Below are 214250 nucleotides of genomic sequence, written 5' to 3'. Positions count from 1 at the left end.
CACCTCCTGCTTGGTGTTGTCTCTTGTGTCGAACTCTGTGTTTTGAATCCTGTTTGATAGACCAGCACTGTCTCACAGAGCATTCTGTGATAACAGGTGTTTATTTCACTCTGTCTAACATGGCAGCTGCTGGCCACCATGCTACTTCCTGTGTATGTGAAATGTGGCTATTGCATCTGAGGAAAATAAATTTCTCATGTTATTTAACTTAATTTAAAATTAAGTAACCCAATGTCTACTGTGACTCCCGAGTAGGACAGGGTAGCTCCAGCGACCACCCGGACTTGGAGTGAAGATGCTGAAACCACTCTGATTCAGGGACTCTTAAGTGCACTATCAGATGTTAGTGGAAACATATTTAAATAAATAGTATGACATTGTTGAAGCAAGTAAAAAGCCTGTGTTTTGTTTGGGAAAGCAAGTCATGTGATCAACTTAAGGTCAATAGGTTAACACTTAAGAATATAATTTTTTTTTTTAATCTGTCCTCCAGTTCCTCCACTTCCTCCTCCCTCAAATGAATTTACTTTTAATTTTAAGTCTATTTCTCTCATGGCAAAAATTAAATTTCAGGTAATTCAGGGCTCATTTATTCCACATCTTGACCATTGCTTCCTTCTTATCATCTTTGATCCTAACAGCTTTCACATCCAGCTCTTCCAGGTACTTCTGGGCACCCTCATGGCACACACTTACATGCAGGGAGGTCTGGGCCATCACAGGACTGTGCATAAGCACTGCAGGCACTCTGCAGGCATCTTTACTACTGCCATGTCATAGAAGGCTGAGGATTTCTGGGAACTTTTCCACTCCTAGCTTTCACTGAAGAACTGACATGTAGATCCTCCACTGTGCCCAGATCCCCCAAAATGTATATTTTCCCCAACCTGCCTGCCCCTGACCCAAGTTTTGACCATGGCGAGATGCGAGGTACAGACCAGTAGTCAGCTTAGACTCAATTATGCTGCAGTAACAAAAAATCCCCAAACCTCTCTGACTTACAAGAACAAAGGTATGTTTTTCGCTCCAGCTGGATGGCCACAACTCTACTCCTCAGTATCTCCTACTGGCTCATTATGGTTGAGTGAAGAAAGGGCAAAGGATCACAAAATGACTTGTAAAACTTCTATGTGGAAGTGGCATAAATCGCTTCTGTGCACATTCTGATGACCAAGGAAAATCACAGGATCGATCCAGAAGATGAAGTATAACTCCTTCCCATAATAACAGGCGGTAAAATTTATGAGCAGTCCTAAAATCTGCACATTTATCAGTTATTTCTCTCCCCCTCTCCTGTCCCACTTCCCTCTTCATCTTCAACACCCCTCAGCCTGTGGGTTCTTTATCTGGAATAAGCAGCATAGTACATTCTTCAAACTTTATTTGTGAGATAGACTATTAAAGTTTCAAAGCCCATATTCTTGAGACTCGAAACCCTTTTCCCTCACATGTACTTCCGAAGCCAGCTTTGAAAGATGACGAGTAGACTTGACACCTTCCCCTTTTTCTGCACTGTCATCCCTTCGCTGGGCTGGAAAGCAGAGAAAGCATCACTGCCCCCTAACTGAAGGAGAAGCTCAGAGGAGAAGAGCAGCTGTGTGAAGAAGCCATCATTTAACAAAGTATTATTGGACCACACTCTATTTAGCAGGATTAGCTGTCCTAGGGGGAGGAAGAGATTCCCTTTTTTGAATGGAAATATCTTGGGATTGAAGGCAGAGGCTGGCACGATACTGGAGTTATCTGCAGAGTCCTCTAGGGCTAGTGTCCTTCAATACAGCAGCCTTGAACCACATGTGACTACTAAGCACTTAAAATGTGGCAACGGTGAATGAGGAACTAAATTTTAAGTTTTATTTGATTTTAATTAATTTAATTTCCAATAGCCACATGTGGTTAGTGACTACTATTTTGGACAGTGCAAATCTAGATGTTACCAGAGATATTGCTGCTGAAAGTCACACAGGGTTCATCATGCCATACTATTATTTATACATATTAAAACCATGCTATGCCTTACTTAAAAAAAAAAAACAAAAAACAAAAAACAAAAACAGAAAACCTCAAATGGAAATGATTTCAGTTTGTATAAAATTTAAATTGCTGTTATCATTGGTTAAAAGAAAATAACGCTTTACTATTAATTGGCTAGAACTGCCTGACCCAATAAGCAGAGGCTAAATTCACAATTAATTAAAGATTCCATGTTCATTCATCCAAGACATGCCTCAAACCATCTTTTGTCCAGCTGGCCAGCAGGAGATTTACAACCATATTTAGGACATCTTGTGACTATAATCAACATATGTAGAATATTCCATTTAAAAAAAAAACTCATTCATTTATCAGATTATACCTCTGTTGCAGGAATAGTACTCTCTCTATTATGCCAACTATAATCATATTTTTAGTAAATAAGTATGACATAATGTATTATATAGAAATTTATGTTACCATTTTACTGGTAATTTAACATAGTTTTTGAACTTTCCCATCTATTAGGAAGTATTATTTCTCTATTAGAGATGAGAAAATGGAGGCATAGAGAGCTTATACAGTTTTTTTTTAATGGTTATACAATTAGTATTTGGAATTCTAATATGTGAAGTACAATGCGTTGATCCAAAGCCCCTATCACTCAACAATACAGCTCTTATCTGATAGATAATGATAAAACCAAGCTGCAGCCACCTGCATTGCCCTATGGACAGAGCCTGCAGAAAGTTAGAGCCCCTTTTCAAAGAGCCCACTGACACCAATGGGCTGCTAAGCAGGTCCCTCCAGGCCTGCCACAGCTGGTGCCCCTGGGTCTCCTGGGTTGGAAGGGAGATGTGATTAGCTATGAGACTGGAACCTAAGTTATTCACGGAAGTTGTCCCAGTCTAATTTGGTACATTGATGCAATGCCACAATCATTTATATCCTCTATATTGGCTTCTGGTCACCTTCTGGGTTTGGTGAAAATTAAGAATCAAGCTTCTAGGATGCACGCCATGCCTAGTTCAAAATCTGCCTGTCAACCCCAATGCCCCAAGCTTAAACCTGCGCCTAAACATTCATCAGACGACCTGACGCAGTTTTATGAGCGATGTGCCTTCTAGCATGAATCTTCTTCATGTGAATCCAAAATATCAATTTCTCACATTCATTTAAAATACAACGAAAGACGGATGCTCACTTTCTTACTTCGCTGCTGTATTCCTGGTTCTACTCTGTTATTTTTAAAGCAGGAAAACGCTTCCTTCTTCGAATGATGCCAAAGTGCAAAGCCCATGTGGAGAACACAGCCCCCTCCCACCTCCGAAAACCTGCTCTATTTGGTAACTTTGGTCAGAGGCAAGGTGGGCTCTGGGATGAGAAACTACAAGTCCCAGAATGCTCAGCGCCCTCCGCACAGGCGCAGCGGAGACCACCCAGCCAGCGGGCCAGCTAGCCTGCAGAGACTCCCGGGTCCCCAGCGCGGGGCTGGGGCTGGGGCTGGGGCTGGGGGCGGGCAGGGGGCAGCCCCGCGGACCTGGACGGCGCTCCCGCAGACCTCGGGCGGTAGGATGGAGGCGCGGTGGAGCGCGTGAGGAGGATGCGGCTGCAGGCGCCGCGGCGGGAGGAAGAGTAAGCGGCGGTGCCCTCGGGAGGCAGCCGTGCTCGGGCCAGAGGCGCCCGGAGGCTCCGCAGTGCCGCTGCCGCCGCCGCCGTCGCCCGGGAGGCTCCGCGCGGGAGCCATGTAACCTGCGGCGGGCGGGCTCCGTCCTTCCCCAGCTCCCGGGCTAGCGCGGCAGCGGGGCCACGATGAAGAAGCAGTTCAACCGCATGCGCCAGCTGGCCAACCAGACGGTGGGCAGGTAGGTCACCCGCCGGCCGCCGCAGCCGGTGCGCGCCCGCCGCCGGGCTGCCTTCGCCGGCAGCGCCCAGGTGATGGAACCCGCGGGGCCTCCGGACCGCTCTCCCTGCTGCCTGGTCCCCCGCGAGGTGTTGCTCGCCGGGGCGACCCCTCCTCTCCGAACTTCCCGGACCCCGGAGCCCCTCTCGCGCTCCGCCTGCTGCTCCAGGCGCCGGTTGCCAAGTGCAGAGTGTGACGCATCCTTCACCTGCGTCCCCAGCTGCCCTTTCACCTCGTCCTCCCCGCCTGTCCCTGGACTCCCCTCTCGCTCCCTTTGCTCATGTCGCTTCCTGGAAACAGGTGTTTGCTCTGATGGTGCTGGAGCCACCTAGAGCAGTCGCTCTCCAAATATGCCTCCCCTGCGCCCAATTCATCGCTGCCTCTGAGGGGTCCAGGGCGAGGGTTGGGCCTGGTCGGCTTAGCAGAGCTGAGCCTCCCTCCCGCGGTGGTGTTTGCTTTCTGGGACTATGACTGTACAGGATTCTGGATCTCACCCCCCACCTCCCCCCACCCCGGGCGTTGGGTGGAGAGGTGGGGGTTGGGGGTGGTGGTAGGGGAGGTGCTGGTGGCATGGTGCTGCTGTCAGCTTGGTTCCAGAACTGGTTTCAGTGGAGGGGGAGAGGCTGCAGGAAGGGAGGCCCAGCTTCTGGGGAAGCGAAGCTATGCAGAGAGAGAGGATCACAGCCAGGTATCTGAGGGAGGAGAGAAAGAGCCAGGCCCTAGGAAGCTGCAAGACCCAGCCTGCTGTCATCACAGCGACATGGGCCACGGCTGGGCTAGTGTCCCCAGGAGCCGCTCTGCGGGGTGCCGACACACGTTAACATTACGTAAGGATTCTGGTGGGTCTCTTTCCAAACTAGGCATGCTCTGAACACAGCGCTTTGTGCTGGAGGGGGTTTTTCATCCGTCTTCTGCCCCCTGGGGAGGAGTTTCGTAGCTGCCATGGTGGTGAAGGAATTCAGGTGTGCTGGTTTGAAGCCGGTGGAAAACAGAGAAGCCGGCCTCGGGTGCAATTAAAGTGCAAGCTCAACACCTTGAGGGCTCTCCACTAGGTTGACTGAGAAACCAAATACCTTCCTTGGGTGGGAAGTGGAGCCTGAGCTGGCATCTGGTCAGGTGTGGGCAGGGACATCCCTGGGGAATAGGGGACCCTGCATTCCCATGTAAGCAAGCACACTGCCCTAATTACAGTGGGCATCTGAGGGCAGGGCATGCGGAGACTTCTTATGCTTCCAGGGACTCCAGATGGCTTCCAAGTAACAATGTCTAAAATTGACTTGGATTCGTTTTCCTCTCCCAAACACATGTGCTCCAACAGGAGGGAGAATTTATGAATAGCAGAGTCAGATGAGCGGGGTTTCTGGCGCGATCTTGCCACAGATATAGACTCCTGTGGGCCGCCTTTCGGTGTGTTTGATGCTGAAATTGTGTTTTCCTGTAGAGGTTGTTTAGCAGACGACTGTCAAGCTGGCCTGTGTCACGTCTTGGCTTCTGCATCAGTCATCACATTTGACCAGCCCAGTGACTAGCCGGCCCTTGATTGTAGCCTTGGATTGCTGGTCTCTCGTGGTGGTGGCGTTTCAGGCATTGCTTGGATTGAATTGTATTTATACCTTCTCCCTGGCCCTCCCTCCCCCCACACAATTCTTCTGTCTCTTTTCAGGACTTGTTTAGAAGTGGTCAGATGTGTGAGCCTCGGGCATAAAGCCTTTATTGTCACCTCATCTGTGGAGGGAATGACAAGGGAGAGGGGAGCTGAGTTTTAGAGGAAGTGGTCTTTCCTGGCGGAAGGTGGAAGTCTAAGCGGCTGATGGATGCTGGCGTGCGGATGAATTATCTTTATGAGGTGGCATCTCTGAGTCCTGTGCCAGGTACAGTGAGGGCCAGTTCAGTACCGTGTGTCCCTCACGTGTGTCCATTTTCGTGACATTCAGAGGGAGCCTTTTAAAGCAAGACCCAGTTCATGTTACGTTGCCGGTGAAAGCCTCCAGCGGCAGCGCACTGCCCCAGATCTTTCCGGCGGCCTCCTAGGCTGTAGCGGACTTGACCCGTGCTTGTCTTTTCGTACTCACCCTGTCCTATCCGCTCCTCATTCCCTGTGCTCCAGCCACAGGCCTCTCCTGCAACGCGCCAAGCTCATCGCCCTCCAGAGGCTTTCTTCTCGCTGTTTCCCACTTTCCCTGTCTCGCCATGAGCCCTCTAGCCCACCGTCCTGTTCATGTGTGTCACCGCGCTCATCACTCTTTAAAATGCTCTTATTTTTCATTCTTTTCTTTTCTTGTCTATCCCCAGTAGAATGCGTTGATCACCATTGAATGCTCAGTGTGTGTAGAACAATGCCTTATAGACAGTTGGCACTCAATTCATGCTTATTGGCAAGATTAAGGCAGTTTACCGTAGGGTCCACGTGGGTTAAGAAAGGGACAGCATTCACTTTATCTTCTTGAAAATGTCGAGAGGCATGGTCATAGCATTGCTGCTTCATTTCTTGAATCAGTAGAAGCAGCAGGACTGGGAGTTGGGGATTTAGATGTGGAATTGGCATGTCACTCCATGGAGTTGCTCTAGCACACCCCTAGGCTCTGTCCTTGCCTGTCCTTGGCTTTCTTCTCTTTGAGGGAAGACAGAGAGGAGGGCTTCAGGGTTGCCCCTGCTCACAGCTTCTGCCCCCCTCCCCCTCCACAAGCTGCAGGTTTTGGAGCTCTGAATAAACAGCTGGGGATTGGACCCACTCACTATGGAGTCCCAGCATTTTCACTTGAGGTGCTCACATCTGAGTCCAGAGGGCGTCACATCTGTGAAAAGAGTTTTTAGAACCCACTGCACTTAATGGCAAACTGTTCCATCTCCTTCACGGACTGCTTCTGCAGCCATTGACACCCTCCTCCTTCCACTCTTCCCTCTCTGCCCTTCGCCTTATTCTGTCCTTCGGGGCAGCACAGGCTTCTGAGGGGTGTGCAGGCCTGCTTTGTTGCTTTCTGACTACAGGACCTTGAGTATAACTCTCTGCACATCTGCAGAATCTCTTTCCTCATCTGCAGAATGGGGATCATAGGGTTTCACTGAGTAATGTGGCCATTGTGGCAACGATGATGTGAGAGTACCCCCCGAAAAGTGCTTGATACGGTGCTCAGCCCTGGGAAATGCTTAGTGAATAGTTTATGTTATCATTGTTATCATTGTCATTGGGTGAAATGCACTGTGGCATGCACTGCTCATTCATTTATTTGCTCATTCATTCATTCGCTCATTCAGTGAGTGTTTTCTGGATGTTTGCTGTGTGCTGGGCACTGCTCTGCTGAAGAGAATATTGCGGTGCAGAGGAAGAGATTCCATGAGTTCTCTTGGAATCTGTATTATAAAGGCATGCTATGGGTATACTGTATTGCAATTTTTATTTATGTTTTACTATTTCTTTTTCCCACCAGACTTTAAGCTCCTTTTGTGCAGGGGCAACTGCCCTACTGCCTGAAATTTATATATTCTAAAATTCTTGGGCCACTGAGTGAGTGAATGAGCAAAAGATCAACGTGAGAATATTTTTTTTAATCTCCACCATGAAGGTCACAGCAGCCCCCACCATACTGGGGGGTAAAGGGAACTTGGCTTACGCCAAGCGCTCAAACAACGGTTGATGAAGTTCATTGTTGTTTTCCTCTTCTGCTCGCCCATCCATCCTCCAAAAACACTGGCCCCTACGTTACGAGGGCCTCTCAGAAACTGGTTCCAACAGCCACTGCGCAGTGATGGCTGTAAGTGAGCGCTGTGCTCTTGTACAGACGCTGGTGATGTTCGGTGTGTCTGAGAGTAAGCAGGGAGCTGTGGGTGTGGGCGGGGGCGCAGGGCTGGTTGGGTTGGATGCTTGGCGTTAGAGGCTATGAGTCGGGGAGTGGAACACGAGGCTTGTCTGCAGAGCCTGGCTTCCATTCCTAGACTGCTCAGCAGCATGCGGCACCCAGCGGGCTCGGGCTCTGTATGCAGGCTGGCCGAGCACCATCGCTGCTCTGCAGCTCTCAGGATCAACTGCAGGGGCCACACACTGGCCAGTGGGATCGAGATGGTGCTGAGGATGCAGCAGCCTCTAGGAGTGCTGGTGCTGCAGGCATTTCACTCAGGCCAAAGCAGCCGAGCCAGTGAGGATCTTTTCCTTGAAGGTTTCTGGGAGACACCTCCCTGCCCATCAGCTGGCCTCCTGGAAGCCATGGCCCAGTCTGTAGACATCAGGGGAAAGTCAGAACCAGTGCTACATTACTCATCAGACTGGCTTGCTCCCACCTACTATATTCCCGGCAGAGCAATGGACCTGTCAGACCAGCACAGGCCCTGCAGTGCGTTCCTGTTAGCCCACAGGGCCAGGCAGACCCCACCCTGTCCCCCAAGGACCCCTGTGGATGCTTATTAGGTCTCAGAGTGAAATTTTTCATTACGGTTTTATGGAAGCCAGGGCCTGCCACCTGCTGTGGCATATACAATATATGTGAGAGAGAACGGAATGTACTCACCAGCTGATGCACAGGCTAGCAAATCTGGGGGAATATTCCTTGCTCCTGTGTGCTGAGCGCCTTCCTGTGCAGGTCTGCCTGCTCTCGGCCCCAGGCTGGGTGCTCAGCAGTCGGCGTGAGGCTGCTGGCTCCCGGGAGTTGGTACCCCAGCCTGCAAGTCACTGCGAGGGAGCCTTTCTCTTCAACAGCAATGATGACTCCCTCCCCTTCTGCCTGCACCAGAGAATTTCATCCATATTGATTAGTACTTTTTTATGATGGGTGACAAAGCCACTTTTTTGTCCCCTGTAGAAAAAGTGAATCAGTAGCCCTGTGAGTAAAACAGCCATTTCATTGATGGTTCTACCTTTTATTGTGGATTAGTAAATACCCCTTTTATTAATAATAAGAAAAACGCAAACTAAAATGCTGTTTTGATCACAACAGCAAGGACTACAGTGATGCTGTGCACTGAGTTAGTTGTAGTCAGATAGGAGGTTGGGGGAGAGGATGTTGGGGCTGCCTGCTGGGCGCGGGGTATCCCTGGGCTGGTACCTGGAGCCCCTGCCTTTGGGAAGCGGGTTGTCTATGTAGCGATTTAAAACTATCCTCGCTGTCCAGGAAGCAGATGTTTTTGCTTTCGTTTTTCAACTGTAGAGTTTATTTTTAGGATAAATGTTTATTTTCCCACAGAATTCAATTTACTTTTTTTTAAACTTTCTTTTTGATTACATAAGTGGTACTTGTTTATCGTAGAAACATTATTAATGTATGGATGGACAAAAAGGAAAAATAACTCACCATGGATCTCATTACCTGGAGACCACAGTTTATATTTTGGATATAGTTTTCTAAGGTTCTTCAAAAAGAGATAGACACTGTACTATGTTCTTCAAAAAGAGATAGAGACTGTACTGTGTATTCTATTTTACATCCTGCTTTTCCCTTCCTATTATATCTTGAATATCATTCCATGTCAATAAACTATACCTCTACAGCATAATTTTTCAGGCTATGTAATATTCCATTGTAGCCAACTGATTTCCTTTTGCTAATCATGTAGCAAATATTTCTCATTGGTTTCCTTTGCTAGTATGAATTTTTAGAAATGAAATGGCTGAGTCAAACAGTATGTGAGTTTTAAGACTGTATGAGTGTATGTTTTATATATGTGAACACATATATTTCCATTCTCAGTGTAAGTGTTAATATCTTCTCCCCACTGGTATCAGCAACGAATGTTACCACTTCGTTAATTGCATGAATGAAAAACAAAACCTCTCCTTTCTCTTCTTTTAATGTCTAGTGTGCTTGAGCATTTTAAATGTTTGCTGGACACATTGTTGCCTTTTCTGAATTACCTGCATGTCTGAGACCCACTTTTTAAAAAGTTATGTTTATAACTGTTTTGTTACCAATTTTAGAGACATTTCAATAAGCATACATGTATGTGCTTTCTCATATGCCACCTACATCTCCCTGTAGTTTTTGGGTTTTTTTTTTGCCTTTTATATTTTGTTTTACAATTTATAATATTGTGTGATCTTTAGTCTATCGATTTATGATTTGTGCTTAACTGTTCTGCTTAGGGAACACAGTTCCCAACCCAAGTTACATAAATATTCATACATTTTCATTACCATTTATATAATTTCATTTTACATCAAATCTTTAATTCATCAGTTATTAATTTTGATGAATGACATGAGTTAGTTGTCACATTTATGATTTTTTAAAAATCAGTTACCCTACTATCACATTGAATAATATAATTCAAGCATGTCAAACTCGCAGCCCACGGGCCACATGCCTTGTTTATTTGGCCTGTGTTGGCCTTTGAGTTTGACACGCTTGATGTAATTCATACCCACTGTATTAAGATGTCATTATCATGTTCTAAACAATTTCACCCTGTTGTGTCCGTTTCTCAGATTCCTAGTTTGCTCTCGTGTGTCAGTCAGTTCTGGCAGGACGTTGGGGGAGGTGGAGGGGTGGTTTGTCCCAGGCTTCGGTGAGAGGAGCAGTAGAGTCAGTCTGGACCCCTCATCCCAGCTTTACTGGGGCAACTCCTTCCCTTGGCAATTACAACTCATCAAATTTGCCCAAGGGTCTTGCCATGTCTTACCCACAGCTAACTTACAAATTGTTCTTTTATCAAAGAGATTTGATTGTGTTTTCTTGGCTATTCTCATTTGTTTATTTTTCCTTAGTATTTAAAAAAATGTATATATTAACATGGAGAAAATGGATACTTTTACAATATTGTCTTCAAAAGTCTTCCCCTTCAGCAATAGGATATGTTTACCCAAGTCTGTTTCTGATCCTGTAAAACAGTATTTGTCCATTTAGGTCCTGCATCATTTTGATTTTGTTTTTAGGTCATTTGTCATTGTCATTACTATGGCCTTAATGATTGGAATCTTTTGTTAAGTTATATTTTTTTTTTTACTGTTTATTGCTGGGATATAAGGAAGTTACTGATTTTTATATATGATTATCTTAGCTAGCTTCGTGACTATCTCATTACTTTTTTTTTTAATAAGCCTTTATTCATATTATTACAAATGTTCCTCATTTTTTTCCCCTCAATTGCTCCCCTCCACCAGGTTCCCACCCTATCCTCTGTCCTTTCCCCAGCCCCCATTGTCCTCATTCATAGGTGCACAGTTTTTGTTCAGGCTCTTCCCTCACCCCCCACTCCCCTTTTCCCCAAGAATAGTCAGTCCACTCCCCTTTCATACCTCTGATTCTATTATATTCACCAGTTAATATTGTTCATCAGGTTTTTTAATTCCCTTGGCTTTTAGTTTCACTTGTTGATAGTTACGTATTTGTTGATCATAATTTTTATCTATATCTTCTTCCTCTTCCTAAAGAACCCCTTTCAGCAATCCATATACTGGTTTGGCAGTGATGAACTCCTTTAGCTTTTTTTTTATTTGAGAAGCTCTTTATCTGGCCTTCGATTCTGAGTGATAGCTTTGCTGGGTAGAGTATTTTTGGCTGTAGGTTCTTGCTATTCATCACCTTGAATATTTCTTGCCATTCCCATCTGGCCTGCATGGTTTCTGTTGAGAAATCAGCTGACTGGCTTATGGGTGCTCCTTTATAGGTAACTACCTGCTTTGCTCTTACTGCTTTTAATCTCTCTTTGTCTTTTGCTCTTGGAATTTTAATTATGATGTGTCTTGGTGTGGTCCTCTTTGGATTGACACAATTACAGGTGTCTCCCATATTTCCCTCTTTTGCCCCCCTTCCACCTGGCCCCTGACTCCCCTCTTCTAGCCTTCACCACAGTTGTCGGGGCCCATGGTTATGCATGTATGTTCCTTGACTAATCTCTTCACCATCTTCTATCCATTCCTCCACTCCCCTCCCCTCTGACATCCGTCAGTCTGTTTCACATATCTGTGCCTTTGGTTCTATTTTGTTCCGTCACTTATTTTGTTCATTAGATTCCACATATAAGTGAGAGCATATGGTACTTATCTTTCTCTGACTGGCTTATTTTGCTTAGCATAATGCTCTCCAGGTCCATCCATGCTGTTGCAGAGGGTAAGAGACCCTTCTTTGCAGCCTTGTGGTATTCCATTGTGTAAATGAACTCTCATTATTTTTAAGTATTAATACTTTCAGGTACTATTGCATTTTTCAGGTAGCAATCACATTTTCTGCAAATGATAATTTTGCTTCTTTCTCCAGTGTTTTGTGTTGATTTTCTTTTCTTCACTAATTGCATTGTTTAGGACTTGTGGAACATGTTAAATATGTGGCACTATGTGGGCATTCATGTCTTCTTATTATCCTCCAGGGAAATGCATGATAATTTGAGATATTTTCTTTAGTAATCATGTTACATATTGCATAATTTTATTATTATACTTTTTTTCTTTGGTGCCAGAGTTAAATTTGATTAACTATATTATCATAGTCTTTAAAGATAACCACATGTTATTTTCTCCTTTTATCTGTTAATATATTCACTCTCTAATTTATGTCATAAATATTTATTGAACACTTACTGTGTTCTAGACAGTGTTTTCTGTGCTGAGGATACATCAGTGAAAGAGTTTCTACCCATGAGGATCTTGTGTGTTATTTTTTTGAACCTTAATAGATTTTCTAATATGGAGCTCTTCTTGTTTTTCTGCAATCAATTTTACTTGAGTATAGTTTGTTAATTTTTAAATATTATGCCAGATTTAATTTACTGCGAGTTTTATTTGGAATTTTTATTCATAAATGAGAGCATATAAAATCTTTGTTATACCTGTCAAGCTTTGATAATGGAGTAAAATGATGATCATTTTATACTTTTTCTATGCAATGCTGAGGTAAAGAATTGCTAGTTCTTGAAGGTTGGTAATAACTTTTCCAAGACTGTTTTTGGAGGTGGTTTTTCAAATTTCTTACAGTTTAATAAAATACCCGTTTTCTATCATTTCCTGAGTCATTTAAATAACATATTTTTATTAAAAAAAAACATTGATTTTATTGTGATTTTAAAATTTAATAGAACCTTTTTTGAATAAATAGTTGTATCTCTTTTATCATTTTAATTTGCATCCCTCCCTCCCTCCCTCTCTCCCTCCCTCCCTCTTTACAATCACCAACTTTGCCAGAGTATTTTCTTCCCCACATTCTGTGGTAGCTTTTGGGTTTGTGCTTTTCTTTTTTTAGTCATTATTTTTTTAAAATCCTCACCTGAGGATATTTTTTCATTGATTTTTAGAGAGGGGACAAGAGAGAAAGACAGAGAGATATATCAATTGGTTGCCTCTTGCACATTCCCTGACAGGGCCCAGAGGAGCGTGCCATTGAGATTCATGCCCTTGACCGGAACCCAGGACACTTTAGTATGCAGGCTGACATTCTATCCACTGAGCAACCCAACTAAGGCTAGGTTTATACTCTTAAAAGATATTTTTATTGGCCACTGGGACTATGCTGTCTATTTATTTCCAATTGTAGTCTACCTTCAACTAATACAAAATACCATTGCTTTTTAAAGTTTTAATTAAACATACATTCCTTCTGATTTCCTGGGGTTTATTTTACTTTCCTGATTTTTACTCTTCCTTCTTGAAGTAGTCAGAATAGGTGACTTTCTGCTGTGGTAACACATGAGCTCCAATCTTAGTGGCGTAATAAGGAAGTTTATTTAAGCTCACGTGAAGTGTGATGTGGGTCAGTGACTCTCCTGTGTGATGCCGGGATTCCACCTGCACCTACCCTCTACCCTCCACCCTCGTTCCCGGGTGTGGCTCCCAGTCACTGTGAGAGGTGAAGGGAGCTGGCATGCTAGCTCTTAAATGCCTGGGGCTGGAACTTACAGATGCCACCTCTGTTCCTATTTCATTGGCTGGAACTAGTCTCAAGTCTCCCCTGGATATGCCTGGAGACAGGGATGGGGAGCCTGTACCATAGTGGACTAGCCAGGAATGTTCTCTCTCTCCTGTCCCACTGGCAACCTTGGGAATCTTTCTTGTACTCCTGCTCATCACAGTGCCACCTGCCTGCTGGCTCCTCACTGGGCAGCTGTGAGGTCATTCCTTGTTGCCATCCTGGGAGGGTGGCTGTAGATCCTTATAGATCCCTCAGAGGGGAGCATCTTTAGGATAACACTGTTTCTCTTGCTGATATCCACTTCACAATTAGTTTTTGATATCTCTATATCTATTTCTGTATCTACTAGTAGCCCATTGCATGATATCGTGTGCAGTAGGCCGCCCGCCATTTCCTCGGGAGCCAGTGGGAACCACAGTGCACTGTCAGGAGCCACGCTGCTTCCACAGGAGCCATGTGGCTTCCTCGGGAGCATGGGCGCCGGGAGCGAGCTGTGCTGCTGCTACCGTGGGAGGTAGGCCCGCCATCTCCTCTCCGGGCCTGTGCTTGGCTGCAGAGGCTGCGGGCTGGCCCTCCTTTCCCCCAAAGGCCCTTTGCCGCCGGGGCGTCGCCATGATGATGAAGCAAGTGTCCTGCCCCGGCTGCTCTGTGCCCGCTGCCCAGAGGCCCTCAGGGGCTGCTGCAATGAAGCAGGCATTCCACCAGGCCACTCAGGCTGCCCGCTTTCAGTGGCAGCACCCCCAGGATGGGGGGACTCCAGTGAGGCTCAGGGGACTGGGTGCTTGCCATCTTGGGGCTATGGGTGCCGCCATCTTTGTGATGGAGTGATGGTTAATTTGCATACCACCGTTTTAGAATGGATATCTATATGCATTTTTAAATAAACCATCCTACAGTGGGTAGAGGAGTAATGAGGAGAACAGAATTCTCATCCTACCACACTGGAATGACATGGGACTATTGCCAGGATTAAATAATATAATATCTCTAGCATAACTCCTAGGAAATGATAAGCACTCAATAAATTATGGTAATTATCACTTTCCCTGGCTGTGCTTAAAGTCTCTTTGACATGAGGCATTCGTTTCAAACTTACTTATATTCCTAAGTACCTGGTACTTATAGTTTGAAATTGATACCCATTTGTCTTGTTATCTCTGATCAAACCTGGTTTTTCTACGTTTAGTCACAAACATGAAACATCTAGAGATAGCAGTAATGCCGAGAGCCTTGCTCATTTAAAACCCATTGTGATGAATAGTTATGATATTACTTAGGACGGTCTAGGCTATTACACAGTGACAAGAACCCTTCACATCCCAATGGCTCACGGTGCTCCCTGAGGGGGCTGGTCATAGCCCTTTAAGGACCCACAGGCACCTGTGTCACACGCACCTCTGCGACGGCACGGGCAGAAAATGAGGAAGCAGGGAAACACGCACTGGCTCCTAGAGGTTCTGTGAAGGGGCATCCATCAGTTCCGGTCACATTTCACTGGCCGCAGCAAGTCACCTGACATACCCACCACATTTCCCAGGGAGCCAGGGAAAGACACTGCCTTCATGGACTCGGAGGGAGGAGAACCACAATAGCCACGGCCGGCCGAAACTGGTTTGGCTCAGTGGATAGAGTGTCAGTCTGCGGACTGAAAGGTCCCAGGTTTGATTCCGGTCAAGGGCATGTACATTGGTTCAGGCACATCCCCAGTGGGGGTGTGCGGGAGGCAGCTGGTCGATGTTTCTCTCTCATCGATGTTTCTAGCTCTCTATCCCTCTTTCCCTTCCTTTCTGTAAAAAATCAATAAAATATATATTTTTTTAAAAAAAATAGCCACGTCTGTGTCGCCTGTAGCCAACCACTAGGCTGTGTGCTTTCCGGGTGTTATTTTTATGGTCTCCTTGCAACACCTGTGTGTACAGAGGGGAATGGAGGGACGGAAGCAGCCGACCAGGAGAGGGGCAGAGCCAGGTTTGAGCTGGGCCCTAAGTAGGTCAAGGCCGGCTGCACTCTCCTTCCCCTCCTGGTGGCTCCCAGCAGCCTCCGGGTGCCCCCGGTTACTGCTGTGGAGCTGGCTTTAAAATGCTCACTGATTCGACTTGGATAAAAATAAAAATGTCACTTGAGGCAATCCAGTACCTTGTATGTAGCCTTAACCACAAAGAGCATCATGGGATGAAATGTCTGCCAATAGGAAGTTCTCCACTTGGTTTCCTTGTTACCGTTTCACCAGAAAGCGTGAGAGAGAGTCCTTGGGAAGTGTTTTTCAGCTCCGTGCGCGGTGTGCAAAGACAGTGGTTGCTATGTCTGCTGGAGCCCCTCAGCCGCCTGTCTGACCTGGTAATCAAGCAGTGACCCGAGCAAAGCACAGGGCATGGAAAGGGCAGGGCTCAGCGCGCTGTCTCCTCAGTGCACCTTTGCCATGGCAGATACACGTGGCACCACAGCTGCTCATTGCAGGGTGTGTCTGGTGTCAGACCCCTGTGCCAGCCTCACCACACTGAGAGCCGGTCCCCATCCTTCCCCCATCGCCTGCCCGAGCCGCGGCAGGTGAGTGCGTTTGGCTGCTGGTGGCAGCGTTGGTAAGGGAAGGAGCTGAGGTTTGCTCCCAGGTTTGCTGGCGCTGGTGCTGAGGTGCTGCAGGCTGGGCTTCGATCTCACCGCAGGGGAAAGGGGACGGTGTCGTGTCTAACCTTAGGGAATGTTCGAGTACGTTTCGGTACATCTGAACTGCTGTAATGTACAGTATTTTTTTTTATAACATTCCAAAAATGTAAGAGCTGGTGGGAGATGTTTAAGATAAGGAAACAGGATACAGACGTGCACACAGAGCTGAGATTGCATCGTGTTTGTAAAATGCAGAGAAGACTGGGAGGACGTCAGGAGAGACTGCGCGGCTCCGCATGCCTTGTTGTGTCTGGGGAGGGTTACGAGTGGTCGGCATTCTTGCTGCTTCTACCTTTTAACAAGTTTCAAATTCTTTAGGATAAACACGTATTTGCCCTGGCCAAGTGGCTCAGTTTGTCGGAGCATGGTCCTGTACACCAAAAGGGTTGTGGGTTTGATTCCCAGTCGGGGCACCTACAGAAGGCATTTATGTTCCTCTCTCTCCCTCTCTCTCTCTCTCTCTCTCTCAAAACCAATAAACATATCCTTGGGTGAGGATGAAAAATAAAAAATAAACATGAATTTTATTTAAAGAACAAACCAAAGGGAAGTAGGGGAGGGTGGGAATAAAGGGGAAAAATCAACCAAGGGACTTGTGTGCATCCTTATGAGCCTAACCAGTGGTCCTGGACAACAGGGGGGAAGGGCATGTGTGGGGAGGGTTTGAGATGGGAATGGGGGGATGAGGACAAATATGTGATACCTTAATCAATAAAGAAATTTAAAAAAAAAACATTAAAATAAACCAACAAATAAGAAACCCACCCAGGACTCAAAACAAAGAGGTGACTATAGAATGTGGCAGGCATTTCTTAGAATGAGGTTTCAGGTTGGGCCCTGAAATGTCTGAGTAGAAATGTGCTTGGAGTTCTCTTGGCCTCAGCTCCTACCATGACCCTGTCTTAGCTGTGCACGCTGAGAAGGACACGATGTCGGATCTCATTTTATACAGTCAAGCAGCCTGCTGCTAGGAGGTGGCATGCGGATAACCGGCCAGGGCCGCTGGTTCTGAAGACACTTCCATTTTGAGGTTTGGTCGGCATGAGCTGGGACCGAGGCCTCGGGGTTCCTGGGACCAGTCAGGGTTCCCTGAACGCAGCGGCACACACGGACTCTGGCCTGTCTGAGGAAAGAGAGGGATTTGAGGATGGGGTGGCTCACAGAATCAGAGGGCTGATGCCAGGCAGCTTATTTCACGTGTTTACCGTTGACCTTCACCCATGTTGAAAGGAAGGGATGTGGTGGGCTGTTGAAGCTCAAGTCTGCATCTCTGACCTGGTCGGGGGCAGAGGAGGTAGGTTTGGGGTGACTGGCTTAGAGCCATCCAGACCCTTTCTGGAGTAGAGGTGGGGAAAGCCCCTTCTAAGTCGGGAGGCCTTCAGGGAGGAGGAGTGGACACTGGGTCAAAATCAGAGTTCTGTTCACATGGAAGGAGGAGCAGAGAGCATTCTGGGTGGACATTCAACACTGTCCACTGTGGCTTGACTGAACCCACCATTTTGAGTGTGAATACCATTTTTTTGGGGGGTCACCCATCCTCACACTAGAGTTTGGAGAATATGTCATTGGGAATGGAGTTCACATGTTACTTTGGAAAAGTTCTCTCCTTGGATCAAACTGCTGCCTCTCCTTTCTGTTTATCAGCATGTGCACATGAATGTGTAAAGCTTGGCATGTTGTATTCCAGTTCTGCATACATCCGCCTCTCCTAGTCTGGCTGTCTGGAGGTCCCGAGCTCAGTGTCTGGAATGTCGAAGGGACTCAAGAGCTGTTTGTCAAATGCATTCTCAGAGTTCAAGTCAGATGCCATTGCTTTCCGTCTGCCCTCTGTGGCTTCTCCCCTCTGTGGCTTCTCCCTGTGCATTTTCAGAGCTCTGCTTGTTCTCTGATGTCGCCGATGTCATCCTGCTGTGATTACTGAGGGCTGCTGGCTCTGTTTTCTCAGCAGGCGGGAAGCTGGGTGTGTCTGCAGGGATCTGCTGCCTCCACTGCCTCCTGTCACGTTGCCCACAGTGCTCTGCAAAGAGCAGGAGCAGGTCCTTGTCAGGGTGTGGAGGCGAGGCTGTGTGCTGCCCGCACAGGTCTCGGAGTAGATTCTCTCTTTGTCACCACTAAATCGAGGTTTCCCACACTAAATACTTAGCTGCAGACTTGTAATCATGCCTCCATGAGCTCCAAGATCTTACTGTACCAGCAAAAAACAAAACAACAACAACAAAAAAAACACATGACACTGCTTTACAATCAGTCCATAGCAAGTTGTCTTTAGTTCAAAACTGTGATTCTCCATTCGCAAGCCATACCTATGCCGCTGAATAGTCGTGCGCGCTAAGGGAAAGTGGGAGTGATGACAACTTCCTGAGTAAAGAAGCCATTCATTAAACACATATCCGTCGATCACCTGCTGTCGCAGGTTGGGCCCTGGGAAGCGGATCATGAGAACAGCACGCACCATGCTCCCTGTGGAGTGCTGTCAGCATCAGCACCCGAGGAGGGAGTGAAGGGAAGCAGGGCAAGGCCAGGTGAAGGGAGAAGCTGAGCTGTGACAGCCCAGGGAAGGCCTCAGTGGATGCTCTGTTGGGCTCTGGAGCTTGGGAGGTCTCTTCAGCATTGCCCTGAGCTCGGGAGGAGGGACAGCCTCTATACCACTGCAGGGGTCCATCATGGGAATCATGGGGCTGACACCAGCCGAAGCAGTGCCAGAGGGGAGACACGGATGGTGGCCATCTGCTGGATCCTGAGTAGCTGAGAAGAAAGTGCTTAGTTCCTGGAGGTCTTGTTCCCCTCTACACCTACTGTGTGCCAAGTCCTCTGCTAGAAATGTGAGTGTGACTAGGAGAGCAATGGGATGAGTCCTTATAACAGTGGGTGCTGTCTTGGATAATGGGTTTTTCATGGGACCCTGAGAATATCACTGAGTTTGGTTGGAGTGGGTTTGGGAGGAAGTCCTATCAGCTGAGACCTGAAGGGCGAGGCATTGTGAACAGGCTAAAGAGAGTGGGAATGAGGTGTGTGAATACCAAGGAGTGCAGAATGTGGCTCCTTCCAGGAAGTAGAATAAGTTCTGGGTGTTTGGACTGTCACTGGGAGTAGGCGTGAGGGGTTTAGGATGGGCATCTCATTTAGTGTCCAAACAGGGCACTTCTGAGAGGGAGCACGTAATTACTAGTGCCAGGGACAGCAGGCGGAGACCTGGGCAAATTGTGTGGTCACTTTTGTTATAAGACACGAGTCAGCAGTTTGGATTTTGTCTGAGGACCTATGGGAAAGCATTGATCTCTCCCCACAGTTTTGGGGTTCCGAGCACGGGTGCTGGTGTCAGATCCCTATAGGTTCAGATCTTGCCTCTATCCCTTATGAATTGCAAAACCCCTTGGGTTTTATAAGCCTCACTTGTCTTATTGCAAAATGGAGATATTTTCTATTCTATGGCATTTTAAATAAATATTGCACATAAAGTACTTAACATAGTTCCGGGAACAGAACAAACGCTTAGCAAGTGTAAGATGCTGCTGTTCTGGTTTAAATGGGAGTGAGCAAGATCAGGTTTGGGTTTTAGAACGGTGACTCCGAATGCATGGTAGAGAACCAATGAGGGGAACAGGCCTGGTGCAGAGACTGCCTAGGAGACCCTACTGTTGACTAGGAGAGTAGATGGGTAATCCGAATGAGATCAGTCATGTAGCCATGAGTGAGACATGGCGAGGTTAGAGATATCTGAGATGCTGAATCAGGGACCTTGGTGGAACTTTAGGGAGCAGTGGGAGATGAAGCTACTGCTGAAGTTTGGCTTTGAGCAAAGCATGGACGGATACCTGCCAAGTGGGCTTCCCGTGCCTGAGAAGGAGCCTGTGAGAAGTGCAGAGGGAGAAGTCAGTAGGCAGCTGGGCTGAGGATCTGGAGCTTCAGAGCGCGGTCCTAACATGGAGCTAGGAGTCAGCAGCAGGTGGGTGAGACTGGAGCATTGACATGGGTAGAGTGCTGAGAAGATGGGGGGCTGAAGAATGGCCCGAGCGGGGGTATCAGGAAATGCTAGATGGTATGGAATCCAAGGGAATACATTTTAATCATAGTGTTACCCTAAGACAGTGGTCGGCAAACCGTGGCTACATGTGGCCCCTTGAGTATGGCTCTTCCACAAAATACCACAGCCTGGGCGAAGAAGTGGCGTTAGAAGAAGTTTAAGTTTAGAAAATTTGGCTCTCAAAGGACATTTCAATCATTGTACTTTTAATATTTGGCTCGGTTGACCAATGACTTTGCCAACCACTGGCCTCGCTGTACCTTTTGCATTTTGAAATACCTTATTTCTTTGAACAAGAACTGCAGACTTGGAGAAGTGGTGGACATACTGTGTTCTAGAACAGTCCCTGCTTGCCCGGAGTACTACTTTTCTCCACGCACTCACCACACAATGGCAGGTTCCATGCTAGGGCTCCGGGCCTTGGCTTCACTGGGCCTCAGGCTCCTGGCCTCTCCCTGTTGGCCAAGGCCAGCCAGGCCCGTCTGCTCAGCCAGCGCTGCTCCTCTCTCTTCCTGGATGTGTGGATTCACCTTGCGTGCTGTAAGGGCCTACAGAACTCATCTTCCACACCCATCACGCCCAAAGGCATGGCCACAGGTCCACCCAAACCCGGCCGTGGGCGAGTCCCAGAATGCCGCGGGAGCCTGATGTGTCTCCAGGCCTGGGTGAGTGTCAGTGTCCTGTGGAACTCACGCCCTCCCACCCGGGGCTTACTCGCATCTCCGGCCCAGCTCTTTGGTGTCAGGTTTGGGGATTTCTGCTCAGGGTTCAGAGGAGCAGTGAGTCCTTCTCCATCAGCTATTGAGTATGTTTTCTCTTGTTATTGCTGGCTAACAATTTAATTACCCACAGCAGTGTCTGCCAGACTCTCCTAATGCCTCTTGCTGATCTGTGCTGTCAGATCTGGGATTTCTTTTTGAGATTCATAAGAGCAGCCGCTTTCTCCTCGGTTAGGGATACTGACTCATGTTTTGTCTTTTTATTGCTGGCCCAGCGTAAGTACCCATCGCGGTGCCTGCTTTCCTACGCCCCTCTGTGATAAGCCTCAGGTTTAAACACTGTCCTCATCGGGGTCTTCCGGATGCTGGACCACCTCCTGTGTGTGGTAGGGGCATGCCATTGTACGGAACTTGTCATTGTATGGAACCTACCTGCTTGTTTTTGTCATTTTGTTGTACCTTGAGCAGACACAGATCAATTCCTTACTTGAAGTGAGTCTGGAGTGAAAGATAAGGATGCTCATACACACACACACAACCACACGTGTGTGCATACATATGGGCATATGTGTGCATACATGGGCATGTATGTGCATACTAATTCTTCACTCACTGGATTCACTGCTTTGCCTAGATACCTTTCTTATTTTCCCTATTTTACCTCCTGCTCTTTTTTTTTTTTTAATATATTTTATTGATTTTACACAGAGAGGAATTGAGAGGGACAGAGAGTTAGAAACATCAATGAGAGAGAAACATCGACCAGCTGCCTCTTGCACACCCCCTACTGGGGATGTGCCCGCAACCAAGGTACATGGCCTTGACCGGAATTGAACCCAGGACCTTTCAGTCCGCAGGCTGATGCTCTATCCACTGAGCCACCGGTCTCGGCATACCTCTTGCTCTTATTTTTATATGGATTTGTTGGTTCTCTTTTCATTTTTTTTTTTAAACGACAATAAAAACCACTTTACTTTCCACAGATCTTAAGTGGTGAGTGTTGTAAACCATGGCTTACTGTTAGGACCAGATTCTTATGCGGAAATCATTCCCCTTCCCTCTGCACTGCACCCTGCACACTGCAATGCACTCACACTGTAGTGCCACCCTGCACTCCACCCCCTCACAGCAGTGTAACCCTGCACTCCACATCCACACTGCAGTGTAACCCTGCACTCCACACCCACACTGCAGTGCCACCCTGCACTCCACCCCCACACTGCAGTGCAGCCCTGCACTCCACCCCCACATTGCAGTGCAACCCTGCACTCCACCCCCACATTGCAGTGCAACCCTGTACTCTACCCCCCACACTGCAGTGCCACCCTGCACTCCACACCCACACTGCAGTGCAACCCTGCACTCCACCCCCACACTGCAGTGCAACCCTGCACTCCACCCCCACACTGCAGTGCCACCCTGCACTCCACCCCCACACTGCAGTGCAGCCCTGCACTCCTCATCCACAGTGCAGTGCAACCCCGTACTCCACGCCCACACTGCAGTGCAATACCGCACTCCTCCCCCCACTGCAATGCCACCCTGCACTCTACCCCCACACTGCAGTGTAACCCTGCACTCTGCCCCCTCACTGCAGTGCAACCCTGCACTCCACACCCACACTGCAGTGCAACCCCATACTCCACACCCACACTGCAGTGCAATACCCCACTCCTCCCCCACACTGCAGTGCAACCCTGCACTCCCCCCCCACTGCAGTACCACCTTGCACTCCGCCCCCTCACAGCAGTGCCACCCTGCACTCCATCCCCCCCACTGCAGAAAACCCTGCACTCCACCCCCACACTGCAGTGAAACACTCGCTCCACTTCCAGTGACACTCTCCCTGCCCCACCTCCCATCTCCTGTTTACAGAGAAGTGAGAAGAGTCTCTGCTGCAGGTGCCTCTTTGTTTTTTAAAAGGATCATGTCCTGACCCGTCTTTCTTTCTTTCTTTTTAAATATACTTTTATTTCAGAGAGAAGGGAAAAGGAGAAAGATAGAAACATCCATGTTGAGAATCATTGATTGGCTGCCTCCTGCACGCCCCCTATTGGTGATTGAGCCCGCAACCTGGGCAGGTGCCTTTGACCAGAATTGAACCTGGGACCCTTTAGTCCACAGGCCAAATTGGCTAGGGCAGTGTCCTGTCTTTGAGCCAAACCGGCTAGGGCAGTGTCCTGTCTTTCTTGATTCTCCCTCATCTCCTAGGACTCATGGAATATGACAAAGGAGGGAGGAGAAGCCCTCCCCTAATGGTTATTATCCTTTCCGTGCGAATGCTTAAGCATGCATACCTTTCATATTCGTTGCAAACATACTCAATATGTTCCGTGAGAGAAGTAAGCAGTTTCCCTCATATTAAGTAGATATTTACTGTGTTTAGTAGTGGGGAAATACAGAAGGGGTCCCGTTGGGCTAGAGAAGGCTGGAATAGTGAACAAGAGTGCAGCCTATAACAAAGAGGCAATGCCTAGAAGATCAGAAGGACACGGGGTGGGAGAGTATCACCAAGGACTGGACATTCATGTTAACTCCTAATGCATGTAGAGTCCCCATGGCTGTCTGATAGGAGAGGGAACTGGAAAAGGGAAGGCAGATTTGCCTAAACTTGGCAAACCAGACCCCAGCTGAAGGCAGGCACTGTCCAGGTTCCAAACGGGCCACTGGGTGGTACATACATGGGCCAGATACAAATACCACCGCCAGGGCACTGAAACGCTCTTCCTTTGTTACTTAAGAAACTTCGTGGAGGAGGTGGAACCTGGAAGTGAGCCTTTAAGAGTCTTTCAGAGATAAGCAAAGAGAAGTGCGGGCAGTCCAGAGGAAGAAACAGGTGGAGAGATAAAGGAATAGATGTTGCGTTCACCATCAGTGGAGTAGGAGGAACAGTGGAGGAGGAAGTGGGTGTTGGGGAGGTTGATGGGAGGTCAATGTTGGGAAGACTGGAGTTGGGAGACAGGGGAACTGAGCACAGGTGTTGAGAGGGTCTGTGAGGCAATGAGGAGAGTGAGGTTGCAGGTGGTTGTTTGGACCTGTACTTTAGCTGCTGTCCATGGCGTGGATTGAAAAGGGTGGGGCAGCCTCAAATGGAGGCAGGAGGCTAACAGAATGCCAAAGAAAGGGCAGATCTGGAGTGGATATTTGGGTGGCTAGGGAATGGTTTTCTTTTCTTTTTCTTACTGTACCTCTTTTATTTATCTTGAAGTTGTGAGTTTGAGCAAGGAGACAGTCTTCCCCGATTAAAAAGGCATATCAGTGACCATGCAACCCGTTGCTAAAATGGCTGCATAAGCTTTTAGGCTAAAGGAGGAGGAAGTTTTAAATGAATGTGAGTACGTAGAATGTGATGTGGTACTATACAAGGGTAGTAATGACATCCATCCATCCCTATGTTTCTAATTAGAATAAACAAGTCACGAAAAGTTCCTGAATATGATAAAAAGCTATGGAAATTGGAAAGAAGCTTAAAACTGTCATTGTTTTCAGTTATGATTGCCTACATAGAAAAATCCTAAACCCTGCAAATAATAATTAGAATTAGTAAGAGTTTATCAAGGTTGCTCCATTCAAAAGAAAGGAGGAGTGACTACCGTATGTAATATTAGATAAAAGGGACTTTAGATCAAGGAATACAGAGACATTACATAATAATTAAAGGTTCAATTAGCCAGAAAGACAGAATGAACCTAAAGAAGTAGGTACCCGGAAACAGAGGCTGAAAACACAGGCAGTAAAAAGTCAGTATTAGAAGGAGAAGGAGGTAAATCCACAGCTAGAGGTGGCACATCAGCACTCCTCTCTCAGTTTTTGATAGTGTTAGTGGCCAGCAGGCCAACTAGGATGTCAATGAACTGAAGAACACTGTAAGCTGGCTGACTCTGGTTACCATTCAGGGAACACTTCACCCAACAAGAGAATGCAGACTCTACAAGTGCCCCTGAAACAGTCACCAAAGGTGGCCATAAAGCAAATCTTAAATTTAAAAAAAAAAAAAAAAAAGTCATACAAAATATATCCTCTGACCATAGTAAAATTCAACTAGAAATTAATAACAAAAAGATAACTAAAACATCCAATGCTAAATATTTCATGGACCAAAGAGGGAATTCCTTGGGAAATTTAAAAATATTTTGAATGAAAATGAAAATAAAACACATCAAAGTTTGTGGGATGCAGCTAAAGCTTTGAGGGACATTAATGGCATCAAATGCTTACATTAGAAGAGAGCTGTAGTCTCTAATCAATAATTTAAGCTCTCACCTGAAGGAAATAGAAAAGGGGCTTGCCGGTATGGCTCAGTTGATTGAGTGTTGTTTCATGAATCAGGAGGTCTCCGGTTTGATTCACAGTCAGGGCACATGTTGAGAGGGTGCAGGAAGCAACTGATCAATGTTTCTCTTTCTCATGGATGTTTCTATCTCTCGTCCTCTCCCTTCCCTCTCTAAAAAAAAAACACCCAAAACAAACAAAAATAACCCCCCCAAAACAAACAAACAAACAAAAAAACATATTAAAAAAAAAAAAGAAAGTAGAAAAAGAACAACATAAACCCAAGTCAATCAGAAAGAAAGAAGTAATAAAGAGGTGATTGGGAATTACTGAAACAGAACATTGCAGACAGTTGACAGGATAAATGAAACCCAAAGCTGATATTCTGAAAAGATCAATGAAGTTGACAGTTAACAGGATAAATGAAACCCAAAATTGATGTTCTGAAAAGATGAATGAAGTTGATGGAGCCAAACTGACTATGGAAAAACACAAGAAGACACAGATGGCTAATATCAGGAATAAAAAAGGATACTATCACAGACCTGACAAGTCATTAAAAGGATTAAAAAATACTACAAACAACTCTGCAAATAAATTGGACAGCTTAGATAAAAATGTACTAATTTCTTAAAAGCTACAAATTACCAAAACTCACCAAAGAAGAGACAGATAATTGAAATAGTCTCATGTCTATAAAGAAATGAAGTACTTTCCAAAAACAAAAGTCCAGAATATTTCACTGCTAAATTCTGCAAAACATTTAAAGAGATAACAAATTCTACACAGTTTCTTTCAGAAGATAGAAGAGAACCTTTGCAGCTAGTTTGTGGGGCCAACATTACCCTGAATGGCGAGACATAGACATTAAAAGAAAAAAAAAACTATTTACCAACAGCCCTGAGGAATATAGGTGCAGAAATCTTGAAAATATCAGCAAGTCAAATAAGCACCATGTAGAAATAGTAATATACTGTGAATACATGGGATTTATCCAGGAATGTATGGTTGGTCAAGATTAAAAAACCAGTCAATGCAACCTCCTAAATGAAATGACTGAAGAAGAGAGAACAAATGCTCACAAAAGCATATAACAAAATTTAAAATTCCTTTATGTTAAAAGCATGAAACTAGAAATATTGGGAATTTAAATCTGATAAAGGGTATTTAGGAAAACTCTACAGGTAACGTCATTTTTATTGGTGAAAGACTGAATGCTTTCCCCTTAAGATTGGAACCAAGGCCAGAATGCTCTCTTTCATTTCTATTTAACTTGGTATTTGAGAGTCTGGTTAGTGTAAGATGTAAAGAAAAATATAAGTTATATAGATTATAGAGAAACAAATCTTCCCTATTTGTAGAAGACATGACTACTAAGGAATCTATGGCAAAAAACTCCTCGAACTCATAAGTAAATTTAACAAAATCTCAAGATGCAAAGTGAGCACATAGAAGTCCATTGTACTTGTATATACTTTCAGTGAAAATGAAGTTTAGGAAAACTTAGAGATAAATCTAAAAACAAAACATACTCTTACCTTGTGACCCAGAAATCGGGCTACTTCCCAAATAAATTGAAAACTTATGTCCACACAAAAACCTGCACATAGATGTTGATAGCATTTTTATTTATAATTGCCAAAGTTCAGAAGCCACCAAGATGACCTTCAGCAGGTGAATGGAGAAACTGTGGTAGATCCAGACAGTGGAATACTATTTAGTACTGAAAGGAAATGAGCTACCATGCCATGTAAAGACATGGAGGAACTTGAGTGCATTTTACTAAGTGAAATAAGCCAATCTGCAAAGGCTGCATACTATCTGATTCCAACTATATGATGTTCTGGAAAAAGCAAAACTATGGAGACAGTAGAACAAAATCAGTGGTTGCCAGGGGTTTGCTGGAGGAAGAATAGGCAGAGCACAGAGGGCAGTGAAAGTACTCTGTATTTACAATAATATATACATGTCATTAGACATTGTCCAAACTCATAGAATATACAATACCAAGAATGAACCCTAGTGTAAACCATAGACTTTGGATAACAATGGTGTATTAGTGTAGGTCTACCATTTGTAACAGATGTACCTTTCTGATGGGGGATGGTGAAAATGGGGGAGGCTATGCATTTGTGGGGGTGGGGCTATGTGGCAAATCTCTATACCTTCCTCTCAATTTTGTTGTGAACTTAAATCTGTTCTAATACACACACACACACACACACACACACACATAGTGGGGCAAAAGTAAGTCTGTAGTTGTGAGTATGCGAAACATAATTTATTCTTGTATTATTCGGTAATTATTGTATTTTCTATATGAACAACTGTAAACCTACTTTTGCCTCACCCTGTATATGTTATTTTAAAAAGATATATATTAAGTCCTTGTTCTCTCATCACCACAGAGGTACATTCACCAAGGTGCTGTGTAATGGGATGAGTGAGGGTTGAGTGGCGGTTTAATTTTATAATGGTGTAATAGTTATGAAGACACGAGGGTGTGTCAGTCTGGGACAGGACAGTTGGAGACAGAAGATCAGCTCTAAGGCTCCCAAGGAGGGATACATGTCACTTGGCTGTGAGGACAAGGAAGGCATCATAAGAGTTTTTTAATTTTTATTTTATTTTTTTTACTGATTTCATAGAGGAAGGGAGAGGGAGAGAGAAATAGAAACATTAATGATGAGAGAGAATCATTGATTGGCTGCCTCCTGCATGTCCCCTACTGGGGATCCAGCCTACAACCTGAGCATGTGCTCTAACTGGGAACGAACTGGTTCATAGGTCACTGCTCAACCACTGAGCAACACCAGCCAGGCACCATTGAGTTTTAACTGTGGTTAACTGCCTTAATCTTTATGCTCTTTCCAATGTGCCCATTAGATTTTAGTGTGGAAGTTGAGAAGCTATTTGGTGTGGATGACAGTCTCACCAATCTGGAAGATTTAGAGATTATTGGAATAGCTTGCCAAGTTAGAAACAGCAACATTGTAGGCTAACAGAAGGTTCTGGTCAACTCTGACCCAAATGAAAAGAGGGAAGCTGTGCAACTCCACAAGGATTGAAAGCAAAAAGTCAAAGTGTAGGCATAGGGATGAGCAGGGATGTGACACCCTCAGGTGTTTGCATTTACCTGGATATCAGTGGTAGAGGACAGCATTCCTATCACGGCTGAAGTTAAGACTGGGTTCTTGTTCACAGTCAGGTCCAAAGGTTGTTCACAAAAAGCTCCAACCCTACCTTGAGGCTAGTCAGTTTCATGGCTCCATATATGCAGTCATCTCAGCCCTGATGTCTTCAAGGCAGCATTTCATTGCATTGTATATCATGTAGTTAGGAAGCCGGCCGCATTACTGTATAATGAGATACAGATGGAGTTGGACAGACACCTCTGAAGAGGCAAGTAGCGTTCCCTGGCCAGCCGTGAACCAGAGATACATCGCAGTGTCTGACAATTGATCTCACACTCTGATGCCCAAACACCAACTAGAGAAGATTAAACACACACACACACACACACACACACACACACACACACACACACACAAAATATAGGAAGCAAAATATTTATTTCTTATAGGATTTTCTGAGCAATACAACCTGTTTTATTTCACTTTCAGTGTTGTCTATTAAAAAAAATAAACCCACTGAACTTTGTGTTATAGATCAATGACTTGTAGCAAAGGTAAGGGTAGCCTGGGGTTTGCTTTGGTTTTGCATATCAGCTTCCAGGTTCACTCTAACAGTATGAGTAGAAGATTTGTCAATCTCATGACCAACTTATAGGTAAGAGCCCCCGGTGTTGGTGCTGAGATGCCTCTGGGATTTAATTCACTTTAGGTGCCAATTCCAAGTGTTGTGTCACTATCCTTAAAAGAATTAAGAGTCTGAACCTGGAGTTGGTCAAGGAAAGTGATGATAGATAAGGGGTCAGCAAACCTTTTTGTACAGGGCCAGATAGTAAATAATTTAGGCTTTGTGTAAAATTACTCAGCACTGCTGCTCTGTGAAGGTGTAACAAACAATCCTACCTTATAAAAGAGTAATATGCAAATTTACCACCACTCTGCTTAAACCACGCCCACCAGCCAATCAGAGCAAGTATATAAATTAACCTCCAGCCAGGATGGCTGCAGCCACAGAGAGCAGTTGAGAGAGGTTTGGGTTTCCCCAGCAATAGAGGAAGCCAAGCTTTCCATACACCCTATGGCCTAGGCCTCCACTCAAGGCTACAAAGTTCAATTATAAAAGATACATAAAACCAAACAGAAATGGGGCAGCCACAGAGTAAGCAGGGGGCTTGGCTCCTCTCCAGGCTACAAAGTTTCAATTGTAGAAGGTAAATAAATCCCGATACCAGGGCCTCTGCTTGGGTCACTGGGGGGCGTGGCTGGCCTGCAAACTACCACAGGCCCCTCACCCAGGCCACCCCACATCCCATGAGAACCCCACCTTGAACCGGGACACCCTTCAGGGCAAACCAACTGGCCCCCACCTGTGCACCAGGCCTCTATCCTATCTAATAAAAGAGTAATATGCAGATTGACCATCACTCCAACACACAAGATGGCTTCCCCCATGTGGTCAAAGATCCTCCCCCAATGTGGATACAAGATGACCACCACAAGATGGCCAGCAGCGGAAGGCAGTTGGGAGGCACTAGGCCTGTAAGGGAGGGCAGTTGAGGGGAACCAGGTCTGCAAGGGAGGGCATTTGGAAGTGATCAACCCTGCAGGGAAGGGCATTTAGGGGTGGCCATGCCGGCAGAGGAGGAAAGTTGGGGGCAAACAGGCTGGCAGGGGAGCAGTTAGACATCAATCAGGCTGGCATGGGAATGGTTAGGGGGTGATCAGGCTGGCAGGCAGAAGTGGTTAGGGGCAATCAAGAAGGCAGGCAGGCGAGCAGTTGGGAGCCAGCAGTCCTGAAATGTGAGAGAGATTTCCGACTGCCCATTTTGACTTGATCCCTCGAGGTGTTCCAGATTGGAGAGGGTGCAGGCTGGGCTGAGGGACATCCTCCTACCCTGTGCACGAATTTCGTACACCGGGCCTCTAGTATGTAAATAATTAAGTGAGCATGACTGTGTCCCAATAAAACTGATATTTGGGGTTCATGTAAGTTTCACATTTTATAAAATATTTTTTTCCAACTATTTAAAATGTAAAAATCATTCTTAGATTGTGGCTATACAAAAACTGTTTGCTGACCCCTGCAATAGATTGTCATTGACTTCCCTGGCTGGGGGGGTGGGGTTGGGGAGAGGAGGAGGAATGGGGGGGGTGGTAGATTGGTAGCATTCCATTAGGCACCTGGGTTAAAACTCCTGTGCTTCAGGGAGTTCGGTGCCAAGTGGTCTATGGAGCACAGTAAGGCCATCCTCTAATTAATAAACCATTACTGTTAATTATTCATGGGAAGAAACCAAAGTCTAGCATGCAAGCCTTTTGTAAACCAGAATTGTCTCATCACCTTAGGCCTGAAGTGGAAGTGATGAGAGCTAAACAAAATAGCTATGTACAATAGAGCCGTGAAGAAGATACATTGAATAATGAAATGCTGGTTCCATTTGAAATTTGAAAAAGTCATTTGAAATTCCGTATGCTAAGTCCATGAGACATCTTTGATCATTTGGTACTGTTGATCACTTGACGGAAAGACTTTTTTCTCTCCTTTGCCTTCAATGATACCACATTCTGCTAGTGTTCTTCCTGTTTTTCTGACCATCCCTTTTCTGTCTCCATTGTAGGAGATAATGGCTTTCCTCATGGGTCACTCTGTAATCTCTCCCTGGGCAACATGCCCTTGGTCAGTGACCATTCTGTGCAGGTGACTCACACTTACTTCTCACAAGCCCTCTTTGAGCTGCAGATGGCAGATCCTCAAGACCTTATACACCATGGGAAGCAGTTTTGAAGAAAGGAGTAATATGACTTTACTGACATTTTTAAAAGGCAATTTACCCTACTGTGCCCAGGATAAACCTTAGAGAGGCAAGAGTGGAAGGAGGGAAACCTTCCAGGAGGCTAATATCTAGAAACAGAGTCATGGGAGCTAGGTCTAGGTAGGCATCACCAGGTAAATGTTTAAATGTTCCTCAAACTCAACATTTTTAAGGCCTAAATTTATGGTCTTTTGGCCAAGCTTCTCTATCACAGTGTCTGCCATCCACTTGAACAAGTTAGAAACATTGACCCCTGCCTGTCTTCGTTCATTCAGGTTACTATAATAAACATTTCATTGACTGGATAGCTCACAAACAACAGCAGTTTACCTGTTAGAATTCTGGAGGCTGGAAGTCCAAGATCAAAGGTATCAGCATGGCTCTGGTGAGAGCCTTTAGCCTGGTTCATGGTCAGCAACTTCTTGCTATGTCCTCACATGGTGGAAGGGGCAAGGTTTCTCTTTGGAGTCTCTTTTATAAGAACACTAGTTTAAAGGAAATTAATTAGAAGGTGGATGGTGGGGCTGGACGGATGAGATGGGCCAGACACACCCTTGAGCCAACCTCCCATGGTCCCACCCTGGTTGGCTGCATCTGGGGCAGCACTGGGGCTCAAAGGGCATCTAAAGAGTGAGTGGTGTCCCTCCGGCAGGTGGGGTCCCTTGGCCTGGCCTGAGGAGATCTGGCTGAAACTGGCTCTCTGACATCCCCTGAGGGGTCCCAGATTGCACGAGGGCGGTTCTCGGGTGACACACCCTGGAATGGGGTCCCTCCTCTCTGGTTCCTGGTGCATCACCCGAGAACCGCAGCTGCCAAGTCACCAAAGCTTGGCTGCTCCTGTGTTAAACGTCTGACCCTTGTGGTTAGTGCTCGTCATAGCTACCGTTTGGAGCATCTATCACCCTCTCCCCTGGTGGTCATTGTGTGTCATAGCTACCAGTTGGATGGCCCAAAGGTCGGACAGTCACTTAGGCTTTTATATAGATTAATCTCATTCATGAAGGCTCACCCTCATGACCAAAGCACTTCCGACCTCCTAACACCATCACCATTGTGAGTTAGGATTCTAATGTATGAATTTGGGGTGGGGTGGGGTGGGGGAGACATAGATATTCAGACCGTAGCATCACCTTTTCTTTCCAATTCACCATTCTGCACTCTGGCCCTCTTCCTCTCTGTTTCTGACAGGGTACTCCGACTAGTCTTTAGAATGCAATTCTGATATCAGCTCATTCCTCTCAGTGTCTTCACATCCTTCAGAGAGCAAAGACTGAAAATCTTAATATGTCCATACAAGATCTTCACAGTCTGGTCTTTACTCTGCAGTTCCTTTCCTTCCTACCTCCTCTTGCCTCTGTGCTGTCCTGCCATCTGCTTATATTGCTCTCTGCCACCCAAACACTACTACCTGCCTCTCTCCTCTTTCAGAATCTTGGCTGATGTTTCACTTTTGGTAAAGATTTCCCATGGCCCTTAACCCATTTAGTTCAGATTCTCTTATTCTGTGTTCTTGTAGAACCAGACTTTTTTTTTTTTTTTTTTCTTTTTTGTAGGCTTATCTTAGTTTCCAAATATATACTTACTTGTTGACTGATTTGATTACTGTTTTATGACATGAAGGACTGTGTTGGTCAGAGTGCTCCAGAGAAACAGGAGCAATAAGATGTATCTATGTAGATGAGTGAGATTTATTGTAAGGAATTGACTCGTGATTGTGGGATCTGCCAGTCTGAAATCTATAGGACAGGCCGTGAGGCTGGAGGCCGAGGGAAGAATTAATGTCGCAGTCTTGAGTCTGAACATAGCCTGGAGGCAGAGTGTGTGCTTCCTCAGAGGACCCCAGGCATTCCGCTAGCACACTTCACTGATTGGAAAAGGCCCACTCCCATTTCGGAGAGAGCCCTGGACTGAATGTGTTCTCTCCAGACTCGTGTGTTAAACTCTGTTCCCCAATGTGATAGCATTGGGAGGTGGGACCTCATAAAGGCAAAGCCATTAGGAATGGGATTAGTGGCTTTATGGAGATCCCAGAGAGATCCCGCCCTCTTTCCACCATTTGAGGAGACAGCACAAAGACTGTGTATGAGCCAGTGGGAAGGGCCTCACCTGACACCTTGATCATGGACTTCCAGCTTCCAGAACGGTGAGAAATAAATTTCTGTTATTTATAAGCCATCCAGTCAATGGCATTTTCTTATAGCAACACAAATGGACTAAGGAAGAGGGTAATCTTCTTTACGTGAAGTCTACTGATTTACATGTTATTCACATCTAAAAATACCTTTACAATAACTTCTAGACTGTTTGATCCAAGATTGGATTCCATAGCCTAGTTAAGTTGACTCATAAAATCAACCATCAAACCCTAGCTGGTTTGACTTTGTGGTCAGAGCATTGGCCTACAGACAGATGGGTTGCAAGTTGAATTCCAGTCAAGGGCATGTACCTCAGTTGCAGGCTCCATTTGTGGCTCCAGTCTGGATGCGTGTAGGAGGCAACCAGTAGATATGTCTCTCTCACATCAATGTTTCTCTCTCTCTGTTGCTCCCCCTCCCTTCCATTGTCTCTAAAAATTAATGCCAAAAAAAAAAAAGGACCCATGATGAGGATTTACAACAACAAAAATTTTTACCATCACAGGGACCGTGTCTGTTTTAGCCCATTATTGTGTCCTCATCGCCTCCCATGACATGTAGAAGGCACTCAGTAATGTTGAATAATGTTGATTGTATAGATTTCTAGATTTTCTACCTGCAGCCAGTGTTAAGGGAATAATGCATTTAATGGCTGCACGCACTGCTCTTTAGAGTCATTCTCTGTGTTAGTTCTAAAATGTTTTGTTGGTAAATATCTTTTTGATTCAAGAAATAGCTCTAATTTTTGACAAATTTGCTTCTTTATAATTCATTTAGTCACTCTTAGCTTGTCTTTTAAGGAGTCTTATAAAGAAGCCTCTATGCCATTTGACTTAATCATTGGATTTGCTCTTCTCTGGTCTTCCTCTTTGTGTCTTTTTCCTATTTTCCTGGGTATAGTAACCAGAGCCAACTTCCCAGTGTAATTGGACCATGACTTTATTTAAGGAGATGATTGCATTTTTATTTCCCAATGCTCTTAAATTTTATTGGCCATTTCTGCTGAATTTTCTATTTCTAAAACCAAGCTTTTCATCCTGGCCCTGCCTCCAGGGTTTTCTATTTCTGTCATTGGTGCCAGACACGAAAACAAGAATGCTTGGAGTCATCCTTGATTTCTCCACCCCCACCATTCCCATTCAATCCACCCCCATCATTCCCATTCGATTGCAAGATTCTCTTGATTCTTTCTTAATATGTTTCCTCAAAATTGATCCTTTTATTTTTCTGTTTCTTAAAAAACAAATAAAACCATCATAGGCTCATGCATAATAGATTTGTTATTGGCATTTCTATCACTAACCTCTCCCAACTTCAATCCGTTACAGCCTGCAATGCCAGATGAATCTGAATATTAGCTTGAGAATACTTTCTTCTTCCTAATTCCCAACACCCATTTACCACTTTGAAACCTGTTTGGTGGCCCTCCTTACATACCAGATAATCCAAACTTTATTTCCTGTCTTCATTAGACCTTCAGCAAGAGGGTTAGTTACTCTAACTTCTAAGACCATGGTACATATGATCTTCAGTCTATGTAAGCCTGTTGTTATTTATTTAATCCTCTCTCTTTCCCGTAGAAACAGTTTGAATGTGTATTTTGTCTGATTATGCTTTTATAAAATGTGTATTGTTTTTGAGTATTTTAATTTACATGAATTGTAGTCTAGATCTCATTTTTTTGCCATATATATATATATATATATATATATATATATATATAATTGCTTCTCAGACCTATCTGTGATGCAATGTGAAAACATAGCCCAATGTTTCTAATTGCTCTTTCTCTTTAATTTACAGCATTATCTGTATTTATTAGAGTTTAATTCTTTTCTCTATAGAAGTCTAATGTATTGTCATTGCTATGTTATTATGCTTTATTTTATAGTTGAGTTTTATTGATATAGAGTAATGAGATTGATGTTTTATAGGTTATCACATGTGAGCAACCATGATGAAGCTTCTTATTCTCATTAGAGGCCCGGTGCACGAAATTCATGCATGGGTAGGGTTCCTAGGCTTGGCCAGCGATCAGGGCCAATTGGGGTCTTCCTGCTGCCAGCTGGGGCCTTCCTTCTGGCTGCCAGCTGGGGCTTTCCTTCCCCAGCTGATGGCTGGGGCCTTCCTTTATTCTGTGCCACCCCCTGGTCGTCAGCACACATCATAGTGAGCAATCGAATTCCCAGTCTCCCAGTCAATCTCCTGAGCGGACATGTATATTAGCCTTTTATATATAGAGATAGTTATTGTCTACTAATTTTACTTAATGTTACATTGAACTATATGACATTGCTGATGTTTGACCATTTTTGCCAGTACAAACAATCATTTCAAATTATTTAACCTAATGATCATATTATCAATATATTTTTTCAATCCCTAGATGTTTCAGAACTACTAAACCTGTTAATTAGTACTGATAATGAATATCTTATAATTTCCCTTTTAACTATAATATTCTAGGTTTTTTATTCTTGCATAGCTACTTTATCAAGTTCTAAAAGTTTCTTCTTATCTTACTTGCAATGAGATATTTTCAGTTTTCATTTTTGAAAAATCACCGATAGATGTTGAATTGTGCATGAATCCATGCACACTGAAAGGAAATTAATTAGAAGAAATATTTTAATATTGCTATTCGCCTTTTCTCTATAATAGAAGTGTCAACCAAATTCATGATTAACAATGACAGATTTGAAACACATGGGTGGGATTGGTGCCAGCAAAAGCTTTATATGTATCATGCATATGCGAGTAACCTAACAGCCTCATATATATATATATATATAGAATAAACTTGCTTAATTAGACCTACTTTCTGATTTAACTAAACTTTTTCCAGCCCAGTGAAGTACCCCAACTTCTCTTTTAGGAATACAGTAGTAAATATCAACACGAAGCAGATTACTATTGTAGATCACACAGGGAGAACAAAGGATAAAATATTTAGCTTCAGCAGTGTTTGACTATATTCTGCGCAGTAAGAAAACCTGAAGTCATTTTCAAGGTCCACCATTTCTTCTTTTCAGTTGGGCCAAGTTTCTAAGCTTTCTAAATCTCTGTTTTCCTGCTAATGAAAGGAAAATAGAATTCCACCGAGTCGCCTATCTACCTACTCAGGACTTCTGTGAGGATCAAATGAGATGAGCCATGGGAAAACACTTCACAGACATTTGGTTAACGTGTAAAATGTCTCCACCTGACTATTAAGCAAGTTGTGTTCCTGGGCTGAAGAAACTGCAAGGAGGCTAGTCACTAGGGAGAGGAAGCTGGGTGTTGCTCTATGATGTCATTACCTGGCACCCACACCCACCATTTTCAGGCTGAGCTGGGCTGTGGGCCACATTTGCATCATAGGGTCTTGGCAGTGTCGGCTGTGATTTGGTGGGGTGTTGCTATGGGGTAGTGGTGGGGCCTGTGTCCCACTTGGGGAAAGCCAAGTGTTGCTTTGTGGGCACCAGATCCGCAGTGCCATTTCTCTGTAAAGGGCTAGTGCGTGTCACGGCAGCTCCTGTGTTGAGCATTTGCCCCCTGGTCGTCATCATAGCAACTGGTTGGAGGGACACTTAGCATATTGGCCTTTTATGTATGTATGTGTGTGTGTGTGTGTGTGTATATATATATATATATATATATATATATATATATATATATATGATAAATGTAGTACATGAAATTAATAGATTATATTTATGTTGAATCATCATGGCATTACTGTAATAACACTACTAAACTATTATATATTTTTAAAAATATACAGTTGGATTTATTGTATTTAGCTAACATTTTATTTTGGATTTTTGTATTGCATTCATAAAGAAATTGGCCTATAGCTCTATTTTCCTATAATTGTTTTGTGGCTTAGAAAACAAGTTAGCAAAGTTTAGTCTTATTAAATTAAGCATGTTTCATTTTAGTTTTTTTGTAACAGGGTATATTAACTGTTCTTAGAAAGGCAGAACTTATATGAAAACTATTGGGTCTTGAGGTACAAACTTACCTGTCCTAACTTTGTGTTTCATATCACCCTTGTCATCTCATTAAGCTGGCCCATCCTTCCTGTTTCTATCTCCACGTGTTTCCTCTTGCCATACTTGATCTAATGACTTCCTTTTCTTGTACCTCACTCATTTTCTCATCCTTACTTACCCTTTATATCCTCGGTTATACCTTCCAAGGCCCAGGGTATACCCCAAATCATTCTTTAGTATCTTCCTTTCTGAATCTCTGAGCCTTCCAATAGTCCTTTTATTTAAAAACAAACAAACAAACAAACAAACAAAACAAACAAACAAACAAAAAAAAACCCAAAAAACATATTTTATTAATTTTTCACAGAGAGGAAGGGAGAAGGATAGAGAGCTAGAAACATGGATGACAAAGAATGGATTGACCAGTTGTCTCCTGCACGCCCATTACCAGGGATGTGCCCACAACCAATGTATATGCCCTTGACCGGAATCGAACCTGGGACCTTCCAGTCTGCAGGCCTACACTCTATCTACTGAGCCAAATCAGTTTCAGCAGTACTCCTATTTTTGTTTTCTATATATTTATTTAATATCTTTTTCATTATTTTGACCTGTGCACAGCTCTAGCTGTATTGATGTTTCTATCTCTATCTCCCTCCCTTTCTCTTCCTCTCTGAAATAAATTAAAAAATAGGGGGGGAAAAGAAATGTTAAAGGGACTTCTTTAAGAAGACAGAAAAAAAAAAGGAAACAACTATGCATAATAATGGTAATAAATACATACCTATCAATTACTACTTAAAATTTAAATGGCTTTAATGCTACAATCAAAATGGCATAGAGTAGTTGAATGGATAAGTAAATAAAATCCATATATACACTATCTATGAGACTCACTTCATATCAAAAGACATACAGACTGAAAGGAAAGGGATGGAAAAAGATATTACATGCAAGTGGGAAAAAAGCTGCGGTAGCAATACTTATATAAGACAAAATAGACTTTAAAACAAAGGCTATATTAAGAGACAAAGAAAGATATTACATAATTATAAAGGGATCAATCCAACAGGAGGATATAATCCTTGTAAACATTTATGCACCCAACACAGGAGGACCTGCATATATGAAGCAAATAAAGATGAGCATAAAAATGAGAGATTGAAGAAATATAGTATAATAGGGACTTTAATACATCAATGGATGAATCTTCCAGAGAGACAGTCAACAAGTGCTGGAAGCCAATTCTATAATAACATGTCGTAATTTCAAGAGTTTCATCAAAAGGTTGATGGAACTTGGGGACTCAACAAGGGCTGAGTCACATATGTTATTGCCTGTTGGAATGGCTAATGGCATTTCCCCAACCCTAAAAGATTTGAATAGATGATTGCAGGCAGACAGCTCAGGGCATCTTAATCTACATGTTATTGCCTCCTACTATCCAAACACCTGAATAGACATAGGCTATTCCCCAATCTGACAATGCTTCTATAAGGAAACCCTGGCCTTTGAAGTGTATATCTCCTCTACCTTGCCTTAGGACAAATTGAGTTAATAAAAAGCAAGGGGTCCTGAGACATGGAGAACTTAGCTCCTTTAGCTAAAGCTTCTCTGACCTCAATGCCTTTCAAAATTATCTTTTGTCTCTGGATTCTTACTTCAGTTACACTTGGCCTTTCTCCAGATTGGTGAGCCCTTCTTAATGCCAGAACAAGAACCCCGGCAAACAAGGAACAGCGACCTTAAATTACACATTGGACCACGTGGATTTAATTGATAGTTTTAGAACATTTCACCCCAAAACAGCAGAATACTCATTCTTTTTAAGTGCACATGAAACATTTTCCACAATGGACAACATGTTAGGGCACCAAACAAGTCTCAATAAATTTAAGTAGATTGGGATCATGTCAAGCATCTTCTCTGACCACAATGATATGAAACTAGAAATAAATCAAAAGAAAAAACAGCTGAGAAACACACAAGCACATGGAGTGTTATAATGTCAATAAACAATGAATGGGTTAATAATAAGATCAAGGAAGAAATCATATAAGAGAAGTGAAAATGAAAACACAACTACTCTAAATCAGTGGGACACAGTAAAAGCAGTCCTATAAGGGAGATCCATAGCAATAGAGGCCTACCTCCAGAAAAAATAAAAATCTCAACTTATCTAACCTTACACCTAAAAGAACTAGAAAAAGAATGACAAATAAAAAGTAAGACCACATAAGGAAGGAAATAATAATGATCAGAGCAGAAATAAACAAAATAGAGTCTAAATGAATAAAAAGGATCAGTGAAAACAACAGCTGGTTCTTTGAAAAGATAAATAAGATTGATAAACCTTTAACTAGACTCATCAAAAAAAGAGAGAGGGAGGGCCTAAATAAGTAATATTCAGAATGAATGAGGAGAAGTGACAACTGACATCACAAATATACGAAGGATTATTTTTAAAATACTACAAATAATTATAGGCCAACGAATTGGACAATCTGGAAGAAATGGGGTAAACTTCTAGAGACATACCATTTTCCAAGACTGAATCAAGAAGAAATAGAAAATCTAAACAGACCAATCACAACAGTGAAATTGAAGCAGTAATAAAAAACTTGAAACAAACAAAAAATCTGGACTGAATGGTTTCACAAGTGAATTTTACCAAATATTCAAAGAAGAATAAAGCCCTCTTCTTCTCAAACTATTTCTGAAAATTTAATAGGAGGGAAGGTTCCTCATTTCGTAAGGTCAGCATAACTCTGATTTCAAAACCAGATGAAGACATTACTAAGAAACAAAATTATAGGCCAACATCCCCAATGAACATATTGAATAGATGCAAAAATTGTTAATAAAATATTAGCAAACAGAATTCAATAATTTTAAAAGATCACACACTGTGATATCATAGGATTATTCCTGGGATGCAAGATTGGTTCAATATCTGCAAATTAATTAATGTGATTCACCACATAAACAAAACGAAGGATAAAAATCATATGGTCATATCAATGGATAAAGGAAAAGTATTTGACAAAATCTAGTACTCATTCATGATAAAAACTCTCTGTAAAATGGGAATAGAGGAACCATACCTTAACATAATAAAGGCCATGTATGACAAACCTAGGTTAACACAACTGGGAAAAACTAAAAGTGTTTTTATTTAGATCAGGAACAAAACAGGAATGTCCACTTTTACCACTCTTATTCATCAAAGTACTGGAAGTCTTATTCACAGCAGGCAGACAAGAAGAAGAAATAAAAGACATGCAGATTGGGGAGGAAGAAGTAAAAATGTTATATGTAAATGACATGATACTATATGTAGGGATTCCATAAAAAAACTAGAAGTGACCAATGAATTCAGTAAAATAGCAGGATATTATTTTAAATATATTGAATATTCAGAAATCAACTGCATTTTTATACACCAGTTAGTGGCCCGATGCATGAAATTCATGCACTGAAGGAGGGGTCTCCCAGCCTGGCCTGTGCCCTGTCACAGTGTGAGAGCCCTGCCATCGACCACCCCAAAGGTAGGCCCTGCCCACCCATCCAGGGCTCCTCAATGGATTGCCCCAGAGAGGCCGGAGCCACGGACCCTTCCCCTCCAGGCCTTTGTGCTGTGCAGGAACCAGCTGGTCTTGAGGCAGGGCCCCAAGGCCTCCATGCTGCATGGGGACCAGCCAGCCTCGTCTCTTCTGCACCGCGGAGTCACGGATCTCCCAGGCCTGGCTGCGCATGGACCTGGGAAAAGGCAGGATCCCCAGATAGGCTCCATGCAGCACACGCAGCATCAAGCCCAGCCCTGCCCACCTGCGTATGCCCACTGAGTACACAGCCTTCTTGTGACAGCATGAGGGCATCACCGTGTGAGGACCACCTAGGCTTTTATTAGTAAGATAATATAAACTGCCAGAAAGAGAAACTGAGAAAACAATACCATTTATAATTACATAAAAAAAAAATACTGGGAGTAAATGTAACCAAGGAAGTAAAAGATGTGTACTTGGAAATTTATAAGACATTGAAGAAATAAATTCAAGAAGATACAAATAAATCTAAGCATAAACCATGCTCATGGATAGGAAGAATTAACATCATTAAAATGTACTATCCAAAGCATTCTGTGGATTCTGTTCAATTCATATCAAAATACCAATGCTGTTTTTCACAGAAATGAGCAAATAATTCAAAATTTCATATGGAACAACAGAAGGCCCTGAGTAGCTAGAGAAATCTTGAGAAAGAACAAAGTTATAGATATCATGCTACCTGATATCAAACTATACTACAAGGTTATATTAATCACGACAGTATGATACTGGCATAACCCCACATAGGTTAATGGAACAGAATAGAGAACCCAGAAATAAACACACAACTATAGGATCAACTAATATACAATAATGGAGGGAAGAATATACAATAAGATAAAGTCAGCCTATTCAATACATGGTGTTGGGAAAATTGCAAAAAAAAAAAAAGAAAAAGAAAAAACCATACACAAGAATAAACTCAAAATGGATTAAAGACTTAATTGTAAGACTCAAAACTAGATATAAAACTAGATGAAAACATAGGCAGTAAAATATATGACATTTCTCTTAGTATATCTTTTTGAAATGTCTCATGGGGCAAGTAAATAAAAGAAAAACTAAACAAATGAGACCACATCAAACTAAATATTTTTGGACAGCAAAGGAAACAATAAAGCAAAAAGACAACTTACTGAATGGGAGAAGATATTCACAAATGATACATCCAAGAAGTGGTTAATATCTAAAATTTGTAAAGGACTTATAAAACTCAACACCCCCCAAAAAACACAAATAATCCATTAAAAAATGGGCAGAGGACCTGAATGGACCCTCAGGAAAACATACAGATGGCCAATAGACATATGTAAAGATGTTCAAAGTTATTAATAATCAGAGAAATGCAAGTTAAAACTAACGAAATAACACCACACACCTGTCAGATTTGGGTATCATCAATAAATTAATGAACAAGTGACAAAGATGTGGATAAAAGGGAACCGTTATGCATTGCTGGTGGGAATGCAGATTGGTGCAGCCTCTGTGGAAAACAGTATGGGGATTCCTCGAAAAATTAAAAATGGAACTGCCTTACAACTTAGTGACTCTACTTCTGGGCATACATTTGAAGAAACCCAAAACACTAATTCGAAAGGATGAATGCACGCCTGTGTGAATTGCATCAATCTATACAGTAGCCATAAAATGGAAGCAACCCAAGTGTCCACCAGTAGATGAGTGGATAAAGAAGTGGTACATGTGTACAGTGGATTATTACTCAGCCATAAGATAATAATGAAATCTTATTTGTGATAGCATTGATGGACCTAGGCAGTGGTTGGCAAATTGTGGCTCAAGAGCCACATGCAGCTCTTTGGCCCCTTGAGTGTGGCTCTTCCACAAAATACCACGTGTGGAAGCACACATACAGTGCGATTGAAACTACATGGCCCATGCGCATAAGTCAGTTTTCGGCTTTCAAAAGAAATTTCAATCATTGTATTGTTGATATTTGGCTCTGTTGACTAATGAGTTTGCCAACCTCTGACCTAGAGGATATTATGCTGAGTGAAGTAAGTCCGAGAAGGAGAAATACCACATGATTTCACTTATATGTGGAATCTAAAGAGCAAGATAAACAAATAAAATAGAAACAGACTTATAGATATAGAGAGAAAATTAATGGTTTCCAGAGGGGTAGGAGGCTGGGAGATTGAATGAAAAAGGTGAAGGGATTAAGAAGTACAAATTGTTGTTACTAAATAGTCATGGGTATGTAAAGTTCAGCGTAGGGAATATAGTCGATAATGTTGTAATAACTACATACCAGGTGCCAGGTGGGTACTTGAATTATAGGGGATCACTTTGTAAAATATATGATTATCTAACCACTACACTGTACACCTGAAACTAATACAATATGATACTGAATGTGAACTGCAATTGAGAAGTAAAATGAAAATAAAATTTTTAAAAAAGAATTTTTCTTGCAATTTAGGCTTCCTACCACTATGTGGCAGCAAAGAAGAACTGCTTATATAGTCCCTGGAGATTTGGGATTGCAAGGGGATTGAAGTCTTTTCAGAAATATTTACTGAATGCCTTCTTTCTTTGCCTAAAGGAGCTGTGAGTGTTTCTCTCTGATTGCTGGTTTCTCTCAGGTGAAGGAGTTTAGATTCTGCCTTTAGATGCTGTGCTGGGAAGATCATTTTACATGCCCTCTGGTGCTCTAACAAGGGAGATGCTTCAGTTTTCTCCTGGTTCTCTGATCGCCCTGGGTTCAGCCACAGTATTTGGGGGTGGAGGAGGATTGATTTCTCAGATGCTTAAAACCCTTTTCAGATTGTTTCACTAGGAAATTTGATGTCTTGTAATCTATATTTCATGTCTTCTTTGGGGATATTTTCTAGGTTGATATTATGTTTTCCTTCAGCTTCTTACCATGATGAACCCAACCCGCAAGGAGTGGTGATTCTAGATTCTAGGTCCAGTGTACTTACTACCGTGTTTCCCCAAAAATAAGACATCCTCCGAAAATAAGACCTAGCGCCTGAAAAGATAAGACATCCCCTGAAAATAAGACCTAGCGCAACTTTGGGAGAAAAAATTAATATAAGACACTGTCTTATTTTCGGGGAAACAGGGTAATTGCCTTGGGACCTTGGGCACATCGTTTAACCTCCGGAGGCTTAAGACTTTCCTCCTGCAAAATACAGAGGTCAGATAAGATGCCCTGCAAATTCTTTTTTTTTCAGCAGCTAAATAAAAGAAATCTGCGGAGTATGTTATTACTCTGTTTTTTTTCTTTTGATAGGGAGCTATTGCAGACAGTGCTCATCTGGTGTTTTGCTTAATTTGCACACAATGATTAATTTACCCACAAGCTTAGCCTGTATCCCTTGGCAACACTTAGCAACTGCCTGCTTTCAGAACGTGGTTTCATTAGCTTGTTTAAAGGGATATTATCCCATATATCAGAGCAGAGAAATTATTGTAGGATCAAGTTGCTTTCACTTGGGAGCCTATCTCCTGACTTCGCAGTTCTTTTTCTTTAAATGCTTTACATTGCTCCATCCTAGGTTTTTGCCCACTTGCGTAGCTCTCATGAGGTTTATTCCTGTTAGCTTTCTTAGGAATTACTTACTGAGCCCTTATTCTGTTCCCGATATGATTCTCAACCCATGCCATATCTCTCATTTCACTCTTCAACAGCTCTTGTAAGCCAGGGGTGGAGTCTCCTTCCCAGCCTTGGGCAAACACTTGAGGTCACAGGCCAGTCAGTGACCAGGGGTCAGTCTCGCTGCCTCACTCCCTGCACTCTTCTTCATTATCTCGCCAAAGGAAAGCACTGAGGACAGGCTTTAATTAGTTGAAACTATTGCAGTAGCGAAGAGGGTCCAGCATGAACTGAACTGAACTTGGATTTGCACTGAGGTGACTGCGTTTTAAAGGCAGGACTGGGGAGGAGTGGAGTCAGGGAAGAGCACAGTCATGGATATTGATCCGTGTAAATGCTGGGGAGGCCTCCGTGTCTGCGCTGGCCGTGGTGGGAATCAGGGTCCTGTCTCCCACGGAGCCTGGGAGGCAGAGCCCTACCTGTCTTCCCACTGCTTAGTTACGAAGTGGCTTGCAGGTCCTTCGGGAAGACCCTGCTGGTTATAGGAGATGTATCTGCATCTTTTTAAAAAATATATATTTTATTGATTTTGTACAGAGAGGAAGGGAGAGGGATAGCGAGTTAGAAACATCAATGAGAGAGAGTCATCGATCAGCTGCCTCTTGCACACCCCCTGCTGGGGATGTGCCCGCAACCAAGGTACATGCCCTTGACCAGAATCGAACCCGGGACCCTTCAGTCCCCAAGCCGATGCTCTATCCACTGAGCCAAACTGGTTTTGGCTGTATCTGCATCTTAAGGGGACAGAGGGAAGACCCACAGTGGCAGGCGCTTTCTAGCAAATCCTCCAAGAACTGGTAGTCAGGGGCCACCGGTGGGTGTTGGCCAGAACAAGCAACGGATACTTCTGGAGCCTTGAGTTTTATGAGGGAGGCCCTTAGGGGGCGGAGGTCCTTCCAGGAGTAGGCCTTGAGCTGTTAGGAGCTGTGAGTGTTTAAGAGTCTTTTAGTGTGGGGCTGCCGTGGGCGGACAGCGTCATTGATGTTGAGAGTCTGGCTTTTGTGGACAAGGCGGAGGCCTGGTTGAGGAAAGGACTCAGGAGCCGAGAGGGAGTCTGGTCAGTGGAGGATCTTTGTCACCTCCGTCTGTGGCGTTGAAGCACTGCTAGTGTGTAAAGATCATTTCTGTTTGTCCACTGCCCGGTTCTTGAATGAATCTGGTGCCGAGCCAGGAAAGTAGGGGGCTCCTTGTGCAGATGGAAATCAGGCCTCACATGGCTGAGCTCCTCCTTCCCTCATAAGTGACTGTTTCACTCTTTTTTCTCACAGCTTCTGTGCTCGGAGCCTAGTACCTGGGGGTTCCGGTCTCCCCACTCTGTGGCAGAGCTGGGGAGAGTGGTGTTCCTGCAAGGAGCTCTGATGGTCTTCTCTTTGTCTTTGTTGTGAGGGGCGGGGCGGCTGGGTGGGAGCACTGACTGAGGAGGGAGGAGGAATTGCCAGGGAGGACACTGAGCTGGGGAAGGGTTTGGTGTCTGTGTAGGCTCAGGCTCTAGCTCTGCAAGGGGGCTGTGTTGGTGGGCTTCCCTCACAGTGTGCCTGCACAGGGTCAGCGTGCTGGGATGTGCTGGTGTGGAGGCTTGCTTACCCCACGTTACCGTGGGGACGCAGATGCCCACCCCTCGTAAACTCACCTCCTCCTTGATTCTCTTAACGCGTCTGGGTTCTGTTTTGTTTTTTCTTTTCTGCCTTTCAGACTTCCTTTCCCCATGATGGGGTTGCACACCTGGTTAGCTGGAAGAGGGTTATTTCTGTGGTGGGCCCTGCCACTGGGCCCTGGACCACCGCCTGGTTCCATTCATCTTTCTCTTTGAATGCCATCCATCTCACTCCCCTTTTTAGAGTGCTAAGCACTCAGGAGCTATTTTCCCTCCTTGCCCCAGTGCCCACCATTTTTGCTCCTGCCATGCAGTCATTGCTTCATGTGGATGCCTTCCTCGTCCATCCTTCTGCACTAATACACTTCTCCCAGTCCCAGCCCACCTTTCCATGGCTGGTTCCACTGGCAGCCAGCACCATCCTTAGGTGGGATCCAAAATACATCTAACGAACATGACAAAAGGCACCTTCATCACTTTCAACATTTAGAATATTATACGGTATTTAGGATGAAGATTTTATATATATTATAAGTCACACTACCACAGGTTCTCACCAGTTTTCTGACCTATGGTATCGATATCTTCAGAAGTTTCTGTTGAGATTTGCCATGTGTTTGTTTATTACAAGCATCTTTCCTTTTATATCTTTAACACATGGCTATAATAACTGCTTAAAATCCTTATTTGCTGATTCCAGCATCTAATTCATCTATTTTTTTTTAATTTATCTTCATTGTTGGAAGTATTACAGATGTCCCCTTTTTCCCCCATCGACCACTTCTAGCCCATACTCGCCCTCCTCCCACCCTCCTGCCCTGCCCCAGGCCTTCACCACACTACTATCTGTGTCCATGGGTTATACACATATGCACATGAATTTTTGGTTAATCTCTTCCCATTCACCTTCCCAATGAGATTCCACAGTCTGTTCCATGCTCCTATATCCCTGGATCTGTTTTGTTCATCAGTTTATTTTGTTCTTTAGATTTCACATATGAGTGAGAACATGTGATACTTGTCTTTCTCTGATTGACCTATTTCGCTTAGCACAATGTTCTCCAGGTCCCTCCACACGGTCTCAAAGGTCAGAGATCCTCCTTTTTACGGCTGCATAGTATTCCACTAGAGGCCTGATGCATGAAGATTCCAGGAAAAATGGGCCTTCTTTCCTCTGGCTGCTGGCACCGCCTTTTCTCTAGCCCTGAGCCACCTTTCTGCCTTCACTCGGCCTGGAGCTGCCTTTCCACCTACACTGCCCAGAGGCCCAGAGCGACTGGGGTGGTGCGGAATGCCTGTATCGTCATCATGGCGACGATTCACTTATCTCACCCCAGGCTGCTAGGCACCTGTGTATGCAAATTAACCTGCCATCTTTGTTTGGGTTAATTTACATACTCCTGATTGGCTGGTGAGTGTTGCAAAGGCACAATTATTTTGCATCATCTCTTTTATTCATGTAGATCAGTGGTTGGCAAACCACGGCTCGTGAGCTACATGCGACTCTTTGGCCCCTTGAATGTGGCTCTTCCACAAAATACCATGGCCTGGGTGAGTCTATTTTGAAAAAGTGGCATTAGAAGAAGTTTAAGTTTAAAAAAATTGGCTCTCAAAAGAAATCTCAATCATTGTACTGTTGATATTTGGCTCTGTTGACTAAAGAGTTTGCCGACCACTGGTGTAGATGATATAAATATACCACAGCTTTTTATCCACTTATCTACTGATGGGCACTTGGGCTAATTTCAGATCTTAGCTATTGTAAATTGCACTGCTATGAACATAGGGGTGCTTATATTTTTTCTGACGGATGGATTTCTTAGGCGTTTCATATTTAATTTTTTGAGGAAACTCCATACTGTGTTCCATAATGACTGTACCAGTCTGCATTCCCACCAGCAGTGTACTAGGGTTCCTTTTCTTCACATATTTGTCAGCACCTGTCATTTGTTGATTTTGTTGATGGTAGCCATTCTGACAGATGGGAGGTGATATCTCATTGTCATTTTAATTTGCATCTCTCTGATGATTAGTGAGTTGAAGCATTTTTTTTTTTTTTTCATGTCTCTTGGCCATCTGTATGTCCATTTTGGAGAAGTGTCTATTTAGATTCCTTGCCAATTTTTTAAATTTGATTGTCTGTCTTTTGTCAAGTTGTATGAGTTCCTTATATATTTTGGATATTAACCCCTTATCAAATGTATCATTGGCAGATCTGTTCTTTCATGCAGTGAGCTCCCTTTTCATTTTGTTGATGGCTTCTGTATTTTGATGTAGTCCCATCATTCATCTCTTGATTGACCTCAGTTGTTTAACTTTTCTCTTGAGTCAAATCATGTTTTCCTGTTTCTATGCCCAGTAATTTTGATTTATATTCTTGATGGCACATTAAGGAAATGGTGTGCTGTTTCATTCTCTATAAAGTAGGTTACTTTTTGTTTTTTGTAGACCGTCTTGACTAAATTCAAACTCAAAATTGTCTTTTATCAGCTGGAACTTCTGTTCAGTTTGTTTTGTCTTAGCTGGGCTCTTTGGAGTCTGCTTGTGCATGTATAGCTCAGGAGTTGAACAGAAGTTTGCACAGAGTTTATTTACAGATTCGGGGCCACCCTTCTGTGACTCTCACTGCTCCCTCACCTCTTCAGCTCCTTGGATAGCCTTGACCTCTGATCGCTTGTTTCTCAAGACAGTGACACTGACAATTTTCATCAACTTTAGCTGCCCCTTTATGCTGTGGATTTCAACCCCCCCCCCGCCCACACACACACCCTTAGGCAAAATTTTGTGAAATGAGAAACTCACCCTTTCATTCCCTTCTTTTAAGTGTTGAATTTCCCACATTCCGCCTTTTCCTCCTTCTCCAGCGTCTGCAGGCAGCCATCTGTGTTTTGCCTTGTTCAGAGTGTATAGCTATCTGTGGGAAGGCTAGTCCAGATACTGCATTGTTTGTAGAAGTAGACCAACATGTACTTTTACGTGAGATTTACCAAGAATGAAAAGCACACACAAGTTGCTGGGCACCTTTGCTGGCAGCGGGTTCACAGCTAGTTCTCCATCCAGTCTTAGTTACTCCATCCTCAGAATAGAGCAGTGTTTCCCAACCTTCTCTCATGATGAGAATCACCTGGTGGAGTTGTTAAAACACAGATTCCCGGATCCCAACTAAGAAGTGCTAAACTAGAATTTTTGGGAACATATAGGTAAAATTGTATACTTAACTAGTGCTCTAAGACAGATTTTATATACAGAGCACTAAGTTAGGTATGCAATTTTACCTATATGTTCTCAAAAATTCTAGTTTAGCACTTCTTAGTTGGGATCCGGGAATCTGTGTTTTAACAACTCCACCAGGTGATTCTCATCATGAGAGAAGGTTGGGAAACACTGGAATAGAGAGCTTCTGCCAGTGATGAATCCTATAGGGTCCACAGCAGATTGCTAGCTAGAAACACCCTCCCTGCCACCCCTTCCCTGCCTTTTACCCTGTGACCCAGCATCCTCTTCTTCACAGCATTGTCACGTGCTGACATTCCTGTGTATTTGTCTGCGTTTTTATCATCTGTCTCCCCTTGCTGGGACATTACATCTATGGGAGGAACCAGGACTTTGTTTGTCTTGTTCATCATTTTATCTCTAAGTCTGTGCACACAGTAGGCCCTCGATATTTATCCAGCCCTGAGGGGGTTGGAATTGGTTAAGTAGCTCTCATTGGCGACATTTTTCTCTCTCCTGTGTCTGTATGAACAGCTGCCGTTGCCACATAGAGCCCTCCTCCCTGGCTCCCACACGCAGTGTAGCTAGTGATTCTGTGGGAGCTCCCTCAATGCTGTGAATGTTAGGGGCCTGCTAACTCTGTGTGAGGGTGGCATTGTCACCCCACACTGTCCAAGAGCTAAGATTCAGGGGGTGGGAGGAAATCATAGAAGACAGGATTCCTGGATTAAGAAATACATTTTAAAAAGCATACTTCAAAACATATTAGTGAACACTTTTGGGCTTGTATCTAAATTCAGTTTTTCATCCTGTTTTCTGAGTCAGGGTAGAGAGAGAAGGGCTACTTCTAGGGACAATGTTGAGCCAGCAGGTGAGTGGATGACTTGAAGGACACGCAGAAGCTGAACTAGGAATGTGGCCTTAGCCCCATGTGTCGGGAATTACAATCTTCACTACTTCTTAAGCTATTTCCCAATTGAGAATCAAACTCATACACGTGGTGACTTGTTTTAACAGTGCAAGCCAAAAATGTAAACTTTTCCCAACTCTGTAGATCTCAGTCCCCCTTCCCAAGGCAACCACCCTCACCAGGACCACACTCAGTTTGCTGTGCATGTGTGTGTGTGTGTGTGTGTGTGTGTGTGTGTTTGACAAACATGGGCACGAACTGTTCACATTTATGCCCTATACATCTTACATATACCAGCCCAGACAGATGTACAGTGCTCTTTTATGACTGTAGTATTTCATTACACAGGCATGTTACAGTGTTTAACCCGTCCCCCATAGAACACTTTTTGTTGAAAATAAGGCAATTTGGGAATGGAAAAACATCTGTCAAAGAAATAGTGACAAAAATTAATTTTGCAGTGATTTTGGTTACCTTGACAACCTGAGACATCATCAAATGCCATGACACCTTTTGAAGGTAAATGTGTGAGTAAAAGAGACAGATAGAATCAGTGCAAAGGAGAGATCATAGACTACTTAAAGCGGCTTCAGCTGGAGGGCTTTCTGATCGCCTGTGTCCTGGTCCCTGCAGCCAGGCAGTGGAAAGCCATTTTGCATGCACTCTGATCCTAACGTTGACTCATGCTACTAAGTAGCTCAGAGAGCTTCTCCTTCAGGGAAAACCTGTTATGGTGCCAGAGTGGCACTGAGAACTGTCATGGCACTTTAGGTGGCTTAAGGCTAGCCCACTAAGTGACCCGGTGCAGTGCTGGCAGAACCACTGGCGTGAGGGTGAGGCAGCTGTGCTTCTCCCACCCTCACCCCCACCCCCGTCCCAAAGGGCATCTCTGGACCTATCTTTAGCTCCCATAAAACATAGCCCACTTGGATTTAACTAACTTGGAACATCAAGTTCTTTAAAGTAATAATTAGGAGCAGACTGATTCATATGCCTTTCAGCATAACGATTATTGCTTGTCTCATTTTTGATTCTTATATTTCCAGTAGGACATGATCTCACTCATCTAGGGGAAATGGTGAACAACATAGACTGATGCACAAGAACAGACCCAGAGATAAGGAGCCATGGGTCAGACTGTTGGACCTCAAAGGGAGGGTGGGGATAAAAGGGAGAGATCAAACAAAGGACTTGTGTGCACACATATGAGCATATCCAGTGGTCAAGGACAATGGGGGGGTAGGGGCATGAGGGAGGAGGAGTAGGGGATTGGAATGGGGGGTTGAGGACAAATATGTGATACCTTAATCAATAAAAAAATTTAAATAAATAAATAAGAAGTAGGTACTAGGTAAAAACAAACAAACAAACAAACAAAAAACAACAACAAAAAAATAATAATTAGGGATAACAGTTCAGACTGATTTGCCACAAAGTATGTTTGAACACACTGTAAATGCTAGTTAGGTTACATGTGATTGACACAAGGAAGGATGATGTCAGTAGAAAGTGGAAGTTGCTCAGTTTCAAAGGCATTGTCTCCAGCGTGTTCCCGTTCCTTACACCAGGTAGCTGGAGCTGAGCATGGAAGGAACAGCACGGTGAACACGCGTGGATATGGAGGAACAGGCCGCAGCTCATGGCGTCCATTCTTGCTTCTGAGCCTGGCCACGCGCTGTTTCCTGGCAGGGTTTGGCTGGCAGAAGCCGGCAGGGGGCGTTCTCTGAGCCTTTGTGCTTGTTGCTCTCAGCTCCATTCCTTAGCAGCCCGAGTCCTCCCCGATCCCTTCCTTCAGCTCCTGTCATCTTTTTAATTTTTTTTTAATGTAAAGACCTAATTTAACTATCGTTTAAAGACATTAATTTGGATTTACTGTGGCTTTGCAGCAGGACTAAGGTCACATTTATTTTTCAGGGCTTCTAATGTGAGCACTTTGGTAGGGGTTCTATCAGGGTCAGTTATAACACTGTGTAGTCTTGCCCCTCTGCGACCACATTTTCACGCTCTTCCCTGTCCGCGTGCTGTGCTGTGTTTTCAGGAAGATCCGGAGCAGAAAGGTGTGTGGGACTAGCTGTCACTACCTTTGGGGTGATCAGACAACCAGACAGGTGTCACTTAGAATGGGATCAGCCTGCTTCTTGTCATCTGCGACTTTTCATAAGAATGGAAACCGTGAAAACGGTATACATGTTCGTTTTCATGAAGCACAGAGCCTAACTGTCTTCCTGTTCAATACGACATGAATAGTAACTTTTACATAAAAGGTCAAAGTGCCATTTTTCAAGTGGCCACAACCTCCGGGACTTCCTCCACCGCCTTGTTAGGAGGAGGTTTCCGGGCTTTGAAACGTGTAATTCCTGCATGGAAACACTGTGTGCGGCTTCGGGCACGCACGCGTGGTCAGCATCACCGCGCATTTCTCTTTCATTCAATTTGTTCACTGGGGATGAAACAAGAATATCTGTCAAGTGTTCCTGCTAAGACACGTTTTCCTGTCATCATGCCAGAGCCTGCTGTTTGTTTGTTTTTGTTTGTTTTTTTTAAAAATATATTTTATTGATTTTTCACAGAGAGGAAGAGAGAGGGATAGAGAGCTAGAAACATCGATGAGAGAGAATCATCCATCAGCTGCCTCTTGCACACCCCCTACTGGGGATGTGCCCGCAACCAAGGTACGTGCCCTTGTCCGGAATCGAAGCCAGGACCTTTCAGTCCACAGGTCGACGCTCTATCCACTGAGCCAATCTGGTTTCGGCAAGCCTGCTGGGTTTTTGTTGTTGTTGTTGTTGTTGTTGTTGTTTTTAAGGCAGAAGATGCTCCTGGAAATTGACCACCAAGATCTCTGTGACATTGTTAAACCTCCGATGTGGTGACCCTGATCTGCTTCACCGTCCCTACCCGCCTTTAAGATCCTTAAAGGGCTGAGGCTGATTATTATTGGGCAGCATCACTTGCTCTTAGAAGGAACAAGAATGCGTGTTTATAGAAATAAACGTTGAAGAGGTTCTGGCATCTGGATTCTCGCTCATAACAGAACGTCCGGGATGCAGGTGCAGAGAGCAGGCCCTGGCTGTGGTTATGAAAAGGAGCCTTCACAGTCCGTGGGTCAGAGATCTTCTCCCGGGGCTGTGTGTCCTCGGAATCTCCCTGCTCTGTGGAACGCCCTTCTCAGTCTTTTCTGAGGGTTTTGGGTCCACAGAGCTCTGCAGGCAGCCTTTGGGCTGCCTGGTGCCTTCCTCTCTGCTCTGTTCACCCGCTTCCCAGCCTGACCCTGTGCCTCCCGCAAGCCCGAGGGACACCTCTTCACCTGCATCTGTGATGGGGCGCAGCCTGTGAACCTGAACCTGGTTCTCTGAGCCTGGCTTGAATCGTGGCTGGGCCTGGAACCTGAGCTCTCTGCTCTCTGACGTTAGTCCAGTAACCCAGCCTTTCCTTCTCGTTTTTGTCTCTTTTATTGTGTGCCTCTCGTAATTTCACCTGGGATGAGGCTGACCCCAATGAATCCTGCTTCTGCTAATCAGTAAGGGCTGCCCAGACCCGGGCCCTTACAAGTTCTGATGATAAAGTTTAACACTCGCCGCAAGTTGTTGGCTTTCTGAAATGTTAATGCCTACCAGGTCCCCAAATCTGATGGTGCTTACCACAGAGGTGGGGCATTTTCTTGTCATAGGGGCACTCCCTCTCCTGGTGCTGTGATGGCCACTCGCCTGTCCGGAGGTGATTGTGTGAGGACTCAGTTTCTCTGTCACTGAAATGTGCATTTTACTTCAGACCCCAAAAAAGGCCATGAAAGAGCATTCGGACTCTCCTTACACTTCCTTTTGGGCCACCAGGCTCACAGCTGGGGTAGAAGTTGGTAGGCATTGGGAAGCTGAGCACCACAGGCATGAAAGGACTTGTCAAGGGACAAATCAAATCCTATATAATAAAAGCCTAATATGCTAAGTGTCTGGTCGTCCAGTTGTCCGTTCAACCAATCAAAGCATAATATGTTAATGATATGCTAAGGCTGTTCAGCCACTCACTATGATGTGCATTGACCACTAGAGGGCAGATACTTCGAACAGTTGATTAGCTTGCTGCTGGGGTTCGGCCCATTGGGACTGAGCAAGAAGGGCCGGATACGCCCTGGAGCCCTCCCACGTCCCTCCCCGGCTCCAGTTGTGCACCAGTGGGGTCCCTTGGCCTGACCTGCGCCCTTTCACAATCTGGGACCCCTCGAGGGATGTCGAAGAGCCAATTTCAGCACAATCCCACAGGCCAGGCTGAGGGACCCCCACTAGTGCACAAATTCATGCATCGGGCCTCTAGTTTAAGTATAAAGGATCAGATTTTAGAGTGGAAGAAACCTCGAGTGAGCATGTTCCAGCTCCACTTCATAGGTGAGGACATGGGGAGAGGGAGAGGGAGTGAGTTGCCCAGGGTGCAGCCCAAAGCTGGTGGGTAAGGAGCTGGGATCTGTCGGGTTGTCAGGGGCAAATGGCCTGCCTGATCGCTCTGCTCTACATGACCTTCACGGCAGAGTTACATGCTGTTGGGATCTGACTGAAAGCAAGGTGCATGGAGTATGCCATTGTTTAGAAATTGTGGTCGCCTTCCCCAGCCACACTGACCCGGGTGGGGACCTTTGCTTTCTTGTACATAGGGGGTAAGACACGGTAGTCTCCACTTGTCCACGGCATTGCTGTCACAGCTTCAGTTCTCTGCTGTCAACTGCAGGCTAACCCGTGGCCCTTCAAGCTGGTCCCTGCTGGATGCACAGCTTTGACGCCTGACTTTGCTCTCAAACTGTGCCTCCTGATCCCCCATGATGGAGTGGCGGGGCCTGCATCCTGCTTTGACTTCCTGAGAGACACCCTCAGCTCCTCAGTTCTCACCTTCTATGTCACGTGTACATGTACACAGAACCCTGCTCCCACCCAGAGGCCATTTGCTCTGTAACCTCACTCTCTGAACACTGCTGAGAACCTGGCAGTGCAGTGGGAAAAGGTGTCTGAATGATAGAAATCATGCTTATAAACCGAGAGTGAGTGCCCTAACTGGTTTGGCTCAGTGGATAGAGTGTCGGCCTGCAGACTGAAAGGTCCCGGGTTCGATTCTGGTCAAGGCGTGTACCTTGGTTGAGGGCACATCCCCAGTAGGTAGTGTGCAGGAGGCAGCTGATTAATGTTTCTCTCTCATCGGTGTTTCTAACTCTCTATCCTTCTCCCTTCCTCTCTGTAAGAAATCAATAAAATATATAAAAAAATAAAAATAAAAATAAACCAAGAGTGAGGCCTTTTACTACCACTCAAAATTCATTACTCATGCCAAAACGTATGTTGCCCTAGCTGGTTTGGCTCAGAGGATAAAGGCTTAGCCTGTGGATCGAAGGGTCCCAGGTTCAATTATGGTCAAGGGCACATATCTGGGTTATGGACTCAGTGTGGGGCATGTAGGAGACAGCCGATCAATGGTTCTCTCTCATCATTGATGTTTCTCTCTCTCTCTCTCCATCTCCCTTCCTCCCTGAAATAAATAAAAATGTATTTAAAAAACAAAAATAACTTTTATGTTTTTGATGATTAAAGTCCAGTGTTCCTGGAGAAAAATTATAAACCCCAGAAAAGTCTAAAGGAAATGTGTTACTCTCAGTCCAATTAACAAGTTGTATCCACTAGTAATAATTTTGATATGTTTGTTCTAATTTGTTTTCTCTGTACATATGTGTGTAGCTGGATTTTTGTTTGTTTGTTTTGTTTTTATTCTTTACTAGAGGCTCAGTGCATGAAATTCATGCATGGGTAGGGTCCCTAGGCCTGGCTGGCGATCAGGGCCGATCGGGGCTTCTGGCTTCTGGCTGCCGGCCGGGGCCTTCCTTTGTTTCGCCCCACTCCCTGGTGGTCAGTGCATGTCATAGTGAGCAATAAAACTTCCGGTCTCCTGGTCAAATTCTTGTGGGGACACTTTGCATATTAGCCTTTTATATATGTAGAATAATTTTTATTGATTTTAGAGAGAGGGAAAAGGAAGGGAGAGGGAGAAGAGGAGTGAGAGAGAGAGAGAGAGAGAGAGAGAGAAAGAGAAACATGATCAGCTGCCTCCCACACACTCCCTATCAGCGATCCAGATATGCTAAGGCTGCTCATGCTCAATGGGGCATGAGCCCTGACTCTGAATCCACCAACAACCTTTTGGTGCCTGAGACCACGCCCAGCCCACTGAGCCACATAGGCCAGGGCTTGTGTGTAGCTGTTTTTAATACCAAGGTAGGATACTATGAAATGTGAATCTGTAGCCTTTCTTCCATTCGACAGTATTATGACAGGTATGCACAAAGATAAGTGGACAAGATGTTGCTGGGTGCACATTTATAATCGTGAAACACTGGCAACAACTTAAATGTCTCTCCAATGGAGAAGGGTTGGTTAAATGATGATGGAATCCATGGTCTCTAACGGCCGATGAAGAACCGAGATGGACCTGCGTGTAGACGTGTAGAAAGGGCTCTGGGACAGGAGAAGTGTGTCTCTCAGTGTAACATATGTGTGCATATATAGACATATAGACGTCAGGAACAAGGGGTTCCAGGGTTCCTTGGGGCAGAGGTTGGAGATGAGGGCAGCTGGGAGAAAGGTCTTTTGCATTTCACCCTGCACTGGCTGATCCAATACCCTGGGAACTTTTGCAAAGTGAAATCAGTTCTCTGTTACGTATATTGCAAATATTATCTTCACGTCCGCCATTTGCATTTGTGATCATGTCTTTTTCAGTAGCCATTTAAGAAATTTGTGGCACGGAATCTTTTTACGTGATCATTTCTGAATTGAGAGTCCTGCCTGGGAGGGCCTTGCTCACTTTGGGATTATACAGTGTCTTCACCCCCACCCCCCCTCGATTATTTCTTCATTTTGCTTTTTACAACTAGTTATTCAGTCCATGGATCTTTCCTGTGTGGTCCATGTGGTGGAATGCTTCCCAATGGGTACCCAGTTGTCCCGCCACCATTCATTGAACAATGAGCTTTATAGGCTCTAAATCCTGCGCATGTTTGGACTGCTTGCTAAAATCTGGGGGTCTCTTTGCACAGCCCAGCTAAGTGGTCCATTGGGGTTGAACACGTGAGAGACACTCATGCTGAAGTGCCCAGCGCAGCCCTGGCACTACATGAAAGCTGCTGTTACGACACGGAAGCTCACACAGGGGGAAGAATGTGGCTGCACCGCCAGCCATGCCAGGGTGGGGCGTGAGGGGAGAAAGCCCTACTCAGGTCAGAGCGCCTGACCAAGCCCCGGACTGCAAAGTGCAAAACAAAACAGAACCAAAGCTCTCAAGCTGCACCAGAATTCCTTATAAGTCCATGGCAGTGGCCACTCAGTGACCCCTGCATGGCCAGACCTCAGGGCAGTGAGAGGTGATCTTAGGGAATTAACCTCACCCCCATCCCCCCCCCCCCCCCACCGACAGGCCCTCCCCTTCCCACTTCCTTTCCTGCAAAGTTCTCTACAGATGGTCCCTCGAAGTCCTGACAGCCCAGCCCTATTTTAAAACCCCAAGAGAATCTAATGAAGCATGTGTCCTCACTCCCACCCCCAATCAGTTCTGGCTGCCCTGAAGGGGGTGTCATATTGTCTGTGGGGTGGCTGCTTCCAGAGACTGTCGGGCAGAGAAAACAGAAGTCCGCTGGGCGTGAAGATAACATGTCCTTCCTTCTGCTTCCCTGACGGTAGCCAGAGAGCCATGGTTTTCTGCTCTCTGTTTTAAAGGCAGTGAGACTATATATAGAGCATGTGAAAGCCAGCCCGGAGCCGCGGTGAGGGAGTGCGAGTATGGCTTCGCACCCCCACCCTCACTGCCTTCCACAGGGGGAGGTTCTCTGCGGAAGGCCCTTGGGGGTGGCCAGCATTCCTGAGCCTTTTAGAAAGCTGTGATGACACAGAGGTTACGGAAGTGGCTCTGAGCTCAGACTGGATTCATAATCTGCTTCTGGAGCTTGGTGACCTTGGGTGAGTTATATAAATTCCATAAGCCTCAATTTCCCCATCAATAAAAGGATGTTTATTAATAATCCTGACCTCAGGGATTGCTCTGGAAGCTAGATGAATGTCAAGTTTTAACCCTGAACTCGATGATGTCTTCTAAGTGTTTGTTTGGTGGTTTTTAATGAATAAGGGTGCTGCCCCCGACTGCGTTCTGTGTGCGTTTTCTGCCTTGCCCAGGTTTTGAGACGTACGCTTAGTAATGTATATTCTGAAAATGATGTGTCATTACACGTAAAATGGAACCACTGTTGAAGAGCAAAATCAGCCTGGCTGGGGTGGCTCAGTGGTTAAGCATTGACCTATGAACCAGTAGGTCACAGCTCGATTGCGGGCTCTATCCCCAGTGTGGGATGTACAGGATCCATGATTCTCTCTCATCGTTGATATTTCTGTCTCTCTCCCCCTCTCCTTTCATCTCTGAAATCAATAACAAATATTTTAAAATAAAAGCAGAATCACCTTCCAGATTGTATTTTTAAAAGTTGCCTCAACCCCCGTCTGGTGTGGCTCAGTGGTTGAGTGCTAACCCATGAGCCAAGAGGTCCTGGTCCGACTCCCCGATCAGGGCACACCCTGCTGTCCTGGCGATGCTCTGGTGGACGGGCATGGTGCCGGCTGCCTTTTCCCACCCGTGACCGTGGCTGCGTCTTCTGTTCCAGGATTCCCATTTGCTAGCAGTTCACTTGCGTCCGTTGTTCATGTCCTTTATTTCTTTACATCCTGCCCCGTGCCAGGAGGGGCTTGTGAAGTACTCAGTAAATATCATACTTGTTTGCTGAAGATGATGCTGGATTTGGGGTGGATCTGCTTCTGATGCCTCTGCCGATGTGTGCACCTGGACCCCTGGGTTCTGGCTTCTGTGTGTTTGGGATGCCAGCATCGCTCACGCTTGGAAAAAGAACCAGGAATGAGTCTTATTTCAGATTTCTGGCCATGTGTGGAGTAAGCCCCTGGCTATGTATTAGCCCACAGCGTGTGGGCTCAGGAATCGTATGAATGGAAAGTTTCAACCACGTCTGCTCTTCTGAAAATGCCCCGTCAGCCAACAGAGGAACCCTGTGCACAGTGGCCACCGCTCCTGTCTTCCTTCTTTCCCCCGTGCTGCCCTCGGTTAGTTCAGACGGGACTCCGAAAGCCCCCAGGCGCAGCCCCCACTCTCCGCCACTTCCCGGGCTCAGGAGGGAAGACCAGGGGGTGAGTGTGGCAGAGGCCGGCCCACGTTAGGCTGGCACCCGCAGCCCTGACCTCGGGCCGGACAGACCGCCCCCCAGGCTGCCTTCCCGCCTGGAGGCCCTCAGCCTGCCCTGGCCTTTGGGGGTGGCACCTCGGAAGTAGCAAAAGGACCCGGCTGGGATGAGCTACAGAAGAACACCGATGCGACGGCCACCCACAAGCAGCGTTTCGTGGTAGCGGATGCGTCCAGTGGGGGCATCTCCGATCTTGACTCCTGGCAGCATCCTAAGGCTCTCATCAGCTTTTCATCCATGGAATAATGGGGCTGGGCAGGCAGGATGCTCTTGGTATCTCGTATTTAATGCTCATAAACTCCCACAGTGTGGCCGAGCTGGTAGCCTCCTTTCAGAGATCACTGAACCCCATGTCCTCACTCAGCTGTGGGAACAGGGACCGGGGGGAGCTTCGCGGAGAAGGCCTGGCCATGCCCTCAGCCCTTGCTGCCCTTCTCTCCCGTTCCTCCGCCTGGTGACGTGCACATACTCACGGCGTTCCTGCCGAAAACCTGTAGATCCAGTGACGTTCACCGGGAGATCACAGATATCTGAGTCTCAGCCTGAGAACTGGCGTCATAGTTCCGTGTCTTCTTTTGCTAAATGTGTTTTTGTAAAATGGAATTATTCCATCATGCCAGTGTCCTCTGTTCCACATCTCACCGTCATTTTAGTACCAGAGAAGGAGATGGTTCTGGAATCTTCTCAGCCATTTCAGAGGACCAGGGGACAACACTAACTTCCGCATCGCAGGGTCAATCCTGGCAGATCGTGGGCGCGGCTGGGCCCAGTCCCTGCCCCTGCCTCTTCCAGGAAAGGAACGCGCCAGCCACCCCAGACCAGTGGCTTAAATGACCACGGCATTCCTTTTCCTCAGGAACCTGCTGCTCGGGTGGGGCTTGGGTCAGTGGTTTCTGGGGGCTGAACATCAGCTATGACAGCTCCCACATGAAGGCTGGTGCCCTCCGAAGCTCTCCTGCCCGTCTGTCCCGTGGTCTGTGCTGCCGTCCACCTGGGCTCGTCGCTGGGCTGCCGGCCGGACCCCGCAGCCACTCTGTGTGGCTTGCTCTTCCTCACGCCGCGGGCTGGGCTTCGGGAGTATCCCTGTCACATTTATCTGACGAGGCAGCACAGAGGCCGTCCCAGGGTCGGGGGGGGGGGGGAGGGGTGAGATAAACAGCCCCTCGTGTGCAGCCGAAGAAGGGCACATGGGACTGGGAGGCTGCCCTGTGCAGGCTGGCACCACGGCGGGGGCAGAATCCCGGTGGTGTCGGCAGGAGTTCCCTATGCAAACTCCGCCCACAGAGCCAAATATCAACAGTACAAGATTGAAATTTCTTTTGAGAGCCAAATTTTTTAAACTTAAACTTCTTCTAACGCCATTTCTTCAAAATAGACTTGTCCAGGCCGTGGTATTTTGTGGAAGAGCCACACTCAAGGGGCCAAAGAGCCGCATGTGGCTCACGAGCCGCAGTTTGCCGACCACAGATCTAGACTATTGGGACAAGGCGGTTATGATCAGAGCTCCCACATCAAGCCCAGTCACCGTTTATTTGCAAGGCTTTGGTGTTTTACGCTCAGGTAACTTACCTGTTTATTATTCATGCGACTTACTACTTACCAGAGGCGTGGAGGCCTCAGGGTTTATTATCCTATGGTGTAGCTGGGGAAGTCATTGGCCAGGGGGCAGATGCGATAGAGATGTCCAAACACTGGAAGATGGAGGACAGAACACAGGAGCGAGCCGCACATCTGGGGAGGAGCCCGTAGTTTAGCTACAGAGATGAGGTGCTTTTATACCAGGAGTCTCTGGAGTATGACTAAGGGGTGATTATTAGTAAGTAATGACCATCACAACGCAATAGACAAACTGTAAGGGAAAAGCCTACTAATCGCCATCAAACTTGGGAGTGGGGGACGGAAGAGGGCCCCTGGAAAAGGGAACCTCAGGGAAGAGGAGGGAGGAAGGACATCTTTTGCTCCACTGCATTGTTAATAGGCGGGACTAGGTCTGGCTATGATTTTAGGGGCGAGAGTGTCTTTGTGAACGCTTTAGGGCTCTCCTGGGAACTTGCGGGTGGACATGTCATGGCCGATCCGGATAGTGTCCACCCAGACAAGCTGGGGTTCGGGTTACTCTGCCTGTGGAAGTTTCCCCATAAACCTTGACCTCAGCAGTAGCAGCATCGACACCATTGCCCCCGCACCCGAAGACCAGCCGAGACCATGCCTGCAGCTCCGTTCGAGGCTGTGTATCCACCTGGGAGCCGTCCCAGCGGGGCTTGGCTATGGAGTCCCACGTGAGGAAGAGTGTGGGTTACAGGCAGTGGGAGAGCCATCTGGTGTGGGCGCTGTTAGCCCTGGAAACATGGTGGGGGACAGCTACAGGAGGAGCTAGCGGGCCGAGCAGGTGCCGAAGGGACTCGGGGGTGGGGAGGGCACCAGAGGTGTCAGCGCTGACTCAGGGTTTCATCCCTTCTCAGGGAGGGAGTCCAGGCGTTTTTGGCAAAATAATATGTATTGGTCCCTCTGAGCCCTGCCCTGCCAGGAATGCCAGGGCGGGGGCAGGGGGAGAGGGCAGAATAAACCCCTGTTTGTGGCCCTGGCCCTCTCGCCATAGGGGATGAGCTTTCTGTCCTGCCCGCTGGGTGCGGGGGGGCTCCCCAAGGTGAAGCCCACAGCCCAGCGGGACTGTGCGCCCGCATTTGTCATTCTCATCACAGACACGCCTTGCCGAGACCAGTACTTAACCAGCCGCTTCCTGCTGGACAAGATCACAGGGTTATTTTTAAAACTGTGCCCAGAACCATGGGCCAAAAAAAGACCTTGGCAAGTCCTTGAGTCCATCCTTACAGTTCGGGGAGAATCACGCCCCCACGTCACCCCAGGGAACCTTCCTCCCGTGACAAAGATCAGGAACAACACGCGCAGGCCTGCCTGGGACCCGAGCCTCGGGAAACCTCGTGGTGCCTGCATGTCAGGGATGCAGAGCGGCCAGCCGGTCTCAGCCAGGAGGCTCCAAACCGCCAGCAGGGGTCACTGTGACAGGGCGGGCGCTTTTTATTCTGTCCTGTGGCTCCAAGATCATCCTGCTCCACCCTTCAATCACAATCCCTGAAGCCCCAGGAACTCACTAGGGCCACTGCAACCAAGTACCCAGACTGGGGGCTTAACGACAGGGCTTTGTCTCCTCCCGCTTCAGAGGCGAGAGTCTGAGATGAGGGTGTCGCCAGGCTGAGTCCTCCGAGGCCTGATTTGGGCTGTGGAAGGGCCCTCTCCCTGCGTCTGCCCGTGGCTTCCCCTGGGACGCCCGTGCCCCCCTCTCCTCAGGGCACCGCTCCCCTGGCCCGGGCCTGCATCGGCCTTGTTTTAGCTTTGTCACCTCTGTAAAGACCCTGTCTGTAAAAAGGTACGTTCTGGGGTCCTGGGCTTAGCATTTGAACAGAGGAATTTGGGGGGAACACAGTTTAGAGCACACCCCCACCAGAGGTCAGATCAACACCAAGACCACGCTATCTGCACACCAGAACCACTTCTAAAATCATGTGGACAGCCGAAACCTGTTTGGCTCAGTAGTAGAGCGTCCGTCTGCGGACTGAAAGGTCCCGGGTTCGATTCCAGTCAAGGGCATGTATATTGGTTGCGGGCACATCCCCGGTGTGCAAGAGGCAGCTAGTTGATGTTTCTCTCTCATTGACATTTCTAGTTCTCTATCTCTCTCCCTTCCTCTCTGTAAAAAATCAATAAAATATATATTTAAAAATAAATAAATAAATAAATAAAATCATGTGGACAGCCGCATTCTTCTCAGCCCTGGTCCATATATGAGAACTTTTGAGAGATTAAAAAAAAAAAGACTTTAAAAAATAATACATTTATATGCACAAGAATATATGATGTAATGATTTATATTACATATAAATTAATAACTTGAGTATACCATCCTATATAATAAAACCCTAATATGCAAACCAGCCAAATGGCAGCATGACCAGCTGAAGAATCAGTCACTATGATGTGCACTGACCACCAGGGGGCCGGTGCTCAATGCAGGAGCTGCCCCCTAGTGGTCAGTGCATTCCCACGTGGGGAGTGCTGCTCAGCCAGAAGCCATGCTCACAGCTGGCAAGTGCAGTGGCGGTGGTGGAAGCCTCTCCTGCCTCCACCGCAGGACTAAGAAGCAGCGAGCTGAGAGGCAAGGGGCAGCGAGCAGGCAGGCAGTAAGGAGCGGGCGGTCCCAGACTGCTAGAGGGCACAGGCTGGGCTGAGGGGACCTCCCCCTCCAAGGTATGAATTTTGTGCACTGGGCCTCTAGTTAATATTACTATGCATATATATGTAGTATTACAGTGAAGCATTGGTAGGCTTTGCATTAGAGATCTCAAAGTCATGCCTGGATAGATTGGAACCAGCAGGAAAATGCCCTGTTCTGGGACTTGAAACATCTGCAGAGAATATGAAATACATGCAGTACTCCTTAAAATTCCTCTTATAAATGTGTTTACTTGGTTAAAAGTTAGTGACATTAAGATATGTTATTTATAACTTGGTGTGTTCATAAATGTATCACATGTGGTATAAAAATGTTCTAGTGTACGTTATTTTGTAAGGCATTTTATTTTATTTTTTAGACAGATTTTTGTTGAGAGGCAGGTAGGGACATTTCCCATAATGCCCTCTGTCTCCTCACATGACAGCATCCCGTTGCCAGCTTCACTCCCCACGGTGGCAATGTGTCCTTGCCGAAGAGGAACCCACACCCACACAGCGTGATCGCCCCGAGCCCATCATTTACCTTAGCGTCCGCTCCTGGTCGTGGGCATGGACAAATGTACATATACACATACTACATATCCATCATTATAGTATCATACAGCGTATTTTCACTGCCTTAAATTTTTCTTTATTATTTTATTTTATTTTTTAATATATTTTATTGATTTTTTTACAGAGAGGAAGAGAGAGGGATAGAGAGTTAGAAACATCAATGAGAGAGAATCATCAATCAGCTGCCTCTTGCACAATCCCTATTGGGGATGTGCCCGCAACCAAGGTACATGCCCTTGACCGGAATCGAACCTGGGACGGAACCTGGCTCTATCCACTGAGCCAAACCTGTTTCGGCAAAATTTTCTTTATTTTTATAATGTAGTAAGATCCACGACACATAAATGTGCAATCGTAGCCGTTTGTAACTGTGCAGTTCAGGGGCACTAAGTACATTCACACTCCTGTGCTACCCCCACCACCCTCTGTACGTAGTAGACCCATCCATTCATCGTACAAAACTGAAACTCTGTATCCACGAAACAATATCTCCCATTTCCCCCTTCCTCCCAGTCCCTGATAACCCATATTCACAATACACGGACCGTCTGTTGTAGAAGAATGAGAAAATTCAGTACAGCAAGGGAAGGACAGGGCACTTGGATGTGTACCAGACACATGTTTGCCCCTGTCCATTCATGGGTGTAACTTTTTTACCGGGCACGCCGGTTTGTAGCTTGCCCCTTTTTGCTTGATAGATCTTCAGTACTTTTGCCTATGAAATGTGCTGTTATTTTTAATACTCACATGAAAGTCCTTTCATTTAAACAGTCCCTTTGGGTTCTGGGAGAAATCTTTGGGTTTCCCCCCATAGATTCATACAGTGAAGGGCAGGACACAAAAAGTCAAGTACAGATGCCGACCTTGGTGAAGCAGTGCTCTGAGGGACCTTTCTCAGAGTTTAATCTCTGTCAAAAGCCTCAGTTATTTCTGCAGGAAGGGTTCTTCCACTTAAAGGTACTTTGAGAAAGGTATTCTGTATTTCTATGCTTTTAACACATATTGCCAAATTGCCTCTAAGAAAGATTGTACCGTTTAATGCTTCCAACAGCTGTGGAGGATCACACTTACTTTCTGTCTCCAGCAACCGTGGGTATTAAATAATAGGTGGGTAGCCTGGCCAGGGTGGCTCAGTGGTTGAACACCGCCCATGAACCAGGTTACAGTTCAATTCCCAGGCAGGGCACATGCCCAGGTGGTGGGCTTGATCCCCAGTGGGGGGTGTGCAGGAGGCAGCCATTCAATGATTCTCTTTCATCATTGGTATTTGGTATTTGTCTCTCTCTCTTTCTCTCTTTCTCCCCCTTTCCCTTCCTCTCTAAATAATATATATATATATATATATATATATATTTTATTTTTTTTTAAAGGAATAGGTGGGCCCTGGCTGGCTTACTCAGTGGATAGAGCATCTGCTTGCAGACTGAAGGGTCCTGGGTTTGATTCTGGTAAGGGCACATGCCCAGGTGGTGGGCTCAGTCCCCAGTGGGGGATGTGCAGGAGGCAGCTAATCAATGACTCTCTCATCATTGATGTTTCTCTCTCTCTCTCTCCCTCTCCCTTCCTCTCTGAAATCAAAAAATATATATATTTTTTAAAAGGAATAGGTGGGTGTGGTTTTACAAAATCAAGTTATAGTGAAGGGCTTATAATGGATAGCTATCAGCCTTCTTACCCTAATCCAACTTCTCCCTCTCCTCTTTTGTCTCTCTGTAAATAATTTTCTGTTCTGTTTCTTTCCCTGCCCCCTTCTATTAGAATTTATTTCCAGAAGTCTGTCCTAGGTTCTAATTGTTCTTTGTTCGTAACATCTAATTTGTGTTTTGAGGCATCTTTTTCTTCTTGACGTCTCAGAGGAAACCAGTTAATAATGTGTTTTGCTTCTTAATGTGAGCTTTGTCTTTGCCTGAAAGCACTCAGTTCTGCTAGTGCTGCTTTGAAATACAGATTTGTCCAAACATTAGAATAACTTCACTGCTGTTTCTTCCCATTTCTCTCATGTCCCTCAATTCCCAAGAGATCATTTTCTCCTTGTTAACCGAATTCCCTTATTTTAACAGCCTTTCGTTGCCAGGTTTCTCTGCCATCGGGGACCTTCTCTCGTGCTCCTGCCTGGCACATCCTGCCCAGCCTCAGGAGTGGCTGAGCCACCTCCTAGGAGCCTTTCTCTGCCTCTCCTTTGCCTGCGGGGTGTACCCCTGCACAGCTGGGTGTCCTAGGAAGACTTTAGGGAAGACTTAAAGTTGCGGTAGTGAGTTTCAGGTGGAAGAACTATAGGGAAATTCAGGAATATCGGGATGAAATTAGTAGTAGGGTGAGCTGCTGTGCTCCCCGTATATTGAACTAGCTATCATAATATAATAGAACGTCCTTGTAGAACAGCTTTGGAAAGAGTTTATTTCTCTCAAAAGTAAGTCCAGTCATACGTTGTTGCTGGAGTTGGATCCATGACTCACTGATGTCAGGTCTGGCGTCTCTACTGGAGAACGTGGCCAGTCCTTCCTGGTGCAGCACGGCTGCTGCCACACCTGCCATCGTGTCTGCATTCTGCATGCAACACTGGGAGATGAGAGAGCTTGACAGCTGTGCCCTGTTCCTTTTTTTTTTTTCTTTTATATTTTTTTTATTAAATTATTATCTGTGTACATATTTTAACATTGCCCTCCCCTTCCCATATATACCCTCCCTCCCCAGAGTTTTGTGTCCATTGGTTGTACTTATATGCATGTATACAAGTCCTTCGGTTGATCTATTATCTCCCCCAGATTTCCCTACCCTCCCCGCTGTAATTTGAGAGAAATCAAGGAAGAAATTAAAAACATCCTAGAAACAAATGACAATGAAAACACAACAATCCAAAATCTATGGGACACAGCAAAAGCAGTTTTGAGAGGGAAGTTCATATCTCTATAAGCCTATTGCAAAAAAACAAGAAAAAAATGGTAACAAATTATCTAATGCCCTGTTCCTTTTTATCAGAAAAGCAAAGCATCTCTAGATGCCCCTGGAGAGCACTCGGCTCTTGTCTTGGGGCCTAGACCACTGGGAGGAGAAGGATGGGGACTGTTTGCAGGGCCTTGGAGAGATAAGCTTGTTGACTCAGAGGGTGTTTCTGGAGCAGGGGTATCAGATTGAATTCTGTCCACAGTGTTTCTTAGCATGCATCAGAATCGCCCGAGGACTACATGAAGCACACATTGCTGATCCTCACTCCCACAGCCTTCTGCTCAGATGAGCTCTGAGCTGCTGCTGGTGCTCTAGGCCCAGGGACTACCCTTTGGCACATTATACAATACGAAGGTGATGACAGCAGCGGTCACCAACCGTTTGGACCTCATGGACCACCAGTGGTCCAAGGACCACTGATAACGACCACTGATTTACAGTAACCTGATTTCCTCATTAAAAAAAAAAAAAAGGGAGGGGGTGCTGACTGGTTAGCCTCAGTGGATAGAGCATTGGCCTGAGGACTGAAGGGTTCCCAGGTTCAATTCTGGTCAAGGGCACGTGCCCACGTTTCGGACTTGGTCCCCAGTGTGGGGCATGCAGGAGGCAGCTGATCAGTAATTCTCTCTCATCATTGATGTTTGTATCTCTCTATTCCTCTCCCTCTCTAAAATCAATAATATTATATATATGTGGATGATAACACTCCCAGGCACTTCTTAAGTCATGGGTGATTTGATCAACTGTATTTTCTGTATTCCTGGTGCTGTGGCTGTTCCTACAACACAGAGCCTTGCTGACCTGGGAGGGACGCCCCTCTGAGGGCCAGCTGATTCCTATAGCAAACTCCTTGCTTGCAAGTCCACCTTCGTTGTACAAACCAGTCAATCCCGAGGCTGTACCTGCACCCACCTCCTGTCAGGCCCCTGCAGTCTGGCTACTATCCCCTGCCCTAAATCACCCAGGACCGGGTACTGGAAAACTGGGGACTATCCTTAGAGCCCAGAGCACACCATGATTATTCAAACTGTCCAATCTTAACCTTCCCAGTTCGCTCACCTTGCTCACCCATCCTTCCTGTGCAAGCCACCACCAAGGCTGTTGCCACTTCTCCCTCTTCCTCTGCCTTCTGATGGCCTGGCCATGCTTCCCGCTGTGGCCCTGCTGGGCATGGCGCCTCCTGAAAGGAGTCTGTGACTCTGGGAGTGTCCATGTGTTCATGGCAGTCGCTGGCATGTCTGCGTGTCCCCCTGTTATGGGACGGGGAAAAGGGAGCTCCCTGTCCCCACTGGTTGCTGGTGGGAGAGAGCTTCTTGTGATATCCTGAAAAAGGAATTTTCTGAGACTCGCCCAGGAGGATGAGATACTGTAGAAAGCTTTGCTTCTGTGGAATTAAACTCCCGAGTTTCCAAGGTCCCATGTCCCCTTGTCCCGCCGAGGAAGCCATGTAGCTGTGGCCTCGGCAGAACTGGACTCAGAGCCAGTGTCCAGAGTTTCGCTCCGCCTTGGAGCAGTGTCCAGTCCAGCATCAGGCTAGCTTAGCTGTGTTCCCATCCACAGGCTATCAGTCCACTGCGTGTGCGGTCCACAGGGCCACAAGGCCCTATGGGGGACACGGGCAAAAGCAAAGCAAAAGGAACATGAGATCCGAGAGACACAAGAGTCCAGAGAAGAGCAGACTCATTGTCTGTGGGATTATGGATTCCCACAAGAAAGCCATGTGCCTACAACACAAATGCAGAGCCAAACGTTACCAGTTACGTGGACGCTGCCTGTGTGTCCCTCCCAAAGTCACCCCCCAACTTCCTGTCCCGGAGATAATCACTGCTTAAAACTGTGTTTATAATGCGCTCTTTTTATTTATCCGCATGTGTATTCTTCCCTGTCCTCCGGTGGTGTTTGGTTTTGAGCTTTCTGAAAAGGGTATAATTTACTAATCACAGACTTTTTTGTTTGTCCCCCCCATTCAACATTGTACTTCTGAGATTTACCCAGGTTGTTTGGGGTGCATTTTCTATCATTATTTTTATTACTGAGTGATATGTCATTGTGTGAAGTATTCCAGTGTTGTTGTTGTTTGTCTTGTTTTGTTTTGTTTACAAAAATTTTTTTCTTAAAAGCTGCTATGACTGTTCTGTAAGTGTCTCTGGCAAATGTGGTGCTGCAGTTTCTTAGGCTTTTTGAATGCAGGTCCAATCCATTAGTGCTAGTGAAATTAATTTAGTGAGTATAGTATAAAGTATTGGTGTGCCTCACACAGAGTAAGCATAGTTCAGTTAAAATCTATTTCATTCGGGTCCTGAGTTTCAATATCAAACGAATGAGGTGACAACACATTGTTCTCTGTGGAGGTCCCCATTGCTCCATAGCTTCACCATTTGGAAAGGTCAGGTCGGTAGTGTTGCAAAACTGGTAGGTATAGAATGGTATGTCTTTGTCGTTTTAATTTGTATTTTTCTGCTTATTAAAGAGGTTGACCAAGTTTTTATTTATTTGTTCATCATTAGAATTTCCTCATTTAAGAAGTGCTAGTCTTTAGCCCATTTTTCTGTACAGTGGATGCTTTGTTGTTGTGTTTGACTTACAGGCATTCTTGCACAGTCTGAATGTTAATCGTATGGCAATTGCATTTTCTTACATGTTTTTTCCCACTTTCTGATTTTCTTTTTACCTTTTTCTTTTTTTTGCAACCAGTGTAACAGAAATTGCTAACTTTCATGTAAATATATTTATTATTCTTTTCTTTTCTGGTTAATATTAATGTTTTATTTTCAAAAGTTTTGATTCCTTGATTAGAAATATAAGTTTGGGTTTTTAAAAATATATATTTTATTGATTTTTACAGAGAGGAAGGAAGAGGGATAGAGAGTTGGAAACATTGATGAGAGGGAAACATCGTCAGCTGCCTCCTGCACACCCCCTTCGGGGATGTGCCCGCAACCAAGGTACATGCCCTTGACCAGAATTGAGACCCTTCAGTCCACTGAGCCAAACGGGTTAGGGCAGAAGTATGTTTTAATGTTTTGCCTTTTATATTTAAGTGTTCAATTCATTGGGACTTGGAGTTTATGCATACCGGTACTTTTGGGTAGAAACTTTTTTTTTTTTTTCCTCCTGGGTAAACAGTGACCCAACAACACTCCTTACTGAATAACTCATTTTCTCTTTCCTGCTCTTTCCCAATGTGGGGTAATGCTCGATTCTCTATCATTAAATAGGGGTTCCTTGACCCAATTCCAATGTGTGGGAAAGGGGTTTTACACAATAACAAACAATTCCTAGGTACCAGCAGTGTGTTCAAGAGTTTAACTCAGTTCTGATGTAGTCTACCCAGAGATAGCATCAGATCCCACATGTTAAAGGTGCCGTCCTCCAAGGCTCCCTCTGCCTGGTCAAAGCCAGTCCTGAGCTCAGAGTGCTCCGGGCTCCCCATGAGGATGGCAGGTTCCACCACCCTCTGACTCGTCACAACCAGGTGTCACCTGTGCTTCTGACAAACTGCCTATAAATCTGAGCGTCTCACGACTTCCTCCTGGGGCTCAATTAATTTTCTAGAACAGCGCACAGAATTCAGAAAAGCATTTTACTTACAATTATGTCTCTGGTTTATCAAGGCCGTAACCCGGGAGCAGCTGGATGGAAGAGATGCGGGGGACATGGTGCGGGAGGGCGCGGTGCTTCCACGCACTTCCACATGCTCACCAGCCGGAAGTCCTTTGAGCCCAGGCCTTCTGGGTTTGTACGAAGGCTTCAGGACGTAGGCATGATTGATTAAGTCATTGGCCATTGACTGTCCATTCAACCTCCAGCCCCTTTCCCTTCCTGAGAGGTCAGGACTAAGTCTGAAAGTTCCAGCCCTCTAATCACGTGGTGGTTCTCCTGGCAACCAGACCCCCTCCTTGGATGCTTCCAGTAGCCGTCTAACAAATGACACCTTTATAGCCCTTAACACTTAGACTATTCCAATGATTTTAGGAGCTGTGAGCCATGAATTGGGAAGGAAAACCAAACATATATGAGAAATTTATTTTGGTCATCTAATGGCCAAATATATATTTCTAATAAATCACTGTGAGGGAGGAACATTTTTTTCCTCTGCCTTTTTAGGTTCTTCCAGCCTGTCTTACTATTAAATGAACGATAGGCACACTAACAAGAGAAAATAATCACACTCCGTTATATATGCACATATGGAAGTCCCACATATATGAGAATCAGAGAGGACATCTACATGAGAGGTTCAGAGATAGAAAGTTAAATGAGGAATTTGTAACATCCTGAGCTAAAGATGAGGTAAGGTGTCTGAGACTCCAGAGAGGAGGAGGGTCATTCTTAGATCAATAAGAAGAGATGTGTAGTAAGTAGTTGTTTGCCTATAAGTAGGTCATAAAAAGTTATTTCTGGTTGATATCTCTTATTATGGGCAAGGTCCCAAATTTCAATTCTTTAAGGGAGAAGTAAAAGTTTATCTAGAGCTCATAGAGTTTCAATTACCTTCAGCTCAAAATAATCACATGTCAGCATACCAATATTGGGGAGCCCTGTTCTGAATGCCTTCATCATAGTATCCCAACCATGTTGTTGCCAGTGGAAGGTGGGTCTTTGTGGTGTTACCAGAAACAGCATTTTCTAGGACCCACAATGGGGAATGAGGTCTGAAAAATAAGGGCAGAAATAGGGCCACTGTCCAGCGATCCTGTGCCATATTAAAGCTTCGTCCAGTCCAGCATGCAGCTAACTTAGCTTGTGTGTCTGGCTGCAATCCATTGCTGTGCTGCGGTATCCAGGCCCCACCTGGAGCCTGTGTTTGATTCCATGGGTCCTTGGCCAGGCAGCTGCTAAGGCAACATGGCCATGTAGAGAGAGCTCGTAAGTGAACAGGACAAGAGTGAGGGAGAGAGGGAGAAAGGGAGAGAGGGAAAAAGGGAGAGAAGGAAAGGGAGAGGGAGAGGGAGAGGGAGAGGGAGAGGGAGGGAGGGAGGGAAGAGAGAGAGAGAGAGAGAGAGAGAGAGAGAGAGAGAGAGAGAGAGAGAGAGAGAGAGAGACCACTCTTTATTCTTCTTCCTCAAGGTAGGGAAGAATGAGGAGCTTTTTCTGAGCTTATTTATTTGGATCCACTCCCGTTGTTTCTTGATGAGTCTGACTAATGGTTCATCAATTTTGTTTATCCTTTCAAAGAATCAGATTTTTTTTTTTTTTTTTTTTGCCTCTATGTCATTTATTTCTGTTCTTATTTTTATTATTCCTTCCTGCTACTTACTCTGGGCTTTTCTTGTTGTTCTCTTTCTAGTTCTTTAAGTTGTAGGGTTAAATAGTTTATTGTTGATTTTTCTTGTTTTTTTGAAGTAGGCCTGTAGTGCTATGAACTTCCCTCTCAGGACTGCTTTTGCTGTGTCTCAGAGATTTTGGATTGTTGTGTGTTCATTTTTATTTGTTTATAGGAAGTTTTTATTTCTTTCTTGACCTTGTTAGTAACCCTTTCATTGTTTAATAACATGCTATTTAGTCTCCATGAATTTGAATATTTTTGGTGTTTTTATTATAGTTGATTTTTAATTTCATTTTACTGTGATCTGAAAAGATGCTTGTTATGATTTCAATCTTGAACTTATAGAGACTTGTTTTGTGTCCTGACAAGTGGTCTTTGTGACTGATCCATGTGCACTTGAGAAGAATGTATATTCTGTAACTTGGGGTGAAATGTTCTATAAATGTCAATTAAATCCATCTGATCTAGTGTGACTTTTAGAGTTACTGTTTCCTTGTTAAGTTTTTGTCTGGAAGATCTCTCCAGTGACGATCTCTTCTTTAAAGTCCTCTAGAAGTTTTGTTTTTTTTTTTAAAAAAAATATAGTTAGATATTCCTGTGTTGGGTGCATATATGTTTACCAGGGTTATATTCTTTTTGGTATTATGTAATGACCTTTGTTGTCTCTTGTGATAGCCTTCATTTTGAAGTCTGTTTTGTCAGATATGAGTATTTCTACTTCATTTTTTTCTTTTCTGTTTGCATGGAAAATTTTTTTCCCATATTTTCACTCTCATCTTGTGTGTGTCTTTTGTTCTGCTGTGGGTCTCTTATAGACAGCATATAGTTGATACATGTTTTTATATCCATTCAGCTACCCTATGCCTTTTGATGAGTATTTAATTCATTTACACTTAAGGTTATTATTGATAGGTATTTATTGCCATTTTAATTCTGTATGGCTAGGTTTCTCTCCTCTTCTCATTATAGCAGTCCCTTTAGCATTTCTTATAACTCACACTTGGTGGTGATGTACTTTTTTAGCCTTTTTTGTTGTTGTTGTTCAGGAAGCTCTTTGTTTCACTCTCTATTTTGAATGGTAGTCTTGCTGGATATAGTAATCTTGGTTTCAGATGCTTGCTTTCCATTACTTTTAGTACTTCATGCCATTCTCTTCTGGCCTGTAGAGTTTCTGATGAGGAATCAGGTGTGAGCCTTATGGGAACTCCTTTGTAGGTAATCGTTTGCTTTTTTCTTGCTGCCTTTAAGATTATCTATTTGTCTTTAATTTTTGGCATTTTAATTATGTTGTGTCTGGGCATGGGCCTGTTTGGGTTCTTCTTGCTTGGAGTTCTCTGTGCCTCTTGGACTTGTGTGACTTTCCTTTACCAGGTTAGGGATATTTTCTGCCATTTTTTTCTTCAGACACATTCTCTATCCCTTTCTCTCTTTTTGCCTCTTGTGGCACACCTGGTATTCTAATATTGTTATGTTTCATGTTGTTGCACAGCTTCCTTAAGAAATGTCATAGTTCCTATGGCTTTTCTCATTTTGTTGAGCATTTTTACCATCTTATCTCCATTTCATTTATTTCTTCTGGAGAATTCTCTCATTCTTTTATTAGCAGGTTGTTTCTTTGTCTTCTCATTTTGGCTGTGAGTTTCTCTGTGGTCTGCATTTTTGGTCTTCATTTATCAGGCTTCTCTCCAGCAAGACTTCTGTTGATTATTTAGGAAGTTTTTCTATTTTCCTTATAATTCCAATTTGGTCCTGGGAGCATGTCCATGCAGCATCCACTTCACTGCCATTTTTAATCTCTCTCCCCAGGAGCTTTTTCAAAATAACCAATCAACTTCCCAAGTTTCCAAGTTTTCACAGGATCCTGAGAGGTCCATCCTGACCAATGAATCTTTCCCCAGGTTAGGTGTACAGGCCTCGATGGCCAAGCACCTCCTCGGGGCCATTTGACTCTGTTGGGCATGTGCTTACCTCTGCCAGCTCCCCTCACAATCAGGTACCAGAAGCAGGCAAAGGAGGGGTTTAATCCCCTGGAGGGACAATGCTATGATCCTCTGGAGTGTGTGAAGCTGGAGCTTCCAGGTGAAGCAAACAGGCTCGTGCTCCCCAGCCTTTTAAGTTCAACAATGTCCGATTCCCTTTGCTTCCTTATTAATAACTATTATTAGTAACCATTTAACTACAGTTACAATTTGTCTTCATTGGTATGGGTCCATTTCTGGGTACTGTTTTCCATTTCAATTTTCAATGTGAGCATTGATATAATATTGTCTTAATTGCTCTAAATAAGTTTTAGTATCTGGTAGTAAAGCTCTCTAGTCTTGTATTTTTTTCCCTAAGTCTTTACATATTTGTATAAATTTTTGGTGCAGACTGTTAACTTCATTTTTTAAAAAAAAATTCTTATTGGTATTTTTTATTGAAGTTGACTTTGAAGAAGAGAACTTATATCTTTATAATATTAATTCTTCTAATCCAAAAATACAATATATCTCTCAATTTATTTTGGTTAATGTCTTGAACTGATTAAAAAATATTTCTCCATAAAGATATTACATATTTTATTAAATTTATGCCACGTTCTTTTTCTGTGTTAAATGGTCTTTTAAAATTAACTTTTCTGAGTATGTGCTGGCTATATTGATTTTGTTATATTGATTATATATCCAGCTACTTTTCTAAACTTTCATTGTTTTGTTTTAAATATACTTTTATTTATTTCAGAGAGGAAGGGAGAGAGAGAGATATTAATGATGAGAGAGAATTATCAATGGGTTGCCTTCTGCATGCCTCACAGTGGGAATTGAGCAAGCATCCCAGGCATGTGCCCTGACCAAGAATCGAACCCTGGACCTTTCAGTCCGCAGGCCGACACTCTATCCACAGAGCCAAGCCAGTTAGGGCTAAGTTCTTCCTTTTCGGTTTTTACATATTTTATTACAGATGCTTACCTGGCGGATAGACAGTGAGAGTAGGCATTGTTGTCTTATTCTTAATTATAAAGGGGATATTTTAAATATGTTTCTGTTATGAATAACTTTTATAGGTATTTTTAAAAAAATCAGTATAAGGATTCTACTTATTTTTCTTTTTCTCATGAGCAGACATTGCATTTTATTAAATATTTTGTCTGGAAGTTTTTGAGATAGTTATGATTTTCCCTGTAAGCTGCCCATGTGATGAACTACACTTGCAGATTTCTGATGTGAAATCACTCCTGCATTCCAACAGTTAATGTAACTTGTTCATAGTGTGCTAATTTATTTTGTTTGGGATGTTTGTTTCATTGTTATTATGTAAGACTGATTTATAATTTTCCTTGTCTAGTTTCAGTATCAAGAAATAGTTGTTTCTTAGAATGAGTTGTAGTTTGTTGCTTCTTTTTGCATTCTTTTTGGGAGTTTGTATAATGTTTGGAAATGTTTGGAAAGAAACATTTCTTGGAAATTTGTAAAACATCTTGTTCTTCTGTTTTCTTTGTGGAAAGATGTTTAATTACAAGTTTAATTTCTATAATGTTTATAGGACTATTTAGACTTCCTATTTATTCTTAAGTCAGTTTTTGCTTGCTTTATTTTTCTAGCTACTTGAACATTTTGTCTGAGTTTTCAAATAAAGTTTATAACTTTTATTTATCTTTTTAATTTCTGTGCAATTGTTTATCTACTTTTTTTTCTGATTTTTTCCCTTGGTAAATCTTATAGAGGTTTGCCACTCTGTTAGTCTTTTCAAAGAATTAACTTTGACTTTGTTGATTCTATTATATGACATTTTTGGGTATTTTACTAATCTCTTCCCTTTTTAAATTATCTTTTCATTTAAGTTTATTCTGCTTATACTTATTCTAAATATTTGCAGTCTCCTTTTTCAATATAAGCATTTTAGGCTTTTGTATTTTTAAGTGTCACTTTGCTATCTAACAAGTTTGATATACAAGTATTTTCATTGTTTTTCAATTCTAAGTATTTTAAATTTCTGAACAGTTATTTTTGACCTATGTGCAATTTAAAATGTTTTAAAGTTCATCATTTTTTAAGTCCTCACCCAAGGGTATGTTTTTTGTTTTTTGTTTTTAAATTGATTTATATAGAGAGACAGTTATACTAGAGACCTGGTGCATGAAATTCATGCATGGGGGAGTGGGGGGGGGGTGTCCCTCAGCCCAGCCTGCACCCTCTCCAACCTGGGACCCCTCGAGGGATGTCTGAGTGCCCTCTCACAATCCAGGACTGCTGGCTCTCAACTGCTTGCCTGCCTGCCTTCCTGATTGCCCCTAACCACTTTTGCCTGCCAGCCTGATCACCCCCTCACCACTCCCATGCCAGCCTGATTGATGCCTAACTGCTCCCCTGCCAGCCTGTTTGCCACCAACTTCCCTCCTCTGCCAGCCTGATAACCCCGAACTGCCTGCCCCTGCAGGATTGATCACCTTCAACTGCCCTCCCTTACAGACCTGGTCCCTCTCAACTGCTTTCCCTTGCAGGTCATCTTGTGGTGACCATCTTGTGTCCACATGGGGTCAGACATCTTTGACCATATGGGGCAGCCATATTGTGTGTCAGAGTAATGGTCAATCTTCATATTACTCTTTTATTAGATAGGATAGAGGCCTGGTGCTTGGATGGGGGCCAGCTGGTTTGCCCTGAAGGGTGTCCAGGATCAGGGTGGGGTTCCCTTGGGGCATGGGGCAGCCTGAATGAGGGTCCTGTGGTGATTTGCAGGCCAGCCACACCCCATGGCGACCCAAGCGGAGGCCCTGGTATCTGGAATTTATTTACCTTCTACAAATAAAACTTTTAGCCTAGAGCAGAGCCAAGCCTCCTGCTTGCTCCATGCTGCAGCCATTTCTTTTGAGGTTTGTGTATCTTCTATAATTGAAACTTTGTAGCTTTAAGCAGAGGCCTGGACTGGCCAGGGTGTGTGGAAAGCTTTGCTTCTACCATTGCCAGTGGCAACCCTAGACCCTGCTCTTTCCAGCTCTGTGGCTGCTGCCATTTCTGGTTGGATTGTTTACCTTCTATAATTGAAACTTTGGCTTAGGCCACAATGGCAGGAGGAAAGCTTGGCTTCCTCCATTGCCTGGGAAACCCAAGCCTCCCTCCTGCTCTCTGTGGCTGTAGCCATCTTGGTTGGGTTTATTTGCATACTCGCTCTGATTGGCTGGTGGGCCTGGCTGGTGGGTATAGTGGAGTAATGGTTAATTTGCATATTATTCTTTTATTAGGTAAGATTCCAACCTAAATTGTAGTTAGAGAACATCATCTGATGTTTCTTAAGTTGTGCTTTATCCTGTATAATCCTATATAATAAAAGCATAACATGCTAATTACACCGGAGGTCCTTCCAGATGACCTTCCAGACCACGCCGGAGCTGCGAGGGCTGAGGCAGAGGTGGCCGCTGTTGAGGGCAGGGTCCAAGGCCATGATGGTTGGGGGCCGAGGACAGTGGGGGCCAGGGCAGAGGCAGCTACCGTGGTTCTGGGGTTCAAGCCCCTTGCACTAATTTTGTGCATCATGCCTCTAGTGTGATAATAAATGTTTATTTTTTAAGATTATAATGTTTGGGGTAATTTGTTACACAGCATTAGATAGCTAATAGAAGGTGTGACAGACTTGTCTCACCAAATCTGTATGTATAAAAGGCTAATATGCAGAATATCTCCTTGTGAGTTTGACCAGAGATTGGGAGTTTGATTGCTTGCTATTATGTGTGCTGACCACGAGGGGGCAGCGCAGAACAAAGGAAGGGTCCGGCTGGCAGCTGGCAGGTGGGGAAGGAAGGCCCTGGCCAGCAGCCAGAAGGCCCCAATCAGCTCTGATCTCTGGCCAGGCCTAGGGACCCTACACATGCACACATTTCATGCATCAGGCCTCTAGTAGGCTAATAAGTGATTAATTTTGGAAAATGGATTCTTGCATGCATAAGAAGAATTTATATTCTCTTATGATAAGATTCAGGTTCTCATGTATTTCTATAAAAAAAAAATCCAGTTAACTGTTGCTTTCAAATCTTCTATATCTTTACTAACTTTTTTTTTTTTAAGAATTTTTAAAAATTCTCTCCTGAGGACATGCTCATTTATTTTACACAGGGGAAGGGAGGGAGGGAAGAAAAGAGAGACAAGCATTGATAGGGTACCTTCCCATTCATGCCCTGGCTTGGGAATTGAACCTGAAACCTCAGTATGTGCCCTGACCTGGAATCGAACCTGCAAACTTTCAGTATTTAGGATGGCACTCCAACCATTGAGCCACACCATCCAAGACTTCACTAATATTTTTTGCTTTACTTTTCATTAATCGAAAGAGAAATGATGACATCTGTCAGATTTTATATGTCCAGTTTTGTGATTCTTATCACATATACCCAAGTTCAAAATTCTCAGAGCTTTTCAACAAGTTAAACTTTTCTATCATTATACTGTAATCCTCTCTCTCGTGTCTTTATTAGTTTGTGGTTTGTTTTCTGCCTCATAGTCTATTTTGGGCAATAATAATATAATAATAATTAGAAATAGCCTGTTATGTGTTTTATCTATTTTTATCTCTAATGTTTCTGATTGTTTATGCTTTAGGTACAGTTCTTTTTTAAAAATCTTTATTGTTGAAAGTATTACATTTATCCCCTTCCCCCCCTTTGACCACTTGTAGGCCACCCCCACACCCCGCCCCAGGCCTTCACCATCCTGTTGTCAGTGTCCATGGGTTATGCATAATGCATACAAGTTCTTTGGTTAGGTACAGTTCTTATAACTAGTGCAGAGCTAGCCTTTTTTAATTTTTAAGCTTTTTAAAAAATATCACATGAGGCTATGTTTTTATTGATTAGAGAGAGAAATATTGATGTGAGAGAGAAACAGCAATTGGTTGCCTCCTGTACAACCCCAACTAGGATTAAACCTGAAACCTAGGTATGTGCTCTTACCAGGAACCAAGCCTTTAGGTGTATGGGATGAAGCTCCAGACAGCTGAGCCATCTGGCCAGGGCTATTCTTAGCTTTTAACTGGCACATTTAGTCCATTTTTATTAGTGATACTAAAGGATTCGCGCACTCATGGGGTCCCTCAGCCTGACCTGAGCCCTCTCCCAATCTGAGACCCCTAAGGGGATGTTGGACTGCTGGTTCTGGCCTGATAGTCGTTTTGTCTTTTAGTTGTAGTTTTGGTGTGGTTGTGAGAGGCAGCACATACAGGTGTATACCTTATGTCACCATCTTGGTTTCCTCCCATGTTCTTTCTTTCATAGATTTTCTCTATTATTATTTTTGTTTTAAATTTATTAATCTCTGCCATTTATGATTTTCTTCTTTCTGCTTGCTTTGGAATTAATATTTTTTTCAGTTGTTATAGTAAGAGATTACTTTTTTTAATAACTTTTTTTTCTAATGTATGAGGTTAGTCTATAAATTTTCCTCTTAGCACTGCTTTGACTATGTCTAATATTTTTTAAATATTGTATTTTATTTTTATTTACGCTAGTAATTTTATTTCTCTTGTGATTTTCTGTTTGTTCCATGGATTATTTATACTTTTGTTTCTACTTATCTATTATTTATAGGAGAATATACTGCATATGATTTCAGTTCTTTCAAATTAGTTGTGATTTGCTTTATGAACACAGATATTTTCTATCTTGGTATGTGAACTGGGAGATAATGCATATTCTGCTAATGTTGGATGGATTATTCTATAAATATCAATTAAATTCTGTTGTGTTCTCACATATTTTTGCTGACATTTAAAAAAAATAGCTAGTCTATCAATAGTTGACAAAGGGGATGTTGAAGTCTCTCTGATTGTGGATTTCTCTATTTTTCCTTTCAATTCTATCAGTTTTGCAGCTTTGTTGTTTAATGCATACACATTTAAGGCATATATTCTTGGTGAAATGTTTCTTTTATCATTATATTATGGTTTTCTCTGGTCATTTTTTTTTGTGTCTATTTTATCTGATAATTAGTTTTGCCACTTTTGTTTCCTTTTGATTAATGTTTGCAGGATGCTTTTCCTATCCTTTTACTTTCAACCTACCTATATCACATTTGAGGTAAGATTCTCATAGATAGCATATTTATAATCCACTCTGAAAATCTCTATATTTAATTGCCATATGTAGACCATTTGCATCTAATGTTATTATGGATATATTAAGGCTTGTGTCTGCCATTTTACCTTTTGTTTTATATTTGTTCTTTTTGTTTTTTTATTGCTTTGTGGTGTTTTGTTTTTTTTTTTTTTCTTCTTTATTTCCTTTCTATGGTTAGTTTCCTTTTTGATTTATCTATAATGTTTTTTAGTGTATCTCTGTGTAACATTTTTAATAGAAGCTCTAGGTATTACATTACATATACATAACTTATCACAGTTTATTGGTATCATTATTTCACCAATTTGAGTGAAATCTATCAAAATCCTTCCCCAATTATGGTAGAATTATTAAATTTTCCTCTACGTACATTTAGAACCACATCACCCAGTGTTACAAGAGCTGCTTCAACATTCAAATGTAATTTAGAAAACTCAGGAGGAGAAAGACTTGTATTTACAACTTTTGTTCATCATGTTCTTTTTTCTTTCTGATATTTCAAGGTTCTTTTCTTAACTAATTTTTTTTTAGATACCTTTCTTTAGACAACTGATAACAATTTTATTTTGTTTTTCTTTAACTTGGAATAACTTGATTTCTTCTTCATCTCTGAAGAATATTTTCACTGGGGATAGGATTCTAGATTGAGATTTTTTCTTTCAGCACTTGAAAAATAGTGTGCCACTTTCTTCTCTTCTACATGATTTCTCAAAAGAAATATAATTCTAAGTGTTCCTTCCATTTGTGAGGTGTAATTAATTTCTCTCTCACTAGTGTCAAAATTGCCTTTGTCTTAGTTTATAGAAGTTTAACTATGAGTTTTGGTGAGAATTTTTTTTTGTGTTTATCCTGTTTAAGGGTTGCTCAGCATCTTCAGTAGGTAGATTTATGTGTTTTACCAAATTTGCAAAAATTTCAGCCATTATTTCTTTGAATACTTTTTCAGCAATGTCTTTTTTATTCTCTTTTTCTGATGACATAAATATTTAGTCTTCTTTTATAGGTCTAGAGGTCCCTGAAACTTTATTTTTATTTGGTTCTTGGTTTGGTCTGTTTTTGCTCTGTTGTTCAGATCAGGACATTTTTTATTGTGCTTCCTTTCAGTTCATTGATTCTTTCCTTTGCCCCCTCTGGTCTGCAGTTGAACTCATCTACTGGGTTTTTTAATTTTACATCATTGCAATTTTCAGATGTAAAATTTTCATTTCTTCTTCTTTTATGAGACTTGCTATTTTTATTTGTGTAGCATTTATATACTGAATACTTTAGTCTTTGTCAGATAATTTTAACATTTCTGCCATCCCTGATGTTGACATTTATTGTTTATCGTTTTTCATTCAATTTGAGATTTTCCAGTTGTTGGTATAATGAGTAATTTTTTACTGAAACCTGGACATTGTATTATATTATGAGACACTGGGCCTTACTTAAACTTTCTCTTTAGCTGGCTTTACTCAAAGCCAGCAGAGGGAGGTAGAATTTTTCTCTGTTACTGCCAAGTGGGAATAAAAATCTAGGTCCTCTACTCGGCCTTCTTGTCCCCATTTCCCCAAGAGTGGGGTGCTCCCCGTTATTGCTGGGTGGAAGTAGGAATTCTGGCTCCCCTGTAGGCCTTCACTGATACCTCCCTGGCTGGGAGGGGGAGCGTGCCTCAGTATTGCTCCCCTTGGCTCTCATTGACACCAGGGAAGAGGGTGGCCGGTTTCCTGCTGGGCAGTGGTGGAAGCCCTGACTTTCCACTGGGCCTCCCGGGGAAGAGAGGATGCTTCGCTACCACCAATGAAGGTGGATGTCCAGGTTACCCATGTGGTTCCCATTGTCACTGCCCAGCAGGGACCCGTGTCCCAGTTCCATATTTATTTCCTGGCACTGATACCTGGCTGTGGGGAGGGAGGTGGAATGGGTGCCTGGGGAGGGTGGCTCCTTCCTGCACCCTGCTCAGCCTTTGCCTGTGTGGGTGGGCCAGGAAAACGGACTTTTCTGTAGTGTTTGGCTGAGCAAGCAGTTATCGCCTATAAATAACGCACTAGGGAAGTTACAGAGACCAGGCTTTGGGTGGGTCGTTGTGTCCGCACCCTTTGGTGTTTCAGGTCGCAGCCTCCTGAGCTCCAAGTTTGGAACATAAGAAGCAAAAAAATTCCCACCATCCATTCCTTGGGTCCAGAGATTCCTAGCCAGTCCGCCTGTCCTCCACCTGCAGTTTTCTTATGTTTGTTTTGTATGTAGTGCCCTGGGTTTTGTTTGTATAATACTTAGTGAGAGGAGTAGGTGAGATGTGATTACTCCGTATTCTCAGAGGCAGAAGTCCTGTCACTCACGGATTTTTTAATACATCATTCTTCAATATTTTATACGTGTGTTACACTCTTTGATGAGATCAGTCTCTCTCTGCATACTGCTCAAGTGCTGATTTGTGTTCCTGTGAATTGGCATTGGATGTGAGTGTGAGAGAGCTGAGTAGAGGGGAGGAGAGGAAGAGCACACCTGTGTGGACATCTCTCGCCTGAGCCTTCCCTCCGAGCATCTCCGGGCGCTGAATCAGAAGTGCTGTTCTCCAAAGACTTACGTCTCCCTCTGTCCTGAGGCCGGGACTGCCCACAGAGCTGGTCCACGTTCTGTCCCTGAAAATCTCAAGGTTGAGCCCCGCACTGGGAAGGGAGGGGGGGGGGAAAGAGGGCGCAGCACTGGTCTCCGTGTCAGCATTGTGTGTGTCACCGGGACACTGTGCTGAGCCTGTGTTGGCAGTTGTTTATATTGGAGGGATCAGCGGGAGAACCCGCTTAATTCTGTTCCCTCAAAAACAGGACTGGGAAGACAAAAAGTGTGTTTGTTTCATTCACCCAGGTGGCAGTCTGTAGCAGGAAACTCTGCAGAGTATGTTTGCAATTACTAGAGTATGTTAAGTTGGTGGTCAACTTCTGTATTATCGATGTTTTCTCTTATAAATTATTGCTCCTATTGTCTCTACTTTCCTCATCTCTCCATGAGAGGACATAGTGGGGAGGAAGTATGAGAACATGGTCCGCGTTTGTTTATTTGGCTGATGGCTTTCTCATTTTTCTCTTTAGGGCAGAAAAGACTGAAGTTCTGAGTGAAGACCTCCTTCAGGTAAGGCTGCCCGGCTCAGCTGGTGGACAGCGAGGCTGTCCTACCCGTCAGAGCAGGCCCTCCCCAGTGTGTGTCACCGTGAGCTGCCCCCACCAGGTCCGTGGGGAGACAGGCTCTGTCCTGTGCAGCAGTCCCCGGCATTCTGGTTGCCAGCTTGGGTGAGATTTTTAGGAGCCATTGGAAGTCATTTCCTTGTACGCTTAGCAGTGGCCCCATCCCTGAGACCAGGCCCCTTCCAGTCCTGCAGAAGGAGGTGTCTCCCGACAGTACCCTCTCTGCAGAAGCACACCCGGATCCAGACCCAGGACTCCCCCTGACCTAGCCCGCACCCCGTGACACCACCCCCTGTCTGTGTGCAGGTGGAGAAGCGCCTGGAGCTGGTGAAGCAGGTTTCGCACAGCACGCACAAGAAGCTGACCGCGTGTCTCCAGGGCCAGCAAGGCGCCGAGGCCGACAAGCGCTCTGTAAGTGCCCTCCAGCCACGGGCAGGTTCAGGTTTGGCTGCTCATGACAGGGTCCCTCTGATGACAGGGCTCCCTTCGATGACAGGGTCCTATTCTTAGGGCTGTGTTTCCTATCACTGTTCATACAGTCACTTCTGTGTCTGAGAATCAACCTCCGGGATAGCTCCTGTGTGCCCCTCCCTGCCCTGGAACCCCGCCTGGAGCATCCTCTGCCCTCAGCAGGCAAGGTTGCAAATTTCTCCCCGTGTCCTCCCTGTCGGGGCAGCCGAGAGGCTTGAGATCCCACATTTGGGGGCTTTACTCTTGCTCTTAGCCCTGTTGCAGCTCCTTTATAGGTTCCACAGCCTCAATAGTGTCCTAAGATCTCCTGGGAAAAGTTATACTGTTTTGGGAAGGTACACGTGACCTAGAAAGGTCCTGGAAAACAGTTTTTGCTGTAAGGAAACAATGAAGAGAGCGTGCTAAAGGAAAGTGCTCTCCTGTCTGTGGCTAGCCCTCATTAGTAATAAGGCGCTGCATCATGTGATCTCACTGGGTAGTCCTAATCCAGTGGTCGGCAAACTCACTAGTCAACAGAGCCAAATATCAACAGTATAAGATTGAAATTTCTTTTGAGAGCCAAATTTTTTAAACTTAAAATTCTTCTAACGCCACTTCTTCAAAATAGACTCGCCCAAGCTGTGGTTCTTGTGGAAGAGCCACACTCAAGGGGCCAAAGAGCCACATGTGGCTTGCGAGCCAAGGTTTGCCGACCACTGTCGGTGCAGGCTCACTTCACTTCCGAGACCCCTGCCTTCTTTTCTCCACCAGATTAAAATATATTCTTAGATGGGATATGCAATCTAGGAGGTTTATTTTTCTTTCCTTAAATTTACAATCAACATGTTTGGTGGCTATTTTTTATTTTTATTTTTTTAATCCTCACTGGGTTATTTTTTAATTGATTTTAGGGGAGGGGTTAACAGAGAGAAACATTGACATGAAAGGGAAACATTGATTGGCTGCCTCCCTTACACACCCTGACAAGGGATCCAACTGGAAACCTGGGCATGTTCCCTGACCGGGAATCAAATCCACAAGCTTTAGGTGAATAGGACAACCCTCCAGCCAACGGGGCCTCACCGGCCAGGGCTGTTGGAGTTTTTTCTGTCCTGGAGTTACTGTTGACTTTCGTTTCCTGGTGGTCCCCCAGAGCACCCTGCACACACCCCTGTGTCGGCCTCGTTTCCATTGATTGCCATGGAGTGCGCCTGCCTCGCCCTTCATCCCCTCTCTTGTTGCAGATGGGACCCGTTCCACGTGCTGCCCATCATTCCTTTTCTTCCCAGCCCGGTTCTATCTTTCCTCATGTCCCCAGCAAGAATCACTCACGTGTGGTTTAAGTAAAATGTCCGTCAGGGATTTCAGCGAGGGGAAGCTGGACAGTCAAAGGGAGAGTTTGCAAAATTGCTTCGGGCATGAAACCCTTTAGCCACAGAAACCTCCGAGTGAGTCTCAGGTGCAGTTTTGGTGGGAGCCGGCAGCCAGCCTGCCCGTCGCCCACCTCCTTTGTTTTGTTCCAAGAAGCACTGTTTGTGAAATCATGCATCCACAGCGCAGTGTCTGGGTATCATGAGTTGCCTCCTGAGGCTTGAAACTGGCGTTGCTGTGATTGCTACCAGCATTATTGGTCCGGGATGAAATAACATTACCTAGCTTTGTAGAGTTTTAATTGGATTGAGAGTCTTGCAGATTATCTCAGTTAGGATAATTGACCCTCCCTGAGCGTTCTAAAATACAGTGTGTTAATAGAAAAGCTGAGATATGCCAAGGCCAACGGGTTGGGGGATGGCTGGCACTGAGAAGATAGTTTGTGACTTACAGTTCCCCAGAGGAAGGGCACCGTGCCACTCAGGGCCTCACAGAGAAGCACCAGGGTCAGGGGATGAAGCAGATGAGGCAGCTGAGCAGGCTCTGGTTGGCTAGTTTGAATGCTTTCAGCGGTGGGAGGGCCACAGCGGCTGCTTGGAAGCTGGGGGATTGGGGCAGATGGGTGGTGGCCTAGAGTGTGAGGGCCCTATAAGGGAAGTGGTGGGTGCTCCCCATTGGTTGGTTTGCATTTGAAAGGCACATTCTTAGGAGAGTTAGTTACTGTCCCTAGGAATTGGCTAACCCTCCGAGGGGCAGTCCTTCCAAGGTTAGCCAGGCCCCAGATGCCAAAGCCTCAGAATGGAAAAAATAAAAAGCATAGTTAATTAATTCGGGGATTAAGCGTGAGTGACTGACTTAACTTGTTGGAAGTGGCTGGTCCCAGGTTTGTTCATCAGCTCTAGGCATTAGGTCTACACAGAGCCACATTGAAGGCAGGAAGTGGGAGGGTGGTGGGAGGGTTCTTATCCGGGAGAAAAATATCCTGCCCAGAACATTTTCTTTCATGTCTCCCTACCTAGCTGCAAGGGAGGCTGAGAGGTGAATATGTGTCCGAGAGAAATGGGTTTGCCGTGACTGTCCATGACTCACCTGCTAGCACACCCACCAGGGCCTGGTTAGCAGGAAGACAGGCCTGCAGTGTGGCTGGGCCCTGTGGGCAGGCAGTGACTAACCTATCAATGAAGCTGACCTGAAGACGTCTGGTGGAAGTAGGTGCTCAGGCATGTACACACCCGTGACTTCACTACACATATTTCACGTGCTTAATTCCGTCAGGGATTCCTTTTTCTCTCCTAGAATGCAAGTGATCTGGCTGAAAAGAAAGTCAAAGACCTGCAGGAAAATATTTCCGAGGCTAAATTTTTCAGTTTTTTTCTGGAGTAGCACTTCAAGAGATTTAATGGGAAGCAGGACTTATTAATTGCCTCAAATACTGAAATATGTGCCTAGTTCTTTGTAATTAATAGGAAAGGAGATGGGTGAAGAGAGAGAGGGAGAAAGGAGGGGAACTAATAGATACAGACAATTGTACCATATTACTAGAGGGTGGGGGTGGGGTAGAAAAAGGTAAAGGGGCCAGAAACTTGGTAGAGGGAAGATGATGTGACTGGGTGATGGGCACACAGATCATGTGTCACAGAAATGCACACTTGAAACCTTATTAAGCAGTGTCATCCCAATAAATTTAATAAAAACAAAAAATAAAGTGTGGAAAAGCAAAAAAGAAGGAAACACTAAGAAAGCAGAGGGAGAGAAAAGCGGTGATGGGGACAGATGAACAGACACCATTAGGACTTTGTTAAGGACCAGCTGTGTGGGGTACGGAAAGGGAGGAGAGATAAGGGATGATGTCTGGATCTGTATTTAAGCAGGTAAGTGGATTTACTATAGACTATTCTCGACTTCTTTGTTTTTCTTTGCCAGGTACTGCTCCTGATAGAGCTGAAAACTCTATAGTTCATGGGGAGTTCTTGATTAAGGACCATATTTTCTCCCTAGGTGATCTTATCAAGTGTCATCTACTCAGCAGTCACTCAAACTAGGGCCCTGAAACCCACTCCATCCCTCATTCCCCTCATCTACTCACCAAGTCCTGCTGGCTCCTCCTCCAGAGCACTTCCATTGGCTCCAGCTTTGGCCACACCAGGCCAGGCACTTATCATCTCTGGCCTGACATAGTGGTTCTTAGCAGCCTTTCCACTCCCCACTCTGACCCCAACCCCCTCACAATCCATTCTCTATAACCTGAGTGTCTAAAATGGGAACCAGTTGATGCCACTCTCCTGCTTAAATCCCACAAAGGATTCCGGTTGTAGAATAAAATCCAGCTCCTTATCTTGGCCCTGGGACCCTGCATCTTGGAGTTCAGCTCTTGCTCCCCTGCCCTCAATTGTTATTCTCTGGCTGCACTGACCTGTCACTGAACATGCTCAGTCATATCCTCAGGGCCTTTGCACTTGCTCTACCCTCCGCAGGGAATATTCTTACCCAGTATTTTAGGCCAGCAAGGCATTGTTCCATTCTTTCTGCTACCACCTAATGCATTTGCGTCCTCCAACCCAGTCACAGCACCCCATTTTATTGTCTGCATATCACTTTATTCTCTGGAATCACTGTGAGCATTGATTTGCTCATGTGTCTGTTCCCCATCACTGATACGTGAGCTCCGTGGGAGCAGGGATCTCATCTCTTCGTCACGACTATATTCTTTTTTTTTAATATAATATATTTTTATTGATTCCAGAGAGGAAGGAAGAAGGAAGGAAGATAGATAGAAATATCAATGATGAGAGAGAATCATTGATCGGCTGCCTCTTGCATGCCCCAGACTGGGGATCGAGCTCGCAACTCAGACATGTGCCCTTGACTGGAATTGAACCTGAGACCCTTCAGTCCTTGAGGCCAATGATCTAACCACTGAGCCAAACCAGCTAGGGCACGACTATATTCTTAATGCCTGGAACAAAGCCTGCCACAGGCCAGGCAATGCTAAAAATAGATTGTGTCATGGATGGATGGATGGATGGCCCATGAGTATTTTGGGCGTGGAACATGCCTCACACACCAGCAAGCCAGCTTGGATCCTTCAGCATGATGGCTCTGAACTTCAGCCCTGGACCTGACTAGCCCAGGGTGAAACTCAGCTCTCCTGCTTCCTAATGCTGCCTGGCCTTGGGGATCAGTTGCCTCTTTATGCCTTGCTTCCTTCATTTAGAAAGCAGGGATGGCAATAATGAATCCCTACCCAGGAGGGTGTTTGAGAATTCAGTGAAGTGATGCATGTAAATGCCTATCACAATGCATAACGTGAATAATATAAAGGAATACAGCCCGCCGCTGTCATTCTGGCTCCACTGTTAGGCTAGAATGACCTGTGAGGACCATCAGAGCTGAAGTTCAGAGCCATTATGCTAAGCTGCTCCTTGTCAGATTCTGAAGGATCGGAAGAGCTGTGGCCCTGCCCTAAAGGAGGGTCATGGGACTCTGGGATCCTGCAAAAAGCAGAACAGCCTTCCTGTGTGAGCGCACAGTGCCACATGTGCTGTCTGACCCAGGGAGAAGGTCCTCACGGGTGGTTGCTAGAATATTTTAGGAACTTGCAGATTGAAGACCTTGCCTTAGGCCAGTTTTCTCAGCCTCCGCACCCATTGTGTTGGGGCTGGGTAATCCATTATTCTGGGAGACTCCGGAGTGTTGTAAGCTGCTCAGCAGCAGCCCTGGCCTCTACCCTCTGGATGCCAGTAATGTTCCTTACATTGTGACAACCAGAACCATCTGCAGGCATTGCCAGATGCCCCAGGGGCACGGATCACACCATGAAGAACCTGTACCTTGAGCGCCATGTTCTCTGTGAGCATAACAAGTACAGCTGCTCAATTCTTTTCTTTAAACTGCTTCAGAGATTTTCTAAGATTTGCTTTAAATAAGCCTTTTTAATAGGTGAGGCTCTCCTAAGATATTCTCTCCTGTGCCTTTAATTAAGTCGCTTAGAAACTTGTACCTAACAGCTTTGTAGGACAGTCCGAAAGCCATGCTTTAATTTGAATGTATTATTACTGAGTTGCCTGGTCTGGTTTTTTGCTCGAAGGATGTTCCATTTTCTCTGAAATGATGGGGCAGTACGTTTAACCTTTGAGTGAAGGGCATCTGGCTTCAGTGGAGTGGCCTAAGGCAGGGAGGGGTATGTTTTAGACCGGACGAAGGCCTGATCCACACAGGTGCCAAGGCTCTCTCCACCCGAGTCACCTCAGGAGCCACATGAACTTCCAGGTCACGCATGGGAGTTGAACTCCCTCCCTAGGTCTCTCCTGGAGGTGCCTCAGAAGGTGGAGATCTCCTGGAGCTGTTCAAACCAGATTCCTCACTCTAGTGGATGGAGCCCCAAACCTATCTCCAAGCTGATCCCACTCTCAAGCCATTGAGTTGTTTGTCTCAGGATTAGGGTTATTTTAATCCACCCATGGAGTCCCAAACCTATCTCCAAGCTGATCCCACTCTCAAGTCATTGAGTTGTTTGTCTCAGGATTAGGGTTATTTTAATTCTTCTTTTTTTAATTTTAATTTTTATTATTTTTTTAAATACATTTTTATTGATTTCAGAGAGGAAGGGAGAGGGAGAGAGAGAGAAACATCCATGATGAGAGAGAATCATGGATTGGCTGCCTCCTGCACACCCCCTACTGGGGATGGAGCCTGCAATCTGGACATGTGCCCTTGACTGGAATTGAACCTGGGATCCTTCAGTCCACAGCCCAACGCTCTAACCACTGAGCCAAACCCACTAGGGCATCATCTTCTTTTTCTTTTCTTTTCTTTTCTTTTCTTTTCTTTTCTTTTCTTTTCTTTTCTTTTCTTTCCTTTCCTTTCCTTTCCTTTCCTTTCCTTTCCTTTTCTTTTCTTTTTTTTTTTTAATGTTTGTTGTTTTAAAGAGAGAGGAAGGGAGAGGGAAAGAGAAACATCAATGATGAAAGAACATCATTGATCAGCTGCCTCCTGCACGCCCCCAACTGGGGATGGAGCCCACCATCCAAACATGTGCCCTGACTGGGAATCCAACCGTGACCTGGTTCATAGGTCTGCCTGCACTAGGATGTACTCAGCCACTCTGCCACACCAGCCAGGCTGGACCCTATTCTTCGTAAGCCCTCCGGTTGTCCCCTCATGCCCTTCGAGTGAAACCCAGTGCCTGCCTCTGGCTGACAGGCCCCACATAATCTCCCCTCTGCCCACCACCCAGTGCTCTCCCTGGCACCCCTGTGCTCCAGCCTGTTGGCCTCCTTGGGGACCTGGGGCAGGCCATGCCCTTTCCCTCCTCACAGCCTCTGCACGTTTGCTCCCTTTACCTGGAATGTTCTCTCTCAGATCTTCTTGAGGCTTAGCTGACTCTCTTACTCTGGACCATATTAAATGTCACCCCCTTCATCCTGCTCCTTACTCCACAGCCGCCCACTGACCCATCCTCTCACTTCCTCTTGTCCATAGGGCTCCCAGGTATTTGAAAGGATTCCCTCCAGAGTTTCTGAGTTTATTACTTGTCTGCCTGCACTAGGATGTACGCCCGGTCTCTTGTCACTCAGCACCGTGCGGTGCCTGGGCAGCACTCCCATACTGACTGGACATGGGGTAGAGCGGAGGCTCCCCCAGGAATACCCCAGGAGGCGTGGGGCGGGGTGCAGTTCAGTCTCTTTCCGCCTGAAGGCTGTCGGTGTGGCAGTGGGGGCCGGAGGACCTGCTCTCAGCTCTTACCTCACTGTCAGTGTGTGCTGGGCGGGCGGGCCCAGGAGGTGAGGGCCCCAGTAGGAAGCAGGGCATGGGCCATGCTGCACTCCTGTAGCAATATTCTTCTCCCTGCCCACCTCTCTCCTCTTCCCTTCCCTCTTCCCTCCTTTCCACACAATATAAAAATTACCATTTTAGCTATTTTAAAGTGTACAATTCAGTGATATTTAGTACATTCACAACTTTGTGCAACTACCCTCACCATCTAATTCCAGAACATTCTCCTCATCCCAAAGGAAACCCCATATTTATAAGCAATCATTCCCCATTTCTCCTCCCCGCAGCCCCCAGCAACCACTAATCTATTTTCTGTGTCTATGGATTGTGGAGAGTGGCTACAGTGTTTGGACAGGTTCAAGCCTCTCAAGCCTCGAACTAATGAGAGGGCTCAGTCCTCTCCTGGCCACGGGCAAGTCCCAGCCTGGAGGGCAGAGCCCTCCCCGCACAGTGATAGCCAACAGCTGTAGTTGTAAACTTGAACCTGTAGTCCAAACACGTGGCCCCATGAGCCTGAGTGATATGAGCTTGATAGAGTTCAGGTGCATGTAACTGAGTAGGATCAAAACTCATGAGAATGTTGTAAACATCTTGGCCAGGTCCTTACTTTGCCTCATGGCATCTGCTACAAAATAAAGACACTGCTTGTACTTCGTGACGCTGTCGTTCCATCAGAGAGGACAGCGTCCCACCCAGACCCAGCTTTCATTCTCTTGTCTGTCTTTTCTCAATCCTTCACTGTCCCGTCAGGGCTGAGCTGGTGTGGCACATCAGGTGCCCTGGGGCTGAGTATGCCATGGCTGTGCCAGCTCACCACAGTGGATTTGTTTACTCTGCACGCTTCATATAATAGAAGCATACAGTATGTGCTCCATGGTCTCTGGCTCCTTTCCCTTCTCATGATGCTTTCCAGTTAATCCAGGTGGTAGCCTGTGTTAAGACGTCACTCCTTTTTATGGCTGAGTAACATTCCTTTGTTTTTCCACTCGCTCTTTGAGCTGTTCCCGCCTTCTGCCTGTTGTGATCAGGGCTGCTGTTCACATTCATGTGCGTGTTTTTGTCGGACCATTTGTTTTCAGTTATTGCAGTGTCTGCCCGGGAGTGGGATGGCTGGGCCATGTGACAGTTATCTACCTGATTGAAACACTGCTGGACTTTCCCCCAGTGCTGCCCCCTGTGCATTTCCACCAGCAAGGCATTGGGCTCAAGTGTCTCCATAGGCTCCCCAATACTCACTTTCTGATTTTCACAAATATGTATTATTTATACTAGTATAGCCATCCTAGTGTGAGGTGGTATCTCGAGGTGGTGGTATCTTTGATTTGAATTTCCCTAATTACTAATGACATTAAGAATCTTTTCATGTGCTTGTGGACTATTTTATCTTATTTGGAGTGTGCCTTTTTGTTGAAGCTTACATTCTTTGTATTGTAATGGCATGTGAAAACTGTTTTCTTTTTTTAATAATTTTTTTTTTTTTAATTTCAGAGAGGAAGGGAGAGGGAGATAGAAACACTATGAGAGAGAATCATGGATAGACCGCCTCCTGCCCACCCCCTACTGGGGATGGAGCCCACAACCCAGGCATGTGCCCTGACCAGGAATCAGACAGTGACCTCAGTGGTCAATGCTCAACCACTGAACAACACTGGCCGGGCTTTTCTCTTTCTTGACTTTAATCTGCCTCATATATAAAATGTGGCTAATACAGTTTTCAGGTGAGGAGTTGATTTTTGGAAATTAAAGCATTACTCCAATCTTCGTTAATATAATTTTTAAATGTTCTCTTTTTTTCTTGCTGCTGTCCCACTTTCTGTTAGAATTTTAGCAGCTTATAAGTTTTAGGCTTCTTTTCCAGATTGACAAGTTTAATGCAGTTTTACTTTTCTGAATTTTGCTATCTCCGAATCTGCCCCATCATTATTACATCCTGTAAATATGTTTAGGTTTTAAACATATTTTAAAGTTACTTTGTTTCTTGGCTAATGTAATATCTAGGTGAGTATTTGACTTTTTGCTGTTTTAAGGAAAGCAGGCAAGTGTGGAAAGTAGTCTTCATTGCAACCATTTTTTCCTTTCAGAAAAAATTGCCTCTGACGACACTGGCCCAGTGTTTGATGGAAGGGTCAGCTATCCTGGGAGATGACACACTTCTTGGGTAAGGTGACACCAGGCGTGGGTTTGCCAAATCTAGGTGAGTCCCCATCCGAAGAAAGGGGACCAGCACTGCTTGGACCAGCACTGAGGACGCCTTTAGTCTGGCCATGGACTCCCTGCAGAGGAAGAGCAGTAAATATAACAGGGCAGTAAATATAACTGGGCCTGGGTTTTGCTTCTCATGGTGAGAAGCAAAACCCAGGCCCAGTTATATTTACTGCCGGGCACCTCCCAGGCGGAGAATTAACATAAAACTGCTGACAGACAATTGAAATCCCTAGGGTCCCAGTAAATGCAGATATGAGTCCTCTCAATGTCAGATGTCAAAACGTATGGGATTCCCAGAAGAGCAGCCCTGGCTGGCCTTGAGCTTATAATAAAAATAGGCTAAAAATAGAATGGACATGAGAGAGACTCCTCAGGCACAATGAGGCAGAGAAGCAGTGCCCTTAGGAACAAAAGCAATAGGACAGTCTGAAAGAAAATATAAAATAATTATGTTTAAAATGAAATTTAAAAATTAAGTAAGGCCACTGTTTGCTTTGGCAGCACATGTACTAACATTGGAATAATGCATAGAAGATTAGCACGGCCGCCTGTGCCAGGGTACATTTTTGAAGTAATCATATTTTAAGAAAAATGTTGTCACCATGTATGGTGGAAAGTGTTAACCCGACCATTGTGGTGGTCATTTTGCAGTATGCACAGACATCGAGTCATGGTGTTGTACACCTGAAACAAATACAACGTTATATGTCAACTAGAGGCCCGGCATACAAAATTCATGTGTGGGTACGGTCCCTAGGCCTGGTCTCTGATCAGGGCCATCTTCCCTAGCTATCTGCAGCTGACCCCGCCCCTTACCACCATCCCGCTCCTGGTTCCCCATTCACCATCTGGTTATCAGTGCCTGATGGCTGCTGGAAGGGACCAAGAGGTTAACTGTTTCCACCCACTTGCCAGCCCTGCCCCCGCAGCAGGTGCCCTCAGGCGATTGGAGCCTGCTGGCCAGGGAAAGGGACCAAGAGGTGGTCAGTGGGCCTCATAGTGTCTGGTCCAGCAGTCGTTCTGCTGTTAGGGTCACTTTGCATATTACCCTTTTATTTATAGAATTATGCCTCAATTTAAAAATTAAGTAAGGACAAAATAATCCTTGACCAAAGAAGCAAGCAATATGAAAAATATAGGCAGAATCAAAGACAAAAAACACACACAATAGAACTTCTTAAAATTCAAATACTTACTATAATATAAAACCTTATTGATTAACAGAAAATTGCACTCAAAAAATTGGTGAACTTTAAAACAGATCTGAAGTCACCACTTAGAATGAAGTACAAGAGAAAAGGATGTAGACATTATTAAATGGAGTGGCTTGGATGGTGGAATACAAAACTGTGTCTAGCAGTGGTTCCTAAGAAGAACATATGGAGAGGGAAAGTTTATGGTTAAATATTTCTTTTCTAGATTTTAGATTTGATGAAAGACATAATCTTTAGATTTAAGAAGCACAAAAAGTCCTGATTAAGATCAACACAAAGAAATCTATCCTTGAGCATATTGTCATAAAACTGGAAATTATTAATTTAAGCAGAGAAAAAGAAATTATTAATTTAAGCAGAGAAAAAGAAATTATTAATTTAAGCAGAGAAAAAGATAGTTACATATTGAGGAGTAATTAGACTGATAACAGACTATTTGTTCATCAGCCAAAATAAATGCCGGGAAATAACGAAGGAAAATCTTCAAGTATTGAGCGAAAATACAGGAATGCAAGATTCTATGACAAACTAAATTATTATTCGAGAATAAAGGGATTATAACAACATTTTCAGCCAAAAATTTAGAGAATTTACTGCTTGTATATTCTCACTGAAAGAACTAGTTAAGTTCATGTGAAATAGATTATGTCCAGAGGACAGGAATGAAATGCAAGTAGCAAGATAGAACTTGTAAAGAAGAAAAAAATAGTGACTATGGGGTGGGAATGAAAACAAGTCTTTTTTCCTCTATGTATTTCCTCTCCTGTGGCTCTGCAAATTAAATGGGAAAGGACAGATTAATGCAAGTTTTGTTACTGTGTGCAGTGTGTATGCATAGGAGGATTCGGCCATTAGTGACTCAAAGGAGGGGCTAAAACCAGCTTATATAGGATCTCAACAAAAGAACAATAATTTTTAGAGAAGTGGCAAAACAAAGGGAAATGAATTTGAGTTTCTAGGGCGACAGATTATGGGAAGGCAATGATATGGAGAAACTAGTGGAAAATAAGAGTCGTTAGTAAAGTTCGTTACTTCTTTGGGGCCTTCTCTAGGTGGTAAGAGCCCAGAGTTCCCTTTGTCCTTCCCTTTCTCCTTGTGTGGAAAGGAGAGACACCCCTACAAATTTATGTTGTACTTTTAGGCAAGTGGGGGGCAAGGGGTTTGGGGTACGTGTAGAGGCTTACTTTGTATCTGAATCTTCTCAATCACCTTCAGCTCAAAATAATCCTTATGCCATCATGGCATATTTCGGCACATTCTGCTACCCTTTAGTGTAAGTAAATATTAATAAGCATTGAGTTAATGGTAGATACATAATAATGATTAATTTGATGGGAGTTGAAAGCAGAGTGACACTAAAATACTAGAAAATATTAACATGAAATGTTGGAAAGGAGGTTGTGCTTCAGGTCCTTACATTGTCTGGAAGGAGAATAAAGGTAATACATTTAAAGTAAATGCACAAGTTAGAAAAGTTAGAGTAACCACTAAAAGAATAGAAATAGAATGTGTAACTTCAAAATAGTAAAAAAAAATAAATAAAAAATAAAGAGGGAAATAAAATAGAAAAAACATAGAAGGGACTAAAAGAGAAAAACATAAGCAAAAAAAAAAAGCATAAAGAAAACAGAAAATGGGGGTAACAGATATTACTGTATGTTTTTGTAATGGTTAGAGATTAAATGGAAAAAAACTCAACTGTTCACAATATAGAGAATGTCAGGTGGATAGATGAAATCATTATATGCTCTTTCTAAGAGTCACACCTAAACCAGGACACACACGGTTGAGAGTAAGGGATGGAGGACACCCAGGTAAAGATGACGGACTGAACACAGGCATCTAATTTTTTTTCTTCAAAATCTACTACAACAAAGAGATTCATTTTTACTTAAAAGGCATAAACCCAAAACAAGAGGAAAGGCAAGAGAGAAGACAATAGCAACAAAACTTTATGAGCTCTAAAACAAGATTGATTGGGAACTGACTTTCAAGTTCCCGAAACCTTACTCCCAAGACAGGCTATCCAGAGAGCCAACCCCACTCACTCCTTGATATGCGGACACGGCTCAGGCTTGGTGGCACCAGGCATGTTGGCACAGTGGGTCTCTGGGGCTGAGGAAGTGATTGAACTTACGAGTGTGGATTGAAAAGCTAGTCAAGTACCCCTTGGGTTGCTCAAACCCAGCACTTACCTCTGGGAGACTCCTACCCCCATCCCCCACCCCATCCCAGCTGAATTGTGGAGCTTTATTCTCTGGGTAAAACAGCTTCTCTAGACGGGACACCAGGTAAGGGTACTGGTTATTCAGGAAGAAGCTTAGTGACCTCCTACAGCTGGCCACTGAGACTCCAGCTGTCTCCCCACTCATGCAGCCCTCAGCCCCTCCTCCCTAAACACGGAACTGGAAGAGCCTTCTGTGAGGTGTCTCAGCCCCATGGGAACGAACTGCAGACTGGAAGACGCTGAAGGGGGAAGTGCTGGAAGCACAAGGCCCAGCTGGATCACCCTGCAGACAAGCTCCCAGCTCTGAGCTTCGCTCAGTTTCCAAGATGCTGATTTCTACCCTCACAGGCAGATTGGACCGAAGACTACCAGGCACTTGAAACTTAGACATCGAAACAATTGGAGAAATAATACAAGAGTGAAATGAGGAAGAAATAGATATTGTCTGGGGGAGGAGAAGATTTCAGGAAAATTATCACTTATATTTTCAAGTGAGAAGAAAAAATAAAGCCGCTGTTAAACAGAAAATAGGATGTGAATAAAAATATTTATGGGAAAAGAACTCAGAGATCAAAAGCAAGCTGATGGAAATGAAGAATATGACATTCTCAGTAGGTTTGGAAAATAAAGTTGAAGAAATCTAGAAAAGAGGGCAGACAATAGAAAAGTTGGGAAAGTAGGGGACATTTTAGGGTTCAATGACAGGAGTTGTGAGGGAGGAGATAAAGGGATGATGGTGATGAAGATGATGATGATAAAATGATCTGAAAGATTGTTTCAGAACCAAAGGACATGTTAGGGCCACTGACCTCCCAACACAGTAAAAAAAATTAAACCATGTGCCAGGGCTACCGCTCACTAGTGAGCACAGTGACAAATAAGAGATTCTGCAAACCTAGAGAAAGAAAATAAGAGGGTCAGAAATTTGAATGTGCCCAGCCTTGCCAGAAGCAACAATGGGAGCTGGACGGTGATGGAGTGATGCTGTCAGCAGCCTGAAGGGAGAAGGCCCGTCTGCCCAGCTGTCAGTTGCTAGGGTGGACTGCCGTGTCCTGATGAGTAAGTTCTCAGAAATGGATGTCCCACCCACAGTTTCTCAGGCAGCACGTGCTGTGTGCTGAGCGAGTGACCAGGAAAGGCAGACAGAATGTAGGGAGCAGGACACTCACAGGAAAGAGAGAGAACCTGCGGGAGGTGGTGGGGGGAATGCAGGAAGACAGCTGTGCCCGGGGCAGAAGGCAAACAGCCTAGAGTAGGGGTGTCGAACTCAATCAGAGAAGGGGCCAAAATCTAAAATCCAGCCTAAATCGCGGGCCGAATGGTTTACTGAACAGTCATAAACTGTCATTGTGATGGAAACGCAGCGGAGTGCAGTGATGACAGCGCGGTGCGGGCCACATTGCAAGGCCTGGCGGGACGGATTTGGCCCGCGGGCCTTGTGTTTGACACATGTGGCCTAGAGAGACACGGATCTGAGAGGGAGGAATTCAGGAAGATGAAATTCATTCGCATCAAATGTAGTTCAGTGTCTAAGAGACAAACTAGGAGAGCGGCAGAGGATGTGGGGTTCAGTCAGGTCCACAGAAGACTGAACAAGGAAATCTAAACCAGGCGATTGTGAGCTGCAGAGCGAACAAACCAATGTGCAGGAGAAAACACTGGCCACTGCCCGACCCAGCCTTCCTCCAGTGGCATCCCTCTGAAAGGCAGCGCTCAGCCCTCCCCCCCATGGTCTTACTAAATGGAGGGAGGGCAATGTAAAGACAGCTAATTTCCCATTTTTCCATCCTCGACACTCAACAACAAATGCTTACAATTGGAACAAATTAAGAACATTAGAAATATGGAGGCAAGTAAGAGAAGAATCAGGTTGAAAACACCATTAAAAAGGTACAAAAATAAGCCTAGGGATTGATGTTTATATCGGCTATGAGAGAGGCTTTGAATGCCCTCTGTATCCACACCCACGTCTGTAAGCATATAAAGAACTACCACTGAATTCAAATGACATATCCCAGTACAGAAAACCAGAGATGTGACCGACCAGCTCTTCACAGAAGAGGGAGCCTGCTGGGCCCAGGACATGAGAAGGTGGTCAGGTAGTCAAGCAAAGGGAATTAAACCAGGAGGAGAGGATGCTCTGTAGCCACCGTGTGGCAGGGATTAACGTTTCTGTCCGCACCAAGGGCTGGCCTGGGGCAGAGCAGTGGGAGTCCCCGATGCATCGGTGCCTCTGGTGAGGTTTAGGGTGTGAGCATCTCTCCTTCGCACAGAACAGTCCTCACACAGGCAGAGACTGCACAAGCATAGGCGCCGGCCACTGCGTGGAAGAGCCATGCACCGCCACGCACTGTGGACCGTGGGGTTAGTCAGTGGAAGTTTGTTCACAGAAAGGAACTCCAGACAGCTAAACGGCTTAATTCTGTATGTGTCATGTTGGGGACGCCCCAGAGACAACGATGAGTTTATTTATTTCTTAAAATATATTTTATTGATTTCTTTTACAGAGAGGAAAGGAGAGGGATAGAGAGTTAGAAACATCAATGAGAGAATCATCGATCAGCTGCCTCTGCGCACCCCCTACTGGGGATGTGCCTGCAACCAAGGTACGTGCCCTTGACTGGAATCGAACCTGGGACCTTTCAGTATGCAGGCCGACGCTCTATCCACTGAGCCAAACCGGTTTTGGCAACAACAATGAATTTAAAAAGCATGTTCCGTGGGAAACCATTATGTAAACGCTTTACAGTAGGAGATGCTTTATATACTGTAAGTGAGCACACACACACATTGGTGAGAAGGGTCCAGTCAGGATAGGGAAGGTGCATACTAACCTTAGAATAACAGTGGCCGCTTTTGTCGATGTGTAAAAGCGTCTGTTGATTTGAGAAGAGAGGGACTCCCTGAATGCCATTCAGGGGAATGGAAACGTAGTCTCGCATCTAGGAATATGGTAAAACTTGCCACTCGTTCGACCGTTTTTCTTCACTCCTTATTAATAACTTTGGAATGGATGTCTACTCCCGCTCTGTCTGTCCCTCCTGCATTAGAAAGTTTATGGCTGGGGAGAGATGTTCTCTAGGGCCTGCTGAAAACAGTGTCTCCAGGGCCCAGGGGGAGGCAGGAGCCCCTGACTCTTAACAGGTCTGTGAGTCTTCTCTCCGTATCTCTCTGTGTTTCCCTAGTGTTCCCTCTGCCCCAGGCACACCGTAGGTACTCAGCATCATTTAAAAAAAACTGATCATTTCAGAAGTAATAGTGGATGGAGCAGGTTGGTCCGTGGGGCACCAGGGAAAGCAGTCGCTTTACTAGCACCGCTGTCAAGAAGGTGTGCCAGCCGGGAGGGCGGCGGCGTGGCACCGTGGCCTGCTCCCCGGGTGGTGCAGCGTGGTTTTCCCTCTGTTGCAGGAAGATGCTGAAGCTCTGTGGAGAGACAGAGGACAAGCTGGCGCAGGAGCTGATTCATTTCGAATTACAAGTAGAGAGAGACGTGATCGAGCCTCTGTTCTTGCTGGCAGAGGTGAGGAGGGGATGCGCCAGGCCTGAGCGGGGAGGGCAAGACAGAGGGCGGCCCTGCAGCCTTCCCCTGCACTACTGGTGTTTCTGTCCCTCCCTGCTCTTTCTGTCCCCCACCTGCTCTGTGACGCTGCATTCATGGGGTGACCACCAGCCTCGCCCATGGTCAGGATTGCCCGACATGGCAGCCCCTCAGTGTTGTCTGCCCCTTCTCCCGCCCACCTTCCTCTCCGTTGGCGTTCCAGGGAGAGGGGCAAGCTGGCAGCATTCCCCCCCACCTCCCGTTCCCACTGGGATCCCCATTGCCCTTACACCCTGCCCTCCACCCCCCTCAAGTCTTCAGTGACGTGAACGGGTCCGCAACCTCCTCAGGGGCCCGGATCCCTGGCTGAGCCCCCATCTGGCCTCCTGCACCTCTTACATAGGTCTCTTCTCCTGGACGGTAAAGGAACTGGAGAAAACCATTTCATTAACAAGAAACCTCAGTGTCTGTGTGACAGTTTTGCTAGTCAAACAAGTAAGAAAGGAAACGGAACTTTCTTTGCTTTGAACCCTGGCGCTCCTCCCATTGCCTTTAGTTGGTCCTACAAAACCCATCTGATGCTGGCGCTGGCTTTAGAACCACCGGCAACAATGGGAAGGTCCCATATCTGCACAACTCCGCCCCCTCACATCTCTGCACCCGCACACCTGCACACCCCCACACTCATGCACACCCCCACACTCAGGCACACCCCCACACTCAGGCACACCCCCACACTCATGCACACCCCCACACTCAGGCACACCCCCACACTCATGCACACCCCCACACTCAGGCACACCCCCACACTCATGCACACCCCCACACTCATGCACACCCCACACTCATGCACACCCCATACTCATGCACACCCCCCACTCATGCACACGTTCACTCTCATGCACACCCCCACACTCATGCACACCCCCACACTCAGGCACACCCCCACACTCTGCACACCCTCACACTCATGCACACCCTTACATCTGCACTGCTCTGCACCAGCACACCTCCTCATCCTCGTACCTCCGCACCCACCTGGCTCTATACCCACACACCCACACAGGGTAGTGCCACTGCCTCCTGTGGCTGTTGAGCTCTGGGACTGTGTTCAAAGTGACTGAGGAGCTCGGATTGTAATTTTGTGTGACTTTCATTGATTTGAAAATAAAATGGCGTAGCCACACGGGGCTGGAGGCTACCTAATGGACAGCACTGCCCTGGACCACCTCTGATTTCCTTTCTGGACCACCCCCAGCACCGCTACCTCCCCTGCTGCTACTTCTGGGACAGAATGCACGGGGGAATGATTGCTAAGTGCCTGAAAGTATTCGAGGAGGAAACCCGAGCTGTGGGCTCTGATATGGACAGGCTTCTTGGATGCCATTCTGCTACATGCCACCCCCATCCTGTTACAGGCCACCCCCATCCTGCTACATACCATCCCCATCCTGCTACAGGCCACCTGCATCCTGCTACAAGTCACCCCCATCCTGCTCCAGGCCACCCCCATCCTGCTACAGGCCACCCCCATCCTCTACAAGTCACCCTCATCCTGGTACAAGTCACTCCTACCCTGCTACAGGCCACCCCCATCCTGCTACAGGCCACCCCCATCCTGCTAGAAGTCACCCTCATCCTGCTACAGGCCACCCCCATCCTGCTACAGGCCACCCCCATACTGCTACAAGTCACTCCCATCCTGCTACAGGCCACCCCCAGCCTGTCCCGGGCCCTTGTTCTTCACAAGGTGGCCTGGCATCGTAGCCAGCTGGGAGCAGTGCCCAGGGCAGGGGCACCGGGGGCCAAGGCTGCCTGTGTGACCCCGACGCCTATGTAGCTCCCAGCGTTGCCCCGGGCTCTGTGATGATGGGTGGTCCCCCGGACACCTCTCCTCCTTCCTATTGGAAGTCCTTACACTTGGCCCAGTGCTCTCCCTGCCAGAAGGATGGCTAGACAGCACTTCATGGAACACTGCATCTTCCTCACGTTTCTCCTCCTCTTCAAGCCACAGCCTGAGATGACTTTGGTTCAGTTGTGGCCAGTTTTCGTTTTAACTTCTCACATCCTGCCCCAATTTTGCTGGGCCTGGAACCAAAATCCCTCCCTGGAATGTTCAGTGAGGCCGTTTTTAGAAATAAAAATATGAAAAGAGCATCCACACAGTGGCCACTTCCCTCACAGCCATGGGGATGCTGGTTTCTGAGACACTCCAGGAGAAATCGTCTATAAAAACATGCCCCAATTGCACTCCCCACAGCGTCTCGGGTCTCCTGAGCCATTCCCTTCACTTTTCTGCTGTCTGTGGAGTCAGGTCTGCGTGTCAGACCTGCTTTTGTCCCCATGGTGGTCCTCGTAGAAAGGACGGTGGCTGAGGCCATCTGCCCCCGGTTGACAGCAGGAATGAGGCCCTGCCCCCGAGGGCAGGGCCACAGCTCTGGTGGCTGCAGGTGCCCAGTGAAGAGCGAGCAGCGTTAGGTCAGGAAAAGAGTTTGGGGGTTTGACCTAAAGAGAAGAGTTGGGAGATAGACCTCTGGCACACTTGTGTGTCTGTGGGTCACTCCTGAAGAATTCATTTGGAGCCTCAGTGTGATTGTGTCTTTCATCTCCTTTCGCCACAGGTGGAGATCCCAAATATTCAAAAGCAGAGGAAACACTTAGCGAAGTTGGTGCTGGACATGGACTCCTCCCGAACAAGGTACAGGAGGGCAGCTTCGCTTTCACCTTAGCAGCCAGGAAGGAACCCTGGTTGCCTTCGGGCTGTGGGCAGGGGAGTGTGAGGCTGTCTGCGTGGCAGCCCCGGAGGCTGGAGCAGTGAGCAGAGCCACGGGCCTCTCCCGGAGGCTGTGGTCCAGTTAGCGGGGGAAGCCGGACAGGTGCGCAGCCACACCCGCCCATCTCAGGCAGCCCGGAGTCACAGGAAGACTCCCGGGGGATGCTGGGAGGGATGCTGAGGAGGGGGCGGCAGCACCAGGTGGGGTCACTCAAAGAGGGCTTTCTAAAGTGACATGCAATCGTAGACGTAAATGATGGGGAGGAGGCAGTCGTGCACAGCTCTGATGTCACACTGTCCGCCACGTGGGAGCAGCCCGTTCAGGGCCCTCGGTGGGGATCGGATGCAGGTTCGCAGGGTGCAGGGTGCAGGCCAGCGTGGCTCGGGTGGGAGGAAAAGGGAGAGTCCTGGTGTGGGAGGTGGTTGTGTCTGTAATGAGGGGGGAATTTCGGGTTCTGGGGACCAATTCACTTTTTCCTGAAGTTGACGCTGTAGATGTCTCCATCCTGTAGCCATTCCCTAAACGCCTCAGCCATTATGAGTAAAGTTCCAGTGTGCCCCTCTCTCCCAGAATCCACCAGAAAAGTCCTGGTGTGGCAGCAGGGGTGCTGCAGGCCTTACGGGGGCTTCGCCGGTGGCCACCACAGGTCGTGGTTGTGTGTCATTTTATTTGTTACGGCGGTATGCGTGTGTCCGTGTAGCCAGCACGTTGAAAGATAGCAGGGTCATGAATATGAATTAATAGGGAATTAGCTATTTGGCTCTACCTTAGGTCTGTGGCAGGTCAGTTTTCATAATCTCCACATCTTCTCCTTTTCTTGAGGAAAAAGAAAGAAAAAGACACTATACTTGGGCTGAGAGATGAGGACAGAATCACAAACCAGGAGCCAGAAATGAAGCACCAAGATCAAGGTCACCTACTTTCTTAGACCTATGACCTTGGTCAAGTCACGCAAAGGCCCTGAGTGGCCTGCACACCTGTAGACAGGGAGTAACAACATTTGTGGGCTCACTTGGGGAGGTTGCTTTGAGGTCACAGGACTTTATAGAAGGGCCCTGTGAAGGGAAGCTGCTCCTGCAACCAGGTGGGACATTGGCACTCGGCACCTGGGCCAGTGGGAAGTGCAGGCAGTCACCCAGAGCGGAAGTGAAGTAGGTTTGGTCAGCAGAAAAACAAACGTTCCCCAGACTTCAGGCCACCTGAGTGACTTTTGCCACTTGCGCTTGCATGCCATTTAGAAATTGATCCGCTTTTTCAGAACGAATCCATTTAACAAAGGAATCCTAGGGCACTGCAGTAGGTTGAAAGCAGTGCCCTTTGCTGCCTGCAAACAGCTGGTAAACAAAAGGGAACGGCTGTGGAAGCAAAGCCAGTGTTGATACATTTCAGATCCCGCCGCCCCTAGGAGGCTGTGACCCAGAAGCCATGTCTTTGTTGTGAGGGGTGAGGCGGAGCGGGAAAGCTGCCACAGTTATGCTGACCTAGATCTGAGGTCTCTCCCTGTGCACGTGGAGGAGTCAGAGCAGCCTGCACGCGCAGGACCGGATTCGTTGTGACTCACCGCGGTGTCCTGTGCCACGTAAGCTTGCCTCCCATCACCCCGTCCCATAACTTCATAGGGGCAGTGCTCAAGTCCCATACTTTGGGAGGCAGGCACATCGGATGATTGAGGAGATGCCGACTGTCCCACTGCCGGGAGGATCGTGGCCACAGTGTTCCTGGGAGGACCGGGTGGTCCGGCCTGACGCCTGGGCTTTGCCAGGATGAGGAAAACTCACGTTCCGGCACAGAGCTCTGGGCGGAAGGCCGATGTGCAGCACCACAGCCTCTCAGTGCCACCGCCTCCTCCCTCTCTGTCCTGTCCTCTGAGACAGGTCTCTCCTGGGTGACAGCCACGGTCAGCCTAGTCTGTGTGCTGTGCTGAAGGGTAGATTCTGGGACCTTAGAGAAACGTCACTGGGGAATCAAAGCCATGGTGTAACAACTTTTTCATAGTTTCAGTTCATCCTCTCTTGTATATCCCTTGGGTAAGAAATCTCTACCATCCCTCTCCCAATCTCTGTGTTTATAAACTCCAGTTCCGACCTACAATTGTTTCTGTTTCACACCCCAGAAGTCCTTTAGGACGATGCTCACAGAAGCCGGTGTCCTCGGTCCTGTTGGTGGTTGTTCACAGCCCGCTCCTGTGTGGTTGTGTGTTTGGGGGTTGCAGCTTGCTCTGGAGGGAGGTTTTCGGCAGTATGGCCCCTCAAAATCCAGGTTACCTTCCCTTCAGGCCTCTGCTTTTGTGCCCGCGACGGGAGATGCAAGCCTAGGCCTCGGTTGTCAGTTTGGGTTCCAGGCTTCAGCACGAGCGGGGCTTCTTAGCAAAGTGACCTCTCTCTCTTCCCACTTCCATCTTGAGCCTGAGTTTGTGCGTCCTGTAGGACCTTGCTGAAAGCCACACGGAGAGGCCAGCTTGCCCACCTTCCTGCCCCAGCACCTACCCCAGCCCGGGGCAAAACGGGACTGCACGCTGAGACGGGCAGTGGGTGTAAGACCCGCACCAGCAGCCCTGATGTTGAGTAGCGGGCTCCCCGCCACTCCTCCGGGATAACTGGGTTCTCACTGCCCTGCCTCCACCCTCACCACTCCCCGGTTTAGCCAGTCAGCACATGGTTGATTCTGTTTCTTGGGACATCTTCCTTCTGGTTGCCAAGTCTTCCTTTCTTCCATGGATGACAGCATCCTGATGGAACAGAGTGTCCAGCTGCAGGCGCCGCCTTCTACGGCAGGCGGATCCTTCTGACTGTGAGCATCTTCATCAGCAGTCCTGCGACTGGATCTTTGACTCTGGCGGATACTGCCAAATCCAACACAGTCACCCAGTGTTTGATTAGGTCTACATCCAGTGTATTTGTCACTGTTCAGGTCAATCTGCTTCTCTGTGACATAGGCCAGTTACACAAACCATAACATTGTCAGGCCGCCCCGAAGCTTAGAAGGTGAATGGAAGATGATAGGTGAGAAGGATGGAGGTAAACTCAAGGAAGCTCTGCTGAATTAAAAATGGGGATTGGCCCTGGCTGGTTGGTGTGGCTTCGTTGGTAGGAGCATCATCCTGTACAGTGAAAGATCACAGGTTCGATTCCCAGTCAGGACATATCCCTAGGTTGGGGGTTTGATCCCCAGAGGCTCAGTCAGGGCGCATGTGGAAGGTAGGCGCTCTCTCTCTCTTTCTCTCTCTCTCTCTCTCTCTCTCTCTCTCTCTCTCTCTCTCTCTCTCTCCTTGGATGAGGATTTTTTAAAATGTGAGTTGAAATGGAATGAAGTGAATGAGACACAAACATCTTTTCTGTTATAGGTTTGGCTTGGCAATGGTTAAAGAAGGAGCCCCAATTTTCCCCAAAGTCTGCCTCGCTTTTTGAGGGGCATGTGTCTCAAGGGGAACCCTCTGGGTGCAGGACACTCTATGTTTCTGCTGAATAGCTGCCTCTGGGCACTACAGCTTTGGAATGAATTATGTCCTTCCTCCACCCCCCAAAAAATTCATGTGTTGAACCCTAACTACATTTGGAGATAGGGCCATTAGGAAATAATTGATCAAATCAGGGCCTAAGGATATGGCATTAATCCACGAGGGTTGATGGCCTTATAAGAAAAGGAAGAGCCCTAGTTTGTGTGGATGGAACATCGGCCTGTGGATTGAAAGGCCATGGGTTCAATTCTCTTCAAGGGCACATATCTCAGTTGCAAGCTCTATCCCATGCCCTGGTCAGGGAGGTGGAGGCAACCAATTGATGTGTCTCTCTCACATCACTGTTTCTCTCTCTTTCCCTCTTCCCATTCTACTCTCTCTAAAAATCAATGGAAAAAATATCATTGGGTGACAAAAGAAATAGACAAAGAAAGGAGGGGAGAGAAAAGAGACAGGCACCCCTCTTCCTCTCCTTGCATGCACTCCGACGAAAGCCCTGTGAAGGCAGGGTCGCAGGCAGACTACGGCCGCCAGGACGAGAGCCTTTGCTGGAGCCAGGCCCTGCTGGGACCGGCCCTTGGACTTTTAGCCTCCAGAACTGGGGGGAAGGCATGTGTCCATGGTATCTTTTATGGCAGCCCGAGCAGACGGAGCACCTTCTTTGGAAGCAAGTGAACTGATGCCGATGAAGTGAAATAGGAGACTTGCGGAGACTCCCGGCAGCTCAGGGAATGCAGGGGAGGACCCGAGTGGGCCTCTGCTGGGCCGTGTCAGTGCTCCCGGAGTTGCCAAGGGTCCCTGCCCTCGGAGCCGCTCCTGGTCCCCAGCTGTGCTCTCCACAGGCAGGCATCTCCTCTGGGCCCGTTGTCCTCCTGCCCCTGGGTGTCCCTCGGGCCCAGGTTCCCGCAGGAGGACGTGCCCAGGAGGGGCTTCTCATCTGGGTGTTGGGTCCGCACTGATTCCTGGCCTGACAGTCGGCCAAGGACAGAAATGGCTGGCTTGGGTCCCGCTCCCTACCCTGGGCCACTTGCTGGAGCCGTGCACCCTGGCAGCGCTGGGCCCTGCCTGAGAGCCGTGGAGGGGCCAGAGGACGGCGTCTGGACAGAGGAGACAGACAGTCCCGCTAAGGAAGCTGCTTTCCTGTTTGCCCTCCTGAAGCCCCTCTATGGCCTCTCGTCGCCCTGAGCTTCTCTTGCATGTGCCCCTTCTCCCTTCTCCCTTCTCCCAGTCCTTGAAATTTCACCTGCTCTTCTGGCTGTTTTCTCTCCTCTGGCCTCCTGAAGGCTTGTCTGTCTTCCTCCTCCAGTTGCTCAGCCATGGACGCCTTCCAGGGGAGAGTGCCCTCCTAGCTGCTGCCTCAGCGGCTCGGGGGGAGCAGGGAGGCTCTGCTTTCACGATGTGAAGCCCCAGCCCTCCCTGGGCAGGAATCCCTGCTTCCTCTCCCATCAGCAGGACAGGCCTTGCGTTTATTTGTAGAACAGCTGACCCTTGAGATTCACGATCCATGTCAGTTTTCCCAGCAGACTGCCACCTACAAACGTTTTCCACGCTCCCCTTGATGTTTTCTTCTCTGTCCACAAAGGGACCTGTTGGGGCATCTTCTAAAACCTTATGATATTATACCATCAAAACAGTTCACTTAGGTATTGCATATAGAATTCCCTGTGAAGGGAGGGGAAGCTACCAGGATATGGACTGCAGGACAGAATCTGGTGGGAGTAGAGGGGAATAGAGAAGAAAAGAAAAAGATAACTTGGGAAAATGTCTCCATTTTAACATATGTGAATTAAATATAATTTGGGTTTTTAAAACAATCGAATCCAAATCTGTAAAACCATAAAAACCAGTTTAGTGTTTGTGGCCACTTTACTGTCCCTTCAGGGAGCATGCGTCAGGCGGCAGGTGGGGCCTGCTCACACCTCTGTAATGGAGCACATTTACCTCAGGTTTAAGTCATAGTCATGGCCACTCATATTTAATTTGACAAAAAAAATAAATAAAAACCACCATAACACTTCAATGCTTTTTTAAAAATTATGTGTCCAGCCCAAGTCAGTTTTGCTCAGTGGCTAGAGTGCCAGCCTGCAGACCAAAGGGTCCCAGGTTCGATTCTGGTCAAGGGCACGTACCTTGGTTGCAGACTTTTCCCCAGCCCAGGCCCTGATCAGGGCTCGTGCAAGAGGCAACCAGTCGACGTGTTTCTCTCACATCAGTGTTTCTTTCTCTGTCCCTCTTTCTTCCTAAATTCAATGGGAAATATCCTTGGGTGAGGATTCACAATAAATAAATAAATAAATAAATAAATAAATAAATAAATAAATAAAATGATTTGCCCAGCTAGTGTGACTCAGTGGTTGAGCATCAACCCATGTACCGCATGATCATTGGTTCGATTCCTGGTCAGGGCATATGCCTGACTTGTGGCTTCCATCCCCAGTAGGGGGCATGTAGGAGGCAGCCAATCAGTTGTTTCTCTCTCCCTCTTCTTCTCCCTCTAAAAGTCAATAATAAAATATAACATGTTTGTCAGGCAAACTGTTAAGAAAGAATTGCCAGGAATCTTTACTAGTCCTCATCTGTTACCTTAGATTTGTAAACATCTTTGAGGAGAGTGTTTCTTTTTAAAAAAATATATTTTATTGATTTTTTTTACAGAGAGGAAGATAGAGGCATAGAGAGTTAGAAACATTGATGAGAGAGAATCATTGATCAGCTGCCTCTTGCACACCCCCTACTGGGGATGTGCCCGCAACCAAGGTACATGCCCTTGACCGGAATCGAACCCGGGACCTTTCAGTCTGCAGGCCTACGCTCTATCCACTGAGCCAAACCGGTTTCGGCAAGTGTTTCTTTTCTAATGTGCCCCGAATTCTTCCCTTGCATGCAGAAGCTTTCTCAGGACAAGTGTGTCCTTAGCGTTTCTAACCAGCTTGATGACCCAAAGCCTTTGAGAGTAATTTTCCGCTGAGTGTGTTTTCTAAGTGACAAATCAGCCTTTATTTTGCTACGTTTTGCTAATAGCAGAGATAACGTTGTTTCCCTTTCCTGTGTGGTGGTCTTGCCCTCTTCTCTTTGTCCTGCATGTAACAAAAGAGAGCGGGAAATCGTGTAGAGAAAAGGCCTAGTGATCAGACTGGGCTCTGAGTAAGGGTGACGCCTCTCTTCTGTGCATGAGTCGGTGAGCTCTGTGGCTTCGTCTGGACACTGTTGGCCAGAACAGGGTGGAAAGGAAGCTGCGTCATCGGTTGCCACATTGCATCCGGGCCTTTACCTGACAGCTTCCAGCTTCTCTAATCAATGCAAACATCTTTCTGCTTGGGCTTCCTCATCCCGTGGAGCCAACCAGTGGACCACATACCTCTGGTGGGCCATTAGGTCTGAAAGGTTGGTGACCACTGCTCAGAACAGTGCCACACCATTTAGCCCCTACCTGGGTCTCCTCTCCACTGTGGTCCCCCCGGCTTCCTGAGACCGGGTCCTTCTCCTCTTGATCACACCCTTGTTTCTCTTAGAATTGTGGAGTAGTTATGCATCTCATGTCCCTGTTACACGTAGAAAGTTCAAGACAATGGCTCACTTGACTTATTTTTCTTACTCTCTGAGCCTCTGAGTGTATAGACTCCGAGGCCTGCTTTTGCTAATTCCTCGACAGTGACCTAGCAACCAGAAGCATCTGTGCTTCCCCCAGGAGTTTCCTCAGACAGCCAGTATCCTCTGCACAGAGATAAGAGCTTAGGAAAGTGTAAGTGATGCGCCTGCTAGTTGCCAGGAACGTGTGTGCCACCAGTGGTGCAGAACGGGGGGGGCGCCCGGCTGGCAGAGCCTCACTCCAAACCCCAAACTGCAGCGTAGAAGGACGGGCTGCTTTGCTTTGAATGGCCCACCTGGGAGAGCGGGAAGCCAGCACAAAAGCCTGGCTCCCAGTGCTGTGCGGGTTCCAGATGAAATAGGGCAAAAGCACAAGACACCAGAGGCCAGGGGTGCCCTGATTTGATGGACCTCAGGAGGAGTGGGGAGGAAGGGGGGGGGGGATGATTTGTAGAGCTGGGATCTAAAACTTGATTTAATCTAAGTCATAAGGGCCCCGGGTGTCACCAGGGGAGATGTTTGCCTTCAGGCTTGCTTTTACTCTTCACACACGTACCCTCCCACCTGGCCTACGTGATTAGGTAAGTGGGTGTTTCCAAACTGGAAGGCCCACCGGACAGGCTGGGGATGTGCTTCAGAGGACACGATGGTGAAGGCACTGGGCCTGAGTGTCAGAGGCAGCAGGGACGAAGGCGGCTCCCTGGAAATGTTTGCCCTGTCCAGGGGGCAGCTGACCCTCCGCCTGGCATTGTTTCCTGAGTAGGGTTTGCAGCCAGCTGTTTTCCCATCCTTCCCTGTGCCCCCTACGTGTCTCACACCTCTCCTCTTTCTCTCCTGTTTTCCATCAGGTGGCAGCAGACTTCCAAGTCTTCAGGGTTGTCCAGCAGCTTGCAGCCTGCGGGTGCCAAAGCTGATGCCCTCAGGGAAGAGATGGAGGAGGCTGCCAACAGAGTGGAGATTTGCAGGGTACCCCTTCTTTGTTCCTCTCTACCGAGACAGATGGGGGAGCCCTAAGGGAGTCCTTTCTGTTCACGGGAGTTCTATTAAAACCCTAAGGGTGAACCTCGGCACCAAGTACCTGACCCCAGCTTGCCCACCGGCTGGAGTCTGCAAAGAGCCGGGCCTGAGTCCTGGAGCCGGGGCTCTGAGGGTGGCATAGACAGGTGGGCAGCAGGGGTGGCCATCAGTGTTCCTGCCTGGGAGGCAAAGAGGAAATGACCGTGGTGTCTGCTTGAAGCTTTTGTGAGCTGTGCATCCTGGTTCGTAGTTTCTAGGCTGCACAGACCAAGTGATCTGACAGGCCCTTGGGTTGGACGCTTCCAACCCAAGGGCCTGTCAGATTACTTGGACTGGCCCTGCCAAGGCAGTAGCGGGGAGTTCATTAAATGCTTGACCAGTGGTATCTCACAGTTATTTTATTCTCAGTTAAAATCACAGTATCACTTTGGGATTGTTCCTGCTAGCTTGCCGAATGGACTTCTAATTTCATTTCACTGTGGTCAGAGAGGAGGAATGATATGGTTTCTGCTTTTTTAAAATGTGGTAAGGTGTATTCTGTAGCCCAGAATGTGATCTGTCTTGGTGAATGTTCCCTGCGAGCTTGAAAAGAATGTGTATGCTGCTGCTGTTGGATGGAGTACTCTATAGATATCAATTATATCTGCTTGATTGATTATATCTGCCTGATAGATTATGCTGTTAAGGTCAAGCATGTCCATACTGATTTTATGCCTCCTGGGTGTGTCTGTTTCTTACAGAAGGGTGTTAAAGCGTCCAACTATAAGAATGAACTCATATTTCTTCTTGCAGTTGTATCATTTTTGCGTTACATAGTTTGATGCTCTGTTGTTAGGTACATCACATTAAGGATTGCTATGTTTTCTTGTAGAATCAGCCCTTTATCATTATGTGTAATTGCTCTCTATCCTGATACTTTCCTTTGCTCTGAATTCTGCTCTGTGGGAAATGAATATAGCTAACCCCGCTTCTTTTGATTAGTGTTAGCGTGGTGTATCTTTCCCTATCCCTTTACTTTTAACTTACATATTGATACTTAATATATCGCTGGTCATATGTATCTTTATATTTAACCTGAGTTTTATATAGACAACATACTTGGGCGTTCGCTGTGAGAACTCTGTGTTGTGTCTTATCGCATGGACTGGGTATCCCCAGAGTTTGACCATCAGACACGTGCACACGGGGCCCAGCGATGGTCAGACGGTTCTGGTTGTCCTCGCCCAGCACGCTGTCCATGGGGTTTCTGCTCAGGTGTGCGACTCTCTTACTCGCCTGTTAGTCTTCACTCTGGGGGAGTGGCTTGCCTGTGACTTTACTTCTCGGATGAAGCAGAAAAGCTGTTGATTTTTCAGTTTGTTCAGCGTGTTACGCATTGCTAGTGGTGACTTCTGATCTTGTGAGCCAGACTGGAAACTGGAAGCCAGTTATAAAGATCAAGATGATACTGTCTGCCAAGAACAAGTATTTAAGAGAGAAGTATATAAATACCTTAGGGATTGTGTTAACAACAGGAATCTTAAAAATCCTACAATAATATCATGAATGTAGGATAATTATAAAATAGGACTGAGCAAATCAAAGACTATAAAATTAAGAGATGTTCCTAGATGAGAAAAGTCAATGTTATTAAAATTTTAATTCCCCCGCAACTATATAAGTTGATATAATTGTAATAAATGCTTCAAAGGGTAATAATGTGGGAGAGTTATTGGAGCTTTGACTTTCTGTCTCTTACAATGTATTGTGAAGTTACATAATTAAAATGTAGATACTATTTTTTTTTTAAATAGAACAAGGAAGTGGCAGGGGTGTGGGTGGCAGGGGAGACATCCCAGTCAGAAGGAAATCCAAGTGAATGAGAAGTTTTGTCTGTGACATTTCAAATCCATGGGGAGAATCTGCTCTGTTCTTGAAGTGTTAAGACCTTTGGTTAGCTCTTTAAAAATTCTTTATCTGGACCTAACCAGTTTGGCTCAGTGGATAGAGCATCGACCTGTGGATTGAAAGGTCAAAGGTTCAATTCTGGTCAAAGGCATGTACCTTGGTTGTGGGCACATCCCCAGTGTGGGGTATGCAGGAGGCAGCTGATCGATGTTTCTCTTTCATTGATGTTTCCAACTCTCTATCCCTCTCCCTTCCTCTCTAAAAAAATCAATAATATATATATATATATATATATATATATATATATATATATATATATATATATATATATATTTAATTCTGTTTCTGGTACAAGTACCAAAGTAAGTTTCAATGTATTAAAGACTTAAGTGTTATATCCTCCATTGAACATATATATGGATATTTATACTGTTGGTTGAGGTGCTTTAAGCAGATTAGCAAAGGAAGACATCATAAAGAGAAAAATGTAATAGACACTACCACATGGAAGAGCCATTTAAAGAAGTACAAGACCAAAAATAGTTGCAAATAGTGTCAAAAGATAAATGGAAAATGGGAAAATATTAGCAGTATTTGATTAAGCCCTTTGGTCTCATCCATCTAAAGAATTCTCACAAATCTTATAAATAGTCTCCTACAGAAAAATGGGCACTTAATGTCAACAAGGAATTGATACAAATAGGTAAATACAGTTACAAGAAAGTTGACCTCTTAAAACAGCAAACTATAGGTTAGGAACATATTATTTAAATTTTACCTACAAATTTGATTGTGTTTAAACAGAATTAAGCAGTTACTGTCAGAGCAGTGACGCTGATGCAGCAAATGCTTAGGACGCGTACCTTTCCCTTCCTTCCTCTTTCTGGACTCCGTCTTCGCAGTTGGTCATGGCACAGGCTGCAGTTCAGTCGCCCACATGCAGCTTTTTGTACGCGCCCAGGAGCTACACACCCTCGAGGAGACCAGCAGGCTGGGAGGCTGTCTCCCAGTCAAGGCTCATGTCACCTCACTGGAGGGCATCGCTCCAAAAGATCACACTGAGGGGCAGGCACGCCCCAGTGAGGCTCCCTGGGCCAGTGTGGGGTGGAGACCACACAGGAAGTAGCTGCCCGAGTGCTGGGTGAAGTCCATGGTTCTGTGGCCCGTGCTGGGAAAGGAAGCGGTCAGACCCCCAAGGTGGCCAAACAGGAGAAAAAGAAGAAGACTGCTCAGGCCAGGTGACGGATGCAGTAATCTGGCGTTTTGTCAATGTTGTGCCCACCTTTGCCAAGGAGAAGGGCCCAATGCCAACTCTTAAAGTTCTTTGTAATCTGGTTTTCTCTAATAGAGCCACTTCCCCCAGTCAAAAAAAAGAAAAAGAAAAAAAGCAATTACTATAAAAAACAAACAAATATTTATGGGTTAATTCTTATAGTAAAAATGTTTTTTCCTGATGGTTGACAGTATATATCAAAACCCCTAATGTCCCAATTGGTTGTCATCTTTCTAATATCTGTAAATTTAATTATAAGGGATTATGTAATCAAAATTAATTTTAACTGCAGAATTTATTCGAAGGAAATAACCAAGAGATGGATGCAAATCTGTATAAACAAATACTTATTCAAATATCATTATAATGTGAAAAACTAAAAATGCACTATCCAACAATAGAAACCTAGTCCATCCATTTATTAAGTATCGCGTCTGTTATAAAACATGCTTATCTGGTAGTGAATGCGCTATAAAGCATCTTGGCTCCCTTTTTGTAAGCCCAGCAATAATACAAACATGTGCCACTTGACATAGATGCCGACTAAGCGCATCACAGCTTACTGCCATTATCTCTGCTGTTTGTTGGGGTTCCGGGTGGGTGGGGTTATTTACTTGGTATTTTTCCAAGTGTTGATTAATGAAACATCAGCAAACAATATTTTTAAATACATTTAACTCCAGTGATTATTGATGGAAGATTGTTTTCTTTATAGAAAATTCACTGATGATTCAGGGACATTGAAATAGTATCTGTAATGTCACCCTTTTTCTGCAAGTATGACTCATTTGGAGGCCACGTTGCTTAATAAGGCCGTCGTCTGACTGCCTTCGAAACTCTGGTATGTCTCTGAGGGCGCCCTCGGTGGTCTGACTTCTCTAAACTGTTGGTGAAGGTGCAGGTGCCCTGGCCTTGGTCCCTCTTGGGGTCTCTTCCTCTGTCTGCAGAGCCGTTCATCACCCAGCCTTTGTTTGTCCTCACTTGGCAAACAAGTCACTCCGGGATGGGTGTCTGCTGAACCTGTTGGCGTGGGGAGGCTGGTTCCACACAAAACCGCTTTCTCCTGACCCTTGTAGGGCAGATGGGGCAGCCCTACAAAGACATTCGCTGTAGGGATGCACTGGCGAAAGGGAGTCAGGATGGGTCTTATGGCCCATGCTGTTTCTGTGGGAAAACTGTCCTTGCTAGGCCTCTGTTTCTCCATTTGTTCTCACAGTAATATTATTTAAGCCCCTATTGTCAGAGCACCTTTGAGACTGAGGAGGACAGACAGATAAGATCCTTGAACTCTTGGTAGCTGTTCTTCTGAAACTGGAAATTCCACACGTACCTAAAGAGATGAGCATTCCATGTAGCATGGAGAGTCCCATGTGGCACGGAGAATCCCATGTGATGTTGCACCTGGCGCCAAGACCCGTGGTCGGCAAACTGTGGCTTACGAGCTACGTGCGGCTTTTTTGGCCCCTTGAATGTGGCTCTTCCACAAAATACCATGGCCTGGGTGGGTCTATTTTGAAGAAGTGACTTTAGGAGTTTAAGTGTAAAACAAATGTGGCTCTCAAAAGAAATTTCAATCCTTATACTGTTGATATATGGCTCTGTTGACTAATGAGTTTGCCTACCACTGGCCTAGACGGTTCCCAGTGCATGTTAACTCATTGGTTCCCTTTCTTCATCGTCTGAAATTGGTCCAGGACAGCTTGGCCTCCTGAGCTCCAAGCCCAGAGAACACACTTCCCCTTTAGCTCGGTGCCTTGGTCCTGTGTCTCGTGGACAAGAGCCCCCTGAGGACGTGCCCACGATGCTTGCCTGGAAAAGAACACAGATGGCTTCGCACATCCTAGCAGTCTCACTAGGAATGGGCTTAACTGGCAGGTGGGGGGCATGGGAAGGCGGTTGGGATAGAATACAAGGTTCCATGCAACAGGCTCCCCCTGCAGTGCAGAGCTGCACACTATAACTCACTCAGTATCTGCGTCAGCTTCTTGTGCTGATCTCACGTTCACCTCCAAGCGAACGTTCTAGACTCTTCTCTCCTCCACTTAGCATTTCTTCTCAAGATCTCCTACCAGAGGCAATACAACAGGGAGGAGCTTGAGAGATCATGTGACTTGTGCAGCGGTGCTCAGAGACCTGGTTAGCAGCGAGTGTCTGTCCTGCTTGGGTGTGCTTGCTTGTCCCTTCTGTGATGTTTCTGCGGAACTGAAAACGGTTCTCTAAGGAGGACACATTGCAGGTCACACACAGCGTTGGGTCACTGCCCCATCACATGGAGCCCTGGATCGCACAGGACAGTTAGCACTGGACTTGTGTGCAATTGGCTGAGTCCAGGTTCTGATATGTTCTGAATCAGCGATCCTTTCCCTGCCCATCTGTCTCATCCAACTTCCTCCCAATTGGTGTGCTGCTGTCTCTTTCTCATATGCTGCTTATCAGCCAATCAGTTTTGAAAATGAAGGACAGCAAAGCAGTAAAATAATCAGAGGCAAAGTGAGAGAAGGAAGAGAAGACAAGCACAGTCTGCACTCAGCGGCTGCTTCCCAGTGGTGGTGTAAGCTGCCGAGGACTGGGCGTAACTTGCACATCACCCCACACCAGCTCTCCTCAGGCCCAACGAGGACCCCATGTTGAAATCCCCTGGGAACCCCTGGCACAGGTTTTCTATTCACATTTGCCATTCTCTGGACCGAGGTTGGGAAGCATGGAAATGTCCAGGGCAGTTTGTGACATGTCAGGTTGTATTGAAAACTAGAAAAAAAAAATTTAAAAAAAGAAAGAAAACTAGAGACCTAGTGCACAAAAATGTGTGCACTAGGAGGGGTCCCTCGGCCCACCCTGCACCTGTTGCAGTCTGGGAGCCCTCAGAGGATGTCCACCTGCTGGCTTAGGACCACTTCCTGTGGGGAGAGGGCCTAGGAGCAGTCAGACATCCTTAGCACTGTTGAGGAAGCAGGAGAGGCTCCTGCCATTGCCACTGTGCTCGCAGCCATCAGTCTGGCTTGTGAGCAGTGCTCCCCCTGTGGAGCACACTGACCACCAGGGGGCAGCTCCTGCAGTGAGCATCTGCCTCCATGGTGGTCTGTGCATGTCATAGCAACCAGTCATTCCTGGTTGTTCCACTGTTGTAGTCAATTTGCATATTACCCTTTTATTATATAGAATGAGATTGAACCTCAGAGGGAAGGTAGGGATGAGAGGGAGTGGGAAGAGATCAACCAAAGAACTTGTATGCATAGATGCATAACCATGGACACAGACAATGGGGTGGTGAGGGCCTGGGGCGGGGGGTGGGCTAGAAGAAGTCAATGGGAGAATAAGAGACATATGTAATGCTTTCAAAAATAAAGATTCTTTAAGATTAAAAATAATAAAATGAGATTGAATGATGTGAAGGTCTGGACCCATGCGTTAGCCACTCTCATTTTACCTTGGCTGTGCATTTTGCCTCCACAGGACCAGCTGTCAGCTGACATGTACAGTTTTGTGGCCAAAGAAATTGACTATGCAAACTACTTCCAAACGGTAAGAGTCCATAACAGTGAGGCAGCTTACAGTCTGTTTGCAAGAGTCCTGGTGAGGACAGGAAGGAGTGTGTCGTGGGACGGAGGCCCTGTGGCTGAGCATGTGATGGGAGAGAGTGGGATTTGACTGTTCTACTTGTGAGAAAACCCTGCCTTCTCTTTCTCCTTGTATGGATCCCCCAAACCCTAAAACAACCTCATTCATGAACGTCATTGCCACGCAGAGTCCCATGGCAGTGGTTCCCAGGCAGGGTTGGTTTGCTGCCTCCTCCAGGGAGATTTTTAGCTGCCACCTTTGGGGGAGGTGCTGTGGGCATCTAGTGGGGAGAGGTCGGGTATGCTGCTAAGCATCCTGCAACACACAGAACAGCCTGCACACAGAGAATTTTCCAGACAGAAGTAGGGCCACGCCTGTGGGGAAGGAGGTGGAGCCCCCGGTGTATCAAAAACAAGGACCTGGGAAGAAGGAAGCCCTGCCCCCCAGCACAGATTGGTTTTAACCTGGATTTTTGCCAGGATGATGACAGGTAGGTAAATGATGATTGGTGTGACCTGTTTGCCTTCTTCTCATTGAAGAAAGCAAATTTAAAGAGAGAGAAACGGGATCTGAGCTGAGAACTAGAAGTAGGGAAGGGATAGGATGATAAGGAAGATAAGGAAAAGGAATTGGGGTGGGGCATCCTGAGAGGCTGGGGGAGCTTTGCTAGTGTGTGAATGGCTGTGGGCTTTCAGCCATCTCCTAGCACTTCCATCAGGGGACAGAAATTTAGGGGCAGGCCTTCTACCTGAAAAAGCAGAGGTGCATTCCCCCAACCTAGAGAGTTATTTTGAAGGAGTAATATGTTTTCAAGTATACGCCATTGCTTTTGTTGGTGAAGATAATATTCAACTTTAGAATTGTTCAAAACTAATGATGTTGGTGACCTTGCAAGCATTATTAGGCTGCCTCATTGTCATTTGTATACCCTTTATATCAATTTCCTGGGTTTTTTTTAGAAATTCAGTTTACTTTTAGTTGGAAGCAATAGCATCCACCCTCCACATGGAGCATTTCAATAGTGAATCATTCTCCTGCCCTCAGAGATGCCCAGTTTTTGAGGGGGGAGGAGGGATTCAGAAACTACATGAAGTAACTGTTGCTCACAGGTTTTCCTCGGCTCTTAGCCACACTCCAGCAGCTTGGTTGAGAGTGGGACGGCCAACATAGCTTGGCGGGCTGTTCTGGGAGCCGTGTCACCATAACCAAAGCAACCTTACCTCCCTGGGGACTTGCAGAGGATTGTGGATCAAGACACACGTTTTCTGATCAGTTATATCTTTGCAGAAAACAAGATGTGTGTGTGTATGTGTGTGTGTGTGTATGTGTGCGCGCGCGCGCACGCGCGTGCATTCTCGGGGATGGGGTTAGCTCTCAGCCCAGCCTACACCCTCTCTAATCTGGGACCCCTCAAGGGATGTCCGGTTGCCCATTTGGGCCCAATCCCACTGGTAGTCAGTTATACCTCTCACAATCCAGGTCTGCTTGCTCCCAGCCACTCACCTGCCTGCCTGCCTGATTGCCCTTAACTGCTTCTGCCTGCTATCCTGATCACTCCCTGACCACTCCCCTGCCAGCCTGGTTGATGCCTAACTGCTCCCCTGCCGGCCTGATTGCCCCTAACTGCCATCTTTTGCCGGCCTGGTCACCCCCTAACTGCCCTTCCCTGCTGGCCTGGTCAACCCAACTGCCCTCCTCTGCCAGCCATCATGTGTCCACATGGGGATGGCCATCTTTGACCACATGGAGGGGGGGCATCTTGTGTGTTGGAGTGATGGCCAATTTGCATATTACCTCTTTATTATATAGGATCATTATATAGGCTCTGTGTTGCCTTTTGCTTTGAGGGGTGCTCAGTACGGTAAGATGGCAGGAAAGGCAAGCTCTGTAGGTCGGGATCCAGCTCTGGGGTGCCCCTCACCCCGATGGTTCTCCCACCTCCCATATTCCCACTGAGGCTGCTGCTGCAGAGACAAGGGAAGCCTGCCCATGGGGTTAGGTGACTGAGGAAGGAACAGGGGTTCCACCTCCTTCCCTGGGAGTAACCAGGGCCTTCAGGCAGAGAGCCCCCCGCACACAGCGGCCTGTGCTCCTGGCCTTTGGCGAAGGGTGATTCTTGCTCTTGTGTCTCCTCAGCTCATAGAAGTGCAAGCCGAGTACCACAGGAAGTCGCTGGCACTCTTGCAGGCCGTGCTGCCACAGATAAAAGCACAGCAGGGTGAGTGTGACCTGTGTGCTTTGGAGGGAGGGTGGGGCTGCTGGCCTTGACCCAGAGGCAGTGACCCAGAGCCTCCGTGGGCTCTGTGACCCAGAGCCACCCAGGCCTGCATCCCATTCACCCTCCGCTCTCCCCACGGGTCACGTCGATGGGCTGGCAGGACTTCACAGGCCAGTGGCTGGTCCAATTGCGGTGAAGCAGAGCGCGCACAGACCCACTGTCCGCTGGGGATGACAGGGCGTGGGTGTGAGTGGCAATGTGTGTGACCTGCTACGGGGGCTCCCTCAGCCCTACACACAGCTAGTTAGCATCTACCCTGCCCAGTCTTCTCAGTCACCCCAAACCACAGGGACAGGCTCCACTGGGCCTCCCTCTCTTTCGTGGTCTTAGGATAATCTGTGTAAGAGGGAATACATGGTCAGGAGGATGACCTCACTCACCCCTCACGGCCTCCTTTTTGCACTCACCACCCCCCCCTCCCCCACAGAGGCCTGGGTGGAGAAGCCGTCCTTCGGGAAGCCCCTGGAGGAGCACCTCACCATCAGTGGCCGGGAGATCGCCTTCCCCATCGAGGCCTGCGTCACGATGCTGCTGGAGTGCGGGATGCAGGAGGAGGTAGGTCCGCACAGCCACCCCCAGCCCTGGCAGCATCTTCTCTCCAGCCATTCCTACACTTCAGCCATTCCTTCTCCATGTCTATTATTGTTGTGTTGTTGTTATTAATCCTCATCCAAGAATATTTTTCCATTGAGAGAGTGGAAGGAAGGGAGAGACAGCAAAACATTGATGTGAGAGGCAATCGATTGTTTGACTCCCGCATGTGCCCTGACCAGGGCTGGGGTTGAGCTGGCTACTGAGGTACGTGCCCTTGACCAGAATCGAACCCAGGACCCTGCAGTCCAAGGGCCAATGCTCTAATCACTGGTAAAAACCAGCTAGGGTTCCTTCATGTTTAATATGAGTTTTGGCGGCTGCTGTTGCTTTGTCTTCTTTTCCTCCTCCTTCCATACTGTTCACCCTCCACCTGCTCCTCCTTTGTCTTCTTCCTAAGTTCCAATTTGAAAAATAGACCTTTTAGAATATATCTATCCCTCTGTTCATTGCAGTGTTATTTGCAATAACCAAGGTTTGGAAGCAGCCCAGGTATCCATCAGTAAGAGAGTGGGTAACAAAGCTGTGGTACATTTACATAATGGAATGCTACTGGCAGTTAAAAAAAAAAAAAAGAAAGAAATCTTGCCTTTTAAGGATGGACCTGGAGAGGACTGTGCTGATTGAAATAAGTCACTCACTGAAAGACAAGTATCAGCTGATTTCACTCAAGTGGAACCTAATGAACAAAAAAACTAGCAAACAAAACTAAAGCAGACTCATAGAGGCTGTCCACTGGGCTCAGTTGGTTGAGCCCTGACCCATGAACCAGGTTTAATTCCCAGCCAGGGCACATGCTCGGGTTGCAGGCTCAGTCCCCAGTAGGGGGTGTGCAGGAGTCAGCTGATGAATAATTCTCTCTCATCAGTGATGGTTCTATTTCTCCCTCTCCCATCCTCTCTCTGAAATCAACAAAATGTATTTTTTTTTTGGGGGGGGGGGGAAACACAGACTCAGATACAGAGAACAGACTGACAGCTGTCAGAGGGGAGGAGGTAAAAGGGGGATGAATGGTGATGAAAGGAGACTTGACTTGGTATGCTGGCTGCTCCCTCTATGTCAGGCTGTTCTGGATGCTGGCCATTGGAAAGGAATGAGAATAAGTATCTTTTGACCAAGTTGTCAGTGCCAGGCATTTTCTCATGTTATCAATCCAAGATGGAAAGATCTGTAAGTCCCTGGGGCACAGTTTCATAGAGGACCTTTTCCTTCCCATCCTTTTTTTTTATTGTGGAAAAAGTGAATGTTAAGATAAGCAGCTCATCTCCTGGCTCGGGTCAGTCCTGTTCCATCACCACCTCCACGTCCTGCCCCCACCCTGCTTTGGGCTTGAAGCCACTCCCAAACATTACATCATCTCGTCTATAATACTTCAGTAGGTTTCTCCAGGAGATTGGGGATATTTTTAAATATAACTATAATATTGTTACATACAAAAGGTAAAATAAATGATTAGTATCTTTAAATTTCTAACAAGTATAAGCTAGATTTTGAAGAACAGAAGTCAGGTGAGCTGGCCGCTCCTGTATCTTCTCCTGACTCGGACCTTCACTGCCTCACTTTAATCTTTCCCTGCTTTGTATCAGTGGGTCTGTTAGTAACAACTGCACTCCAGTTTCCTCAACAGAGTAAAGCCCTGTTTCTGCCCAGCCTCAGCCTCGTGCTCCTTCCCTTGGCTCTTTGGGTTTGTTTTCTGTGTATCCAGTTTCTTAAGAGAACTTAGCATTTCTGAGTCTGCATCCACACCGCCACTCACTCCTTTCTTGGACTCACTGTGTGAATAGTCACATTCTCCTCCCGTGTGTATGTGTCTCTCAGTGGAACAGTCTTCTCAGTTACATAGTCAAAAACCTGAAGCCGTGCTTGGTGATCCACTTCCTTCTCCTGGCTGTCCATCACTGGGTGCGATCTCTCCCTGTGTGGCTGTGTGTGTGCAGCATGTCCTAACCTCTCCTGGGAGCTGTGGCTACTGTCTGCATCCTGGCAGCTGTACTTTCTATCTAACCAGACACATTTGGGAGCTTCCTCACATGTATGCCAGAGATCTCCGGGCATTGTCCACCTGTTGTAAGAAGGGAGTGACTGACCTAAGCAGACTCCAGCTCAGACCAGGAACATTTTCTCCTAAAGGAATTGGGGAATTGGGGACCCTCCATGTAAAGTAGCCAGGAGAGCCTCCACCAAGAGTGTTGCTTCACAGAATGCAAGGAACTGAGAAGATGAAAGAGAAACCACAAGGTCTTCAACTCATGTCCAACTTCCTGTCTGAGACCCGGGGTTCCTTTCCAAGTCTCACCTGCATCTGTCTCCTCTCCACATACCCCTGGCCTCTTCTCTTTTCTCTTCCTAGTTCACGTTAACTCTGCAGGAGGTAGGGGTTTTACTTGAAAAGGATGATAGCAACTCAAAAATAACTCTGATTCTACCCTAGCATGGCTCAGTGATTGAGTGTAGACCTATGAACCAGGAGGTCATGGTTCAATTCCCAGTCAGGGCTTATGCCTGGGTTGTGGCCTCAATCCTCAGTGTGGTGCATCCAGGAGGGAACTGATCAATGATTCTCTCTCATTGTTGATGTTTCTATATCTCCCTCTCCCTTCCTCTCTGAAATCAATAAAAATGTGTTTTGTTTTGTTTTGTGTGTTTTTTTTTTTTTAAGTAACTCTGAGAACAGTACCTGAGGGACTGAAGGGAGCATCCCTCTCTCAAACACCATCCCATCTGCCATCCCCTGAGGACACAGGCTTTATTTGGATCTAAAAGTATAGCCCTTGAGAAATTTAAAATAGCAGCAGAGTAAGTGGATGCTGCATGAACATGTTCCTAGAACCAAATTGGAATTACAACTAAAATACAGAAAAACTTCCTGAGTAATCAACTAAAGAGTCACTGGAGAGAACCCTAATAACTGAGGAGGGAAAGTGAAAACCACATAGAGATTGACAATTGCTAATTAGGCAGTTTTGCCTGGGGGAAAGACAGCTGATCCACCCTATTGGAAAACACCTTGCCCCAACCTGTGCAATTGTTGAGGTTTATTAAGAGACTGATAACAATTAGCCTCCAGGCAGAAACAATCATTCCACTTTTTGAAAAAACTCTCTTCACACTTGTAGACGATTGCGTCAGGGCAATTCAAGACAAATCCAATCAGTCTGCAAGCAGAGATGGTCTCTGGAGGCTTTGAGTCTTTGCATGATCTAATTAGACAAAAAACAGCCTCTGATACTCTCCTGCACTAGTGACTGGGAGTCATAGAATATCTACCTAATATATATTCACAAATCCAAATAGGCAGCCAAAATGAAGAGACAAAGAAACAACCCCTAGATGAGAGAACAAGAGAATTCTCCAGAAGAGATAGATGGAATGGAGATCAGAAATTTATCTGATATAGAGTTCAGAATAATTATGGTAAAAATGCTCAACAGCATGAGAAAATATATAGTAACTATGAAAACCAAAATAAAGAATGATATAGCACAAATAAAGAACACATTGGAAGGAATACACAGCAGATTATTAGTGTCAGATCAGTGAATTAGAAGACAGTGTTGGAAAAATCACTCAATCAGAAAACCACAGAGAAAAACAATTAAGAAACAGGAGGACAGTTTAAGGGAGCTGCAGGACAACATGAAATGTTTCCATATTTGCATAACAGGAGTGCCCATCAGAAAAAATCCCAATTCCAGAATTCTCAGCTAATTCATTAGCTAAAGCTACTAGTTCCTGTAGGGCCTTAGGGATGATTCTGTTTGGGGCTGTGTTGTTGGGGATGAATGTACAACACTGGCCTAGGGGAAATGCTTTTAGATGTTGCCCAGACAGCAGCTTTGCCCCCCACAGCCACAATTGGTCACCATCTGCAGGGCAATCAGGCTCCTGTCCAACTCCCTTAGTGCCTGGGAGTTGGATGGTGGTCCCACCCCCCTGCCACTGCACTGGTTGCCATCTGCAGGGTGATCGGCAGGGTGATTAGGCTCCCTCAATGCCTGGGAGATGGGCAGTGTCCCCGACCCCCACTGCTGGTCGCTGTCTACAGGCTTCCATCTGGCCTGGTGCCACCCGCTCACCTGCTCCACTATCCCAATGCATTACTGCTCTCATTGGAGCCCATTGGAGCCAGTAGCACCTCCACTGCTGCCTGCTGCCAGTGCCATGTCGCCAACGCCTATCATGTTCCATGCCACCCCCTGGTAGTCAGTGCACATCATAGAGAGCTGTCAAACTCCTGGTCAAACTCTCAGTTGAGGGAACAATATGCATATTAGGCTTTTACTATATAGGATGAATGGGTTACCAATGAAATCAAGAAACAAATGAAAACCTTGCTGAAAACAAATTAAAATGAACACATAACATCCCCAAATCACTGGGACACAGCAAAAGCACTCTTGAAAAGGAAGGCCTATAATTCATAGCACCATAGGCTTACCTCAAAAACAAGAAAAATTAACCCTACAACTTAAAGAACTAGAAAGAGAACAACAAGAAAAGCCCAGAGTAAATAGAAGAAAGGAAATAATAAAGATTAGAACAGAAATAAATGACATAAAGACTTAAAAAACAATACAAAAAATTAATGAAACCAAGAGCTAGTTCTTTGAAAAGGTAAACAAGATTGATGAATTGTTAGCCAGATTCATCAAGAAAGAAAGAGAGGACTCAAATAAATAAAATCAGAAATGAAAGTGGAGAAGTAACTCCCAACACCATAGAAATATAAAGGATTATAAGAAAGTACTATGAACAGCTATATGATAACAAACTGGACAATGTGAATGAAATGGACAAATCCCTAGAAAAATACAATCTCCCAAAACTAAATCAGAAGGAATCAGAAAACCTGAATAGGCCAATAACAACCGATGAAATAGAAGCAGTAATCCAAAAACTCTCAGCAAACAAAAGCCCAAGTCTGGATGGCTTCATATGGGAGTTTCACCAAACATTCAAAGAAGAACTAACATCTATACTCCCCAACTATTCAAAGAGAAAGGAACATTTCCCAGCTCTTTTTATGAGGCCAGCATTATTCTAATTCCAAAAGCAAATAAAGACACTACAAAGAAAGGGAATTACAAGTCAATATCCCTGATGAACTTAGATGTTACAGTGTTCAACAAGATATTAACAAATTGGATCCAGCAATTTGTTAGAAAGATCATACTAGTATACCATGACCAAGTGGGATTTATCCCAGGGATGCAAGGCTGGTACAATATTTGCAAATCAATAAATGTGATACATCACATAAACAAATTGAGAGACAAAAATCACATGATAATATCAATAAATGCAGAAAAAGCATTTGACAAAATCCAATAGCAATTTTTTATTAAAAAATAAATCTCAGGAAATAGAGGGCACACACCTCAACATGATGAAGACCATATATAACAAACATACAGCCAACATCAACATCATACTCAGTGAGCAACATCTGGATGCCCAAGCTTCTTTTTTTCAACAAATACTGAGACAGAACGGTGCATCACCCATAGTAGGCCCCGGAGACAGGACAGTGGGCCAGGCCCCAGCCCTGCTTGGCAGGAACATTTAGGAAACAGCGGCCATGGTGTTGACAGTGGTGCTGGGAAACGCACCCAGGGGAGTGGGCAGATGTGCTGTCTGTAGGTTTTGCTTCTGTGCCCGAGTTTCAGGGCTGCCCACTGACCTGTGGTCTCTTGGCAGGGACTCTTCCGAGTGGCTCCCTCCGCCTCCAAGCTGAAGAAGCTGAAAGCCGCCCTGGACTGCTGTGTGGTGGACGTGCAGGAGTACTCAGCAGACCCCCACGCGATCGCAGGTGGGTGCCCACAGCCCCTGGGCAAGGTGCTCCTTCATGCTGTAGAGCACATGTGTCAAACACAAGGCCCGTGGGCCAAATCCGTCCCGCCAGGCCTTGCAATGTGGCCCGCACCGCGCTGTCATCACTGCACTCTGCTGCGTTTCCATCACAATGACAGTTTATGACTGTTCAGTAAACCATTCGGCCCGCGTTTTAGGCTGGATTTTAGATTTTGGCCCCTTCTCTGATTGAGTTCGACAACCCTACTGTAGAGGGAAGAGAGAGCATGGAGGGTGTGTGACCACGTGTCACAGACACTGGAGCCCGTGGCTTCCTGACACACTAGATATGTCCAGGAGGGCCAGTGTTGGGCCTGGTTGCTATGACCCCTTGAGGGAAGGTTTCCCTGTGTGCCAGCAGACGATGAGAGAGTGGTGGGAATTAGAGGCCAGGAGGCCAATGCCCTCGCCAGCCCAGTCCCCATTGCCTTGCCAGGGCCATGGGTCCACTCCTGCAGGAAGCCACCGGTGGGATGCTGTCTGGGTCAGGGAGCCGTTCTAGTTGTAACCTCTGTGGGTGATGCCTACTGGTGATGCTTGTCTCTGCCGTTCAAAGTGGCTCATGGCCAATATTGTATTCATGTCCAGGAGCTTTGAAATCTTACCTCCGAGAATTGCCAGAACCTCTTATGACCTTTGAACTCTATGATGAGTGGATTCAGGCTTCCAAGTGAGTACACCACATTTTGGAGTGGCTTGTGGGTTGGAACTTTTTGTTGAAATTATGAAAGCATGTAGCCTCTGGTCCGGCAGCTCCTTTCTCAGTATCTATCATGCAGAAACACCTGCCATGCTTGTACAGGTGCCCTTAGAGGCATATGCAGGATCATGGATTGCAGCATTTGCTGAAATAGCAAAAGCCTAAAAGTTACTAAATAAATGCTCATTGGTAGGGTGTGGGGAGTGGCTGAATAAGCTGTTGTATATCTACATGGTGACATACTCTACAGTAGTCAAAACATAGAACTATTCATGCTATTATGAAAAGGCACGAAGATTTATTATTGAGTGAAATCAAGCAAGTTAACGAGCGGTTATGATACTCCATTGTTGTAAAAAGAAGAAAAGCACTCAAAACAACACTGTTCTAGGAAGTGGGTCTTTGTATGTGTAAATGCATGAAAGAAGGTTCTGGAAGACTCACCCAGTCAGAGGTAGGTATTCCCTCTGGAGAGAAGGACAAAGGAGTGGTCACAAGGGTCCTTAAAGTGTCTTTTTGATAGATTAAAACAATAACCACTATAAACACACAACATCAGGGCAAGAACACATTCCACCCTCCGGAAGATGAGCTCGAGGGAGGGCCCAGCGGGAGGGGACAGGACAGCACCTGAGGCTCCAGTCGTGTTGTGAAGAGAAGAAATACAAAGAGCAGGCGAAGCCACAGCCAGTTGCCCTCCTCATGTGGCACATGCGCTAGCATCGGCCATGGGAAGAGCTACCGCAGTAAATGCTGTTATTTGGAGGACTGGGTTTTTGTGAGTAAAAGGCATGGCTGGTGAGGAGCCAGGAGGACTGCCAGCAGAGGAGGCAGTAGAGACGTGCAGGGGAAAAAAATTGGGGGAGAATGTTTTATGAGAGCAGGACTCAGCACGGTGCCTGGGAAAAGACGTGATTTCTGGAGGTCTCTAGCGTGGGAGGTAGTTGTAAGGAGCAGCCATCGTTGTGCCAGAAAGAGCACAGGATTGTGCACCTGCTCCGTAAGAACCGGGCTGGAGGAAGATCCCGCGGACCTGAAGTGAAGCCTGGCTGATGTGTGTTGAGGTAGACGAAGGTGCTCCACTGTTTGTTTCCGTGACGTCACGGAGGTCAAGCACTCTCACAGGCTGCCTGAACGTATGTTGTTCTTGTTTCTCATTGTGGAGAGGTGTGGGGTTCCGTGATGGTAGTAATAATTATAGGGGATACTATTTGCTGAGTGATTTTTTAGAGACTTCGCCTTGTTCTAAGCTCATTATATGTTTTTAATTCATCTAATTCCATATTATGAAGTGGGTTGTACTGTTTCTCTCAATTTCCAGATGAGGAAGTTGAGTCAAGGAGAAAGTATGTGATGGCAGGTTACTTGCTGTCTAATAAATGGCTGAATGACGATCTGGTTCCAGAACCCAGGTGGTTAGCCAGGACCATTGAGGCCTCTCTAGAACAGCACTGTGGTCCTGGGTGAGGATCTAGAGCAGCACTGTGGTCCTGGGTGAGGATCTAAAGCGGCACTGTGGTCCCGGGTGAGGATCTATAATAAATCATCACTGTGGTCCCGGGTGAGGATCTAGACTAGAGCATCACTGTGGTCCTGGGTGAGGATCCAGAGCAGCACTGTGGTCCTGGGTGAGGATCTAGAGCAGCACTGTGGTCCCGGGTGAGGATCTAGAACGACACTGTGGTCCTGGGTGAGGATCCAGAGCAGCACTGTGGTCCTGGGTGAGGATCTAGAGCAGCACTGTGGTCCTGGGTGAGGATCTAGAGCAGCACTGTGATCCTGGGTGAGGATCTAGAGCAGCACTGTGGTCCTGGGTGAGGATCTAGAGCAGCACTGTGATCCTGGGTGAGGATCTAGAACAGCACTGTGGTCCTGGGTGAGGATCTAGAGCAGCAGGTGAGGATCTAGAGCAGCACTGTGGTCCTGGGTGAGGATCTAGAGCAGCACTGTGGTCCTGGGTGAGGATCTAGAGCAGCACTGTGGTCCTGGGTGAGGATCTAGAGCAGCACTGTGGTCCTGGGTGAGGATCTAGAGCAGCACTGTGGTCCTGGGTGAGGATCTAGAACGACACTGTGGTCCTGGGTGAGGATCTAGAACAGCACTGTGGCCCTGGGTGAGGATCTAGAACACTGTGGTCCCAGGTGAGGATCTAGAACAGCACTGTGGTCCTGGGTGAGGATCTAGAGCAGCACTGTGGTCCCGGGTGAGGATCTAGAACGACACTGTGGTCCTGGGTGAGGATGTAGAGCAGCACTGTGGTCCTGGGTGAGGATGTAGAGCAGCACTGTGGTCCTGGGTGAGGATCTAGAACAGCACTGTGGCCCTGGGTGAGGATCTAGAGCAGCACTGTGGTCCTGGGGTGAAGGAGAGTGAGAACATGTCCTCTGATGAGAATTCTCTTTTACTTGATGTCTAAGGGGCTTGGTGATGCAAAGCTAGAGAAAGGGAGGATGCCTGAGCTTCAGGGTCTGAGGACACTCCTCCCACCTCATTTGTGAAGGTGGGTCTCACAGGAAATAGGAAGGATCCTGAAGCCTCAGAGCTCAGTGCCTGGGAACCAGTGAAAAGTAAGGGCTGTCCTGCCTTAAAGATGGTAACATGCTCACACTCTCCAAAGAGAACAATTTTGTCTGGAACTGACATTTCCAGCCCTCTGTGTACATTAGGTTCCTGGGAAGCTTTAAAAAGATCCAGATGCCTGCACCCCCCCCCCCCCCCCCCCCCCCCGCCCCGAGATTCTGATTTCATTGGTTGGGCTCCTTGTTTAAAAACTCCCAAGGCTGTTGGGTTGATGACCATTGACCTCAGATGAAGCGGAGTCTCACGAATGAGCCACACTAACCCTAACTAACAGGAACGCCGCCTGCTCTGTGGGGATGGGGCAGCCAGGAGGTGGAGGTGGAGCCAGGGAGCTGCGGAAAGAGTGGTTAGGGATCGCAGGACAGTGCAGCGTGGCCTGTACCTCAGAGGACACGACTTTGCAAGCTACATAAGTTAAGTGCTTCCACGCTGGAGTCTAGGATGCCAGGACTGAGGCTGCAGTCATAGGGCTCCTTCCACAGGACAGACACGCCTCTCCTTCGCACTGGCCGCTCCCTGTGACGCAGGTGTCCCGAAGCCTTTGCCCCAGGGCCTCCCCTTAAATGTGACCTCCGAAAGGCCTGTCTGACAACCCCAAAGTAAAGCAGCCAGCAGTCACCATAAGTCCCGTCTGAGCTCGTTGTCCCAGGAACTGACTGCCTGGCTCAGGCTGTGTGTGTGTGTAGCCAGTGACCTCGTAAGCTTTGAGAGCAAGGACCTCCTGGCTGACCACTGCCTCCCGCCCTCAGGACCGAGCCTGACGTGCAGGAAGTGCTCACTGTGTGTTTGCCGATTTTTATTGAATGAAAGGTCTTCGCAGCCTCTGCCTTTCACCTTAGAAAGGCCTGAGGAGCAGGACCGAGAATGGGGTTTGGGGCCCCAGGAGGCACTCAGCTGCTGGAGGCGCAAGCGGAGGCAGCAGCCACGGTGGCTGCAGAGCCTGACATTTACCGAGAGATGAGAACTCTGTACGATTCTCCTTTAAACGCCTCACACTTAGGGATCGTCAGGGTAGTGCAGAGTGGCTTGTAACTCAAAGGACACAACTCTACAGGCCACATAACTAAGAGATGAGAAAGTTCTCTTACTAATCCATGTACCGTAAGGGACGGGAGGTTCACAGATTAAATCCTGGGCACATAGTCACAGGAGGGAGGAGCTAGGCTGCCCAGCAGCAAACCCGCTCTGCTAGCCTTTGGTCAAAGGGACAGGAGCTGGTACCTTTCCGTTTCTTACATGTTAGGTTCCCGGCAGAGATTCCATTTGGAGAGTGTTTCCCTCTCCCTCTGGCTGCACCGTGGTCAGGATCTGTAGGAGGGCCTCTGGGCACTTCGCATGTGGGTGACCCCCACCTCCCACCCCTCCGGACCCAGGCGCTAGTCAAGGGCTCAGAGCTGGGGTCTCGCCAGCTGGTGTTCCCTTTGTTTTTCTGAGCACAAGGCCTTCCGAACCATGCAGGCCTTGATGTAGATTTGCATGAAAAGTACATAAAAGTGTAATCCTAAGAGCATTTCTATTCAATGTCAGAGGGCTTATAATAAAGAAACCCTTCAAGCAAATCTTTCCGTATAGTGGAGAAACCCTTGTGCATGCGAATTACCCATCTCTGAGTTACGTCTGGATAGATCAGATTCCTCATTTCCATGCGTCATTAAATTCTCTTATTCAGAAGGGACTCACTGAATGTCATTGAATAATATTCGATGAACTGAACAGTAAGCTGCCACCACGGTGTGGATGTGGCTGAATTTCCCCGTGCCCCGGGGTGGAGGAGAGGGAGAGTGTGTCTTTGGTGGAAGCTGACCCTCTTACTGCCATCTGTGTCACCTTGGTGATACGAAGCCAGAGAAGGGGAGGACACCTTTGCTTCAGGGTCTGAGAGACAGCCCTCCCCCCTCACTTGTAGAGGTGGGTCTCACAGGAAACAGGAGCTAGGAAGGATCCTAAGCCTCAGAGCTCAGTGTCTTGGAACCAGGAAAAGTAAGGACTTCTTCCGGCCCCGGGAGGGTGTGTGGGTGCTGCTGGGTGCCAAGTGCCCTGGTTTCTGTGCCAGAATCGCCTTCCTGACAACACCAGGCCCTGCCTACTGCAGAGCTCAGGTGTCTGGCCTCTGCCCTCCTGCCCCCACTGCTGCCTGGCACACATTCCCCTGGACATGGGACGTGGGCAGAGGGAGTTTTGTTAAGACAGCACAGAATGAGGCAGAAAGAGAACAGAGAGAGGAGGTAATAGTAACCAAACATGTGAGTAGTCATAGCTTGCTGACACTGTCAGGCACGTGGTTGGCTCCTTATTCTCAAATATTAAGGTGACCTGTTGATGTGGCTGCCAGGGAGACTGCCGTAAGTCATGCTCAACCAGTGGCTTTTCCTATTCATTCCCTAGCATCCAGGAGCAAGAAAAGAGGCTTCAGGCTCTGTGGAATGCTTGTGAAAAATTGCCCAAGGCCAATCACAGCAACATCCGGTGAGTGGGCTCTGGAGTCACTGGGTCAGTTATTCAAGCCCCGGACACAGTTTCCCGGTCAGAGGTTGTGGTCACTAGCATGCACTGAAAGCGTCAGCATGCATGGTCTCTGCCCAGCCTCCACCCACCCTGTGAAGTTGTTCGTTTTCATTTTTCAGATGAGTAAACAGACTTAGGAGGTTGCTTAATTAGCCACTGGCTAATGTAGTTAAGTTCTTTGATTTGCACAGAGCAAAGATTAATGCAAGCTATTTCAAGGTATTGGGGATTTATTCCAAAGATGGGTGTTCGTGGACACCCGAGAGAAGCTGAGCACACCTGGAGCTGCAGTGGGCAGGTATGTCCTGAGCTGGCCTGCAGGAAGAGGAGAGGCTGGGAGGACACACTCCAGCACTCCAACCTTCACCAGCTATTTTAAACGCGTCCATCTCACTTTTCTTGTGACCACCCGAGATCTTACTTCCTGCTGCCACGCAGATCTCTTCCTCTTGGCTTCTGCTCCTTCACACTTTTGCTTCCTCATCACTTTGCCCTGCCAGCACTGCTCCTGGCCCCATGCCTCTTCTCACCGTTTAGATACAACTTTTTAACTTCAGCTCCTGCCGCCATCTGCCTGATTATTTCTGTTTCCCTGGGGGGGAAAAAAAAATCCCAATAGTGAGGTAAGGCAGATCCTCAAAAAATTCAACCTAGAATTACCACTTGACACAGGAATTCTACATCTGGCTGTGTAGACAATAGATTAGAAAGCAAAGACTTGCTCTGAACGCCCCGGTTCAGAGCCCCATTATTCACAACAGCCAAGAGGTGGAAACTAGCTACATGCCCCTCGGGGGATAAATGGGCCAACAAAATGCACATGCAATGCAATGTTCAGCCTTAAAAGGGGAGGAAATTCTGACACATGCTACAATGTGGATGAACCTTGAGGACATGGTGCTAAGTGAAAAAAGCCAAACACAAAAGAACAAATACTGCATGAGTCACTCATAGGAGGCACCTAGAATGGTCACACCCTAGACCAAAGTAGGCTGGAGAACTCCAGCAGCTGGAGGGGAGGAGAATGGGAGGGTGTTTAATGGTGCAGAGTTCTAGTTTAGGATGTTGGAAAGTTCTGGAGTTGGAGAGTGGTGACAGGTTCCTGAAAGTTTGAAAGTGCTTACTGCCACTGAATTACATACTTAAATATAGTTAAATGGTGACTCATATATTTTACCACTATTATAAAACAAAACAAAACAAAACAAAACAACAAAAGGGAGAATCAGATTGGTATAACACATTGAGTATTGCTGACCACAGCCTCGGCCGCCAGCAGCTGTGGGCTGGCTGCTCCCAGCTGGGCTGTGTTCTGGTCCAGGGTGTGGCCTCTTGGAGTGAGATGTGGTCAGGAGAGGCTGAGACAGGGACAGCGGAGTCCGCGGTTCCTGCCAGGCTGCCAGGAGCAAAGGGCCTCAGGAACTGAGAGTACCTGAGAGTCCCGGAGAAAATGGACCCTCAGGGTACTTGGCAGAGCCTGGCAGACTTCGGGTATGATTTGCCAGAGCTATTTTTTTGTGCTTCATTTATAAATAGCTTCCTTACTGCTTTTTTTATACCTTTATTGAGATATAATTTACATATCATTATACCTTTTAAAGCATACAGTTTTGTGGGGGGTTTGTATAACTATCACCGCATCTAATTTTAAACATTTTCATCACCTCAAAAAGAAGCCCCATTCCCATTAGCAGTCACTCCTCCTGTCCCCAGCCCAGCCCTGGCAGCCCCAAAGCTGCTTCTTCCCTCTCCCTCCTACCCCCAGTCTGTGGATCTGCCTGTGCTGGATAGACCATGTAAATGGAATCATGCAACATGTGACCTTTCCTTTCTCAGCATGATGTTTTCAAGGTTCATTCATGTGGTGGCATGTGTCAGAGCTTCATTCCTTTTTACAGCTGAACTAGAGGCCCGATGCATGAAATTTGTGCAAGAATAGGTGTGCCTTCCCCTGGCTGCCAACTTGCTGCTGGTACGGGCTTCCCTCTGGCACCCGGGACCTGGGCTTCCCCCGCAGTCCTGGCTTCTTCCAGAAGGTCATCTGGCCTAATTAGCATATTACGCTTTTATTATTATAGACAATATTTCATTGTATGGAGAGACCACATTTTATGTATCCATATATCCCACATCTGACTCTGCTGAGTAATGCTGCAAGTCTGGTGGGCCTGCTTCTCTCGGGCATATCCCTAGGAGTGGAATTGCTGGGTCGTATGCTGAGTCTTTAACTTTTTCTTCATTGCTTTCTCCAGAAAGCCCCACTGAGGGGCTCCAAAGGGTTCAGGGATACACTGCAGGCCTATAAATGCCCCACCGATGATCCCTGGACACTTTGTTTCTCCCCTGCCCACAGGGAGGATGGCAGGTGACAGAGATTTGAAATGAAGATGGAGCTTTAGGCCATTTTATACTGAGTCCAGAGGAAGGATGTTGACATATAACAGTGATGTCTGAGTCCGCCTATTTGTGGAGCATCCCCATGTCTTGGTGCATGATATGTCTGCATCGTATTGCAGAATGTACGCGCCTCCTTGTCAGTAGGCTGTGCTATGTGAGAGAAGTCTTGACCCAGTGCTGAGGGAACGTGCAGGTGGTGAACTCTTAGTTACAATGGGCTCTTCCTATTTCCTTTCAGATACTTGATCAAATTTTTATCGAAGCTGTCAGAATATCAAGATGTAAACAAGATGACTCCCAGTAACATAGCAATTGTGTTAGGACCCAACCTCCTGTGGCCGCAAGCGGAAGGGTGAGTACAGGGACTGTGGGCATTCGTGGGCCTCGGGCTGCAGGGCCAGGGCCTTCCCTGAATCCCTCACCAGACTCCTTATTTCTCAAGGCAGATTTCCTTCCTGGCCTCCCCCTGTGTAGGCTCAGGAGGAGGCCCAGGATTCTGCAGATCTTCCCATTGGTCCTCTCAGAGCTGCAGGTCTGCCAGGAGAGTCCCTCTGAGCTAAACCAAGGTGGTGTTGGGGTGAGAGGGCAGGGGCCTGGTGGAGTAGGTGAGGCAAGCTCTCCCCAGCTTTCTTGGCTCTGAAGAGCACGCATCCAGTGTCAGAGCCCAGAGGGACCGAGGGGTCTCAGAGAAGAGCACGGAGCTGGGAGAGGAGACTGGCAGTTATGGGGATCCCACCTCACGTTGAAAGGGGCCTCCTACCTGCTGATGTGTGCAGCTTACTCGCTCATTTCCTTACTCATGTCCTCACTCGTCTCCTGTACGGAGGACTTCCATGGGTGTCTGTATCCTGCGCTGGGGAAAGGGGTCCAGACAGGGGAACCCTTTCTTCTTCCCAAGAGAAAGCTGCTCTCTGACCGAGGTCTGCAGGCTCCTGGGCCAGGGCCCCTCACCTGTGGGCCGGGCCTCAGGTGTGACCGCCCTCCTCTGCTCTGTGCCTGCAGGAACATCACGGAGATGATGACCACGGTGTCGCTGCAGATTGTCGGGATCATCGAACCCATCATCCAGCATGCGGACTGGTTCTTCCCCGGGGGTACGTGGGGCGTCCCGTGGGGGAGGGGTGGCCGGGGAAGAGCAGAGTGTTGCTGCGAGTTCTGAACCTTTGAAATAAGTGTCACTGCCCAGAGGTGTGTGCTTGTTCTGTTTGTGCTATGTTTTTAATCCCCTTACACACATGCACACACACATGCACACACACACACACACACACTCAGGTACAGGGTGGAGTCACGCCACGTTCCTACTCTCTGGCCTGAAGGTGTCCACGGCCTGACCAGCCATGACCATGGGTCTTACTGGTCCAGCGTCCGCACCATGGTTTCCTTATGCCTGTGGGTCCTGCAGTGCTGGTGCAGACAGGAAAGAGGCCCGCTGCTTCCGGGGACCGGGAGGCTGAGAGCAGAGGGAGGGGACCACCTGGGTGCCGCCCTTTGTTCTCAGCGCTGTCCTCCGAGCGCTCCTCAGTGAGGTGGTCAGGTTCTCTTGGGAACCTGGTTCGAAGTCTGACTCTGAAGGCAGCTGCCCGCGGCGGGCTTTCCTCACCGTACTCAGCATGGGACCCTCGCGTCCGCGGCTCTCAGCTGACGGCTCTGAAGACACAGCAGTTGCTGCACTAAGCTGTGTCCCCTTTAGAAAAGGCTGTCCTACCTTATGGTTAGTACCGTTTAAAGGCATTTTATGCTAACATATCTGCGCTCTATCAGCGGTGATCGGTGAGTGCTGATCTAGCACTTCAGAAGTTTGAGTGTCTGTTTTGTATCATGTGTTTTGACCGTGAGAACTCCTAACTGTTCATCTCATAAGAGCTCTGTTAGTTACATAAAAAGCTGGGCGAGGGTGAGGCTACTGCAGTGCAGGAGAAAGGAGCTGATGGCATGATGAACATGGCGGGGTCTGTGATGAGCCATGCGTTACTACTGTGGGTACACGGAAGATGGCCAGGAAAGGAGGAGTGAGCACTCCTGTGTCCTCCCGCAGTGAACAGCCTGAGTGGCCCAAGTGAAATCTCCAATTCTAACCCTTCTCCAGTTCTCTCTTTAGTTTTCCAGAAAGACATTCTCATTGACAAGCCATAATACCGCCCCTTCTTTCCTTGTCCCGGCTGATGCCATAGGCCAGCGCCCCCCAGGGGTGTTAGATGGCAGTGGTGAGGGAGCTGGCTCTTTGCTGATCTGATTAAGACCTTCTCCACCACGAGGGTTGCGTAGCTGATCTTGTCTTTTGCAGGAAGTATGCCTCTGTTCCCATTTCATTAAGTTTGTCTTTAATCACAAATAGAAATTGCTTTGTTAAATATAATAGGTGAGTTATCATATTACTGTTATGATGAGTTCTATGAAGATGAACCAATATCAATAGATGGCCTAACGTGGACCCATGGAACAGCATCTTCGAAGGGTGAAGCAGGGAGAGGCCATCTGCTCCCCACTCTCCTGCCGTGGATCACGCGACAGGCCCGTTCTTTCTTCCTCGCAGAGATAGAGTTCAACATCACGGGGAACTACGGGAGTCCGGTCCACGTGAACCACAACGCCAACTACAGCTCGATGCCCTCCCCAGACATGGACCCCGCCGACCGGCGCCAGCCCGAGCAGGCCCGCCGGCCCCTCAGCGTTGCCACCGACAACATGATGCTGGAGTTTTACAAAAAGGATGGGTATGAGCTGGAGTCCCTTTCTCCGCCTCGGGGCTGAGAGGGAGGGCTGGGAGGTGACGGAGAGCTGGGTCGACAGGAAGGCTGCACACACTGGCAGCGTGTGGTGACCGTGGCCTGAGCGGACCCTCAGCCTTGGCGCTTCCCTTCGTGCCTGGGCGAGCCGCTGGGCAGGCTGCGCGGGTCGGCTCGGGGGCCGGGCAGGTGCAGCCCCTGAGCCAACAGCTGTGGTCAGCGACTGACTAGTTCACCTCAAAAGAAAGGGGAGTCGGTCAGCAAGGGGAGTTAAAAATATATATAAACTCTTTATTTCGAGTTGAAATTCATCAGTTCTTAAGTGTTTGTTTACCTGATGTTAAGCCTGCTCGCTTGCAAGTTACACAGCGCCTTTGCACCGTCTAACATCGTGGTCGGCAAACCGTGGCTCGCGAGCCACATGCGGCTCTTGGCCCCTTGATGTGGCTCTTCCACAAACTACCACGGCTTGGGCAAGTGTATTTTGAAGAAGTGACGTTAGAAGAAGTTTAAGTTTAAAAAATGTGGCTCTCCAAAGAAATTTCAATCGTTGTGCTGTTGATACTTGGCTGTGTTGACTAACGAGTTTGCTGACCACTGGTCTAACATGTTCCGTTTCCGTCTCTTTAAACAAAGAGAAAACCTACCACTTAAAGCCATCCGAGTGTGAAACCCTTGTAGAGTTTTCAGATGTTTCCTTGTCTTTTATGATTATCACCTGCACTACTCTGATGCAGCTGTCACAAGGCTCCTAAAAGCATTCCGCTGAATGGCATAGGGGCGGCAACCCTCTCTCTGTACTGTCAAATCATCTTACATACATGTGATTGCCTCCTATGATTCCCATAACAAGTGAAGTGGGCACGAGCTGGCTCATGCCCAGCACAGTTGGTTCGTGGTGAGCATCAGCTGCCGCAGCTAAGGTGCGTGGCCTCCTGGGGAGCAGCGAGCTGCAGGCGCCAGCTTGGGTGTCCTCAGGAAGGAACGGGTGCAGTGCTTGGTCAAGCCAGTCTGCTGGGTAAAGTGTGGTGAGGAGTTAGAAATGACTGTGTTAACCAAAACCTGTTTGGCTCGGTGGATGGAGCATTGGTCTGTGGACTGAAGGGTCCCAGGTTCGATTCCGGTCAAGGGCATGTACATTAGTTGTGGGCACATCCCCAGTGGGGGGTGTGCAGGAGGCAGCTGGCCGATGTTTCTCTATCATCGATGTTTCTAGCTCTCTATCCCTATCCTTTCCTCTCTGTTAAAAAAAAAAAAAAAATATATATATATATATATATATATATATATATATATATATACACACACATACATAATGACTGTGGTAAAATAAAATTTAGCAACTGCTGCTGCAGAACAGACGGGAGCATAAAGCACTTCCTAGGAATATCGGAGATTCCTACGGCAGAAAGCGGGCCGCCCCACAGCTCCCCAGGCAGACCGCGGGTGAGTGGAAGCTCTGTTTGTTTGGGATACGTGTGCCTACAGGACTTCAGAGGGAAGGTCGCAACCCAGGAGTGTGGGGGCTGTGAGTCCTGCTTCTCACCCCACTCCTCACCCGAGTGGGAGGTGGCACTGGGGACCTCCTCTCCGTCCTGTGAGGGTGGAGGAGGGTTAGGAGAGCCAGGTCCACTTGTGCCTGAGCGGCCAGACATTTCACCTGGGAGGCCAGTGAGGGTTTGCCTGCTCTGTGCTGCTGTTGGCTGTTTTTATAGTTATCAGGGAATGAAAAACTGGAAATCTTAGAAGTTAATGGGAACAGAAGGGAATTTCTTACTATATCGATAAAAAAAAAGAGCATGCTTAGAATGTGATCTTTGCATCATGGGGAGCGAGTCAGGCAAATGGAGACAGAGAGAGAAGAGAGAGTGCGGCTAGCCAGCACATTGGAATTTGTTTTTAAAATTCTGTTACTAGCCCTAACCAGTTTGGCTCCGTGAATAGACCATCGGCCTGTAGACTGAAAGGTCTCGGCTTCGATTCCAGTCAAGGGCGTGTTCCTTGGTTGCAGGCTCATCCCCAGTAGGAGATGTGCAAGAAGCAGCTGAATCGGTGTCTCTCTCATCCATGTTTCTAACTCTCTATCCCTTTCCCTTCCTCTCTGTAAAAAAATCAATAAAATATGTTTAAAAACAAAACAAACAAACAAAAAAACTCGGTTACTGCCATAGCTGGTTTTGCACAGTGGATAGAGCTCCAGCCTGTGATCTGAAAGGTCCCAGGTTTGATTCTGGTCAAGGGCACATGCCTGGGTTGTGGGCTTGATCCCCAGTAGGGGGACTTGCAGAAAGCAACTCATTATGGATGTTTCTGTCTCTCCCTCCCTCTTCTTTCCTCTCTTAAATCAATAAATTATATATATATATATATATATATATATATATATTTTTTTTTTAATAAATAATAAAACTCGGTTCCTTTGTGCAGCATCGCTTGCTGAGGGATGCCCAGGAGAGTCAGTTCCCAGCCCGGCTGAGTTATGGAGCACTCACCTGCTCCCAGCTCTTTGTGTATCCGAGGTGTGCGCACCTGTCTGTCTGCCACACCTCGTCCCATTCCCAGTACCCCAGAAAAGCACAGATGGCACTGAGAGACTTGTCCCCGTGCAAGCTCAGGTATTCTGTCTGCTGGCCCCAGAGCAGGCAGACATAAATGCTGGAATGATGACTTTTAAGCAGATGCCTCATCTCTGAGAAAATTCTCTTGCTCAAGAGCGTTGTAAGTGATGTGCCATTCCGCATGACATTCTGATCGAAAGCTGAGAGTGCTGCCATATGCTTTAGGTGTGGAAGATGTGCTGCGTAGATTATTGCACACAGAAGGGATATTCATGCACTTTAGACCTGGACTCACACTCTAAGTTGATGGCAGGCCACCCCTACTGTCTGAGGTGCATGCATGTGTTTCAGCTTGCCCCAGCATGTCAATGAGCAGTTCCTAACCAGCTGGGAGAGAAATGGAAACCTGAAGTTGTGTCCACATGTTTTGGGGAGAGAAAAGGGATTTGAATCAGTTGAGTATCTGTGTTGTTTTAGCAATGGTAAGGGAATCCTCCACATTTGTCCCCACTTCTGAGCTTTTAAGATCTTTGAGACATGTTTCAAAGTCTTCCAACTATTAGGTCTAGTAATAATTAATGTCTTTTTCTAATACTTTTTTAAATCGAATTTATTTAAACAATACAACAAAATTTAATCAACAATATAGTTGCTGTTGTTTTCTACTACTTGTGCCCAACGCTCAGGAAGCATTTTAATCCCTCTGTTGTAATTTTGTGATTTTGTGATTTGATGCAAAAAATTTGGTCAATGCATTTTTGTGATTTTGATGCAAAAAATTCGGTCAATGCATTTTTGAGGCATTCTTCATTATTAAATTTTTTTCCAAGAAGAAAGTTTTGCAAAGAACGAAACAAATGGTAATCGGAAGGGGCAATATCAGGACAATATGCAAGTTGAGGGAGAACTTCCCATTCCAACTGGCACAGTTTTTCAGCAGTGATTCTTGCAGTATGCGGTCCTGCGTTATCGTGGTGAAGAATTACGCCCTTCCGATAAATCAGCGCAGGTTCTTTTTCTCTTAAAGCTTGGGCTAACCTTTCCAATTGGGCACTATACACTGCACTTGTAATGGTTTGGTTAGATGGTAAAAGTTCATAATGAAGAATTGCTTTGAAATTCCACCAAACACACAACATCACTTTTTTCGCATGCAAGTCAGGTTTTGGCGTGGGCTGCGGAGCCTCATTTTTGTCCAACCATTGAGGCCGCCTTTTCAAATTAACATATACCACCCATTTTTCATCTCCGGTAACAATTTGCTCTAAAAACGGCAAACGGTTTTGACAAGAGAGGAGCGAACTGCAAATTGTGACTCTTTGATTACGGTTGTTTTCGGTCAACTCATGAGGAACCCATTTTCCAAACTTTTGGACTTTGCCAAGTGCATGCAATTGATTGGAAATTGTTTTTTGTGAACAATTTAAAGTTGTCGCAAGCTCTTGTTGGGTAATTGGAGGATTTTGCACCAAAAGAGCTTGAAGAGCTTCTTGATCAAAATTGGACACACGGCCTCGACCACTCTTGTCATCTAACGAAAAATTTCCCTCGCGAAATTTCTCAAACCAATGCTGGCATTGTCTGGCGCTAACTGCATCTTGACCAAGAGCACTACAGATGTTTTTTGCAGCCTCACTTGCTTTTCTTCCTAATTGGAACTCGTAAAGCATGCAGTGCCGAATATGCTCTTCATCCGCCATCTTCTTAGCCCTAGTTTTGCAACAAAAACCAAACCAAACACAAACTTTTTCAAGCAAAACTTGTTAATTGCACTTCACACGTTCTGTAGATACCACGTGTTTGAAGGTTATGTCAATACAAGTCAACGCCAAGCAAGATTTTAAATGAATGTTTAAAAACGACATTAATTATTACTAGACCAAATAACTCTGACCCCTGGAAGCACTGACAGCGTTTAAGTTATGGAGATTTTTTGGTTAAAAAGAATATATTCAACTATAAGTCAATAACGTTGTTATCAATACTTAAAATAAAGATAAAAGACAATTTGGGGAAGAAAATTGGATAACACTTTGGGCTGATGGCTGTTATGTCCCAGACATTCTACAAAGTGGTTTATCCCCACGCCCAGCTCCTGGCTGGTCCCAACGCCTTTCCGACTGATGATGACGCAGGATGCTGGTTTTCTTCAGCAAGCCCTGGGCTCACAGATAAATTTTCATGATGAGGGAGGCACAGCAATGTCCCTCCAAAGACTTCAGGCCCTAAGCCCCGGAACCTGTAAATGTTGCCTTGTTGAGGGAAAGAGTCTTTGCAGATGTGATTCCAATGAGGTTCTTGACATAGGGAGTCTGCTCTGGATTGTCAGGGCGGGCCCTGAGCGCCACCGCCTGTATCATAGGTGGGTGCAGGGGTCACACACACAGAGGAGGGGATGTGAAGATGGGGCAGAGAGATTGGAGGATGGGGCCATAAGCCAATGAATGCAGACAATCACCAACAGCTGGAAGGGCAAGGAAAGGCTTCTCCCATGAGCCACTGCGAGGAGCCCAGCCCTGCTGATGCTTGATTCCCTGGGGACCCTGCCTTTGAACTCCTGGTCTCCAGAACTGTGAGAAAATACATTTTGGTTGCTTGCCCACGTGGTGGTACTTGAGACGGCAACCACACTCATCTCTCTCCTGCAGCCACATCAACAGCTTCCTGGTGAAGAGGCAGCTGGTGTTCTGATTCTTCTCCCACTGAATACTGAGGCTAACTGCATGCCCTTCTCCTCGGAGCCGGCCTCACCGACTAACTTCAGAATGCGGCAGGAGTGACACTCTGGGCCTCCTGAAGCCGGTCTGAGCCTTGTAGATATTGCCTGGGCTGTGGGAGTCCAAGCAGCCCCTGGGAGAGAACAAGCTCCCCTGCCCCTGGACTTCCCCCCATGCCGAGCACCGAGCTGACAGCCAGCAACTCACCAGCCTTGAGCATGAGTCATCTCAGTCTTAGGCCAACTCGAGCACCCTCAGCTCATTCTGTGTGGCGCTGACAAGCTGTCCCTGTCTGACTCGCCAGAACTGTGGAGTTGTGACCCAGATAAATAAGCAGCCAGGTTTTGAGGGTAGTGTGTTATGCAACAAAAGATAGTCAGAACAAGCTTAGAAAAAGAATGCGATGCCTGCTCCCCCCATTCCTCAGTTTGATTAGTTGGTCTGGCCCAGGCTTGAGGCATTGGTATTTGTTAAAGTGCCCCTATGTAATGCTGGTTTGCTTCTAGGGCTGAGACCACTGGATCACAGAAAAACGTTGCCATTCTGGATAAAGAATTTTGCAGTGATACCAGCTTTTAAAACTTTCCAGACCTTTCCTGCTTTAGCCATGGAGTGGCCCAATGTTAACAGGTGCTACCAGTGCTCTCTGCACGTTCCTCAGCTCCCACTGAGGATTTTCAGGGTGAGGGTTGTCATGTATTTTAATGCCTTGTTTTTGTTATCTTTTGTTTGTTTTATAGAATATTGGTATTTGTTTCTTGGATCATTCATGTCAAATAATAACTGACAGTGAACTTGGAAATCCCTTCTATTTTTCTGACAGGGGCAGACATGTTATCTGTGGTTATGAGCTATTTGTTATGCTAGGCCCACTGCCTCTTCAAGAGTGGCCAAGGTGTCCGTGCTCCTGCCCGCTGGTCAGGACGGACTCAGGGCCCTGAGGGTTGTCAGATGCCTTGATGGCTGCATCCCGAGCAAACTCCGAGGGCATTCTTGAAGGCCAAGGCAAGAATAGGAAAGACACCAGCAATGAAGCTTCCTCGCTAGCACCTATCTCTACCCTCCTGATGGTTATACTCTCCTCCCCTTTGCCTCCACTCCTTGCTCCAGGCACACCTGGCCAGTACCACCACTGCCCATGCTCTACCTCACATGCCAGTTTCCTAGTTGCCCCTTAGAGCTGGCGTGTGACTGCTGCCTGATAGCCCCTTCCTGGCTCTGGCCCATGTTCTCCACACCTGCCTGCTCACTGACACTCCTGGCTCATGTTCACACTGCTATCCAGCTGACACACCTGGCCCATGTTCTCCACACCTGCCTGCTCCTGACACGCCTGGCCCATGTTCTCCACACCTGCCTGCCCCTGACACACCTGGCCCATGTTCTCCACACCTGCCTGCCCCCTCACACACCTAGCCCATGTTCTCCACACCTGCCTCTACCTGACACATCTGGCCCATGTTCTCCACACCTGCCTGCCCCCTCACACGCCTGGCCCATGTTCTCCATACCTGCCTGCCAGCTGACACACCTGGCCCATGTTCTCCACACCGGCCTGCCCGCTGATACACCTGGCCCACTGCCTGTGCTTACTTCCAGCCTCTGGTATCCCTAACCCCACCAGTGGCAAGGCTGACAGCATCTGTGAAGCTGCCCGCAGACCCTTGGATCCCAATGGATGGCTGTCTGTTCTCAGAGCCTCCATGACCTGGCCTCCTTATACTCAGAAGACCAGCATGCTCCTCTTCCCAGTCTTGGAACCTGATGGGCCTGTGGCTATCTCGCTTGCTCCACAGTGGACTGTTCCTCAGAGGTCCTTTCCAGAGCCCACCGACAGCAACCCCGAAACCCTAGAGGGCATTGACACCAAAGCTAGCAACCCCCTTTGAGCTGGAGTGTGACTTGGCCTCGACCTGTCTGGAGAGCTGCTCTGTGGTGGGTCTTGTTCCCCCATTAGAACAATGTGTGGATGATCAGCAGTTTGGAACGGGCTTGTTAAATTGAGAAGGTCTGGGAGTAATCAGAATGGTGCTGTATGGGATCCTAATCCTACTGTTGGTTTTATTGGGTTGGCAGGGAAGATGGAAACTGGAGTCTAATGAGTTCCTGCATGGTTCAGCACATTGAAAACATTTTTTGAAATGTGTGACTTCTTAGAAACTTTATCTGTCTCCTCTTTCCTGTAATCAGGTGGGCTAATTTTCAAACAAAAAATATACTAAAGCCAAAACAGACTGGCGAGGTCAGTAGAAGTTTCAGGAAGCTCCCTGGGACATGGAAGACCTTCTGGAGGTGGGCAGGGTGATGGCCATTCTTGGATGAATCTTCTGCACCCTGCCATAGTTTCTTTTTCAAAGATACTGCTTATTCCTTCCTGTTTTTCCAGCCGTGGTGACGAGGTTAGGCAGTAAGATTTAGGGGGTTTGTGAACATTCCCTGTTACATGCCTCAAGTCTTCAAAACAGTCGGAACTGGTAATCTGAGGTACTTACTTTGTAATAGTGTATGTCAAGGTGCTCTGTAGACCCAGCGGTGGGAGGATGGACAACATGCCATGGATGATGGTGTAATCATTTTATTTAGATTTCTAGAGGCTCAGTGCATGAAATTCATGCATGGGTAGGGTCCCTAGGCTTGGCCAGCAATCAGGGCCGATTGGAGCCTTTGGCTGCCAGCTGAGGCCTCCATTCCCTGGCTGCCAGCTGCTGGCCAGGGCCCCCCTTTTCCAGCTGCCAGCCGGGGCCTTCCTTCATTCCATGCCATTTCCCTGGTGGTCAGTGCACGTCATAGTGAGCTATCAGTCTCTGATCGAACTCCCATTGGGACACTTTACATATTAGGCTTTTATATAGAGAGATTATTGATAAGCTTGACTAGAAAGTCATCCCAGATGCCAGTGGGAAATGAGGCACACTGTTTGGGTTTGGGTTGGTCACATAGGCCCTTGAGAGGTATATTCTTGTTCCCGGTCCCACTTCAGCTTCCAATGTCCAGGATTTGTACATTGTGGATGCTGAGACCAGGTCTGGGAAATGTTGTCAGACTAACTCAAACCTTTATCTGTACTAGGAAGGAGATAAAGAAACTTTTTATGATGCACTTAGGAGAGGAATTACCCCAAGAGGAACTAGAAATTACCCAATTCTGGTCTCCCTAGGTGAGTGTATTGTAGAATAAGCCCTCGGATGGTGAGGACCCCTGTCACTCATCTTGGTTACAGGCACCTGTCACTGCTACAGGGCCTCCAAATTCATCTTAAACATTCCCTGAACTTCCAAGCCTTTGGTGGATATCTGGGGAGCTGCCCACATTCACTAGGGTCTGCAGCTGATGGCTAACCCATTTCTTGTCTCCTTTCTCCTGGCTTTCGCCAAATGTAACTGATCTCTAGAACAAAATCAAAATGTTCTATAGACTTGAATACTTCAAAGCCGTATATTGGCTGACACCTCTGGCTGAGAATGTTCCTAGCCAGGATTAAAAAAATTGCACTGCAGGTGTCTGTCCTACACAGGGGGGGAATCAAAAATAACTGCTACCCTTGACAGCTTACTACCTAGAATGATCCAGAGCAAACCTCTGCTCAGTGGTAAACGGACTCTTAGTAGACACCTATTCTTAAAACAGGGTCTTCCAACTTTCAGATTCTGTTTTGTGTTTTGTTTTGTTTTGTTTTGTTTTGCTGGGAAGGCCTTTGTCTCTTTTCATTTGTAAAGTCTGGATCTTATGTTTTTCCCATGTGGCTTGCCGATTACAGACTGTAAAACAAGAAGGCCACTGTTTCCTTCAGCAGGGACATTGCTAGGTCTAACCTTCACTTGGTTTCCACACCGTCCTTGTGTCAGAAGAGTAGCCCCCAGGGAAACAGCCCTTTGCAGATGTAGAGTGTGAGCTGTGGGGTCAGGCCCTTGGGGTTCAGATTCTGGCATGTGATCTGGGGAATTTAACCTCTGAATCCTCGGCTTCTTTACATGCGAACTGGGAAATAATAGTAAGCACCAAACCTCAGAACTGAGAGTGAACTAAAATCTTACTCATGAGTGATTAAACATGCCTGGTATATGTGACTGTTGCTGTTTCTAGCACACATGCTAGATTTTTTTTTATTACATCCCATTTTTAAGATAGTAGCCAGCCCTGCACCTGGACATCTCACTAAAAACACCGGGAATGTTTTTTATCTGTCTCCACCTTCCCATGAGCACTGGGCTAATTTTCAGGCACAAAGTGTACTAAAGCCACATTGGCCTGGCCGAGGACAGGGGAAGGCTACGGGAGGCTCTGGGACTCAGAAGGCCCGTAGGTGAGAGGGTGGGGCCATTCGGCTGAGTCTCAGCACCCGTTTGTTTCCCAAAGAAGCTTTCAGCCACGGTGACCCCTTGTGCTCTCCTTTCCTGCCTGGTTCCTGGCTGAGCAGTGATGCTTGGAAGGTTGTGAGGATCCCCCCAACTTCTCTTCTCCTTAAGCCAAGCATCCTCCAAGGAGGCTCCCAACAGCCCCTCTGAGGCCCACAGTGGCCCCCCTAATGCGTAGATTCCATGACACTAAGGAGCGTAGGGAAAAAGGATTGTACCTCTGCCATGTTTTTTGTCTCCTTTATTTCTACCAGAGAAGAAGCCACACCAAATCTGTTCATGCTCAGGGCCAGTGTTAGGAAGGGAAGAAGTCTGATGGCAGACCCTGTAAACCCTAGTAACAGGACCCAGGGGGGGTCTTCCCAAAATATCCATCTCACACTGAGCCTGATTCGCTGACACAGTAGCTTTATTTCCCCCTTTGTCTTTCATGTTTTAGACTTGGGTTCCCTCTATTTATTTATCAGGGTGGGGAGAGTTACAAATCATTTGTGTTTGGCATCTACAAGAACAGAGCACCATCATAGTCAAAGCCACCATGTACTGGTTTCTTTCTCGTTGCTCAGTAACTTGTGGACACCGCTCTTTACAACAACCCGGAGAGAAAGGGGGGTGGTATTACTCCGTCCGACAGAGGGCACTCAGAGGACACCAGAGCGAGGAGCGCGTCCATACCGCACAGTTAGTAATGAGGAAATGCAGGATTCACACACCAAATCCCTCCCTTCAAAGGTGCGCTCTTGCCCACAGGACCGCTGCTCCCTAGAAGAATCGGAGTGAGCAGGACAGGGAGTGGGGTCACCTCATTTTGGAGATGCCATCCCAGCTCCACACTCTCTGGCTCCCAGGCCTTTATCTCTCCTCCTTCAAGATGCCAGATTGCTCTCTGCATCTCCAATCATAAGCCCCCTGAAATTCCTTCTGTGCAGCTGGACAGACAGCCTGTTGCCCATCTCACGCCACCAACCACTGCAGGACCCCTCGGCGGCTTCCCCCGAGTGATGGCCAAGGCCATGCTAAGTGTATCCTCGCACTCACCGGGGTAAAATGCCTTCGGGACAGCTGGAGGTGGGATGGGAGGTACTGGCCTTGTGTAGATGAGGAGAGGGCCTTACTGAGGTAGTGAATGGCATAACTGCGTCCTGAGGCTGGGGCCTTTCAGAACCTATTCCAGGGTACGGTCTCATGAAACATACAAAGCATGTCTTATGATAAGTTCCGTACGAATATAAGGTCCTGGTAGCCTGTGAGGAGTTGCCTGGGACTGCCATGCCTGCTTATGCCTGCCTCCCTCGTGGCCCTGTGACCCCATGGCCCTGTGACCCCATGGCCCTGTGACGCAGCCAAGTGCTCTGTGTCCCTGCTCCTCGGCCCCTTGCCCAGCTACTTGTCCTTCTCTGTGAAAGTGTCAGTGGCATCTGACGCATGCTCCCTGGAGCAGGGGGTGCCCTCCCGTCCCCGCTTCCCCTCATGAGAGAGCAGCTACAGGTGGAGGGGGTGCCTGCAGCAGGGCAGGTGGCCCCCGTGTAGAAGCAGAAGTGCACGTTCAGGCGCTATTTCTTGGTGGCTGGCATTTTGCCACTGACACCTGGCAGGTCTCCCCTGTGCCCTAGCTGGCTCCTCCCTGTAAACAGGAGATCACCTGGCAGCCTGGCATCCGAGGCTGCTGAGGTTGGAAGGTGCCATTGGGAGTAGAAGGCGTGCCCACCAGCCCCCTTCAGCCTCCCCTTCCCTCCCTCATCCCCTCTCCTCACACCCCCCCCCCCCCCATGGAAAAGGTCTTTCCAAGGGAAAGAGAATCCTAAGGAAGAGAAGGAGGGTGAGATCTAACATCCTTTACGCGGGAGACAGCTTGCATGCCTGCCATCTCCGCCCATGCAGCTGAGGGGTGTCAGTTCCCTCCCCCAAGCGAGAGTTAAGCTTCTCGATCTGCATCCTGGGAAATTCTGAAGCCACAGAGCATAATCTGATGCTCCCTTGCACTCACTCTAAATATCAGGGAGGCACCTAGGCCCTGACCCGGGCTTTTGGGAGAGCCTCCAGGAGTGATTCAGGATCCCCTGTGGAAGGTGCTTATGTATTGGTGGCAGGTTCGTTGACCAAGATTGCTTGAAAGCTAGTGAGTCCTGGAAAGAGACTAACTCCCCCTCTCCCCAACACATAACCCCAAGGTGCCTCATCAAAGGTTGATGAAATTTATTAACATGGAGGAGTGCCTGGAGAAGGGGTGTCAGGCAGCTCTCCCATCCCAGTGGGAGGAGAGGTGAGAGGAAGCACGCACAGCCCTCACGCCCACTGCCCCGGCTCCTGCAGAGACACGGGGCTGGGAGCACATCCTTCCTCCCCGAGGGAGAGCCTGTCTGCCCTTAATGCTGGAAACTTCAGCCCAGCCTTGGTCCTGCAGGCCTCGACCATGCCCTGTAGTTCCAGCTGCTCCTAGACCAGAGGGAAGGGCGTGAACCGCCTTCTGATCGTGAACTTGGACACAGTAGAGGTGCCTACCCTTCCAGCTACTCCCTCTCCCCCTGGGAGCCGTTTCCTGCCCTCCTGCCCTGCGTGCCAGCGTCACTCCCTCCTCTCTCTGCTCACCTGTGAGCCGGGCAGCACCGAGCTTGTCACCCATCTGGTAGAAGAGTCACTCTAGCTAGGAGACCAAGGAAGCAGAAACAGGTTCCTGACACGGTGAAGGCTGAGGCCCTGACCCTGACCCTGACCCTGACGAGACGCCCCGCGTGTCCCAAGGAAGGACAGACTTTGACACTAATATCTGTGTGTTTCTGTCCCTGCAGCCTTAGGAAAATCCAAAGGTACAGTATCCCGGGGCAGCTGCAGGCCACGTTCAGTCCGAACGCCGAGCGCTGCCTCAGCGAGCTCTGCGAGGGGGTGTGTGTGTGGTTGCTTGGCCGACTGACTTGAGGCGACTGTTCCCATCATTGAAGTGGAACCGGAGCCCAGGGCGGCCCCGGGCACCGTCAGCCCGCCCGTCCTGCAGGGTAGGCAGGCTGGCGTGGCCTGCAGACGTACAGCTTGGCCGGGGCCAGGCCAGCCCCAGGTCCCGCTGACTCTGCTCTGTGCTCTAGACGGCAAGCGACAGAAAGGATGGCTGTGTAGATGTCTCCCGAGGCCGGTGCCTTGTTCTGGTCTCACGCTGCCCCTGTCCCTGCCCTGCTCACCTGCGTCTCCCACCCGGGAGGAGCGAATGCCCCCAGCGAGGCCGCATTCGCACTGACTAGCAGCTGCTTTGGCAGAGGGTGAAGCGCAGCTGCCAGCTGGGGCGAGGCTGGCCAGCCTTCCGGGCGGGGGGCTCCAGGTGTGGCCTGGCTGTCCCATCAGGGGAGCCCTGTCCGTCCTCCTCCTCCTCGCTCCCCCGGGCCCAGGAGGTGCTAAGGCTGCGCTGCTGTTCTAACACCCACCTGCTTGAATGTGTCCGCTTCGTGGGGGCGGGGCTCGGCCTGCAGTGCATGGATAAGCACGTGTGTTTGTGTCCCTCCCCAGCATGGGCGTGAGGGTGATGGACACGTCCTGGGTGGCGCGAAGAGGCTCGTCGTCGGCAGGCCGGAAAGGGTCGTGCGCCCCACCCTCCACGCAGCCCCCCGCCCCGCCCGAGGAGCTGGCAGCGCCTCTGCCCTCGCCCCTTCTGGAGCAGCCCCCAGAGGACCCCGCGGTGCCCTCGCTTTCTCCATCTGGCCTGGGCCTCCAGCCTGGGGCCGAGCGGACCAGGTAAGCACGGGCAGGTTCACTGCACCCACCTCTGGCCTCATGGATGTCCTCACTCTCCCCTTCCCCCCTCCCCTCCCTGTTTCTGAGCATTCCTGCTGGCATCTGGAGCACCACTTCTGGCTCCCTGGGTTATCAGATGAAGGCCAGGCTCCCAAGCCAGCAGCGAACGTGTCGGGTGGCAGCTTGCGAAGGGGTGAGAGGAAGCTCAGTGTCCAACCCTCCATTTCCCCTTTCCTCTCCTCCACCTGGACATTTGCAGGGGCCATTCTTACTGCTAACGTGGGTGCCAGTCAGAGAAGAATGGAGGTCATGGGGTCACACTGGCCCGGGGACCTCTGCAGGAGGTCATGGGGTCACACTGGCCCGGGGACCTCTGCAGGAGGTCATGGGGTCACACTGGCCCGGGGACCTCTGCAGGAGGTCATGGGGTCACACTGGCCCGGGGACCTCTGCAGGAGGTCATGGGGTCACACTGGCCCGGGGACCTCTGCAGGAGGTCATGGGGTCACACTGGCCCCGGGGACCTCTGCAGGAGATCATGGGGTCACACTGGCCCGGGGACCTCTGCAGGAGGTCATGGGGTCACACTGGCCCGGGGACCTCTGCAGGAGGCTGCATGGCTGTTTACCCTTCTCTTGTCCATCTAGAAAGAAAAGAAGAGTCTGTTGCCCAACAAGAAGCAATTACTATGTTTGCTTGTTGTGTGTGTTCTTTTGTTGTTTATTGTTTCACTTTACCTTCCTCTTGATGGAGGCAGAGATGGACGGAGGGGCGGAGAGATCATTGGCATGAAGGTGATCTTTGCCTGGTCACCTCAGGCCTGAAGAATAAAGAAAGAGGCGAGCCTGGCCGGCATGGCTCAGTGGCTGAGCGTCAACCTAGGCACCAGGAGGTCACGGTTCTATTCCCGGTCAGGGCACGTGCCCGGGTTTGGGGCTCAATCCCCAGTGTGGGGTGTGCAGGAGGCAGCTGATCAGTGACTCTCTCTCATCCCTGATGTTCTGTCTCTCTCTCCATCACCCTTTCAAAATCAAAATACATTAAATTTTATTTTTTAAAGAGTGAGGTGAGGGTTTCAGGTTGTGGCTGCTGTAGCCTGAGAAAAAGCCAGCCGTGAAGGGTGGGTCCTCCTGGGGGCCTGGTGGCTCAGGGTGCCCCGTTATCAATTGAAGGGGCTCCAGAGGTCCTCGGTGCCATGTGTCCTGGTCTCCTCCACACCTGGGGGACTGGACTAAGCTGCCCACATTCGGAAGCACAGCCAGGGTCTGTTCCAGCCCTACCATTGCTGGGACCTCCTGAGTTTGAGGATGGATCCCCGAAGTCCTTCCCTGCTTGGGGGTGTTACGGGGGATCAGGGGAAGCAGCTGGAGAGTGGGGGGCCATGGCCATGTGGCCATCAGCCCTCACTGGGCACACAGGCTCTGCTGTGCTGTGGATTCAGGGGACAAGGACACTTTGGTGTCCCCGTTCCCAAATGTCCAGTCCCAGTGTGGCTCACAGGACAGAGAGAGGGTGCTTGGGGCCTGCTGCCCGTCGCTCCTGGTCTCTGGTGGCGAGGGAGCTGGCATTAGGGCCATGCAGAGGAGAAAGTAGGCCCGGCCGTCAGAAGTTCCCCCCAACCCCCACCAAGGACCAGGCACCAGGGGTCGTCTGGGAGGCTGAGGAAGGGCCTGGGACGCCCGGAGCTGGGCAGGCCGCAGTGGCGAGAGAGGCATGCTCTGCACCCACGGTGAGGTGCTGAGGCGCCCGCTCAGGAGTCTTGTCCTGTGTGCCTGTGTTTCAGCGCTTCCAGAGGCAAGGAGCTTTCTCCGGGGTCTGGGCAGAAGGCAAGTCCGGGTTCCAGCCAGGGGCCACCGGGTGCCGGGACGCCAGCAGGCACCAGCCCCGGCCAGCTGCCCGCCGACCAGAGCCCCCACACCCTCCGGAAAGGTACGTCCCGCAGAGCACTGGGCCCCGGTGGCCCACCTTCAGGCTCTCGGACACTAAGGCCAAAAGTCCGCTTCCGATGCTGACAGTTGCCCGTCCTGGGCCCACGGCCACAAGCTGAACTGATTGTCGTCTGTGGCTGTGTCACTGGCTCCCTCTTCCTCAGGCCACTGCCCCCCTTTGCCACCCCTAGTGGTGACTGAATCAGGGAAGCCAGCCACGGCCTGTGGAGGAGAAATATATCTGCAGCCTGTGTGTGTGTGTGTGTGTGTGTGTGTGTGTGTGTGTGTGTGTGAGAGAGAGAGAGAGAGAGAGAGAGAGAGAGAGAGAGAGAGAGAGATGGATGGTAGGAATCCAGAGAAGAGGAGAAATCAGTGAACAGAAATTAGGGAGGACATGAAAACTTGCAAGTCTAGGTAAATTTTTTAAAATTGTTGCCTGCTCTCAGGATGCCAAGGTCTGGGGTGGCGAGGGGGTCGCAGGGGGTGAGGGGTGCGCCAACGGCCGCATGGACCCCGGGCATCATGGAACAACCTTGTGTGTTGCTGTTGTGTTTTCTCTCCCAGTGTCCAAGAAGCTGGCACCGATTCCGCCCAAGGTCCCCTTTGGCCAGCCAGGCGCCATGTCGGAGCTGCCCGCCGGCCAGCCGTCCCCGCTTAGCCTGTCGCCTACGCCACCGAGCACCCCGTCACCCTACGGACTCAGTTACTCGCAAGGGTACCCCCTGGCCTCGGGCCCGCTCTCCCCGGCGGCGGTGCCGCCCCTGGCCTCTCCCTCCAGCTTCGCCAGCACTTTAACCAAATCGCGGCCCACCCCGAAGCCTCGGCAGAGACCCACGTTGCCGCCCCCGCAGCCGCCCACCGCCAGCCTCTCTGCCTCCAGCCCGCAGTCCACGGAGCACCCCGTGCTCGACGGCATGGCCCCCGGGGAGAGCATGTCCACAGGTAACCGCGCCCAGCTTCCTCGGTTTCCCATGAACTTGAGCACAGCAGGCCGAGGGAGGGTGCTGGTGCCACTGCCCGTTAACAACCCGTCTGCCAGGGGCCGGCTGTGCTGGTGCCAACGTCGCTCACCAGGGGATCCCCTGAGATGCCCCCACAGCCGGTGAGAGCAGCTCGGGAGGGACCCCGCCATCCTGCAGAGGGCGTCTAAGGGGTCTCCCAGCCCAGGGTCTGCCCTAATTGGGGGACTGAGCACCCCAGCTCTTGGGAGAGCTGGAGTGGGGGGGGAAGGCAAACCCGCTGGCAGCTGAGCGCAGTGGTGCGGGAGGCGCTCCCCGAGCCTTCAGAAACACTACGAACCAAAGACATTTCCTTTTTATTAATTAAACAAGCCTAATGAGAAGCATGTCTTTCTAGCACCACGCATTCATACAGGGGCCGGGTTCACGACAGGCCGGACCCTGGTCCTCAAAGGAGCTAATTGGACAAGCCCACAATGGCTAAATGTAGTTTTGCTTTATATATGTACGTATATATATATTTTTTTAATTGATTTTTTTTTTTTACAGAGGAAGAGAGAAGGATAGAGAGTTAGAAACATCGATGAGAGAGAATCATCGATCAGCTGCCTCTTGCACACCCCTACTGGGGATGTGTCCGCAACCAGGGTACATGCCTTGACTGGAATCGAGCCCGGGACCTTTCCGTCTGCAGGCTGATGATACTCTATCCCTGAGCCAAACCAGTTTCGGCTAGTTTTGCTTTGAATTTAAAATCAGAGATGGAACTATTTCCTCCCCCAGAAAAACGTGTGGCATGAAGTCATAAGCACACACGTTCAGCACACGCCACTTGTTGTCTGGAAGAAGAAGACATGTTGAAACATCTCTCAGGATCGAGCACACGAGGTCAGAACTCGGCATGCTTGTGTGGCTGGCTGAGTAGAGCCAGCCACCCACATCACCAGGCCCAGAGCCCGGGTTCACCTGCCTGTGTGGTCCCGGTACACCCACCCCATACACTCACAGCACACACAGAGCTCAACACCCTACACACGTGCACATCATGACCCCACAGCACACACAGAGGCACACACTACATGCACGCACACACCACGCACGCTCAGCAGCGCGGCGCTGGGCCTGGCTTCCTGCAGAGACAGGCCTTCCCTTGGCCAGGTGGCGGGTGGGCCTCGGCCTCCGCTTGTGCTGCCCGTGGAAGTCTAGTCCAGGGTGGGTATTTGTGAGGGGTTTGGAGATGCAGATGTTGTGCGAGTAGCCGTCTGGCGATCTGGCTCCGTTTGGGCAAGGAACGATGTTGACGGGACAGCTGCTGTCCTCTACCCGGAGGCTTGTAAAAAAATGGAAGAAATTCTTCCTGGAAAGATGAGTGAGCACAGCTCTCCACCTGTGGTTCCTGGTGCGAGATGTGTCCTCAGTGAGCCCCGATGGGAGGGAGCACAGGCTCACTGCCCTGGGGGCTCAGGGACACGCCCCTGAAGCTCCCGGTCACCCCGAGTTGTCCATGGGGGCTCCTGCTCCCAACACATCAGCCTGCTAACTTCCGAGGCCGCCCCAGGAAGGGCCCGGGGAGTGGTGATGCTGGAAGCTCGTCTGCTCACCTCCTGAGAGACAGAATGAGAGATCTGGGGGAAAGTGGGCCGCAGGAGGCCCTGAGGGACAGGACAGGCAGTCCCCACGTGGGACGTGTGAGGATCCCTCCCACAGCACCAGCTTCAGGGCTGCTGCCTCTAGACGGAGCGACGCCCCACCGTGCCTGTCCGTTCCGTGTTCTCCGGCTGCGTTGTGCTGTCCGCCCGTACGGGCCGGGGCCGAGGGAAGAGCTGGACCACGGGGTGCAGCCACCTGGCCGACACGGGGCGCAGTGTTGTGTTGCGTTCTTGTTCCGTCCTGTTCACTCCTCTCTCCGATCCTGTCGTTGTCCTTGCAGCTGTGTGACATGAGTGCCGCAGTGTTGGATACGTGTGAGGGGAGCTCAGGGTAAGCGGCCCCAGCCTCGCGCCCCCTGCCCGAGCCGGCGGCCACAGCCCTACGCACCGCACTGCATGTGGCTGGGCGCCTGCATGGCCGATCCTTCGGTGCCTCCCCCAGCGCAGCAGGAGCTTTCCGGGGTCCCTGGCCGTGTCGGGGTCTCTTTCCTGTCCTCAGGGGCTGGGGACAAAGCCAGGCAGAGGCCGAGCTCATCTGCTCACCTTCTGTCACTAGCACCCCTCCCCTCTCTGAGGCTGAGCTGACAGGGATCAGGCCACCCTTCCCAGGACGGACCTGCTGACTTCTCTGCCCAGCGTCCCAGGCAGTTCCTCACCACACCTTGGTTCAGGGACCTGTCCACGAAGGGCCACCCAGGCCACGGGCAATGCCCCCGCAGCCTGGGCCTGTCTCGGGGGAGGGTGCCCTGAAGTCCACGCGCCTCCTCCAGGCCCAGGCTGGGGCTGGCGGATCCTGGAGAAGCCATAGTATTAGAGTGTGTCCTGAGCCCATCCCCCCAGCTCGGTAAAACACTGGGAAACATTCACCCAGCTTCTGCCTGGTCTCCTCCTCTAAAGAGCAGGCGCTCTACAGTGAAACCAAGGCAAGGACATGAACGAAGCCAGAAGGAATGAGGTGCTTCTGCCTCAGTCAGAGTGATGGCCAGAGCTAGTCTGAGGGCCCTCCAGGGGTGCCCCACGAGAGCTGCTAAGAGCAGGGCCAGCAGGGCCCACAGGCCTCCTAACAGGAAACAGCTCCCCCAATCCCCAGCACCATCAGTGACCCCCCTCAGGGTCTCCAGGGAACAGCCGGGTCTCCTAGCCTGGTGCTCTTTGCCTACTGTCCGGACTGTCACATGACCCCCACCACCCTGGGCTGTTCCCATTTGACTGCCTGGCACAGGGGAGAGCAGAAACCTGTGCAGGGTCACGTGCTGCCTGGTGGTATGGATGGGTGGGCCCCAGGCCAGCAGCAGCCTTCCACGAAGCACCCAGGGGTAGCCCAGAGGGAAGGCAGGCAGGGCTGAGCTCAGCAAGCACAGGCTGCAGTGGCTCCCTGACAGGAGTTTGGGAGGCGGGAGATGACCTGGGTTCCAGAGCTTCCATGTTTGTACAGTGTCTCTTAGGACCGTGTTCAGATGTCTGTCTGTCTACATTCTTGAGGCTGAATATTTGTTTTACCAAAAAAAGCAAAGTAAGAAACCAACAAAACCCCACCCCCCAGGCCTGGCCAAAAGCTGCTCCTTCCCAGGTTGTTTCCCGCAGTCCAGGCCTGGGCAGAAGGCGAGGTGAGATTGCTGTGCAGGTGGGCGGGTGGCATGGCTGAGGGTGAGGGTGAGCAGGCCTGGTCCGCAGTGAGCCCTGCAGGCCGGGTGAGCATATGGGGTTCCCGGAGAGCCCTGCAGGCCGGGTGGGCAGGCCGGGCTCCCGGTGAGCCCTGCAGGCCGGGTGGGCAGGCCGGGCTCCCGGTGAGCCCTGCAGGCCGGGTGGGCAGATGGGATCCCCGGTGAGCCCTGCAGGCCGGGTGGGCAGGCCAGGGCTCCCAGTGAGCCCTGCAGGCTGGGTGAGCATATGGGGTTCCCGGAGAGCCCTGCAGGCCGGGTGGGCAGGCCGGGCTCCCGGTGAGCCCTGCAGGCCGGGTGGGCAGATGGGGTCCCCGGTGAGCCCTGCAGGCCGGGTGGGCAGATGGGGTTCCCGGAGAGCCCTGCAGGCCGGGTGGGCAGGCAGGGCTCCCGGTGAGCCCTGCAGGCCGGGTGGGCAGATGGGGTCCCCGGTGAGCCCTGCAGGCCTGGTGGGCAGGCCAGGGCTCCCAGTGAGCCCTGCAGGCTGGGTGGGCAGATGGGGTTCCCAGTGAGCCCTGCAGGCCGTGTGGGGCAGATGGGGTTCCCAGTGAGCCCTGCAGGCCGGGTGGGCAGGAGGGGTTCCCGGTGAGCCCTGCAGGCCGGGTAGGCAGATGGGGTCCCCGGTGAGCCCTGCAGGCCAGGTGGGCAGGAGGGGTCCCCGGTGAGCCCTGCAGGCCGGGTGGGCAGGCCAGGCTCCCGGTGAGCCCTGCAGGCCGGGTTGGCAGATGGGGTTCCCGGTGAGCCCTGCAGGCTGGGTGGGCAGATGGGGTTCCCGGGGAGCCCTGCAGGCCTGGTGGACCCCCGGTGAGCCCTGCAGGCCGGGTGGGCAGGTGGGGTCTCCAGGGCAGCACAGCCCAGACCCACCTGGGGCCTCGCCTGTGCAGAGCTGCTGGACCTTCTCAACTCTGCAGCTCGCAGGGACCCAGACCCACAGGCGCTGAGCCTTCACCTCAGGACCCTCTTTCTGATCCTCTCCTGGGGACAGAGCCAAGAGGTGAGCTGCTCCAAGGGCTGAGAGATGGGGAGCAGACAGTTTGCTGTAACTTGCACCCAGCTCCTGGGGTTCTTCTGCCAGGTCCTTCAGACATCGAGGTATACTTACTGTTCACAGCCTTAGGATTACACTGTCTGAGGATGACCCCTTGCTGGGAAAATGGTGTTTCCTCTGCCTCACACCCTGTCCCTAGAGGCTTTAGGGAACTCAATGCAATCCCAAATTCCAAGAGCTGCCAGGGGGACCCGCAGCCCAGAGGCAGTGAGTGTGCGGGAGTGTGCTAGCAGTGCTGAGGGCCCTCCTCCCCCACCCCGCTCCCTGGCAGGTCTGCGCTGGCCCACAGGCTTGCTTGGTAGAAGGGAAGCTGCCCAACCCTAATGCGATGCTGCAAGGACGCTGGCCCCTCAGGGGCCCACGCTCGCTTCCTAACGCTGACTAGCTGCCTGCTCTTGGTGCCGGGTCTCCTTAGCCGCAGCCCCTCCCCCCTCACCTCTCTCTCTGCCCACTTCCAGATCTCGCTCACTTCGAAGTCCCCTCCATCCACGTGGAGCTCGGGCCGGCGCTCCGCCTGAGCCCCCTGGAGCACAAGCTGCGGCCCCCGGTGGCTGAGAAGAGGGACTCGGAGGAGGACTCAGAGAGCACCGCCCTTTGACACGCGTGTACATACGTGGGCCCAGACCAGCACATGGCCAGGCGCCCTGGGCCCAAGTTCTCCGTGGCTCTGGCTGTCACTGCCACGCACGGCCGGAGTCCTGCAGAGCGGTCACCCCCCGGCCTGAGTGGCAAACATCGGTGGTGCAGGTTTTGTTCGTTCCCCTCGGGTGGTGACGTGGGCCTTTTGTTTGACCTTTGCCTTTGACTTTGTGCCTATTTGACCTACTTTCAGCCTCCATGCCAAGCAGCAGCCCTCTCCACTAAGGGCTCCTGTAGGTCCTCTGCAGGGGGGTGTGGAGGGCCAGGTGCTGGGTGAGACCTGGGCTGCCCTGTACTGACAGCGACATCGAGGCCTCCAGTGTCAGCTGGACGGCCACAGAAAGGGACAGAGAGCAAGTCCTTTACGTACAGGGACGAGTCCTGGGCGCTGACTTGCGCTGCACAGGGAGGCTGCCCTACTCTGTGGGTTGGTTCTAAGTAAACGCTGAACACATTTGTTTTACTTCCCAAGTTTTATTTTCCACACCGTGTTACCGGAAGCTCCTGTTTCCACCTTACCACTTAATACTTCCAAATTTTAAAAATGACCTTGAGGATGTCTCAAGGGCCTAGAGACATCTCCCCACGTCCCCCCCAAACATCAAGTGGTCTGACAGTAATTCTACACCTCCGGCTCTCAGGGGCACCGGCTCACAGGTACTGGGCGGAACCAGGAGCCTCTCCGGGAGGGCACTTGTGAATAGCAATAACTGTTACCCAGAGCACGGAGCAGAGAGTGAGACCGGCCCCAGCCTCAGGCTCTCTCCCCTTCTCATAAGACCCCACTCCCTCTCGGGGACACGCGAGAGCACTGGGAGCCCACACTCTGGGACTGAGACATCTGGGTCCTGCATGCACAGCCACACTTTACAATTTTACCCTTTTAAGGCAGATATGACATACCTATACATGATATATTTGTATATATGAAAGTTCTCTATATTTGTTTAATTTGAGCCATTCAATCTAAGCCAGTGTACAGGTGTACAATGCGGAGTTTAAGTGCGTCTAGTTTTCCCAGCACAGTGTAAAATAGCCCTCCTCTGGCCATGGGGTTGGCAGACTTGGGATGCTACCAGCTTTGCTCACTTCCTGGCGAGGGCGGTTCGGTACCCAATTTGCAATGGAGCCCGGGGGCTGAAAGCACCTTTAAATACATGTACAAATAGTTGTCAAAAGTAAACTTATTAAAATAGATTTATTATCCCTGAGCACGGCCTTTCGTTGTTTAAGTTGTGAAGTGTGTGGGGACACGGGACTTAGTGACAGGTGCTGCTGGGGGAGGTCATGGTTAGACCAGGCCAAGGCCTCCGTCTGCCTCCCTCTCAACACAGGAATTTTCTGTATCTCCTCGGTAGGGGAATATAAAATACTAGACATGGCTTTAAGTCTCTCAGCCTTTAAGCACTAACCTGTGTTGTTCAACCTCGCAAGGGGGCAGGGGAACCAGCCCGACGTGCTGCTGCTTAATACTCTGAAGGGCAACGAGGGTTTTGTTCTCACTGCGCCAAGGAGAGCCAGCTACGACTGGCTGCTCCCAGCACCGCAGGAGACTGTTCAGAGGTGCCACGTGGGCCCAGCCATCTGGCTGGTGCCTGGAGCCAGGCCCGTGGCAGCCGCACAGCTGACTGGGCAGAAGCCCGGCCACTGCGCACCTCCCTGGGTCAGGAGTGGTCCTCCGGCCGCGGGGCTGGCCTCCGGGACACACTGGGGCCTGCGCAGGCGGCACCAACCTGGGAGGCTCCTGTGGGACCAGGCAAAGCACTCGGTTCCGCAGGGAATCTTTATTGAGCTCTGGGCTCTGGAAACACCACTCCTTGAGCCTTGAGCACTTAGATGTCACTTCCAAGACCCGTGTTCCCTGACACGGCCCGTCTCTAGTGTGCGGAGGGCACGGCTTGGCGGTATCAGCCTGATGTGTGTTCTTCTATGTGACTTAAGTCGCTGGCGCCTGCTTTTCTTCCCTCGGCAGCCTCCTGGCCACAGCTCCGCCAGGCGCATTCATGAGACGTCCAGCACGCAGTCCTCACCCGGAGCCTGAGCCGAAGCCCAGCTCCCTCCACCTTCCCCGTGTGCCGCCGGTTCCAGTGCCCTCACTCCCCAGGCAGAGAGCGCACTCAGGACCCTGCATGGGGTGGGCGTGAGCCTTCCGAGTTCAGGGCGCTCCTGACCTTCATTCTGCCCTGACCTTCCTTGGGGGGCTGGCAGGCTCCTCTACATGAGCCCGTTTCCGCGGGGGCTCACCGTCCTCAGCTCCACCTGCCTGGGCCTGCGCCTGCGCCTGCGCCTGTGCCTGGGAGAGCAGGGCTGCCTGCACCAGCCGCAGCTCCCTCTTCTCCCTGCGCTCCTCCATCTCCTCCAGGTCGTCGGCAAACAGAGCTTTCAGCGGGGCCATCAGCCTGGGCACCGTGGAGAGGTCTCCGAACCTAACCTGGGGGGCAGGACGGAGAAGACAAGCCTCGGTGAGGAAGGCGCGTGCCCATCCAGCAGGCACACGTCCCCTCACCAGCCCTGGGGCCACAGACCACAGCTGGAAAAGGAAAGAAAATGTGGAGGCGGCGGCAGGAGACTGAAGAAAGGGCAGAGATGCCCCACGGCAGCTGAGGGCGGCCAGGTGAAGGGGCCTCGGAGGCTGCCAGATTGAAAATCAGGCTCCTCAGAAACAAGCCCGGCCGGCCCCTGCCTGGGCCTGCCTGGCTTCCCAGTCCCAAGAGGAGAGGCCATCTCTGGGCTGCAAGAGCTGTGTTGACAGTGGGAACGGATGAGCCTCTGAGGCTCCGTCATTTCCAGCCACCAGGGCTGATGTCAGTCTAAACGGGCCTGTGGAAGGTCTGGCAGCCTTCAAACACGGTGCTGGGCCTGAGGGCTGGTCCTGCTCTGGCTGCCCCGACTGTCCCTCTCATCGCGTCTATGTGGTGCTCCCTCTGCCCAGCCCCATCCACACGCACACCTTCATGTGGTCAAAGGCAATGCCCACTTTCTCGTTGAAGTCAGGACTGAAGAGGGGGATCTTGGCGTAGCGCTGGCTGAAGTGGTTCAGCATGATGAACCCGGCGTTCATGCGCATCCCCACGCTGATCGCCTGGGAGGTGGTGCTGCAAACGGAGGGTTGGAGGGTTGCATCCGGCTGAAGCGCCCCCTTGGGCCTGCACTTGCCCTCCCAATCAGCCATATTCCCTGTCATGGCTCACAACTGGTTCCAGCCTGTTTCAGCTCTTTCTAAAGCTGGGCTGCCTCAGAGCCTTGCCTAGAGCTCTGCAGAGATAAAGCCGAAGACCCCGAAGCCAACCACCGTCCGGTCGCAGCCCACAGCCCCTGGTGGGACGCAGGCAGGTGAGGCTGCGGAGCCACAGGGAGGCGAAGGGAGGAAGTGGGTGGCAGGCCGAGCATTCGCAGCTACCTGTGTGTCTTTTCCACGGCCTCCACTTCCAGACCGTCTTCCAGCGTGGCCTCGTGAATCAGGAGGGTGGCATCTTTCCCTGGAGGAAGCATGGGCGTGGGGCAGGGTCCTGGGCTGGACAAGCACTCGGCCCCGGATTCCTGCCCTCTCCATTCCCTGACCCTGCGCCCTGTGTGCATGCCAGGATGACCACCAGGCTGTCAGCCGCCTCTACTCACCCATCTGGACCAGAGCCTCGCAGGGCATGGTGTCCCCCGAGAAGACCAGCTTCCAGCCGGACGTGTGGACCAATGCACAGCCATAAGCATGCTTGCAGTGCCGGACCTGGCAGGTCTGAAACTGGAGGGCAGGGCATGGCTGCAGAGGCACCCCCTCCCTCACCACCAGACGCCCCCACTGCCCCCCACCCCCTGCAGCCGCCCCATACCTCCTCCAGATCACAGGCTCTCAGCAGTGAGCCAATCCAGCTCTCAAGTGTGGGGCTGGAAACCTCGGCTCCTTTCTGAAGGCATTTGGCAGGGATCACACTGTGAGAAAGAAAACATTAAAACAAATGTAACTTGAATCGAAGTTTAAGAATTTGGGAAGCCCCCAAATCATTATAAAGAAACACAATTTAAACTACAGTCAATTAGCCTGGGAAAGGTAAGTAGAACCAAACCAAACCCCCAGGCCACTGAGAAACCTTCCCGATGAGCTGCCCACAGCAAAGGCATTGTAGGCCCTGCCCAAGGGGCCAAGCCTGGGCCAGGCAGACGGACTCCTTCCCACGAGGTGGGCCTCGGGCCAATCCCACCAGGCATCCCCTGGCGGGGCAGTCTCTGTGCTCCCAACTCGGGCACGTGGCCCTGCAACTGTTTTATCAAGAAGTGTTGGCAAAAGTCTAGAACGGAGCTTAAATTAGGCTGCGAGGAAACCAAGCAGACAGACATCTAAGTGAAGCCAGCTCAAGGTTTTGCCCGAGTCAAAGCTTTCTCCCTGCTTCAGCCACTGGGCCATGTCAGAGGGTATCCTGACCTGCCCCAGGTCAACCCTGAGCTGTGGAGGGGAGGCGACAGCCTCGGGGCGGGCTGCGGGGAACTCACCTGATGTGGTGCAGGAGCGGCTGGCACTGGTTGTGGTACTGCTGCAGCCAGGCCCGGAGCTGTGTTGGGGCAACCACCAGCAAGGGGTGGAAGGGCTTTCCCAGCGATGCCTGGAACAAGGGAGTCGAACCAATGGCAGGCATCAAAGGGGGTCTAGGTGTAACCCAGGCAAATCCAAAAGGCAATGAGGTCAAGCCCGCACTCACCAAAGCGCGTTCTCTCTGCAGCAGGATGTTTAACAGGCCCTGGAAGGAGAAAGGAGACACAGATGAGACGAGGCGCCAGAAACCTCAGCCCGGGGTGGGGTCCTCGCCCTCATCTTGCAGGAGCCCCTCGCCCTCTATTGGCCACCAGCCTCTAACACTGCTGTTGGTGGGAGCCGGCACATGCTGATCCAAGACAGAGCGATGACTGGGGTCCCAGGAGACCAAGCCCCGCCCCTCTGGCTGCAGTTTCATCCTAGGGCATGTGGGAAGGCAGACCCCTGCTGCGACATGACAGCAAGCAAACAGAAAGACCAGCATCCTTATGGGCAGAATCACTGAGCTGGGTTCTGTGAATGACCATTATCTCCCAAGAGGTGAAGAACCGTGGGCAAGTTTGCGACGGAGGAGAGCAAGGCCACAGCTGCCTCAGGTGGGGTTCCGGGCCCTGCCCAGCACTCACCGTGTGGTGATCCGCGTGCAGGTGGGACACGAACACAGCAGCAAGGTTGCCCAGGACCCTGTCCACGTTGTTGCCATAGTGACGACACAGCTGCCCAAACGTACCTTCCCCACAGTCCAGCAGCAGGGACTTGTCAGAGCTATAGAGAAGTGAGAAGGTCAAAGCTGAGGAGAGGGCTCTCACGGCTCAGAGGCCTGTGACCTCAGAGAAGAGCTGCAGCAGCGAATGCACTGCATCTCCCATAACCTCGCCTCTGCTTCTCTGAGGACCTTGTACAAACAGGAACGCAACTGTAATGTCCATCCTCCTTATATAGAACTATCCACGGAACCCCAAAGCCGTTTAATGAATGTAGAAAGTGTCCTAGACGGGTAGCTCAGTGGACTGGAGCGTTATACTGTGAATCAAAAGGTTGTGGGTTCAATTCCCAGTCTGGGCACATAGCTGGTTGTGGGTTGTACCCCTAGTTGGGGTGCATATAAGAGGGCAAATGATCAATGTTTCTCACATGGATGTGTTTCTCTCCCTCTCTAAAATCAATAAACATATCCTCTAGTGAGGATTAAAAGAATAAATATAGAAAGTAGGATTAAAAATGGCAGCAGAGTAAATGGGTGCTCCCAGGAACAAGCCTGAATTACAGCTAAAATACAGAAAAACTTCCTGAATAGTCAATGTAAAACTCGTAAGAGAGAGCCCTGATATGAGGACCAAAGGTGGAGACCTCATAGAGACTGGTAGGAGAGGCAGAGGCATGAAAAGACTGGCTGTGCACCCACAGATGGCAACTGAAGTCCTGTAGAGATAGCTTAGCTGTGGGGGGATGCCACTAAGAACTCTGACATGTAATCCCTAAAATGGGCACCCCAGCAGAGATCAACAGAACTGAGAAGGGTACCCACATCTGGCTGTGAAAAGCAGTGAGGTGCCGTCTGCCAGGGAGTGGCAGCTAAAAATTCAGGTGCCTTCTTAAAGGGCCAGCATACAAAATTCCCCGTGGAGCCATCCACCTTGTGCTCTGGCAAAGGGAGGGTGAAGTGGACTTGAGCTGTGAGAGCAGAAGCCAGGAGTGGGGTCTTGGGGGATAGAGCTCAGAAGGCACACTCCCCAAGTTTCCTGGGCTGAGTCATTCCCTCACACAGCAGAGGACATCCTTCCTACATAGACATCTGCCTTGCCTGGGGAGAAGGCAGTCAAAGCATCCTTTTTGGAAAACACCTTGCTCGGAGACCACTTAAGAGATTAAAAATAACAATTAGCCTCCAAGCAGAGGCAAGTGTCCCACCCTGTTGAAAACACTCTCACTACACCTGAGAACAATTGCCTAGGGACAATTTAAGTCAGGATCCTATCAGTCTGTAGACAGAGGCAGTCTCTGAAGGCTTTGAGTCTTTGCCGGATCTAGTCAGTCAGAAACAGCCTTTAGGACTTTGCTGTACTAGAGACTGAGAGGTGTAGAGGATTCACCTAGAACATAGTCACAAACCCAGACAGCCAAAATGAGGAAATAAGAAAACAAACCCCCAAATGAAAGAACTAGAGAATTCTCCAGAAGAAGAGATAAATTAAGCAGAGATAAGAAATTTATCTGTAACAGAGTTCAGAGTACTGATGGTAAAGATTCTCAACAACATGAAAAAGGATATAGTAACTATGAAAAAAGAACAGTCTGAAATAAAGAATGACATAACCCAACACATTGGAAGGAATACACAGCAGATTAGAGGAAGCTGAGGATCAGATCAGTGCATTAATAGAGCTGAAAATATCACTCAATTAGAGAACAAAAAAGAAAAAATTAAAAAAACAGGAGGACAGTTTAAGGGTATAGGGTATAACAGGTGTGCCAGAAGAGGCAGAAAGGGAGAGAGGAATAGAGAAGGTGCTTGAAGAAATAATGGCAGAAAATGTCCCTAACCTGGTAAAGGAAAAAGTTACACAAGTTCAGGAGGCACAGAGAACACCAAGCAAGAGGAACCTGAACAGGCCCACGCCCATAAATATCATAATTAAAACACAAAAAAATTAAATCTTAAAGACAGCAAGAGAAAAACTGTTACCTACAAACCATTTCCCCTAAGAACAGGAACAAGACAGGGATGCCCACTCTCGCTACTCCTGTTTGACATAGTACTGTAAGTGCTAACCAAAGCGATCAGACAAGAAGAAGAAATAAAAGGCATACAGATTGGAAAAGAAGACAGGAGACAAAATTAACACCCAGAAATCAGGGCTTTTTACACACTAAAAATGAACTCACAGAAAGAGAAACTTTTAAAAAATCCCATTTACCATTGCAACAAAAAAAATTAACATACTTAGGAATAAACTTAATTAAGAAGATAAAAAACATGTACTTGTAAAACTACAAGACATTGAAAGGATACAGGAAGACTTAAACAAAAGGAAGAATATACCATGCTCATGGACTGGTAGAATCAACACCATTAAAATGTCCATACCGAAAGCAATCTACGATATAATAGGTAGATTCAATGCAATCCCCATTAAGATACCAACGGTATATTTCACAGACATAGAACAAAGTCTCTAAAAATTCATATGGAATAAAAAAAAGACTCCAAATAGCCACAGCAATCTTTTTTTTTTTTTTTAATAGATTTTATTGATTTTACACAGATAGGAATTGAGAGGGACAGAGAGCTAGAAACGTCGATGACAGAGAAACATCGACCAGCTGCCTCCTGCACACCCCCCACTGGGGATGTGCCCGCAACCAAGGTACATGCCCTTAACCGGAATCAAACCCGGGACCTTTCAGTCCGCAGGCCGACGCTTTATCCACTGAGCCAAACCGGTCCCGGCATAGCCACAGCAATCTTGAGGAAGAAGAACAAAGTTGGAGGGATCACAATACCAGCTATCAAACTATATTTACAAAGCCACTGTTCTCAAAGCTGCCTGGTACTGGCATAAGAAGAGACATATAGACCAATGGAAAAGAACAAAGAACCCAGAAATCGACTCAAGCCATTATGCTCAATTAATATTTGACAAAGGAGGCAAGAGCATACAATGGAGTCAAGACAGTTCCTTCAATACATGGTGTTGGGAAAACTGGACAGATACATGCAATAAAATGAAACTAGACCACCAAATTGCACCATATACGAAAATAAACTCAAAATGGATAAAGGACTTAAATGTAAGATGGGAAACCATAAAAATCTTAGAAGAATCCTTAGGTAGCAAAATAGCAGACATATGTCATATCAATATAGCTCCTAGGCATATGTCATATCAATATAGCTCCTAGGACAATGGAAATAAAAGAAACCATCAACAAAACAAGAAAGCCCACGGCATGGGAGAACATATTTGCCAATGGTTTCTCCTACAAGGGTTTAATCTCCAAAATTTACAGGGAACTCGTATAACTTTTTGTTTTTTGTTTGTTTGTTTTACAGAGAGGAAGAGAGAGATATAGAGTTAGAAACATTAGTCAGCTCCTCTTGCACACCCTCTACTGGGGATGTACCCGCAACCAGGGTACATGCCCTTGACCAGAATCAAACATGAGACCCTTCAGTTTGAAAGCCGACGCTCTATCCACTGAGCCAAACCGGTTAGGGTGAGACTCATACAACTTAACAAAAGGAAGATAAACTATCCAATCAAAAAAATGGGCAAAAGACTTAAATAGACACACTTTGAAAAGAGGACATAAAGAAGGCCAAGAGACATATGAAAACATGCTCAAAGTCATTTATCATCTGAGAGATGCAAATCAAAACAATGAGGTACCATCTCACACCTGTCAGAATGGCTATCATCAACAAACAAGTGCTAAACAAGTGCTGGTGAGGATGTGGAGGAAAAGTAACCCTCATGCACTGCAGGTGGGAATGCAGATTGGTGCAACCACTGTGGAGAACAGTATGGAGTTACCCCAAAAAACTGAAAATGGAGCCAAAACCAGTTTGGCTCAGTGGACAGAGAGTCAGCCTGCGGACTGAAAGGTCCCAGGTTTGATTCCAGTCAAGGGCATGTACCTTGGTTGCGGGTACATCCCCAGTAGGGGGTGTGCAGGAGGCAGCTGATAGATGTTTCTAACTCTCTATCCCTCTCCCTTCCTCTCTGTAAAAAAAAAAAAAAAAAAAAAAAAAAAAAAAAAATCTATATATATATATATATATATATATATATATATATATATATATATAACATTAAAAATGGATCTCCCATTTGACCCAATAATCCCACTTCTAGGAATATACCCCAGGAAATCAGAAACAACAATCACAAAGGATATATGCACCCCTATGTTTATAGCAGCACAATTCACAACAGCTAAGATTTGGAAACAGCCTAAGTGTCCATCAGCTGATGAGTGGATTAAAAAACTGTGGTACATCTACATAATAGACTACTACACTACTGTAAAAATGAAGGAACTCTTACCATTTGCAACATCATAGATGGACATGGAGAGCATTATGCTAAGCGAAATAAGCCATTTGGAGAAAGGTAAATATCCCATGATCTCACTCATTTGTGGAGTATAATGAACAACATAAACTGATGAAAAATAGAGCCATAAAAAAAAAATTTTAGAATAAAATATTTGCAGATTTTTAATATTTCCTACAACTTTTGTGATATTATACTATGTTTTGGTAATATTATTATATTTAAAATCTTTTTATTGAAATGTTAATGTTTATTCATACAAATGGCTAATTATTTTGTATCTATCTGGTACTAGATTTATTTTGTATTTTGAAAAAAAAATTTTTTTTTCATGAGAATGGGAATTATGGGCTTACCACAGAATAGTACTTACAGAGCTATCCAAATGTGAGCATTAAAAATGTTATGTGGCCCTAAATGGTTTGGCTCAGTGAATAGAGCATCGGCCTGTAGACTAAAGGGTCCCAGGTTCGATTCCAATCAAGGTCATACATATACCTTGGTTGCAGGCACATGTGCAGGAGGTAGCTGATTGATGTTTCTCTCTCTCTCTCTCCCTTCTTCTCAGTAAAAAAAAAAAAAATCAATAAAATATATTTTTTTAAACGCTTATGTGGAGTGGGAGGGTGAACATTAACCCTACCTCATAAGGATCCTGATTCTTCAGAACGCCTGTATGGCACCCACTGGTGACAGCACCAGAGGTGGGTGCTGTGTCACAAAAGATCTGGCTCCGCCGGATGTTCTACCCCTGAAGCAGTGCTGGTTTCCTCAGCCCTATCCTCACAGCTGGCTGGGGTAGGAAGGCCCAGGGGTCCTCCGGGAATGAGTAAGTATGAGCCCCAGTGACCAGTAAAGCTCCGTTTTAGCTGATCCCAAGCAGGACCTGGAGTTTTGACGCTGCAAGCTCTGCCGGCTGTGCTAGGAGCAGCCGCCTTGGACCGTGCTCTGGTGAGGAGGTGGGTCTCTACGGCCCTTCCTCCTCCTCCTCCTCCTCCTCCTCCTCCTCCTCCTCCGGGAGAGTCATGAGACCAGGACGGCTGCACCCGCTTTTCAGAGAGAAGCTCAAGAGACATTACCATGAACCTTTCAGGGCTCTTGATTAATCTCGGCCGAGAAATGACAACAGGCAAACCCAAGTAAATCAACTAAAAACCATCCAATCAAAGGGCTGAACACAAAACAAATGCAGCACCTGGAGGCTGTTTCCCATATGAGCAATACCTCGCTATGGGGACAAGGCCACATAGGAATTAAGACCCCAATTCACATTTGCACCTGTCACTCAGCCACCAAGTAATCTGAGCATCAGTTTACTCATCCTTAAAATGCAGTTACTTCATAGGACTAATGTGAAAACTAAGTGAGATAATCTCTTAGCTAAGTGCATGGTACATAGTAGAATTAGCTATTTTTATCAAAATACACATGGGTGACACATCTCAGTGATTCTCGAAGTCAGTGAGCTCCTGAGGCTCCTCGTGGGAGCCCTGTAGCCAAGACGACCAGCCCCCAGGGTGCCACCGGCCTCGGCGGTGGAGACCTGGGTGTAGAGAACCAGCAGGCTCGTGATGGACGGCATTTTCTGAAAAAGCACTCATACCTGAGGTTGACAAGTGTGGCGCTGACATTTCGAATTTTCATGGGGATGGCGGACCCTGTTCCCAGGAAGATGATTTCTGGATACTGGCCTTTTTTCTCTATGGAAAAATGCATATGAAAGGGTCACATCTTTCCGTCAAATGGGAGCCAGCCTTCAGCCCTGACATGAGTAAGTTCTGGAGGGCCTGGGGCTCCATGTGGCCAATGCCCTGATGGAAGGGCTACCGTCAGAGGGTCACCAGCTACTTGGGAGCAAAGGGCTGTCTGTGAAGCAAATGAATTTCTTAGGCTTTTCTTCCAGAGAATTGCTACAAGTCACTTTAGTTACAAAGGGGCCTTCTTTGTGCTTGGAATCTGCATGTACTTCCAGGGGCTGCTGTCACCTTGCATCAGCTCCTACCACCAGCACCCCGCTTCCCAGGTCTGTGGGCTCAGGATCAGCTTCAGAAAGGAGAGGCACAGCTGGGGCTGACATCCAGGGCACTTGACGATGGGCCCCCTCCACCACCTCTCCAGTCTGACAGGTAGCACGTGCACATCCAAACCAGAAATCCAATCAAACCCAAAGACAAGACAGCCAGTCTTCCCCAAAACACCAGGAGGCCAGGCCAAGAGGTTGCTTGTCTGGGATGGAGTAGATTACAAGCCCACCTTCTACTCCAGCCGTGTCTATTTCTATCATTAGTTAAAACGACACTGGGGCCCAGGCAGTGTGGTTCAGTGGTTGAGGGTCGACCTATGAACCAGAAGGTCATGGTTCAATTCCTGGTCAGGGCACTTGCCCAGGTTTCAGGCTCAATACCCAGTGTGTAGCATGTAGGAGGCATCGGGTCAATGATTCTCATCACTGTTTCCTTTCTCTCCCTCTCCTTTCCTATCTGAAATTAATAAACATATATGTAAAAATAAAGAAAATGACACTAGGAAAACCAGAGGAGCAGAGATCACCAGGTTCCCTAACTGCAATTCCTCAAGGGACCAGAAAAGCTGAGATGAGAGGCGTGGCCAGAATCCTTGGTGGCTCATTAGCAAAGCAGGACTAGGTCCCCATCCAACCTGGCTCAAAGTTCTTCCCCGCGCCTCCCAAGAGCTCCCAGAACTGCTGCTCTCGGCATGAGCCCTGGAGAGAGCCCGTGTGCCACCACCAAGCCTCTGTTCGCTGGTCCAGAAGGGCAGGCATGGATGTTTTCCGTCAGAAAAGAGGGAAGTAGCAGAGTGCATACATTAACCCAGTGAGTGGTGGGCTGGGAGAAAGGCTGCCCGGGTCCCCCCTCACCTGCTGGGGCTGCTGGGCTGTCCCGTGTGGTTGCCTTGTACTCCTGCACACTCTCTTGGAAATTCGGGAGGCTCAGGGCCTCGGCTACAAATTCATCAGGATTGCAAGTTAGAAGAGCATCCCTGCAAAGAGAAAAGTATTTCAGGCGACCATGGCGTGTGTGGCTGCAAACAAACACCGGGCTAGAGATCCATAATCAATTTGTGAAGAAAATCTGCAAAGTTGTTTCAAATCAAAATTGAAGACCAAGTGCCTCAGAGTCGGGCAGTTCTGTTCCGTCTGAGGTACCCCTCTCGGCTGAGTGGGAGTCTCAGAGTGAGCTCTGACTAGCTCCAGCTCCTCAGAACACCTCTCAGTTCAGAGCCAGACCACCCTGGCACACTGCCATCTATCTGCTCAGTGAATGCTAACAGCACTTGGATTCCCCTGCAGGCCAGGGAAAGGAGGGAAGCAGGGAAGTCACCCCAAACGGTGCCTCTCAAACTTATATGCATAAAACGAATCTCCTTTGAACTCCGTCAAACTGCAGGGCCTGATCAGCGGAGCCAGAGATTCATCCCAGCAGTCTCCAGGTCGTGCTGTGCTGCTGCCTGGCCACACTGAGTACAAGCCTCGGAGCAGTGGCTTGTCTGTCATCTCCATCATCTGACTGAGCTCTGAGATCACCTAAGTGGCCTTAGGTCAGCAGTTCAGGAATTCTGTTTCCCACAGGTCCCAGGTGAGCGTGGGTATGGCTACACTTACTAACCACAGCTTTGTTTTTTTTAAAATAATTTTTTTTTAATATATTATTTTTATTGATTTCGTACAGAGAGGAAGGGAGAGAGATAGAGAGTTTGAAACATCGATGAGAGAGAGTCATTGATCAGCTGCCTCTTGCATACCCCCCACTGGGGATATGCCCGCAACCTCTCAGTCCCCAAGCCAACGCTCTATCCATTGAGCCAAACCGGTTTCAGCACTAACCACAGCTTTGTGAATGCCTCTGCCGCTGCAGACAAGCCTCCACCCTGCCTGGGGTGCTGTGCCCGCCCCAGCGGCATGCGGCCCCCAGCACCCGGGAGCAGGTCCACCGCGCACGCTGCAGAGCGGACAGGCAACACCAGGGATTCCAGATGCAGGCCTTGAAAACTAAGGATGTGGGCCGCAGAGCCTTTCGGGTCAGCAGGGTGTTTGCCAAGTGTTGACAGGAGCAGCGGTCGGTCGCCAACCTTTTGGACCTCAAGGACCACCAGCAGTCCGCGGACCACAGGTGGCAACTGCCGGTCAGGAGCGTCCCTTGTGCTAAGAACTACCCTAAGGAAACGCTCCCAGTCCAAGATTGATACCTGAGGCATTTACTGTTTCACTAAAACAGCAAAAACTTGCAAATGCCTCAATGTAACAAACATCCCTCTATCGGCCTCTTGGGAAGACTTACTATAATGAATGACACAGGAAAGATATTATACAGTATCAGCTACTATATATACAATACATCCCACATACTCAAAGTTACGAAGAGACTGTCAACAACCCTCTCATCTAATGGGGGATTATCTTCACCATACATTTCATATTTCTGCACTGAAAACAATGAACACCCAACACTGTTCCCAGCAGAGAAAATCACTGAGTAAAGGGAGAGGCATGGACGCCACCTGCTGGATGTCAGGTGCTCAACACTTGAGATCAGCTGGTTTCAGCAATGCCCTGGTCCTGGAGCACACCTGCATGCCCACCTGCGGACTGTCTGTCGCTCTGGCTCCTGGGACAGTGGCAGATGGGTAGTTCCGACAGACACCACATGTGTGCAAAGACTAAAATATGCACCACCCAGCCCCTTCCCAACAACCACCTCCGGCCCAGACCGTCCACAGGCTGAGTCACAAACCTCTGCCACTCCCTCCGGGGCCGGAGCTGGTACTTGAGGAGGCATTCGGCACGGACCATGGGCACAGAGAAGGCGGCGCCTTCCTCCTGAAAGAGAGAGAGAGAGAGAGAGAGAGAGAGCACACTCCCTGGAGAGAGAGAAGAGGGAGCGCCAAGGACAAGGGGGCCGTCCCCAGACGCTACCTTACAGTGCAGGCTGGCGAGCGGGGGGAAGATGTCAGGGTGGATGAGGTTGAGCTGTGTCTGGATCTTGTGACTCCGGAGGTTGTGAACAGATGGACAATTCTCATTCAGGATCAGGTGCTGGGTGTCAGGCCCAAACCTAAGAAGGAACAGACTGCACATGCACAGCGTCCTGTAGGGCCTCGTCCTGAGGGGCAGCGCTGGGGACAGTGCCAACATAGATCGCGGATAAGTGACTTGTCCAGGAAGACTGTTACTAGCTGGCCAAACAGAGTCCTACTACTTCTCTCTCAAAGTCCAGTTTCTCCCCAAACTCAAACCAGAAAACAAGAAAAGTTACAACGCTGGGAGCCTACAGCTACAGCCAGGAAACAGAGTGCAATGTGCACGGGAGAAAAGCCTGGAAGGAAAGAAGTGCCACATGTCAGACTCAAGCCCAAAGGGAACAGGCGAGGACGGCCGAGGGGTGAGAGGCGCCAGGCCAATGAGGGAAGAGAGGCAGGAGTTGCCGGCAGAACCAGGACAGGCAGGCTGACCGGCCACCCAGGGTCACCACGTGCTGCAAATTCAACACAAGTAACTCCCCACCCCATGCTGGCCCAGGCTAGAAGGAGGGCCAACAGGAAAGCGTGCCCTCCTTCTAGCTCTACGATCTGGTAGACCATCTGCCTCACAGGGCTGTTGGGAGAATTAAAAAAAACAAAAAAACCCCAAAATGTAGACTATTTAACATACTGCCTGACAGGGGTGTTTAATAAACTGAAGCTTTCATTTTAAGCCTGCAAGTCTCTTTTTCAGGCTACACCTGTGGAATTGTCAAAAAGGCAGTGTTTATTCAGACATGAGTGTAGAGTGAGCTGCTGCCAAACAGGCCCCACACAAGCAGGACATGTGTGCACACGGTGCCCCCTAGTGGTAACACTTTAAAAAGGATGCAGGCGCTGGCTCAGAATGCAGGGACAGCAGGAACCCCAGGGAAGTCTAGGCAGGCATGCAGTAGGGTGGGAGCACTGGAAGGAGGGGAGCGTCACGCGTGCTGCTGGGCCAGGCTCCGTACCTCTCCATCCACTGCTGGTACCTGCCATCCGCAAGCACGCTCTCTGGGGCCAGGTGAGCCACCAGGGCCACGGGGGCATCAGCACTTCCTTGGAACCTGGATGGGAGGAAGGTGGGCTTTGCTTTATAAAATGACACAATGTCAGAGCACGCAGGAAGCAGACAGGGCGGCGAAGGGGGGGAGCACCACTCGGCTCTCAGGGACCACAGTGTGCACCCAGCCTCACGTCCAGGCCAGGCTGTCCCCAGCTGCTCCAAGAGATGCCAGAGCAGGGTGGAGCCTCAGACTACCCGGGTCCCTCTATGCACAAGCTCTGGGCCTACCCTACACTTAAAACTCTAACTGGCCTATAACGTCCTAATCCACTGGTCTCTGCTTTGTCATCTTTTCTAATTTCGCTTCCAGGCTGTGTAACCCACAAAGCCCACCAACCACCAATCACTAAGTAAACCCTGCCGGCAGGACGAGCCTAAGGTAGGAGACTGCCTTGGCCTTTCAAATCCTGACTGAGTGTCCAAGTGGCCCAGCTCTGGGGCAGGAGCAGCCCCAGGTTGGGAGGAGGGCGGGTGCCCTGTCAATGCTGCTGGGCCCTACATGCAGTATGTGGGCTCTCACAGTATGTCACCCCCAGGACCCCGTTACCTCTGGAAAGCAGCGTTCTCGCAGATGGGTTGAATGAATCCTTTGTCTGGACACTCAACCACAACAAAGGTGAGCCCAGGGTCCGGGGGAGTACAGATCTCTTCAGCCAAAATCTGCAGGGTCAGAGAGCTGTGACCTCACAGAGCAGTGCCAGCACAGCAAGCACACCTCGGCCCACAAGCCCACTTCCCACTGCACAGCCCAGGAGCCCAGGCAGCAAGCACAGGGCCAGTGGGAGGAGCACCACTGCCCCCTCCTGCCCCCTGCTCACTCAGGCACGCATCTGACTGGCAGAGGGCATTTCAAACCAACAGTGGCCAGAAAGCCAGGCCTGGAGCACACGGCTCTCTCAGGGCTGTGGCCACTGGGCCTCAAATCCTTAGGCTCTAGAGCACATGTGTCAAACACAAGGCCCGCGGGCCAAATCCGTCCCGCCAGGCCTTGCAATGTGGCCCGCACCGCGCTGTCATCACTGCACTCCGCTGCGTTTCCATCACAATGACAGTTTATGACTGCAGTAAACCATTCGGCCCGCGATTTAGGCTGGATTTTAGATTTTGGCCCCTTCTCTGATTGAGTTCGACACCCCTACTCTAGAGAAAACATCCTGGCAAAGAGCAAGATAGTCTTCTTTGGGGCCATGCACCCAAAATCCATCCTTCTGGGGGTCTTCCCTGAGCTCAAGTACAAGGGAGAGCATCATCCTACCAGTAGGGGGCCCCCAGACCCTAAGTGGGATACAGAAGTGCCCCAGGCAGCCACCATAGCTTAGCCAAGCGACTGACGAAACCCAAGCTGCTCCACTTCCCCCAAAAGTGCAGTCTGCAGAGCCCGAGCCGGACAGAGACCGTCCCTGTGCCGGGCCCGACCTGTAGATGCGGAAACATCGTGAAAGGGGCATCTCACCTCTCTTCCCTCAAAAGTGACGCTCTTCCCTGCCTTGACGGCAGCAATGATTGGAGCGATGGCAGCTGTCCCCCTGGAAGGAAGAGGAGTGTGAGACGGGAGCTTGCCCACCAGGCGGCCCCACAAGGCCCCGTGGGAGTGGCCCCACACTCACACGGGGAGGCCCAGCTCTTTGGCTTTGAGCACCAGGAAGTTTCCCTTCTTCACGTGAAGCTGCAACGAAAAGAACGCAAATGTACGTCCAGTAACTAATGAAGAGGCGTGGTTTAATCAACTTTCTAATAAGTGCATCGTTCTGGTTTTACTTATTGTTATTACAACTCATTAGCTGCAGGCTACTGCGTTCAGATAAAGTATATGATATTCTGAAGTCATTTGTTTTGAAACGCTTTAGTAATAAAAGCTGACTGACTTAAAAACACAGTGCTTTCGTTCTCGACATTAATTCCCTGTAAATGTATAAAATGTAACCCATTTCCATAGCAGGTAAGAAGTATCTTTCTAGCAACCTTGTGGAGAAATGCTGCACTGTGCTAGCGCCCTGCACTCCTCAACTAATAGCTGACGGAGCGCCACCGAACAGTCTAATGGAGAAATGACCACACACATCCCTGTCACACAATATTTGGGGCAATGATACGTAATGCCAATGTTTTCTTTTCTTTTGCACATTTGGTAATATAATGCTGTTGTTTTTATAATGGAAAAAAGTTATAATTAAAAATTTCTGATACGTTGTTATTACAAAGAGAAAATAACAATCCTCTCACAAAATCTCATAATCATCATTCTATACTTACATATTTGTTCACACATTTTTAGGATCTGCATATATCACACACACATAGTAATATATTTGATTTTCCTTTTCTTTATATATGTATATGTATATATGCCTTTAGTCAGACCTGTTATTATGATAACATTTTCATAGAATTTGACCAACTTCAGATTTGTAGATCAAGGCCTTTGTGAATGCTAGCCAATATTTAATTAGTGTCCTGCTGTTAGCAGTTAAATAATGTTAACTAAAACAGAGTTGAAAGATTCTGAATAAAGGCCTGAGTCATCTGGGGAAAAGCAAACAAACAAAAACAAAACAAAACAAAAAAAAAAAAACTGTCTCTAAAAAAGTAGCCTTTAACTTCAGAAAGATAGCCAAATATTTTAGGCAATCCTAATGTGAACAATGGAGAACCTGTAGTATGCAACAGCACAGGTAGATACTGGGAAATATAAGTACCCATGGTTTCACCTTGGCACAGGGCCTCAGCAGGTGCTCGCAAAGGACTACTGGAAAAGTGCTGGCTCCAGGTCCCACCCTCACATAACACCCACCAGAAAGGTGCTCACCTTACAGACGAAAGCTACGACCAAGGTGGTGTCCCTTCCACTCTTTTTCCGGCTGACATCTGAGAAAAAAGCAAAACTGATGGTAACAACTGTGAAGGTTTACAGGCTTCCCAGATGGATGGCCATCGGATACCTAATTTACTTCCCCGCCATGAAACAGATAAACCGTTCCCTACAAAGGCTGGGGAAGGCTCTGGGGTTGTTTCTATCAGACCTGGTCTCCCCCACTCAGGTGGAAATCTGAGTGAGAAATGCAAGGCTCCACCCAAAAACCTTTCAGAATGGCGAGTGGACAGTGACACAGTTACTGAGCAGTGGGAAAGTGAGAGAAACAAGTTGCAAGATGCTTTGTAAACAAGTATAAAAACATGTGAAATGACACAAAAGCTAAGAGGCCTGTGGAGAAAGTCTGGGTGGAGTCTTCACCCGTTCCATCCAAGAAAGGATGCTACAGGGCTGGCCTCTTCTCTGTCAACAGACAGGACAACCTCAGGGCAGAAAGAGGCACTTATCAGCCATGCCCAGCACTGGACAGACCCTCACGCAGTCCGTCCTCTGATAAGTCTACCCAGGGGTTTAGTTCATTTCCCAGTAGGTTGTCACTCTGAGAAAAGGTGCAGATCCGCTCACTGATACGACTGCTCTGTCAGCTCAACAGTGACAGTTCTGCGTTCATGACAAATTAATTTGCATTGACAAAAAGCCTACAAGCCTCTGTATGAATCGATTTGCCTGCCTCTGGGTAGAGCACAAAGTCTGGGCACACAGGGCCACGAACTGGCACTGGTACAGGCCGAGGCTTACTGAGCAGGAGCACCGCAGCCGCTGTACAGGGGAACGATGTGTGAGGGCTCTCTCGGGAGCAGGGGGGCCGGGGCTGAGTCATTGTTCAGTTCTGACAGTGACTGCTCTGTGACAGCATTACCATCTGGAAAGCGCTGCTCGTTTTCAGAGGACGCAGAGTCGGAAGACTGCTCTGGACTGCGCCTGCCTGGACTCTGTGATGGCTGGTAATTTCCACACTTCTCTTCACCTGGTCAGCACGAGAAACGATGCAATTACACACCTGCAGGGGGAGCTCCCAGCAGAGCCTGGGTGTTCACACGTGGGAATGCCATTAAGCCAGCATGCCTGCTCCCAGCACAGTAAACAGACACGCCCCTCCTGGTCACCAGGCCGCATTTACATCAGACTCCCTTTCTATTTGTGCCCAGCGCGAAGCCCTGACCAAGGTGGGAACTTAACAGGGTTTAACTAGGAAGCGTGCAGGCAGGAGCCTAGTTTACGCATCATCATTACTCTCAATAAGCAGACCAGCCTGAAAGTGGCCCCATCCCCGAGAGGGGACATAATTTTGCAGTCAGTTAAATCTCAAGGTTAGAAAGCTGCCTGCTCCCCGGCACGCTCATCCCAGGCCTGCTCGAGGGAAAGCAAGGCCAGCAAGCTGAACAGGGTCCCACTGGCCACACAAATATATGCAAAAGCAAACTGCTCACTGCTAGGGAAGGATACAGGGTGCCCCACAGGAATAGCAGGGGGCACAAATCAGGTGGGTAGGTCAGGAAAGCCTCCTGAGCAAGAGCGAGCCAGACAAGGCGAGTGCAGGTCAGAACCACATAGTGTGCACTGTGCCTTTGCCGGGGGCATGCCCCTCGCCTCCCATCTCCTGCCAGGTCCCGGCCTGTACCCCCTCAGCACTTGGCCAGCAATGTCAAGGAAGTGACTGACTCCTCGAAATCTGCCTGGCAGTCAGTAAACCTGATGGAGCGTGTTCAGTCAGACTCAGAGGCAACACCCACAGGGCAGGGCCTGACGTGAGCTGTCTCTCTCTAGGTCACATGTGTCAAACACAAGGCCCGTGGGCCAAATCCGTCCCACCAGGCCTTGCAATGTGGCCCGCAACGCGCTGTCATCACTGCACTCCGCTGTGTTTCCATCACAATGACAGTTTATGACTGTTCAGTAAACCATTCGGCCTGCGATTTAGGCTGGATTTTAGATTTTGGCCCCTTCTCTGATTGAGTTTGACACCCCTACAGGTCAAAACTACTTCACCTGCCCTGGGACCTGAAGGGGTTCCCGTGATCTTCTGACCTTTGACAATGGGTGGCGGTGTGCTTAAAAACTATCAGATTCCTCTCATCAGAGGAGGCACTTACATCTGTGGCAAATACACCTCAAGCAAAAAAAGCAAATGTTAGGAAAACATGTTTTCTGCAGCGCTCGATTACGTTATATTCTGCAGTCACTATCATTGCATAAGAGTTAAATGTGTCTGCTCAGACAACCAAAAGGACTCACAAAACCAGTATCCAAGCAGTTCCCACTCTCACCCAGGCCTCCCTCAGCCTGGGCCTACGCCCTCCTCCCAGGATGGGCGCCTCCGTACTCACTGTATATGGGGATCTGGAACACCGTCATGGTCTCATCCTTATATTCGGGTGCGGTGTGGGGCCGCACAGCTTCGAGAAAAAGAGGAAAGCAGCCGCATTAGTACAGATACGCGGGAAAGTCAGCTTTCCAGACCACCAACCACAAGCAACTGAACTGCCTTGGGCTTGTGGTGAGAATCTGCACTAAAACCAGTTGCTGAGTAAATGAAAATTCGGGGGAAAGCAGCAAAATATACTTTCATCAGTTACTGGGGCCAAATGAAAAGACACGATCCCTGGTGGCTAAACATTTGCAAAAAAAGGAAGAAACTAATACTCCAGTTTAAGAAGCACAAGTTAACATACAACACGGTGAGGCCGGAGAACCTGTGGCCTGCCCTGTGAAAGCCAGGACAGATCTGAAATAAGATCCGGGCATTTCCACAGGAGGGGAGCGGGGGGAGGGGCACAGGGGGAGAGGCGCAGGGACACCGGGGAGGAGCACACCATTCCAGGCCAGGGGCCGCGGGGCTGCGGCATCCTCCTTAGGCCTGTTCCTAGGACGAGGCGCACGCAGTACAGCCACGCTGAGGCTCAGTGTAAGAGGACAGGGACAAAACCTGCAGGCCCCTTCCATACCTTCCCTCCCCACTGCGGAAACTCACGGTTCATTGAGAACCGTCTCCAGCCCTATTTGGGGGAAGGAGGTAGGGGCACAGAATGTAACAGACAACGTTTTAAAAATGCATCTATGTTGAGGAAGGATTCATTTTTAAGGTTTAATTTAGTCGGTCCCCATGGATTCTAATTTGATAGATGGTGGGCAGATAGTGAGTCGGAGGCAGGGACATACCCAGGTCTATTCCTTTCAATGGACCAGAAAATATTTTGATAGCTTCAAGGTATTTTTCCTACAAAAAAGAAAGAAAAGTGAGCAGTGATGGTTGAATAGATGCAGAATGCAACAATGAATCTGAGTACATAAGAGGCATCAGCATGACCTAAAGTAATTTAAACTTCTTCTCCACAAATCTTCACCAAGTGTCCACTATACATCAGATGCGAAGTATTTAGCAGGGAGGAGAGGGGATGCCTGCCCTCGTCCATGGAGACAAAAATGAAACAAATGATAACACAAACAAGGACATAGTGGCAGTTGTGCTCAGAGCCCTTCAAGAGAGAAGCCTGGCTGGTGTGGCTCAGTGGTTGAACGTTGACCTATGAACCAGGTCACAGTTTGATCCCTGGTTGCATGCTCAATCCCCAGTGTAGGGCATGTAGAATGCAGCTGATCAATAATACTCTCATCACTGATGTTCCTATCTCTCTCTCTCTCCCTTCCTCTCTGAAATCAATAAAGATATAATTTAAAAAAAATTTTTTTTTAATTAAAAAAAGAGGAGAAATGCAGTGATTTTCCTATTGAGGAACAGCTTGTCTGGAGAATCAGGGATGGCTCCAAAGCCAACAACCTTTCGGCTGAGCTCCGAAGGACCAGAACGACGCAGGCAGAGATGCAAGGGGGTAGAGGTACTCCTGTATGGATGAAACCCTGAAGTGGGAAGAGCTTCAGTGGGCGGCTAAGAGTTGGCCTGGTGACTGGGATACAGATGCAGGAGGTGTGGGCAGGGACACGGCCTGCAGGACTTGTGGGCCATATTATGGTGTTTGGAATGTCCCGAATGGAGAACCCTGGAAGGGTTTTAGGATGGAAGTAACATGTCTGCCATTAAGCCTTAAAGAGGTTCCTCCATCTGTTGTGGGGTGGGTGGACTACAGAGAAGCAAGAATGGAGATGGGATTTGCAGCAACCAGGATGGAATTGGAGAACATCATGCTGAGTGAAATAAGCCAATCAATGAAAGAGAAACACCACATGACCTCACTCATTTGTGGATAATAAAGAGCATTATAAACTGATGAACCAAAAGATAGATATAGAGACAGTATATCAACAAGTAGACTGTCAAATTACAGCGGGGAGGGGAGGAAGATCGGGGGGAGATAATAGATCAACCGAAGGACTTTTATACATGCATATAAGTACAACCAATGGACACAAAACTCTGGGGAGGGAGGGGATGTTTTGAAGGAAGGAGGGGGGCAAAAAAAAAATCAATAAAATATATTAAAAAAATAAAAAATAAAAGAAATAAAAAATAAATTAAAAAAAGAAAGATGACCATAAATAAATAAATAAATAAATAAATATTAAAAAAAAAAAAAAAAAAGAATGGAGATGGCAAGCTCCCACGGACACAGGTGCAGGAGGCAGGGATAAAAGGCCCTGATGAGATGGGGACAAATGGATGGGTTTGAGACATCATTTTGGAGACAATTAATAGTCCTTGGTGACTGGCAACCTTCCCCTTAAAAACTGGGAAATAAACTGTTATATTCAACAGTTACAATAATGCACACACTTTTCAGTGGTGAAGCAGATCTAAAAGGTATGAAGATGTCTCAAATGTAATAAAGAGGAAAGAATAAAGGATAGCACTTATTGTGTGCCTACTTGGTGTTAACCCCTTAGAGGTGTTTTGTTTTTTTAAGTATTTCTTATTTTATTTGTTTTTAATCTTTAGAAAGGAAGGGAGGAGAGAAAAAAACATCTAAGTGAGAGAAACATCAATCAGCTACCCCCTACCAGGGATCACACCAGAAACCTGGGCTTATGCCCTGATCAGGGATTTTTTTTATTTAATATATATGTTTTTTTATTGATTTGAGAGAGACAACAATGATGAGAATCATCCATCGGCTGCCTTCTGCAACCCTCCTACCCCCCGGGAATCAATCCTGCAATCCTGGCATGTGCACTGATTGGGAATCAAACCGTGACCTCTTGGTTCACACCTGACCAGAAATTGAACCAGCATCCATTAGGTGCATGAGACAACACCCAACCAGCTGAGCCATACTAGCCAGAGCTGATTTAGTATTTTATATGTGTTACCTCATTTTTTTCTTTTTTTAAATTTTTATCTTTTATTTTTTCTTTATTGATTTTAGGTAGAGTGAGGAAGAGAGAAACATCAATTTTGTTGTTCTACTTCTTTATGCATTCATTGGTTGCTTCTTGTGTGTGCATTGACCAGGGATCAAAGCCACAACCTTGGTGTGTCAGGATGATGCTCTAACCAACTGAGCTACCTGGCCAGAGCTGTCACTTATTCTTTAACAACTCTCCTGACACAAGACAGCAATTTTATAGAGAAGAAACTGCGGTAACTTGTTCAAGGTGATATATCAATAGTTAGTAAGTTTTGAATGCAGGCCTCTTAATTTTGAAAGGTAAAGTGTTTATTTCACTATTGATTACCTCTAGGGGGAGCAGAAGCCTGATTTACAAAAAATGAAGATTCTTGCTATAACTTTAAAAAAAGGATGGATTAGTTTTGGAAGCTGAGCCAGGAGACTCACCAGTTGTGGAGGTCCAGAAAGCACACACTTTGGGAGCCCGGTTTCCTTTAGGGTAAGAATCATTCCTGGAAAGGACAAGTACAATCAGATCTCAGCACCCTGCCCTGCAGTCACCACAGCAGAGTGCCTCGTCACCCAGCCCCTCTTCTATCTAATGACCAGGGAGCACGTGTGCTGCAGATGGGAAACCATACACCCCTCAAGCGCCTCTCCATCGGGCAGGGATGACAATAGGTGAGGCATCGTCTACGGCCATACCACCCTGAACGCGCCCGATCTCGTCTGATCTCAGAAGCTAAGCAGGGTCGGGCCTGGTTAGTACTTGGATGGGAGACAATAGGTGAGGCATCTAGGGCAGTGGTCAGCAAACTGCGGCTTGAGAGCCACATGCGGCTCACAAGCCACGGTTTGCCGCTCTATTGACAAAAGAGTTTGCCGACTACTGCCCTAAATGCTCGATTCCAATAATTACAGGCTGTTGTTGTTCCTTGTTGTTCCTTCCTATCCCAGTGGTCTGCAAACTCATCAGTCAACAGAGCGGCAAACCGTGGCTCGAGAGACCCAGTTTGCCGACCACTGACTTAGAGCACAAAACCACTCAACTGAAGGGAGGGTCTTAAATTCTGCAACCCAGGAACCTTCCGGCCTCACTCTAGTCTCAGTTTGGAGAACGCAACTAGTACAGCCCGCCTTCCCACCCCCACCACAAAGCTTAGAGAATGTGGCCACAACACAACATTGACCTGTGTAGTGAGTGGGCGTGAAGAACGAGGTGACATAGTGGGTATCTGTGTGGAGCCCCACTGTTCTCCGTGGTAAATGCATTTACTGTAATCTCCATGGCTACACTCGCCAGTTCACTGTCATGTATCTCCAGTCAAGCAACTCAGTAAACGAGTGGATGGTAACACAGGGCAGTGTCCATGTTCAACTCCACCCTCCTGAGGAGCAGCTCCCCGTGCTCTGTGCAGAGCTGACTGGCTGGGCACACAGAGAATCCCAGCTCCCCTGGACTCAGAAGATAAGCAAAAAAAGCAAGCAAGCAAGACAGCTTAACACCCCACGGCGTCCCTCCAGCCGCGGACCCTGGGGAGAACACTCACCACACAATCCGCCAACGTTACTCCAGTGCATCCGGGTCAGGAATATGTTGTCCAAACGAGACACCTTCAGCCTAAGAAAGAGAAAACATCTGAGCAGGACACAGAGGACGCACCAGGGACCCTTTCTGCTGCTGGAAAGACGCTGCTTCCTCTCACTTCGGCTTTCACAGCCCAGGTCATCTTCTCCACAAAAGGAAGCTGCTGACTCACTTGTGCTCCTGCATGAGTCGCTGGACTCCTTCCCCACAGTTGAAGAGGTACCTGCAGGACGAACATGACAGAAGTTACTTAGCAGATTCTAGTTTGTAAAGTTTCCACCACCGTTTAGATGTTTTAGTGCACACTCAGGAAAAAACACACGCACACACAAAACACAAAAGCTGAAAATCCATGCTGCACTACCGGGCCGCGTTCTGCTTGCTATTTATTAGGCTGCTGGTTTTGAGAAGCTCCTTAGCAGAGACTGGAGGGATAGGGGTGGGGAGGCTCTGCAGGATGGTGCTGGTGCCCAGAGGGTCCTTTCCCCATCGCAGACCTGGCGACCTCACCCACGGACTCCTGGGCCACGCCTGGGCGCGCACAGGAGGGGGTGCGGTTCCCACAGTGCCAAGAGGGAACTCGAGGGCCAAGGGTTGGAGAGGGGACGCTTAGAGCCAAGCCTGGAGTTCTCCAGGGAGCCCGGACACGTGACAGACGCGGGATTACTGGACCCAGGCTGCCTCACCCAACCAAAGACAAGTTCGCACAACAGCGAAACCCCACGAGTCAGCCGGGCACCGCGCGACCCAGGGAGGTGCCGCGATGCTCCCGGGCGCGCGGCGTGGAGGGCGGGCAGGCGGGCGGGCGGGGCTCGGTGGGGACGGACTCCGGCGCGACCACTGACCGGTTGTACTCGGAGAAGACATAGAGCGCGGCGCCCGCGTCCCTGCCGCCCGCCGCCACCACCTGCAGGTACACGTTGTTCGGGCCCCCGGGCTCCCACGACGGGCCGCGCTTCTCCCGCGTGCGCAGGTGCCGCAGCGGGTCCTTGGGCGGCCGCGAGCGGCGGGCGGGCCCCTGCGACATGGTGCGCCCGGCCGCGGAGCGCAGCAGCAGCAGCGCGCGGAGAGCCCACATGCGCCAGCTTCCAGATGGAGAGGCGCAGCGGGTCACCTCGCTTCGCGTGCCCACCCCGCCCCGCCCCTCCGCCGCGGAATGGCAGGCCCAGCCAATCAGCGTGCCACAGGCCCGAGATGCCCCGCCTCCGCGAGGCTGCGCGTCCAATGGAGAGGAGCCTTGCCTCTGGGGCTTGTCAATTGGAGGCAGCCATAGAGTAGGAGAATGATAGAGCGCCCCGGAGGCCCGGCCCCTCATCTTTTTCCGGCTTCCTCGCCTCAGCTCTCCCCGGAAACAGTCCCTGTGCCAGGGCTTCCGGGAGTGCGTGAGGCGGCCTAGGAGTTTTCAGTCCCTGTGAGGGGAGTTTGCTCTTGCTTGTTTTTGTTTTTGTTTTTTTTTAAAATCTTTGTTGATGAAAGCATTACATAGGTCCTCCCTTTTCCTCCATTAAGGTTACTCTTCCATCCTGCTGTCCTGCTTTTGGTTGTGTTATTGATAGAATTACATGTGAGGAGATAGTGTAGCAGCTTTCTCTGGTTTTATTTTAATCGTAATTCATATGAGCACATTGTTAATGGAAAAAAAAAAACCATATTGAAACTTGTAAGGAATTTTAGTGAGTTTATTTGAGCCAAACTGTTGACATATTCCGGGAAGCAGAACCTCAGTGGATTGAGATAATGCTCCAAAGAATGGCGGGTTATATTTCTATTTATACATTGCAAACAAAGGAGCGACATAGGTGGGTTACATGAAATTCATTGGTGATGGATTAAGGAGGTGGAAGAAAACAAAACGGTGGGAAATCCCTGGGATTGGATAAAAAGTAAAATGGTGAACACATATTTAGGTGGGTACAGGAACAATTAACATGATAATGAAGGAATTTGAGCATCTGTCCTGGTGCCCACCACATTTGGTTGTGCCCCAGGGGCTCCAGAAAAAGGGAAGTTACAAGTTACCCAGACATCTCACAGATATGTTATCTTAGAGGCAAAAAGGCAAATGGACTCAGTAAAGAAGATCTAAGTTGATCTTTGACAGGGAAAATATCAGCCTAGGATACGACTACCCACTATAACCTGTTTGTAATTAAAATATTTAATTTTCAAACCATCTTTTGTGGTTATTATAGGTCTCTGAGTTTGCAAGACTGTACGCAGGCCTCCCCTGAGCTTGTCAGTTAGTATGTGGCTCCTTTGGTTCACAACATGTTTCAAATTATTACTTCTACTAGCTTTGGGGAAGAAAAGCAGGAATAGTAAAGTAGGAGGGGTTCCTGGACAGGTGTTCAGTCATGACCAGTATGGAGCTCGCAGCCTGGTGAACCCAGGAATCCACTGTGAAAGCCTAGCATGGAGCTGCCTTCCTGGGGGAAGGTCCTTGCATGGTCAACTCTAAAACCTGGGGAATGTTAAAGGAGCAACATGAGCTTGGACTGGCCCCGAGGCAACATTGTATCCCTGACTACTGTTTGCAAAGTTACCAAAAAAGCAAATGTTATGACTACCTGACTAATGACTCCTGAAGCTAAACTTAAAGCATTCTTTGGCATTAACATCGCTTTGTTGTCTGCACCTATAGAAAGGCCTTCCATCTACTGATGCAATCCCCAAAGATACCCCTGGCCTCGTCTCCTCCTCAGAACATTGGTTTCTGCCTGAATACCTATTCTCTGTATCTCAAATGTTTGCTACTTCTCACATTGGCCTTTAATTTTAAGGTTAACAACGAGAGAGGAAATAAGCTGGAGAAAAGCAAATAAAGTATGATTTCACTTTTATATGGAGTCTAAAAATAAAACAAAGCACAAAAGAAAACATAAAACCCCTCACAGGAACAGTAGATTGGTGGTTACCGGTGGCTGAGAGGTAAGGCAAACTGGTGAATTGGTCAAAGGGTACAGACATTCAGTTCTAAGATGAGTTAAGTTCTGGGGATCTAACGTACAACATGGTGACAATAGTTCACAATACTGTCTTGTGTACTTGAAAGTTACTAAGAGGGTAGATCCTAAAGTTCTGACCACAAGGAAAGTAACTATAAGAGGTGATGGGTGTATTAAATAACTATTGCAGTAGTCATTTTGCAATGTATCTATACTAGTAAAAGAGTAATATGCTAATTAGACCAGGAGACCTTCTGGATGTCATTCCAGACAAAGCCAGAGGCTTGGCCAGCCTGCAAACCACCCCCAAACATCCCTCAGCCCCTCACCAGGTTGGCCACGTCCCTCAGTGGGGACCCTCACCCCAATGGGGGTGTGGCCAGACTGCAAACCACACTAGGCACCTCGCCCAGGCCCGTCCCACCCCCCAAGGGAACCCCCACTCTGATCCTGGAAGCCCTTCAGAGCAGACAAGCCAGCTCAAAAGGGTAATATGCTAATAAGACCGGATGTCCTTCCACATAAAACCAGGATGGTGGGGCCAAGTCAGAGGCAGTTAGGAGTGATCAGACCATCAGGGTAGAGCAGCTAGGTGAATCAGACTGGCAGGGGAAGGCAGTAGGAAGCATCAGGCCAGCAGAAGAGTGCAGTTAGGCAGATCAGGCAGGCAGGGGATGGCAGTTAGGGGGATCAGGCAGGCAGGGAAGAACAGTTAGGGGGATCAGGCTGGCAGGGGAAGGCAGTTAAGGGGATTAAGCCAGCAGAAGAGTGTAATTAGGGGGGTCATACTGGCAGGGGAGGGTAGTTAGGGGAATTGGGCTGGGAGGGGAGAGCAGTTAGGGGAATCAGGCTGGCAGGAAGGTGGGCAGTTAGGAGCCAATGGTCCCAAATTGCAAGAAGGATGTCCCATATTAGAGAGAGTGCCAGCCGGGCTGAGGGACACCCCTTTCCCATGCACAAATTTCTTGCACCAGGCCTCTTGTACTTATATAAATCATTATTGTACACCTCAAAGCTATACAATGTTACATGTCAATTATCCTATGTAATAAAAGGCTAATATGCAAATCAATCTGTGGAACGACTGGTCACTATGACACGCACTGACCACCAGGGGCAGATGCTCAACACAGGAGCTACTCCCTGGTAGTCAGTGTGCTCCCACAGGGGGAGCACCACTCAGCCAGAAGCCAGGCTCATGGTTGGCAAATTCAATGGCAGTGGCAGGAGCCTCTCTCTCCTCCACAGCAGTGATAACAACCCTTTCTCTGACTCATAACCTAACAAGTCTATAAGCATTTGTCCTCTCTCTTCTCCACAGCAGTGATAAGAATGTCTGACTGCCCACTGAGGCCTATTTTTCAGGCCTAAGCCGTCAATTGGACATCCCCTGAGGGTTCCCAGACTGTGAGAGGGCACAGGCCAGTCTGAGGGACCCCCCCTCGAGTGCATGAATTCCGTCCATTGGGCCTCTAATATTTCATTAAACTGGGAGGAAACAATGTTAAGTTTTTAAAAACATATTAGGAACTGCAATAAAATAATTTTCCCTTGATTACTACTTGGATCCTTTTTAGAGAAATGTTAGCCCTAGCCAGTTTGGCTCAGTGCAGTCCTGTAGGGGTGCACCAATGTTTCTTTCTCTCTGTCTCTCCCCCTCCCTTACACTCACTCTAAAAATCAATGGGAAAAAATATCCTTAGGTGAGAATTAATAAATTTTTTTAAAAAAAGAAATATTAAATTCCAGGCAAAAACATAAACTTCACTGGTTCCCCTGGCTCATTGCAGTCAGGCAATGCCAAACTGCTTATAACTTAAAAACATAGGAAGACTCACCTTTGTTTGTCTATTTATGTAGAATTATGAGCCCTGGATGAAGAAGTTCAGGGCAGTTAGTGGTTATCAGGGGGTTGCCAAGGCATAGGACGCCTGTCTGCACTGGGTCATATTTTTATGCGTAGTAGGTGATGAAGACTTCCACCACCTTAGATTATTCTGGAATGTAAATTTCTGGAGCACAGGGCCATACTGATCTGAATCTATGCTGTAATCCTTATGGCAGGCATTTAATATTAGGAATTAGGAAGACCCCGGTAGCATAAATGAGGTTGTATCCTTGCAATTGACAGGGCCCCAAATTCTATCAAGACAACAAGGAGTGTGTTATCAGAAGAGGGAATGGTCTGACTGGTACCTCCAAAAGAAGAGGTTAAGAAACAAACAAAAAGATCAGAGAGTCAGACAGGAGAGTCCCCAGACCTTCTGGTAGAGGGAGCCTGCCATCTGGGCTCAGGGGAAGTGGAGGTGGAGGCCATGGGCTTTCGGAACTCACCCATACTATAAATTAACATAATCTACTCACCTTATGCTTTGCGTATCTTTAAGTTATCTTTACTGTGTGTGCAAACTACCCCCAACTCAGAGGCTTAACACCGTTTTACTCCTTTAATTGTTCATAGTTCTGCTCGGTGGGACTAATGCTAGCGTAGCTAAGTGGCTGCTGGGGTGCAGCATGGCCTCCCCTATCTGGAACCTTGGTGCTGACTGCAAACTGGGGTGTCGTGGTTAACCTCCCCATGGCCTTGCCTGAGGCAGGATAGGAAGAAGCCAGGAAAATTCCTTGGCAAGTAGAATCGGGAAACTGAGACAGAGAGCTGGACAAACTGGCCCAGCAATTTACAGCTGATACAGAGGGTCATCAGGGCAGAGGGCCCGGGTGCCTAGCCAGGGGCAAAACTAGCACGGACCTGGCCCACAGGACCAGGCCCTTCCCCTGGCATAGCAATGGTCATGAGGTTTGGATGCCCCCTGACCTTTCCTCCCTAGAGATCACATCTACTGGTAAGCCTCAGTTTCATTTCAGCTCCCTGCCCAGAAAAGCAGCAGAACCCGGTGGGGGATACCAGGACCAACAATGACTAATTGTTGCCGGAAAGAGGACCTGGCCCTGAGTGGGTCTGCCCAGGGCTAGCTGGTAGTGTGGGTTCTTGACTTGGTGCAGGAAACATTTCACATCTGAGTCCAGGTGAATGTTAGAGGACGTGTACTAATGCTGGGGACAGTGAAACAAGGAAGGGCGGGGAATGAGCCTTGGCTGGGCTGCTCTGACTCATGGCAAAGTCAGAGAAAAGGGGTTTTGTCTGGGACAAAGCTTCCCTGATTACAAGCCTTGTGAGGCCCTTTAGAGTTCAGGAGGGGCGTGTCTGTAGGGGAATTAAAGGGTGGGAGTCGGGGTGTGCTCCTGGGAGGGAGAGCATGCTGGGGCTTCCGTTTTAGTGGTTTTAAAGGCTGGGCATTTAGGGAAGGTCTTGGAGGAGGATAATATCCTTCAGCTTTGTACTAATGTGTGGAATTAGGTTTATTCCCTTAGCATCACCTGTCCTTGGGTGTGGTTGGCAAGCGACACTGATTGGATTTCTTTATCTGGCTCCCTGAATAGAGTGATTTAAGTTACTTAACCTCTGGCTGGGGAGGAGAGGGGCAAATCATTTACGTGTAAGTGTCCTTGGTTTAGGGGAGGTGGAGTTTACTAGGTGGCTGCAGGCTGCTTGGCATCCAGATCGTCTTGATGGCTGTGAACTGCTGTTTAACTACCTGTCTCAGTTTCCCTAGTTCACCAGTCCTGGCTTACTAGCCTGTCTCATAAGGCACTGGCCAATCAGTAGACACCTCGGCCCTGAAAAGGCACATCTGTGAAGCTGATGAATATTTTGTTGGTTGAGATTCTCCCTTAAGACCTGCCTTACCAGGCCCGGAGCAGTGGCTGCCAGGCTGGGAGCGGCCAGGCTTGGAGCAGCGGCTGCCAGGCTGGGAGCTGCCAGGCCCGGAGTGGCCGGGCCCGGAGCAATTGGGCCCAGAGCAGCCGAGTCGGGTGTGGCCAGGCCTGTAGCAGCAACAGCCAAGTCCAGAGCAACTGGGTCAAGAGCGGCAGTGACCAGACACGGAGCAGCTGGTTGTGGAACGAACCAGAGCAACAGAGGCCAGGCCCGGAGCAGCCTGGCCCAAAACAGCTCGCTCTTCACCTGCCCCTGCCCCACAGCTGCCTCTCAGACAAGGCTAGAAACTTTTGCGGGAACTTGAGGGTCTGCTGAATCAAGTGATGAAGGCTTAGATCTGGATGTGTTGAGTTAGTATAGTGCTGGGGTGTTGATCTGTGAGTGCTTTGGGTGGGGCCTGGATGAGGCTGGTTGTCCTATTTGGGAATGTCTTTTGTGTGAAGTGTATCATTGGGCATGTGGTGGTATTATTGATATGAGAAAATGCTAAGTAATAGATTTGCTATCTGAAAAGGGATTTACTATCGGGGAAAGGGAGGGAGGAAGAGACTGAACATAAACTGTGCACCAATGGATGAGGATGAGGGGGCAGAGGGTGGGGTGGGAACCTGGTGGAGGGGGGAAGAAACGAGGAACCTGTGTAATAATATGAACAATAAAGATTGATTTAAAAAAAAAAATAAAAAAATAAATAAAAAATAAATAAAAAAAAAGACCTGCCTTAGGCCCCCAGCCTTTAAAACCCTCAGAAAACAAAGGTCCCAGCACGCATTCTCTCTCCTGGGAGCACCCCATACCCTGTCCCTTTCTCCTCTGCTTCCCCCACAGACAAGCATCTCCTAAACTCTAAGGGATCCCAGGAAGTTTGCAGCCAGGGGGGAGGCCAATGGGCATTAGCAGCTTGCCTGGGCCACTCCCTGAGCCTGTCCCCAAGGCCCCTTTCCTCCAAGTCTCCAGGGAGCTGCCAGCAGCCTGGCTGGCCTTGGCTCGTTCTTTCCCATGAGGTTCCTAGAGTCAAGGCAGCCCTGCCTAGCCCCTCTCCATTGCTGCTTCTGACCTAGGCCCTTGCTTGTTTCACTGAGCCCAGTTTTAATAACCAAACTTGCAGTATCACCTGGACTCCTGCTGTGAAATCTTTCCTGCATGAAGTCAAGAACCCACACAGTTTGGCCAGCCCAAGCTGAGCCCCAGGCCGACCGTCCAGCCAGGTTCCTGCTCCGTGAAGTCCTCCATGTAGATGCCTCTCAGCCAGCAGTCAGGCTGAGCTGCTGTTCTTGGCGGCCAGTTCCCAGGAAGGTGAAAGGGAAACCAGTGCTTCCGAATTCAAGGCTCTGAAGTCAAAGCAAGGCCGTCAACACCCACCCAGACCCAAGGGGTGGGGGACCAGTTCCACTTTCCGATGGGAGAAGTATCACAGCCACACGGCAAAAGGACACCTGCCCTGGAAGGGGCCATGCCCAGGGCATGGTCCTCCCACAGGCTCCTGGGAAAAGGTGGCTCCCGGGAGACTGAAGTGGCCAGGGGACCTGGGGTAGGTCTATTTCCAAGGCTGATATAGAGATGGCCGGTGTGGCTCAGTGCTTGAGTGTCAACCTATGAAGCAGGAGGTTACTGTTCGATTCCTCGTCAGGGCACATGTATGGGTTTCAGGCTCCATCCCAATAGGGGGTGTGTAGGAGGCAGCTGATCCATGATTCTCTCATCGTTGATGTTTCTATCTCTCTCTCCCTCTCCTTTCCTCTCTAAAAAAAGAGACATCTAAACATGTGGAGAATTTTTATGGGTTTATTTGAGCCCAACTAGTGACAACTGCTGGGAAGCAATCTCTCAGACTGGGGAGGGACAGTTCCTTTTATGCATCGGCATTAAGGAGGGAGCAGAGGAAGATTATATGAGGGTGAGGAAAGCAAGGTGGGGGTCAGGTTGCAGTCAGATTATGTGCTCCTTTGAGGGTAACTATGGAGATTATATGCTCCTTCAAGGGTAGCTACACCTTGGAGGGTATTACTAATAACATTTCAAAGGTGTGTTAACCTAGACGCACAAGAACTGTTGGAGAGTGGGAATATTTGATCACTCCAGAGAGGTGTGGACTATGCCCCAGACAGGGTTGTCAGTGCTGGCACCAGGCCAGGCCTTGAGATAGGGTCTCATGGCCCCTTCCCCTTGCACCTCACAAAATAGCCTTGCAGGATAGAACACTGTCAGCTTTCTGAAGAACAGGATGATTCTGTAAATAACATGGCAGTCAACAGCATGGCCCGGATATTATTTGGGAAAAACTGCTTTGTCTTGGGTTGCTTGCTCGGCAAAAACAGGATGTGGTTAATGTGCTTAAAAGGTGGTCTTACAATAAGGGCTGGGGCTCCTCTCTTACCTCCCTGTCTGGAAGGCAGAACAGCCACCGGCCAGCAATAAAGACTCTCTAAGTTTTAATTTGGTCTGGACTCCATGGTCTTTACTGGCGTTCGCTCCACACCAGAACAATGGACAGGACTTGCTTAAAAACCTTTCCCTAAAGAAGTTATAGGCTTGGTGACTCCGCACCAGGACCTGCCTGTCTGTAATTTATGATCAGATCGCCCTGTGAGGTTACAACTATAAATGTGTAACTTATAACTTGGGCTTGTGGTATATATATATTGACTTGAAAGCATGCTTTCAATGAGTTAGTTTCCTCACCCAGCCATCTCTTGCTGTACTCACCAACCAAATGTCTGCATTCACAGTGCTGAGGCAGATCCTGGGACCCCCCAGGCCCCTGTGATATGATGAACAGACACCCCTCGGGGCCCTAGACATGTATTCATCTTGTCAGCACATACCTGTGGAGCTCACATGCGGTTCTAGACACTCCTCTCAGATGGTATGCAATGTGAATAGGCTGACACAGTCTTGCTATAAACATGCTCAGGAATTTGCCGTTTCGGGGACTGGGTAGGGGAGGGCCTGGGCACACAGGGAAAGGGGAAGGGAAAGGGATAGAAGCAGTGATACCCTTGTTTCCACTGTCTCCCTCTGGGTGTTCTAAGTTTAGACCCTAAACCAGACAACTCCAAATTTGGTAGCCACCATGCATCCTGAGGAAAATTTAAAAAAACAAAACAAAACAAATCCTATCATCTTCTAACGGTAAATTACATTGTGCTCAAGGCCCTCAGACAGTGGGTATCCAAACCACCTGTTGTTTGTCCTTAAGAACTCTGAAACTTGGGGCAGGCTTCTCTCAGCATCCTGCAGTGTGGGCTCTCCTTCCTGCAGAGCCCGGCCAGCAGGTGGCGCTCAGAGCATGCTGCGGGCACTCTCCAGGCCTGCTAAGCTCCCTGTGTGTACACAACTCCTCTTAGTACTCCTGACAGCACTGTGGGGAGTAATTATGACCCCACTTCACAGAGGAGGAGGCTGAGGCTCAGAGCTAATAACTTGCTGACAGTCTGCCCAACTATCTGACTTCAGAGTCTGTGGGTGGAACCACGTAACCACACGCAGGCTTCTCACGGGATGGGATTCAGAGTTGCCTGACCTGGGCTCCCTGTGCAGGGAGGGATTCAAGTGTAAACTTTTTGTTTTTCTTCTTTTTGTTTGTTTTTCAAATGTAAACTTTAAAATAATTATATATATAAATTAGGGTATTTTCATGGCACATTTACCCAGGTTTCATATATATATATATATATATATATATATATATATATATATACCCTAAGGTTCTCCAAGAAGATATCTGGTAACTAATTAAACTTCTGGGTCTCTGAGAAGATAAAATTGGACAGCATTGAAATGGAGTAAGGTTTCTACAATACGTTAAAGAACGTTTAAACATTTTCCTGAGACTTGAGGGTGGTTTTGAATACACAGGTTGAGGGTGATAATGATGATAAAGCATCCTTTAGGTTATAACTCATGAAAGATTTTCTCAAGCATGCATATTTTAAAACCACATAATAGTAAATGCAAGCAAAATTCTTCCTGTGAACATTTGTTAAATTAAGGGGCAGCATAAAATGACATGGGCTTGAACATCATTCAATTTGGGTTTGACCTCGAGCTTCCACAGGTATTGTTATCAACTTTACCTAACTAAGTCCCTTCACCCACCTGAGTTTACGTTTCTTTATCTAGAACACAAATAATAATAATTTAAAAAATGGGAACCAGCGGTGGGTGTAGTGACCCATCAGTATGCATTCTGTGAGCCAGAGTGCCCTGTAGATGACAGGATGTTCTTCCTGATTCAGTGCTTCAGCTGTGGGAGCCTGGAATGCTACACCTGTGCCAACCTTCCCTGGAGATTTCAGGAAAAGCTGTTCTGGTTTCAGGCATTTTGGGCTCCATGGTATCCCTGGTGATAGCGGGACCCTCCCTGATGCCATAGGAGCAGGAGGCTCTGCAGCCTTGGGAAGGCTAGGCTGAGACAACCCTGAGGACTCTGTGGGTGGTCCCCTAACTTTTAAGGAAATGTCATCTGAAAACAAAACTGCCCATTCCCTTCTATTCCCCAAGGCAACTGCGGAGGGGGTTCATTTCAGGAACAGTTTCTCTGAAATCATAGCATTTGAGAAGCAGGAGGAGGCCGCCTGTCCTGGCTGAGGCCAGTTCTCAAAAAGCAGGTGGGCTTGCTGACTGACCACGTCCCTGTGAACACTGGCCCTGTGCAGATGAGATGGGGCTGAGGTGCTCAGGCTGGACTGAGGGCCTCCCTGTCTCCAGGAAGACGCTTCTCCATCCCTCCCTCCACCCTGGCCAGGCCCTGTGTCCAGGGCTCAGCTCCCACTCAGCCATGGTTTGGTGACTGTCCATTGGGTTCCTTTCTACAGTTGGTGACAGTTGAGAAGCAAGGCTAGAGCAAGGGGCGGGGCCAGCCTGACCTCTCCTTGGCCCCGCCCACTCCTGGATTCCTTGCATCTCTATTCATTTCTGCAGCCCTGCAGTCCCAAAAAAGACTATGGAGTTCTAGGTAGGTAGCACTAACTACTGAATTTTTAGAAATCTTTAGATTTCCTGACTCTGAGAAAGGACCACTAAAGATGTAATCCGTTGGCCTTAAGTCAGGTATTGGTCCCCACGGGGTCATCCTGGCATGGGTCCCATCCTCAGAGCTCCCACCTCCCGCCTACTCCCCCCCTCACTTATCCCCAGCCCCAGCTGCAGAGCAGAGCCCTTACAGAAATCGGGTAATACACACAGACAGGATAACCGTGGATTATAAATTAGGTGAAGACATGGCAAACAGAGTGAGGTGAGGTGGGCGGTGGTGACTGGAGTGGTTGGAGGGCTATCCTGGGTGTGCGGGAGGGAAGGATCTCCAAGAAGATGCCACCTGAGAAGGCTCCAGCGATGGAAAGCACCACAGGCCTAGTGCCCAGCAAGTGCAGAGGTGCTGGGGAGGGACATGCCCGGGCAGCAGAGGAGCAGAAGGCGCTTCTTTAGCTGGAGAACGGAAATTTCAATGCGGTGAGGTGGAGAGGGGAGTGGACCAGGGAGAAGAGGAAGCCGGCAGCCAGATTATGAAAGGCTCATAGACACTTGGGAAAATTCTACAGTGAGATTCTTTGAAAGGTTTTAAGAAGGTGACGTGATTGATGTTATAACAAGACCATGGGGTAAAGGTGCAATATCTATCAGCCTTTACTTATGTGGGACGTGCCCAGTTTCTGTTCCAAACCTCTTTCCCTCCAACCCTGGGGCTGTTTGGAGCAGAGGAAGCAAAGGAGTTTCTAACTCAGAGACCAGCAGCCGCAGGGCTCCAGGGCAAGGCCAGGCCTTCCCAGGCTGCCTGGGCCTTAAGTCACTGGCAGTGCAGCAGGCAGCACACAGGAATGTGTCCAGGCCAATGGTCTGGCAGGGGGTGGGCAGCAGGCAAGGACAATGCTGCACTGCACCCTCCCTGCAGGCTCCTTAGGGTCCCCAGCAGTTACCCTATAGGGGTGTGGTGTGGGGAAGACACACCCTTTTTGTCCTTTCAGACTCTCTCTTCACTCCCAAGTAAAATGATCCTTTGCGGGGGGGGGGGGGGGCATGTTAAAATATGTACACAGATAATAATTTAATTAAAAAATGTAAAAAAAAAATGATCCTTTGGAGGCTCAAGGCTGCCTAGGGGGTTTGAAGAGGATGTGGGAGGGAAAAAAATACAACTTTTCATTCCTATTGATTTGTATTTTGTTCTTTGGATTTTTAATTTATTGTTTTATCAAATAAGCAGCACATTCCTATGCTTTAAAAATGTAAAGATACAAGGATCTCAAAGAGATATTTGTACCCCCACATTCATGGAAACATTCTCCATAATAACAAAAGGTGGAAGTAAAGGTATCAAGGGAGGACAGAAAAGAAAAAAATATAGAATATTCACTGGAATATTATTCAGTGCCCCCACTTGCTGAAATATGAGCTTTGAGGACACTATGCTATGTGAAAAAAATTCAGACAAAAAGGCAAATACCGTATATGCCCATTTGTATAAGATGTACAGTGGTCAAATTCACAGGACTAGAAAGTAAAAGTGGTGGATGCCAGGGTCTGGAGAACAGGAATGGGTAGAGTTTCAGTTTTGCAAAATGGAAATGTTCTGGAATGATCACTGCACAGCACTGTGGATGTACTTACTGTCAGAGACTGTACACTACCAAAATGTTAAGAGGGGTCCGGCCAGTGTGGCTCAGTGATTGAACATCAATCTATGAATCAGCAGATCACAGTTCAATGCACAGTCAGGGCACACCTATATCCATTACGCATTTGGGAAAGCCACAAATCATTGCTTTCAGAACTTCCTATTGCATTTCCAGACTTGTTCCTTTTTTTTTTTTTTTTTTTTTTTTTTTTAGAAATATCCTGTTGCTGATTGTATAGCCAAAGCACAGCATTCTTCTGCCCTGTGACTTCCTGATCCTCCTCTTATAAATACAAGGGCAGAGCTGGGTCCAGGGAATCAGGGAGCAAAGAGTCCAGGATCCTCAGGCCAGTGCTATCTGCACACTGGGGAGATGAAGGTCCCTGCAGCTGCTCTCTCCATCCTCATCCTTGCTGCTACCCTTGGGTCCTAAGCCCATGGATCCCTGGCCCATGAATCCTGGGATGCTGGTGAGTCCAATGAGCCTTTTCTCTGGGGACAATTGAAAGGTAACTTGCAGTTAGGGAGGAAACACCCAGGGACACTCTCCTGCAACATAGAGTTGAATTTGGCACTTGTTTACAAACAATAGCAGTAGGTATACACCTTTTTCTGCAGCTTTTGGTCCATGGGAAAAACCATATATGAAGACTTGTCCCACTTGGGAAAAAAATTCTCTCCCATTTCATGGCCAGAATTACTTGATACTTCCTCTAAGCTTATATAGGATTATATGTACAATATCAAAAGAACTGTGCCGCCAAAACCGGTTTGGCTCAGTGGATAGAGCATCCCGGGTTTGATTCTGGTCAAGGGCATGTACCTTGGTTGCGGGCACATCCCCAGAAGGGGGTGTGCAAGAGGCAGCTGATCGATGATTCTCTCTCATTGATGTTTCTAACTCTCTATCCCTCTCTCTTCCTCCCTGTAAAAAATCAATAAAATATATATTTTTTAAAAACTGTCCTAAACTTATAAATCTGGAGAAAGAAGCATAGAACCCTATGTTAAAACTATTATATACCATGTGGTGTGAAACTATCATTTTGAAGAAGAAATGGGACAAGCTGGACATGTAACCCACCTAAGTCCACCTAATCATTCCATTTATTTTTAAAAAGTGAAGATCTAGCACTGACTATGTGCAAGCAGGCACCGCTCTAATTGTCTTATAGATATTAACACATTGAATCATCCTAACAACCTTGTAGAATAAACTATCAGCAACTTATATAGTTTTGCATATTGAATAATTATTCTTCTCATTTTATAAATGAGAAAACTAAGGCACAGAAGCCTTTGATAACTTGCTCAAGATCACACAGACAATAAGTAGAAACGTTAGGATATGAGATAGTTAGGAAGCTGTTACAGAAAAACAGGGCCACTTAAGACTTTATTTTCAAGCACCACACATATCAAGCAACATATCATCTGCCTCATAAGTATAATTCACAGGTAACTATGGAAGAAATGACCTAAAATTTTAGTTGTGTTTACCTAATTAAAGTAATGCAGGTCTAGAGACCCTTTCCCAAAACATTGGGTCTAGGTCAGTGATTCCCAATGTTGGGGGGCCATTTGATTTATAAGGGGGACAATTTGAGAATAAGTTATTGACAGTGAATTTTTTGCATTTCTTATGGTCTAATATACAGTATATAAATATATGTGACATATATTTGCATTTCAGTATTATGCTTTGAAACTTTATTGTTATTTTTTCATATCACTTCATATTATTTTTAAAAAAATGTATTTTATTGATTTTTCACAGAGAGGAAGAGAGAGATAGAGAGTTAGAAACATCGATGAGAGAGAATCATCAATCAGCTTCCTTTTGCACACCCCCTACTGGGGATGTGCCCGCAACCAAGGTACATGCCCTTGCCCGAATCAAACCCGGGACCTTTCAGTCCTCAGGCCGACGCTCTATCCACTGAGCCAAACCGGTCCCAGCAACTTCATATTATTTTTTAAAACAATTTTTTAGTGATTTCTTCCTCAGTACTTCAACTGTCCTTTAGTTCTTTTATTTTTTTGTTCATGGAATCCATGTTCCCTGGAAGCTTGTTTAGACAAGGTAATGGCCTCTTAGGCTTCCTCCATATGAATAGGAGTTTGCTTTTTGAGTGATAAGAATTATATGTCCCATGGGGTCATCAGGATTTTAGAGATGCTTAGGTGTGGCATGGCCAAAAAAAAAGGTTGCGAACCACTGGTCTAGATGACTTTTGGAATGCAGAATCTTTCAGGTTTTTCAAAAGTAATATAGCCCTGGCTGGTTTTCTCACTGGTTAGACCAGTGGTCAGCAAACTCAGTCAACAGAGCCAAATATCAACAGTACAACAATTGAAATTTCTTTTGAGAGCCAAAATTTTTAAACTTCTTCTAATGCCACTTCTTCAAAATAGTCTCGCCCAGGCTGTGGTATTTTGTGGAAGAGCCACACTCAAGGGGCCAAAGAGCCACATGTGGTTTTTGAGCCCTGGTTTGCGGACCACTGACCTAAGGCATGAGAGAAACTGTTGTTTTTTTTTGTTTTTTTTTTTTTGTTTTTCCCAGTAGCATGAAGAAAAATGGTTGCCAGGTTATCCAAGGTGACAACTGTGTACTCCCCAGGGCCAGAGAGCTTCTGAAGCTTCCTTGTTGCCCAGAACTGCTTCAAGGATTCACTGTACAGCCTAGACTTCCCTGTAGCAGTCAGCATGTAACAATTTGTCTTCAGTACTCCTTGTTAGCAGGAGGCTTTAATTGGAAAAAGTAATTTCATTTTCATATTTGCTCATTTTATTCATTCATTCAATCAACAGACCATCAACTTCCTAATGTATGCCAAGAACTGTTTTTGCTTCTGGGGATAAGATAAGATATGGTTCCTTCTAGCACTTGAAGAGTGGTACTGAATATGGGACTGAGCTTGCCCAAGGTGGGTGGTAACCAGCGAAAGCCCTCCACCCCACCCCCACCCCTACCCCCAGCCACCAACAGGTAAATGTGCATATGCTTTGGAAGTAAAAACTTCCCAGTGGTATAAGAAATTCCAAAAGCAATAAGGAAACATAATAGGTGGATTTGAATCCTGCTGTGTCAAGGGAAGTTATTCTGACTTTCAAATATGTTATGGTGGATGCAGAAGACAATAGGCAGGCTCAGTTGTGGTAAAGATTGACTTTTGGCAGGAAAGAGTCTAGCCTGGAACATGACTACCTGCCATAAACTGCTTTTAGTTAAAAAGGTTTAATTTCAGACCATCCTTTGTGGTTACTTCAGGTCAGTGTGGCTCAGATGGTTAAACTTTGTCCCAGGCACCAGAAGGTGAGGAGAGCAAATGACTAGTTTGGAATTTGATCCCAATAGGAGGGCAGGTGGTAGGCATTTTCTCTCTCTCTCTCCCTCCCCCTCTCTCTCTCTCTCTCTCTCTCTCTCTCTCTCTCTCTCTCTCTCTCTCTCTCTCTCTCTTTCTCTCTTTCTCCCCCCCCCCCTCTCTCCTGTCCTCTCTCTGAAATCAATAAGACAAAAAAGAATCAAGACTCTATAAAAACAACAACAAAAAACCCCTCCCAACTGTTGGATCTCTATTATGGAGAAATGGAGTGAAGAAAAATATGTGAGCAGTAACTGCCCAAGACTTCCCTCCTCAGAACTTTATTTCAGGAAACCTACTGGTGGGACACTTCTCCATTCACTTGTCCTGCCTCAGCCTCTGTGGCCCCCCATTGTCATGTGTGTGCTTCTCGGCTCCCTCCACCTCAGCCCAGCACCAAGCCTACCTCCTTTCTTCTGTGTCCAACACAGAAACACACATCCTTTGACGTTTGATTCCAAGTGAATGTACAGGTTTCTCCACTCCTGTAAAAAGCGTCATTACTAAATCACATTAAATCAGTGGTACTTAAATGCCTGAGTGAGTAAAAGAAATTCTGAGTGAACAAGATTTAATAATTGACCTAAATGACCACAGATAAATGCTGGTGGCTTAGCAATATGAAATGCAGAATGGTCAACCCACACAGGACAATAGCACAGCGTCCCCCAGTGGAGCAGGGGGACTGGGAAGCAGCCCAGCACATTTTGAGGCAGGAGAGAGCAGGGGAAATACAGAATTCATATCTGTTTTCTAGGGGGGCTTTTGCTGGAGAAAGCAGCCTTTGGCTAAGGGATAGGTTTAGAACTCTCAATGCCACATACAAGCAAAATGTGTCACAGAAACTGCATGACAAGGATTGGCTGATGATGAGATTTTCAATACCAATGAAGGGTAAATGGGGACAATTTGGATTTTTATCTAAAATGGTGAGTAGGGTTCCAGGCAGAGCAGAAGGGCCTCCAGTTCCTATGTGGTTTATTAGTTTGCTGTTGCTGTTCTCTTCGTGCCTGCCCAAGTTGCCTCCCAAAGTTCCTTACTGAGAATGAAAACATGTTTTTCTCTGTGCTGACCAGTGAGCCAGCAAATACATAGTATAATATGTTTAAAGCACAGCCTTGGAATGGGGATCTGTGAGGAGAGGAGAATCCAGCAGGTGAGAAGAAATAAATCGTGTAATCCTGGAGACTCATTTCCTGTCCCCTTTCAGTAGCTCAGCAGATAACTAGCTCAGCAGGTAGCAGTGAGTAATGAAAAAATAGAGTCAGTCCCCTTTTCTGATGAGATCATTTCGTTCATCAAACAGCTTCCATGCTGGTGGTATAGAGGATCCCAGCCTCACCATCCCTATAAGTGTGATGCATTCCATGCAGCTCCCTCCCTGCAGGAGCTCTCCCCATGGCACACATGGTCCAAATTAGTTTAGCTAATCCCTTTCTATGTAAAAGTGTGAATTGAGTAAATTCTGTTATTGTTCTTTTACATTTTTTTTTTTTAATTTGAGAGAGGGGAAAGAGAAGGGGAGAGAGAAACAGAGATATGAGACCAAAACATGGATCGCTTGCCCCCTTCTGTGGATCAAGCCTGCAACCCAGGCATGTGCCCTGACCAGGAATTAAACCTTTTGGTGCATGGGAGGATACCCAAGTCACAGAGCTACACCAGACCGGGCTCTGTTGTTGATTGGAATTTTCCCGAAACAACAAAACACTATATTGACACATTAGTTGTCCTCTTTACATGCTGGGTTGAAGGAATTTTGTGCCCACAAAAATCTATAGGATCAAAACTTTGGCACATGGATCCATTGCATTCATTTGTTCTCCCCTTGTGTTGGATTGTTTTTATTTTTTTGGAATGAAAAAAGCCTCTTGTCTTGCAGACCTCTGTATTTATAATGTGGTTTCTTTTAGATTTTTATTATGTATCTGTTCTTTAAAAGGGACTTGAGGATTTATTTTATTTTTTCCAGGGTTCTGATATTTATTATTTTTTATTTAATAAATCTTTATTGTACAGATTATTATAATTGTTTTTCCTTTCCTTCCCCCATAGCTCCCCTACACCCTGTTCCCACCCCACCCTCTGCCCTTACCTTCCCTCCACTGTCCTGGTCCATAGGTGTACGATTTTAGTCCAGTTTCTTCCTGCATTCCCTCACTTCTTTCCCCTGATAATTATCAGTCCACTCCCTTTCTATGCCCCTGATTCTATTATTATATATTCACCAGTTTATTCTGTTCCTCAGATTTTTAATTCACTTGATTTTTAGGTTCACCTGTTGATAGATATGTATTTGTTGTTCATAATTTTTTTTCTTTACTTTTCTTTTCTTCCTCTTCTTAAAGAATACCTTTCAACTTTTTATATAATTCTGGTTTGGTGGTGATGAACTCCTTTAGCTTTTTCTTATCTGTAAAGCTCTTTATTTGACCTTCCATTCTGAATGATAGCTTTGCTAGGTAGAGTAATATTGGTTGTAGGTTCTTGCTATTCATCACTTTGAATATTTCTTGCCACTCTCATCTGGCCTGCATAGTTTCTGTTGAGAAATCAGCTGATAGTCTTATGGGTGCTCCCTTATAGGTAACCAACTGCTTTTCTCTTGCTGCTTTAAATATTCTCTCTCTGTCTTTTGCTCTTGGCATTTTAATTATGATGTGTCTTGGTGTGGTCCTCTTTGGGTTCCTTTTTTTTTTTTTTGCCAGTAATTAATTAATTAATTTTTAAAAAAATTTTTTTTCCTATTTATTTATTTATTTATTTATTTTTACATATTTTATTGATTTTTTTGCCCCCCCTCCCTCCCTCCCATACATACCCTCCCTCCCCAGAGTCTTATGTCCATTGGTTGTACTGATATGCATGTATACAAGCCCTTCGGTTGATCTATTATCTCCCCCAGATCTTCTTTCCCTCCCCACTGTAATTTGACAGTCTGCCTGTTGCTTTACTTTCTCTATATCTGTCTCTTGGTTCATCAGTTTATAATGATCTTTATCATCCACCAATGAGTGAGGTCATGTGGTGTTTCTCCTTCATTGATTGGCTTATTTCACTCAGCATGATGCTCTCCAATTCCATCCAGGTTGCTGCAAATGATGAGAATTCCTTCTTTTTTATGGCAGCATAGTATTCCATTGTGTAGATGTACCATAGTTTTTGGATCCAATCATCTGCTGACGGGCACCTAGGCTGTTTCCAAATTCTGGCTATTATAGATTGTGCTGCTATGAATATAGGGGTGCAAATATCCTTTCTGATTGGTGTTTCTAGTTTCTTGGGATATATTCCTAGAAGTGAGATTACTGGGTCAAATGGGAGTTCCATTTTCAGGTTTTTGAGGAAACTCCACACTGTTCTCCACAGTGGTTGCACCAGTCTGCATTCCCATCAGCAGTGCCCGAGTGTTCCTTTTTCTCCGCAACCTCGCCAACACTTGTCTTTTGTTGATTTGTTGATGTTGGCCATTCTGACAGGTGTGAGATGGTACCGCATTGTTGTTTTGATTTGCACCTCCCGGACAATTAGTGTCTTTGAGCATGTTTTCATGTGCCTTTTGGCCTTCCTTCTGTCTTCTTTTGAAAATATTCTATTTAGGTCCATTGCCCATTTTTTAATTGGCTCATTCATCTTCCTTTTATTTATTTGTATAAGCTGTCTGTAAATGTTGGAGATTAAACCTTTATCAGTGGTATTATTTGCAAATATGTTCTCCCACACCATGTGCTTTCTTGTTGTTTTGTTGATGGTTTCTTTTGCTGTAAAAAAGCTTTTTATTTTGAAGTAGTCCCATTTGTTTATATTCTCTTTAGCTTCCATTGCCCTAGGGGCAGTATCAGTGAAGAAGTTCTTTTGGCATACATCTGAGATTTTGCTGCCTATGGATGCTTCTAGTATTTTTATGGTTTCTCATCTGATGTTTAAATCCTGTATCCATTTTGAGTTTATTTTTGTTAATGGTGTAAGTTGGTGATCTAGTTTCATTCTTTTGCATGTGTCTGTCCAATTTTCCCAACACCATTTATTGAAGAAACTGTCTTGACTCCATTGTATATTCATGCCTCCTTTGTCAAATATTAATTGAGCATAGTGATTTGGGTTGATATCTGGGTTCTCGATTCTATTCCATTGATCTTTATGTCTGTTCTTGTGCCAGTACCAGGCTGTTTTGAGAACAGTGGCTTTGTAATATAGTTTGAAGTCTGGTATTGAGATCCCTCCTACTTTACTCTTCTTTCTCAGGATTGCTGTGGCTATTCGGGGTCTTTTATTGTTCCAAATGAACTTTTGGAGAGTTCTTTCTAGGTCAGTGAAATATGTCATTGGTATTTTAATGGGGAGTGCATTGAACCTATAGATTGCTTTAGGAAGTATGGACATTTTGATGATGTTGATTCTACCAATCCATGAACATGGTATGTTCTTCCATCTCCTTACATCTTCCTCTATCTCTCTTTTCAGTGTCTTGTAGTTTTCCGCAAATAGATCCTTTACTTCCTAAGTTAAATTTATTCCTAGGTATCTTAATTTTTTTGGTGCGATGGTAAATGGAATTGTTTTTTTAGTCTCTGTTTCTGTAGTTTCACTGTTGGTGTATAGAAATGCCATGGATTTCTTGGCATTAATTTTGTATCCTGCTATGTTGCCAAATTCATTTATTAAGTCAATTAGTTTTTTAATGGAGTCTTTTGAGTTTTTTTATGTACAATATCATGTCATCTACAAATAAGGATAACTTTACTTCTTCTTTTCCAATTTGGATGCCTTTTATTTCCTCCTCTTGTCTAATTGCAATGGCTAGTACTTCCAGAACTATGTCAAACAGGAGTGGTGAGAGTGGGCATCCCTGTCTTGTTCCTGTTCTTAGAGGGAATGGTTTTAGTTTTTGCCCATTGAATATAATGTTGGCTGTGGGTTTATCATATATAGTTTTTATTATGTTGAGGTATGATCCTTGTACTCCCACCTTGTTAAGAGTTTTTATCAGGAAAGGGTGTTGGATTTTATCAAATGCTTTTTCTGCATCAATTGATATGACTATATGATTTTTATCTCTCAATTTGTTTATGTGATGTATCACGTTTATTGATTTGCGGATATTGTACCATCCTTGCATTCCTGGAATAAATCCTACTTGGTCATGGTGTATGATCTTTGTGATGTTCTTCTGGAGTCGATTTGCTAGAATTTTGTTGAGGATTTTGGCATCTATGTTCATGAGGGATATTGGCCTGTAATTCTCTTTCATTGTGTTGTCTTTATCTGGTTTTGGTATTAGGGTAATGCTGGCATCATAGAAGGAGTTTGGAAGTGTTCTTTCCTCTTGGATTTTTTGGAATAGTCTGAGGAGGATAGATTTTAGTTCTTCCTTGAATGTTTGGTAAAACTTTCCTGTGAAGCCATCTGGCCCTGGGCTTTTGTTTGCTGGAAGCTTTTGGATGACTGTTTCAATTTCTTCCCACGTCACTGGTCTATTGAGATTTTTAGATTCTTCCTCATTGAGTTTTGGCAGTTTGTATTTTTCTAGGAATATGTCCATTTCCTCCAGGTTGTTCAGTTTGTTGGAATAGAGTTGTTCGTAGTATTTTGTAGCAATCTGTTGTATTTCGGTGGGGTCTGTTGTTATTTCACCTCTTTCATTTCTGATTTTGTTTATTTGGGTCCTCTCTCTTTGTTTCTTGGTTAGCCTGGCTAGAGGTCCTTCTATCTTGTTCATCCTTTCAAAGAACCAGCTCTTGGTTTTGTTGATCTTATGTATTGTTTCTTTGGTCTCTATGTCATTTATCTGTGCTCTGATTTTTGTTATTTCCTTCCTTCTGCTTACACTGGGCTTTTCTGGTTGCTCTTTTTCTAACTCTTTGAGTTGTAGAGTTAGATCATCTGTTACCATTTTTTCTAGTTTTTTGCAATAGGCTTGTAAGGATATGAACTTCCCTCTCAAAACTGCTTTTGCTGTGTCCCATAGATTTTGGATTGTTGTGTTTTCATTGTCATTTGTTTCCAGGATGTCTTTAATTTCTTCCTTGATTTCTCTGGTAACCCAGTCCTTGTTTAATAGCATGTTGTTTAGTCTCCATGTGTTTGATTTCTTTGGATTGTTTTTATTGTAGTTAATTTCCAGTTTTATGCCGTTATGATCTGAGAAGATGCTTGATATGATTTCTATCTTCTTGAATTTGAAGAGACTTTGCCTATGTCCCACAATGTGGTCTATCTTTGAGAATGTCCCATGTGCACTTGAGAAGAATGTATATTCTGTGGCTTTGGGGTGAAATGTTCTGAAGATATCAATTAATTCCATCTGGTCTAGTGAGTTGTTTAGGATTGATATTTCTTTGCTGATTTTTTGTTTAGATGATTTGTCGAAGGGTGACAGTGGGGTATTAAAATCTCCTACTATGATTGTATTGCTATTAATCTCTCCCTTAATGTCCTCCAGCAGTTTTTTTATTTTATTTATTTGGGTGCTCCTGTATTGGGTGCATATATATTTACCAGGGTTATTTCTTCTTGTTGGATTGTTCCCTTTAGTATTATGAAGTGGCCTTCATTATCTCTTGTTATGTCCTTCACTCTGAGATCTAATTTGTCAGATATAAGTAATGCTACCCCAGCGTTTTTTTCATTTCCATTTGCCTGGAAAACTTTTTTCCATCCCTTCACCCTCAGTCTGTGTGCATCTTTTTTTCTGAGGTGGGTTTCTTGTAGACAACAGATGTATGGGTCTTGTTTTCTTATCCAGTCTGACACCCTATGTCTTTTGATTGGAGCATTTAATTCAGTTACATTTAAGGTTATTATTGACAGGTACTCATTTGACGCCATTTTTATTCTATACCCCTGTGTTCCTTCTTCACTTCCTATTTCTTTATTTTTACAGTAGACCCTTTAGCATTTCTTGCATTGCTGGTTTGGTGGAGATAAATTCCTTCAGTCTTTTTTTTTGTCTGTGAAGCTCCTGATTTCCCCTTCAGTTTTGATTGATAGCCTTGCTGGGTACAGTATTCTTGGATTCAAACCCTTCCTTTGCATGACTTTGTATATTTCATCCCATTCCCTTCTGGCCTGATATGTTTCTGTTGAGAAATCAGTTGCTAGTCTGATGGGGGTTCCTTTGTATGTAACTTTCTGTCTCTCTCTAGCTGCTTTTAAGATTCTTACTTTGTCGTTGTTGTTTGCCACTTTAATTATAATGTTCCTTGGCGTCTGTCTTCTGGGATTCATTTTGCTTGGGACTCTGCGAGCATCTTGGATTTGTGTGGGTTTTTTCTTCTCTATCTCAGGAAAGTTTTCTGTCATTATTTCTTGAAATACTTTTTCCATGTCTACCTCAGTTTTCTTTCCTTCTGGAACCCCTATTATTCAAATATTATTTTGTTTTGTATTGTCCCAAAGCTCCCGTAGGCTCTCCTCCTGCTTTTCAATCTTTTTTTCTAGGAGCTGCTCTAATTGGGTATTTTTTTCCATCTTGTCTTCTAGCTCACTGATGCGGTCCTCTGCTTCATCTAGTCTACTCTTGATGCTTTCTATTGAGTTCCTCATGGTAGCGATGTCATTTTTCATTTCTTCTTGGTTCTTCTTCAATTCCTCATGGCTCTTCTTCACTTCCTCATGGTTCTTCCTCATTTCTTCTTGGTTATTGTCAAATTTCTCTTCCATTCTTTTTAGCCATCCTATGATCATTATTCTGAACTCTTGCTCTGGTAGGCTGCTTGCCTCTGACTCGTTTACTTCCTTTTCTGGTGATGCCTGCTTTTCTTTCATGTGCGGGGTATTTTTTTGTCTTCCCACGGTATCTCTTTTCAGGATTTCTGGTTATGTGGTGTTCCTTCTCTTGCGTTGATTTAAAGGTGCAAAATATAACACTTTTCGTGGGTAGCTGGTGAACTCCCTTGAATCCACGCGTTTGTGCCGATTGGGGCATCAAACGTGCTCGATGGACTCCTCCGCTGTGGGTTTTCCAGGCCTCAGAAAAGCTCCTCCTTTCCTGGTAGGGTGGTGCAGCCTTTCCGCCAAGCTCGGAGCTCCAGGAGAAGTCGGCAGTGCTGGCCACTTGGTCAGGAAATCCTGTCTAGCAGACCCTTCCTTACTTTCCTAGAGATATCCGCTGCCCCTTAGCTGCTAATCAACATTCCCTGAGCGACTCAGACTCTGCCTTTATCTGTTTTGGGACCGGGGTCAGAACAAGTCCATCTGTTCGGTCGACATCTTCAAGCTCCGCCCCCCCAGTCTGGGTTCCTTTTGTTTGGGGTTCTGTGCACTTCCTGGACTTATAAGTCTATTTCTTTCACCATTTGGGAGAAGTTTTCATTCATTATTTCTTCAAATAGGTTTTCAGTATCTTTCATTCTTCTAGTCTGCTGTTGGGTTTTTGTATATTATTTTTATTTCAATATTCTGATATTTATTATTTTTATAAATATTCTAGGGGAGCTATGGGGGAAGGAAAGGAGAAACAATTATAATTTTATATTTAATTTCTAATTGGTTCTTTTTCATATCCTCAAGGGTCTCACTAAATTTATTGTCCTTTTCTAGGAAATGTCTGAAAAACCTTATAACCATGGATTTGATTTTATATCCGGTCATTTGTTCTCCTCCATTTCTTTCATTTGTGGTCTGTTTCTTTCTCTCTTCATGTTCGCTGCTTCCCTGAGTTGGTAGGGTAGCTTTGTGTGCTAGGTTTCCTATATGGCCCAGTGGGTCAGCATACCTAGGCACCCTTGGTGCTCCCCTTTGTGTACTGTGTGTACAGCCTTTTTGTAGTTAAGTCTTGATTGTTGTTTGTATCACTGGGAGGAATTGACCTCTCGGCCAATTGGCTGTGAGTATCAGCTATGTCTATGCCGGGAGACCTTCTGTATTGCAGACAGTCTTAAGGGCCAGACTTGCAAAATTGAAAAAGCCTCTGTGCACAGCAAGGATGGGGTGGAGTCTCAGAGCTGAGCAGACAGTCTTGTCTTCCTGTCAGCCCTGCCTTTGCAAACACGCCTCCAGACCCCTGCCATCCGCGGCTCCCCTGAGTTTCTGCCTGACAGTCCAGATTCCCCCTGTAAGAGTGTCATCCCCCAGGAGCTCGCCCTTAACTGGATTTCAGTGCAGTCAGAACTAGGATTCAGTGCAGTCAGGAGCTTCTGACTCACTTCCACTATGGAAAGCCTGTGGCAGTCTCTGTAGTCAGAGCTCTCTGAATCTCACTCACTTGCGCATGCACCTCCAGACCCCTGCCCACCACAGCTCCCCTGAGTCTCTAAGTCTCTGAGTCTCTGTGTGCCTTTCTCTACAGTCCATACAGGTGTCCCTCCCTGTGCTCTTTCTCTCTCTCTTTCTTCCTCTCTCTCTCTCTCTCTCTCTCTCTCTCTCTCTCTCTCTCTCTCTCTCTCTCTCGTCTCTCTTTCTCTCTCCCCCCCCCCACACAAACACACACTCCTTTTCATATCCCCAGCTGTGTAATTTTTGTTTTTCTAGAAACTGATCCTCATATCCTCTTGGTTTTTCAAGACTTTTGAGATGTATAACTATAAAACAGGAAGCTCAAGCAAAATCTATTTACTTCAAACTATTAATCTATGCAGACTTTATGATAAATTAATGGAAAAGCTGTGTTGTTATTTAGAATTCAGTGCTTTCTTCTGAGATTTATGAGACCATTGACCAAGATTTACTAATCTTATCTAATAAAAGAGTAATATGCAAATTGACCATCACTCCAACACACATTATGGCTGCCCCCATTTGGTCAACGATGGCTGCCCTCATGTGGATAAAAGATGGCCACCACAAGATGTCCTGCAGGGGAGGGCAGTTGTGGGCGATCAGGCCAGCAGGTAAGGGCAGTTGGGGGGACCAGGCCTGCCAGGGAGGGCAGTTAGGGGCAACCAGGCTGGCAGGAGAGTGGTTACGGGCAATTAGGCAGGCAGGTAGGCAAGCAGTTGGGAGCCAGCAGTCCTGGATTGTGAGAGGGCAGTCGGAATCCCTCAAAAGGTCCCAGATTGGAGAGGGTGCAGGCTGGGCTGAGCAACACACACAACCCCCACTGTGCATGAATTTCATGCACTGGTCCTCTAGCTATAAATATAAATGTATAGGCCTTTAAAGTATGGATGTAAAATTGATATTAACTTCATCTTGACATATTGTCCTTAATATCCTTTAACTTTGAAGAAGACATCTTTTAGAAAGTACATCTATTAAGAAAAAAATTCCAGCCATAACTGGTTTGGCTCAGTGGATAGAGCATTGGTCTGTGGACTGAAAGATCCCAGGTTTGATTCTGCTCAAGGGCATGTACATTGGTTGTGGGCACAGCCCCAGAAGGGGGTGTGCAGGAGGCAGCTGGTCGATGTTTCTCTTTCTTGGTCCCTCTTTCTCTCCCTTCCTCTCTGTAAAAAATCAATAATTATATATATATATATATATATATATATATATATATATATATATATATTCCAGATGAAAATAAGGCAACAGCATGGCTGCATGCCTTTCAATTACATTGGGAAATTGTCTACAAAGCCCACCTTAGGACTGCTTTCATCTGGGGGTGGGGGAGAATGAACTTTTGATTGATGCTCTGTGTATTATTGATCAGGCTGCAAACTTTGTACACTTACATGTTAACTTGTACATTTTTGTTCATCACAGATGCAAATGTGTGTGTGTGTTTTCAGTAGAACAGTGGTTTCCAACCTTTCTAATGCCGAGACACTTTAATACAGTCACTCATATTGTGGTGACCCCCAACCATGTAATTATTTTCTATGCTACCTTATAATTGTAATTTTGCTATTGTTAATAAATCGTAATGTAAATATCTGTGTTTTCCGATGGTTTTAGATTCTACAGTAGGGACCCACAGGTTGAGAACCTCTAGTAAGGACACCTAAGACCATCAGAAAACACAAACATTTACATCTACTGGTGGATTCATACCAGTAGCAAAATTACAGTTAGGAAGTAGCAACAAAAATAATTTTATGATTGGGGGTCACCACCACATGAGGAACTGTATTAAAGGGTCATGACATTAGAAAGGTTGAGAACCACTGCAGTAGAAAACATAATTGCAAATGTTAGTTATATTCTGATATTAAATACTACTTTACTTTTCTCTAAGTTAACCAAATTTCAGAATGCCTCCCCCAACTAACTGTATATATCTTTTTCCTTCAAATGATAAAAGAATCAGTTTAATCATTCCCTTGTTAATAGGTTAAGTACATCTTTGACATAGATACAAAAAGTCAAATTTGAATGAGTCATGTTTTTTACATATTTATTATTTTTCAAATTCTTACTTGCTATTTTTTCACATTGACAGTAGAAAGAAGGTGGGGAGGGAAGAGAGATGAGAGATGAGAGATGAGAGATGAGAGAGAGAGAGAGAGAGAGAGAGAGAGAGAGAGAGAGAGAGAGAGAGAGAGAGAGAGAGAGAGAGAATTAACTCATTGCCTCCCATATGTGCCCAATGAGGGTCAGGATCAAACCTGCAACCCAGATACCTGCTCAACTGGAAGTTAAAGGACACTTCAGTATGAGGGCTTGCATTCTACCATTGAGCAACACTAGCCAAGGCTGAATAAGTCTTGTTTTTAACTTCTTAAAAATGATACTCTGATGTCTCTTTTGAAAAAATACAAAAAACAAGAAACAAAAAAAACCCCACCACAAATCTAAAGCTTAGCAATTCCTGAATTGCTTTTTCCTCTCAAAGTTAAACACAAGTTAAATTGGATATGTTTAATGAATGCATTAATTAAAAGCTTTTATAATCAGAACAGAACAGTAATTGTTGCTTTTGAAAAAATAATTCAGGCCAAAAAGCTTTGAGGAGGTGAGGTAAGAGAGACTAGAGATAAATGGCTGGGACCTAGTATCCCTTCTTATCAGTCAACAATTTGCTCATTATATCCAATGACTGCTGCTCAGATTCTCCACAGAGTCCTGCTTCAGGTTCATTATACAATCCTGAACTTCCGCATTATTGGGGTTGGCACAGACCTGCCTCCCCCTTTTGGTGATGAAACTGGGGAATAAAGGGGAGAAAGATTACACATTGACAAGGGTTCTGCAAATAAAGATGGGGAGCCCCATCCTCCCGGCCCTTCAGATTCTCTATTCAGCCCAGCTTGTTCCTTTCTCTGCTGCAGGAACTCAGGGTGTCTCCTCTCTGAGAAGCTCCCTCAGCTGGTGGGACTTCCTCAGTGACTCATGGGAATTTCCTGGTGCAGACCTGCTCCTGCTCTCTCCTTCCTTTCCTAGCTTCTATATTCAATGGGAATGTCTCATATCTGATGCTCTGCAGGATGAAAATGAGGACACAAGCCTCCCTTGATCTTGAAGGAGCCAGAGGATGTGACTTTTATGGGCATCCATCCATCATCAGGGTTCTCCTCCCAAGATATGGCTGGTATGCTTGGCACTTACATGACACCAGGCTGGGCGCACCGACTGGTCGTTTCAAAGTAACTTTCCATGTTACCGCATCGGATTTTTTGTGAGGTATAGGACCGGCAGCAGTTAGAAGGTCGGCGATGGTCTGTAGTAAGAGAATAGGCAGTTTAAGGACTATTTCCTTCCCTCCAAAGTACGGGGGAGAGTGAGAAGGCACAGGGCTCAAAGGGCTTGTTTTCCTCCTCTACAGCATTTGCTGGCATCTCCTTGCTTCACATTTCCCCAGGTGGAGTTGTGTCTGAGGGCACCTAGGCCAAGGACACAACAGGGCCAGGACCATTTCTCCCAGAAGTGGAGGGTTTGCTGCCTGAAGGAGGCATCAGAGAGCACCCTCTCCCCTAGATGAGGTTTCTCCAGGACAGGCAGAAGGAAGAGAGGTCATCTATGGAGGAGGGACCCATGGCCCAATCTGATCTTCCCTGTAGGTGTTCGCCATCTTCAGCACCCTTCCCCTCTCCCCATGTCCTCTAAACAGGGTAAATGGAGCCACTGAGCAGGTCTGTGCCTTCCAGCTGATTTTAAATATATGCCACAACTAAACATTGACCCTTTAAAAAAAACAAACAA

At 47.2% G+C, this 214250-nt stretch overlaps 3 protein-coding genes and 1 pseudogene across 8 annotated transcripts in view; 2 read left to right on the top strand and 2 right to left on the bottom strand.

Annotated features, from left to right (window-relative positions):
- Positions 1–3416: 3416 nt before the first annotated feature.
- On the top strand, positions 3417–160322 carry ARHGAP44 (Rho GTPase activating protein 44). Of its 5 annotated transcripts, XM_036451908.2 has the most exons (22): positions 3417–3839; positions 83821–83860; positions 84220–84324; positions 93591–93667; positions 100564–100675; positions 103315–103391; positions 111361–111478; positions 118143–118211; positions 120384–120465; positions 120953–121080; positions 126814–126925; positions 127555–127636; positions 132632–132712; positions 135387–135500; positions 136151–136242; positions 137685–137865; positions 150297–150314; positions 151003–151227; positions 153011–153156; positions 153720–154097; positions 156045–156094; positions 158931–159069. In XM_036451908.2, the coding sequence occupies exons 1-21, from the start codon at positions 3787–3789 to the stop codon at positions 156050–156052; spliced, it is 2298 nt and encodes a 765-aa protein (XP_036307801.1). In that variant the 5' UTR covers positions 3417–3786; the 3' UTR covers positions 156053–156094; positions 158931–159069. The 5 variants fall into 5 exon arrangements, with proteins under 5 accessions (XP_036307801.1, XP_036307798.1, XP_036307799.1 ...); XM_036451905.2 differs by lacking the exon at positions 156045–156094 and having other exon boundaries at positions 158931–160322; XM_036451906.2 differs by lacking the exons at positions 150297–150314; positions 156045–156094 and having other exon boundaries at positions 3418–3839; positions 158931–160322.
- A 557-nt stretch (positions 160323–160879) lies between these two features.
- ELAC2 (elaC ribonuclease Z 2) lies at positions 160880–185662 on the bottom strand. The gene is made up of 24 exons (XM_036451904.2): positions 185366–185662; positions 184693–184743; positions 184483–184553; positions 183380–183444; positions 180810–180867; positions 179978–180046; positions 178510–178617; positions 177585–177643; positions 176386–176444; positions 176232–176304; positions 175326–175438; positions 174684–174779; positions 173627–173765; positions 173445–173530; positions 171572–171693; positions 170297–170393; positions 164263–164401; positions 163803–163841; positions 163597–163706; positions 162939–163038; positions 162730–162850; positions 162512–162590; positions 162062–162206; positions 160880–161542 (listed from the first exon to the last, which is right to left on the bottom strand). Exons 1-24 carry the CDS (start codon positions 185596–185598, stop codon positions 161285–161287), a joined length of 2490 nt encoding a protein of 829 aa, XP_036307797.1. The 5' UTR covers positions 185599–185662; the 3' UTR covers positions 160880–161284.
- Positions 183624–183743, top strand: LOC118727053 (annotated as a pseudogene).
- Positions 185663–212280: 26618 nt separating the features above from the next.
- The window catches only part of LOC118726983 (C-C motif chemokine 15-like), a 4219-nt gene continuing 2249 nt past the window's right edge, over positions 212281–214250 (bottom strand). The window contains exons 2-3 of one of the 2 annotated variants that reach the window (XR_004990459.2): positions 213657–213768; positions 212281–213255 (exon numbers count right to left, since the gene is read on the bottom strand). Coding sequence is in view for 1 of the 2 variants with exons in the window: in XM_036452380.2 (XP_036308273.1) it covers positions 213439–213565; positions 213657–213768 (239 nt within the window). In the remaining variant the exon portion in view is untranslated. Of the gene's footprint in view, positions 213256–213320; positions 213566–213656; positions 213769–214250 lie in introns of those variants that run through there. The other variant, XM_036452380.2, reaches the window with a different exon arrangement.

This window comes from Pipistrellus kuhlii, unplaced genomic scaffold, assembly GCF_014108245.1.
Source record: "Pipistrellus kuhlii isolate mPipKuh1 unplaced genomic scaffold, mPipKuh1.p scaffold_m20_p_23, whole genome shotgun sequence".
NCBI classification, from domain to species: Eukaryota; Metazoa; Chordata; class Mammalia; order Chiroptera; family Vespertilionidae; genus Pipistrellus; species Pipistrellus kuhlii.
This window is presented reverse-complemented; position numbering and strand designations above follow the sequence as displayed.

Bases quoted from the DNA above. Each gene is read 5' to 3' on its own strand.
- ARHGAP44 (XM_036451905.2), top strand. From the start codon at position 3,787: ATGAAGAAGCAGTTCAACCGCATGCGCCAGCTGGCCAACCAGACGGTG. The intron at 100,676-103,314 runs GTGAGGAGGGGA...CTTTCGCCACAG, and splicing joins CTCTGTTCTTGCTGGCAGAG to GTGGAGATCCCAAATATTCA. The intron at 126,926-127,554 runs GTGGGTGCCCAC...ATTCATGTCCAG, and splicing joins AGACCCCCACGCGATCGCAG to GAGCTTTGAAATCTTACCTC.
- ELAC2 (XM_036451904.2), bottom strand. From the start codon at position 185,598: ATGTGGGCTCTCCGCGCGCTGCTGCTGCTGCGCTCCGCGGCCGGGCGC. The intron at 175,439-176,231 runs GTGAGATGCCCC...CTGACCCTGCAG, and splicing joins TCACTTTTGAGGGAAGAGAG to ATTTTGGCTGAAGAGATCTG. The intron at 162,207-162,511 runs GTAGCTGCGAAT...CTCCGTTTGCAG, and splicing joins GCCGTGGAAAAGACACACAG to CACCACCTCCCAGGCGATCA.